At 55.7% G+C, this 225,927-nt stretch overlaps 2 protein-coding genes across 7 annotated transcripts; one reads left to right on the top strand and one right to left on the bottom strand.

Annotated features, from left to right (window-relative positions):
* Window positions 1-36,611: 36,611 nt before the first annotated feature.
* Window positions 36,612-202,309, top strand: SEPTIN9 (septin 9). 4 transcript variants are annotated; one of them, XM_032617447.1, is made up of 12 exons: window positions 36,612-36,645; window positions 52,436-52,492; window positions 122,312-122,953; window positions 188,557-188,748; window positions 191,247-191,375; window positions 191,765-191,846; window positions 192,120-192,257; window positions 194,064-194,181; window positions 195,206-195,301; window positions 195,599-195,695; window positions 199,359-199,410; window positions 200,525-202,309. In XM_032617447.1, the coding sequence occupies exons 1-12, from the start codon at window positions 36,627-36,629 to the stop codon at window positions 200,658-200,660; spliced, it is 1,758 nt and encodes a 585-aa protein (XP_032473338.1). In that variant the 5' UTR covers window positions 36,612-36,626; the 3' UTR covers window positions 200,661-202,309. The 4 variants fall into 4 exon arrangements, with proteins under 4 accessions (XP_032473338.1, XP_032473340.1, XP_032473339.1 ...); XM_032617449.1 differs by lacking the exons at window positions 36,612-36,645; window positions 52,436-52,492 and adding an exon at window positions 60,842-61,620; XM_032617448.1 differs by lacking the exons at window positions 36,612-36,645; window positions 52,436-52,492 and adding an exon at window positions 96,878-97,313.
* On the bottom strand, window positions 92,849-97,138 carry LOC116746146 (translation initiation factor IF-2-like). Of its 3 annotated transcripts, none has more exons than XM_032617452.1 (3): window positions 96,312-97,138; window positions 94,902-95,115; window positions 92,849-94,764 (listed from the first exon to the last, which is right to left on the bottom strand). In XM_032617452.1, the coding sequence occupies exons 1-2, from the start codon at window positions 97,102-97,104 to the stop codon at window positions 94,940-94,942; spliced, it is 969 nt and encodes a 322-aa protein (XP_032473343.1). In that variant the 5' UTR covers window positions 97,105-97,138; the 3' UTR covers window positions 92,849-94,764; window positions 94,902-94,939. The 3 variants fall into 3 exon arrangements, with proteins under 3 accessions (XP_032473343.1, XP_032473344.1, XP_032473345.1); XM_032617453.1 differs by having other exon boundaries at window positions 94,902-95,102; XM_032617454.1 differs by lacking the exon at window positions 94,902-95,115.
* Window positions 202,310-225,927: the final 23,618 nt, after the last annotated feature.

Raw genomic sequence — 225,927 nt, 5'->3', positions numbered from 1 at the left:
CCAAAGAGGGGCAGGTGCCAGGCTGCAGAAAGGAGGACCCTCTCAGCTCCACCTGTAGAGTCTTCCAGATTTCCACGGAATTGTCTGGCTGCCAAGTCCTTCTCCTTCCCTTTTGCATGGCTGGTCTACACTCTAGATCTGAGTCCCTGGGGCTACAGCCAGAGAGTGAAACCCAACCTCAGCCCCCAGGTGGAGCCCGTTTCCAGCCGGCTGCAGGTGGTCACGGCTCCATCCAGGGAATTGCCTCCGCGGGCGCCACCTTGTGGCCACATGGGAGATGCTCATCCCGGTCACCGAGCTGGGGCGATGAGCGTGTCTTTGCTCCTTTCACCTCTGCCCCTGGCGTCCGAGCCATGGGAGCAAAGTCTCCAGCCCACATGTCTACCGAAATCTTACCTTGGGAGGGGTGTGATAGTTAATTTTGTGTGGCAATTTGGTTGGGCCATGGGCCAGATATTTGGTCAAACTAAGGTTCTGAGTGTGTGTGTGAGGGTGTTTTGTTTTTTTGTGGTTTTTAAAAAATAAATTTATTTTTGGCTGCATTGGGTCTTCGTTGCTGCACGTGGGCTTTCTCTAGTTGCGGCGAGCAGGGGCTACTCTTTGTTGCGGTGCGCAGGCTTCTCATTGTGGTGGCTTCTCTTGTTGCAGAGCACGGGCTCTAGGTGTGCAGGCTTCAGTGGTTGTGGCTCATGGGCCCAGTAGTTGTGGCCCGTGGGCTCAGTAGTTGTGGCTCGCTGGCTCTAGAGCACAGGCTCAGTAGTGGTGGCGCACGGGCTTAGTTGCTCCACGACATGTGGGATCTTCCCGGACCAGGGCTTGAACCCGTGTCCCCTGCATTGGCGGGCGGATTCTCAACCACTGCGCCACCAGGGAAGTCCCTGTGTGGGTGTTTTTCCATGAGAGTAACATTTACTCAGTAGACTGAGTAAAGCAGATTGCCCTCCCTAATGTGGGTGGGCCTCATGCAGTCAGTTGAAGGCCTGAATAGAACAAAAAGGATGACCCTCCCCCAAGTAAGAGAGGCTTCCTCCTGCCCAATGGCCATGATATGGGATACTGGTTTTTCTCTCCTTTGGACTGGAGCACTGGCTCTTCCTGGGTCTCAGGCTGCCGGCCTCCAGACGGGAGTTATGCCATCAGCTCTCCTGGGTCTCCAGCTTGCCCACTGCAGGTCTTGGGACTTGTCATCCTCCGTTGTCATGTGAGCCAATTCCTTATAATAAGCCTCTTTCTGTATATATGCATCCTATTGGGTCTGTTTCTCTGTGGAACCTTGACCGATTACAGGAAGTTTGCTCCAAAGTCCTGGCATTGCAAAGCCTTTGACATTTACCAAAAACTGGTTAATCTGGAATCATATCTCGTTGGGGTGTGTGTGTGTTTTGGTTTGGGTTTTTTCCATCAGTAGGCTTATCCTTCTTTATGTAGAATAAAATTCCAGGCTGGGGACTTCCCTAGTGGTCCAGTGGTTAATAATCCCCCTTCCAATGCAGGGGATGTGGGTTTGATCACTGGTTGGGGAACTAAGATCCCACATGCTGCAGGGCAGCTAAGCTGGTCCGCCACAACTAGAGAGAAGCCCGCGCACCACAACCAAGAGCCCGCACGCCGCCGTGAAGATTCCGCATGCTGCAACTAAGACCCGATGTAGCCAAAATAAATTAAATAAATTTAAAAAAAAGGAAGCAGCCATTAAATTTTCTAAAAAAAAATGAAAAAAAGAAAAAAAAATCTGGTCTGTCAGAGCTGGGCAAAGAGCTTAGCCTGATCTGGTTCCAGCTCTTGCAGCTTGAGAAGGTGCAGCCCAGAGGGGGGGGGGGGGGGGTGTTCCCCGAGCAGGTGGCCGTGAGTCCACCTCCTCAGCCCCGATTTCATCCACCCACCGTGAAGGCTGAGCCGGGAGAGCTCCTGCATCCCTTCCATCTCGCTGTCGTTGCCGCTGATCATAAAGTGGGAAGAAGCAGGTTATCTCCTCGGGTCGTTGTCAAGACACAATAGCAAGCGATACTAGCGCATGTCACACACACTTGGAAGCGCTCTGCGAACGCGGGGAGTGCGGTACAGCCGGGGCGCACCAAGGACTTGGGAGCACAGCCAGGCCCAGGTCCGAGGAGACACCAGGGCCTGCCCGTCCCCACCGTGCCTGCGCGGGAGGGTCCTCTGGGAGAAGAACGAGCTCGGCATCAACGGAAGGCAAGCCACCACAGGGGAGATCAGAAAGGGCAAACAGTAAGAAAGCATTGTGGGGCCCTTTCTTCCCTCTTCTGGGGAGGAAATGAGACAACCACAGGGGATGATTAAATGTCCCTCTGCTCAGGCGCCCATGAGAACCGGAGGACAGACGGGTTGCTGCTGGAGCCAGGGGCTGGGTGGGGGCGGGGGGGGGTAGGTGGCTGCCCGGGAGAGCTGCTCCCAGGCCTTCCGGCACCTTCTCTCTGCCCTCACGCTGGCCTCCGGCTGGCCTCACTCATCGCGCTCCGTGTGGGGCGCTCAGCACAAGGCGTCGGGGCGGGGTGGGCGGAGACGAGGCGCCCGCGCTCAATGGGCGGGGGCTCGCCCGGCCCGTGGCTCTGGCCCTGCCGGGGCTTAGGACAGTGCCTGCCACAGGGCACACATCCCGAAATATCTGTGCAGTGAGAGTGGAGTTCTCATCGTTCCGGCCTCGCAGTCAGGGCGTTATTCTGACCCCACGGGCCGGGCACGTTGGCCTTCCTCTATTCGACAAGGCGGCTGAGGACGTTTCTGTCTGGAGGCATAAAGATGCACGTAATCCGGTCTGGAGTCATTGTACACTCAGCCCTGGGACACAGTCGGCCCTCCGTGGCCGCGGGTTTCGCATCCTCAGATTCAACTGACCGTGGCTGCTTGGAGCGAATCTGCGGATGCGAAATCCGCAGCCGCGGGAGGAATTCTGGGTGAGGGACTCACGCAACCGCGGGGTCTGGGCGCTACGGGGGCGCCTGGAGCCACTCCCCCAGAAACCAAGGGACGGCTGTGCTCATGTTTCCTTCTGATTTTAAGAGAAGTTAAGACACGTTCGGGGGCCCCCGGAAGAATCCTGGGCCCTGGGTGCCGGCCTCCCGGGCCTGGTGAGGAAGGCGGCGCTGGCCCAGTGTCAGGGCAGCCCAGAGGGCGAGGGGAGGCACCTGCCAGGTTTCCAGAAGTCCTGTCCAGAGCCACCCGCTGACAGGTAAACCCTGAGCCCTGCCGGGCGGCCCTGTCCCTACAGCGCTTCCCCGAGGGGATGTTGCCCCCTCACGGCCCCAGGCATTGGCATGTGTGTGCGTGTGTGTATCTGTGCACGCTGGGTCTGTGTTGACCCTGCGGAGGTCTCTGAAGGACCCGTGCCCCATAGACCATGTAGGAGAAGCCTGGAGGAGGGGAAGGGTCCCTGGTGGTTGGTGGGTGGGTGTATGTGGAGGGTGGCGCTCAGCTTCCTGGGACCTGATTACCTATTTCAGAACCGCTCTCTGCCGACCCACAGACAAGCAAGTAGGAGACCCTTTGTGTTTGGAAGCGAAATAGGGCAAGTCGGAGTTCTGCACGGGAAAGAGAGCGAGGACAGGTGTGAGTCTGGGGACAAGCACCTGCTGCTATTTTCTCCTTCACCTGCACTTTGATTTTGGCACCGCAGGACTTGGCTGTTAGGGACGGGGACCTGGTACCGAGGAGATGAGCTGCCTCTGGACAAGCTCAAACAGTGATGGCCCCGTGCCCAGGATGGACTGGATCCCTGAGTCACCGCGTGGAGTGGCTGCTGCCTGTCTCTCACTGGACTTGGCGTGAGTGGGGGTAAATTCATACTGTATTACGCCTCTGTGACGTCAGGGTTTATCTGTCACCACTGCAGAAAGGAGCTTGTCCTGACAAATACAGGATGAGGTCAGAGCTGGGGGGGGAGGGGAGGCTAGGTCCCCAAAGGCTGTATGGGTCCTGTGAGGCCACCAGCTTTTTGGCTTAAGCTCTGAATGAGTTGGGAGCAGTTGTCTTTTCTGTCCTTTGGCCTTGACTTTTTTCTTTTGTTTTGTTTATTTTTGAACAGAAAATTTTAATCTTTATGAGATCAACTCTATTATCTCTTCCTTAGTAGCTCCTGGGTTTTACATCTTGCTTAGAAAGGAGTTCCCCATGCTAAATTCTCCTACATTCTTGAGGAGTTCCCTGGTGGCCTAGTGATTAGGATTCCGGGCTTTCCCTGCAGTGGCCTGGGTTCAATCCCTGGTCGAGTAACTGAGATCCCACAAGCTGTGTGGCACAGCAAAAAAAAAAAAAACTCCTGCATTCTTAAGGTGCTTTCCTGGTTTTCTTTTTCCACATTTAAATCTCTGATGCATCAGATGTTGGTTTCTATGTAGTGACTTTTGATTCATCTTCAGTGACTCTGTAGATTCAGCCGCTGCAGGGCCAAACTCATTTCCAGCTCCTTGAGACACTCGTGAGAAATCCTTTAGGGACTGGTGCCGAGTGGCGGGTAGGAAGGGCGGGGAGAAAGAGGCGGACAGTAGCAGGTCCCCAGGGAGGGCCAGGGCCAGCTGGGAAGCTGCTTGTGGACAGACAGTTTTAAGGGTTGAAAAATCGCAGTGCTAACGCCAGTCGGCTCAGGTGTTGACCGCGGACACTTTCCATACCCAGCGGCCACAGTCGTGATCACCCTCACGTGGACACAAAGCTGACAGCATCCCTACGTCAGCGCTGAGTCCCAGAAACATGCGGCCAGATAACTAACCAGCTGTTGTCCGAGGACAAGTGATTTCTTTTACCGCCTCATTTTATTTATTTATTTAAATCAAGCGGTCTTTTTAGAAAAATATTTATTTATTTATTTTGGCTGCACTGGGTCTTAGTTGTGGCGTGTGGGATCTAGGTCCCCAACCAGGGATTGAACCCCAGGCCCCCCTGCATTGGGAGCACGGAGTCTTACCCACTGGACCACCGGGGAGGTCCCTTGCCTCATTTTAAAACATTTCAGTATGCTTCCCAGGACGCTGTTTGGTTTGGAAAAATTACAAGAGAAAGCTGAAGAGAAAATGCAAACTAGAGACAAGTGGGGAAGGCTTTGCCCTGAAACCTTGGCTCTACTCGGCTGTGGGTCACTTGTTAGGGGTCAGTTTTGGGCTTCTGGAGCAGGTGACTGTTTCCTGGGCAGGGTCTGATTCCCAACACAGATCTGAAAGAGGCTCATAGGTTTCTATTAACCAACATAAAGAATATTGCTTCCACTGCCTCTGGAAATAGGCAGGGAACATCTGTCAGGTTAAAGGGGTGCCTGCCTGTCTCTGAAGCTATTAGGAAATGAACAAACGGAGGCAGGATGGAGGAGAGAGGGCAGGCCCAGGCCTCGGTCACCCTGTACTCTGAGCCCCAAATGTGACATTTGGACCCCGAGTTCCCAGGGTTCACTGTCACGAGGTCCAGGCTCGGCTGCCAGCTCCTCGCATCTTCTCTGCTGCTCCCAGAGCTGGAGGGGATCCCATTGGAATGTCACCAGATTCCCTGGAAACCCTCAAGCACGGGGGGAGAACTGGGCAGTGAGCCTTCTCCGCCTCCCCGGTCGAGTCCTGCCCGGCCAGGGCTGGCTACGACCTTGGTCCTGCCCCGTCATCCTGACAAATGGCATCAACTTCGGCCCCACTGACATTCTAGGCGGGATCATTCTTTGCAGTGGGGGCTGTCTGTGCACTGCAGGGTGTTTGGCAGCATCCCTGGCCTCTACCCTCCAGGTGCCAGTAGCATCCCCCAGTTGTGACAGCCAATGATGTCTCCATACATTGTGCACTGTCCCCCTGTGGGGGTGAAACCATCCCCAATTGCTGTTCTAATCCAACACTCTCATGAGTGGGAGGAAGAAACTGAGGTCCAGAGAGGTTAAGACATTTGCCCAAAGTAACACAGCGAGTCCATGGAGGTGGAGCTGGAGCTTGGCTTCTGGTCCTGGGCCCCCAGATTGGTGCTCTGCCCATTGCAAGTGCAGCAGCCGGCGCGAGGAGTGTGGGGGTTTTTTTGTTTGTTCTTTTGGTTTTTTGCGGTACGCGGGCCTCTCACTGTTGTGGCCTCTCCCGTCGCGGAGCACAGGTTCCGGACGCGCAGGCTCAGCGGCCATGGCTCACGGGCCCAGCCGCTCTGCGGCATGTGGGATCTTCCCGGACCGGGGCACGAACCCGCGTCCCCTGCATCGGCAGGCGGACTCTCAACCGCTGCGCCACCAGGGAAGCCCAGGAGTGTGGTTTTAATGAAGGGTGCAACTCGGACTCCTCCAAGGCCCAGTTCTCCCACGGCAGTCACTGAGACTGCAGGTGCTTGGGACGGGCAGAAATTAGTCTCCTCGGCTGGACCAAGAGCCAAGGGAGTTTGAACTCCAGGCCCCAACATGGACCCTCCCTGCCTGATCCTGCACGGAGAACACAGCCTTGCAGATCCCGGGCCGGGACATCTGGACCAGACAGTAACGCGCTCACCTCCGGACAATGCCCGGGTTGTTCCAGCTGTTGTGCTCAGCCTCACGGACCATCTTCATCCTCCTAATCATCGGTAACTACTCACCGCAGACTCCAAGGTCCAGACGTGACTGCAGGCTCCTCAGTAAACACCTTCCCAGTCGATCAGATCAGATTTGAAGATGTGCTCTGGGAAAAGGGTGTAGAAAGGAGCCCCCAGCAAGAATCCTTTAGGGCTTCCCTGGTGGCGCAGTGGTTGAGAGTCCGCCTGCCGATGCAGGGGACACGGGTTCGAGCCCCAGTCTGGGAAGTTCCCACATGCCGCGGAGCGGCTGGGCCCGTGAGCCATGGCCGCTGAGGCTGCGCGTCCGGAGCCTGTGCTCCGCAACGGGAGAGGCCACAACAGTGAGAGGCCCGCGTACCGCAAAAAAAAAAAAAAAAAAAAAAAAAAAAAGAATCCTTTAGTAATGCCAGATTCCCCTTGTGGTTACTTCCTGATTTTCTGTTTAATAAATGAAACTAGACACGGTGGGGAATTTCCTTAAATCACGAATACAGTTATTTGGGGGCAGCGATAGAAGTGTGTGCGTGTGCTGTGGGGGTCAGACATACCCTAAGGCCTGAGTCTGTCTGTCCTAGAACAGGGTGCGTGGATCCAGGCACGCATTTGACGTTGTCATCCAGACGGGGTCAGCGGCTCCCGCACACGACGCGCACATCCGAGGGAAGTCGCCCCAGATGAGCAGAGCCTCGCTCCTGTTTTCAGCCTGTTCTCCCGACTCCCTTGGGACGGCCTCGGTCAGAGCCAGGTGGCGGTTTCTAATCTTCATCCAGGCACGTCCCACAGCCCTGGGGTCTGCGTGTGTCCCGTCTCACGCCTTCAGGCTGGACGTCTGCAGACCGAGACACGGGAGCCCAGGTGTCAGGGAGCCGGCGAGGGCTCGGGGACTGCGGGCCTCAGCTCTGCCATGGGCTACCTGTTCGGCATTGGGGAAGCTATGGGACCTCTTTAAATCTCAAGAGGGTTATCCTCCGGGTGGAATGAGCTCACGTGCATGGTGTGCTTAGCCTCGAGCCTGGCACATACACAGCAAATCTTTTATAAATATTCACCGCTGGAGGAGGCCCGTGATGACGCGATTCAAGGTGACCTGAGGACCTTGCAGTCACACTCAGGGTTCGGTTCCTTCCTCAGATGTGATCAGAGCTAGTCTGAAACTTGCAGGGTCTCGGCTGCAGCAAGGCCCCCAGAGCCATTCCGGGCTCCAGCTCAGCCCAGCCGGGTGTTGTCACAGGCTGTCTGCTCTGCTGTCCCTTCCCTCCAGCTTTCACAGCCAGAGGACGCCTGCTTGGTCTGAGAGGGAAGACAGAAGTAGGGGAGCAGAACACAGAGTGAGGCCCTCCACCAGGCTGTGCACGCCAGCGAGGGCCGCCGGCTGCTTCTGCGCCTGTGGTCCTGGGAACACAGCCACACAGCCCCTCGGGGTCCAGCAGCCGAGGCTCCTCCAGGCAAAGGACTCAGACCCGCTTGAGGGTCCCCTGAAACTTGAGAGACAAGCTGATGAACATAATAACATGGTAGAAGTCTGCATACTCCAGTACCTGTAGCTGGATTGCGTTAGTTCTTAGATGTCAGCAAACCTGACCCCATACAGCAGCGCTCCTTCCTGGAGGCCTTCCCCTTGATTTGGGGTGTCACGTTATGCCTTGGGCCTTTCCAAAGGGCCAACTCCAGACTCGCCCACTCCCCAGACAGCTGAGCCTTCGGGAGAATCCCGGGTAGATGCATGGCCCCCGAGCTGAGCCAGGGCTGCTAGCGCATGTGCCCACGACACTCCCGTCCTCAGATCTGGCTCCCGGGATGGCTGCCTTGGGGACAGCTCGCTGTGCCTCCATCTGTGGCCGAGGACGGCTGTGCACACTCCAGGGCAGTGACCTGGGGGCACCCACGGACCAGCCCGGCCGCTGCATTTGCCGCAGGGACCGGTGACCTTTCTCAGAGACCGCAGTTTCTCAATACTTTTCCCGGCGAGACTCCCACACCCCCAGCCCCCTGGAAACGAATTGAGAGGGTAAATAGCACCTCTTCCATGAAAGTGGCTCAGGGGGGGCCTGCAGCGCACGTCACCAGACAATCCTGCCAGCCTCACACAGGCAGCTCCCGTCCAGAAACAAAGCCAATCCTCCCAATGGGACGATGAAACTGGAGGTGAGTCAGGGGTGACCAGAATCCCCCAGGCAGGGTGCAGACTGGCCTGCGGGGGCCTGTGGCTCAAGGAGCACTTTGAACTGGCCAGGAGCCTCAGCAGGTGCTGTGATTGGTCAGGAGCGGAGGTCTCAGGTGGAGGCTGTAGTCTGAGCGCCGGGGCTTCCCCACTGGCATGCCCCTGTGTCGCTCCTTCGCTAAGTGTCCCCAGGCTGCCATGCTCTCCAGCTTCTAAAATTGTTCAACACTCAGCTCCCTCACCTACTAACGATGTGGTTTGTGACAAGTCATACAATTCCTCCGTCTCCACTCTGGCCGTGGGGTGTGTGAGCCATGGACCGGGTGCTGAGCCCCGGAGAAGGTGCCCCCGGGGCCCCCAGGGCTTTCGTCCTCTGGCACCCGTCCCCACCTCCCAAGCACCCACGTGGAATTTCCAACACGGCCACTCCCTGTACGTCAGGGCCATCGACTGCACTTTGTTGTCGCCACTATAATTGTGTGCTATACAACGCCCACGTCCCCCGTGTGATCTGTACTTGATCTTTATTGAAAGTTTAAAAAAGACTTATGAGAAATTTCAAACGTATGGAAAAGTACAGAGAGTAGAATTACAAATGCCTATGCATTCATCCTCTAGATTTAGCAGTTGCTAACATTTTGCCATATTTGCTTCATCTGGTTTTTCCAAAATTATTTTAAAGTAAGTTGCCATCTTTGTGACATTTCCGCCCTTGTGACATTTCCGTGTATTTGAGTACACGTATCTTCAAAAAAGGACATTTTCGGGCTTCCCTGGTGGTGCAGTGGTTGGGAGTCCGCCTGCCGATGCAGGGGACACGGGTTCGTGCCCCGGTCCGGGAAGATCCCACATGCCGCGGAGCGGCTGGACCCGTGAGCCATGGCCGCTGGGCCTGTGCGTCCAGAGCCTGTGCCTGGTCGGGCAACTAAGATCCCACAAGTCGTGCAACATGGCCCCAAAAAGAAAAAGGACATTTCCTACTTCAACAATGCCATTATTGGACTTCCCTGGCGGTCCAGTGGTTAAGACTCCACGCTTGCACTGCAAGGGTCGCGGGTTCGATCCCTGGTCGGGGAACTAAGATCCCGCATGCCACATGGCGCAGCCAAAAAACAAAACCAAGCAAAACAAAAATGCCATTATCACAGCTAACAAAATTAACAATAATTCCTTAATGTCATTGAGCGTCTGGTCCATGTTCAGATCTGTCCAGTTATCTCCCAGATGTCTCTCAGAGCTGACTTGTGCAATCAAGATGTGATCAAGGATGGTGCCTTGCACTGGGTTGTTAAGTCTCTTATGTCACTTGTAACCTAGAACCAGACCCGCCTCCCGTTTTGTTTTTATGACATTGACTGTGGAAGAGACTGGGCCGGGTGATTTTCAGGGTTTGTCTGTTCCCTCTTGCCGTTACTCGCTTTGTGGCCCCACGTTGGCTATGACACGGGTGTCAGATCTGAGCGAGCTGTGAGCAGAAGGTTAGACGTCTGGCGGGAATGTCTTGTAGGTGATGTGTCACATCAGGATGCACATGGTGGCCAGTGGTTCTAAGGCTGGTCCCTGGGCCCGGGAGTGAGAGCTGGCCCTCTCCGTTCTTAAAGCCACAGCTCCCCTCTTGGGGACCATCGGGTAACCCATGGGAGACACTGTGGCACAGGGAGAGCATGTAGTTCCCTGCCAGTCCGTCACCAGCACCTGCTGATGACCCTGCTTGAATCTGTCGTTTCATTCAGAGTTACAAAATGGGCATCTTCTAGCTGATCACTCCTTCTACGTTTACTGCGTGATGTTCTTCTTCTTCTTTTTTTTTTTTTAACATCTTTATTGGGGTATAATTGCTTTACAATGGTGTGTTAGTTTCTGCTTTACCACAAAGTGAATCAGTTATACATATACATAGGTTCCCATATCTCTTCCCTCTTGCGTCTCCCTCCCTCCCACCCTCCCTATCCCACCCCTCCAGGCGGTCACAAAGCACCGAGCCGATATGCCTGTGCCATGCGGCTGCTTCCCACTAGCTATCTACCTTACGTTTGTTAGTGTGTATATGTCCATGCCTCTCCCTCGCCCGCGTGACGTTCTTCTGAAAGAAGAATTTGCCTCATCACCTGGACCATTCTGTTGTCCTTAAATACAGTTCCTACTTGAGTGGCAGTGTTGACACTTGATTTGTTCTCTTTATATCCTGTTTTCAAATTAAGGAGTAAGTGTAATAATTTCCAAGAAAGGCAAGGAAGGTTTTATTTGTTTGTTTTGTCTTTGCTTTTTCTTTGTTGATTATAATGGACTCGTGGATTTTTATATATCCAGTGTGTTTCAATCATTATTCTTTCTGATGCTCAAATGGTCACCGCTTTGGCCAGGGGTACCCTCTTTGAGCTGGTTCCTGTGTCCTTTTGACATGACCCTATTAGTCTTGGAAAGCTTCCTTGCTTTCTGGCACAAGATGTCCCATGATCACTTTGTACGTTCTCTGCCCCTAGACCTGGAATCAGCCATTTCTCCAAGGAGCCCTGGTTCCTTTGAGTAGAGACTGGTTTTAGAGACCAAAATCTGAGCACGGGGGTGCTTGTGGTCTGCAAAGCATGGACACTCCCATCTCTCATCGATTCCTGGTAATTGCACGTCCTTCTTGAGCCTGGGGTCTGGCTGCATCACACATAATGTCACTTTTCCAGACCCGAGACATTGGGCCTGGGGAGCTGGCTGAACTCCAAGCCTCTCGGCCCACGCCTGGGGGTAGAATGCTGGCCCAGAGCAGGTGCACTGCCCTAGGCAAGGAGACCCAGTCATAGGAAGAGTAGCAGCGGTGTGGTTAAAGTGGCAGTGCTGGTCACCGTGTGGCTAAGCGACACAGGACGGGTTTTGTCTGGCTCTGCGATCTTTCCTTCCCACCTGTAAGCTGAGCTTCCCAAGGCCTCACTAGGCCAGAGTATCGGCAAAACCCCCCAAACGTCAGAACCTCTGCCTCTGCCATAAGCCCATGTCTCCCAGATGATTCATTCACACCTGTTTACGGCAGGTGTGCAGGTGCGTTCTGTCCAGCTCCACTTCTTAACGTCTGCAGGTGAAGGAAGGGGCGCACACCTTCATGGCTGTGACTCACCAGACCGGAGTGCGCTGCCCCGCTTACCCCTAGCTGTGTCAGGGCCGCTCTGTGTGCTGTATGGAAATGGAAGACCTCCTACCCCCCCCCCCCCCGACACCAGGGGACACTTCTCACCTGTGGCGGGAGTAGAACCATTTGTGCCCAAGTCTCACTGATTCCTGATGAAATCGGCTCATTCACCTTTGCCTCCAGCACCAGGCTCTGTGGCCGTCAGACCCGGAGCCTAAAGTGTCCTCTCTGCGTCCTCACCCTGTCTCCTTGATTGTTGGTCCCTCCTGAGAGATACTGTCTCTGACCCCAAATCTATCCGAGGTAACACGGCTTCAACAGCCCCTCCCCTACACTCATCAAGCTGGGGTCTGAACCTGCAGACCTCCCACTGCATGGTGACTGTTCCCCCTGAGTTTTCTCGGTGGAAGGATCTCCCCCAGGGTATTTGCGGCCCTGGTTCCAAACCTCAGGCTAACCTGTTCATGATCTCCTATAAGCCTGGTTCCTAAGGATCCACTTCAAACTTTTGTGACCCACTTTGGGGGTGAGCACTGGGCAATCTGAGCCGATCAGAACAGTGAGAGTGGATGGTGGGCTGGGCAGGGAACTCAGCCAGGAGGGGGCAGTGACAGGGCCCAGGGCAGGGTGCGGAGCACCAGCTGTTGATTACAGGGCATCAATCAACCTGTTGATTACAGGGCAGCTGTAATCAACAGTGTGTGTGTGTGTGGAGGGGGGCGGTGGTGGGGGGAGGAGTCTGAGGGGAAGGAGAGCGGAAAGTTCAGAGCTTTAGGAAGGAACTGTGGGGGGGGACTCGAGGCCTGAGGAGAGTCTGTGCAAGGGATGGGCAGTTAAACTCTGCAAAGTTCAGGGGAACGAGGGGAGCAGAGACTCTGAGACAGCACATCACAGGGAGAGAAAGGCCGCCCATCCCAGGCCATGATTTTCTAGCTGCGAGGCCTTGGGAGAATGAATTTCTCAGAAGCTCATGCCTCTTTTTATTTATGTTAAAAGTTTTTTAATATTTATTTATTTCGGCTGTGCTGGGTCTTAGTTGTGTCGTGCGTGATCTTTGTTGCGGTGTGTGTGGTCTTCGTTGCAGCATGCATGCGGGATCTAGTTCCCCAACCGGGGATCGAACCCAGGCCCCCTGCATTGGGAGCATGGAGTCTTACCCACCGGACCACCGGGAAGTCCCAGAAGCTCATGCCTCTTATCTACAAAAATGAAGAGAACAGTGTCCACTGGCCAGCACTGAGGTGGAAGATTACACTTGCCGTTGCCTGGTCTCTTGTATGAACTTGGTTTGTGTGCAGCTCACCACACCAGCCCTGCTCATCAGCTCAGCCTCTTTGCAGACCCTCTCCCCTGCCTCCCTTCCCTCAAGTCAGGCTGGTCTCTGCCCCAGGGCCTTTGCACCTGCCATCTCTCCCCCAGGTCTTGGCCTGATGGCCCCATCTCTGACCACCTGATTTAAACGGCACCACCTGCTCAGGTACTCCTGCAGTCTCCTCTGAAGTGACCTGCAGACTTGGGCCCCATGAGAGCAGGGGCCCTGTGTGCCGTGTTCAGTGCTGTAGCCCCGGAGTCTCACGGGTGGGGGTGGTTGAATGGAGGATGAAGATGGATCATCAAGGTCCTTACTACAGGAGAGGGCTGCAGGGCAGGGAGCTGGGGTCTCCAGGCCCTCCCAGGGTCTCGGGGCTGCAGACTGCGTGGTCGAGAGCATCGGGCTTGGGCTGGTGGGGTCAGACTTCCAGCCCTGCCTCCTAGTCACTGGCTGTGGGCCCTGGTGTGAGTTTCTCAGCCTCTCTGAGACCCGACCTTCTCACCTGCCTGACGAAGACCTAAGAGTAGAGGGAGGATCCCTCTGAAGGTGAAACCAAAGCCAGCTGACGGCACCTCAGCCCCGGATGGGGGGCACGTGCAAAGGTCAAGGAATGCCAGACCGTTTGTTCCATCTGTGAGACCTCGAAGGCTCTTCTCAACTCCAAATTCCATGGTCCCAGGATAATTAGAAACGAAGCACTTGAAAATGGGCTTGAATTTTCAGCTCCCCCTTATCTGTAGGGAGGGGCGACAAAGAATGCTGTCCCCACTTTGCAGATGAAGACAGGCCCGACCCCGCCTCTGTTCCGCTCTTGGTCTGGTCCGCGGGGAGGGAGCCCCGGGCCTCGGTCCGACGGGCAACAGCGCCACCTGCTGGAGTGAGGCCGGCGGACACTGGGCCATCTCCCAGCCTCTGGCGAGGGTGCCAGGGGCTCACCTAGCCCTTCCCACCCGCAAACGCTCCCGGAAAGACCAAGGCCAGGAGACTGCGCGACACGGGGAAGCGTCTGACACCCAGAGCTGGGCCTTGGGACCTTCAGTGGACATTCCAAAGGTCAGCGGGGACTGGGCCTCCCACCTCCCTCGCAGGGCTGGTCCTCATTGCACCAGGTGGATGACACTGCACTCCTCCCCCCTAACCCCCCCTCCCCCGTTGCTTCTCCATCTTAAAGACAGGGAAACTGAGGCCCAAAGAAGTCACAGCCTGTGGGTGGGCAGAGGGCCTGGGATTCCGACCCAGGCTGGTTGGCTCCACAGTCACCTGTGGCTCTCTGCCGGGAATGTTCTCTCCCTCAGCCTAACCTAAGGAACTTTACCTCCAGGAGGCCACCTCCTCCAGGAAGTCTTCCCTGATTGTTCCACATTAGGGTGGGTACTCCTGCTCTGTGCTCGCCTAGCAGCCTGTTTCCCATCCTAGCTTTCGCCAGGTTGGACCATCATTGTTCACCTGTCCCACGTTCACCTTAATCCCAGTCTGTGAGCTCCTGAAGGTGTCACCACGTCTGTTTTGTTCACCTGCCCGCTGTGATGAACCAAACCTTTAATTGCATAATTTTAACTTAATTACAAGAGGGTGGAGAACAGTGAAGGAGGAGCAAGGTCAGAGGACGCACCAGAAGCCCATCTCCTGCTGGGTTTGGCTGGGGGTACCTCTGGGGTTTGCCTCCAAGGAAGATGCTGAGCTGGGCTCTGAGCAGTGCAGAGGCAGGACCTGTGTCTGCCGAGCTCACAGATGGGCACCGGGACCCTTATCCCCCAGTGAGGTCCAGGGGCGGCCCCGTAGCTGGTCACATCTCAGATTCGGCAAGAGCATCTTATGGGTGCTCCTTGCAGGGTGCTGACTTGCCACCCCAATTCCCATCCTCCTCTGCCCTCCCCACCCCCTTTCTTTTTTTTTTAAAATAAATTTATTTATTTTTGGCTGCGTTGGGTCCTTGTTACCGCGCGCGGGCTTTCTCTCGTTGCGGCGAGCGGGGGCTACTCTTTATTGGGGTGCGCGGGCTTCTCATTGCAGTGGCTTCTCTTGTCGCGGAGCACAGGCTCTAGGCGCGCGGGCTTCAGTAGTTGTGGCTCGTGGGCTCAGTAGTTGTGGCACACGGGCTTAGTTGCTCTGCGGCATGTGGGATCTTCCCGGACCAGGGCTCGAACCCGTGTCCCCAGCATTGGCAGGCGGATCCTTAACCACTGCGCCGCCAGGGAAGCCCCCCACCCCCTTTCTAACAGACAGCACCTCTGGCTCCCACGCTGCTTCCAGGCCTGGTCTTCCCCCTCCCCCTGCCCCACTGAGGCCAGGGCTCCCACCTGACTCAGCCCCCACTGCCACACTCTAGGGCTTTGGGCCCTGGTTCACTGTGTTCTTTTCACCCAGATCCTGCCATCTTGATAAACAGCTTCAGTATCTGTGACATCTTAGCCGACACCCTCGGCTGAGTGACAACAGCCTCCTCCACTCAGTGACAGCTGAGGGCAGACTTCCAAGATGCCCCAGGATTCCCAGCCCCCCACCCCCGTGTGCTCACACCTTCTCCCGGTGATTCTCTCAAATGCCAGTCTAGACGCTGCAGTGAGGGGATTTTGCAGGTGTCATTAAGGTCCCAAGACAGTTCACCTTAAGGTAGGGAGATTATCAGGTTGGGCTAATCACATGCATCCTTTAAATCCGGGTCTCCACAGCAAAGGAAATAACCAACAGCGCGACAGAGCAACCTGTGGAAGGGAAGAAAATATCTGCAAACCACAGTTGCCTTGGGGTCAAGCCCAAACTCCTCACCGGTCTTGGAAGGCCCTTTTGCTCTGGGCCTGGCCCTGCCTGCCACTGTCTGCCTGCCCTGGCCAAGCTGACTGGGCCTCAGTGGGCCGTGTTCGCCTTTGCCGGGCACTCCTGAGTGTCCAGCTCCCTGATCCCAGAGCTCCCTCTCCCCATTTTAGGGGTCTACCTCATCTACCAGACTCAGCTCAGGATCACCTCCTCTGAGAAGCCTTCCTTGGTTCCCCCAGCCTGGATTTGGCACTGTCTGTGCTCTCTTGGACCTCTGCACCACCCTCGATGGAAGCCCCTGACCACACTGCATGTGAAATCTTTATTTCCTTGCCTCACTTTCATTTGAGTTGTAAGCCCCTTGGGTATTTTTTCTTTCTTTTTTTTTGGCCGTGCTGCATGGCTTGTGGGATCTTAGTTCCCTGACCAGGGATTGAACCCATGCCCTGGGCAGTGAAAGTGTGGAGTCCTAACCACTGGACCGCCAGGGAATTGCCCCTTGGGTACCGGTAAGCCCCACTGTTACCCCAGCACCAAGCACAGGACTCATCTCCGTAAACACTTGATTTGAGACTTCCTTCTTTTTCATGTAAGCATCCAGGGTTATAAATTTCCCATTCAGCACTGCTTTAGGTACATCCCACATGTTTTAGTATGTGGCATCTTTATTTTTGCTCAGTTTTATGTATTTTAAATTTCCTTCTAGATTTCCTTTTTGACCCATAGATTATGTAGAAGTGTGTTGTTTAATTTCCAAGTGTTCAGAGTCTTTCCCATTGTCCTTCTGTTATTGATTTCTAGTTTGCTACTATTAGGGTCAGAGAACATACCATGTATGATTTTAATTTTTAAAAATTTGTTGAGGTTTATTTTATGGTCCAGGATACGGTCCATCTTGATGAGTGTTTTCTGGGCACTTGGGGAAAAAAATGCCGGCATAGGGAGAGAGGGAGACACTGATGAGGGAAACCCCACCACGAGAAGCAGCGGTCCGGGATCCTTCCACCTGAGCAGAACCAGCCGAAACCAGCGGGAGCACCAGAAGCACCGGATAAACCGGCCCAACCCAAACAGCACTGCCAAGGCTCTGAAAGTGAGACTGTCATTGGAATCGTGGCCACAAAAGTACGGAAATAAAAGAACTGTCAACTGTGAATTTTAAATCCGGTGAAACTGTCCTTCAGGAATGAATGGCCTCCTCTGATAAAGGAAAACTAAAAGAATTTTTGCTAGCTGACAGATCTAAAGAATGGCTAAAGGAATTTCTTAAAACAAAGGAAATAATAAAAGAAGGAATCTTTTTTAAAAATAAATTTATTTATTTATTTTTGGCTGCGCTGGGTCTTCGTTTCTGCACGTGGGCTCTCTCTAGTTGCGGCGAGCGGGGGCTACTCTTCATGGCGGTGCACGGGCTTCTCATCGCGGTGGCTGCTCTCGTTGCGGAGCACGGGCTCTAGGTGCGCGGGCTTCAGAAGTTGTGGCACGCGGGCTCCAGTAGTTGTGGCACACGGGCTCAGTAGTTGTGCCTCACAGACTCTAGAGCGCAGGCTCAGTAGTTGTGGCGCACGGGCTTAGTCGCTCCGTGGCATGTGGGATCTTCCCGGACCAGGGCTTGAACCCGTGTCCCCTGCACAGGCAGGCGGATTCTTCACCACTGTGTCACCAGGGAAGCCCCAAGAGGGAATCTTAAAGCATCAGGAAGGTATAAAGAACAATGGAAAGAGCCGAAATGTAGGTACATACATACCCTCCTCCCCACCAGGGTTGTAAATCAAATGTGATGATTGAAACAAAAATTATAGCACCGTCTGACACCTGGCCACTTAATGTCAGGGACTCGCAGTCGGTCCTCTTGCTGGTTCTGCTGGGGGAGCTTGTGTTTTGTGGGACTCTGGGTCAGTCCAGGAGAGCAGTGAGCCTGCTGGGACTGCCTCCTGTTTCGCGGTCAGAGCTTGGGAAATGCACACCTGGGTCACCTGCTTCTATTGGGTTGCGGAGGGGGAGGATCATAGGTGCCCTGCTGTTCACTGTCCTGACCCAGCCTTGGGGTCCCTGACCAGCTCGCCTTCTCCTTCCACTCGTCAGAACCCCCTCTGGTTGCCTCCTGCATCATCCCAGGGTTTATAGCTGTGCTTAGCAGAGAGGTGCAGGAAGAGGCTAGTCTGCACCGTCCTACCCAGCCTGGATGTCCCTAATTATTTGTCTGAGTGACGGAGCATCTGTTTGAAGGACAGTGATGCACACAGGACCTTGTCCCAGGCAAGACCTTCCTCTGTGAAAGGTGGACGAACTGCCTCCTGCTGGACCCATGAGACACAGGCTGGACTCGCAGGCTAGCCAGCTTCTCCCACCGTCCCACCCCCGGAGGGGCACCTCTCTGGAGCGATGGGCCAGGATCCCAGGCTACGGGATGTGTCCTGAAGGACCCGCTGCTCATCTGCCCTCCACTGAAAGGCACTGGCCGGGGGGAAGCAGCCAACTGCTCCCCAGCTGAGGGATGGAGAGAAGCAGGGAGAGGTACACCTGCGAAACCACCTCTGCCCCAGATGAGGGTCACCCTTTCGAGTGGAGGGTCTGTGAGGATGGGCATGCAGCCTTTTGGAGAGGGAAAGAGAAAAGCTGGGCGGCGAGCCCCACGGATCCCTCTGAGCCCAGGGACCTCTTGAGACCAAATCTCCTTTCTCTGCTCCTTTCCTACTGCCCCAGTGCCCGAGCCTGGGCTCAGGTGGGAGCTGCACAAACCTCTAGAAAGTTCTGTGGGCCTAACGAAACTCAGAGCTCCGTCACGGGCCTTTGTTCCAGAGGGAATGGCTGCTGCCTTTCAGAGCCCGCCAGCTTCCCAGCTCCTTATCGCCTGGAATCTTGGCCACTGAGTCAGTGTGTAAACAGCCCCGCCGGGGTGGGGGCCGGCGGGGAGGCCATGGAGGCAGGTGACTTTGGGGGGATTAGGACAGGAGGAAAGGGAGACCCCAGAGGCCAATCCTTTTTCATTCTTTTCCATTTCCTTCCAGAAACATAGACAGTCCCTTTCTGTGCGCAACTCCGTGCTGGGAGAGAGGCAGGGTGTGGGGAGTGGGCACACAGATGAATCAGACCCAGCCCCGCTCTCCGTGCCAGTTCGCAAACCCTTAATCCACAGCCTAGCCCTGGAGGAGCAACGCAGGCTCAGGAATGCAACAAAGGGAGAATGCTTCCCAGTCCTGCCCTAGGTGGTCGCAGTTCAGAGCGCTGGAAGGTTCCAGGTGCCAGCGTTCGGACAGAGCCAATCTCTCGGTTGGCACCTGGCCGGGCGAGGGGTCCCCTCCATCACTGAGGGGGAGCTGAGGCCCAGCCCAGCCCCCAGTCACTGCCCCCAGGCCTGTCCTGTGCTCCCTCCCCTTCTCCTGCTGAGGCCTGTCTTGCGGGGGGCGGGGGGCGGGGGGGCCCGCCCCCGGTCCTTACTGTGTTCCCCTCACCTCCCTTTGCTGGGGCCCATCTGTGGCTCCCAGAAGGTGTGACCCGGGTTGCCCTCAGCAGAGGCCCTGCCCCACCCCGGCTCTGCCCCGCTCTCCTTCCCCCAGCCTGTATTTAGGCCCCGCTTGGGCCACCTCCTCGGACAGACGCCCACCGATCCTTGGAAGCCTGTAATTTCTGAGGGCTGAGTCACCGCCACCTGCCCAGAGCCGGGTAAGCGTGCCGCCTAGCATGGGCGCTGCAGTGAGCTGCCGGGTCCTGGGCCTGCGGTGGGGAGCCCAGAGGCCTGTTCCCAGGAGGCCTTGCCTGTGAATAAGCCTTTACATGCTATGAGTCCGGGCTGAGAATAGCCACTCCTTTATTCCCTCACCCCGCCCGCTCAGGCAGCGCTGGGCCCCCCACATCCACTGGGCTTTCCCCGATGCCCCCGGGGTCTGGATGAAGCCCAGAAGCAGAGAAGGATGGACAAAGCCTGCACATTTCAGATGGGGTGCTGGCCACGCCGTGCAGGACTCGCCAAGAGATTGCAGAGCGGTCAGCAGAGGGCCAGACAGGACAGCATAGTGGTTACGAGCACAGCGCCAGGAGGTGTGCTGCCTGGGATTGCGTGAAGGCTGTGCTGCTGAGCAAATGTGTGACCTTCAGCGGGTGACTTAACCTCTCTGTGCTTCTGTTTCCTCATCTGAAACGGGACTGTGGTGAGGCTTCAATGAATTCGTGCTTGTAAAGCACAAAGACAGGGCGTGCCCGAGCCAAGGCCATAAGAGCACAGAGGATGCTAGAATCTGACAGTGGGCTTAGCTGGAGGCAAGGTTTTAGGAACAGAGGTGGGGAGGGGGAGGCGTGCTCCCCCCACCCAAGCCGAGAGAGGGAGTCCTGAGGGAACCACTCGCAGAGGTCAGATCCTCAGCTGGGCGTTTGCTGAGCTTCAGAATTGCGCCCCGGGACGTGAGAAGTGGGGCGTTCCTGGGAGGCTTGGCCGGTGTGAGTGGGGCTCCTGTGTGCAGACAGGCAGAGCTGGCTCTGCGTGCGTCTGGAGCGATCTGAAGGCTGCCTGGGTGGCCACGCTCTACATTTCTACTATTCTCCTCGTGGCACCGCGGGGTGGGCCAGGTGGGGAGTCTTTGGAGTGCTGGCTGCCTGAGTGCGTTGAGCCACCAGCCAGGGGCTGCGGTGGGGCCTGGAGTGGTCCCTGCGGGCATCTCCACGTCAGAGCCTCTGCTGGGACACCCCCCGACCCAGGACTTGACGGGCAAGAGAACTGCGCCGCCGCCAGCTGAGTGAGCCTCGGCTTCGCCCCCCTTTCCTTCTCCCTCCTGCCTCACCAGAGTGAGGGGAGAGGAGGTGTGGGGGGTGGGGCTGGAGGGGAGCCCGTAGGTGAAGGGCAGTCAGCCTCGGGCCCTGCGGCTTTGAATGGAGTGTGATGTTGACATTATGGGTTGGATCAGTCTGGTTATTTGAATATGCGACAGCGAGTCTAGATTAGCAAAGATGAGATGGCTCTTGGTGCTGAAGATGAAGGAAAAGCTTCTCAAACTGCCTAGTGAACAATAGTGATGGAGGAAAAAATAAAGCGGTTTGCTTTATTTTCAGTAAGCTGGTCACCGTTCAGTAAGCTGGTCACCCTTTCCATGACGTGGACTCCAGCCTACAGCTGTGGCCTCCTTCAACTGCCTTCCCTCCATCCCCACCTCCTTCATCCTGTCACCTCGTTCATCCCATCACCTCCACCAGCCCATCTCCTCCATCCCATCACCTCCTCCATCATCTCCATTCTCATCACCTCCTCAACCTCCCCCATCTCTATGACCTCCTCCATCCATATCACCTCCTCCATTTCCACCTCCACTTCCACCTTCACATCCTATTTCTGGCCTGTTTCATCTTTTCCTGAAACCATTCCCAGCTCTGTTTCCTGACCTTGCCATGCTCCTCTCTGGAAGGTACCAACCCAAACCATCTCCTAATTGGCAAAGTCAGATCAGCCCCAGTGCCTGTCCCTGCCACGCCTGACATCCTGGGAGAGGATCAGTGCTCTTGGCCCAGGCGTGGGCTCCTGCCCCATAGGTGAGGGGTGTGCAGTGGAGGGGCAAGCAGCAGTGTTGCCAGGCAGGAAGGCACCCCCAGGTCCCAAGTCTCGCACCATCACTGAGCACCTCTTACTCGGAGCCAGGCTCAGCGCCGGACCCTTTCTTGGTCCTTGAAGCCACGTTGCAAGGCAGGAATTGTCTTCCCAGTTGACAGCCGAGGCTCTGAGAGGTCCAGCAGGTCCTCTGAGCTTATTGGTCAGTGAGGAGCTGCCTTCCCAGGAGCCCCCCTGGCAGCCTGGAGACCCAGGCAGGGGCCTAAATAGGGGCTTTCTCCTTTGCCCACCACACTCAGCCTTTGCCCCCGGAAACAACCACAGCTGCTGAGTGGAGAACCATGTAACAAACATGTGTGTCCACTGCCTGGAGCTAACAAAGGTGAACATCTTGCCATGTTTGATTCAGACCGCCCCTCTCTCCCTCCTTCCCCTCCAGTAAATGTTAACGATAAGATGTTACACATAAAATTGAAGATCACTCTGTACCCTGTCTGGGACCCCATTTTTCCTGCTTTTGCAAGGCTAACTACTTTCCTAATGTCTTTACATTTATAATTTTATATATTTTTTTAACATGCATAAATATCCATAAGGAATACCTAGATTGTGTGTCAATCCTGCTGTTCATATCATTCTGCATCATTGATGTATTTGGACTTTGTTGTTTAAGTTTATGTTTCCTATTTACCATGACGCTTTGTCTCCCCTTCCTATCTTCTGTTGGATTGATAAGGGTTTCAACATTCTCTTTTTCTTTTCTGTTTGGAAGCTGCAGAAAGCACCCTTTTGGTATGAATTAATGAATTATTTAATTGATTATTTTTGGCCATGCTGCACAGCTTGTGGGATCTTAGTTCCCCGACGAGGGACTGAACCCACACCCTTGGCAGTAAGAGCGTGGAGTCCTAACCACTACACTGCCAGGCAATTCCTGCTAGGTATTTAAATATAGATATTTAACTGTAAATTTTTATAACAAAGTGGAAGGTTATTCAGTATTTCTATCCTTCTTTGCAAGCTTGAACTTGCCATTGAACATAATCCTTCATAGTCTTTCTTACTGTTTTTAGAATTTCAGTCCCACTGTTTATAACACATGAAATTAGTTATTATTTTCACAATCAACATGTACTAAATCAACCAGTATGTTTCTGTGTTCACCCTTGTTTCTTGCAATCTTCTCTTTCCTCCTGGGTTGACTTTTCTTCTTGCTAAAGTTCACCCTCTGGTAAATCTTTCAGGGGTGGTTTGCGGTAGGGGAACTCTTTCTTAGACTTTGCATGTCTGAAAATATCTGTTTTCTACTCTCACTCTTGAATGATAGTTTAGCTGGCTATAGAATTCTAGGATGACGATTGTGTTCCTTTAGCCCTTGGAAATATTTCTCCAGACTACAAGAAATCTACTGAATTCTATTCATTCCTTTGTGGATAATCTGTCTTTTTGTCTCTGATACCTTTTTGGATTTTCTCTTTATCCTTGGATGTGGTACAGTTTCACTATTCAGTATCTGAGTGTGAATTGATGTTTATTTATCATGTGCTGCATTTTGTGTTCAAAAAATTTTGGCTGTTATCTTTTAGAATGTTATTTTTGCATCATTCCTTCTATTCTGAAGTCCCTGTTAGGCATGTTTGGAAGCTTCTTGATCCACCCTTGTGTTTCTTACCTGTAACTTCTTATTTTGTCTGTTTCATTTACTTATTTCTGGGCCACATTCTCAGTAATATCTGCCAACTAATTCTCTCTTCAGTGTGTCCAACCAAGTGTATTCTGCTGAGTTTTTAATTTCAATAATCACACCTTTTACCTCTGGGATTTCTAGTTGATTCTTTTTCAAGACCACCTATTTTTGTTTCATTTAAGCCAGTTTTGGTTTCATAATTTAAAAATTTTATTTGATAATCCTACATATTTTTATTTGAAAATCATTTTCAGGTTCCTCTGTTATTTCCATTTCTTACGGAATGATTTCATGTCTCCATGGTTGATTTTTCTTGATTATCTTTATTACGATTAACTGTGCCCAAGTTTGGGGGATCAGGTTTGTAGGCTCATCTTGAGCAGATGTTTCTTTCTCTTCAATCCTCCCCATTCCACCACCTTCCCCCATTTTCCAGTGGCCTCCACTTGGCCTCCTGGTGGTCACAGTCCAGAACAGTGAAGTCATTTCCTGTCGGCTCAGAGAACCCATCTCTTGGGGAGATGTTGGGCATATTGGAGACCCAGTTGCTAAGTCCCTGGGTGTCATGGCTTGGAAGCTATGGTTGCTTCCTCCTTCTGCTCCAGGTACACAGCTGAGAGCCCTGCTCCAGCCCCTGTGCCGAGCGTGGCTCCAGTCCCTGCTTCCTTTAGTGTCTGTTACGTGGAGATGGGTGTCTTATTTTTTATTATGGTTATGTCTTTTAAGTTTCTCTTTTTATAGTTTATGTGTCTTTCTCTGTCTCTTATGTCTATACGGGATGACTTGAAAAATGAACTTAAAGTGCCATCTATTTTTTTTTTTTTGAGCTTTAAATGTTTCCTTTTATTGTAAGCCCATTAAAAATGGAAAACCAGTGTAAATTTTTAGTGTCCTGGAATGTAATAGGTTTGAAGGTTAATTTAAAAAAATAAAACCTCATTAAACTGACCCAGATGTGAGCTCAGCTGAACATTTTTATTCCATAGTGGTGGGCTCTGCCAGCTACATGCAGGCAACAAATAATAAATTACTATCCCCACTTAAAAGTTGGAGGTGAGAACATTTCCTAGCAAGATAAATCGTGTCAGTTTCTCTCTATTCGAAGCCTCTTTGCTAATTGAACTTAGTTGTTAATTTTTAATACGCGATTTTATTGAATTATAGCATCAACACTAGAAAAGTGCAGATTATAAGTGCACAACACAAAGAACACAGCACGTGGATACATCTGTGCAGCCTCTACCCGATCCTGAGCAACCCTGTGGCCTGGGTCATGGTCTCCATCCCAAGGGCAAGAAAGCAAAAGGTCAGAGGGGTCAAGGGCTTTTTCCAAGGTTCCCAGCTAGGAGGGCACAGCCAGGCCTCATGGCTGGGGGGTGGGGGGTAGGGGGGAGCAGGGGGGAAGGGCTGGGAAGTGGCAGCTGCGAGCAGAGAAATGTAACTTCTGACAGGACCTGGGGAGGGGCGAACCCACCAGACTCTGGTGTGGAGACAATCATTTTACTGCCCCTGGCTTTGGGATTTCACAGTCCAGTTTTGTTTGTTTTTTTAATTGGAGATTTTAAGATGGAGTGGCTATGTCTTCATTTTGCCAAAAAGATAAATTTTATTTTGTTTTATTTATTTATTCTGTGGTACACGGGCCTCTCACTGTTGTGGCCTCTCCCGTGGCGGAGCACAGGCTCCAGACGCGCAGGCTCAGCGGCCATGGCTCACGGGCCCAGCCACTCCGCGGCATGTGGGATCTTCCCGGACCGGGGCACGAACCCACATCCCCTGCATCGGCAGGCGGACTCTCAACCACTGCGCCACCAGGGAAGTCCCAAAAGATAAATTTTAAAAGACACACACTGGGCTTCCCTGGTGGCGCAGTGGTTGACAGTCTGCCTGCCAATGCAGGGGACACGGGTTCAAGCCCTGGTCTGGGAAGATCCCACGTGCCACGGAGCACCTGGGCCCGTGAGCTACAAATACTGAGCTCTGCGCGTCTGGAGCCTGTGCTCCGCAGCAAAGAGAGGCCGCGACAGTGAGAGGCCCGCGCACCGCGATGAAGAGTGGCCCCCGCTTGCCACAACTAGAGAAAAGCCCTCGCACAGAAACGAAGACCCAACACAGCCAAAAATAAATAAATGAATAAATAAATTTAAAAAAAAAAAAAAAAAAAAAAGACACACACTACTTCCTATTACCATTATTTTATTTTTTTAAATTTATTTATTTATTGTCCGCACCATGCGGGCATGTGGGGTGTTAGCTCCTGGACCAGGGATCGAACCTGGGCCCCCTGCAATGTAAGCAGAGTCTTAACCACTGGACCGCCAGGGAAGTCCCACCATTGTTTTATTTTTTTAAGGACTTTTTCTCATGTAGGACATTTATACATGTAAGAAGGGAAAATTTCAGAATAAAGGCCAGTCCTTTGAACATCTTCAGCTTTACTTGAAAAAAAAAAAAGGCAAATAGCAAAAAAGCCAAAAACAAAACCCCAGAACCTCACCTCTTTGCATTGTGCTCGCTTGTCTCATTTTGCCTCTGACAGGTGAGGACTTGTCACAGGCTGGCTCCAGTCCCCAGCCTGGTGTTTGGGAACCCTGACTGTGGGGATGGTCAAAGCTCCCTTGCAAGGCTACTAGTCTAGGTCTGGGAGCTGAGGCCACAGGGTTTCCAGCTTCAGCAAGGAAAATTACAGGATGACCGGTTAAATTCTAATCTCAGATAAACAATCATTTTTTAGCATCAGTATATCCGAAATACTACATGGGACATACTTATACTACAAAAATTATTTGTTACTTATCTGAAGCTCAGAGCTAACTGGACATCCTGTATTTTATCTGGCAACTTCATGAGGGACACTTAGAGCACAAGAGGACTGTGGGTTTGCCAAGGAGAGCCAGAAGGCACTGTGGGGATGATCATGTCCCCTCCCCCGCCAACTCCCCTCCATGACCCTCGGCCATGCTCAGCTACAGCCCCTGAGGGCTGCCAGCTCTTTCCCAACACTCCCACTGGCCCTGTCTGGCAGGCCCTGTATTTATTTATGTTTTTAATGAAAGTAAATGAAGATTCACTTACTCTGGGGAACTGTACCGCGATTGCTCTCAGGAGACACCTGGCCTTCCTCTCGGGTCCTGCGTGGGGCCCATTCCCACCGGCTGCCCTTCACCGCACCATCAAATGTGTACCAAGCGCCTCTGCACACCTGGCTCACCGTCCACTTGGGGACGCAGGGGCATCACCCAACCCCAGGACGGTCCAGGACAGGCATCTTTATCCCCACGGAGCAGACAAGGAAACTGAGGTACAGAGGTTTGGGGTTGTGCAGGAAGGCGTAGTGCTGAGAGCCAGGGGTGCCGGGATCTCAGCCCAGACCTCTGGCTTCCTGCCACCAGGCCCGTGGGCTCGGCCCGGGGAGCGTTGTAAAAGCTCCTCCCAGAGATTCCAATCCAGAGATTCTGATCGAATGGGCCTGGGGCAGGGCCTGAGTGGGTGGCTGTCAAAGCTCCCTGGGAGATTCCAATGGAGCGAGATAACTCTAGCTTCTCCCTGCTACAGAGATAAGCCCAGAGGAAACCTCCCCGTGGGAGAGGAAGCCCCACAGAGGAGGCGGACAAAGAAGAGGAGGAACTCCATCCCGTTCCAAAGACCAGATTGAGTCCCTGGAAAGGGTGTTGCCGGGGGAAGGGACAGCAGGAGCAAAGGCACGGGGGGTCGGGGGGGGGGTGGGAATGTGCTTGCCACTGAGTGAACAGGATGGGCCGTGATGAAGACAAGACCCAAGATGGGGGGTTGCCTGCGCTTTCCTCTAGGTGCTTCTCGGAGATTCCCAGCTTCCCCTTGAGCCAAAGGCGCTGGTGAAATGTCAGTCCCTCCCCTTCCTCATTCGTGGGATGCAGTTTTCCCATCAGAAAGGTCATCCTGACTCCTTCTCCTGTGGGATAGTAGAGGGATAGAGGAGGAGTAGGCAAGGCCAGCAAGAGGGGACAAGGGCCAAGGTTCAGAAGAGTCTTCTAAGGTGTGTGTCTAGCCCTGGCTGAGATATGCCCTCCCTGCCCCCATCTGACCAAGTGTGGTGTACAAGCAGCCTTTCCCAAAGGACATCCCATAGAATGGTAAGGGGCCCTGTGATGAGAGCCCTGGAGTCCAATGAGCTTGGGAAATGCTGCATGCTGCAACCCTGAGATGGAGACTCGCAGCATCTATGAGCATATTAAAGGCTCTGAGAAGTCCTGCAATGAAGAGCAGCCCAGCAAGATTGTTTAATGTCAAGTGTTGCCACTTTGTAAACTCAGAGCTCTCTCTTCTGTGAACATCATGGATTATGCCCCCCCGCACTGCTGCCCCTGACACCCCCCAGCCCCTGGAGGCAGGCAGTAGCTACATGAGGATAGTTAGTGGTTGTTCCCGGGAGTGCCACTGAAGGCTTCCCTGAAGAAATGTGGGCAATGGGGGCGTCATCAGGGTCTGCGCTGCCCAGGCTGATCTTCCAGAAGAGCTGCCCCTTCCTCAGGCTGCTGGTGAGGGGGGGCAGCGTCTCCTCTGAGGAAGCACTTTGTGTGAATCCAGGACGGATCTCTCCCTGGAAGAGGCTCAGTCACTGTCTGAGGCCTGATCTGGGAGGCCAAGGGAGTCTGAGTTCCAGGATTTGGGGGTCAGCCCTGGCTTTCATAGTCTGTGGGACTCAGCCAATGACAGGCCCAGACCCCTGCTTCACGGGGATGGAAACTCTACTGTGTGTGCACTGGGTAACCTCAGACTCCATGTCACAGATTCTCTATAATGAGGACTTACCTGGGAACTGCCCATCTGAAATGAGTGGTTAAAGGTGCTTTGAAAATTGGCAGGCCAAATGGCCCAAATCTAGAAAAAAAAAGAACTTGCTTTAGGTCCTAATAACAATATGTTTAGTTGTAAAAGATTTCAAGATAAAACAAAGAGGCTTTTACAATATACCAACATTGACCTCAAAAAAAGGTGTCCATGGATAAAAATAATATTATCCATTGATATGTTCCTGTCCATATGTGTATACATAGCATGTATATCTATTTTTTTTTAGATTATGAAAGTAATATATGTTCATTACGGAAAACACAGAAAAATGCAATAAAGGGAACAAGCCACCCACAATCCCACGACTGACGGGCAGTGCTGTTGGCACTCAATGTATTGCTTTCCTTTATTTTTGTTTTTCTTTTATTATTATAAAATTATGTTTTATGTTTCTGTTTTTTACACAAGTAAAATCTTTATGTGCATATAGCCCTTGTAGCCTTCATTTAAAAAAATAATTTCTTGGACTTCCCTGGTGGTCAAGTGGTTAAGACTCCACGCTCCCAACGCGGGGGGCCCGGGTTCGATCCCTGGTCGGGGAACTAGATCCTGCATGCCGCAACTAAGATCCTGAGTGCCACAGCTAAGACCCGGCGCAGCCTAAACAAATATTTTTAAAAAATTTCTTGAGGTGAAATTCACATAACACAAAATAACCATTTTAAAGTGAGCAATTCAGTGGCATCTAGAGCGTTTACCGTGATGTGCGACCACCATCCCCCCCGAGTTCCAAAACATTTCCTGAAGTCCTCGTTTTGCACCCCTCAGAGTTGTGTCTGTTCTTCTACCAACTAAGAGGACTGTTATTATTTAAATCTCAACCTGTTCTTGAGCACTAGCTTGTTTTAAACTTCCCGGTATTGTCAGTAAGACTGCTGCCAGCACCTTTGGGTCTGCCTTTTGTTGGCGAGTCTGTTTCCGTTAGGCAGGGCTTGGGCATTCGTGTCCCCTCCTGCACTTCAGTTCCCAGCTCTCCCCAGCTGAGACCCCACCTCTGACGCCAAACCACACATCCTGAAGCCTCGGGTGCTTTGGAATCTCCTCAGCACCACGTACCCAGAACCCAGCCAGTCTTCTGTCATTCTTTGCTCTCTCTGCCGAGGGCACCACCTGCCATCCTGCTGTTCCCGTCAGAATCCGGAGCCACCCTGTCACCTCCCTCCCTCTTGGCCTCCCATGCAGCCCATCCCCAGGTCCTGGTGATTTTCTCTTCAGAATTCCTCTTGGATACTCTGGAATCTCTCTCTTCACATCTGTCCATCTCCCTATCATGGTCCAAGCCACCATCTCTTCGTGCTGGGAACACTGCTTTAAGGCACCCAGCTGGACTCTCATCCCCTCCTGTCGCTCCTCCGTTTGTCTATTTTTATTTTTTTATTTGTTTGTTTACTTATTTATTTTTTCAATTTTTTGGCCACACCGCGCGGCACGTGGGATTTTTAGTTCCTTGACCAGGGATCGAACTCCCGTCCCTTGCAGTGGAAGCGCAGAGTCGTAACCACTGGACAGCCAGGGAAGTCCTCCCCACTGTTCATCTAGAGCCACATTTTCAAAATGCCAATCTGGTCATGTCAGCCCCACTGTTCCCCTCTCAGAACCTTTCCATGATTTCCCTTTTCTTTTAGGATCTTTATCCTGAAGATAAATCCAAGACCTTGACGTGCCTACCGGGCCTGGTTCCTTCACCATCTCTCCAGCCTCTCTGGGCCCCAGCCTCCTGGGTCCTCTTCCGGTTCCTTGTATGGACTATATTTCCTCCCACCACAGGGCCTTTGCTGTTCTCTGCCTGCAGTCTCTTTCCCCTTGTTTTTCCTGGTTAATCCCTGTTCATCTTCCTGGCCTCAGCCCAATCTACCCTTCTCCAGGGAAGCCCTCCCTGACCCCAGACCAGCTGCGAACCTTTTAGTGTATACCCTCATTGTACCTTCTTATGTGGTTATTTGGTTCATGTTTGTTTCCCCTACTAAAGTATAAACTTTAGAGGGCAGGAGCCATAATGAGTAATCAAGAAATATATATTGCATCAACCAACGAGAAAACAGTGTAATTACTGGAACAAAGCACGTGGGCACTTTTTAAAAGCCATTTAAATTTTATTGCCGAGTGCTTTCTGGAAAGGTGGGAGCAGCGTACATTCCCACGTTACATAGGAGGACGTCAGTGCAGCCACACCTTTACCGTAAATCGTACACATGCAGCGAGGCCTCAGTCATCTGACAAGTTCAAGCTTGGGGACTACCGCAAGTCAGAGAACAGTCAGCAGAGATGCTCAGCCAAGCAGGGGAGAGAGCGGCTGAGCTGAGCTTAAGAAGCAAAGGTGGCCACACCCCCGGCATGAGCCGGCCCCCCTTGGGTCAGGAGACAAAAGCAATGCCCCCAGTTGGCCCGTGAAAGCCAAGTCTGACCATTCAGGTCTGGAAACCTGAGGGATCAGCTGGGGAAAGGACTAGAAAGAAGTGGACAGAAGAGAAAGAAGAAAAAGTGAGCCAAAGTAGCAGAGCTCAGAAACGGAGGCAGATGGCAGAGGCCGTGGCTGGGGCAGGAAGCCTCAGACCCGCTGACGATGGGAGAAGGTGCAGAAAGCGCACCCGTGAAGGCTCTCTGCTCTCATTTCTGGCGTCTGGGCCGGGACGACTCAAAGTCCAGGACTGCCCACCAGGGCGGCCACTGTGGCCTCCCCGTGGCAGGTTGCTTCTGAGATGGTCCCAGTGAACTCTGCCTCCTGGTACTCTGGGCTACCACTTCCATGGTCAGATCATGAGACTGTAATGTCCATTTTGCCAGCAGACCATCTTTCTTACTGGCTTTGATGGACAAGTTGCTACGCTGGGAGTCCTGCCTGGCAAGGAACTGAGTTCTAGTCGGCTAAAAAGTGAGGCTTTCCAACTAAGAGCGTTTGGGGAGCTGAGTCTGCCAACAACCATGTGAGCTTGGACGTGGCTCCTTCCCCAGCTGAGCCTTCAGATGAGACCCAGCCTCTGCCAATACCTCGGCTGTAGCCTGTGAGATACTCTGAAGCTGATAACCCAGCTAAGTTGTCCCCGGATTCCTGACCACAGAAACTGTGCGACGATAAATGTGTGTCATTTTAAGCCACTAGCTTTGTGCTAACTTGTTATGTGGCAATAGATAACTAATACACCGCAGTGCCCTGGCTTCCTTGCAATATGGAGGTCTCTGGGTGATCAGACCCTTACTGAGTGGCTCAGGGCTCCAAGTTCAAGGCTTACAAGCAAACAAAAAGCCCTCCCGGATTCAAAGGGAGGGAACACAGAGAAGCATGCCAAGCTCACGTGTGGGGGAGGAGGACGGGTGGGAGATAATGTTGGGACTGTTTAGGGAAAACAGTCTGACACAGCCCGCCCTCGGCCACAACAGCTCACATCTCTCCCACGTGCAGAGTGCGCTCACTCGACTCCAAGACCCCGAAAGTCTCACCCACCATGGTGTGCATATGCTCAGACGTGAGATGCAGGATCTAGTCCTGTAAATCAGTGCGGATGGGTGCTGGCTGAGGGGGGCGTTCTTCAAGGCCTTCACCCGGGGGTTGTTCCCCCTGCCTCGGCTCTGCCTCTGAGTCATACTTCCTTTTTCATAAGAAAACGGAGTTTGCAACCAAACGGCTTTCCCAGCCTGCTTCCTTCCTCGAATAGTTCGAGTCCAAAAGCCTCTTTTTCATTTTGTCCTGTCTTCATCCCGCTGAGTCCAAGAGCCTAATTAATTCCTCTCAAAACCTGGGGGATGCCTATGTGTTCATTTAAAATCTATTCTATGAGATAAAAACCTTACCCACAAACCTTTTTCTTTTTTTTAAATAGACTTTTTTAAGAGCAGTTTTAGGACTTCCCTGGCGGTCCAGTGTTTAGGACTTGGTGCCTTCACTGTGGGGCCCCAGGTTCGATCCCTGGTTGGGGAACTAAAATCCCACATGCCTCGCGGTACAGCCAAAAAAAAAAAAAAAAAGCAGTTTTAGGTTTATGGAGAGTCGGAGGGTTCCCATATGCACCAGCCCCTTGTCATTTCCCCTCTTATGAACATGTTGCATTAGTGTGGTATATTTGTTACAATTGATGAGCCAATATTGATACTTGATTACTAACTAAAGTCCGTAGTTTACATCAGGGTTCACTCTTGGTGTTGTACATCCTGTGGGTTTGGGCAAATGTTTCATGTCATGTATCCACCATTACAGTGTCATACAGAGTAGTTTCACTGCCCTAAATATCCCTGTTCTCCACCTCTTCATTCCCCCACCTCCCCCCACCCGCTGGCAACCACTGATTACTGTCTATAGTTTTGCCTCTTCCAGAATGTCATATAGCTGGAATCATACAGTCTACAGCCTTTTCAGATGGGCTTCTTCCGCTCAGCACCACAAAACTTTTTGCATTAAGCCCTCTCTACACTCACATGAGCATGCAGTAGGTGGATCCCCTTGAGAGTTTAGAATCTACTGCAAGGTGTGCTCTGGAGATCCTCAGAAAGCCTTTGCGAAAGCGTTTATGAGGCATCTCGACATTTTTCTCTGAAGTCTCAACAAAGGATCTTCTAGTCCCACTTGGACTTCTTTGTTCTGAAGCCCTTGACTTTGAGACTCCTCTGCTGGCTGAAAAGACTGTCCTGGTCCTTTGCATTCCCTCCTAATTCCACTTGGAATTTTGCTTTTAGCTCATCCCTCTCCTTTTAAATTTTATTACGGTGCCTTCAACGTTCTGCCTGGAAACCGTCTTAGCTAGATCATCAGGTTTCCTGCATACACTTGGTGTCTATTTTCTGTGCTACTGCAGGCAACAGTTGTGCTAAACTTTCTGCCACCAAATTATGAAGGTTTCCTTTCTTCCCACGTCCAATAGCTTTCTCTTTGCTTCTCTTCAAGCTCTCGCCAACTTCCTCCAAGACAATCAGGCTTCTGCCCACCTCGCACTCTCACAGCCGATGCCACGTGTTTTAGGTCTGAGCGACAGCAGCACAGCGAGGCACTTAATATGCATCACTTTCCTAATCATTACATCCGCCTTGCAAACTGCGTAAGGGATTGTAATCCCCGTTTATAGGAGCGGAAATGGAGACGGAGAAACTATATGACTTGTCACAAATCACACAGTAGGTGAGGGAGCTGAATGTTGAAAAACAATTTTAAAAATTGGATAGCATGGTAGCCTTGGGACACTTAGTGAAGGAGCAACATAGTAGTATGCGAGTCTGTAATGGTTAAATGTGCCATTTAAGATGATCTTGAAAAAAAAAAAAAAAAAAAGATGATCTTGGGACTTCCCTGGTGGTCCAGTGGCTAAGACACCGCACTCCCAATGCCAGGGGCCCATGTTCGATCCCTGGTTGGGGAATTAGATCCTACATGCATGCCACAACTAAAGATCCCATATGCCGCAACTAAGACCCAGTGCAGCCTAAATAAAATAAAATTTTTTTAAAAAATTTACTTTATTTATTTTTGGCTGCATTGGGTCTTCGTTGCTGCACACAGGCTTTCTCTAGTTGTGGTGAGCCGGGGCTACTCTTTGTTGCTGTGCGCGGGCTTCTCATTGCGGTGGCTTGTCTTTGTTGCAGAGCATGGGCTCTAGGCGCATGGGCTTCAGTAGTTGTAGCACGCGGGCTCAGTAGTTGTGGCGCATGGGCTTAGTTGCTCCGTAGCACGTGGGATCTTCCCGTACCAGGGCTCGAACCTGTGTCCCCTGCATTGGCAGGTGGATTCTTAACCACTGTGCCACTAGGGAAGTCCAATAAAATAAATATATTTTTTTAAATGTGTAAAAAAAAAAAATGATCTTGAGCCACGAGAAGAAGGGTCACTAACGTTTGGTATACTCTACTCATTGAGGCAAGTGATTACATCATACAGTTTACAGAGTTGTCCATAAAATTAAAATTTCGTGCTTAAACAATTTACCTTCATGCATCCTGAAAAAGCACTCATTCCCCCTCCTTCCCTCCCTCTCTCTTGTCTTTCCTTCAGATTTTTGGCAGTTTTTTATGTGCAATATTACTACAACACAGGTGTCTTGATTCCTGGGTGCCCAGGTACTTGTGAATTATGACTCACAGGCAGAAATGCTATCATTGAGAGGCCAACCAAACACAGAGGACACCCAAGGGTCCTCCATGACTCCAGGATCCATCTACTCAGTGGATGGAAGTGTACCAGAGCACCTTTGACTTGAGCTAAATGAAACAACCAACCCCTAACGTGCCCATTAGACAGATTCCTTTTTAAAAATTAATTAGTTTTTTAGGGCTTCCCTGGTGGCACAGTGGTTGGGAGTCCGCTTGCCGGTGCAGGGGACACGGGTTCGTGCCCCGGTCCGGAGGATCCCACGTGCCGCGGAGTGGCTGGGCCCGTGAGCCATGGCCGCTGGGCCTGCGCGTCCGGAGCCTGTGCTCCGCAGCGGGAGAGGCCACAACAGTGAGAGGCCTGCGTACCGCAAAAAAAAAAAAGTTTTTTGAATTTTATTTTATTTATTTTTTTATACAGCAAGTTCTTATTAGTTATCTATTTCATACATATTAGTGTATATATGTCAATCCCAATCTCCCAGTTCATCCTCCCACCCCCCCATCCCCCCACCACCCCCACTGACCACTTTCCCCCCTTGGTGTCCATGCGTTTGTTCTCTACATCTGAGTCTCTAATTCTGCCCTGCAAACCGGTTCATCCCGTTAGACAGATTCTTGAGAGGTAGTTGGGCCTTGGGAAGCTCAGGCACCAGTATGGAGCTGCTATCACCATGCCTACTGGCCAGAATGAGGACAGAGCTCAGCCTTCTGGCTTGGCCAGAGCGAAATTTGCAGGAGCTTGTACAAGCAGCACTTGGGGGTGTGTGTGTGAGTGTGGATATCCCAGAATCCAAGGACAGCTGTTCACAGTTCATCTCTGCTCCCCAGGCCTGTGGCTGCTCTCCTCCCTTCATCTCCTCCCCAGGTCCCCAGATAAGGAGTTGGAGGTTGGCCCAGGTGGAGTCCAGTGTCCACTCTGGTCCGGTCAGCTCTAGCCAGGGGTTAGAGGAGGTCACGTGGCTGGCCTGCTCCCCCTGCAGGTCTGTGGCTGGACAGATTTCTTTTTTTTAAAGGAGATAATTTTATTTATTTATTTATATTTATTTTCGCTACTCCGGGTCAGTTGCCGCTCGTGGGATCTTTGCTGCAGCACGCGGGCTCTTAGTTGCATCATTCGGACCCTTAGTTGAGGCATGCGGACCTCTTAGTTGTGGCATGCATGTGGGATCTAGTTCCCCGACCAGGGATCCAACCTGGGCCCCTTGCATTGGGAGTGTGGAGTCTTACCCATTGGACCACCAGGGAAGTCCTGGACAGATTTCTTAGGAAGGGTAACAGGAGAGACAGACAATCTGACGGAACTACATGTGCCTCGGTTCTTATTTATACAGGTTTTCTACTCTCTGGCAGGAAAGGAAAATGCTGCTTAGACCCCCAAGGAAAGTAAAGGAGAAAGAAAAGGGAAGAGGGTGCTTTGGTGACGTTAAGTCTACTTTCGGTCTCCCGTACACTCTTTGGATTGTCGGGCAGAAGGCAGCGTTGCGCCCTTGCTGACAGTTTGCGGCGCTCCCCGACCCCTTTGTTCATCTAGGGGCCTCGCTGCCCCTGCGTATCTCTCTCAGCAGGTTCTGAGATACTACGCGCCTCTGGCTCGGCCACACCCTTCCCTCTGCCAGGAACGGCCCGCCTCCCCATCACCTTGGCTTCCTGGCAAATTCCTGCTCATTCTTTAAAACCTTGTTTTGAATCACCTCAGTAAGACTCTGACAACACCCTCTAGACAAAATTCATCACTTTTTCCTCTGTACATTAAAAAAAGTCGTTTTATTATGGAAAATTTATTTAGGGTACAAAGGCAGACAGCATTCTTCTGTACAATTTTTGCTCAGGAACGCACACTCTCCTCACTGCTTATATTACCCGGGCTGTAAAGACGCGTGTCCTTGTATCTGCCCTCCTAGGTCGAGGCCCTGAGCGCGCACAGTACCCTGTGCAGGGGAGGTGCTCAATATTTCTCAGATGCAACAGAAATTATCATCTGGTCCAACGCACCCATTTTACAGATGAGTTACCCGAGGCCCCAATTCAAGGAGTCAACGCAGTCGGCCCTCTTGATTACCAGAAAAGTAGTGGGACAGATATGGTACCTCGCCTGCCCTGCTCTGCCCTTCCCTGGTCCACTAAGCCGGCGTCCGGGCTCCGACCCCCGGGCGTGTGCCGGCGCGCCACCGCCCCGCCCGGCGGCCGCTCCCTCCGCCCTCCTCCCGCTGCCACCTGGCGCGGCCCCGCCCAGCCCGGACTCCGGACCAGAAAGTGGCGGCGACGCCCCGGAAGGAACCATTCGCGCCAGGGGGGTGTGGCGGCTGAGGACGGCTGTCGCCTTGGCGACCCCCACCCTCGGACCGCTTGCGTCGCGGCTGCAGTGCAGGGGCCGCGGGGACTGGCCCGGGCCGAACGGGGTCGAGCGCGGGGCCGGGCTTAGGGCTGCTGCCTCTCCAGGCCGGGCGTCGGGAGGCGCGGCCCGCGGGGCTCCGCCAGGTATGGGGCTGCGCGGGGCGGGGCTCAGCGCTCACCTCCGCGCGGCGGGGCGGGGCCGGGGCCGGGCAGGGCCGCCCGTCCTCCCCGCCCCCAGCCCGGGATTTGCGACTTGGGAGCCCGCGCCCCGCGGCCCCGCCGCCTCACTTCCCTGGGAGCGGCAGCCACGGCGGCACCATGAGGAAGTCGTACTCAGGTGGGCGCCGCGCCCGGATTGGGGAGGGGTGTGTCCCGGGGCGAGCCCCTCTCACCTGAGCGGAGGCGGTCGCGGGTGGCCAAGTGGGTCCTCGAGGCGGGGACACCGCGGGGCTGCGGGCTCCCGGGGCAGATTTTGATGTGTGAGGCGTTCGCGCCGGCCAGTTGACGCAGCCCCACCCCGCATCGGGATCGCGGGGTCCTGGAGGCATTGAACCCCTCGACGGACTTGGCTTTCTCCTTTGCTCCAAGCCGCCGCTGCAAGGCAGCGGGGCCCGCGCGCTGGTCCGAGACCACAGGTGCCTGGGGGAGACCGGGTGCTCGAGACCTCCGACCCCTGCACGGTTGGGTCCCGATTCTGACCTTGGCCGAGGGTCCCCTGTATGTCGGCCACTACTCGCTCAGGTGTCTGGAGGGGCCACTGTGGGAGCCGCTGCCCTGGGCTGGCCGGCCTTCCTGTTTGCCCTCCTCCCCCCTTGCACCTTCTCTGGAATTGCTGACTTTACAGGCGCCGAGGGTGCAGGCGTTTTGTGGTCCACCCCCGCCCCTCCCCGCAACCTCCGCGGGGCGTAAGTGTGCGTGGGTGGGGGCTGGGTGGAGGATTTCCTTGGGGTCAGCCTCCAGGACTGGTGGTCCAGGTCACAGCATCCTTTCTTCCCGTGAACTCCTGTTATTCCTCTACCCAGTGGAGAACGGGAACTTAGCCAAATGGGACCATCCAGCTGCACCCCAGCTTGGCAACTCGGATTCACCTTTTAGGTATCAAGATGCTGTCAGGTGTGCTGGCACCCTAGGTCCACTAGCAGGCCTGACCTCACATAGGTGGAGGGGGCCTGACCAGTTCTTATCACGTGCACAGGATCCTTTGTAAACATTTCCCCCTTGGGTACTCTGAAGTTCCATTCTATAGATGGGTAAACTGAGGCCACGAGCCTTGAAGGGCAGGTTAAGGGTGATCCAGATCTCTGTTCTTTTTTAATTTTATTTATTTATTTTTGGCTGCCTTGGGTCTTCGTTGCTGTGCTGGGGCTTTCTCTAGTTGTGGCCAGCGGGGGCTACTCTTTGCTGCACTGTTCAGGCTTCTCACTGCCATGGCCTCTCCCATTGCGGAGCACGGGCTCTAGGCGTGCGGGCTTCAGTTAGCTGTGGCTCGCGGGCTCCAGAGCGGAGGTTCAGTAGTTGTGGCGCACGGGCTTAGCTGCTCCGCGGCATGTGGGATCTTCCCGGACCAGGGCTTGAACCCGTGTCCCCTGCACTGGCAGGCAGATTCTTAACCACTGTGCCACCAGGGAAGCCCTCTGTTCTTTTTTATTTCCCTTTTTTTCTTTGTGATTTTTTTCCCCAAAGGATCCAGGCAGGATCTTTTGTCTTCCTCAGTTGTCGAATTATAAACAGCATCTCTTCTTCTGCTAACCCTGCAAAATTTCTCCTCATGTTCCTCCCCTTCATCTATTTGGACATGAAGTTTTCTGCCAAGGACTCATGAATTAATTTTTCTTCATAAGAGGACAGAGTCATGGTACTTAGTTGGAGCTGAAGAGGTCATTTGGGCCATTTTGGGGGTCATTTTTTGACCCTTCCTTTGGGTCATTTTTTTCCAGTCTCCTCCTGCTTTCCACATTCAGAAAGGAAAACAAGTAAAGAATAACTCGTCTCAAAGAGGGTTACTCAGAACTTCCCCCTAAAATGGCCTTCCGGGCCAGTGGCATAGAATTTCAACTTTCACGCCCTGTTGCAAACAGCATGGCCCTCAGACACCCTGCTCACAGCTCCGTCTCAGGAGCGTGGGAGCGTTGATGTAATGGTGGGGGAGGAGGGGGCTTCCAGGTGGCATACGCTGGGGTTTGGTGCTCAGCCTCCCTCCCCAACATGCTCCAAATACTTGAGATGGTTGTGGGCATCACTGCCCCACGCGGCCCTTTCCCTGGGTTCTGCAGCCCAGTGTGGCCCAGGGACCCCAGCTGGCTTTTGCCTTTGGCTCTCAAACTTTGCCTCCTGCTGGTCAGTCTAGACAGTGGGGGCCACCAGGGCCCGCCCCCCCGCCCCCCCGCTCACTTGGCCTTTTCCTGGGGGGACTTTGAGACCCTACTACACAGATGCCAGAGGGCCCCTGGGGCAGGCTCAATGTCTGTTCTCCTCCACGCCTGCCCCCTCCTGCCCTGGCAAATTAAAAAAAAAAAAAAAAAAGAAGACGAAGGCTTTTGCAGTAGTTAGAAGTATAGTTCATGGGTGGGTAGGAATCAGCTCTTGTAAAGGCAGCCTCCGTGGCTCCAGTGTTTACCTGAAGGGGCAGGGCCCTGGAGGATGGGCCTGGAAGGGCTTGGACCTCTTCCAGCTTGTTCTCCTCCTGGCGATGGTCCAAGGCGAGCTGGGTCACTCTGTTGCAGTTGTATGGGGTCGGGCTGGAGGGGGCCGGCCCAGGGGCGAGGTGGCCGCTTGGCCCCATTCTGAGGGGCTCCGGTTCTCTTAGTGCCCCCCGCCCCCCACCGCCCGGTTCTGAGGAGAGGCATTTTGCAGAAGTCAGACTGACCCCTATGTAGCATCAATGCCATGAAATTAAGGAAAGCAGCAAACTGAAAAATTCCCAGTGTCAAAAATTCAAGGACAGCCAACCAGGAGGGCTTTTATTTTTCACCTGGGTTGAGTGGGATGATTGCTTCTGGACCTATTTATGGGCTCCAAAATAAATCAAATAGGTTCTCGGTAGAGCTGGCTTGAACACTCATGAGTCTCTGAAAAGCGGGGAATTTTCAAAATGTTTGAGGGGATCCCGAGTGCCTTAGGTATACATTCACTGGACACACATTATGTGTTAGGCCTGTGCAGCCAGGGCCTCAACGGTACAAAGATGATGGAAAGACGTGGTCCTTGCTTGCAGGGAAGCTGCATTCTCATTGGGGAGGCAGGATGCAGGGGGGCCCCTGGCTGGTTAACACCCCCCAACCCCCTCCCGAGCAGTACAGTTTCCAAATGCCCAGGTGGGAGGTTTCAGGGGGAGGCAAGATTGAACTGGGCCTTGAGGAGTGAGCAGCTCTGAGAAGGTGGAGAATAAAAAGGGCCCTTCTAGGTGGGGAACAGAGCGAATGCCCAGTGGGGCTGCGGGATGCCAGGTGGGTGTGTGGGAGCTCTGTCTGGTAGCTCCAGTTCTGCTCCACGCTCTTCCTGGATCTACCTCACCTGATGCTGCAACGGGGCAGAGCTGCAAGCGGTGTGGCCCAGTGGTTCATAGCACGGGCTCCTGGAATTCAATCGTAGGCTGGCACCTCCTCGATGTGGGGCAAGGTGCTTGATCTCGGGTGTCTCCTTTGCCTCATTTGTTAAACAGGGACGGATGCCAACTGGTTGTAAAGATGAAATGAACTGCTGCATAAAAGGCTTGAAAATGCCTCTCCATCCATAGCTTCCTGCTGTTGTCTTCACTGTCCTTATCAACAGCTGGAAGGACGTGTTACCGCCTTTGCCAGGATGCCTGGGGGCTGCCGGCACCCTCCCTGGGCCTTTGCTGGTTTGGAGGCCAGGAGGGTGGCCTCTCCCCCAGCCCCTTGGTGTCAGAGCGGGCTGCTCTCTGCACCCCTCCGGTGTCCTGAGCTTGGGGCTTCTGGTTGCATACCAGCTCACGTGGAGCCTGCCTTTCAGTGGCCCTGGCTCTTCTGGGAATTCTCAGTGGCACAGATGCTTATAGCCGAGGCCCCCGAGCCACAGAAATGGGGAGTAAAATCAGACCAGTGTGCACCTGGGAATTATTCGGAGATGCTTGGTGGCTTTCGGGAGATCCCCGAAGAGGTACCTGGCCTACCAAAGGTTAAAAAGCTCTTGCACTAGCGACTCAGAGGCCTGGGCAAGGCGGGAGGCTGCACCCAGAGGAGGCGGGTTAGAGAGATTAGCCAGCGAGAGGCCTTCCCCACGCCCGGCGCTCCGGGAGCTGAGTTCTGGGAAGGAGAGGAGAGCAGGTCCCCAGAGCGCTAGCCCCGGGTGAGGGCGAGGAGGGCAGTGTGCCAAGGCCGGTTCCTTCCCCTGCTTGCCCCGCGCCCCTCCTGCTGGCCCGCCTCCCTCTCCTCATGCCCCAGCCTGCTTGCTCCGGTTCCTGCAGGGACCTGGGCGGAGACGAAGAGCCACCTGTGGCAGTCAGTCCATGGCCCCCTTGGACTCGTGCCCAGGATCATGGACCTCGAGATCCCCCAGTTCTGGGGGAGCTGGCAGAGCCTGAATCCTTCTCGGCCTGTTGCAGAGGAGGGAGGCCACCTCCTGTCTGCCCGCCCCTCCGGCTCACCCCAGACCACAGTCGCCTGCCCGTCAGCCTATCCCCAGCCTGCCCAGAGGGGTTCCGAGAACTGAGTGCTGCGCACCTGGCAACGTGCCTGAGCTTGAGACAGCCCACCTTCCTCCTGGAACCCCCTGGGTGACCAGTTCAAGCCAGGACAGGTGCAGAAGGGACACCGGCTCGCTGCTCAGGAGCAGCGGTCTGGAGTTTACGTCCAGGTGGAAGGGCGGGATGGCCACGTGCCTGGAGCTCCCGTGTGGGTGTCAGCAGCAGAGGACATCTCCCCAGGGACCCCAAGAGCAGGAAAAAGGCACTTCCTATCCTCCACCCAGCTTTTTGGGCTGCCCTCCTCTGAGACTCATCCCACATGGATGGGACCTGGGAGTGGGACCTCGTTTCCGCGTGCCCTGCTGTTTGTCCATGAGCGGCGTTGCGTGGGCTCTGAAGTTTGCTTAAGATGTACTTGATAAAAAGCGTTCAGCAAACAGCAGTGCAGGGCCCGGCCCTGGGACGACAAGTGAGTGCCAGTTCCTGGGCGGATCCAGCTGGTGGCCTTGGGGGGAGGGGGGCTAGAGAGAGAGACCCCAGGCCTGGGGGGTGTGAGCGGTTGGGTGGGGAGGGAGGTGACATGCTGAGCTCCTACACCCTTGTTGAAGCTATTGCTTTGGGACACCCCGGCCCTAGGCATTGCTGGGGGATTTATGGGGGACCGGTGGGTGCTAGTGGCCGGCTGAAGCCCCCTGCGGACCTGTGTGGGCGTGCAGCGCACAAGATCACAGCCCCCACTGTGCTCCAGGAGAGACCTCGGCCAGAGAGTCCCAGTGGCAGCTGCCAGAGGTTGCCTGGTCCAGAAGCACTAACCAAAGGAAGCCTGTCCTGGTGAGCACAGGGCCCTGGGGTCGGGGCTACTGCGGTCAGGCCTGGGACCATGGCGCGCTGAGCTTCGATGGGAGAACTGAAGTGTCCCCGAGGCCGCTGGGCTGGTTGTCCCTGCCCCTGCCTACAGTTGGGCCCAGAAGCTGCAGCAGCCAGGTTGAGCTGGGGGGTGCCCATCTCCCCAAGGTCCCTGGCCTGTTTTGAGTCTCCCTGTAGGTTCAGTCATTCATTCCAGAAGTGTCTGCCGGGTGCCCCTGAGTCCTTCCTGCATGCTGGTGGCTCTCAGCACTGCTCTGGAAGGGTGGCCTGGCCTCGGGTCTCCTGGGCTGAGTGTGGCACTCTGCTCCCAGCCCAGTTTCTCTCTGTCTTATCTCCCTGTGCCCGCCCTGGGCCTGGGTCCCTTTGCAGCCCACGTGAAGGGGGGCATTGAGCCGCTGCCCACAGCGGGCGAAGCGGCTCCAGGCGTCCTGCTGTCAGCGGCCTCTTGGAAGCCTTGCAACAACTGAGCTTTGTTCCAGGCCTAATCTGACCTGGTTCTGTGAAGCGTGACTGCTGGCAGCCTGCAGGCCTCCGGGACGGGAAAAGGGACATCGGCGGGGAGAGTAAGATGATCCCGGGTCGCAGGGCGGCCCTTGGCCCAGGCTGCCTCTGGCAGGAATGAGAGTCACGGTCATCCTCTGAGCGATGCTGGCTTTGTGATGGGCAGAGGAACCCTGCATGGCCGCTCCGGCCTGCGTGTATGGACCCCAGCTTCCCAGGGGCCCCTTGAAGTGCTGGGTGGAGCAAGAAGGGCCAGATCACTCTCCCTGGGGAGTAGCGCCCTCCCTGGCCCAGGGTTTCAGAGGCAAGGCTGAGGGAGGAGTCTTCCTTTCCCGGTGAGGGATGGGGGGTCCTTACCCTCTTTCTGGCTCCTGGGGAGGGCTTGCTTCTCCCCGGACTCTTAAAGGGCATGCAGTGAAGCCTTGGCTGTGGCTGGGCCCCCCTGGGCGCCCCAAGGCTGTACCTGGGAACTGGGGGCTGGCCACATCCACCCTAGATCTCCCTGAGAGCTGTGCCTGGACCCCTTGTCCCAGCCGGGCCAGGCGTGTCGGGGCAGCAGTGGAGACTGTCTGCCCGGGCTGGGGATCACTCCCAGCGAGCGTGGTTACCAGGAAGACCTGGGAAGGGGCAAGCTGGCAGGCCGCCTTGGGCTTGTCCTGCAGATCAATCTGATCTGACCTGCATCCTGGGGCTTTCACAGCCCTCCCCTGGACTGTGCCTTCTGTTTCCACCAGGATCAGAACCCAGCGGGAGAATAATGCTTCTGTAACCCAAGCCACTTGGAAGTGGGTTAAATCCAGCCCCTGCCATCTTCCAGCCTAAGGACTAGGCTAATCCACCTGGAGGGCTGTGGAGGGTGGTTTGCAAAACTCACTAATGAGCACGTGACTTTGACTCTAGCTACAGGGTCCAACGTGTGTGTTGAAGGACAGGTGGTGGGTTTTTGTGCAGAGGTGACCCGGTATAGACACTGTGGGGACACCAGGTGGTGGAGTAACAGCCGAGTACACGCAGTGGCGGCGGCATGGGACTGGAGGGGAGGAGGTGGTGGATCTCTCGTCAATGTTAGGCGCCCGAGGTGTGGTCAACGGACCCTCAGCAAGGGGGAGTGGGTCGTCCTGGTGGCAGCGCCTTCCTGGTAGCTGGGGATTGACACTCTAGCCGCCAAGCGTGCGCTTTAGATTTTAAAGGAAGGCTTTCTCAAATACCCCGTGTATCTCTTTCTCTTTTGCCTTTATTTATTTATTTGGTTGTTCACTTTGTTCATTACTCGTTACCAAACAGTGTGAACAGGAAATTAAAAGGACAAATTCTCCAATTGCATCGGTTACAACATTGCTTTTTCCTGTTCCCTTTAGTACTTGTTTCCACATGCACAGGACGCATCGTTTGATTTAACTATCAAAGGCGTATAAGTTTTTTTTTCACAGAGTTGCGTATTCTCTGTACAAATCGTTTTGTTATTTTGCGGTACGCGGGCCTCTCACTGTTGTGGCCTCTCCCGTTGCGGAGCACAGGCTCTGGACCGGGGCACGAACCCGCGTCCCCCGCACCGGCAGGCGGACTCTCAACCACTGCGCCACCAGGGAAGCCCTGTACAAATCGTTTTTAACTCTGCTCTTTTCACTTGAAATCTGATCTCAAGCATGGATTCCCCGATCACAGTTTGAGCGGCTCTTCAGAGAGGAAGCTCCCGAATTCACTTAGCCGTCCTCTCGCCAGAGCTCTTAAACGTTCTGCTGACGTTGGCGCTCTTCCTTGGTGATGTGCACCCGTGACCCTGACGGAGGGTGCCTGCTGTGCTGAGCCGCAGATGTTGCAGTGGCCGTGCTTGTAGCTGTGAGACATGAGCTGGCTGGATACGTGTTCTTTTTTTTTTCCAACCAATGTTGTTTATTTATTTTTTTTAGATGTTGGGGGTAGGAGTTTATTAATTAATTAATTAATTTTTGATGTGTTGCGTCTTCGTTTCTGTGCGAGGGCTTTCTCTAGTTGCGGCGAGCGGGGGGCCACTCTTCATGGTGGTGCGCGGGCCTCTCACTATCGTGGTCTCTCTTATTGCGGAACACAGGCTCCAGACGCGCGGGCTCAGTAGTTGTGGCTCACGGGCTCCAGACGCGCAGGCTCAGTAGTTGTGGCTCACGGGCTTAGTTGCTCCGCAGCATGTGGGATCCTCCCAGACCAGGGCTCGAAACCGTGTCCCCTGCATTAGCAGGCAGATTCTCAACCACTGCGCCACCAGGGAAGCCCCCCAAATAAGTGTTCTTAACACAGCATTTTATTAAGAGGTTTAAGGAACAGAAAACGCCATTTGCCCTGATTATCAGCCTGCTTAGAGCCACTGAGAAGTCCCAGGGTTTACTTGTCCTTTAAAAGATCTGCCCATTGCCCACGGTCTGTGATTTCTCTCTCTGACAGCTGTGTAATGCCAGGGGCTCCCCCCACCCCACCCTGTCTCTCCTTCTCTCCCTCTCTTCTTTGGCCCCTACTGGATGCTCATGTACCCTAGGAGGTGTCTCTTTGCTTCCTTGGGCCAGCCTGAATGTTCTAGTCTTGGCGATGGGTCACCTGCCCCCAGGTGACCAGCCACCTCTCCTGGAGATCATTTGTTCTGCTTCTGGGTTACCTGGGCAGTGGTTTCTTCTGGAATCTCCAGGCTCCCCAGGCCAGTCAACAGTGCTGCCTGTCGGGCCGACCCTCCAAGGCCGCTATTTTGTTTCTCTCACCTCCCCTCCCATCTTCCCTCCCAGGGCCTCTGCCCCTCAGTCCCTTATTGCACCTCTCTCTCTGTATTAATATATCCTCGCATTATAATCTCACGACCGTCGACAGGTTGAGTGAAACGCGTGTACCTCTTTGGTGACTTGGTGCCCATTAAACAGAAGGGCTTGAAGACTGATGCAGCCTTTCCCGTATTCTGGGGCGTCCCCTTGCTGTTGTCAGCTGTTTCTGATCGCTAACCATCCTGCACCTTATCCACGATTTCCCCCTTGGTCCATTGGCCTTACTTTGTCAGCCTGCTCGTCTTTCTCACCTGTGCAGTCTGTTCGTGGCGTGTGAACCGGGCTCTAACCAGGAAACAGAAACCACTCCAGGATTTAGAACAAGGACTCAAATGTACAGATGATAGAAAAGCCCAATCAAGCATAAGGAGGCAGCCAGGGTTGGGTGGCGTTTATACAGCTCTTTGAAGGTACGAATGGGATTATTTGTTACGAGTGAGAAAAGAAGTAACAGCAAATTATAAATTTTAAACAGCGGGCGAATTTCATAAGCATCCCCCAATCCAGAAAAATAGCAATGTTGTTTATCAATCAACTACTTGTCCGATCTCCAAAGTAATTTTTTTTCCCGACATTTTTTTTGGCTGCATACTCTTTGATCACTTCTTTATATGATGACTGTGTAATATCATTTTCTGTTGAATGAATAGAAAGTTAATTCATCTTCCTGGTTAATCAGAATTTAATTTTTGGTAGTTGGGATGCATGAAAAAGTGTGACTTAACTCAAGGGTTTGTGGTACTGCTGCTGGTTTTCACCCTACAAACACAAGAATTCTGGTAAATTCCATTTTACGTGATTCCCATCCAGAAAGAGATAGACAAGCATGGGCCATTTGTAACTGTACGTGATGCATTATTGCATTTCTTTCTGACCAGAGATACTTTCTGTTTTGAGTCGACATTGAAGAGAATTGAATTCTCTGCTTACAACTTTATATCTGGTGATGGGAATCATTTCCCATAGACTAGCTTCTAGCTCCATACGTTTCAAATGTTGCTGTCCCCCACTGCCCACGTTTTTCCGGCACCAGGTACTGCAGGACACGTTCGTATCTTATCCCTTCAGATTCTGCACAGTAGACAGATTTGGGAAAGTACATGGAAGGAGTACTCCTGGCCTTGCACATTGGGGCGACGAGCCGTCACTTAACTCTGCATGGAAATAACTGTGAACGATGTAAATAAAACCCAACTACATTCAAGCTAAATATCTTTCCAATACAACTTTTCCTTAGCAGGAGCCCCCAGATGCCAACAATCCCTCCACTGGTACCTTACACAGGAGAAAGGGTGATGGCCAGGAACTCAGAGAAGAAAGAGACAGCAATCTTAACTGGTGGGGCTTAAAATATCTTCTGTTTTGCCAGTTTTACAAAAACGCTATGGCCCTTCTCAGTGCCTTGAAACGGATGCACGTGGGCCAAGGGCTCTGGTGCTTGAGGTTCCGTAGCTTCCCGGGGACAACCAGAGATGAGCCTGGGGGAGCCACTACCACACCCCACCACCTGCGATCAGAGGATCAGAGAGAGGAAGGCGTGTTATCAGAATCCAGGGACCAGGGTCACCTGACGGGAGGCTGGACAAAGGTGGGCCTGCCTGGCGGGAGCTGCAGCTGCAGAATAGACAGAAACTACTGCTGGAGGAACCTTCCGAGGCAGAAAGCGGGGGAGAGATCTACCCTGGTTCTCCCTGGCTCCCACCTTCCAGTCTCATCCTATAGGTTGAATCCAGCCGAAAGGCTACAGACCTGGGGACCTGGAGACCTCAGCCTGCAGAGGTCAGCTTTTCTGCCACTAAACAGAGCCTGGGAAGGGCGAGGAATGCGGGGTACACTTATGCTTAAAATTATTCATTGTTTATCTGAAATTCAGATTTACCTGAGTGTTGTGTGCTTTATAGATGGCAATGTCTTTTATGGGAGTGGGACCCAGAGTCCAGACGTCCAACTGGTGAACCTTCAAGGGAAGGGCTCTGTGGGTCCTTGGTCAGCATTGATGTCATGTGATGGACTTGGCCGTCTGGTGATGCCGCTGCCTGCTGGGCAGAGCCCTCCACATGCAGGAGCTGCTGGCACTTCCCCGGCCTGAGAGTGGGATACCAGTGCTGGCTCCCCCCTGGCCTCAGGAGAAAGGGGAAGACTGTGGTCCTGGGGGCAGCCAGAGAGGCAGGAGGCTCCTGGCCGCGGTCCTGGTGACCCCATCCTTTCTGGAGGGACTCTCATGATTTTTAAGAAAAAATTGAGAATTGATTCCTTTCTGTAGATAAGCTCCTGTCATTACTGAAAATGGGTATTTGTGGACGAGTTTGCACAGCACCCCTTCCTGCAAAGCTCCCTTTTGAGAAAATGGTGACTTTCTGGCTGGGAAGGGCTGTCCAGCACCACTCACTGCTGGCACAGGAGCAGAAGGGTGTGTGCGTGTGTGCACGTGTGTGCGTGTGTGCACGTGTGTGCGTGTGTGCGTGCGTGCATGTGTGTGCGTGTGGGGCCGAGTCACCCTCCACTGGAGACCACCTGCTTCCTGTTCTGCCCCTGTCCTTGGGTTAAGATGTCTGGGCTGTGTGAGACCCCAGGAGGGTTGGGGACGGCCACCCTGATCATGGGTGGGGACAGTGACTGCGACCCCAGTAGGAGAGGATGATGGTGCGTGGGTTCCCCATCATTAACGTAATAATAATAATCCGCTAACTCCAGAGTCTAGTTAGATTCTCAGTGCCCGTTTAACCTTGTATTTTACAATACCAGGATCTATCATAAAAATTTGGCTGGAAGGAAAAAACAAAAGGTCTTCTCAGTAACTGTATCCTTCTCTCTCTTATCCAGGCTCCCCAAATTATATGCACAGGGGAACACCCATGAGCTGGGCATCCAGGCTCCTAGACGCGGGGCCAGCCCAGGTCTGCCAGGCTCCTGTGTCTGGTGGGGCCCATCTGTGGTGAAGGGGCAGGGAGGACATGGGGCTGTTTACCTGGAGGTGGGCCCTGCCGTCAGGCGGCAGTGGTGGCTCCCCACCCCGAATGCTGGTTCTACCAGGAAATGCTCCCCAGGGCGTCCTAGGTCTCCGCCCCCTGCCCAGCATCATCCCCTTTCTCTCCAGGACCAAGGAGCCCCATCTCTTTGTCTGGCCATCTTCTTTCCTATTTGAAATGCTGCCTTTTCATTCTCAGTGGGACACCAGCCAGCAGTGACTCCCCACTCCCTTCTCCTGTCTTTTTTGCTTCATCTCATCTGAAGTGTGTTTTAATCTCGTGGCCTCCACGTGGGAAACCTGACTGGTGTTTGTCACTGGCCTGTAGTTCATGAATATTTGTGAAATGGCCTTTGCCCTGGCCTAAGTGAGCCCAGACACCAGTTGGGGAGTTTCTGGTGTGGCCAGGTGTGGGAGGGCACCGGGATTCTGAGTCCCCCCAAATCCTGACTGTTTTCTCTGGATCGCAGAAACTGCCCCCCCCACCCCCCATCTTCCTCTAATGTGCAGTCCATCCTGGAGGCTGGGAGGGTTTTCAGCTTCCCGTAGTTGGGAGGGAGTCAAATAGGGCTCCTGGTAGCCTTTCTTGGGGTAGCAGTATCCTGGCTATAACATGTAAGGTGCCTTGGTTATAACTTACATTTTGTCTAATGTATTAGCACAGGGCAGCCAAGCTTTGTTAATTTCCGACGGTAGATCCCTGGGTCCAGGCTGGTGTATGTGGCTGGCGTATAATAATAATTTATATTAGTATGTAATATATAATATGCTAATAGTGATAATATCTACTGAGTGTTCATTCTGTGCCAGGCACTGTGCCACGTGCCTACCATGTGTGACCTCGTTTAGTCTTAGTCACCTGTGAGTAATCCCCATCTCTGTCCCCATTCTGCAGATGGGGAAGCTGAGGCTTGGAAAGGGGAGGTTGTTTCCTGGGGCCTGCAGGGAGCGCCTGGCAAGGTCTGGATTCGAACCCTGTTCGTCTGACTGCAGGCTTTCCTGCCTCCTTGGCCTCTGAGAACTCAAATAATTTGGTCTGGGATGTCGCCAGAGAGCTGAACTTCAAATCATCTCCTCTCTTTCCGAGTATGTTTTATTTAAAAATCACATAAAAATAACTCAGTTCTCCACTGGAAGGGCCGAGCCTTTAGACGTCTTGGAGGCTTTTCTGGCTACCTCTTCACTGGTCTCCGACACAGGCCTCAGTAGTTAGGTCCAAGGAACTGAACTGCAGCTGCTCTCGTTCTGGGGTTTCTCCCAGGGCTGCGGTGGAGGCGGCCCTGGGCGGGACGCTGGTTGGAGCGCGGGAAGCCCGGGCGGCTGCTTCCCGTTCTTTATTAAGGGAGCAGACTTGGCGTCTTCTCTGTGCCAGGGGCTGCCTGGCACGAGCTGCACGTTTTGGGAAATCTGAAAAATAAACAGTGTAAATAAAACATGACTCGACCGGAGAAATCTGAGACACATGCTGTTTTCCTCATCACCGTGTCTTCACCCCGACCGTGGCTTTGGTTCTTAGGGATCAGATGCCTGGGGTTGGGGTTTAACCTGAACAGACCCTCTTCATTTTTATCTTTGTCCAGAAGCCAGAGGCGGGGGCGAGGGTGGGCACCCAGCTGGCCTTGGGGGGATGCGCGGCCGGAAGTGACTGGATCCCCAGGAATGTGTGGCCGATCCTTCTCCATTCCTTGCCAGGCTGTTTCCATACTGGGGACTCACTGGATTTATGGGCTCAGCTGTCGCTCACTGGTGCCACTTGCAGCCCAGACAGCTGACCCCTAAGTAGCTCATGGTGCGCATGTGTGGCGTCGGGGGACAGATGTTGAGGGTTCTCACGTATCGTTGTATGCAGTGCAGATCCCAGTTAGGTGTGTGGAGGGAGGTCACAGCCATGGTGGAAGTGAGGCTGGAGCTGGGGCCAGGGATACCCACACTCACTCCTCTACCCTCGCAACAGCCCTGGGACCTGTGCCTGTCCCCACCTCCCTCTCCTCCCCAGCCCCGGGCAGCCCCACCAGAGCCACTCTGGACCTGCCCTCTCCTGGTCTTAAGGGGCGGCCAGTTCTGGGAGCTGGACGCTGGGCCCTCCTGCCCCCCTGCAGATCTGAGGCTGTGGTCCATCCAGCCTGTCTCTCTGGCAGGACCAGCCTGGAATCACCATTCTGGTTGGACTTGTGAGGAAGGATGGAGCTTTCATCACTCAGCAGGGGGCAGACTTCTCATCAGTGTCAAGTGGGCGCTGGGGAAGGATGCTCCCATCTCTGCCGTGTGAGGCCGCTGATAGTCAGGGTTCGTCAGAGCAACAGATTCAGTAGGGGAGAGAGAGGGAGCGAGTTATCAGGAGGAATTGGCTCATGAAATTATGGAGGCTGAGGAATCCATCTACCGTCTGCAAGCTGAACACCCAGGGAAGCCGCTGGTGGATTCAGTCCAAGTTTGAGGACTGAGAGCCGGGGGAGTTGGTGCTCAGTCCTGGGGCAGAAGGTGGGTGCCCCAGCTCACGTGGTCAGGCGGAGAATTCTCCCTTCCTCTGCCTTTTGTACTGTTCAGGCCCTCCAGGGACTAGAAGATGCCCATCCACATTGGGGAGGTGACCTGCTTTACCCAGCCCACCAATCAAACGTTCATCTGATCCAGAAACACCCTCACAGACAGGGCCAGATGTAGTGTTTAGCCAAATATCTGGGCACCCCATGATCCAGTTAAACTGATAGGTGCAGTCCACCATCATGATCCCCGTCGTGGCTGGGGTGGGGCTGGGGGCTTTGTAGGAGACTCGACGGCTTCAGGGCTTCTGAACTCGACGGCTTCAGGGCTTCCCTCATCTGTGAAATGGGGGTGGTGGCACCTGCCTCATGGGATGGTCATGTTGAGTGAGTGGGAGAATGGATGTAAAACCCGTGGTTGTCGTGGAGCCTTGGCATTGGAAGTGGCTGTGAGAGCCCCGTGTCCACCTGGCCCTCCTTCAAGGGTCAGCTTGCTACCCCCCTTCCTGGCCCCCCCGTCTCCTCGAAGCCTCGCCAGTCACCCCGGGCCCCGGTGTTCACCCCCACATCAGAACCGCATGTCACATGCATCTCTTGCAGTGTTGTTTACATGGTGGGTGAGTTCAGCTAAAACTGGGGCTGTCTTGGCGTCCTCCCCAGCCCGGAAAGAGGCCAGGGCCTAGTGGCAGGTATCTGTCAGTACCGGGCCCTGAAGGATAGACCTCTCCCGTCTTGTCAGCTGTTGATGCAGATGTGGACAGTGCGTGTGTCCCGGGGGAGCTGGACAGGAAGACCAGGTCTGCAGGCTGCCCTGCTCAGGGCTCTGGAACCTTTTGAAACATAGCTGACTGCATTCACTCCTGGTTGGTCATAGTTTAAGAGTGGGTTTGTGGAATGAATGAATGAATGAATAATCTGTCTGGAGGACTGCAGGGGAAGAGCTAGCACAACCGACCCCAGCGTTCCGGGTGCATGTTGGATGACGGAAGCTGCAGGCGGGTCCAACCTGGGCCCCTCTGGCTCTGCAGGCTCTTCTCCACTGTGTCTCGCTGTCCATGGGGAAGGCCTCCGCTGGGCCAATGTGGGTGTCCCTGCCGTCCTCTGTAGGACGGCCTGGTCATCCAGGCAGCAGACCCTAGAGCACCGTGACCTGGCAGTGATAGGATGGCCGCCTGCCACTCCCTCTTAGAAACCTTTTGAGTCTGGCTGGCTTAGCACCTCAGCAAATCTGCTCGAGTTGGGACTTGCCTGCCCTGAGCCTCCCCAGGCATTGAATGCTGGGCCGAGGGGTGTGTGTGGAGAGGCACGAGGCCGCGTTAATCTGGGGCTCCCTCCTGGTGGGGGGTGGAGAGAACGGCTTGTCCTCCACGTTCCCCAGTCCAGCCCGGCTTCCTCCATGTTACAGACCCCGGGACAGGGAAACCCCAATTCCCAACAAGGTGGATGCGGGTTATACGGGGGCTGGCCCGTGCCTGACCTGTGCCAGCACCTCTCCATCCCGCAGACAGTCCCGGCAGCCCGGCACGCAGGAGCCGAGCCCAGGTTTTGGAGTTTGAGGGACTTGTCTTTATCCTGGGCTCAGCTCCTCATAGCTGTGTGGCTTCAGACAAGTGACTCAAGCCCACTGAGACTTGGCCGTCTTATCTGCAAAATGGAGTACTGAGGGTTATGTTAGGTGGGGGAACGTGTGTAAAGGCTTTGACCCAGTACCTGACACGCATCCGGACGGCGGTGGCTGCCGGGGCCAGGTGTTACCTGGGAGGACTGGGGCCTCTGGCCCCACAGGGGATGGGTTTCTGGTTCTGGAGCCCCTGGCAGGAGCAGAGGTGAGAATACGCCCAGTGGCCTCAGGTGACCTTTGCCCTCTGCCCTGTCTTTAGGAGTCACGCGGACCTCCGGCGGCCGTCTCCGGAAGCTTGGCGACCCGACTGGCCCGGGTAAGTGGCTAGGTCAGCCTTGGCCCCCTTGGTTTGTCTGGGGCAGGAGTTAACTGCTCACATGCCCCGAAGAGACTCTCCCAACCACGGCCTGGCCTGGGTGGGCAGAGTGGGGAGGGGCTGTGGAGCTCCGCCTCTCAACCTTGGTGCTTCGGGGGCGGGGTCTGTGCAGCTTCTCCCCACCGGGGCTGGCGGCTCCGGCCTCCCAGACCCCGGCGTGGCCAGCATGGGAGCCTGCTTTGTGTTTTTGTTGTCACGTCCAGCGGCCAGGCCCAGGGGTTGTGCCTGATCCGTGGTCTCTTGTCGGAGGACATTGGGGCCCAGAGGTGAAGGGACTCGCCTCCCCTAGGAGGTGGGAGAAGTGTGTTGAGGACCTGCTGGGTGTCAGACCCCAGGCTGGACGGGCAGAGGGGCATAATGGCGACGTAGCAGCTGTTCTACAGGAGGGTATGTGCCCACCCGGAGCCCACGCCCCACCTTCTAGACCAACCCTGTCCAGTAGAACTTTCTGTGTCAGTGAAGTGTTCCCTGTCTGCATCGTCCAGTACGTTAGCCACTGTCCACACGTGACCATTGAGCACCTGAAGTATACATTGTCTGTTATTTATTCATTCATTTGCATAGAATTAACTAACTTATGATTCCCACTTAATATCTACTGTGGCTAGTGGTTATGAAATTAGACAATCCGAGCCCATGCTGGCTCTCTGGGACCCCAGAGTTCTGAACCCGAATGCCCCTGGGGCAGCCCGACCTCTCTCCAAGTGTGTCCTCCAGAGGCAACCCCCGCCAGTGGGCTGGGCACCCTCAGGCCCGTGTGGTGGCTGATGGCGGCTCTTTGCTGGGAGTGGTGGGGTGGGGGGCACGTGATGTGCAGGCCGGACGTCCACATGAGTGTGTAGGAGGCCCTTGCGGTACAGGACGGGCCGGGTGTGGGAAGGGAAGGGTGACGCCGGCTGGAGGCCTTGGGGTGGTGAGTGATTCACGTCCATGGTTAAGCGGGAGCTCCGCCCCCTGCAGACACGTTGGGCTGCTAACCACTGGGCTGCCCGGCCGCTGCTCTGTTCCTGGAAGCCTTTCTCGGAGCCCCTAGCCTCTGCCGCTGTTTGCCTCTCCATGTCCCTCCCTTTCAGCCGCTGGGCTGCGTCTCCGGGCCCCTCGGCTTGATGGGCTGGGGAAGATGCCTGCGCTCCAGGAATGAGGTCTCAGGAGGCCGGCGCCCGGGGCTGCAAGCACACAGCCTCCCTCTGGGCATTACTTCCCTGTGCTCAGAGAGGCCAGTTCTGTGCCATCAGCACTTGGCAGCCATGACCATGGCTCTGCTTGGAAGCCTAAGGCATAATTTGCCCAAGCTCAAAGCTGTGATCTGGGTTTCGCATGGGACCGCCTGCTGACACACGAAACCCACTCTCCGGGGGCCTCTGCGGGCTCCGGCCCAGACACCCCTCCTCCTCTTCCTGCCTCCCTTTTCCAACCCCTGCCTCCCTGCGGCCAAGACCTTGGTCCAGGCAGGCTTCTTTCCTGGACCCCCAGTCCCTCTGACCTCACAGAATGCCCCCATTCGGAGCTGTCGTCCCCTCCCCTCCTCCCAGTGACACCTCTGTCCTGTGTCTGGACCCTGCACCCCGTCTCCTCCCCAGAAGGCCAAGGGCCCTCATCGTGGTGTTTCCTCCTTTATTTCAGATTTTCACGAGGCTGGGTTTGGGACTGGGCCAGAGATGGCCGTTTCCGCCGTGAGCCACAGTCCGTCAGCTCAGACTACGCCCACGGTCACCCTTTGACCAGCTCACTCTGGCCTTTCCCCCGCCCCGCCCCAGAAATAGAATTGTTAGACATATAAAAATAGGTGAAGAATATAGTAAGATACCTGTACACCCACCATCCCGCTTAAGAAATAAGGTGTTACAGGTGCAGCCCAAGAGCCTGGGTGACCCTGTTCCAGCCGAGGCGAGCAGCCGTCTGGATTTAGAACTGCTCGCTGCTGGGTGTGTCTGTACCGCGTGCCGTGTGTCTGCAGACGACACGCCGTCTGCTCCTGACCCCAGCAGCATCGCATCGTGTGTCCGAGGGGAGTCAGCTGCTGCCCTTTGCTTTTTCACGAGACGGGACGACTGAGATGTATCCACGCAGCTCCGTGTATCTTAGTTCATTTGCTCTGACCTCGGGCAGGCGGGGATTCCTCTGTGCACGGGGGCAGAGTTTTCGCCCCCTCGGCCTGTTGCTGGAGGCCCATGGAAGCTTTCCTCTCTTACAGACACTGCTGGACCCACTGTCATGGGTCCAGGGCCTGTGTGTGTTCCCCTGGGCAGACTGCCTGGGCTCTGGGACGCTTGCCCCGGGCCCTCCCGAGTGGCCTTCCTCTTTGCTCACCCACCCTCACCCCCTTTCCGTGCTATGAGCAGCCACCCCGGGCGCTGCTGGCCGACCTTTGCCCTGGTTCCCACGGCACCCATGGCATTTTCCCTGCATCTGCTTCCTCACCTCCTTGCTGCCCTGCCCAGCCCAGCCCGTCTGTCCCCTGGCTGGGATCCCTGGGGCCTTCTCCTTCTGCCCTGACATCTGGTGTGTGGCCGGGTCCTGCTTTACATCCTTCAAGTACCTCTGGGGGGTGGTGGCCAGGGCCCCAGTCCCACCCTCATCCCTTGAGTGGTGGGTTCAACAGTGCCGAACCGCACCCCTGCCACCAATTCATATTTGCTCGGAACCTCAGAAAGTGACCTTAGCTGGGCATAGGGCTTTTACAGGTTAGTTGAAGGCCTGGAGATGAGGTCATACTGGGTTAGGGTGGCCCTAAGTTCAGTGGCTGGGGTCCTTATGAGAAGAGAGACACAGAGGAGGCCACGTGAGGGCAGAGGCAGAGATGGGAGTTTTTCAGCCACATGCCACGGGCTGCCTGGGGCCGCCAGAAGCCAGAGAGGCAAGGAGGGGTTTTCCCCAGAGCCTCTGGAGGGACCACGGTCCTGCTGACGCCTTGATTTTGGACTTCTGCCTCTAGAGCTGTGAGAAAATCGATTTGTTGTTATTTTAAGCCCCCCTGTTTGTGGTGATTTGTTACAGTAGCCGCAGGAAGCTAGGGCCCCTTCCCTCTGTGATCGACACCCCACCCACACAAGGAGCTCCCTAGTACGGTGTCTGGGCTGTGTCCCTGCCCTTACGGGGGGTGCCCAACATGAGGCCCTGGCGGGTGTCCCCGTGTCCCCCTTCCCCACCCCCGCCTTGGGTCCCGGCTCACACACCCCTTCCTTAGGGAGGGGCCCTGCTTCAGGCCCGGCTAGGACCCCACCCCAGTGTCCTGTCACTCAGCTGTACTCATTGTCGTCCCCCGTGGACAGTAGGTGCCGGAGGAGGGGCAGGGCCCCTCCAGCTCGTTGCCCACCCTTTCTCCAGGGCAGCACAGAAGAGCCGCTCGCTCTGTCACTGAGGGAGGGAAGGGAGTGTCCTTTGTGGAGGAGCTGGTCCAGGAAGAGGCCGCCAGAGTTTTGGCCGCTGTGCACCTGACACCCGGGCCCCCGCAGGCATCCCCAGCTGTTACTCCCCCCTCCCACTGGCACCCCCCCCATCCTCCACTTCTCTCACGTTTCAGCCTCGCCATCCACCCAGGCACTCAAGTGACAAGTCTCAGTGTTGTGCTTGACCTCTGCCCCACCCCAGCCCCCCCAGGTCAACAGGTGGCCAAGGTCTTGTCGACTCACCATCCCCCCAGGTGGCCCTTGGACGGGCCACCCGTGATCTTAGGCCTCTGTGTCTCCCCTCACCCCCCACCCCCTTTCTCCCCACCAGAGGCTCCTCCTCCCTGTCCAGTTGGTATTCGGGGGGCTTTACTCAGTCCCGCCTGTGTGCCTGGGCCTGGGTGATAGCCTCCACCCACGGGATTCTTTAAAACAGACCTGGTTGTCCTCTGACCAAAAGAACCCTTGCTTCCCTTCTCCTCATAGGATAAACGGTAAACCCAGCGTGAGGCTTCCCTCCCCTGTCTAGCCTCTCACCCCTGCTCTCCCCTCCCTGCTCGGAGGGGTCACAGCTCTGGAAGCCATTCTCTTTCCAGGGTGATTTGACCCAGCCTGTCAATCCCGTTAGCAGGTGGGTGGCGGGGATTCCTCTATCCTCCCCACCTCGTGCTCTTATGGCACACGGCAGGCAGCCAGTAAACATTGTTGGATTGAACTTGATAGGAGAAGCTGGGGGGGATTGGCCAAAAAAACAATTTTAAAATAAAAATACTAGCCTTCTTTTGCCTTGGTTGACAAGGAGACTTTCTCTTTGCCTTCTGGGGAAGAAATTTATGGAGAACTCCATGTCTCCAGGGAGGACGAGGAGAAGAGGCAGCCAGTAGGCACAGTGGCTATTTACATTTAAATTATTTATTTAATACAAATTAAAAACTGCAGTTCCTCCATAGCAGTGGCCCCACGGTAGGCTCTCAGCAGCCACACATGGCTGCCATATTGAACGCGGCAGGTCCACGGCATTTACATCAACGCAGAAAGTTCTGCTGGGCACGACTGGTCTGGATTAGCCTACACACTGGATCTTCAGATTCATTGTTCATCCAGAGAGCCTTTACTGGATGCCGCTGAGCAGACAGAATGTTGGGATCCCAGTAGGAAGTGAAAGACACCAGCTCTTCGGGGAGTTTTCGTGTATTCTGGAGAGTTTAAACACAGGGGCCTTGGGGCAGACTCTGTCAAGGACCCTGGTCTCCACGACCCTGGACCCTTCTTGCTCTGTACGGGCAGCTGGGGGCCTTTAGGAATAAAGCGGCAGCCCCCAGCTCCGGCAGGGCTGCAGCCAAGGATTGATGGCTGAGCATGAGGGCCGTTAGTGGTGGAATTTGGCCCTGTCTGGGCCGCCTCTCTCCATTGTCTAGATTTCCTTCCACACTGACCTGGAAGAACTCCCAGAGCAACAGGCCGGCCCAGGCTGTTTGCACCAGTAAACCCTGCAGCAGTCCCCAGGGTACAGAGTAGCTGGATCGTATTTATTTAGGAACAGCCGAAACTTGAGGCGCAATAAAAAGTGGAGAGAAGATTCCGGAGAGGAATGCAGCAGGCCCCGGGCCCGGAATTCGTCTTGCTCTGGAAGGCTGCTGGCGGCCAGACTGGGGCCGGCCCTGGAGGGTCTCGGCCGGCTGCCCGCCTTGCTGGCAGGTACAGTAGCAGTGACTGCAGGAGGGTCAGTGGGAGGGGGTCTGGAGCTTCTTTATTTTTAACTCAGGGAAGCAAACTGTGTGGTTGAGTCTGGGGATGAGCAGGAAATGAACGGAAAAGTCTTTTTTTTTTAAGTGAGAGGTGGGCATCCCCTATAGCTTGGAGCTAATTATGGAGGATTCGCAAGTATCTGAATGAGGGGAGGGGGAGGGGAGAGGTGGCAGAGATTCTGAGCTCCGAGCCTCAGAAAGTGTCCTTTCAGCCGAATGCCTCTTCCCCCGCCTCCTCACAGGCCCCTCCCCAGAATGTACCCCAGGAACAAGGCTGTGCCCCTCTTGTCAACCCCTTCCTGAGGCCCCTGCTGCCTGTGTCAGATTCACCTGGCGCGCTTGCCCCCTTTCCGCATGGCTGGGCCAGCTCAGGCCTCCTGGCTTGTGATGGGAGTTCAGGGGTCACTGGGATTGCCTCTTCTGGGTCCCGTCCCAGCCAGGCGCTGGGACGCGCACAGGCACTTCGTGGAAAGGGGCAGAGCAGTGTCTTTAAAGATAGAACAGGCCTCACTCTTCCTCCTTACCCCGCACTGGGCTCCTCGCTGGTGATGGTGACATCAAAAAGAAGGTGGCTGGGAGTATGCAGATCACAGGTACAGGTCTGTGGGGGTCAAGGGTAGAGATACTGCCTTTAGAACTGTCTGGAAGGGGCTGCTGGGCAACAGTACCCATCCCAGGACGTGGGCAGGTTCCGGTGGCTGGGAGCTGCGGCTTGCTGGCTGGCACGAGCAGAGTTCCCAGAACTGTGGCCCGGGGAGCGGGTCCTGCCTCCCCAGGGCATAAGGCGTTGGTCAATGTGGGGACGTGCTGAGTTCAAAAGCCAGCGCCCTCACTGGGGCTGCTCACTGGTTTACTATGCTAATATGCTTGTTGAAATCAAAGACCAGGACAAAGTTTTTCATAACCACAGAGCCCTGTCTTGTTCTGCTAGAAGGAGAAGCCACGTGGGGAGCCCTGACCTGCTGACCAGTTGCCCCCTGAGTGGCCGGTGCTGAGGCCAGGACTCAGTGAGCAGTGGGGGTCGGCCACCCCCTTCTCCCACTGCCTGGCCTCACCGCACCTCTGGGCCTGGCCTCTTCGCGGCTCATGACTAACACAGCCCCATCGGAGCCAATCGGTGCTGCCAGGTTTTCGGTTTCAAATTATCCCCCGCTTGGGCCAGAATGTTTGGAGTTTTAGGCATGGTTGGGGAAAGGACGCTGAGCCAGACTATGCCGGAGAAAAACCGAGGGTCAAGCTGCGTTCAGCAGCTGCGCCAGCCGCGGCAACAAAATGCACAGCGTGTGCAGCTGGCACCTGAAGCAGGTGGTCAGGGTGGCTGAGGCCACGGCTGGGCTCCTCGTCCTGGTCCAGCCGCCCCCCAGCTGGCCCGGTCTGCCGCTCTGTGGGGCCTCCCTGGGCCTGCTCACCGCAGCGGGAATTGGTGTCGAAGGGTGCCCTGTGGCATTAAAGGGGTTTCTTTTTTCATACGTTTTCTGTAGTTGCTAAATCTAATACAATGAACATATAGTACGTTTATAATCAGAGAAAAACAATAAGGAATATTTTTTTCAAAATCAGAAAGGAGATTAAACAAACAAATCAAAGAACCTCCAAGGTTCCCATTGTTTCCCATTGTTCTAACTTAATTGTTGGTGGTTGGCTTAATGTAATGTGTTAGAATGAAATATAATCACCCGAAAACATCGTTCAGGGAGCCCTGGCTCTTAAGTCTGTCTGTGGTGTCTGTTTGAGTGTCCTGTGGCTGATGTAACAAATGACCACAAACTTGGGGACTTAAGTCAACAGAAATTTATTCTCTCACAGTTCTGGAGGCCAGAAGTCTGAAATCCAAGTCTCGGCAGGGCCGGGCTCCTGGGGAGCTCTAGGGGAGAAGCTGTTCCCTGCCTGCTCCAGCTTCTGCGGGCTGCCAGGCTTCCTGGGCTTGTGGCCGCATCACTCCACTCTTCAAGGCCAGCCTCTTCACATCTCTCTCTGATCCGTCTGTACATCCCCTTCTCTCTCTCTGTGTCAGATCTCCCTCTGCCCCCCTCTATGTGAGTACACGTGACGGCATTTAGGACCCTCCCAACCCCCTGACTCAGGGTAATCTCCCATCTCAAGATCCTTCACTTAATCCCACCTGCAATGACTTTTTCTCCAAATAAGGTCCCGTTTACAGGATCCAGGGATTAGGGTGTGAGATCTTTGTTCAGCCTACCACAGTGCCCACCTTCCGTCACTGCGCAGGCAGCCACCTTTGGAGCTGTCCTGCAGACTCTGCTGGGGGTGGGGTGTTGTTATTTGGTGTCTCCCAGAAGGTGTCACCCTGCAACCCCCAAGAAGATGCCCTTGCTACCTAGGAGACTGCATTTGGGGTCCTGCCCTGGGCAGGAGGGGACGGGGACTTTGTGACATCCCGCAGAGAAGCGTGCATGGCCCTCTTGTGTTGACATGTGGCTCACGTGGCCCTGTGGGGCAGGATTGTAAACTCAGAGGTCACCTGGAGGAGGGGCTGGCAGATAACGAAAATGAGTGACGGGGCCGTGGGGACCACAGCAATCCAGAAAACGCGGTTTCATCTAAAGAGGGTAGCAGTCTTCAAGGCGGCGCCTTGGGCCAGGCAGGAAGGCTCATTCCGTGTGGCTATATGCCCTCCCTTTTCCGAGAGATGAGGAAAATCTGGAGTTCTCGGTGAACTTGCCCGTTTGCAACATTGGCACGAATACACATTTTCTTTAGACAGGGTCAGTTAGGCATACAAAACCTGCTTCTGTGTCTCGGGTAGAGGGCTGCCAGTCTGAACCCTTGCGGTGAATGAAGCTTAAAGGGCAGAGGGGGTGCCCCCCAGCCCTCGCTCTGACCACGTGCTGTCCCCCTCCACCCCCGAGTTGCCAGCTGAGCAGTCCCGGGACCTCAGATGAATAGCAGGGAGCGGTGCTGAGCCCCTAGCCCGGCCAGGCCCCGTGTCCTCTCCCAGAGAGGTGCTGAGTCTGGGGAAATCAGTGGCGAGGAGCTGCGCTCCCTCCCAGGGGACAGCTGGAGACTCACTGACTCATGAGTGAGTGGTAGGACTCTTCCAGGAAGTCTCCATCCCGCGCTCCCCTCTCTGCTGGGGTGGGACGGCCAGCTGCCTCTGTCTCCGCAGGCGGACGGGACACCCGGGCGTCTGCAGGGGTGACTTCTCCGGGCTCAACCCCGTCAGGTGTTCCTGAACCTTCCCTCGGCCCCTGCCTGGGGCGCGACTGCCCCTCCTTCCGGCCGGGTCAGGGTGGGAGTGAAGGGCCGGCAGAGGTGGAGGGAAGGGAAGGCGGGCAGGCAGGAGCCAGGATTTTCAAACGCTCCAACCAAAGGAAATCGCAGCATCGCGGGCCGGGGGAAATGAAAGACTCTGGAAGTCTCCAGGAATTTGATTCTGTGAGCTGGTTTCCAAGAGGCTAAGTTAAGCTTCTCCAAGTGGATATTAAAAAGGAGCAGCGAGACGAGCCCGGGCGGAGGGGCTGGAGGGGGTGGGGAGAAGGCACCGGAAGCCGCCGCAGGCTGCACCTCTGGAGCCACCGCACAAAGCCCCGCCGGCCGGCCCTCGGCCCGGAGGACCCTGGGGACCGCAGGAGCCTTTCAAGGCCCACGTCCGGCCCTTGCTCCCGCCTCTTCTTTTATTTCTCTCCTTCGCTGCCTTTCGCCTCCCGATTCCAAGAGACAATGCTACTTCAGTTTGGAGCACAAGCATATGATCAGCACATGGAAATGTGGTAATTTGGATGCATTCGTGATTGCAACAGATTGAAGAAATTAGACCAGACAAAGAGTGTTTTTGGAGGAGGAGGAGAGGAGGCAGAAAGAGGGAGGGCGACGGGGTGAGAAAGGGGAGGACGCCTCTGGAAAGGGGGACGCCGGGACTCCCGCCTGCTGCTAAATATATCCGTAGTGATGGAGAGAGACCGGATCACAGGTAGGCAAGCGGCCCTCCTCCCCCGGCTGCCCCTTCCCCTTAACTCACAACTTTCTTTATGCTTCGGGAAATAAGCACCCAAGGGTCACTTTGACTCATTTTTGTGGACATATTTCTTTTCCTCTTGACTGTTCTGAGGTCCTGGGACGTAATGTTCCAAAAGTGAAGCTTCGCTAAGTCGGGCTATTTTATTTAAACTCGGCTCTCCGTCCCCTCACTATTTCTCTTTCATTTCCCAATGTGCCACTTTTGCATCTTAAGACGGCCGTGAATGCTGAGACTGTGGGCGCCGAAGTCTGGGAAAGGGTGGGGGGACCTGCTTCTGGCGCTGGGGTCCGGGGTGGCGGCACCGGGATGCCGATTGTGGTTTGTCCGCTGTGTGGTTGGTTTGTTCGCTGCCAGCCGAAGTCCGTCTTCAAGGCTGCCTTGGTCTCCTCCCTGAAATAGCATTTCGGTGCCTTCCCGGGAGTTGATTACAGGGCCGGGAGCTCCCGGTGCCCAAACAAGATGTGCAAATGCGTGTGTGCGTGCGCGTGCGTGTATGCACACGTGCAGCGGAGAGAGCTTATTGCATTCTGCCGGAAGCTTGGCGGAGTTGACCAAGGTGACTCCCACTTGGAGGTGCTGGTGTCATTCGGGTCCTGTACTCACCTGGGCACCGTGGACAGAGAGGGGGCAGCCATGATCATGCATGCGGTTGGATGGGATTGATTTAGGACAGAAAGATCGGAGCTGTGGGCTCTGCTCAGTTTCTGGGGCAGAATCACTGATCAGAACATCAGAATGTCACGTTGGGGCAAGGAGTGAGGGCAGATGGCTGGTCCTCGGGCTGGAGGGACCTTGCAGGTCCCTGGATCTGCCCCCGCACCCTGTGTGGGATCGAGGCCAAGTGGGTCACTTTGGAGCGGGCTCAGACCCATCTGGGCAAGAACCAAGCAGTGGAGAGAAAAGAGGCCGCCCCTCCTAAGTCACCCCGGTTAGAAGCCCCTCTTTCTCGGTGTCCTGTGTCCTGTGTCAGCATCTGATATCATCACGAATAATTCCCATTCATTATGGGGCCTGCTGCTTACGGCACACCCCTCAAGCCAGGTGCTGGGGTACACTGTGCGGGCCTGAGACGTCCTGGGGCATCAGCCTCTGGGCTTCAGGTGCTCCAAGATGACCCCTGGGTCAAAGTGAGGATTAGAATGTCGCTCCCCAAGTGCCACTGGCTTGGTCTGTTGTTTGCCACTGTGTGTGTTGCAGGGGGGGCTCCCCAAGAGGCCAGAGGGAAGGAAGGCGCACGTCAGGGTCTCCTCTGAAGATAGCCCCTTGCCTGCTGCTCCAGGGGCTGATCAGATCCCAGTGTGATGTCAGGGCTGATGGGGCAGCCACAGGCAGGGAAGCTGCCAGCGGGGTGCGTGTGTGCGCACGCACGTCTGTGCTGCAGGGCACACAAACGGGCGCCGCGACTGACCACAGGAGGTGGGGCAGCCATGGAGACTGGCGGAAGGCACGGCTGGTGGAACCGCATCTCACGTGTGTTTGAGCTCAGTGACGCGGGCCAGCCGGGGTGGACGGGGCGCTAGCCAGGGTGCCTTGCTCTCCGGCTGGCAAGGACCGCAGGCTGGGGGACCGGGGAGGATGGTTACTCCATTGGCCTGGCTGCCAGGGGCCTCCGGCCCAGCCTTCATTTAACAGATGACCAAGCCAAGGCCCAGCTGGGTGACCACCAGGGGACCAGAGAGCCAGGGCACGGAGGCTGGAAGGGGGTCCTTGGGGGAGTCAGAAGCGGTGGCAACGTCTTGGAAGCTCCTGGGCTAAGTGAATTTGAGGAGCTTTTCATGAACTGAACAAACAGTCCGCTCTGTGCCTTTATAAGTGTTGAGCACCACGCCCTCGGCCGAGGATAGCACGACGATGGGTGAAGTAGGGACCTTCTCCCAGGATGTGCCTGAGGGGAAATTGGTACTTTCTATGAAATCCTCATTTGGATGCATTTTCATGAAAAAATACTTACTTCTTTCAAAGCTCGGTTAGAAACTGGTTCCAGAAGAGAGAAGTCCCCAAACTGTCTCCCCATGTTTCTCAAACCCGGTTAGACCTTGACCTTGGTCTTTGTAACTCAGAGCTTAAGCAGTCCCTGGGCAAGTCTCGCTCTGCAGCCCTGGGCTCAGTTTCCCAACCTGTAAAGGGAGGGAGTTGGATCAGCATGGCCTTGAGGCCGTATCCCCACAGCCAGCGGGCTTCCGAGCCTGTGCTGGGGACCCCGCCGGCTGCGGGCCTGCTTCTCAAGGGCACTGTGCCTCTGTGACAGCGTAAGACAGTTGTGGCTGCCTCAGTCCGCACCGGGCGGATGTGGGGCTGGGGGCCACGATGCCGAGCGTGTGTGTGGACGGGGGCCTGTCTGGCCAGACGCCCCACCCGCCAGTTTGCAGAAGTAGCTGTCACTGCTCATGGCCCACTGGGCTGGCATTTAAGGCGTGTCTGGCTGACTCTTGGCCGCTGCCCAGCAGCTGTCCAGGAGGGGCTGGTGAGGAGGGGGCTTGGGGCAGGTGCGGGCGGCCTCAGGAGACCTCAGATCTCCCTCCTCCGTCTCTCGCGAGCACCTAGCTCCCACTTGGTTTGGGACGTGGGCCCTGGGTCCTCTTCTGCAGTCAGGCAGCCTCCAGCCCTCTCGAGGCTGCGGCCTTGCCCTGGGAAGATGCCGGAGGGCTCGTCAGCCGGGCGGGGATGAGTCACGGAGCAGTGACTGGCCACTGAGACACAGGCCGCTTCTTCCAGCCAAGGGTCGGCCTCTTTTCCTTGTTCTGGACTGGCTTTGTGGCTTTTACAAATCAAGCAGTTTTATCTTGTTCCAAGTGCTTGTGTTTCAGCAGGGAGACTCTCCAGGAAGGGAACTTTCCACTGAGGGGCTGTGACTTAGCCCAGCTAGGCCTCGGGGAGGGTGGGACGGGCCACGCGGTGAGCTGTCTGCAGAGAATGTGGACGTTTCTCCGCTCGGTCAGGAAGGTTGGCGCGGGGGCCTGGAAGGGCCGGGCTGCACTGCACCCGGGAGGAGATCTGATCTGCTCGGGGGCGGGGGGTCCTGTGTCACGGTCATGGGGAGGGCAGGGAGCTGGACAGCCCCCACCGTGGGAGGCGTGCCTCGGTCCTCACTCTGCTGCACCCTCTTGCCTCTGGGTCCCGGGCATTTCATACTCTTGGCCTGGACAGCTGCTGCGGTCATCAGCTTCCTGGACCCTCTCTGCCAGGGCTTCACTCTCCTCATCTCCAAGATGAGAAGCTTGGCCCGAGGCCCTCCTGGCCCTCTGCCTCTTCCACCTCTGACTGACGAGGGCCTTGGTTTCCTGGGGCTGCTGTAACCAAGTACCACCGCTTGGGGAGCTTACAACGACAGCAGTTGATCTTCTCCCAGCTCTGGAGGCCAGAAGGCCAAATTCAAGGTGTCCAAGGCTTGGTTCCTTCAGGAGGCCCTGAGGGAGCATCCTTTCCAGGCCTCTCTCCTGGCTTCTGGCGGCAGCCGGCGCTGCTTGGCATCCTTGGCTGGTGGATGCCTCTCTCCAGTCTCTGCCTCTGTTGTCACACAGCCTTCTTCTGTGTCTCAAATCTCCCTCTGCTTCTCTCTTATAAGGACACTTGTTCCTGGACTTAGGGCCCACTCGGATAATCCAGGATGACCAAAATTCTAGAACCTTATCCTAATGACATCTGCAAGACCCTTTTCCCAAATAGGTCCACACGCACAGATTCCAGGTGAACATGAATTTGGGGGGCGGGGCACCATTCAACCCACTCCAGTCCCCATGCGTCCTGGATGCACAGGATGGGTCCATGTCCCAAGGTCACTTGCCATCCCCCACTCTGGCCATTGGGTCCCCTACCCCTGGTGAGGTGTGGGAAGCTCAGCCCCATGAGAACTGCAGAAGCCTGCCCACCCCCCTTCCAGGCACCTGCTTGCTGGAGTTGCCTTGTGTTCCCTGCTGGTGGGGGTGAGGCCTGGGGCAGGCCCTGGGGACAGAGTGGACCTAAGATGGAGGGCTTTGGTACCTGGGTCAGCCTGCCCAATAAGGGCACCTTCGCCTGGTGCCTTGTAATTTTTTTTTCCTTTGAGCTCCAAATTGGTCTGTCCAAAACTTTTCCTGACTAGAGGATTTATTTCTATGGAAAGTCTTACTGAGGAATGGCGTGACAATCACATCACATCGTTATGCATTAAAGAACCGCCTTCAATGACACCATAGTGTGAGACTGGGGCTGTCCCGAGCCACGCGTGAGTGGTCGCTGCAGCCATTCTGTACTATAAGGACCTGGGGTGCCTGGGGCTCTGGACTCTTTTTTTAAAAATCATGGTAAAATGTACACAACATAAAATGTACCTTTTTAGAAAAAATTTTTATTGGAGTCTAGTTGATTTACAAGGTTGTATTAGTTTCAGGTGAACAGCAAAGTGAATCAGTTATATATATATATATATATATATATACACATATCCACTCATTTTTAGATTCTTTTCCCGTATAGGCCATTACAGGGTACTGAGTAGAGTCCCCTGTGCTCTACAGTAGGTCCTTATTAGTTATCTATTTTATGTATAGTAGCGTGTATATGTCAATCCCAATCTCCTAATTATCCTTTCCCCCATTTCCCCCCAGTAACCTTAAGTTTGTTTTCTACATCTGTGACTCTATTTCTGTTTTGTAAATAAGTTCATTTGTCCTATTTTTTCAGATTCCACATATAAGCGATATCATATGATGTAAAATGTACCTTTTCTATAATTTTTAGGTGTACGGTTCAGTGGCATTAAGTGCGTCCACGTGGTTGTGCAACCATCCATCCGTCTCCAGAACTTTTTCATCTTCCCAAAGTGAAACTCCATTAAACACTACCTCCTCTTTGCCCCCTCTGACCTGACCCTGGCAAACACCCTTCTGCTTTCTGTCTCTATGAATCTGACGATTCCAGTTTCCTCATATACGTGGAATCATGCCAATTTGTCTTTTTTGTGACTGACTTATTTCACTTCATGACTTCATGGTTCCTCCATGCTGTAGCAGGTTTCAGAGTCCCTCCTGTTTAAGACAGAATAATATTCCATTATATGATAGACCACATTTTGTTTATCTGTTGATCTATGGGTAGACATTTGGGTTGTTTCCACCTTTTGGCTATTATGAAAATTGCTTCCGTAAACATGTATGTATAGGTATTTGCTTGAGTCCTTGCTTTCAAATATTTTGGGTATATACCCAGGAGCAGAATTGCTGGACCGTATGGTAGTTCTATGTTTAATTTTGGGGGGAACCACTGTACTGCTTGTCACTGCAACTATACCATTTTACATTCCCACCAGCAGTGCCCACGGGTTCTAATTTCTCCACAACCTCCTGAACACATGTTATTTTTTAAAATAGATATATAACAGCCATTCTAATAAGTGTGAGGTGGTATCTCATTGCAGTTCTGATTTGCATTTCTCTAATGATTAGTGATGCTGAGCATCTTCCCATGTGCCTGTTGGCATCTGTTTGTCTTCTTTGGAGAAATGTCTATTCAAGTCCTTTGTCAGATTTTAAATTGGCTTTTTGTGGGTGTGTGTGATTGAGTTGTAGAAGTTTTTAAAAACATATTCTGGATATTAATTCCTCATCAGACATATGATTTGTAAATATTTTCTCCCATTCCGTGTGTTTCCTTTTCATTCTGTTGAGAGTCTCCTTTGATGCACAAAAGTTTTGCACTTTGATGAAGCTCAATTTATCTACTTTTTCTTTTAGTGCCTGTGCTTTTAGTGTCGCACCCAACGCCACAAGCCTTTCACCCTGTGTTTCTTTCTAAGAGTTTTACAGTTTTAGCTCTTGCATTTAGACCTTTGATCCATTTTGAGTTAACTTTGTACATGGTGTGAGATTAGGCTCCAAGTTTTCGTCCTGGGCTCTTGATTTTTTTTCACACCCAGGCTGGCTTCACTGGGTGAGGTGACAGGAAGTGGGGAAATCCTGGGTTGGCCTGGCCTTGACCATCCCCTCAGGCTGGCCAGGGAGCCTCAGCTCCGGCCCTGGGCATGGCTGGACATGTGCTCTGCCCAGGGCAGCCCAGGCCTGTGTCCTTCTGGACTGACGAGGAGGCCAGCCTGGGGTCTCCTGGGGTCCACTCTCAGGTGGGCCTCCTCTTCTCAGTGGTTTCAGTGCCCGGCCTGCGTGTGAGACTGACTGTCTGTGTGTCAGTGTCTGTTGGTCTGTCCCCATGCTGCATCTCAGGAAGCCTCCTCCAGCCCCATTCTCCCTCTTTGCTTCTGCTATCCTAGACTCCGTCTGCCTCCTGCTCGGAGCTGGTCATCCCCATTGTCTCCCTTCCCATCCGGGCGCAAACCTCTGTCCGGAAGCTACCACCTAAACCGCCTTGCCCGAAGTCCCCTGGACCACCGTCCCGCCTTCACCGCCCTCATGTCAGTTCTGCTCCCGTTGGGCTGGGCGCGGGGTGGGGGTGAGACCCAACGGAGAAACTGGAGAGATTTCCTCTTAACCAGAGGCTCATGTTTGGAGACTGTTTTGGGCCCCAGGCCTTGTATGAACTCAGGACAGATAGCAACGCAGATTTCAGCTCCTGCTCCTGGAGACCCCTCTCTGCCTGCGGGCTTGGGACCTGCCTTAGATCTTCTCATCTTCCCTCCCTCTTCTTTCTTTTTAAGGTATGTACGTATGTATGTATGTATTTATTTTTGGCTGCGTTGGGTCTTTGTTGCTGCACGCGTCTTTCTCTAGTTGCTGCGAGCGGGGGCTGCTCTTCGTTGTGGTGCACGGGCTTCTCATTGCGGTGGCTTCTCTTGTTGCGCAGCACGGGCTCTAGGCGCGCGAGCTTCAGTAGTTGTGGCTCACGGGCTCTAGAGCACAGGCTCAGTAGTTGTGGCACGCAGGCTTAGTTGCTCCGTGGCACATGGGATCTTCCCGGACCAGGGATCGAACCCATGTGCCCTGCACTGGCAGGCGGATTCTTAACTACTGCGCCACCAGGGAAGTGGTGCAGTAGTTAAGTTTTTGGTTTTTTTTTTTTTTAGCAAATGAGGAAACTGACTTGAGCAAAGCTGAATAAACAAAGCAACACACCCCTTGGAAATTAGCAAAGAGGCACCAGCTCTGAAACTTTTCTATGAAAAGTTGAAAATGCTTTGGGGCTGGGCCTGTCTGCTGGAGCAGGCAGGTGGGTGTGAAGAGCCGCCCAGCTCTGCGTGGCAGGAGCCCACACGCCCAGAGCCCGTTCCTCTGCGTGGTCCCGATTCTCCCTCCCGCCAGCGAGTGTGAACAGTCAGTGGCCTCTGTCTCTGTCCTCCGCTTTACGTTCACCTCAGGTCCTGATGTCGCCGGTGGCTGTTCGCAGGACCACCAGACACCTGTCGTCCCAATTATCTGGCAAGTATTTATTGAGGTCGTACTACGTGCAGCCGACACGTCTCCTGGGTTCTGGACCTACAGTGAGGAGCCAGCACCCTGCTCCTTTGGGGCTGGCAGTCTGAGCGGGATGTCAGACAGCTAACCAATAAACACATCAGTTGATGACTTTAGATGAAGAAGCAAAGAACAGGTGATGTGATGTGATTGTTGGTAGGTGTGTGTGTGTGCGTGTGTGTGTATGTGGGTGTGTATTAATGGACACCTTCCTTGAGGGGGTGGCATTGAGCTGAAACTCACGTGTCCAGAAGGACCTGACAGGTCAAGATCCAGAGGAAGGACATTCAGGCAAAGGGAACAGCAAGTGCAAAGGCCCTGAGGTTAGAACATCACGGAGGTGCGAGTGGCTGGACTGCATTGTTGGAGGAGAGGGGCAAGTCTGAGACCAGCAAGATAGGCGGGGCCAGGTCATGCCAGGCCTCGGAGGCCCTGGCGAGGGTTCGTTTCTCTCCTCAGTGTGCCGGGTGGAGAAAGTGGCAGGACCTGAGTGCCCCGTGGCTGCTGAGACTCGCCTGTGGCAGGCAGGGAGGAGAAGCACGGGGGCCTGGAGGGGTGGCCATCACCGTCGCTCTATGCAGCTGGAGAGAGAGGACCTCTGATTGCTGGGTGGACCCTGGTGGTCGAAGAGGCCGCTGGACGCCCTGACGTGTTGGCCAGCCTTGCCCAGCCCTGCCCAGCCCTGCCCCGCGGGCTGCTATCTTTAGGAGGGAGTGCTTGCGGCCTCTGAGCGCAGAGGCTGTGGTTTGGTGCATGCTTGGCCGAGGGTGGGGTGGCCTGAGTCCTGGGAAGGTGACCCGAGGAGCGGACAGCCTCGGGGGAAGCATGACTCCGGGCCTCCTCGCTTTGTATCTCCTGGGTCCTGACTCTCTGGCAGGGGTATCACACATGGGGGTAGTGGCCAGTGTGTCTGAGGACACCGTCCCATCCCACTGGTCCCTCTGAGCCTCAGGCCTCTCCCCAGCTCTGGGCCCCTGACTCTGGGGGAGGCATGGAAGTACAGAATGTTTTCCAGGGCATCCCACTGGCCCTCAGAGCTGGGGTGAGTCAGAGCCTCTTCCCATAATGGAGCAGTAGCCAAGGCCCGGGGATTCTGGCCTGGTGCCCGGTTCCTGGGGCAGGAGAAGCGAGGTGGCCAGGCAGGCAGGGCTGGGGGCTGAGCCTGTTGTGACCTTGGGCTGCGGCCCCTCCCCTCCCGCTCTGTCCCAGCCCTGGGTCCCACTGGGGCTCCCTTTGTGCCTCCTCCACTCGCTGGCCTCTGCATCCCTTCTCTCCCCTCTGGGGCCAACCCTCTCCTCTGGCCCAGACTGGCCCTCCCAGCTGCTCTCCCTACCTCCTGCCTCTTCTCCTTCAGACCCTCCACTGCTCCCTCGGGGTCCACTGTGTCCCCTCCGTGTCCCTTGCCACTCAGGGAGGCAGGTGCAGGGACGTTCAGGACGCACGCACCGTTAGAGTGCCCGTGTGTGCTGAGCGCCTTCCTCTCTGCTCTGGCGCTCCCTCGAGCCTGTGGCCCCTCCGCACAGAGCCTGGCCCTGTCCCGCATCCAGAGCTGGTGCAGCAGGAAGGAGCTGCCCAGGGAGCCTGGGCACCTGGCCTGCTCTGCTGGCTGCAGCCCCCAGGGCTCGGGTGTCAGAGAAGAGGTGCTTCTGGGGACGTGTGACGATGATGTGGCTCATGGGTCAGGGCACCGACCCTCCCCTCCTGCTGGAGTGGCCTGAGATGCTGCTTCTCCGCTCCTGTTTCTGGGGCATCTTGAAGTTGGCCCTTGGGCAGCCTGTCCTGGATTCTCCCTCTGGCCTTTCCTGGCACTGTTTCTGCTCACCTGGAGAAGGCTGGGTGGGGCTTGGGGACAAAGGAGATTCAAGGGCTTCCCTGACAGGACACCCCACCCCACAGAAGGGACGTTTTGGTCAAAGCCCCAAGAGCCCTGCTTGCTACTCAGAGAGCAAGACCTCAACCACCTGCGGGGCATCTGGTGGGGGCAGTACAGGTGTGACTGTCAGCACAGGGGCTCAGTGCACAGCCCGAGGCCTCCCTTTCCATGGCTCTGCTCAGGCCCGCGTCCTTCTCTGGCCCTGTTTTCCCTGACGTCCACAATGGGCAGTCCTCAGTCTGGACTTTGCCCCCCACCATCCGCCCAGCTCAGCTCTGGCCGGCTTGTCCCTCCCCCGGGGCCCAGGTTCCTCCTCCAGGTGGCGTATTCCATCCAAGGATGCAGGGCCCTCAGCCATGCCTGCCCTGAGAGATGTCGGTATATTGTTATCTGATAATAACTAAAGAACTATAGCTTTAGAGTGACTGTTTTCAATGTTTTTCCAAGTTCAAGGGTCTTTAGAGTGTCCTAATCCTAATGTCGCCGTGTCCGAGAGAGAGGGAAGGGGCTGGGGGTGATTGCGGGCTGGGGGCTTGTTCACCACCTGAGAGGGTGGTCTTGGGCTGTGCCTCTGTGACGTGTGTTTGGGGCGGGGTGCGTACCTCCAGGAATGCCCCGTAGCCCTCGCCACCCCCCCAGCTTGTAGAGAGCAGCTGGGAGCGGAAGGGGAGCCTGCAGCCCTCTGAGGAGGTGTGGACAGAGGGGCCCGGGTTCTGGAGATGTGCATCCTCCATGCATCTCACCCGCGAATTTACTGCAGTTGGGGCCTGGCTGAGCCTTGGAAGGGAGCGAGGGAACCGCAGTGAAGCCGAACCCCAAAAAGGGGCAGGAATTCAGGTGCAGGAAGCCTTTCTTCCAGGAGGTGGCGGTGCAGGCCCTCAAGAGCCCAGCGCCTGCTGGGTTTTCATTTTCGCTGAATTTGTGGGAAGAGGCTGCCCAGGTGTTATTTCCACTCACTGCGTCTGCTGCAGCGATGGAAGTGACAGGTGGGGAGCACGGGAAATAGGTGAGGACGGCACCTCCCCTGGCACCGGGGCTGGAGTGCTGCAGACCTCGCCCGGGGTGGTCCTAAACCAGGCCAAGCAAGCGAGGTTTGAGAGCTCTGGGCTTCGGGGAGGGGTCTCCTGCCACTCTTCTTTCTTCCCTATTTCTGGTTGATATATCTTAGTCTCTTGAACTTTCCCAAATTTTTACTATGGAAACTTTCAAACACACAGGAAAGATTACGGTGTGAACACTCCCACGCCCACCGCCTTGACTCTGCGGTGCACATTCTGCTCTCTGCGTCCTCACACTCCCCTCCCTCTAGCCACCAGCGCTCCGTGTGGTATTTTTGCATGCGTTTCAAAATCCGTTGCTGGCATCAGTCCACATTACCCTGTAAACACTTCAGCTTGCCTCTCACTAACCAGAGGCCAGTATTTGTTTATGGTTCTTTTTCTTTCTTTGAGGTAAGATGTAACCCTGAACGCACAGATCTTAAGGGTACCGCTCTCTGTATCCCGGCTCCTGTCAGAGTGTAGGACGTCACGATCACCCCTGCACGCCCTTTCCCGGTCGGTGTCTGCCTCCACTGCCCTGGGAGCAACCAAATTTCTGATTTTCTTCTACTATAAATGAATTTTGCCAGTTTGACTACGTATATATTTTTCAGATGTACCCATGTTGCCCCAGGTAACAGTAGTTGTTCCGTGATTGCTGTAGTGTTCATCGCATGAACTTTCTCTGGGTTTTTTTTGTTTTAGCCCTTCTGTTCATGGGCCCCTGGCTGTTTCCATTTTGGGGGTCTCCCGAATAAAGATTCTTATACAAGGTTTTGTGGACATATGCTTCCATTTCTCTTGTGTAGATACCAAGGAGTAGAATTGTCGAGCCAGAGGATAGGTGTCTGTTTAGATTTGTAGGAAAATGCTAGCTCTTTTCTCCAAGTGACTGTATCAGATACTCCCACCAGCAACGTCTGAGCGTTCTGGGTGCCCCGCATCCCCACCAGCGTTCGGTGCCGTCTCTTTCACAACGTAGTCACTCTGGCGGGTGTGTGGCGATCTCATTCTGGCTTCGACTTACATTTGTCCGATGACCCGTGCTGTTGAGCACATTTTCATGTTCTTATTGGCTTTCCGTATATTTTCCTTCGTGAAACGTCTTTTCAAATCTGTTGCCCATTTTATTTTATTTTATTTAAAAAAAAATCCCTTGCAGCTCTGACAATCTTATTCCTTTAAAAAAATAATTAATTAGTTTATGGCTGACTTGGGTCTTCGTTGCTGCACGTGGGCTTTCTCTAGTTGCGGCGAGCGGGGGCTACTCTTCGTTGCCGTGCGCGGGCTTCTCACTGCGGTGGCTTCTCTTGTTGCGGAGCACGGGCTCTAGGCGTGCGGGCTTCAGTTAGCTGTGGCTCGCGGGCTCTAAAGCACAGGCTCAGTAGTTGTGGTGCACGGTCTTAGCTGCTCTAAAGGCATGTGGGAGCCTCCTGGACCAGGGCTTGAACCTGTGTCCCCTGCATTGGCAGGTGGATTCTTAACCACTGCACCACCAGGGAAGCCCCCTGTTGCCCATTTTAAAATTGGGTTGTTTGACTTATTCTTTCTGGATACTGGTCTTTTGTTAGATATATGAATTGCAAATATTTTTTTCCCAGCCTGTGGCTTGCCTACTCTTTTCTTAATGATATAGCTTTTGGTGAGCAAAAGTTTGTAATTTAATTTTGACTAAGTTTAATTTAACAAAGCTCTTTCTTTGTGGTTACCACTTTTTCTGTTCTTTGTAAGAAAGCTTCGCTTACCCCCAAGTGGCGAAGATATTTTCAATGATTTCTTCTAGAAGTTTTACAGTTAGAGATTTTATGTTGGGTTTAGAAACCACCTTGAATTAATTTTTCTGTATGGTATGATGTAGGGGGTAAGGTCCATTTTGTTGTTGTTTTATCTGTATGGACATCCAGTTGTTCCAGAACCATTTATTGAAAAGACATTCTTACCCCATTAAATTGCCTTGGCACCGTTGTTGAAAATCAGTTAATTTTGTATATGTGCTTCTATTTCAGGACTCTTGTGTTTTATTAGTATTTTGTCTGTTCTTTTGCCAGTACCACACTAACTTGATTAATGTGGCTTTATAATACGCTTTGAAATAAGATCTCCTAATATATCCAAAACATCGCTTTGGGTATTCTTGGTTCTTTGAATTTTCTTATAAATTTTAGAAGTAGAGTATCAACTTCTACAAAAATGCTATGTGAATTTTGATTGAGACTGCGTTGAATCTATAGGTCAATTTAGGGATAATTGGCATTTTAATAACACTGAGTCTTCTAGTCTTATAAACATGGTATGTCTCCATTTTTTAAGTTTTGTTTTTTGTATTTCTCTAATCTCTACAGAATTATGTTGTTCTGTAGTTTTCAATGAAAAGATCTTCATGTCAATAGTTAAATTTATTTCTAACTGTTTTTGGTGCTATTGTAAATTGAATATATATTTTAAATTTCATTTTCAATTGTTTGCTGCTAGTATATAAAAATTATATAAAAATACAGTGGGTTTTTGTGTATAAATCTTATATCCCATGACCTTGTCAAATTCATTTATTAGTCTAGCACTTGTTTTGTAGATGTTTCATGATTTATTAAGTAAACAACCATGTTGTCTGAAAATAGGCAGTTTGACTTCTTTCTTTCTGATCTTGATGCCTTTATTTTTCATGCCTTATTTCACAAGCTAGAACTGCCAGTACAATGTTGAATAGAAGTGGTACATGACATCCTTGCCTTGTGCCAGAAAGTATCATGTTAAATATAGGTTTTCTGTATATGCCTTTTGTCAAACTGAGGAGATTCCCTTCTATCCCTGATTTTCCAGAGTTTTTCATAAGAATGGGTGTTGACTTTTGTAAATACTTTTCCTGTATCTATTGAAATGGTCACTTTTCTTCTTTATTCTATTAATAAGGTGAATTACAATGATTGACCTTTTTTTTTTTTTTTTTGGCCGCGCCGCACAGCATGAGGGATCCTGGTTCCCCAACCAGTGATTGAACCTGCGCCCCCTGCAGTGGAAGCACAGGGTCTGAACCCCTGGACCGCTAGGGAAGTCACACAATGATTGACTGTTGAATATTACACCAAGAAATAAGTCCAGGAAACTCAATTTATCTGTTGAGCTTCCTTTTTATATATTGCTGGATGTGATTTGCCTAGTTTTTTGTTAAGGATTGTGTGTGTGTGTGTAGACTCGTGAGGGATGCTGTGTGGTATTTTCTGTTAGTTTGTTTTGCTGTTGTCTTGGTCAGGGTTATTTTGGCCTCAAGGTGATCAGAGTGTTCCTTCCTCTCTGTTTTCTGCAGAAGTTTGCATAAGACTGGTGTTATTTCCTTCCTGAAATGTTTGATAGAAGTCACCAAGGAAGCCATCTTGCCCTAGAGTTTTCTTCTTGGAAAGTGTTTTTTTAAGTTACAAAATTAATTTAAAAAAACGTGTGTTAGGGAATTCCCTGGCGGTCCAGTGTTTAGGACTCAGTGTTTTCACTGCCGAGGGCCCAGGTTCAATCCCTGGTAGGTGAGCTAAGATCCCTCAAGCTGCACAGCGCGGCCAAAAAAAAAAAAAATGTATTAAATAAATATTTAATTAAATACAGTAAATATAATTTAAATATACATTTATTTAATATATAGAGAGAGGGCTTCCCTGGTGGCGCAGTGGTTGGGAGTCCGCCTGCCGATGCAGGGGACACGGGTTCGTGTCCCGGTCCAGGAAGATCCCACATGCCACGGAGCGGCTGGGCCCGTGAGCCATGGCCGCTGAGCCTGCGCGTCCGGAGCCTGTGCTCTGCAGCGGGAGAGGCCACGACAGTGAGAGGCCCGTGTACCGCAAAAAAAAAAAAAAAATATATATATATATGGGGGGGGGCATTCAAGTTTTTTACTTCCTCTTGTATCAATTTTGGTAAGTTGTACTTTGAAAGAATTTGTTTCATGTAAGTTGTTGAATTTATTCATATAAAGTTCATAATATTTAGTATCATTTTAATATCCATGGGATCTTAGGGATAACCCTTCATTCCTAATATTGGTAATTTATATTCTTCATTTCTTTTCCTCTGTCTCTTATCAGTCTTGCTATGAGTTTGTTGATCTGTAGATCTTTTTAAAGGACCAACTTTGGGCTTTATTTTACTTCTATTTTCCATTTCCTTGATTTCTGCTCTTATCTTCATTACTTCCTTCCTTCTACTTACTTGGTGTATCAGTCGGGGCCCAGGCAGGAAACAGAAACCACACCAGTAATTTGAACAGCAAAGTGAAGTATAACGGATTATTAACTGGTAAAAGGTGTTTACTGCAAGGGTGAAAGAGGACTCTGAGGAACATAGAAACAGCAACGACGAGAAATAACTACTTTAGAAAAAATCGTAGGGGAAAGCTTTGGAACGTTGCATTTGGCAGTGACTTCTTTTTTTCTTTTTCTTTCTTTCTTTATTATTTATTTTTGGCTGCGTTGAGTCTTTGTTGCTGCGCACGGGCTTTCTCTAGTTGCAGCGAGCGGGGGCTATTCTTCGTTGCGGTGCAGGGGCTTCCCATTGCGGTGGCTTCTCTTGTTGTGGAGCGCGGGCTCTAGGCATGTGGGCTTCAGTAGTTGTGGCACGCAGGCTCAGTAGTTGTGGCTCGTGGGCTCAGTAGTTGTGGCTCGCGGGCTCTAGAGCGCAGGCTCAGTAGTTGTGGTGCACGGGCTTAGCTGCTCCGCGGCATGTGGGATATTCCCAGACCAGGGCTCGAACCCGTGTCCCCTGCATCGGCAGGTGGATTCTTAACCACTGCACCACGAGGGAAGTCCCTGGCAGTGATTTCTTGTATAAGACACTGAAAAGCACAGGTAACAAAATAAAAAATAGGTAAATTGAGCTTCATCAAAATTAAAAACTTCTGTGACTCAAAGATGGCTATCAACAGAATGCAAAGGCAACCCACAGAATGGGAGAAAATATTTGCAAATCATATATCTGATAAGGAATTCATGTCCAGACTATATTAAAAACTTCTACAACTCAATTGCAAAAAACCAAACAACCCAATTAAAAAAGTGACAAAGAGCCTCGACAGACGTTTCTCCAAAGAAGGCATACAGATGCAACAGGCACATGGGAAGATGCTCGACATCACTAATCATTAGGGAAACGCAAATCGAAACTGCAGTGAGGTACCACCTCACACTCATTAGAGTGGCTGTTACATAAAAACAAACACAAACCCAGAAAGTAACACGTGTTGGGGAGAATGTGGGAATATTGGAAACCTTGGGTGCTGCCGGTGGGAATGTTGAACGTTGCAGCCTCTATGGAAAACAGTTTGGTGGTTCCTCAGAAAATTAAACGTAGAATTACCACATGATCCAGTGATTCCCCTTCTAGTTATATACCCAAAAGAACGGAGAGCAGGATCCAGAGCAGATGCATGTGACAGCGGTCACCAGGGGCTGGGGGAACGGGGAGGCGGGGGGGGGGGGTTAGTGTTTAATGGGGACAGAGCTTCAGTTGGTAAGGTGACAAAGTCCTGGAGACGGATGGTGGTGATGGTTGCACAGCAACGTGAATGTATTAATGCCACTGGAATGTACACCTGAAAATTGTTAAAATGGTACCTTTTATGTTACGGACATTTTACCGCACACACAAAAGCAGCAGCTACTCCCTCCGGGGCTGAGGGAAGGTACATGAGGAGAAATGAGGAGCTCGGGGTGTCATCCCCGCCTTGCTTCACCTTGGGCTCAGGACTTGTTGGAGAGTCTGTGGCTGCCACAGACACCTGCGGCCTGCTGGTGGCAAAAAAGTTCTTGCGGGAGGGTGTGGATGGAGTTGGTCTCTAGCAACAGTTTACTGGGTGGCTGAGAAACTTCTGGAGGGGATGTGCAGGTTGGAGCTGGCGCACAGGAAGTGCGCTGGGACCAGGTGTCCCAGTGTTGGCTAGGTGCGGGGGCACTGCGGGGGGGGATAGAGCTGGTCCACGGGAAGGGGCCTGCTGGCTGCTAACTCCGTGGCAGTTGTGCCAGAGGCCGAACAGGGCCCAGGACCAGGAAGAGAAGGCCCGTCCTCCGCTCGGCAGAGAAAGCCTCCCTCTCTGCTCCCCCCAGCGCTGTGCGCATGCGCGTGGTGCAGAGGAAATGGTTCACAGCCAAGTGCAAGGGTGACGGTCAGAGCAGGCGGCCCAGGGATGGAAGGAGCCCGGAGGAGGAAACAGGGTGGGGTGGGAACAGGAGACGCAGCAGAAACTGGAGAAACGCCTTCCACACCTAGAAGGACCGATGGAGGTTGCCAGGATGCTCAAGACAGATCTTCAAATTCCTGACGTCCGGTCTTGTTTCCCAAGCCCAGAGATCCTTCGAGGTGAAAGGAAAGGAAGGCCTTCCGTGTGTGTGTGTGTGTGTGTGTGTGTGTGTGTGTGTGTGCGCGCGCGCGTGCGTGTGTGTGTGCACACACGTATGTGCCCATTTTCCGTTTTTCCATCTTTCTGACACCGAAAGAATTTCCGTGAGCTTCTCCACCCTTCCCCAGGCTGCATGGGGAGGGGGACACACACATACACACACACACACACACACACACACACACACATAGGGAGCGCTCCTGCGGGTTGTACCTAGGCCTGACAGGAAACTGGACTCTGGGAAACTTCAGCCCCACCTTTGGCACAAAATTATGTTTTTTGTTGCTGTTCATTCAAAGGAACAGAAAGTGGGGTGGGTGGGGACAGTTTATGTTCAGAAGCAGAGATTTTGCCAGAAGTGTCCAGTGCAGTTGAGGGCTTGTCCTGGTGTTGCGTGCCCCAGCTCTGGGGGGCTCAGGAGACCCACCTGTGCCCCAGGGAGTCTCTCAAGGTCGGGAGGGTCCACACTCCAGGTCGGCCCTTGTCCTGGGGTCCTGGGCCAAGATCACCTGGTCCAGAGCCCCCTAAGCTGGCTGATGAAGTCACCCGGGAAACCTGCTAAAATGCAGGTTCCGGGCCTACCCCGGGGCCCCAGGCTGAGATGGGGTGCGGGAAGGGCACTGGGCTGCCCACAGTGAGCCGAATGAGGGGCACCAGGATGGCGGGAGACCCCTGACAGCAAGGTACTCGGTGAGCGGCTGGGCTGCCTTTACTGGGGGTGTGGGAAAATCCACGGATACTTGCTGACCGGAAGTCGGGGTGAATGGCCGCTTGACCTTGCCAGTGAGACAAGATGACGGATGAAGACTTTGGCTGCAGGGGTTGAGGGGCGCGGGACACGGTGCCAACTGGGCCACCCTTGCTCAGGCCCTGGATCGGTACTGTGGCTGCCGTAACAAATGACCACAATCCAGGGACTCAAAAAGCCGAAATCAGGGCTTCCCTGGTGGCACAGTGGTTGAGAGTCCGCCTGCCGATGCAGGGGACGTGGGTTCGTGCCCCGGTCCAGGAAGATCCCACATGCCGCGGAGCGGCTAGGCCCGTGAGCCATGGCTGCTGAGCCTGTGCGTCCGGAGCCTGTGCTCCGCGACGGGAGAGGCCACAACAGTGAGAGGCCCGCGTACCGCAAAACAAAACAAAACAAAACCGAAATCAGGGTTGATTCCTTCTGGAGGCTCAGAGGAAGGATCCTTCCCGTGCCTCTTCCTGGCTCCTGGGGGCTGCTGGCGCTCCGTGACCCGGGGCCACATCACTATAGTCTCTGCCTCTGTCACCACATGGCCTTCTCCCCTATGTGTCTCTGGGTCCAAATCACCTGCTCCTTTCTCTTATAAAGAGACCAGGTACTGGATTTAGGGCCCCGCCCTAACTCGGGGTGCCCTTATCTTGATCACATCTGCAAAGACCTGATTTCCAAATAAGGTCATGTTCACAGGTTCCAGGCAGTAGGGTTCCAACATATCTTTGGGGGAGCACAGTTCAACCTGCAGCAGGGCCTGCCTACAGAGGGGTGTCTCCAGGGCTCAGTCCTGAAGGAGGATGTGGATGGACAAGAGAGGGCCCCAGGAGAGGGGCCTGCACGGCGAGAGGGCTTGAGATGGGTCAGAGAAGGGGACTGGAAGGGGGCTGGTGGTTGCCTGCACAGGAGACGCAGAAAAGAGGAGAGCTACAGTCACTGTCTCCAAATAATTGGAGAGTTGTCATGTAGAAGAAAGAGAGGACTTATTTTGAGTTCCTCCAAAATACAAAACCATAACCAGATACTTGGAAGGTAACAGAAAGTGGAGTTTGACTCATTACCTAAAGAGGAGTTTTTCTTGCAAGTTTCACTTTCTGACAGACGAGCAAGCTCTTCCGCAAAGTAGTGAGTTCCCCATGCCTCGAAGTATTCAAACAGGGACTGTATGGAGATTGTTCAGGATTGCAGTAGAAGGGACCTCAGGTTCTTGCCAATGCCAGGCGTCTGTTATTTTATGAGAACTTGAGTTGCAAAGTGTAATATTTCTGAGACTATGTCTGTGACAAGGGCCCTCCACCATCAGGCTCCATGCACTCTGCTTTGTCTTTAGGGCAGGGGACCAGGCTGGGCTTGAGCCTACCACCCTTTCTCCCCTGCTCTTTCTCTTTGGCTTCCTGTGCCGACCAAAAGCTCGCTTCACCTGGTTCCTATGGAAATGGAGCCTCAGCCCTGTGGCCCACTTGCCTGGCCCCCACATCAGGATTCAGAGCTATGTCGGACGGGTTCTGGGTAAGCACGTGAAGAGAGTCACGCGTATGTATGAACAGACACGCACCCATGCGCTTGGAGGCTTGAGGCAACTCTAATCATAGAGGCAAATCCCTCTAGGTAGAGACCCCCCTGTTCAAGGGTCCCTAGAACAGGGCTCAGCACCCACGGCTTCTCCTGGTTCAAGTGGGAGAATTCAAGAACGCCAGCTATGCATGTTTACGGTATGCCAAGCTCTGTTCTAAGCACATAATAACACGTGTCTTTTGTTATTTTCTTTTGGCTGCGCCTCGCAGCATGCGGGATTTTAGTTCCCCGACCAGGGATCGAACCCGCGGCCCCTACAGTGGAAGCGCGAGTCCTAACCACTGGACTGCCAGGGAAATCCCACATGTGTCTTATTTTTACTTATTCAGCAAACCTAGAGCAGTGGTTTTGTGCCAGGCCCTGTTCTAAGCATATTATAAATATGAATACGTTTTCATTTCATGACAACTCTTGGAAGTAGGTAGTGTTAGCCCCATCCTATAGATGAGGAAACAGAGGCATAGAGGGGTACAGGGCCTTACCCAGGTTCTGTAGCTCCCTTACCCACACCCATCCCCCATTCATATACACTCATACACACTCACACGCTCACTCAGTGGTGGTTGTTTCTCCTCTGATGTGAAGCAGGGCTCCTGCCAGCCAGGGCCCTGGTCAGTGTGTGGGTCTCTCTTTGGCCCTGTCGTGCTTCGGGCACTGAGGGATATTCTGGCAGCCTGGTCCCTCTGGTCTGGCCCAGCTCCCAGGAACTGGATTTCTCCAAATGCCCCTGCCCAGCCCGGAGCCTCCCTTCCAGCCGGAGGAAGGGCTGAACGACTCCCTTCTCCCTGGAGGTCACTGGTCAGGTTCAAACCCACTCCCGCAAGCCCCTCCTGCACCATGGAGCCGGCTGCCCGGACAGTGGGCTTGCTTATGGATCCAGGCAGCTGTCAGGGAAGGAAATGGCACTTGAGGTGATAATTTCCCCTCTGGGGCAGGCTTTGGGAGAAGCAGCTGAGGGGCCTGGGCTGCCTCCTGCTGCGATTTCCCTGTGCCTTAGGACGGCCGTGGGTAGATCGTCCCTGGAGTATCTCCCACGGGGAGCAGAGCACAGCACAAGCCTGGCGCCTGCTTGTCACACTCTTGTCCACAAGGAATGGATCTAGTCCTGTGACCCAGGCCAGTGCTGGGTGCCTGCAGACATCACATTTCTGACACCAGCTGCGGCTGGCACAGGGACTGTGTTACGAGGAAACAGAGGCTCAGAGACGTTGAGTGACTTGCCCGGACTCCATCAGCTAATAGTTTAGCCGGGAGTCCTCTTTAGGTCTGTGTGACACCAAAAGCCCAGTTCTTCCTGTTACAATTAGGCCCAGGAAAGGATCGAGATGTGTCTCACGAGCTGGGTTCCCCGGATGCTCTGGGCTGCTGGGCTCTTCGTAGTTGCTCAATAAAAGTGCTAAATGAATGGGTTTGTGTTCCCCCGTTGACCTGCGTGACTGATAGCTAATGGCTTTGGCCCAAATGCCTGTCTCCATCCTCCGGTTCGGCATCTCCCTTTGGGGTGTGTGACCTTGAAAACAGTGACCCTCTCCTTTCCACCTTGGACAGCGTCTCCGAGTGGCGTCAGGAGAGCAGCTGGGGATTACCAGCGCCCTGATGCTGGTGGGCTCTGGGCCAGACTCTGGGCCACGGACGTGGGGGTGATTGTCAGCTGCATGTGTATGAAGAGCTTGTGCAAACGCTCCCCATCCCCAGACCTCCCCCAGCCCCGTCGGCGGTGGGGTGGGGCGGGAGGCGGGGATGGCTGCCAGGATTCTGTTCTGGAACACTAGCCAGTGGGGGGGGTCTTGCCTTGTATCCTGGCTGCTGTGCCTGTTCATTTGTGTCACACAGTGTGTGCAAAGAGCCTGAAGGTGGCTCGTGGGTCACGTGCCCACCCCATGTTCCTTCTACCTGGTAGGTGGAGACCCGCGTCCCACGCACAATGGCTGCCGCGTCTGAAAGGCCTTCACAATGAGGGACGTGATGGGATCCGTGCAAAATCCCTGGAGCCTTTAGAAGCACTCCAGGCTGCTTCCTCCCATGTCGAGGTTCTGAGTTTTCATCCTCAGAAGAAAACCAGCATCTGAATCTTCCAACGATGCAGGGTGGGGTCCTCGCTGCAGGATGGAGGTCGTTCCCAGACCTAGAGGTACTGCCGTGAACAAGGGCCCCCATCCTGGGGGACTGGAGTGCCGGCTGCCCGCCGTGGATCGTTTGGGGAAAGCCGTGCTGCCTCTCGGCCCGGTTATCCCTCTGCTGCACAGACACTCTGAGCACCCACCACACCCCCTCACGCTTCCAGCTTCTCCTGAGCATTGCAGGGACCTTGCACCTGGCCTGGCCTCCAGTCCGCTCTCCCTGGCCTTTAGGACCTCCTGCAGGGGCTCAAAGCCATGGCCCCTGCTGCCCTGGAGCCTTTTTAGGTCCACACGGATGAATGTGGTAGTCGGACAGGTGGAGCCCAGGTCCCACAGGCTCTACTGGTACCTGGCAGCCTCAGCAGGCCCCCATCCTCCCCGCACCTCCACTCCTGTGCAGAAACGGGGTACTGGGGAGCCTACCTCCTGGGGGTTCGTGAGGATTAGAGGAGATAATGAATGTAGGAGAGGGCCGGCTTCCAGAAAAGGTCCTCCTCCTGTTTTTCCTCTTGCTCTTATTCCCCCTCCATCTTTTTCTCCCCCTCCAGTCTCACTTTCAGAATTTCTCACCGATTACCTAGTCTTTATACTCATCCAGGACAACTTCTTACACAGCAAGGGCACTGCAGGAGGAGTAGGGACTCTGGGTTCTAATCCTGCCTCTGTCAGTGACAGCTGTGTGACCCTCAGCAAACCACTCTGCCTCTCTAGGTCCAGTTTTCACACCCATAAAAAACAAAGGGGGTTAAACCGTATGTTATAGATAATAAGAGCTACACTGACCAAGCTCTTGTTTTATGTCAGACACTTTCCACTTATGATCACTAATCCTTTCAATCTAGGTATTGTTGTTCTTAACATAGTCACTGGGAGCTCGGAGAGGTGAAGTAACTTGCCCGGTATCTCACGGCCTGGGGAATGGCCGCCCTGAGTCTGCACCCACCGTCTGGCCGGAGCCCAGGCTCAGCACCTCCTGATGTTCTGGGCACGTGCTTTGTTCCTGACGTGGCTGGTTCCTTTATTCCTTTGCTGCTCTGTTCTGTCCAGCACGCGTCTGACTGTGTAGGTGACTTTCAAGATCTATCCCAACATCTAACTCCCTGGAGCAGTCCCAGCCTACTCTGGGTACATATTTATTGGGTGTCCTCTCTGCTTTATGTTAGCTAGTGTACGTCCTCAGATCTTTATGTTCCCGTTTCAAGTACCAAAACAAGCCAACAAAACAAACCTTGGGTTAACTAGACTGTTCATTTTGCTTTAACTATGCTTATCGTATCAGACTCTGCTAGGGGCTCAGTGCCTGATGCTAAGAGCCTTGCCCGGCCCTCTCCTGCCCGGATTGTTGGGGTGATGGGCACATACCTTTTCAGTCAGGATGCCATCTGGCTGCATAACAAAGACTAACACAACAGAGGCTTAAGCAGGAGAGAAGTTCATTTCTCTTCCACTTCCTAATCGTAAGCAGTCATGGTGGCCCAGAGCAGCAGGGACACAGTTTGTTCCTCCTTTGCTGCTCTGCCATCCTCAACATGCATCCTCCACCTCATGAAATAAGATGGTTGCTTCAGCTCCTGCAATCACATCTCCAGCCAGGGGGAGAGGAAGGGGCAGGAGTACCTTAAACGTTAAACATTTCAGCTCCCCTCCCAATGGCCAGAACCTCGTTACATGACCACTCCTGGCAGCAGGGGTGGCTGGGAAATGTATTCTTTAGCTGGGAAGCCATGTGCCAACTGAAACTTTTGTTACCGTAGGAGAAAGGGAGGTCAGATGCTGGGGGAGCAATTAGGGTCTGTGCCACACACACCAACAACTCCCTTTGTATGTACAGAGTGGTAGTAAATTCTGCAGTAGGGATTACTCAGGAAAAAGGTGAGACTGGGAAAGAGTTCGCCAAGGAGGTGACCTTTGCACTGAACTTTAGAGGCAAGAGAAATGTCTTAAGTCAGGAATGGCAAATGGCAAATATGTGCACCAATCTCCCATCCTGAGGCTGGGGCAGACATCATCAGTCAATTATCATCGCGTTCTTTCTCCCCGAGCACTGAGGCAGCCTCAGAAACCTCCCTTACATCATGACGGTGGGCCATTGATTGGGTTGGCCTGCTGGTTGAACCCTATTTGCTGTTGCTATTCTGTCTAGCAAAGGGCTTCCTAGACTTCTCACCCTCCCAAGAAGAAAGAATAAGCTGTAGTGATCTGAGAGTTTCAGCTAGTGGTGTGCACATCTCTTGCCGACTCTGTGCTCAGGGAGGTCATGTTGGTAGCCTGAACTCAGCCATGGTGGGGGTATTGACATCATGGCAATTGGCAAATGTTATAAATCACTCTTTCCCTCGTCCACCGGAGCAGGTTGTTAAACATTTATGAGCACGCCACTGTTTCAGCCTGGTCTTTCAACCTTTCTTAACAAAAATCTTGCTGAAAGTTGAGTACTGATTTCTGTTTTTATGAGGGTTCCTACTGAACCCTCCTTGGAAGATCTTGCTTTGTCTTGGGGTCACCATTATGAACATCAGTTCCTGCTGAGAACTAAAGGTGTAGTGACAAACGGGGGAGATTTGGGAGACCTGTAGGATTAACAACGGTCGTTGCTGTGTTGTGTTCTGGACGACTGACGCTTCGGTGGCAGATGGGATGAGAGGGTGGTGCTAGGAAAGTGACGTGGTTCTGCAGAAAGGGGACATATGTTCTGAGATTTTAGGTCACCAATTGGACAATGCTGGACTTTTTCCTGGATAAATGTTCTAGATTATTCACAATCAAGTGGTCAAACCTCTCAGCTGCTGGGTTGCACACCCTGCTGACCCAGAAGACCACATGCACCATATGTAAGCTGCGTCAGTTTCCTTTTCTCCAGTGGTAGGGGGATGGGCCCACGGCCTGTCCAGATGTGCAGACATTTGGTGATTCACTGGCCTAGAATGTCCTTGTTCACCTCCTTGGAAGTGATGCCCCGGGTACCAGAGTCTCCACTTGGATCTGTGAGCAGGTCTATTCTCCATTTGTGTGGCAGCTTCAGCTAACCGGGCAGATTCCCTGCCCTGCCCTTTGGGCCGTGCAGCTCCAGATGTGTGCTCACTTGGGCAGAGCCAGGTCCGTGGCCACGTGGATGGAAGGAACCACGGAGACCCAGACTCCATGGTCCCTGTTGACCAGACGAGGCCCCATCTGGAATGTCCCCACCCTGTTCCCGCAGGGGAGAAGTTTCTCTCTGCTGAAGAACAGCTGTGCTGAGAAGGTGGCCCATCTGACTGGCAGGACCGCTGGGGTGTGGGAGGGGCGATGCTCGTGGCTTCCTTCCTCCTTGGGCTGGGGGCTCCCCGTCTCGCTTCCTGCCCTGCAGTGTCACTCCCTGGTGCTGATTCTCTGCTCCGGGAAGCCCACCTCCTGATCCCCGCTGCCTGGCTTCCCCCTCCAGCGAATGGTCTGGGTCAGAGGCTGACCCAGCCACTGGGAAAATCCAGTAGGGCCTAGAAGGGAGTCGCCCCCACCCAGGGGTTCCAGGGAAGCTCCCTAGAAGTGCCAGGGAGGCACCTGCAGAAGGATTGAGAATGAGCCAGGTCGAGGAGGGCGGGAAGGGCCTGCTAGGCAGAGGGAACAGAGTCGGACAGTTGCAGAGCTATGACGCCTGGCGTGTCCAGGAACCGGGAGCAACTGGGCATGGGCAGAGGCGGGGTGGCCGGCCGGAGGTGGAGGCCTGGTTGTCAGCCCTGCCAGGCTCCCACTGTATCTGGAGGGTCGCCGGTCACATTTGCATTTTAGAAAGGCTTCAGCTTGGGGGGAACCAAGACCCCGGGTAGGGAGGCCAGCTTGGAGGCTCCCTCCCCAGAGCCTAGGGCTGAGTGGGTGAGAGAACCTGTGTGTTCAGATTAAGAAAAGCCAGCAAACAAGCCCCCAAACCTGCTTCTCAGAGGTGGGAGGGGTGATAACTGGCGCTCAGCAGCCTGGGCATTCTTGTTCCTGATCTCTGTGGCCGGTTCCCACGTGAGTTAACCTCTCAGCTCCCTGCCTGCAGGAGTCTGCCGGAAGACGGTCTGTCCGCAGATGGGAAGGGGCATGGCTGCCAGGGTCCCCAGGCACCAGGGAGGCACAGAGGGACCTACCCCTGGCTTCGGGGGCCCGGGGTATAGACAGTCCCCGGGAAGCTGTGTGAACTCCGGGCCACTGGCCTCCGGCTGGACAGCCTTTGTCCTCTGTGTCTCCCCTCACACGTCCCGGCCAGAACTGGCAAACCCCTGGCAAGGGCCCTGCCGGGCCGAGTCATCTAGGCGAGTGACTCATGCTGGCGGGGGAGAGGGGAAGAGCGGAGGCGGGTGAGTTAATAGGAAACCCATTACGTCCCGGAGGTCACTTCACATGAGGGACAAACGGTCCATTGAGGTTGGCTTGGCTGCTGGCTGGCTCTAGCAGCACTTGGGGTAGGAGAGTTCATTATCCAGAAAAGCAATACCAGATTGTCGGGAGGGGCCCCGCCGGCACGCCTCGCTCTTCCTCCCTCCCTCCCACGCGGAGCTGTCTGTTCCCAAGGCTGCCGGCCAGGACCCGGAGCCTGCATCTCAGGTACCCTCTCCCGTGGGGGTCACGGCGGGCCAACGGGCGCGTCCAGGGGCACAATACATCCTCTCGAATTCACGGTGGACTGGGAACGGGCTGGAAAAAAATCCGGCCCCCAGGGAACCCGCACACACATTTTGGCCATGAAGAGGGCGGACACCCCTAATTCCAGGCCCCCAGAAAGATCTCACAGTAGAACTATAGTCCATGCCCCTACATCTCCTTTTCACTTTTGTATTCTGGAGAAAAGTAGAGTGGATATCTCTTCCATGGGCAAAAGCTGTGGTCAGGCAGACTTTAATTCATTCCTTCCCTCCCCCAACCCCATCTCTTTTAAATAGCCCAAACTGGCTAAAGATAGAGTGAGCAGCATTGATAGGTACTGAGCTCCCCGTCACTGGAGGTTTGCAAGGGTAGGTCGATGCGCCTTTAAGGGGCAGGCATTGGAGGGGATTCCAGCAGGGTCTCTGGTTGCAAGATAAGCCTTGAAGGCACTTCTGAAGTGTGCAGAAGAGGCGGGGAGGGAACCTGTTTCCCTGCCCTTTCCATGCTGACCGGCCACCGCTCCTGGCAATGGGCTGGGGCATTGTCAGAACATGTGGCCGCGGTCCAAGGGGCCAGGCCGGCTGGCAGCTCCCTGGGGACAACATCGCCTTGGTCACTGCGGTGCTTTAAGCGTGGCCACAGAGGCACTGTTGTCCCCTCTTCTCTGCTTAGATCCCGCTCAGATCCCGTTGTTCCCGCTGATGTGGAACTAGGGCAGGCTGGTGACTCAGCCTCGTCCCCACACTGCAGCAGTGGCAAGCGGCCTTCAGCTTTCGAGCCCTCGGAGCAGGGTGCCTGCTTGAGAAAAGTGGCGAGGAGACCAGGACAGTGATGGCCCCTGGGGACCTGGGAATGTCCTGTCCCCCCCGGAAGGTGGCCTGGCCAAGTCTCCTGGCAGCCTTGGGGGTGACGAGTCCGCAGGCTGGCACAGTCACTCGCTGCTTTGAGGCTGGGTCGGTACCAGGCCGGCCTCTCCCCTGAGGCCCCTTGTGTGACTTTGCAGAGCCATCGGAAGGGCCCGAGGGAATTTCCCACCAGCTGGTGGGCGTGGGAGGCTGAGTGTCCGCCACCCCATCTCTGTACCTCCAGTCTCTACTGGTTGCTAGGAAGTTGGGGACTTCAATCCATTCCAAAGCCCTGTCTAGGGGGCTTGGAGTGGGAACGGAGGGTTGTGGGACTGTGTAAAGAGGGAATAATCAGGAATAAAACATGAGTCATCAGAAGAAGAGACTTCCTCCTCCCCCATCGTATCTGGGTGATCACTCACCAAACCAGAGTCCCAGACAGCCGAATTTGCCAATCAAAAGCCCATTGGCCGAATAAACAATTGAGGCTCCAAAGCCACAGCCGGAGTTCAGCTGGTGAGCGGTCATCTTGCAGGGTCCTAATTTCCGCCCTGTCCTTCTGCCTTCTGTGTTAGGGGCCGCTTCCCCCTGCCTGGCTCCCAGGGTCCCGTAGGGTTTAATATCATCGCAGTAAAGTTTGCAGCGAATCTGAAAGATGGGAGGGGTGGGCAGTGCTGCCCCCCTGGTCATGCTGTCATAGGACGCAGGGGAACTGCAGCTGATTCGGGCCTGAGCATCTGTCAACTGGAGTCGAGGGCTCCGGCTCGCTGGGGTTGGGGAAGCCTGTTTGCTTGGGGCCCGAAGGCCAGGAGCTTCCTTTGGTGGCTCGAAAGCATGATTTAGAAGAGAAAGATTTTGTTTAAAAAGTCCCCTGCCTCCGAGATAAGGGCCAGGCCGCTGTGGTCAGAGTTTGCTGTAAACGTTCCGAGCAAAGCAGGCTGGAGCGAGAACTGGGAAGTTTGGGGAACAGATTGATCACGTGCTAAGAGCACGGCATTCCCCTTTGAAGTGAAACCTTCTGGCTGCATTTAAGCAGCCAGGCAGATGGCGTAAGGGTGTTTTGTAGCCTACGCACCGGTTAAATGTCAGCCGTACCCAGACGGGCTTCAAGGGAAGATTCAAAATCAGGCTGCCTGAGAGACTCAGTGGTCTGAAGCATGGTTGCTGCTGATTTCACAGGGTGATAAAGGGACACGGGTCCTGGAGGCCTGGTCCAGTACAGGCAACGCCCTGCCTGTCACGCTGAATGCTGGGGCTGGGGCTGGGCTGGTCTGTGTGAGGCTGGCAGGAGTGCAGGGAGTCCAGGGGAGTCCCAAAGGGCCCTCTGCCCCTTTGGGCCGGTTCCCTGTCAGGAGTCCCCGTGACCCTGCCATCCCGCAAAGGGAACTGAATGAACTCTGTCATTCCACAGGATCTAACAGGGTCTCAGGGGAGTCTCAGGGAGTCTCCATTGCAGGCCTGGAGGCCAGGAAGTAACTGGCTCAAGGGGTCTCCTGGGGGGCCCTGGGGTGGTCGCTCTGATATTTAAACGGAAATGACAGGCAGGGAGCCATCAAGGGCAAGACCTGGGGGAGGCCGTCCAGGCAGAGAGGACAGCTATGCAGGAGGAGGCCGGGAGCGCCGAGTGAATAGGTGAGGCTGCAGCGGTGGGTAGAGGTCAGGCACCTGGGACCTCGGCGACCTCACTCGACTCTTAAGGTGTGGGAGGTGACGTAGTCTGATCCCATTTTTAAAGCCTCGCCGTGATTTCTAGGGCGAAGGGAAGTGAGAGCAGAACAGGCAGGTCAGTTGGGAGGTTTTGCAGGAATGCGGGGAGAGGGGACCACGGCAGGGCACGAGCCAGTTGTTAAGCACAGTCATTATTAAAATTTTAATTATATATTAAGTGTATACAATATAAAATACGTGATTTCCATTTCATACAATGTATGTTTTATGAAAAACATACGATCAAAAATAAATTATTATTTAAAATTAAATTCTATGGAATTATCATACAATCCAGCAACTCCATCTCTGAGTATACCCCCAAAAGAATTAAGTGCAGAGACTCAAAGACATGTTTGTACGCCCATGCTCGTAGCAGCATTATTCACAATAGCCAAAAGGTGGAAGCATCCCAAGTGTCCATCGATGGATGAACGGATAAACAAAATATGGTATATGCGTACAATGGAATACTATTCAGCCTATAAAAAGAAGGAGTTTCTGACACACGCCAAAACATGTGTACCTAGAATAACAAACGTTGAAGACATTGCACTAAATGGAATACGCCAGACACAAGGACAAATATTACGATTCCACCTTACATGAGGTACCTTGTGTAGTCAAATCTGTAGAGACAGCAAGTAGCATGGTGGTTGCCAGGGCCTGGGGTGAGGAGGGGGAAATGGGGAGTTACTGTTTAATGAGAGTAGAGTTTCCGTTTGGGATGATGAAGACAGTTTTGGAAACGGATGGGGGTGATGGTTTTACAACAGCGTGAATGCACTTAGTGCCACTGAACTGTACACTTAAAGGTGTTTGAAATGGTCGATTTTTTTTTTTTTTTTTTTTTGCGGTACGCGGGCCTCTCACCGCTGTGGCCTCTCCCGTTGCGGAGCACAGGCTCCGGATGCGCAGGCCCAGCGGCCATGGCTCACGTGCCCAGCCCCTCCGCGGCACGTGGGATCCTCCCGGACCGGGGCACGAACCCGTGTCCCCTGCATCGGCAGGCAGACTCTCAACCACTGCGCCACCAGGGAAGCCCCAGATTTTATATTATATATATTTTACCACAATAAAAATGCATCGCTCTATTAGAAAAAATTATAAAATTAAATCGTAGATGTATATGGTATGAATTAAATTACGTACAAGTAATTATATTAAGAACAAAGATAATACACAAAGCTCACCCCTTCCGAAGTATCTTACTACATTTAACCATCATCTTTGTTCTTTTTTTCTTTTTGAGTTAATTTATTATTTATTTATTTATTGGAGTAAAATTGCTTTACAATGTTCTGTTAGGTTCTGCTGTACAACGAAGTGAATCAGCTATATGTATACCTATATCCCCTCCCTCTTGGACCTCCTTCCCCCCCCCCCACACACACATCCCACCCATCTAGGTCGTCACAGAACACCGAGCTGAGCTCCCAGCGCTATACAGCAGGTTCCCACTAACTATCTGTTTTATACGTGGTAGTGTATATATGTCAAACCTAATCTCCCAATTCGTCCCACCCTCCCCTTCGCCCTCTGTGTCCACATGCCTGTTCTCTACATCTGTGTCTCTATTTCTGCCCTACAAATAGGTTCATCTGTACCATTTTCCTAGATTCCACATATATGCGTTAATATATGATATTTATTTTTCTCTTGCTGGCTTACTTCACTCTGTAGGACAGACTCTAGGTCCATCCACATCTCTACAAATGACCCAATTTTGTTCCTTTTTATGGCTGAGTAATATTCCATTGTATATACGTATCACATCTTAACTCCAGATGGATTAAAGACCTGAATTTAAGACCGGACACTATAAAACCCTTACAGGAAAACATAGGAAAAACACTCTTTGTCATAAACCACAGCAAGATCTTTTTTCACCCATCTCCTAGAGTAATGAAAATAAAAACAAAAATAAACAAATGGGACCTAATTAAACTTAAAAGCTTTTGCACAGCAAAGGAAACCATAAACAAGACGAAAAGACAACCCTCATAATAGGAGAAAATATTTGCAAACGCAGCAACGGACAAAGGATTAATCTCCAAAATATATGAACAGCTCATGCAGCTCAATAACAAAAAAACAAACAACCCAATTAAAAAATGGGCAGAAGACCTAAATAGACATTTTACCAAAGAAGACATACAGAGGGCCAAGAGGCACTTGAAAAGATGTTCAACATTACTATTAGAGAAATGCAAATCAAAACTACAATGAGGTATCACCTCACACTGGTCAGAATGGCCATCGTCAAAAAATCTACAAACAATAAATGCTGGAGAGGGTGTGAAGACAAGGGAACCCTTTTGCACCATCTGTGGGAATGCTGATACAGCCACCATGGAGAACAGTATGGAGGTTCCTTAAAAAACTAAAAATAGAACTACCATATAACCCAGCAATCCCACCACTGGGCATATACCCTGAGAAAACCATAATTCAAAAGGACACATGTACCCCAGTGTTCACTGCAGCACTATTTACAATAGCCAGGACAGGGAAACAACCTAAATGTCCAACGATAGATGAACGGGTCATCTTCATTCTCGAGTCCTTCACCTCTGCTGTATCTCTATGGTAGAAACACTGTATAACGGCAGGTACTGCAACCTCTTCCCAGCCCCAGTTTCTTTTTTTTTTTTTAATTAATTTTTATTGGAATATAGTTGATTTACATTGTGTTAGTCTCAGGTGTACAGCAAAGTGGTTTGGTTATACATATACACATGTCCACTCTTTTTTAGATTCTTTTCCCATACAGGTCATTACAGAGTATTGAGTAGAGTTCCCTGTGCTCTACAGTAGGTCCTTAATAGTTATCTATTTTATATATAGTAGTATGTATATGTCAATCCCAATCTCCCAATTTATCCCTCCCCACCCTTCCCCCCAGTAACCATAAGTTTGTTTTCTACATCTGTAATTCTATTTCTGTTTTGTAAATAAGTTCATTTGTACCATTTTTTAGATTCCACATATAAACGATATCCAGTCCCAGTTTCAACGGTGTCTCATTGGTAGCCCCAAATTGGCCAAGATGGGAACACTTACACCACAGAACTAGGCAAATGCTACATATCAGGTACAGTTGTTTTGCTGGTTGTTAAACCTTAGGCAGCATACCTCTGGCAGAGGGGGTGGGCTGGAGAGGGGGAACTTGAGGAGGGAAGTAGACTGATCCACGGATATTTCTGAGGCAGACACTTCCTGATGGCTTGGATGTGGTGGGGAGGGAAAGGGAGAACTCGAGGGTGATGCCTTGAGTGGCTAGGTAGATGCTGGTGCCATTTACCGAGATGGTGGGCTGAAGGGGCTTGGGGGCTGTGGAAGGCGCGGCAGCTGATAGACCCGAGGCTCTGGGGCTCAGGGAGGCCCTGCGGGGCGCTAGGTGCACGTAGAGCTGAGACCATATGGCCCCTGCCCCAGAGAAGCCAGATGGCCCACTGCATGGGGTGTCCGGTCCAAAGGCCTGGTTTTGCTGGGCAAAGAGCCACCATCCTCCCTCTGCTCCCCATGCCACCCCCCTGGAGCGTGGGGTCAGGGGTACTGATGGGTGAGCCAAATGGCTGTTTCCGCCCATCTACTTCCTCCTCCCATTCTCCCCATGCTTTGCAAGGGTCACTCCACCTGGGCTGGACCTGTGGGGTTTCCCTTCAGGCCTGCTCCTTCCATCTCCAGAAAGGCTTCATATTTATACCTTTCTCACCCAGCCCTGGCCTCCAGCTTTTCTGATGAAAACTTGCTGTCTGAGTGCCCCCGAGCCCCCTCGGGACTGCCACCTGCTGGCCAGCGTTCACTGCCGACTGCAGGATTTGGGGCTTACGAGACATCTTTGGGAGAGGCAGCTTTGGCCTAAAGGGATGATTCAGATGGGAATTTAAGGTCTGTAGGAGTGTCCTGGGGATGCTGTAACAAAGAACCACAAACTGGGAGGGGCTTAACAGGACAAAAAATTATCCTCTCTCAGTTGGAGACCAGGAGCCTGAGATCAAGGTGTCAGCAGGGCAAGCTGTCTTCGAAGGCTCTGGGAAAGAGTCCTGCTGCTTCCACCTTCTGGGGTCCCACGTGTTACTTGATTTGTGGCTGCATCACTCCCATCCCTGCCTCTGATTTCACGAGGCCCTTTTCTCTGCGCCTCTGTGTCTTCTCCTTTTTGGTCTCTATAAGGACACTGGTCATTGGATTCAGGGCTCACTCTAATCCAGGGTGATCTTGTCTCAGGATCCTTAGCTTCATTCGTCTGCAAAGATCCTTATACCAAGTCAGGTCTCATTCTGAGGTTCGGAATGGACATATCTTTTGGGGGGCCCACCATGCACCCCACTACATGTCTCATGGTGGACCTGTGAGGTAGGTGGCCCCTCTGATGTCCCCCTGATCACACCTTCCCTTGGGCCAGGCCTACAAACGGTCTTGCCTTCCCCCCTGGCCTTGGGAGAGCGCACCATCACAGAATTTGGACGCATTGCAGTTCTTTTGCTCTCGCCAAATTTAAGCTCGTTTTCTTCCCTCTTCTGCTGCTGCTGCTGATTTCATCTGCCCAGCGCCCCTACCAGGATTGTCTGTCCAGACCCCGGCCCTGACTGCTCATGCCTTGGGACAGGGAGGGCACCCTCCCCATCCTACAGGGATCAGGCCTTATTAAAGTCCTGGAGCCCCAATTTGGACACAGTCATCAGAAGTGATCAAAGGATGGGGGATGATTAAAGGGCCGGGGACAGATGATTTAAGCTGAGGAAGAGAAGGCCAAGGAGCAACTGGATTGTCTTCGAGTTTGGAGGAGGTAATTATTACTCGAAGGGTGGTGCCCAGCTGTTTCCCATCTCCTCTGAGGACAGAAAAAAAGAGGAAATAAATGATGTACAATTAGAGCGGTTGGTTAGATACAAGGGTGAACTTCCTGGCTGGGAGTGTGGCCAAGTGCCGGGGTCGGTTTCCTCAGGGAACAGGGGGGAATCTCCTTACCTGGAGGTGTCTAGGCCTGGCAACGGCAGCCTCAGTGGTTAAGTGAAGGGGGGCCAGAGGCAGGCAGGGGGATGGACTGGACGGGGTCTGGAGCACAGTCCTGCCAACATTCTGGCCTCGGAGGTCTGCTCCCTCCTGCCATTGTCCTTTGGGTTCCCATAGGGGAGCATTTTGGTGAGGCATGCACCCTGGCTGGGCTCCCTGAGGAGATAAGCTTAAGTATGTTTAGCTCCACTGTGAATGGAACTGAATAATGCACAATAAGGCAACCTATTCGAATCTGGTAGAACTCCAGGCCAGCGCCCTGGAAGAACAATCGCATGGGTGTGTCTACGCTCACCAGGTGCTTTTTATAAAAACACTGGAGAGTAATGCTGTGGCCCAGGCTGGATGCTGTCCTGTCTCTGAGACCCAGCATCTTCCCAGGGGGTTATGGCATTAGGCTGTTTCTTAGAGGCAGTGGACCACCAAACCCCCAAATACTGGGTGGGCAGGTGGCCAGAAGATTGGACTATCGGGTGGGCCCAGGTGCTCATTTTCAGACAAGAAATGCCCCGGGCTGGTGTGGAAGCCACCCGGGGTGCTATTAATGACAGTGGCGACTCCATTTCTGAAACCCCAGCTCCCAGGCAGAGGGTGTGTGCACATCTGAAATGTCTGTGGTTTTGCAGTTCCTTGTCCACAAACTCACTTGGTTGAAAATAGTTCAAAATATCCAAAGCATGGGGGAGGGAGAGACTGCTTTTCTTAAAAAGGAAGGACTCGATTTCATCAACTTCAAAAATCTCCTCATGCCCAGCGCATTGCACTCTCCGCGAGAGGCCCGGATTAACGGGGATGGCGGTCAGGCCTCAGCATCCCCTGTGCATTTGGGATCTTTCAGAACTGGGGGCGTCGGGGCTGGGAGGGGAGTGGCAGTGACCAGTCTGAGACCCAGGACGAGCTCTCGGGCACTCGCATGCCACCCGGAGGGCACCGTATTGCCGAATTGCCCACCAGCTCAGAGAGCGTCTTTTCCTGCTGTTCTCACACAGGCCCCCGACTTGGGGCAGAGGCCCTGGGTCTAAGAAAATGGGAGGATAGGCAGGAGTGCCTAACTGGCTGGGGGGATTGGAAGAGACCCCCTCCCCCCATGGTTGGTGCCAGACCTGGAGGGCCCTTCCTGGCTGCTCTTCAAGTTCCAGCCCATCCTTTTGTCCCCAGCCCTTGGGACCTGACTGCCTTGTAGGTAATAGGACTTAATCAATGTTTGTCGAATGTACGGAGAAGGGTAGAAATTAACTGGCCGGGAGGGCAAGGCCAGGCCTGAGGTGTGGGCCAGATGGGGCCGAGCCTCACCGGCAGGCCCCTTGCTCCCCGTCCCCTCCCCCAACGCCTCCCTTCAGATACTTTGAAATATCTGCGCCTTACCAGGGAGAACATGGGGTCTACGCTCTGCCTTCAGGAAGCCCCTTGTTGTGCAGCGTTGGAGTGGCACGTGTCCCTGGCGGTTCTGACAAGGGTGTTCCGTCCCTGCCCCGCGTCCCCGGTGGGCCAGCGCCTTTTCCGACACCGCCCCCGAGGGTGCAGCAGCGACCTCGGGGGCGGTGGACTGGGGGTAGGGAGCAGCTGGAGAGGTGCCCCAAGAGGGTGGGATTTGGCGCCCCCCTCCCCGCCCCGGGTCACGTGACTGGTGCTCGCCCCTCGGCTCTTGGCCAACAGGCTGGGCTCCTGCCGGCCGCCAGTCCGAGCGCTTAACCTTTGGAGGCGCTGCGCGCGGGAAGGCGGCGGCGAACTTTGTTTGGCTGCGTAAATAAAACCTCCCGCAGAAGGAACCCTGCGCCCCAGGGAAGGGGAGGAATCTCTTCCCCCCTCGGCGCCGCCCCCGCGCCGCCGCCCGACCTCCACATCCGCCCACATCTGGCCTCAGCGGGGCGTCGTGGGGGGAGGGCGCCGGGGCCGCGTCCGTCGCCGTCCCCTGGGCGCGGGCCAGGCGGGTAGAAGGGGGGCTCTCGGGTCGGGCGCCCGGGACTCGGCCTGTCCCCGCGGCGGCCGCTCGGGTCCCAGCCCCCCAGGCCCAACCTTGACAGGCGGGCGGAGCAGCCAGTGCGAGAAGTGGAGGCCGGGCCGCGGGTGCGGGAACCTGATCCGCCCGGGAGGCGGGGGCGGGGCGGGGCGGCGGCGCGGGGAGCAGGGAGCGCCGGCGCCCGCCCGCCTCCCCCATTCATTCAGCCGAGCCCGGGGGCCGAGGGGCTCCGGCGGCCAGCTCTACACGGCGGGAGCGCGGGCGCGGCCCCCCAGCCAGCGCGCAGGGCCCGTGCCGGCCGGGGCGCTTCATTGCCGCCGCCCTCCGCGCGTCGCGCCGCCCGCGAGCCACCATGTCCGACCCCGCGGTCAACGCGCAGCTGGACGGGATCATTTCGGACTTCGAAGGTGGGTGCCGGCCGGCCACCGCGCCGCAGGCGTGCTCGGGGGCCCCTCGGGGCGGACCTCAGGCGAGACGGGGGCGCCGACGGGGAGGGAGGACCCCGATGGGGTGCCCTCCCGCCGCGCCCCCGCCCCGCGCCCGCGTCGCCTCCGTGGAGCACCCCGTTAGGGGGACACGGGGACCGCGCGCCCTCGCTGGCCCCTGCGCTCGCCCTGCGCGCTGCCGCCGGGTTTCCTTCCTTTTATTGTTGTTTGTGTTTGCCGAGCGACGACAGTCTCCTCGAGGGCTCGCGGGGCTTCCTCAAACGGCCCTGGCGCGCGGTTTCCCTCTCAGCTGTCGCTCAGTCCTATCCCTCCCGCGATCCCCGTCGGCCTCGGGGCCCTGGCCCTGCGGCGGGTTGGGGGAGTTCGCTACCCGCCCCCGCGTCCCGCCCGCAGGACAGCCCCCTCCCCCACACCAGTTTCGGAGCCGGGGCTGAGCCGAATCCGGGCTGGGCAGGGACCCGAGTGGACACGGCCCAGGCCGCGGCGAGTGTAGAGGGGGGCGTCCCATCGGCCCCCATCCGGGCCTGGGGACATCCTCCTCGTCCTCCCGGAGTCCGGCTGTGGGGGGAGGAGGGGCCTGCTTGCTGGTTGGGAGCGCGTTTTGGTCCCCTCCCCCCTCCTGGGTTTACAAAGTGTTGAGAGACTTGGGGGGCTTCTCCCGCCGGGTGCGGTAGGGCATCCCGGTCCTGGGCTCGTGTGTGTGGCTTTCGTGCGTCCTCGTGACTGCCTGTGGCTCTGCGTCCTGCGTCTTGGGGAGTAAATAAAGCGGTCGGAAGGGAAGCTCACACAATAGTCTCCAGCACTTAGGGGCCGGATTTCTGAGGGGCGGGTCTGCCTCTGCTGGGATCTGGAGCCCCCGCCCCTCGGAGGGGCTCCCAGGCAGCCTTGGGCAGAGCCCTCTGGTGGACCTGGCCTTGGGAAGGCTGGGTTGAAAGGAGTTAACAGACGTCCAGGTGCCAGGCCTTGCGGGGAGGTCCCCCTCCCCCAAGGGCAGAATCAGGACTGGGATCTTCTTGGGGGTCCAGAGCCCAGCCATGCACGTGGCCCACCGGAGGTCAGCCCCATCTGCGGGGGGCACTTCTCCGGTACCAGAGCTTGGCTGCGCCCCCAGCAGAGCCCCAGAGGCGGTGATTCTGGGCTGGGCCTGGACTGGCTTAGCAGGGGGTGGAGAGACAGGAGGGGGTGGGGTCCAGTGGCCGGCTTGCCCTGTGCGAGGGATGGGTCTGCTGGGGGCTGGCTCTGTGCTTGGAGCACTTTTCCGACTCTGACACTGGGCACTGAACAAGGGGAGTGTGGGTCTGCAGAGCTGTGATGGCTTGTACCCCAACATTGGGACCTCTTGGGGTGCATGCCCACACCCAGCATGTTCCTCGAGTCTCCTTCCTTCTGTTTCGCCTTCTGCTTGCCCCCAGCAGCCCTCCCGCAGCTCCTCGGGGGGCCTTTCATCTCCTGAGTGTCCGAGCGGGAGAACTGGCCCATCTGGAGACTGCTGCCGCCTTCAGGTTCCGCGCTGTGTGTGCTTTTCTCCTGTGGCCTGTGGGAGTTGCGTTGGCTTGCGGTCCCTGACCTGGAAGCAGAGCTTTCTGGGGTTTCAGGGGATGAGATGGGAGCCCTGAGGCAGGATCAGCAGGAGGAGCTTTGGGGGTTGTGTGGTCTGTCACAGTTCGTGCCACGTAGGTAGTTAGTGCCCCTCCCTCCCGGCCCCGCGTGCGACTCCATCCTCACCCCGAAGTGCCCCATCTGGAGACGCTGGTGGCCTCTGAGGCTGCTTCCCAGGCGGCTTCTCGAGGCTGTCATTTAGTTGGAGACAATGGCCTCATTGAGACTGTCCTGGTGCAGCAGTTGGCAACCCTGTGCCATCGGGGGGAGATTTCTCACTCTTAGGGAGCGCGGCCTCGGACCCCCCCCCCCCCGGTTCCCTGTGTGTCAGCCTCTCCGTTGTGTGCCCTGGAGAGCCGTTGTGCTCTGAAGACAGGAGAGTTAGAGCCCCCCAGTGCACCTGGGCACGTGTGCGCGCGCGCGCGTGTGTGTGGGCTCCGCACTGCCAGCTTGGGGACCAGAAAGGTGGCCTCCCTAAGAGCCCCAGGAACTTGGAGTGGAGTTGGGTTTTGGGGCTGATAGCCTCAAACAGAGAGACGTGGGAAGGAGCGATCAGGAAAGGAGGAGAGTGTCTGACCCAGAGCGGCAGTGGGTGATACAGGCTGGCAGAGCCAGGGCAGAGGAAGGCCATGTGGAGGAGACACAGTCTGACTGCAGCGGAAGGAGGAGCGCGTTCAGGCAGCGACAGAAGCGGGGGAGGCCGGAATGAGCTGGTCCATTAGGACTGGGACATAAAGAGGGGCCAGCTTGCCAGAGTCGGACGGCGAGGCCACGGAGGCCCAGGTGTGCCCATCCGCAGGGAGCCCGGACCGTCCTGGGGAGGCAGCCGGAGTGGTCGAGCTCGGAGCCGAAGTGCTGGTCTGTTTCTCTGGGGCCAGTGGGGGGCCTCGGCCTGGGCTGCCCACTCCGCGTCTCAGTTTCCGCAAGGTAGGGTCAAAGTCTCGATAGTTCCTGAGGCTGGCGGACCTGGCCCCGTCTCGAAGCACATGTCGATGGCCGAAGGATGGAGGCCCCAGGGGCCACCACCAAAGCCGGGCGAGTTCTGAGCCGCGGCGTTGCTGGGGATGACTGTACGTCTGAGCAGACTGGAATCCTGCAGCAGGGGTCGACGGGCTCTGATGGGGTGTTTCCTGGAGGTTTGGGGCGATGGCAGTATCCAGGCCAGAGCAGCATGCCCTGCAGGGCAGACAGATAGCTGCCCCAGGTGGATATGCATGTTGTGGGGGGGGTATGGAGCGGGCACCTACCGTTAAATTCTGCTGATGCCCCACATCCCGGGCACATCCACCCCCTTCCCTGAGGAACGCTCTTCTCTTTTCATCCTATTATTCCCGCCCGTCCTCTTCCCCACCCTGGAGAATTGAGGGCGAGATCTTTAAGCTTCATCACATCACCGAGGTGGCACGGGGATTCAGCCTGTCTTCTATTTTGGACACGTCTTTGGATTCAGGTCTCCCGGGGGACTGAGAGGGTGGCAGTGTCCTCCGTGGATGCAAACCTCCCACACTGGTCTTTGCTCTCGCCCTAAGGAGGATCTCAGGGCTCCGTGGAGACCCTCGTGTAGGGGCAAGAAAAGTATTTTGTGTTTTGCTGATGTGATTTTTTTTTAGAGAGTCTCCTTTTCCGCTTCCCCCTGTTTGAAGATGGGCCTCAGGTGGCTTCCGCGCCCATCACTCCCTGGGTGATGGGGTGGCCCGAGCGGTGACGTAGTCCCCTATCTGGCTGCCAGGCACAGAGCAGGGGAACGGCGTGTTCTCTAGTGAACGCAGGCCAAATCTGCTATCGCAAACGCTATTACAACCCTGCTCTTTGTGTAACAAAAGCCCTTCCAAGTGCTAGCTGTTGGCCTACTTTCCCTAGCAGTGTTTGCTGTAACCAGATTTGCACACGGAGAAAGAATCCTAAAAGTCCTTGATGTTGGTTGAAACACAGTCTGGCCCAGGACCCAGGAGCTCCGGACCCAGAGCCTTGTTCTCCCGCCTAGAGGACATGTCTGCCCTTCTGAACCCTCTGCCATCTCCTCGAGGACCCTGCCAGCCAGGTCCTGGAGCCCAAGCAGGCCCTAGGCCCCAGAGCGTGAGCACGGACAGAGGGCAGGGAGAGGGTCTCCTGGGGAGACGAGACCATGCGGATGCACCTGCTTGTCTGGGAGCCCAGACACCTCCTGGACAAGGGCTCCCTCGATGGCTGGATTCGGGTGCCCGTTTCCTCCCAGGAGGACAAGGCCTAGCTTTGTGACAGGTGCAGATCTGCCCCTAATTAATGCCAGTTGGCCTCTTGAGGGATGAGTCCTGCTTTTCAGCAAGACTCGAGGCCTCTTGTGAATTCAGCCTCCCGCCGTTCTCATCTGGTGGCGGGAGACAGGATCTATGGCGGCGTGAGGTTACTTGGTGGACCGGAGGAGCCGGCCTTGCCGGCATTCTGCTGGACTCTTGGGGGATGAGTCCTGCTTTTCAGCTACGGGGGGACGGCTCTCTGACGGGTCTGACCACCACCGGCTTCCTTGGCCTGCTGCTCTCGTGTCCCGGGCCTGGGACTAGGCTCACCCACCGTCCTGATTGTGAGGCAGATGGCGGACACACACGTGCCAGGTGGCAGAAGCATCCCCGTCATCGGCTGGGCTGAGGGTCAGACGTGGGCCAGGGAGGTGGGTCCAGCAGGGAGGACACCCCGTGCTGTGGGGCGTCAGTCTGGAAAGGCTTCCTGGAGGACATGGATCTCTAGGAAGGTATTTTGTTGTTTTGGTTTTTTTGGTTGTGCCACGTGGCTTGTGGAATCTTAGTTCCCAACCAGGGTTCGAACCTGGGCCCTCGGCAGTGGAAGCGCGGAGTCTCAACTGCTGGACCGCCAGGGAAGTCCACGTAGGAAGGTTTGAAAGAGACAAGTGGGCAGAGTTTGCATCCAAAGGGAGAGGGCCTTTGGGGGAAGTGATGGGTAGGGCAGCTGGGAGCCCCGCGCGGTGTAATGCTTGGGAGGGCAGGCTCACTCTGCCATTGGACAGCTGGGTGGTAGAGGGTGTCTTGGCCCCTGAGCCTCAATTTCCCCTTCTGTTGAATGGGGTCATAAACACCGCTGCCCGCGGGTCGTCTTGGGGAGATAGCCGACAGCCTGAGCCTGGTGCCTGCTCGCGGGAGCAGAGCTTGAGGTGGGGGTCAGGTATTTGCAAGAAACAGGTGGGCGTGGACGCCTAAATGCAGGAATCTGGGTGACGGAAGGGAGGGGTTCAGAGGCCACCGGCAAGGGCCTCCCTGAGTGGTGATGGGGCGGTGAGCGAGACTGTGTAGCATGGTCAGCACAGCAGATTCGGAGCCTGCCGGGGGGTCCCCCTGAGTCCAGCAGATACTTGGGCTGCCGGCCAGCGTGGGAGCCCTGGCCCCAGCCCAGTGGACATCCCATCACGCTCTTTCACTGTCAGAGCTTGGAGGCTTGGGTCAGGTGGGCTGCAGGGTTCCTTCACTGGGGAGGTCATTCCAGTCTCCTCTGCATCCCCCCACCCCGGAGCGTCCCAGATGGGTGGACCAAGGGCCCGTCCTACAGACAGCGACCCAGACGTACGCTGGACGACCTGACTTTGAAGATAGTGGGGTGTGGCCGCCTGCCCGTGACTCTGCTGGCTGCCAAGCCTTCCTGAAAGGGAGTCGTAACTGGGAGCTGGTTGTGTTGCAGACCAGGAGCTAGGAGGACGATCCCATCTGGGGCCAGTGGGGAGAGCCAGCGCTCAGAGGCCAGAGCTTTTTGCCTCGAGCTCGCCCCGGGGGCTGGTTAGGTCTGCACCCCTGTGCCCGCTGAGGCTGCGGGCTGGGGGCAGGGTGCCTGGGCACGGGCTGGGGCCTCTGTGCCTGGAGGAACGAGCCCACCAGAGTGTGAGCCCCCAGGCTCAGTGGCAGCCACGGCCAGCACTGTGCCCAGCACATGGTGGGTACTTGCTCAGGCCACGTGTCTGGGCGAGGCTGTCCTGCTGGTGGAAGCAGTGGCCTGGCAGCTCATTCGTGATGGGACGTTGCCAAGGAAGTACTAACGTGTGGGTGGCATGCTTGCCCTGCAGGGGCCGGGGACATCGCAGCTCGGTGACTGTGGCCTTGGCATGCCCCTCAGGGGTGCTGTGGCCCTCATCCTGGCGCTGGCTGAGCAGAATGGGGCCTCCCCTTCTCTTCTTCCTTGAATGTTCAGAGTTCAGGGGTGTTGTCACATTCCGAGATCAAGCCCCCTACCACGGTTCAGCTCAGCCATCACTATTATTGCACACCCCCCCGCCCCCCATTTCCCAGCTGAATGTCCCTCACTCGTTGTGCTGGGGGTGGGCTGGCTGCTATCAGAAGAGTCTCCTCGGGGTACAGATAGGACCACGGGGCCAGCAGCAAGGATCTGGGGGCCAGGCTCAAGGGATCCACGGTGGCCCCCAAACCCAGGAGTCCCACCTTCCTGCCAGGCCAGGCCAGGCGCTCCCGATGGGCGGGAACAGTGGATGCATGTTGCTGTAGACCCTCAAAGACCTGGTGGTGTGTGTAAGAAGGGTGGGCTGGGGTAGGGGGTAAGGGGTGCCGGGCTACAGGTTTATCAGAGATGAAGGCCTCAGGGGATGTCAGTTTTTTGGTTCATCCCAGAAACCCAGCCAGGAAACCAGTTCCTTTGCTTTTTCTTGACAAAGCCACTGAGGAAAAACGGTCAAACAGTGGCTATCTTTCCAAAGTTCTCTCGGTTTTTCCCAAATTTGGAGGCTGAGTTGTTATGAGACCAAACAGGCTGGAACTCTCTGGCACATGGTCCCAGAGGGCTGAGGACTTGTCATCTCTCTGGCCAAACAGACCCAGCGCTTGGCCCCTAGACACCCCCGGCGCCTGGGGCATTTCTGGGCTCCGGCTGTTTAATTTGGTCTGGACAGAGCCTGGAGGCTCCGTTCAGCCTGGACCAGGAGATGGTCTAGAAGCTTCAAGTTTGTTGTCATTTTTTTTTTTTTTTTTTTTTGCGGCATGCGGGCCTCTCACTGTTGTGACCTCTCCCGTTGAGGAGCACAGGCTCCGGACGCGCAGGCTCAGCGGCCATGGCTCACGGGCCCAACCTCTCCGCGGCATGTGGGATCCTCCTGGTCCTGGGCACGAACCCGTGTCCTCTGCATCGGCAGGCGGACTCTCAACCACTGTGCCACCAGGGAAGCCCTGTTGTCATTTTTTAAAGTGCTGCCAATGCCCAGAAATTTAGGTGAAGGGTCAAGAGGATGGTGGCCTTAGAATATACACAGCGAGCCCCCCACCCCATAGGACAGAGCAGGGGCTGCATGGGAGGCGGGGGAGCCCCTGGGAATAAGGCTCCAACCTGCCTCTGTCATTTTTGTGTTTGGTGTTCTTCTCTGTTGACGCTCTGTCTCATATCCCTGAGTCTCTGACAGCCCCTCCCGGGATGCCGAGCGCCCGTAGTCTCCAGCCTTCTCTGCCCACCAGGGTCTCTGGGCCAGCTGGGGAAGCCCATGTCTGCCCCAAGTTGCAAAATCCAGAGATTTTGCAAGGGACCTGCCCTTGAACACATTGGTGTGCCCTCCCCACACACAGCTTAGAGCTTCCTGTGTCCCTGTCCCTGAGAGCGGGAGCCTCTGCCTTCAAACACTGGGAGGGCCAGGTGGCATGGGGGAGGGGAGGCAGGAGAGGTGACACCACTCCCCCCACCTCCTGTCCATTCCACTTGTCCTCTGGCTACAGCCTCCAAGGGACCATCTGGTTGGGGGTTCGATGGGTGTTCCCTGGGTACAGATGGGGGGCAAGTGTACCTCCAGGGCCTCAGGAGGGTCTTGCGGGGGATGGGCCGGGGTAGGGAGTCGGGTTTGCCTTGCTTCCTGAGCCTTTATAAGACTGAGTTGGGAGTTCCTGGGTCAGGGTTTTCCGTCTCTCAAACAAGGAGAGATTGGAACTCTGAGCTTTTTGCAGCCAGTGACCAGTCATTTTTGATAGTTGTGTCTGGCTTTCTACCCCTCAAACCCACAGGCTTCCCCTGCCTTACGAGGAGCGCTGGCTTATGGCTCTGCTGGCTGCTGGGTTTTTGACTGTCCCCTGGGGCGGCCTGGGGGTCCCGGGCACCTCCTTGTGGGAGGTGCTGTGGCTGAAGGTCCCCCTGGGAACGGGGAAGGAAGCCACTGGAACACAGACGGCCCCCCTCTCTGCGGGACGTTAACTGATGGAACTTTTGGGCAGGAAGGGGGCATGGTGTCCTAGGCAGAGTGGGGCAGAGTGGGCCTAGATTCGGACTGCCTCACCGTGCCCCCTCCCCCGTCTCCTGTGAGATGGAGATGTTTCTGGTTCTGCCCATCAGTGGCCAGCAGTCTCTGGCTCTGCAGACTCTCCTAGGCAGGATCTCAGCCTGGACCCTGCTGGCCCCTCCCTGGGTGCAGAAAGCTGACCCTGGGCAGGGCTATCTCTCTGGCCCTCCTTTCCACGTGGGTGGGCAGTTTCCCTGTGAGGGGTAGGCCAGGCCTCTGCCCTGAGCCCCTGGAGACTGATATTATCTACAGTAAAAGCATACCAGTTTTCCTGGCTCCATCCCAGGCCCGGAGGGGTGGCCTTCTCTGCTGTCCCCTGCCTCCTGTCCCCCATCACAAGTCAGGGGAGGAGTGCTCTGTAGAGTAGCTGGGTTTGGGTTTTTTCTTTCAGTTCAAAATGAAGTAAGTGCTGGAATCCCTCTGTCTCTGGTGGGCCAGGAGGAGGATGGCCAGAGTGGGAGAGACAGCTCATTCGTTTGTTTATGTAACAGCTATTTGTGGGCGCCAGCTAAGTGCTAGCTCTGTTGTACGTTCTGGGGGTCCAGGCCTGAGCCCAGGAGAGGGGTAGGTTCAGGAAGGCTTCCTGGAGGAAGGGACACCCAAGCAGAGTGCTGGGTAGGAGTTTACTAGGTAAGGTCTCCAGGCAGATGGTGCTGGCTGGCTCCCGTTGCAATTTCTGTCAACTTGTAGTTTGTTTGGAAGACATTGTTATGCCCACACCTGGCACAGGTGCCCTTGGCACCGAGGTGGAAGGTGGTGGGAGGGGCCTGTGCTTTCAAGCATAGGTTGGGGCATGAAGAGGCTCCAGACTCCATCTTTCCTCCTGGTCAGAGAGCTGGGAGGGACTTGGGTGGTGCATAATCCGGGTGGGAGAGGGGCCCCGTGATGTATTCCTGTAGCGAGGGTGGAATGGGTCTGGAGTGGCAAACTTTACTCCCCAGGCCTCCATCAGAAGACCTCAGAAAGGGCTGCTTTGCTTTTCTGCTAAACTACAAAAGAAACCCTGGGGCCCCTTGGGGGTGAGAATGGGAAGGCCCCATTCATACCTTTGCAGGTGCAGTGCGGAGGAGAGGGCAGAGGTGGGGTTGTGTCCCCACCCCGCCTCCTGGCCCTGGAGGAGGAGTTTGAGGGCAGCTGGGGGAGGGGTGGGGACACTGGTGAGTGCAGAAGTCTTGCCCCTGCCCTGGCTGCAGCTCCAGTGAGGCTGGGCTTGGCGGGGTGGGGGGCACGGAGGAGAGTGGCGCTCAAATATTTACATCTGTCCTAATATTTACAGGATGAGCCAGGCTCCTGCGAACAGCTGCCCTGGAGCCAGCTGGTGGGCTCCGGCCTCCCTTCTGAATTTTTTTATCTCTGACCCAAGTCCCAGCCCTTCCAGCTGTTCCCCCTTCTCTCACAGGTACTTCCTTTGACTGTGCTGGTTCTTGCTCTTCGTAACCGTCTCCTTATTGAGCACCTACTACATGCCAGGCCCCGGGCTAGGCACTTTGTATCAAGGGCTCTTGGTCCTCCTGGAGCTCAGCAAGGTGGACAGGTCATGCAGGTCATGGCTGGCCCGAGGCCACGCTGGAAGGCAGACCCCAATGCACCTGCCCCCTGGCCCTTGCCTGTGTCACCTCACAGGGCTGACCCTGCCTGGCTGGGATGGAAATCTCAGTCTACCTGGCAGTGGTGGGTGGCGACACCTGTTTGTCCAGAGCCTGGGGTCTGGCAGGGGTTCCCTCTGCTCCCATCCCTGCCTTGTTGCTTTCCAGCTCCGTGACCGCGTTTGTGACGTGGGAATCCCAGGGCCCATCCTGCAGGTGTGTGTCTGGGGCTCAGCCCAGTACAGGTGCAGTGCTGGTGTGCAGCAGGCGCTGTACGAGTTTGGAGCCTGGCTTTTAGGGGGCGGGGTGGGGTTTGGAGGCAGTGCGGTGGGATGGTTCAGCATGCTGGCTCAGTTCGACTTTGCCCTTGCCCACGCTGTGATGTTGGGTTGGTTATTAGGCTCTCTGTGCCTCGGTTTCCCATCTCTAAAATGGGGATGAGAGTGAAATCTCTCCGCCTCCTGGAAATGATGGGAAGTGAATGAGCTAATGTAACGAAAGCCCTTACGGTGGTGTCGGGTATGTGGTGAGCACTCAGTAAACATTAACTATTAAAGATTCAAGGCAACAAACACCGTTTAGAGACTCATAGGACATTCCAGACAGGGCCCAAGGCCCTAGTGGAAAGTGGAACTGTCTTCGTCTGTAACAGAAAGGCCACAGACTGGGTGGCTGACACAGCACACATGTACTTCTCTCAGTTCTGGAGGCTGGACATCCGAGATCAAGACTCCGGCAGATTCATTTCATAGATGGCATCTTCTCACCGTGTCTGCACAGGTCGGAAGGGGAGAGAGAACTCTCAGGGGTCTCTTTTATAAGAGTGCTAATCCCATGACGAGGGCTCCACCCTCGTGACCTAATCACCCCAAAGGCCCCCACCTCCTAATATCATCACCTTGATGGGTAGCATTCAACTTGTGAATCAGCGGAGAGCACATTCAGCGTGTAGCAGGGGCCGACATGGACGAGCCTGGCTCCTGCCCTCAGGAGGGTGAGAGCCTATTGGGAGGGATGTGATGGCCATTCTAGGGAGGAGGGGGAGGCTGGCTGGAGGCTGGCTGGGGCACTGGACGCTAGCGCGGGCCTCTCTCCTGCCTGTTTCCTGGGGCAGGTGAGTTAGCCTGGAGGCCCTGGGTGGCTTTGACCTTCTCTAAGGTGCACGTACTGCGGGCCTTGGGCAGATCTGGGGGCCTTGTGACTGACATGCCCCCTCGTCACACGGGCCTTTGCCCCAGCAGAGCCCAGTATACATCCTTTGGTCTCTGACCGACCCAGGGGCTGAATGTGGCAGCTGAGGCTGGACCTTGGGTGCCTTAGGGGAAGGTGGGGCGAGCAGAGCTGCTGGCCTGGGATGCTTAGGGTTTCCTTCTTGTAGGATTCTCAGGAGGGGGATGGAGAGAAGGCTTATGAGCCCACGGGAGGGCAGAGGTCCTCACCCACCTGCACCCCAGACATACCCTGGGGTGCCAGGCCCACCCATCCTTCCTGACAGAACCTCCAGGAGGCGGGGACAGTCTATTTTTTATTATTATTTTTTTTGCGGTACGCGGGCCTCTCACCGCTGTGGCCTCTCCCGTCGCGGAGCGCAGGCTCCGGACGCGCAGGCTCAGCGGCCACGGCTCCCGGGCCCAGCCGCTCCGCGGCACGCGGGATCCTCCCGGACCGGGGCACGAACCCGCGTCCCCTGCATCGGCAGGCGGACGCTCAACCGCTGTGCCAGCAGGGAAGCCCCCGTCTATTTTTTAACAAGCTCCAGGAATGATTCTCATCACCAGTTGGAGCTGAGAATGATCTGGAACCAGAACTTTAGAACCACGAAGGAATTTGGATCACGAGTGCAAGAATGTATAGAGATGTGGGCTGCGGGATGCTGCAGGAGAAAAGCCTGGAGCCGTGTCTCCACGAGCCTGCTTTCCAAATATTTATATATACCCTCAGTGAAAAGATTGGAAGGACGTTTGCCAAACTACTGATAGTGGTTATCTGGGTCATGGGCTTATATACGTTTTTCCCTTCGTTTCTCCGTGTTTTGCAGATTTCCTGCATTGCACGTACATTTTCCATATTGCTTTTAGAGTCAGGAAACGAGCAATAAATATTAGTTTTTAAAGTTCATTGTCAAAAAGGAAAACAACTCACCCAACCCGATCTCCCACCCCAGTTTGAGAGACTCCAAGTGACTGGTCCCCTGGCTGATGGTGGCCGAGCCAGGACCCCCGGGTCCCCCTGGCTCTTTCCAGCTCTGGGTCGGGGTGCTGGGTGGAGTGAAGCTTTTGCCCAGGCGCGCAGGCTGTGGGAGCACCTCTGCAGGCACCGCCGGCAGCTGTATGTTCGGCTGCAGAGGAATTGGCCACAGCCTTGGTCCTCGACCTCGGCCCAGATGGGAGGTGGGCTGGCCGGCCCCTCCAGCTCTGCTGAGTGTTTGGAATTGCCGGGCCTGCGTCGCAGGAGCGATGAGAGAAACTTGGAGCTGGTGGCAGACCCCAAAATGGCCCTCATGGGGTCATTCGGCGTCCCAGCTGGAAGAGACCAGGACGCTGAGGCCAGAGGGGTCAGCTGCCTGGCTCGGGTGGGGCGTAGACGGTACTCGTGACCACTCTGTGCATCGTCTGGCAACCCCCAGCTCTGGGCTGTCTGCAGAGCCCCCCGCGCACCACCCCCCCAGACCCTCCTACACCTAGCAGTTCTGCTGAGGACAGCTTGGCTGAAATTCTCCATTTTTTGTTAAGAAAAGAATTACTCCCACCTGCAGCCCTGTTTCCTGAAGGCGCTTTCTCTCTGCTGCTCCGGACCTCCCCTACCCAGGAGCTTTCAGGCTGGGGGGTTGGTTGTGTCCCTGGTGGCGTAGGGGACCCGGGCAGTTTCCTGGTGTGTGTATGAGGGGCGGCTTAGCCCTCTCTGCCCCACGGCCCCTGCAGCTGGTGGCCGGAAGGGCCTGGCTGTCCGGGGGCTTTGCAGGGTGGGAACCGGGGAGGTGGTGATTGGCAGCTTGGGCCCCGCGTGGCTGGCAGCCAGGTCAGAGGTTACGGGGCTGAGTTGGTGGTACTGGGTGGTAGGGGCGGGGGTGGGCCTCTCGGAGCACTCTGTAGCACAGCGGGTTTGGAGTTTACAGTATACAGCTCTCATCTTTTCACTCTCCCTCAGGCCAGAAGCAGAACTGAGAGGTTGTCAGTTTTGGGGCTGTGGCTCTGCGGGGTGTGGGTAGTTTACCTGTCCACCTGCAGCTGTGCAGGCCGGTGGCGGAAGGCTCCCACACTGCCTGCCCCAGAGGCCCTTCCTCTCTTGGGAAGAAAGTGTGGGGGGACCAGAGGCCGCCTTACAGGGTCATATTTAAGGCTGGTCACCCTCCGAGAATGGTCGGGGCACAGTGCCCGCCCTGCCCAGAAGACAGGTCTGTTCTGACTTTCGGGAGGTTTTTGCCTAAACCTGTGGGGGGCAGGTGAACACTCAGAGGCTCAAAGAACAAACGTAAAGAGAAAAGAATAAGTGGGTCGCTGCCTGGAAGCCGCGGCTGGGTGGCCCCTGGAAGGTGCAACAGAAAAACAGAACAGCTGCGTGGCCAGTTCAGAGGCGGGGGGCAGAGATGGGTGAGGGGCTGGGAGTCCGAAGGAGCATGTGAGTGTCCCGTGGCCGCAGCAAAGACCACAGGCTGGGGGCTTAAAGCACAGTTCTGAGTCCAGAAAGTCCAAATTCAAGGTGTGAGTGGGGCTGGTTCCTCCTGCCCAGCCTCTCCCCCCAGCTCCTGGGGGGGCTGGCCAACCGTGGTGCCCTTGACTAGTAGACACAGCCCCCCAGTCTCTGCTCCCTGTGCCTCCGTGTCTCTGTCTCTGCCTTTTTTTAAAAAATAAATTTATTTATTTACTTATTTTTGGCTGCATTGGGTCTTCGTTGCTGCGCGTGGGCTTTCTCTAGTTGCGGTGAGCGCGGGCTACTCTTGTGTGCGGGCTTCCCATTGCGGTGGCTTCTCTTGTTGCGGAGCACGGGCTCTAGGCATGCAGGCTTCAGTAGTTGTGGTGTGTGGGCTCAGTAGTTGTGGCGCATGGGCTTAGTTGCTCCGCGTCATGTGGGATCTTCCCGGACCAGGGCTGAAACCCGTGTCCCTTGCATTGGCAGGCGGATTCTTAACCACTGGGCCACCAGGGAAGCCCTGTCTCTGCTCTTATGAGGACATTCACTCTCAGATTTTGGATCCATCCTAAATCCAGGGTAATCTAATCTCAAGGCTCTTAATTACATCTTTAAAGACCCTATTTCCAAATAAGGTCACGTGCACAGCTTCTGGGGGTTAGGACACGGAACAGTCTTTGGGGGCCCCATTTGCCCTCCGCATCAGCCCTCCTTGGGGGCAGCAGAGCGTCTGGGTGTGAGTCGGGAGACCAGGCTTGGACGGGCTTAATGGCATGACTTTGACCGATGGTCTCCGCGGGCCTCGGCCTCCCCGTCTGTATCCCCCAAGCGTGAGGGTGCCCCGTCTCCGATCCTCTGCCTGGTGGTGCAGCCGGGCCTAGAGGCCTTGCCTGGCTTGCTTTCGGTTTCCAGGGTTCTCCCCGAGTTCCAGGTGGCTGTGTGGAGTCGGTCAGGATCTGGCCGTTCCTGGTGAGAGCCTGGTAAGACCTCGAGAGGAGCCCTGGAGGTGGCCTCACTCAGACCCCACCAGGGCTCTTTGGAACAGCTGGGCAGCCCCTGGGAGCCCCTTCCAGAATCTCCTCAAGGTCCAGCCGTGGCCTGTGTCACACAACAAACCCACTTCCTCCTGTCAGTTTTCTGGACTCTTCCTTCTCTGCAAGCCCCCTCTACCCCTGTGTCCTTGAGGGTAGAGACCAAGTCCTCCTGAACCCTCGAGTCGGCCTTGGTGCCTGCAGGGCTTTGTGGTCACGGAGACTCCGTCCTCTCGCCCAGCGGAGCTTGGCTAGTTTGGGGTCATGCGCTGTGACCCACTCCATTCCTCGGGAGGCCTGGGGAGCAGCTGGACTCCTGGCTGCTGCTCTGACCGGGACCTGAACTCTGCTCTCTAGGGTCACCGTCCCCTGTAATTAGGCCAGAGCTCACATGGGCCTAGGCAGCACCCGCCTGCGCCCGCCCTCAGGCCACAGCACAGAGAGCTGCAACTGTCCCTCTGGCGTGATTAATGGAGGGCTCCAGCTGGGCCCAGCAGCCCCTGGTATTAGGGTTTTGTTTCGGGGTTTTTTTTTTTTTTTTTGCATTTTCAAGTGTTTCTACCATTTCCTGCAGCAGTCAGCAGGATGGTTCCTCTTCCCGGTGGATAGGGAACAGCCACCACCCGCTACGCTGAGAACAGAGAAGGGAACAGCAGCTCCACCAGGATGGACTGTCACGCTGACCAGCAGCCTGGCAGCCCAGCCCGGTGCCGTGGAGCTGAGACCACCGGGTGCACCCGGGGCCTCTGGGGTCCTGCTCTGCACCCAGCCCAGTCGCGTGGGAAAGAGCCAGCAGGGGCGCGGACGGCTGAGAGCAGGCCACCTTGTTCGCAGAGTCTTTTCTTGGATGGGATGATCCTTGCTCTGTGGTGGGGCTGGGGGAGCGGAACCCTCCTGTTGGGGGAGGGGCTGTGCTCCAACCTGGAGCCAGGGCTTCCGGGGCAGCCCAGAGGGGCGTTGTGGATTAAAGGGCCCTGTAACCTTTGAGCCCTCGGAGCTGCAGCCTGTGGCTTTGGTTTCGAAGTCAGTCCCCTCCCAGGGGCTCCCTCCTGCCCTCCTTCGCTGCCATTTATCAGGGGACCTTTGACCCTTGGAGGCCAGAAAAGTCCTCTGTCCCCTCCTCTCCCCGCAGGCTGGGCCGCACCTAGGCCCTCCCCCTCGGCCTTTCAGGAAGCCTGGTCACCACCACCCCCAGCGTCCCCACCCTGGGTCAGGAAATTCTTCCCCTCTCTGGCCCGCATCTCCTCAAACGCGGCTTCAGCCCCGTTCTGAAGCCCCGTTTCGTAGCCCCGTTCCGTCTGTCCTTTTAGTGGAGAGAGCCACAGCTGGCCTAAGAGGGGGAGGACAGATGGATCTAAATGTGCTCATGTTCCCATAACTTGAATTTCATCAAGGAAAGAAGGAAGTCCAGTGTCTTAGGGTGACTGTTAAAGTCTGCCCGGAATGACCCCGGTGTCGCCAGAACCAGGGGGACCGGTAGATGGCCGGAGCGAGAAGAGACCCCAGGTTGAGAAGTGGCTTCCTCGGAGCGTTTGCTGTGGTTTTGCTCTGTGTTGAGAGATTTCTTGAAGCAGAAGTTGCTATGTGGCTGTCCCATGGTGCCTGCCAGGGTCTCCACTGTCACGTTGCTCCCCAACCCTGAGAGCCGTCACCCCAAGACCCTTCTCTGACGGCAGGGAGGGGAACACGGGTAATGAACCCGCCTTAGGTAGGCCGACCAGATAATTCATTGCCCCGATGGGGACCCTGTTGGGAATGAACAGGGCGCCCTGATGGATGACAGTGGAACAACGGGTGTGAGCTGGGACGTCCCAGGTGCGCTGGACACAAGGGCCCTGCCCCAGGAAGATGGGGGCGAGGCTCCGAGGCCAGTGGCAGGAAGGGGCTGCTGGCCCAGGCGTTGGCAGCTGTGAAGGTCTGGGGTGACCTGATGGCTGACGCAGGCTGAGAGGGGAGAGGTCCTTCCTGCCAGCCAGCCCGATTCCAGGGCACCCATGTGCCCTCCCCGAGCTGGTGAGTCACTGCGGAAAGTAGCTTCGGCATCAACAGAGGCTGAGGAGGCTGAAGAGAAAGGCCACGGCAGCCGAAAAATCTGTTCTCTTGATGCGTGAATTTCCTGTGGCTGCAAAGTGCCACAGACTGGGGAGCTTCAAACATAGCAATGTGGTTGGTCTCTCCCAGGTCTAGAGGCCAGAAGTCGGATGTCAGGTGTGCGCAGCGTTGGTTCCTTCTGGAGACTCCGAGTGAGAGCCTCTTCCAGGCCCCTCTCCCAGTTTCCAGTGACGGCCAAGAATCCTTGGCGTCCCTTGGCTTGTGTATGCGTCCCTGCGTCTTCACACGGCCTTCTCCTCTGTGTGTCTTCCTTTCTGTCTCTTACGAGGACATCTGTCATGGAGTTAGGGCCCACCCTAATGGAGGATGATCTCACTTCGAGATCCTTGCCTTAATTACATCTGCAAAGACCCTTTTCCCACATCACTTTCACAGGTTCCGGGAGTTAGGACTCAGACCATTTTGGGGGCCACTGTTGGACCGGTGTCCTCTGCAGACGGCATGAGGTTTGGAAGCCCCGTGGAGGAATCGGACAGGACCCATTCTGGGTGGATTACACTATGTAGCTGGGCTGGGGAGGGCTGGTTCTGCCTGTGTCCTTGCTAGCCAGGGCGCTAGGGAGCTTTTCCCAGGGAGAAGTTAACGTAATGAATTTGGGGATTAAGAGAAGGTCTGGAATCCGAGGGCTGGCTGTTGACCACAGCTGCCACTGGGCTCCCTGCCCATTGTGAGGGGTCTTGTTCGTGTCCCGAGTTGAGGGGGCCAGGGATCACCTTTGTGCTCTTTTTGTGCCTGGAAATGTCATGGGGGGGAAGGGCTGCGTGGAGGGTCCCCCTGCGGTGAGTGGCAGCCTGGGAAGGGAGGAGGGGGCCTGTTGCTTTCTCTTGGCCCAACTTGGGAACCCAACCGGCAGGCACGGCAGACCTCCTTCCCACGTCGCTGTTCCAGGGTGGGCCGTGGGCCAGGGCTCCTGAGGGGGAGGCTGTGAGAAGCAGGAAGGCCCCCTGGGGTGCCCGTGTCCTAACAGCCAAAGTAAAAGACAATCCTCAAAATAAATTGCAGGGTGGAGGGGTTGACCTCACATCTTTCACCTGGGCGTTAAGACCCCCCGGGGAACCTCCAGTTCTCGGGGACACTGGGCTCACCCCGCACGGCTCCTCAGGGCCGAGTGAAAGTGGCTCAGCTTGGTGCTGTCGTCCAGAGCGCACAGGCCATCCCTGTGGGACTGTGCAGGGTGCTGAGATGCAGGCCTGCATCTGGTCAGGGCCCGGAGCAGGGGCTGTGTGCCGCCTTCAGCCACGTGTGCAGCTGAGCCCAGGGCGGCCGGTGCCCTCGGCCAGCACGCCGGGACCCAGAGCCGGAGCGGGAAGCAGGACGGGGCTGGCACTGGACAGGGTTCTTAGGCTGCCGCTGGCCCTGCAGCCCAGCCAGGCCTGCCCAGGGAGGGCAGGGGAGAGGCCCGAGGGGAGGATTCTGAGCTGTGAGTGCCAGGCTGGACCTTGTCTCTTCCTTTGTTTGGGCTTTGGCTGGTTTCTTGTGTTTCTCAGTGGGAAACCCAGGGCCACCCGCTGACAGCGCTGTTTACTGATGTCCCTGTCCAGGCTCTGCTCAGCCACTGTGTCTATTTTAAGCCCTTCCTTTTGGACTGTTTTTCTTCCTGAGGACACCCCCTCCCACTTTCCCCATCTGCATCCTCTTCCCTGCCCTGAGCCTGCCGCCCCCCACCTGCTCTCACCTGCCCTCCCAGCCCTGCCCCTCCTCCACTGCCCGCCCCCAGGCAGTTCCTGAGACAAGGATTCAGGTGGGAGGTGATCCCAGGTGACGGTCCCCAGGCATGGGGGTGCTGGGGGACCCTGCACCAAGCCCCCCAGAGTGTTTACCCTCCAGTTACTGCCTAAAGGCTGTGTGCCAGGGAAGCACTGTTAACCCCTTCCTGCCTTCCGGGCCTGGGCACCAGGGGGGGTGCCGGGGGAGGCCCTCGGGCACAAGGGAAGATACTGGCCGTGGGTGTGATGGACACGGGTAAGGCACGTGCAGCCTCGGCCACCAGTGGGGTGACCACACATGCACGTGTGCACACCCACCCCCCGGGGTGCACACACAGATGGCAGTTATACCAACAACAGTCGTGATTGCTGCCCGGGCACCACCGTGTCAGCGCCTCAGCACCACACGGGGAAGCAGACGCCCGGAGGTGACTGTGGTTGTGCCGCCCCCTGTTTGAGCCCCTGCATTAGGCCCTGAAGGTAGGAGTCCGATGTGCATCCAGGCTGCAAGACCCCCACGTCCGGCCAGCTCTCGGCTTATCCGAGGCACGCAGGGCCTTTGTCCTGCCCTGCCCTCTGCCTGGGATCGTCCCCCTTGCCCTGCCCTGCCCGGTTTTCCCCAGTGAATTTGTTCTTTCGCCTGGACCAGATCTTGCTTTTGTGGCCTTGGGTTCCTTTCCTCCGGAGGATTGTTATTTCAGGGACTGGCCCGTTGGCCCACCGATTCCTGTTCCATCTTCCCTGCTGCCCTGGAGGGAGCTTGTCCGCCCAGCTGCAGCCCCAGCTCCCTGTCCTCGCGGGAGAGCAGGAACTGGGGGGTTGCCTCCAGCCCACCCCAGGGGTCGCACACGCTCTGGACTCACTCTGTGAGTCTGATGGCCCACGCACTTAGCTTCAGGGTTGACTTTTCCTGTGACCTTTCCCTGCAGCCTCAGGCCAGGGAGCAAAGAGGTGTCCTTCGCCTGGCACCCTGTGTTCCCTGGGTGTCTCACCCTGGCTCCCAGGTGGCCATTGTTTCTCAGGACAGAACCTGCTTTGCTGCCGCCTGGAAGAGACTCACTTTCACCAGGGCCATGCTCCTGGAGCCTGAGCCCAGAATCAGACCCCTGAGCTGGGCAGTGGCCACGTTGCTCCTCCCACTGGAGCTGACCCTGGCTTTGTTTTGACCTTGTTCTCTAACATTTCTTTGCATGACATTTATCCCAGGCTGGAGCAGGGCTTTGTGGCTCAGCCCGTGTCCCCTCCCCAGACTGAGGCCCGCGGTGTGATCCAGGAAGTGTTCCTGGAGCGGGGAGAGGTTTGCGGGCAGGCAGCGTGCCTGTGGTCAGAGCGGGGGCCCTCACAATGGCCTCTTGTGTGCGGCACATTCCTCCTTAAACAGGCCCAGATCCAGGCTGCTCCTGCCTCGACCCCCATGCGCACGACGACGGGAGGTTTGCATCTGGCCAGGCGGCCTGGCCTCTGCAGCAGCCGAGGCTGTAGGTGTTTGCTGGACCGGGAGAGGCTGGGCCGGAGGCGCAGTTATCCACACCCTCCCCCTCTTCTTAGCAAGGTTTGTTTTTTAAGAGCAGTGCTGATGGTTTTATCCCCTGAAAATATGAAGTGACCCACATTAGCGTAGGCACCTTGGGAAAAGGCAGGAAAGTGTAATGAATTAAACGGCCACCTTAATTCCATCCAGAGGCGGCTGTTTTCCTCGAATGTGCGTGCACCCTGCACATGTGTGTGTGCGATGAATCCAGGCCCGTGCATGCAGCTTGGATTCTGCTATTTTTACTTAGTATTCTCAGCATTTCTCAGCTTCAGAACCGTGATTTTGATGACTTTGCAGGACTCTGGCATATGGGTTCAGAAAACTCTACGTAAACTCGAATAGTTTCCAGCATTTGCTGTTTTAATGCTGATGCAAACATCCCGTACATAAATCTTTCTGTACGTCTGATGATTTCCTGGGGGTAAATTCCCAGCAGTGGGCCAAAGGGCATGGCAGTCTTCAGGCTTATGTGCTCGCCGGGAAGGGCTGATTGGGGCCGAGGAGGGCTTTGGGGAGCAAGCAGTGTTCAAGCCCAGCTTTGGGGGTTCTTGACTTCACGAGAGGGAGAACGGGGGCATTCTTATTTGGGAAATGGTGTGAGGATGGGTGGGCCCCCCGTGCCCTGTGGGAGATGTCAGTCCTTTTCCCTCCCAGTGGCAGTTCGGGGACCCTCCCAGTACAGCCTGGTCCCATGTTTGTTTGGTGCCCCTCAGCCATGCCGTTTGTCCTGTCCAGCTTCGGGGCGGGGATGTGGGGGTCTCTTGCTTGCCCTCTGAGGGCATTTAGCATCCTGCAGACAAAAGAGGAAGCGGCACAGCGCCACTCCCCACTGCCCTGGTCCAGTGAAAGGCCACTTTTCTGCCCGTCGGTCCCCCATCAGATGCGGTTACGTAGGGGCCTCCAGTCTGCACTCTTGCTGGCTTCCTCGGCCGCACTTGGACCCCCTGGGCTGCCTCTCCGCAGCGAGGGGGGAGAAGAGTAAAGTGGAAAAAAGCACCCACTGCCGTGGTGGATTATAGCCATTCTCCACGGAGGAAGTGGAAGGAGTTTCCAGGGTGAGTCTGACCCTGGAAAGGGAGGGGTGGCTGTGCGTGTTGGGGCAGGACCTGGAGCGTGTGTTTAGGACTTCCGTTGGGGGACGGGATGCCGGAGGACCCTGTCCTGCCAGCTTCGTGACAAGCCGTCTCCTAACTCTTCCCAGCTGGGTGCTAATTGTGTCATGACATCCTCTGTATAGAGGCGGCTGCTCCTAGGGCATCCCTCGCACAGCCTGCCTTAAAAAATGATCTTTGGTTTCATCACCAAATATGCCGGTGTAAATCTAGAGCAATGTTATCCTCGTGACGACTTCTCCCACCGTCCGGGGTTTTGTGTGATTCCTGAAAAAGGAGTCAGCTTTTCCTCCTCTGGGTGCCTGATACAGCAGTTCTGGAACTCGGCCACGCTTCCATTGGTCCATCCGTTGGACGTTTCTACTTCTTCTTCTTCTTTTTTTTTTTTTTTCTTTTTTACGTTTTGGCCACACCTCGCGGCTTGCGGAATCTTAGTTCCCTGACCAGGGATTGAACCCGGGCCCACGGCAGTGAAATCGCCGAGTCCTAACCACTGGGCCGCCACGGGAAGTCCTTGGACATTTCTTGAGTGGGGCTGGGTGCAGAGTGGGCGTGACAGCACCAGCGGGAAGGGCCCCAGACAATCTTGTAGCCCAGAGGTTTCATCCCTCCAACGGTCCCTGTGTTAACTCCCTGTGGCTGATGTAACAAATGACCACAAACAATGTGGCTTAGACAACAGAAATTTACTCCCATGGTTCTGGAGGCCAGATGTCCAAAAGCAAGGTGTTGGCAGCGCCAGCTTTCTCCAAAGCTTCTAGGAAAGAATCCTTCCTGGCCTCTTCCAGCTTCTGATGGCTCCAGGCATCTTTGGCTTGCGGCTGCATCACTCCAGTCTCTGCCTCTGTTGTCACATGACCTTCTTCTCCGTGTCTCTCAGATCTCCCTCTTCTTTCTCTTATAAGGACACTTACCGGACTTAGAGCCCACCCTAAATCCAGGATAATCTCATCTTGAATCCTTACCTTGATTACATCTGCAAAGACTTTTTCTAAGTAAGGTCACATTCACAGGTTCTGGGGCTTAGGACTTGGACGTAGCTTTTGGGTTGGGGTGGGGTGGGGGTGGGGACACTGCTCAACTCCCTACAGAACCTTAGAGGAGAGTGAAACTTCTCAGGCTGAGATGGGGTTGAGGGCCTGGTGCCTCCCTGCTCTGGGCCCACAGTTACAAACCTGTGATCCGGTCTGGCCTTTACGTTGTGTAGAAGAAGCACCCGAGGCCCAGGAAGGGCTGGAGGGCTGGCTCGTGGTGTAACAGAGGAGAGGACTCTGGCTCTCTTCCCAGGGAGCCCCCCTCCCCCGAAGTCAGTCCCGGCAGCCTGGGGTGATCGAGATGACACGGGAGGGAATGGCGTGAACTGCACGGGGCCACCACGGCAGGCTTTGGGAGGAGGCAAGAGTGAGCCTGGCTTTAGGGGGGGGACTTGAAATCCTTGGGTGGGGGTAGTGCTTGTTTGTGGGGTGTTTGCTGAGCAGTGACCGTCCTGATGGTGGGAACAGCCCTTGTCCTCTCAGAGAGAACTAGACTAATGGGGGTGTTGGTGCTGGCCAGTGAATGCCTGGATAGATAATACAGCCGAGTGCCTAGCATGCGGATAGTATGGGCCCAGGGAGTGGCATATGCCAGGAAGAAGCACAGAGCAGCCCAAGAGAGGAGAGGGTGGCGGATGGGGCCGGGTTTGTGCGTTCTGTGTGGACTTTGTGTTCCGGGGAGCAGTGATCTGTGTGCCGGCCAGTCTGGTTCCGAGTCATTGCCGAATTGGGCCTCCCGACTGAGGGAGGCCTTTGCTTTGGTGCGGGGTCTTAATTCATGAGTTGCAGTTGGAGGTTCATTCAGATGGGCTCCCCAAGAAGGGGGCTCTCCAAACAGGGGCACAGACCTTGTCGGGACTCCCAGGAAAAGGTCGTCTTATTCCCGTGGGGCAAACCTGGGAAAGAGCCCTCACCCACCTAGTTCCTGTTCTCCCAACTTGGCCCCAAGGAGCTAACACCAAGTACTCCTGGACATGCACACACCTAGGCGGGTGGGGTGTGGACCCCTCCTCGAGGGAGCTCACAGACAGACAGGAGCCACCATCGGGGACAGTTTGGACAGTGCTCTCGGGGTGGGGGTAGACCAGATGCCCAGGGAGGCCCTGGGAACCGTGAGAGGACAGAGTTCCGGGCACTCAGCCCTGGACTTTCTGGCCAGTTTAGCAGGCACTTGACCTCTCCCTGGGCACTTGAGGCTTCTTTGGATGGGTAGTTTGTACCCTGCGTATCTTGCTGGACAGCCCCCGGTGAGAGGCAGAGCTGTGCCAACTGGGGTCCTCGCACAGGCACACCCCTGCCGCACTTGGCCGTGTGCCTTATCAACCCGAGGCCACGGCAGGGCCCACTGGCCGAGTGCAGCCCTTGGATGTGATTTCCTTTGACCGCACAGTGTTTTTAAAGGGGTTGTTCTGCTTTGCTTGTGCCAGCATTTAAAAATCAGGAGATAACATATTAAAAAAACCACAGATTTTCAGATTCTTTTGAATCAGGAGCTCTGGCCACATTGCACACGCATACCTGCTTGGCCACAGTGAAGCTGGACAGCAGGTGTGTCCCTGAGTCAGTGCGTGGTGAGGCTCCCGCTCCCGAAATCTGCACAGCTCCCTCCCTCGGAGGACATTTCCCATCCCTGCAGGGCCTCTGGGTCGGTCGAGCTTTGTGACCCGGGATTTTGTGAAGGAGGTGTGCCCAGGGCTTAGACAGGGTCCCCCAGGGGTGTCACGTTTGGGAAACTGGTAGTTCCGGCAGCTAGGTATCAGGGTCTGGGGTCTCCTTTGCTTCCCTACATCCAGTGCTTCAGAGCACACGCGCCCCTGGCCACCCACCCACTCCACCCTGGTCTTCTGAAGGAGGTAATGTCCACGGGGAAGAGACGAGGGCTGTGTTGGAATTTGGAGGAAGGAAGACTGGAGGGAGGGGCTGCTCAGAATGGCCCTGAGAGCTGGTGTTGGGGGCTGGGGACCAGCTGCGGGCTGGGGGAGGAAATTGTGTGGGGGGGAATCCCTGTAATCCTGGGCTCCTGGGGCTGTGAGGTGAGGTGGGGAGGAGGGTGGGAGAGACACTGTGGGTCGCTGAGGGCGCGCCGTGGGCCCGGCTGGGGAGGAGCTGGTGCGTGTTCCTGCCCTGCGGGCCCCTTCCCGCTCTGGTCTTTATAACCGGGAGCAGCTGGTTCTCGTTTGCAGCACGGCTGCAGGAACTGTGGGGATAGTGGCTTCTCAGGCAGTGTCCCCACCACCTTGGAGGGAGCAGATCCTGGCGGAGATGGCGGGTGGACGGGTGGAAATGCTGGGCTGTGGGGTGGGAGTTGGATGGTCAGTGTGCCGCGTGGGCCCAGGTCCGGCTGGGGCAAGTGGTATAGGATGGAGGCAGAAGCAGCCGGTGTGAGGACTAAGAAAGGCAGCGGTGTGAACTTCGCCCAGGATCTCCATTATTCCACCAGAAAGGAGTAAGAACCCTGGGCCTCGGAGTTAGACGCATCTTCCGGCTCTGCTACTCGCCCCACGCCACTGGGCACTTTGCTTAAGCACCTGGGCCTAAGTTTTCCCATCTGTATCAGGGGATCATAGCATCGTTTACACCACGGGGTTAGGGTGGGGGGGTAAATGTGGTTATACACAGTAAGCCCAATGCCTTGCCTGTGTTAAAAGTTCCAGCGTTGGCTGTCCTTGCTGTTATTGATATGGTGGTGACATTCCCATCGAGATTCTTTTCTTTTTTTCTAGTGAATGTTTGTATTTCTTTCTTTATTTGGCTGCGCCGGGTCTCAGTTGCGGCACGCGGGATCTTTTTAGTTGCGGCATGCATGCGAAATCTGGTTCCCTGACCAGGGATCGAACCCGGGCCCCCTGCATTGGGAGCGCAGAGTCTTAACCACTGGACCACCAGGGAAGTCCCCCCCATCGAGAGTCTGATTGGTTATGGTTGTGGCTGTTATTACTGGGGACATCTCTCCACCGCTGCTGCTGGTGGTGGTGTTTGCTGCTGGTGTCTGTGTTGGGCGGAGGTGAGGAGGGAAAGAAATCGAAGGCCCCTCCCTTGAGCCAGAACATCCTTATAGAAAATGTAGCTGGCGGGACCATGGCCACGGCAGGACAGAGAGGACAGAGGGCGTCCTCTAAGCTTCCGCCTCTTCTCTGTCTCCCAGAACACGTGGCTGCTGACGCCTCAGTCCCCTAGGAGAGTGGGGCTGTCCTCTCTTCTTCCTGAGAGGTGAAGGGCGCAAGAGTCTTCCCGGGGGCCCCTTGCTGTAGCATCCCTGCCGGCCGCCCTCTGGTGTTCACTGTTAGCGGGACGTTCCCCGTTAGTGGGATGTTCCCAGGGGTTCCCGAGCTGTCTACTTACCGCATTCTCCTCGCTTTCTCTTTCAGCCTTGAAAAGATCTTTTGAGGTCGAGGAGGTCGAGACGCCCAACTCCACCCCAACCCGGAGGGTCCAGACTCCCCTGCTCCGGGCCTCTGTGGCCAGCTCCACGCAGAAGTTCCAGGACCTGGGTGTGAAGAACTCAGAGCCCACGGCCCGCCATGTAGACTCCCTCAGCCAGCGATCCCCCAAGGCTGCCCTGCGGAGGGTCGAGCTCTCGGGCCCCAAGGCCGAGCCTGTGTCTCGGCGCACCGAGATCTCCATCGACATCTCGTCCAAGCAGGTAGAGAACACCGGCACCGCCGGGCCGTCCCGGTTCGGGCTCAAGCGGGCTGAGGCACTGGGCCACAAGACGCCAGAGCCCACCCCTCGGAGGACGGAGATCACCATAGTCAAGCCCCAGGAGTCAGCCCACCGGAGGATGGAGACCCCCGCCTCCAAGATCCCTGAGGTGCCCTCCATCCCCACCGCCGACGCAGCCCCCAAGAGGGTCGAGATCCAGGTGCCCAAGCCAGCCGAGGGGCCCGCCTCCCCCATCCCACCCCAGACCCTGGAGAATTCGGAACCCACCCCGATGTCTCAGCTGCAGAGCAGGCTGGAGCCCAAGCCCCAGCTGCCCGTGGCCGAGGCCCCACCCAAGAGCCAGGAGGGTGAGTAGCAGGTGCAGTGATTTGGGGGGTGGGGAGCTGGCTTTGCCCTGGAGTCTTGGAGGAAGAAGCTGAATATTGAGGAGGGGGCGCGTATACTTCCGAAGGCTCGGTGTGGGGGGGGGGACTGGCAGCTCTTTCTGTCCACGGGGGATGGACCGAGATGCAGCAAGTTGGATTTGAGTTAGACTTGGCAAAGAATCTCTGGGTTGTGGAGGGCCCCTGTTAACTGGTCCACAGGGCCGTGGTGTAACCTCTGCTGTGAGCCCAGGACTTGGGGGCAGGACCCGGGGCAGGCTCGTGTCGGGGCTGGATGGGTTTGAGACCCTAGGACAGGCTGTCACATTCTTGGTGGCTGGTGGTCACTGGGCCGTGGGGAGGCAGGCTTCTGCTCAGGAGGGGATTATGACTGCCCTGCTGGTACCCCCGGGGCAGGGGGTGAGGAGGGGTTTTCTGCACAGGAGGGTCTCCCTCTTCTTCCTTCCCAGGTAGGGAGGGTTGTGGCCAGATGCAAAGGGACCATGAGAACGCCTTATCTCTGCATGCTAATATTTTCAGGGCTGCCTGGAGGGGGTCCCAGGCCAGGGAGCCCCGTGATTCCCATTCACAGCTCCCTTCGGGGGTGTCCTGCTTGGCTACCATCCTCGGAGGGTCCAGACCCGGACTTGTGCTCGCGGGGAGCTCACAGGGGAGGTGGTGCCGGTCCCGTGGGACACTGTTACTGCCCCCGCAGGGAGGGTCTTGGCCCTATGGGCTGTGTTAAGGTGCCGGCTGGGTTGTAAGCCCAGTGAAGGCTGGGTCCAGTTCTGATCCCGGGACTCGGAGCTCGGTAAATGTTCAGTAAGTGTCCTTTGGGTTGAACAGGCAGAACATTCTGGGATTTTGATATACCTTTTAAAAATTATTTTTAATGGTGGTAAAATACACATAACAACACTGACCGGTGTAGCCGTTTTTAAGTGTACAAGGCATGGGCATTAAAAACATTATGTTGACGTGCAACTGTCACCGTGCTCCATCTCCACAACTTTTTCATCTTCACCACCTGGAACTCTGTCCCCATAACGTACTAACTCCCCCTCCCCCCCGCATCCCCTGGCACCCACCATCCTACTTTTTGTCTCTACACATTTAACTACCCTGGGTACCTCATGTAGGTGGAATCCTAAATATCTGTCCTTGTGTGTCTGGCTTGTTTCTCTTTGCACATCTTCAGGGTTCATCCATGTTGTGGCAGGTGTCAGAATTTCCTTCCTTTCTAAGGCTCAGTCATATTCCATTATGTGTAGACCACACTTCGCTTACCCATCCATTGTCGATGGGTACCTGGGGTCCTCCTGCTGCTTGGCTCTTGTCAGTGAAGCTGCTGTGAACGTGGGTGTGCAAGTATCTCGACTCCTTTGAATTCTTTCAGGTTTTCCTTTTTGAATGAGAGCTTTCCTGTGGTCCGTGGACTTGGGGGCTTGTGATGGGGTGGGGTAGGGGTGTTGGTGGAGCTGCATTCTGCCCAAGTGCACATCTGACCGAGCAGGCCTGGTGGGCCGAGGGGCTGACTGAATTTCCTCTGACGCTGGGCCACTCTGTGGGCAGCAGGGGCCAAGAGGTCCCTTCCAGCCCTGGTGAGCGAATCTGCATCTCCCCAGACGTGACCCTGCAGAGCCACGCCACCCCCCCAGGTGCGCTGGTGCCAATGTCAGGACGCATGGCTGGTGTTTGGGGAGCGGCCAGGAGGCTGTTTCTTCGCGATCTTCTGCTGGTCCAGGGCCTTTGCTGCCGGATACGCGGCCCCGTCACAGGGGTGAGGTGTTTGCGCTCAGCTGAGTCAGACAGCACGTGGCTGGGGAGACGGTCGTCGCCGTCCAGATCTTGATGACAGTTGGCACTGCACGCCCGAGGAGGTGGTCCTGCTCTGGGGCACAGGCAGGGGGTGTCTGCTCAGGGTGGCACCGGCCTGGGTTGTCAGGGCGGGCAGGGCGGGGCGCAGCCTCGGGCACGTCTAAGAACATCTTCCTCCAGCGGCAGCCGCTGGTCAGGTCGGACTCTGGGGACTGGTCAGGTCAGCTCTGCCTCGGGAGCGGGATGTGAACAGCGGCCGTGGAACCAAGTGGGCGGGGCAGTGGGAGAGCCCCCGGGAGCCCGGGCCTCAGCAGCTGAGTTTTGGAGAGGGTGGGATTTAACCAGGGAAAGACGGGGGAGGGAAGAGCATTCCCAGCTGAGGCCGCAGTCCAGAGGTGTTGGGGAGCCTAGTTTTGGGCCTGTGCGGTTTTTCCAGGGAAAAGCATTTCAGTGTCTGAGCTGGGCGCCAGCACCGTGGACCCGCAGCCCCTCTGTGCAGATGGAAGTCCAGCTCTTCGTGGAGAGGTCCACGGGCCGGGGGGGAGGGGTGTGCTGCCTTCCCGCCCCTGGAGCACGAACTGGGGGTCGGCGTATGTGGCAGTCACGGGTGTGCACATGTGTGAACTCGCAAGTGTGCTGAGCCCGCCTCCTGTATGTCCTATTGGCTGGATGGGGAGGGGGCTCTCTGAGACCAGGGCTCACAGGTTGAGAACATTTGGGTGCATTTGAACCAGGCGGGGGCGTTGGACAGATACTGCAAAGAGGAAGGATTCTCAGGTTTGGAGGAGGTGGGGGCTTGGATGACTCTGGGAGGATTCTCTTCATTTAAAACAGAAGTCACTGTGGGGTGAGCCTGGAAGTAATGCGGGGTGAGAAGTAGGCTGGGGGGGAGGAAGTAAGGCCCTCTGTGGGCTGGGAAATTTGGCCTTCACCTGCTCGCTTGCACGTCCAGTCCTGAGGTCCTGGGCAAGTCCAGGTGGAGGCCAGGGTCTTCCCGATGGAGGGATGTTCCCTGCATCTGTTGCAGTGGCTTCTGCAGAGCCCTGGGTCTTAGCTCCCCCCCACCAGCCCCTGTTCTGAGGCTCCATCCGCTTCTCCCTCCCTCCCCCTCCTCTGGTCTCGGCCTATCCAGCCCCTCCAGGCACAGATCCGGTTGTCCCTCGGCCTCATTTCCTGTCCATCTTTCCTGCAGACCTGGCACTCCCATCCCCTTCCGCCCTTCCATGGCGGGGCTGTTGGGAGCTCCCAGGAGCCCCCCAGCCTGCAGGGCCTGCTCTGACTGCCCTCCATGGGCTCACTATCCCTTACCCCTGAGGGCCAGCTGGCGCTGTGGGGTCAAAGGATCAGGGAGGTAGGGAGCTCTGTGCCCTCTGATCAGACTCAGCCCTTTGCCTCTACCTCCAGGAAGCCCTCCAGACTGTGACCGTGGGCACAGGACAGGGTGTCCTGGGACCTCAGCTAAGTTGTTCCTAGATTGACCTCCCTAAAGCACAGCACTGATGAAATCCATGCCCACTATGAGCTTTCACTGCTCACCCGCCCGGGCCCCCGCCCTCCACAGTGGATTCACCCTCTTGTCCGGCTTATACCTCCCTGCTCCCCAGCCCCTCCTGCTCTGGTCCTTTCGTGGTCTCCCACTGGCCACCTTTCCTCACAGCGGTTCTGCACTGATGTCCTGATCCCCAGCCCCGCTCCTCTTCACATCACTGCTTTTCAAACTCCTATGCATCCTTCAAAGTCCTGCTCAAATGGCACCTCTCCCACTAACTGGAAGTAGCCTCACTTCCTCTGATTCCTGTGCCTTTTTGCATCTTTCTCATGTATAATATCATGTGTTTGTCTTGGAATGTAAATTATTTGTGTATGAACCTTCTTTCTTCTGCTAGATTTTTTTTTAATGCAAAAACAGTTTTTTCACAGTACTGTTTCTTTAAAATTTGGAAAATACAGACATTAGAAAGAAACTATAATTCACCTGTAAGCCAGCGATACCCACTCTTAACGTTTGCTATGTCTTCTTCAGAATTCCTTCCATGCCCTGAACTGGATTCTAGGTTACTTGAGGCTGGGGCTGTTGTCTTTTTTTTTTCTTTTTGAAAGACTCTCATGAGATACCGAGTGACTGGGACATAACAGGTGCTCAATAAAACAATGTTGGAGGAGTGACATGGGGATGGCTTTGTGGCGGCTCTTGTAGGCAGAGGCAGGGGCTGCAGGGACCCCGTGGGACTCTCCAAGGATCAAGCAGATACTTTTCTGGTCAACCAAGACCCCACAGGTTTGATCCGCTCACTCTGGCGTGCTGGGTTCTTGGTTTCCGAGGCCCCTGGACCTGGCAGCCTCCAGCCCTGCCCCTCTCTCAGGCTCTTGCCTCCCCTTCCAGGTCCCCCTGCCCCCACCTGGGTGGCTCTGGGTGGGGCTGGGCTGCAGGACCCAGAACCGTGTCTGTGTGGCAGGCTCATCGCTCTCCCTCCCCCCGGGAGCCGCATCCCCTGGTTCCACCGGCCAAGTTTCCCTGAGGCTGCCTTATAAGGCGGGCGCTGGCCGCTCACTCGTGGGTCTGGTTCTTTGCCGTCTCTGGATGCTCACTGGAGGCTGTGGGGGAGGCTGGGGTGACCGGGCCATGTGGTGAGTGGGGTGTCCCCGGACTGGCGCCCAGCTGAGTCCTTGGGTGTGTCCTGGCTCCACCCCACTGGCCGACTGGTTCTGAGCCATCACTTCGCGGCCCCCCCAACCTGCCCCCCACTCCCCAGCCTCAGTTTCTTGATCTGTCAAATGAGGGAGGCGTTGGGCTTGCTGGCCCGAGGCAACAATGGTGGTAGGGGGTCTGAGCTGTCCAGGTACAGCTGCACCTACCCAGCCCCCAATAACCAAGACAGGTATCCAGTTCACGGTGGTGCCAGGAGTCCCTGGTGGTGTGGGCGTGACGTTGGGGTGGGGCAGACACAGCGAATGTCTTCCTCCGGTTTCCCTACGGCTAAAAACATCTATAGAAATATCTTTGGTCGTGGGTAGAGCCTTGAGGAAGGTGGACGTCAGGCCCCCTACGCCTCTGGTGGTGAGCGTGGCTTTTTGGCAGACGAGGTGAGCCTGCCGTCTTCCGGGTGTACCTGGGTGCCGGCTGCACCAGGCCTGTGTTAGGGGCTGGGGCAGAACAGGGAAGATGTCACTTCCACGGGGAATCATGGGAGGCTACAAGCACAGGGACATGGGGACAGAGGAGGCTGGGCAGAGAAGGCTTTGGGGAACGTGAGATCTGAGCTGAGTCTGAAGGGTGGGAAGGGGTCAGCCAGTGAAGTGGGGGGACCGTGACGTGCCCCAGAAGTGTGTGTGGGGATCAGAGAGCGTGAAGAGCGGGGAGAAGGGGACCGCCATCTGCTTAGGGAGGAAGGGCCAGCTCTGCAAAGGCTCCCTAGACACCCCCCGTGTTCGCAGGACAACTCACTAACCAGGGTCCGCGCTGGGCCTGTCCCTGGACTGTGAACTCCCCAGTGCCGGGGTCTGCACCTTGTCCACCCTTTCATCCCAGCACCTGGCATATGGTAGGAGCTTCATACGTGTTGAGGGTCTCGTTTGTGTCTGGCAAAGCAGAGCCGTGAACTTGAATCTCTCTGTGCCTTTGGGCCCTTAGCCCGGAGCGTTTTCTTCTGTGTGGGGCTGCGTGTTTCTATTCTGGTGGGGAAAAGGCTGTACCTCCTGCAGGGATGCTCCCACCTGGCTGCCTTGCCCGACAGACCCCTCTGCTCTGGGCTCCTCCCCGTTCCGTCGTGGCCCCACAGGGCATCCAGGCACCCCCTCACCTTTGGGGATTGGGTCCCTTTCTCCTTCCGCCTTTTAAGAACAGACGCTCTCCTCTGAGTTGACCCTGAGGCCCGTGCACACCTCGGTCTGAAGCAGGAAGTCCCCCTGCATGGGGGAACAGGAGGATGTGGTGGAGGGGTGGCCAGGCCCAGGTGTGTCTCCTTCAAGGTGGGGCAGAGTAGGGGGCAGGGAGGACAGAGCGTGGCTCCAGGGCCCGGGAGAAAGCACTCACCTCCCCCGCTGGCCCTCCAGCTGTCTGCCAAGCCCAGCCCAGTGGTGAGGAGGGAGGAATGCGGGCCCATCCAGGGAATGCAGCCGAGCAGCTGCGGAATGCCTTACATAGAGCTGGGCACAGCTGCGGGAGCGGGCCGGGCCGGGAGGCCAGCGCTGCAGGCAGGTCCCCGCGCTGCCTCCCTGCAGCTTGGGGGCTGCAGCCCTGACCAGGGACAGAGCCCGGGCCCCAGACACGTGGTGCGGGGTGAGGCCTCCTGGGTGCCTGACCTGGGAAGCCGAGCAGCTGCCAGGAGAGGGGCCGTGTCTGCAGCCGCAGCCTCTCCGCCCAGGACAGCTGCTGGCAGCCAGGGTCGGCACAATGGGACTGCTGTCCGGGGGACACGCCTGTGCGGACAGCCACGCTCTGTGGACAGAGGGCACATTCAGCACCGGAGGAGCGGCTCGGACCCCCGCCTGGCGCCCCGAAGTGTGGGCGGCCCTGCCCAGACCCTGGGTTCCAGCAGGCAGCCTGAAGGATGATGCCACGTGGTTCCCACTGGCCTGGCGTGGCTAAATGTGGACCTGGGGCCTCATGTCTGAGAGCCGTGGGCGGTGAGGAGGGGACCCTTCTCGGGTCCGGGCATGACTTCCTTTCCACGTTTTATCCACTTGGGCTTTCCCTGACCTGGACCTTTCTGTGGGTGTCACGGACGCCCCCCTGGAACCCCAGGGGCTCCCACAGTTACCAGTTGTAGCGAATGAGCAAAGGCAGCTCGTGGCCAGGACTGAGCGTCCAGTTCTCTGAGCGGGAGGCCTCCTGTCCCCTTCCCCATGCTGTCACCGGGCACACCGCTGTGGAGCCCCAGGGCTCTAGGGAACCTGGTTTGGAAATCCCTGGTCTGTCCAATGCAGTTCGGAGACCCCAGCGCTGGTCCCAGCAAGGAACTGGGAAGTGGAAGTGGCCTTGGAGGTCACCTCTTCCATCGCCCTCCTTCTAAAATATAACACACACAGAGCACAGCTTAGAATGTTCCAGCAGGAAGCCACTCGGGAGGCCTTGCCCACTTGTTCGTGGGGGAAATGGCCCTCAGACTGCCCGGGCCTGATGACCTATGCTCTCTGAGTCCTTCTTCTCATCATCGCAATGGACCTCATTCCTCCCGCACAGCGTTGTTCGAACGAAAGTGCTAACGTGTGAGGACCGCCAGTGCAGGCCCAGCACCCGGGAGGTTTTGTTAAACAGGCTTATAAATGAAAACCAAATGCAGCCTTATTTAACGAACGGGCTCAGCTTGGCCACGGCACGGTGCCTCTCCCTCCCCGAGCATGGAGTCCATGCTCTGGTCTGTATCCCTGGCTCCCTCGGCCCCATCTGCCCCATTGCCTTTTTCTCTTCTAATTCTCAAAAGCAGTGCGTGACCATTGGTAGAAGAGAAAAAATCAAGGTCACATGAAATGTGAAAAGGAAATCTGTCTCTCCTGATCTCCCAGCCTTTCCCCAGGATAGCCCGTGTGGATGGTAGGGCGCACTGCGTGTCCTTCTGGAGTTTGCGCGTGTGTGTTTTCCCCATTTAATGACCCTGTGGATGTAGATTGGGCACATTCCTCGTAACAGCTGCGTCCTCGGCCCTGACGTGGTCCTGCCTTTCTTGTCCGGCTTCCTCTGTGATAAACGAGGCTTCCATGAACATCCTCTGGCTTATATATGTGCACATGTTGGATAAACCTTTAGGAGTGGAATTTCTGCACCAAAGGATGTGTGCGTTTAAGATTGTGATCCATGTTGCCAAATTGGCTTCTAAAGCAGCCACATCAATTTCTGGTCGTGACAGAGAGAGGTACTGTGTCCCTTGCCCTGGGCGGAGAGGTAGAAAGCTATCTGACGGGTGTTTTATTTTGTGCATCTCTTATTAAGTTGCGGGGGTGGGGGTGGGTGGGTGGGTATCTTTTCCTCTGTTTACAGGCCAAGGGCCCTAGGTTCCCTGTGAACTTCTCATTCCTGTCCTAGGTTCCTTTTTTTCCCCAGTTGCGTCGTGAATCATTTTCTTGATTCTTTTTGTTTGTTTGTTTAAGAGTTCTTGGTACACCTTTGTCGTAGCTGTTACAAGTGCTTCTTCCCAGTTTGTTAACTTTTAATTTTCTGTCTAGTGTGTTCTTCTAAACAGAGATGTTTAACCCTTAGGTTGTCAAGTTTATTCTTTTTCTTTTCTCTTGTGGAGGTTTATGTCCTGCTTAGAGGCCTCCTGCATTCCAAAATCATAGCCAAAGAATTCACTCAGGTTTTCTTCTGGTACGTTTATGGTTTCATTTTTATGTACTGAAACCATTAATCCATTGGAATTTACCGGGGTTTAAACAGCGAGGTAGAGAGGCACAACTCCTGCGTGGATGCGCACGCGTGAGCTTGGTCTACAGCGTGTTGGACATGTGTGCGCCTGCTATTTTTATCAATTTTGGTGTCAGTGTCGTGCTGGCTTAGCAAAAATAATTTGGATGCGTTTCTTTACCCCCCTCTGTGTTCTGGAACATTTTTAAGCGGCTACACGATCATCTCTGTGTTAAAACGTTTGAAGAATTCACTAGTGAAACCATCTGAGCTGGATACTTTTGTGGGAGCCTCATCCTTTAAAAAGTTTTTTCCATAGGTTTGTTTGAGTTTAGCGTTTGTCTCTTCCTATTTTATACCTTTTTTTCCTAGAAAATCATCCTGTAAGCTATTTAAAATCCCTCAGATCGTTCAGAGGTAGTGGTGTGTAGAGGGGGTGGTGAGGGGCCAACCTGAGTTTCTGCCCTGGGCCTGGCTCTGTCCTCAGAGGAGAATACGCGTCGGTGGCCAGGACACAGCCCATGTCCTGGGGACGTCCCTCCGAAACATGTGTGCAGTGCAGTGTGACAAGTGGTCTGAGAGGGACGAGTCCAGAGGGCCTTGGCACCCCGAGGAGGGAGCCCCCCAACCCTGCCAGCAGAGACCTCTTGGAGGTGGGGGGTCGGGGGTAGGGCCCTTGGTCTTGAAGGGGGCAGAGTGGTCCAGGCAGGCGAAGGGCCGTTGGCTTTCTGGAATCCTGAGTTTGATGTTGACCAGAGAGTGGCTTTCAAACTTATTTTGGACTGCAGCCCCCAGTAAGAAGTATGTTTCACACCACAAACCAGGACACACGTATGTGTAGGGGTGTGTGTGTGTGGTGTGTATACAAATGAAACAGTATTTCCACAGAGTACTTCTCACCTCTATTGCGTGCCTGCTACACCTTCATACTCGCTCTGTGTGCTTCTTTGGATGGGGGAGCTTTTCTTATTTTCTGAAAACAGCTCTATCGAGATACAGTTCACATAATACCATTTAGTTCTTCCATTTAAAGTGTACGATCCAGTGGTTTTTAGTTATTTACAGGGCTGTGAAACTGTCACCACATCCAATTTTAGACCGTTTTCATCACCTCAGAAAGAATCTCTGTCCCCATCAACTGTCACCTCCTGTCCCCCACCCCCTTTTCTCCCAGCCCTAAACAATGACCGTAGATTTGCCTGTTGTGAACCTTCCTTAGAAATGGGATCATACAGTGTGTGGTCTTTTGTGACTGGCTTCCTTCCCTTTGCATCGTGTTGCAGGGTTCCTGTGTGTTGTAGCCTGGATCGGGGCTGCATCCCTTTTCCTAGCTGAGTAATATTCCATTTATGGACTGAGCACATCATGTTGACCCATTCATCAGCTGAAGGACATTTGGGTTGTTTCTACCTTCTTCTTCTAGTTCTTCTAGTATGAATGTATTCTTTTTAAATGTTAAAAAAATAATGCTGGTGAGGACCTGCTAACTAGTCTTCAGGACCCATTAAAGCATCAGGACCCACAGTTTGGGACACACTGGCCTAGGCGGTGGGCTGAAGGCGGGCCGGGCCAGAGGTGGGCTGGATGCTGTGTTACGGGCCCGATCCACCAGAGCTGTTTCACCAGGGCCTGATCAGATTTCCTAGAGATTATCATGCCTGGAGTGTTTGTTTATTCAGGAAGGGTTGAGCGTTGACATGTACCAGGCACTGTTCGCGGCGCTGAGGAGTTCATCGGTGCTGAACATACAGAGAAAAATCCTGTCCTCCTGGGGCTTATGTGCTGATGGGAAGAGGCAGAGGGTAAACAAAGCAAACAGTAAAACATAAAGCCCATTAGCCGTGGTGAGGGCCAAAGAGGAAAGTGAAGCAGGCGAGGCGGCTCGGGAATTATCGCTGGCACCAGGAGGTTGTGACCCTAACCAGGGTGGTCCTGGGTTCAAGGTCGAGCTTGGGTGTGGACCCCTGGAGGTTGGTGGGTGAAAGCAAGAAGAACACGCCCGAGATTAGGGCAAGCGAGGCACTCCTCAGGGGCACAAAATTTAGCAGAGGGGTGGGGGAGCGCCAGAATACTCAGGAATCAAGAGAAGTAGTATTTTTATGCAATGCTTTTAAAAATCAGAATTGTGCCCCCCAAAATCCTTCGTGAACAAATATGCACATTTTCAAGAAAGATGGGCCAGGCACGTGCAGAGCCCTGCCGCACTCTCGCCCGAATCCCGCCCCGTTGGATTGGAAAAAATCATTACGGATGTTTTGCAGAAGTTTGATTTTCAAAAAATGTCGCATTGACATATCATGTATCTTGATTCCTGAGTTATTTGGCGGTCCCTTTGAAATTTGCACTCCCTGGTCACCGCCCCAAGAGCGTTGAGGTTTGAGGGGCTGAGGACTTTGAACTTGCAGCACCTGCCAGGGATGGCAGTGGGGAGGGTGGGGCAGGGTGGGGAGTGCCTGGGCGCAGCGTCCTCCTCTAGAAAGCTCGGTGGGGTGGGGATGGGGGGAGCTGTACAACCACCCTTCCGGCCTGTCATTTTGCTGTTGGACGTCTGGCGTCTGTGCCGAGGCATCGTCCCCCTAAATGGAGTGTGACGGGGAGAGGAGGGTCCCTTGCACACCCAGAGATCCAGTGGGAGGAAGAGGCGTAATAAAGGGGGTCCAGAGCTCGGGCCTGGGCTGGGCCTTCTGCTGACGGTGGGGAGGCGGCCCTGCCCACTCGGACCTGCTGCCCGGCTGGCCTCCAAGGCCCCGAGGATGCAGCAGGGCCTCCTTTCCTGTCTATCCCAGTGAGGTCTCCAGGTGCTCTACCCAAAGCGCTGTCCTCCTGGGGGCTCCCTGAGCTGGCCAAACAGCATATTCAGTTCCAGGCAGCCTCAGCTCGGCCAGGCCCTGGCGGGAGCACAGCCCTGGCCATCATCTGAGACCTGTACGTCCTGTTTCCCGTGCAGGGCCGTGGGACCGGCTGCGGGGGGCGTGTCTGGTCTGAGATGAGGCCCTTGTGGCCCGGGAGGAGCTGGAGCTTTATAACCGTGGCGGCCGCAGCTTGGAGGTGGGGAGGGCTGGCTGTCACATCCCAGGGAGCGGCCTGCCCCTCCCTTCCTCTGAGCCCCCCCAGTCGCCTGGTCCCTGGACCGAGAAGGCCAGCCTGACGGCCCGTTCTCCTAAGTCACTGTCTCCAGGCCCACTTCCTCTCATCTATTGTCACCCAGACTTCACGCCTTGCCTTGCCTCTGACAGGGCAGAAACGGGAGATCTTGGGGGACCCCCGAGGGGTGTGAGGAGACTGCTGTGTGAACAGAGGGGCTCTGTCCCTCCCCGGGGCGGGTCGACCTTGCAGACGCAGCCTCCTGCCCTGGCAGAACTTGCTGTGTCCACTCCCTCCTCTGCACGGGGATGGGGAGCCCAGCTGGGGGGTAGGTAACACCCACGGTCACCGTTGTCACTGGTGACCCCAGGGCATGCCTGAGTCATGATGTGACCCCTGCCCGTTCCCCTGGCAGTCGGGTCCGCTTCTTTGTACAGTGCAATAGCCCAGCCCAGGATGGGGGGGCTCTATTTTCACCCCTGGGGTCATGCCTCCTCTCCTTAGTGCTGGTCTAAGGCAGGCCTTCCTGAGGTCTGTGGCTCCCTGCCTGTTTACCTGCTGACTAATGCCTATCTGGTGCCTGATGGGAAGAGCTGGCTTGGTGAGGCGTCCAGGGCTCAGGTTACAGAGGGTTGGGGCACCTCCTGAAACACGGCCCTGCAGTGTCGGCCTCCACCGCCCGCCTGGGTTTCAGGCACCTCTGTCCCCAGCCCCCACCAGGTGAGTTCGTCCTGGGGCTTCCAGGCCGTGGCGGGGGGGCTGTGGTTTTCCAGTGGGGGGCAGGGCTGGGGAGGCTGCGATGGAAGAGGCCGAGCGGGGAGGCGCAGCCCCACTTCTTCCTGTGGCAGCCGGGGGGCCTGGCCGCTCCTGTGTCTCTCAGGAGGGTGACAGGCGGCTGGGCAGAGGCTGTGGGGCAGCTGTATGGACCAGCTTGGTGCAGGAACGGTAGGCAGACCTTGAATCCCAATCCCAGCTTTTCGGGAGTGGGGTGGTTTATTTAGTGGCTCTGTCAATGGACTTTCTGTTCAGGCGAGAGAGCCTAGGTCAGTGAGTTGGCAGCTGAATTTCTTGATATTTGATTTAGTAGCAAGTTTGCCTCCCCGCCCCTACCAAGCCCTTGCTTATTACACGTGCTTGTTCGGGGCAGGTATTTGCGCTCTGCTCTCCGTGGGTGGCGTGGGTCTTCCGGCCTTGGTGCCTGCCCCCGTGATGCCTGGGCAGCCCCACCTGGGCCTTCAAGCCCGTGAGTCTTCTGGCTCCAGTGGTGGGTGGCTCTGTTTGGACTGAGAAGGTCCGGGACTGTTCAGCCTTAGTATCCAGATGAGGCTTGTGGGGGCTAGGGGAGTGTTCTGAGCCGCCTTCCCGTCGCGTGGTTGGTGCGGCCTTGGTGGGGGCCTCCCTGTTGGCTGTTCCCTTCTCCTGCACGCTTCACTCCTCCCTTGGATTTCCCCTTCCCTGGCCCCTGCGCGGGCCAGCTGGCACAAGCACCTTCCGGATGGAACTTTCAAACTGGAAGACTTTCCAGGTCCATCCAGGTCCAGATCCCTGTGGCAACCATGAGGGAAATCCTTACCTCAGCCGGAGAAGGAGGCCGAGTGGTTGATGACCACCAGCCTAACAACTCCAGCAGGATAAGGTTAGCTTCCAGGCGCTCTCATTACCCCATTTTCCAGATTAGGAAATCAAGGCACAGGGAGCTCCAGCCACTTGCCTAAGGCCCCCCAGTTGTTAATGGTCTGAATTTGAACCCTGGGGGATGGAGCTCTCTGCCGGCGCTGGCCACTTAGGGCTGGGGACCAGGGCTGAGGCATGAAGCTGGATCCCTGCCCCGAAGCTTGGACAGGGGTGCGGAGCCGCCTAGGCTGGCGCCCTCCTCTGGCCTCTTTCTTTCAGAAGGTGCCATGAGATGATGAGATGAAAGAAAAGAAAACTCCAGTTAGAAGGGAGGGACTCTGGTACTCCCCCTCCTCCTCCAGCCCCTCAGCTGCCCTGGACTTTGGAACAAGATGCTGTTTGTCCGGGGTGAGTGGGAACAGATTGGAAGTCCCGTTTCTCCCCCATCACAGCTGCAGGGAGCCTGCAGTGGCTGCCGCCCCCAGCCCAACCCAGCCCAGCCCAGCCCAGCCCGTCTCACCCTCTCTCCTCTTTTTCCTCCCCACCCCATTCCTCCTCACAAGACCAGCGTGAGTGTTGCTGAAGACCCAGCCAGAGATGTGCTGGCTGGGCTGGGGGCGGAGCAGAGGGGCCGTGTGCCTTCTCGGCTGGGAGGGGCTGAATTAAGACCCCTGGTTGTAGTCTCCTGGTCGGCACTGGAAGAGGGGGAGACCGTCGTCCCTACCTGCCAGGTTTGCTCCCTCGCCCTGGAGCAGGTCCCTGCGGGTCCCAGAGAGGCCGTCCTTATGTACAGCACGGCTTCTGCAGGCTCGCCTGGGCTATTGATCCTTCTGGGGCTTGGAGTGGTTCCCCTGATTGGGCTGAGCAAGGCGCTGAGATGGGCGGAGGAGGGGTCCCGTGAGTGCGGGCGTCTCTGCCTGGGGGCTTCCTCTAACTAACCTCACGAGGGCACAGGTCTTACTCCCAGGGATTGGCTCGGCTCTGATTGCCATTGCTTTGGACAGCCCAGGCCCTGTCCATGCTTGCTGGACACCATGGCGGGGGGGCGGTGGTGTGCCCGCAGGGCATCAGAGAGACGGAGAGGCAGGTGGAGAAGCAGTTGGAAACACAGCATCTTCACTCTTGTCAACGCTGCGTCGGGGCCCGGCAGGGCGGCCAGGACAGTAGCGGCCACCGCCCGGCTTTCTGGGAGGTCAGCCCATCAGCACGGCCCAGGGGATATGAGGAGGGGAGCTTCTGTCCCCAGTTCCCCTCATTTCTGGCCTGGGCTTCGGGAGCAGGCCCCCAGAGTTCTGCCTGGGGGCCTGAGGTAGGAGCAGCTGAGTGAGAGTGAGGGCCTGGAGGAGCCAGGGCACCCTGGCAAACTATCTCCCCCCACCCTCGCCTACCCCTGCAGCCCTTCCTTCCCCAGGATTGCTTGGGGTTGTTCCCAGGGAGCGAGGCTGCTGGCCACGTGGACGTGGGGAAGCTGATACCCACGGGGTGAGACCCCACAGCAGAGGGCACTCTTACTACCTGTTGGGTCCGAGCTCTACCCTCCAGGCCTGTATTTCCAAAGCACGGTGGGCACCTCTGAATCTGAAGGCAGCTTCCTGGGCCCAAACCCAGCCTTTTGGGGACCAGGGTCTGTGCGGGAGGCGTGGGGACAGCTCTGCAGAGAAAGTTACTAACGTGGCTCTGACCCCTCCCCCGCGCCTTCTAAGGCTTTTCCGTCCTCCCTCTGGGACCCTGGTCAGGGCTGGGCTCCAGGGTGGGCACCGGCAAGACCTGTGGGCTCTGAGGTCACATCTGCCTCCTGGCTACGCCGTGGGTAGAAGATGAGGAGCTTCAGTCGCCCTGAAAGTTCCGTGTACTGATTGCTCAGGAACCTAACCCTAACCCTAACCCTAAGCACTGCCCCACCCCCGCAAACGGCCGACTTGATGTAGCGTTTGTGACCAAGTGTGTGCAGTCTGCCCAGGAGGCTTTAGAGATGTGGCCCCAGGCCAGGTCCTAATGGGAGGGGGGGCTGGGGCCTCGTAACCCCCACTGTTCCCCACCCCCACCCCCCGCCGGCCCCCAGTCCTTGGCTCTGCAGTGAGGACGGAGCCCTCCCAGCTCCACACCCCCTGCAGTGTAACTGCCATCCGGTCACGCTGCGGAGAAGCTTTTCCAGGGAGCCAGCTGTCACATTTGGCCTCGATTCTTTGTTTTTGAACAGGAATGAAAGGAGAGAGTGAGTAAGAAAGCGTGTTGGGGGTAAGTGAGTAGGGGAAGGTCAGAGAGAGGGGAGGAAAGATCTGGAAAGTCCAACCATGTGCTTGCGAAGCCGGTGCCAGCTCTGAGATTATCTGAAGGTGGCGTCCTGCCCTGGGCCCTGCCTGCAACCAGGAGGGAATGTTCTGCAGGGGAATTGCCTGACGAGCTGGAAGCGAGACCTGGGAGCCTGCCCTTGGCTTGAGTTCTGCTGCTTTGAGAGCTGCACAGATTTGTTTCCATTTGAGGGACACCGCGGGGAGGCTGTCATTCCCTTCCTAGCCTGTATTAATTTTTCATTAATCACAGTGACCGCCTACTGCGTACTTACACGCTCCGGTGCTGGGCTGGAAGCAGCTATATGTGCTTCCTGGGATGTTTCTGCACAACGACCTTAGAAACAGTTACTGTTAACGGTTTGTAAAGAAGGTACCAAGGCACAGAGAGGCTGAGTAACTTGCCCTTGGCCACACAGCTGGAAGTGGCTGATCCAGCTTTGAATCTGAACACAGGGCCGTTTGACTCCAGAGCCGCGGCTGGTTTGTAACTAGGTGCGTGGTTTCTGTGCCCCTGGGGCAGCCAGCTCGGCTGAGGCTCCTTCTGTGTACAGGCAGCAGCCGGGGCAGCCCCCCCATGGCTAACACGGGGCCAGGAGAGGCGGGGGCTGCAGCCAGAGTCGCACCCCGGGTGGGCAGCCACCCCGGGGACGCAGCCACATCGCCCCTCCTGGATCTCTGGAGCCTGCAGGTGTGGGTCAAGGGCTGCCGGCTGCAGGCAGAAGAGGGCCCCACAGCAGCAGACCCTGGGAGTCCAGCCTGCGAAACCCTGAGGCTTCTGGAGGCCTCTGGCCCGGCTTCCCGTGCAGCTGGGTCCTCCTGCATGTTCATTCCCCAGGCAACACGACCTCCCACAGCCGGGTCCATCTTCCCAGGGTCACGTGGTGCAGGTCAGCCTGCTCTGGGGGAGGGCAGGGCGCCAGGAACAGCCGGGGGCAGGATTGGGGGGTGGCGGGGTCACGCTTCCCGGGAATGGAGGGAGAGCTCACTCGGGGCAGAACGTCCACTTTGCACACTGCACTTCCACATGCGGTCAAGCAACCTCCCCAGCCCTGCGCATCCTCCAGTTACTCACAGGTCCACCCCTACCCCGTCCTTCCCCCCCACCCCACCGCCAACCCATCCGGCAGACATTTGCACCATGCTCAGGGTGTATGCATGGAGCACAGCCCTCTGTGTAGCTCTGCTGGCCCCTGGTCCTGTGATCTGGACACCTGCCCAGGTCTCCTGCCTGTGTGTCCTAATCTAGGAGGAGGTGTGACGTGAGGGGAGGTGTTCCCTCTGAGAAGTTAAGGTCTGTGTTCGCCCAGGTGGGCGTGGCACAAAACAGTGAATGGGGCTGAGCAAGGGTTCTGGGGATGGGGGGGGGCTCCAGAGTCGCCTCCTCAGGCCCACCCCTCCCTGAGCTGCACTGGGCGCCTCCCAGCCTTCTCAGCCCAGCACAGCCCAGCTCAGCCATTTCCTCCTGAGTCCACACCCCAGGCCACCTGCTTCGGAAACAGCACCCTCTCCGCCCACCAAGTTGCCTGGGCCTCAGAAATTTGGGAATCATCCACCAGCCACAGCCGTCTCCAAAACAGACCCAAATCTGCGTGCGCCTCGTCCTCCTGCCCCAGCCCCAGGCCTTGCCTTGGCAGACGGTCCGCCCCGAACTGCCCCCTGCGGTCTGCTCCCCGCAGTGGCCTACAGGCCCCTACACCTTCCCCAGGAGCGTCCACACCTGTCATGTGTGTGAAGGACGCCCCCTGGAGGTGTGCGTTGGCTGGACATGGTGAGCCTGACAGTCCCAGTGATTTCCTGGATGGAGGATCGGTTCAGATCACTTCCTAGCTTAAAGCTCCCCGTGGGTGCCTCCTGTACTTGGGACACCTACTCCCTGCTCGTGGGTTTGCAGCCCCCTGGCCTGGCTGCTCCTGGGGACACAGACGTTTGTCCCCAGCAAGCCTGTTCCTTCCTGGGATATCATTCCCCACATCTTTTCCTGACTGCCTCATTTGGGTCCCTGCTTATACACTTGTCTGCCTGCTTATATGGGATCCCAAACTCTTACCGCTGATTTGTTCACACGGAGTGTGAGCTCCAGGAAGTCGGGGGAAGCTGGCTGTGTCCCCAGGGCCTGGCATGTCGGCGGTGCCCAGTTCATGCCTGTTGGGCACCTACTGAGTGCTAGAGGAGCACCGAAGGGCAGGCTCTGTCCAGCTGGAGCAATCAGGGAAGACTTCCTGGAAGAAGTGGTGTCTGGGGGGCCTTGGAAAGTGGGAGGTTTGGTGCCAAATTAGGACAGAGGGCAAAGGGGCATTGTCATAACTCAGCAGACAGCCTTGAGCATCGACGGCTGGCACAAGTAGGAGGCAGAGAGAGAAGTACCTGTGAGTCAGAGTCCCCAGGGACGCTGAGCTCCCGGCTGAGCAAAGGCTGGAGGTGGGAACGACACCCGTGGGTGCAGCTCAGTGTGGAGTGGGCCTGTCTGCTCAGGCCACTGGAGCCCTGTCAGATGAGGGGCGGCCCTGAAACCACCAACCAACTAAGGCGCCTCAGGAAGGATGAGGGGGGTGTTTCTGAGGGACTAATCTAGCGCAGGTGGACAGTGGAACAGAAGGGAAGGGACGGGAGCGGGCCCTGAAGCCTGCCCAGCCTGAGGCTCTGGGAGGCTGAGTGAGGGTAGAACCATGGGAACCGAGAGGGCAGGCTGAGTTCTGGAAGCCCCCAGAGGAAGAAATGGCTGGGGTGGGCGTCCTACTCCTTACGGGGGATATACCGCCTCACCTCCCCCGGCCAGCCCGGCTCTAGCTCTTGGGGAAGCTGGGTGAATGCGTTTGAAGTGCAGGGCTGGCTGCAGTCCCTGGGTCGTGGCTGCCCGAAGCACTGTGTTAAGAAGGATTCTGAGGCCAGGAGGAAAACCTTCTCTCTGGTTTGGCAACGTCTGCCTTGGGTGAGGGAGAGACCACGGGCGGCCCTGAGTGATCCCATTTGCAGAATTTGAGGAGACCAGGCGGGCGAGGGGTGGGGAGAGGGGGCCCTGGACAGCACCCAGGGCCTTGTCCTCCCAGGCCCTACCTCGGTTACTGTTTGGAGCTCTGCTTGACATTTCAGAGTCCCGATCAGCTCGGCTTGGTTTAATCAGCGTCCCACCCCAGGCTCGTCTGCCTTTTTGGTTTGATCCATTTATCCTAGTCGCTGTCATCCCTACCCCACACCTGCCATGTGTCCAGCCTTTCCAGGGTGCCAGCCACTGGACTCATTGCTCTCCATGCATCTCCTGTAGCCCTCATAGCATCTCAGGAGGCACAGAGAGGCTGAGCTGCTGGCCCATAGTTGCACCGCAGGCACCAGGATTCAAGCAGGACCTCTGACCTCAGGGCCTTTGCAGGGCCCCAGGGGGATATTGGTGAGGAAGTGTGAGGTATGAGAACTGGCCCCACCTCTGAGCACCAGGAGGCCCAGCTGATGCAGTGACTGCAGTGGGCTGGTCCACTGACAAACAGGAGTGTGGGCTCTGGGCTCCGTGCACCCACGTGCAGCCCGGGTGACCTTGGGTGCCTTCCAGAACCTTTTAGCTTCCTTATCTAGGAAAAGGGGAACTAACCGTCTCTACCCCGCACGGTGGGTAGGGGCAGCATACGTGGGGTTCAGGAAAGCTGCGTGCCCTCAATGAAGCAGTCTGGTGTTGCTGTGTCCTCATTTTCAAGATGCAGCCCTGAGAGGTTAGTGCACTGACCCTGGTCACACAGCAAGAGCCTGGGCTGCGGACAGCAGTGCTGGAAGGGAGAATGCTGGAAGCATGGGGGCGGGGGTGGGATGTCAGTGGAGGGAGGGAGTGCTTCCCAGTAGTTCGCGAATATTTAATAAGCGCCTACTTTGGCCGGCGCCTGGTGGGCTCAGACGGAGGGAGGCTGGAGCCGGGCCTGAGTTCAGATTCTGGTTCTACTGACTCTTCCAGGCTGGTTGTTTACTCCGAGTTCATCTCATCGTTTGTAGATGGGGGGGGACACATGTGGGGATTTAATGGGATAATGTAAGAGGTGGCCGTGGCGCAGCCCTGGGCATACAGTCAGCGTATGATAAATGCTAAGCGTTGCTACCATTGACGGCATCGGCCACGGGCGCGTCCCGGCAGGCCTCCCGCTCCGTGAGCCTGCTTCCCAGGGCTCAGCGTGTGGGTTGGTGGCTGTTAGCTGTGTGCACCCGCGGCCTGACCGGGCCAGTGGGCACATGGGGGAGGCTCGCTGTCTCTGCCGCTGCCGCCAGCACTCACGGACCGTGCCTGGGCTGCCCACTGGCTCCTGCAGCTGCCTGGCGGAGCGTTGGGCTGGCACCGGCATGGGCTGTGTGTGGAAGTTGCCGGACGCCTGGGCTGCCGTGGCTCCGTTGCTGGAGGAGCTGCGGGATGATAGCATCTTTGGGGCAGTGGCAGAGAATCCGAGGGGACCTCAGAAAAGGCCATGGCACCTTGATGTGGATGGGCTGCTCTGGGCTTCGGGCACCCAGGTGATGTCTGTCCTCTTGGGGGGGCCAGGAAGGCCGGAAGCTGCGTTTCAGTTTTCTGTGATCAGAAAAGGGTGGCTTCTTAGGAGATATGTTTGGGGACAGTCTCCTTCCTGGAGGAGGAAGGGTTTGGGGAATAAAAGGCTGGAGACAGGGGCTGTTGAGGGGTGGAGCTGACGAGGGAGGCTCGGCAGGGTTTGGTTGGCGTTCTAAGCAGTGAGGGCGGAAGCCATGCAGAGATCCTGAGAGCTGATGGGACTCAGGTCCAGAGGGGAGGGGTGTGCAGCGGCCACACGGCGGGCGGGGGCAGATCGGGGGCAGGCTTCTGGGAGCCGCTCTGGGCTGCCGTTTCGGGCTTCGCCTCCAGGGTCGTGGGCGGTCTTGGTGCGCCGGCTGCTCGTGGAGCCAGGACCCCTCACCTGTGAGCTGGGCTTCGTCCCGTGACGTGAGCACCGTTCGGTCCCCCGTTGTTCAGGAGGAGTGAGGCTGCGACATCACGGGGCCCACCCAGGGCTGTCGCTGTGCCTTACTGTCCCCGCGCAGGGCGAATCAACGGAGGGTCTGAATGTGCCGGCTGCGGCTGCCTTCCCACTGAGGCTCGTAGCTCGTGCGTGCCTGGCAGGAGCCTGGCCCATCAGGGTGGTCCGGGCCGGCCTGGAGCCGTGAGGGTCTCTAGGACAGTGGACGAGAGCTCTCCTTGCCTGCTTTCTCTCCTGCTGCAGAACTGTGACCACCCCTGTCCCATCCCCCCACCACTCACCGCTGTCAAATCCTTTCCCGGCACAGCCCGGGGACCGGCTTGAGCGTGGGCGCTTCTGGGCTCTGTCGATGCCCCACATCCTCTTCCGCGGCAACAGCAGACCCTGGGATCCTGCTCTGGAGGGCTTGGCCGTGGGGTGCACTGCCCGGGCGGAGCCGGGCTTTCTCACCCGGGAAGTCGGTGTACCATCCCAGGCAGCCTCATTTCGTGGCGAGAGAGAGGGGTACAGTGACTTTTTTGGAGACAGGAGCTGGTCCAGGTACGAAGCTGCCCTCCCAGTGCCCCCAGCTCCACTCCCTCCCCCGGTGGTGCCACTGTCCCCCCAGCTGTGGTCTCACAGGGCACTCCACCTCCAGCTTCCTCTCTGAGCCTCGGCTGGTCAGTAGGGGGCAGTGGAGGCCTCAAGTCCTCCTAGAGGACTGGGCATAGTGGAGTTTTTACAGATCTGTCCATGCAAAGTCTCTCGCATCACACCCACAGTGTCTTCCCTCCCTGCTAACATTTCTCCCGGGGTTGTCATGCCGGGTGGAGTGGGGGGGGGGGGGGCGCCCACCAGGCTGTGGGCAAAGCAGAGCTGTGTTGACACAAACTCCGGTTGAACCCATATCCTCCCTGCAACCCAGCGGAAGTAACCTCATGGCAGGGCCGGCAGAGCCAGGACCCAGCTCTGCACATGGAGGAGGGTCCAGGCCCCTCGGAGCCCCCCGGGGAAGACCCAGCCCAGTGCCTGGCTGACAGATCCTTGGAATGTTCCATCCACTTGTCTAGGTGATGCAGTGGGCAGGTGTTAGCACTTCCGAGAAGCTAAGAAGCGTCTATCTTCCCGGTTGAAAAACAATTTTGTTGCGATTTTAAAAATTATGCCTTCTTACGACAAAAATAATTTACTTAGAAAGCCATAAATAAGACAATCAGTTATAACTGCATTCTACGGAAATAAGCACTGCTCACGTTTGGGGGTTTTCTTCCAGTCTTTTCCCTACACATATACTTAATACAAATGATTTTTTTTTTTTTTTTTTAAAGAACAAAAGTGGGATCTGACACTTCTCCCTGCCACTGACAAGACTGCCCCTCACTGGGAGATTTTCCTCACTCTTGGCCCAAGCCTTGCCTCATAAAGGGATGGGGATAAATTGCCCTAGGAGGGTACGGGCAGTTGAAGAACCATCTCGTGGCTGGTGGGACTTGGAAACAGGCTGAGGAGTTCTGGCGGAGGGTGGACCCCAGCCCAGGGCGGTGGGCAGGGAGGGGATGCTTGGATGCTTTCACTTTTTATTCCAGGGGGTTATCTGGAATAAAATAGGGGTGTGAGTGAGAGTGTGACCAGTGTCTGGGCCACGACCTTTCCTGGCAGCATGACCTTGGCCAGCATACTTTGTTTCCCTCTGTAAAATGGGCGAATAGAGACGCCCGCCCAAGAGACGGTGTGAGAAACAGCCTTGCTCATACACGCAAAGGACTTAGGGCGGGCCTGGCATCACCACCGCCATTGTGGTAAATGGTACTTCCACTGTGTTCTGTCTGTATCCCTGTTTCTCTCCTCCGTGGTCAGGCTCTCATTCGTTGGTTCATTCATTCATTCACCTGCTGAGCCCTCCTCTGTGTCAGGCCTGGAGCTGAGGATGACACCCTACTCCCTGACCCCGGGGTTTCTGAATGAGAATGTGATGATCTTGAAGACTGGCCCACCAGGCTGCCCCACTGCCCCCTCCTCAAGGGGGACACTGGAAAGCTAGCAGGGAAGGGGGCCAGCTCTGGAGGGAGCCAGCTCTATCCCTTCTTGCTGTGTGACCTGGGGCAAGTCGCTTAGCTCCTTTGTGCCCGTTTGGAAATCTGTTAAAGGAGGAGAGCCATAGCGAGGCTCGAATGGGGCTGCCCTGAGGACCTAAGGGGGCTGCGTGTGAGGCTCTGGGAACAGGGCCTGCACTTAGTGAGCACTCACTCGGTGTTAGCCTTGGTCGTAGTTGCTGTTCTGAGAATATTCTTGGATCTCCGGACACTGACAACTGTGGATGGAATGCTGTTTCTGGAAGCCATCAAGGGGGGCACTCGGCGGCTGCAGGAACAGTTACTGACTTGGGAGCCACGGCCCAGAGCACAGTCACTGTTCTCGAGAGGGAGGCTGGCTCCCCTGGAGTCCCTCCTCCCAGAAACTTCTGTCCTCCTCTGCTTGAGCAGGGGGCAGTGGGGGCTGGTGGCGGTGTGCCTGGACGGCCCTTTGCAGGAGGCTGGTCATCTCCTGCTCTGATGGCCAGGGCCTTTCCTCCCTCGCTGCTCTGGCCTGCTGTGCGCTCAGCTGCTATGACAGGAGGCTTTGGCTTCGAGTAATAGAAACCCCAACTCAGAATGGCCTGAGCTCCAAGGAGAATTTGCTGCTGCACAAAATGAGAAGTCCGGAGCCTGGGCAGCCCAAGAATGCTATGGAGGACCCTGCGTTCGGCCATCCTTGGCTGCGGCTTTGTTCCCGGCTGGTCCCCACGGTCACAGACGCTGCATCATTTGCCAACACGCCGCATTCAGAGGAACTCGAGCCCCCTTCCTGTGGGCCTCGTCCGCAAGCCGGGAAACCTTTCCGCCAAGCCCCCGGGCACCCTCCCTTAGCCCCCGGGCACAGGCTGAGCCCCAACCTGATGGCTTCTGCCCCGAAGCACGCAGTGTTTCCGGGCAGCTCAACGAGGAGAGTGAACCCCTGAACCAAATTAGGGTCGGCCGGGCAGAGCGGGGCCGGAGGAGGGAGGGACCGCGTGTCCTCTGTGGCCACTGTCCCTCGGCAGAGGGAGCAAGGAGGGACAAGGCCCTTTGACTAGCTGGGGTCCGAGTAGAGACGGTGCCATCACGACCGGTCCTTCCTGACCAGGCGTGTACAGCCACCACAAGCGGATGAGCCAGGCCCCATCTGCCACCCCAGGCTGAAACGGGGGCCGGCCGGCCACGCCGGAAGCAGCAGCTGCGGCTCACGGCACCAACCGGCTGGCGTTCTGGGGCGAGAGGGTTGGCTCGGGCTGGAGCCTGACCTCTGAGCGGAATCCAGCTGTCCCAGCGACAGGCTGTAGCTAATGAAATGCTGGGACAGATTGGCAGACGAAGGGGGCGGGCTGCCCCTCTGCACCCCCTTCCCTGCGGGGTGGGCACCCCGCTCTTTCCGGCCCCCCGCCTGCCCTCCCTGGGCCCTTCGTGTGCCTGTCGGCTTCCTTCCCTGCCCCGCTCCTGCTCCCTGCACAAGCGTATGGTACCGATTAGGGCCTTCCGCACCCCTGCTCCGTGGACGGCCAGAGCGAAGCTCGTGTGGTGCCTCCCCGACCAGCGGGGTGGGGCTTCCCCAGCGCACAGCCCTCATCTTCTGGGCTTAAAAACCAGACTGTGCGTGTGTGCCCGCGCGCGCGTGTGCGTGCGTGTGGGGCAGGAGAAACACTAAGCTGCAGCCCATCTGCGTGTGTTTCTCACTTTTCCCGCTTGTTTAAGGGCCTTTGGCTTGGTGTCTGCAGGCCGAGCCGCCCGTGCTCGCTGGGAGAGGCAGGCCCCTTCCCCCTTGATCCGGGCTGTTCCTCTTTGGCCTGCTTTCTATAGGAGCTTCCCTAGAACAGGGCCACGCAGCGTGGTGGCAGGACCAGCGCGGGCTCCGGGCTCCAGCCCGTTAGCCGTGTGCCCGGGGCTCCCCCACACTTCCCCTGCCTGGGCCCATATTCACTGTGTCCTCCCGGCAGGGCTGCTGGGAGCACCGCTGGAGGGAGGGGCAGAGGGGACAGGGAACATGCAGCATAGAGGGAGCGGTGTGGCGGGCAGGGGTGGCAGGGCCCCATCGGCCCGCGGGGAGACCCTCCACGGCCGCGGGCATCTCCGTGCCGCCCTGGCTTACTGTGGCAGCCTCAAGTCCGAGGCATCCATGTGTCTCCCGCGCCAACCTCCCATCACACACACACATGAAGTAAAGACTCGTTGGGAGGAGGGAGTGTAAGGCGTGGGTTTGATGAGGGCGAGGAGGGATGGTTTGATCTATTTGATCTAGACCTGGCGGGCTTGGGGCCTCTGTGACGGCTAATGCAGGAGGGTGGCGGGTCACTGGGAACCACGGCTGGGCTCCAGCTGTGGCCGCCGTCAGCAGAGGGCCTAGAGGACAGGAGGGCAGCAGAGGACCAGGGATGCTCCGCCTCCATTCTCCAGGCCATTCTCCACCAAGGCCGGACAGGATCCCTGATGCCCGGGACAGCAGTGGTCAGTAACCAGGGCGGCCTGTGGAACCTGCACGGTCGCAGGGCTCTTTACCTGGAGTAAGTACAGTACCTCATTTAATCCTCTTATCGGCCCTGTGAAGTCCATTCTGTCATTATTCCCATTTCACAGATGGGGAACCCAGGGCACAGACAGGTTAAACAACATGCCCAAGGCCACACAGCTGGTGGGTGTGACAGAGGAGGGTTGGAATTCAGCAAGCCTGACTCCAGAGGCCCTAAACCTCCTCAGACCTCTGGTTTCACTCCCTCTTGTCTCTGAGGCTCAGAGAGGGGGCTGGTGACATGGCCAGGGTCACACGGCGGGTTAGTGGCAGAGGTGGAGTCACGTCTCCCAGGCCCTGATGCTGCAGCCTTTCTTGAGCCGGTGCCTCTTTGGATGGCCCACCCATCCTTGGGGTGGGGCCAGAGGTGCCAGCAGTGGCTGGTCTGCACAGCCCAGTCTCCCACACGTCGTTCCAGAAGGACATTAATACCGGATCGATGGGGCAGCTGGGGGGAGACGGACGCCTTCGCGCTAATGAACTGTTACAGTTCTGCGGTGCCTTTGCGTCTCACGGCTCTTCACCTCTTGCATTTGCTGTTTGTGGGCCTGAGAGCAGCACACGTTTGCAGGCAGCTCCGTGGGTGTCTGAGCTCTGCCTTTGTGTAATCGGTGAGGCGCCAACCTCTTGGGGCTTCCTTTCTTCCACCTGCAGAATCCGCGCCCTGCCTACCTTGTGCAGGGCAAGAGCAGAAAAGCCCTTTCCCGACAGAGCGTGTGTCCTCTTAGCCCTGACCGCGTGCGCTTTCGTGCCTGGGGCGTCGGGGAAGGGTGGCGGCCTCTGCCGTCCACGCTTCCACCGGCCCTGGCTGCCTTCCTGCCCCGCTGGCCTCTATGGGGAGGATGCCCGCAGGAAGTGAAAGAGTTAACAATGGATCCCTCTCCAGCTTTCCCAGGAAAAGGGCAGGAACCGCGAGGCCGCCTCTTCAGAGGAAGGGGTGGGCGGGGGATGCGAGGAGAGCTAGCTCCTCGGCTCAGGCACCTCCAGCCACCCTGCATATTCAGTTCCACCGACTTCTGCAGACCAGCTGTTCAGAGCGAACCCAGAAGGCGGAGGGAGGGTTTCCAATAAGCAAAGAGGAATGAATGTGGGATTCATTACTGGAATTTGGCAACGCAGAGAGCCTCGCTTTCTCCCCTGAGATAGGATGGGGGCAGGGTCCTGCAGGAGTCGGAGGCCCTGGGTGCGAGCCAGGGGGTGGGGGTGGGGGGTGAGGCCAGAGTCCCTTCCCTTCCCCCACAACTGAGCTCCGGGGCCCCTGCTTCCCTTTGCTGCGGCTCGCCCTTCCCCTGAGAACCGCAGGCTGGAATCACGTGCCTGCTTTCCTCCACTTCCCTCCTGCCCCTGCGGAAGAGAATGGCCTGGCCCCTTTGGCCCCTGCCACCTACCGCCTCCTGTTTGGCAGAACTGGCCTTTCTCCGTGGAGGCTGGGGCGGGCGTGGGCAAAAGCCACTTCCCGGCAGCCAGGCCAGGTCCTGGGAGGAACTGCAGGCAGCCGATGCCCCTGCAGGGAGGGCTGACTGTCCTGGTGTTGGGAGGACACCAGGGGAAAGGCCAGGGGGCCACTACGTGGGGGGAGGGGGGTGCCACTGGGCTCTGGAAGCTTTGTCTTCCAGACCAAAGCTGGAAGGGACTGGTGAGCTGTTCCCTGTCCTCTGGATGCAGGAGGCAATTCATGGGATTCACCTGGCCCCGATCCCGCAGTTTATGGAGGAGGAAATGAGAGGCCCAGAGAGGCAGAGTGACTTCCCCAAGGCCACACAGCCCAGCACCCCTCTCTCTCTCTCTCTCTCTCTCTATGCCTCCCCGTGTGGCAGCTACTGTGATGCTGTGGTTTGGGGCCTCTCGGCCTGTCCAGCGTGGACGCCTGATGCAGAAGTGGTTGGAAAGTAAGACGCGTGGGAGAGAAGTGAGGCGTGTGGTTTGGGCTGTCAGGAACCAGTGGCCTGGTTCCCGGGAGCAGAGCACTGACGCCTCGCCCACATCCTGCACCCCACACCCCCGGGACCTCTCTGCCACAAAGCCGGAGTGACCTGGGCTCGGGGATTCCAAATTCATCTCGCTGGACATGAGGCTGTCTTACTGTGACCAGTTATCTCCGGTGCTGGAAGGGGGCTCTCTGTGCTCGAGAGGGTGAGGTGGGAGGAGCTTGGCATCCAGGGAGCCAGCGAGGGAGGCGGACTGCACTAGCTTCCAGTGGTTCTGGTGAGGGAGGAGACTGCGGACAAGCCAGCTGCCACCATCGCTGTGGCCGTGGCCTGTCACCCTCTGGGGCGGCCAAGCACCATGCTGGGAGAGCCCAGGTGAACCCCAGCATTGTCCTGGAAGAATCATTGGTCACAAGCTGAGGATGGAATTTCTGGGGAGGACCTTCTGCAGCCCCCGGCCCCTCTTAGGTACATTATCCCATTTTACAGATGTGCATAACTGGGTCGCTCAGCTACTAAGTGGTGGGGCCAGGATTTGAACACAAGCAGGCAGCCTTCTGGGCATCCTCCCCTTCGTCTCCTTTCAGGACCTGGGTTAGTGGGGTCGGCAGAATGATGATTCCTAAAGATGCCCGTGTCCTAATCCCCAGAACGTGTGACAATGTCTGGTCACGAGGCAAAGGGGAATCAAGGCTGCTGCTCAGCTGGCCTTAAAATAGGGAGATTATCCAGGATAATCTAGAGAGATTATCCTAGCTAATCCACACAGACCCAGTGTAATCCCAAGGGTCCTTAGAAGTGGAGGGAGGAGGGAAGCGAGTCCGCATCAGTGATGGGGTGTGGGAGAGATTCCACTGGCCACGCCGGCCGTGAAGATGCTGGGAGGACCGGGAGCTAAGGAATGCAGCGGCCTCTAGGAGCTGGAACAGGCAGGGAAACGGATTCTTCCCTGGAGCCTCCAGAGGGAACCAGCGTTTGGTTTCAACTCAGTGAACCTGTGTTGGACTTCTGACGCCCAGATCTGTAAGACGAGGAACCTGTGTTGTCCTGAGTTACCACGCTGTGGTGACTTGTTACAGCAGCAGCAGGAAGCGAATACAGTTAGGAAGCAGTGATCCTCTTCTGGAAGGATTCAGGAGGAATTCCCTCTGTATCCTGAGCCCTGGCAGATTCTGGGCTCCCCTAGACGCTCCCAGCCCTGGAGTGCACGGGATGCTCCCCCAGGCAGGGCAGGAAAGAAGCCAGTTGTGAAACTGTTTCCCTTTTATACAGATGAAGGGCAAGGGTGTGGGCTTGTGCACCTGCCTCCTTTTTGTGGCCTTTTTCCCGCCCCCCAGACTTAGAATTCTTCAGCTGCAGGAGACCCCAGGGTTCATCTGCTTGATTTGCAAGTGAGGAAACTGAGGCCCAGAGAAGTGAGCCTGCGTGGCCAGGGCGTGCCTGGTGGTGGTGGAAGGTTAGCGGGTCCAGGGAGAAAAGCGGATTGGCCCGGGGGGGGGGGGGGGGGCAGTGCGGGCAGCTGGAGGAGCAGCTACTGCAGCATCTTCCAGGTGCCCCTGCCTTGGCAGCCTGGGAGCCCCAGGGACCAGAGGATGCCCAGGCTTGGAGGCCGTGGCCTGAGATAACACGTGGGAAAGTGTCAGGTGTCCTGCCTGGGGTGGCAGGCTTCCTCTGCAGGTGCCGCCCGATTGCAAGCCCCGCCTTTCCTCATCAGCACCCGTGGCCAGCAGCTTACAAGAGTTAGTCTCCTGTCTCTGGCCATGAAGTAGTCATTTTCTGAGCTGCTTAGGGCCCAGGTGAGCAAATCTCTGCCCCCTGAGGGTCAGGGCTGCTGTGATCATCCTTTCCTGGGGTCTGGAAAAACAGCCCAGATGACACTTAGCGATAGTTTTACAGCCTCATCACTTGCCCCTCTGCAGCTCACACCTCCCCTGGCTTCCTGAACGGCTTCCCTGAGGTTCCCCGAGGCTTTGCTGCCTGGCCTTTGCCTGCAGGTCCCTCAGCCTGGAAGGTCTGCTTTCCCACAGCGGTGGGGCCTCTTTTCGGATTCTCTAAGAACAGCCTTAGTGCAGCGTTCTCAGGCGCCAGTGGCCCTTGCTCATTGTTGCCAGATTCCTTGCTTTGTGTCTTCCCCCTGAGGCCAGGATCTGAGTGGGCAGGGCCTCTGTGAGGCTCAGCCCCATCCCCATACCTGACCTCGTGTGCGCGTGGGATGAAGGAATGAACAGTTAGGTCGTGAAATCATCCGATTCCCATTTCTAACTGGTACATCATGATAAAATATGTGTGGCATTTCACATTTGGAATATACTTTTGTGGGTGTGTGAAAGATTGAAGTGGTTTTATTGCGTGATTCATGAATCAGGCAGCATCCCCTTTAGCAACTAGTCGGGAGCTCCCTTGAGTGTACGTAAAAAAATATTTTTTTATTTTGAAATAATCTTAGACTCACCAGAAACTGCAAAAGTAATAGGAGAGAGTTCCTGTGTACCCTTTTCAGCTTCTCCCCTAATGACATATCACAGTACATATCAAAACCAGGAAGCTGACGGTGGTACAAGAATGTTAACTCAGCTACACACTGCTCACTTTTCACTGGTTTTACAGGCGCCCCCCCCCCCCTTTTCGGGTGTATGGTTCTTGGAAATTCTATCACATACATAGGTTCATGCAATCACCGCCACAATCAGGAGACAGAAATGTTCCATCACCAGTGAAAGTTTTGCCTGGTTCTGAACTTTATCTAAATGTTACCGTACAGTATATACTTTTTTTTTTTTTTTGCGGTACGCGGGCCTCTCACTGCTGTGGCCTCTCCCGTTGCGGAGCACAGGCTCCGGACGCGCAGGCTCCGCGGCCATGGCTCACGGGCCCAGCTGCTCCACGGCATGTGGGATCTTCCCGGACCGGGGCACGAACCCGCGTCCCCTGCATCGGCAGGCGGACTCTTAACCACTGCGCCACCAGGGAAACCCCAGTATACTTTTATTTTTGGCTTCTTTCACTGAATCTTATGTTTGCAGGATTTGTTCCTTTTTTTTAAATGTACTTTTAAAAGAGAAATTTCCCAGAAGATCTTTTGGATCCACCATTAAGGTTTTGAAAGTACAGTTACATGAAACTCATCGGTAATCCAAACTCTTCATGTCCATCAGTAGTCTCTGCTGATTCTTCTCTGCGCTTCTGCTGGGGAGCTGGCAGACACTGCGTTCCTGCAGGCTGTCTTCCCTGCTCCCACGCCTGTGGAGGTACCAAGAAGAGGCAGGGAAGCATCTTTGTGGAGCGTCTGCTTGGGTGCCAGGCTCAGCGCCAGTCTGTACCATCTGTACTGGGCTTAGATGGCTCAGTGCCGTCTCTTTCCTTTTCATCTTCCTTGAATTCTGGTGAGGGAAGAACCCCTTCCCCCTTTCGACAGATGTGAAAAATCACTCGCAAGAGATAAGGAAATTTACCTAAAGTCACTCAGCTGATAGGTGGTGGAGTCAGATTTGAACACCCATCCTTCTGACCTCTAAGCCTGGGTTTCCTGGATAAAATGGCAACTTGGGTGGCTTGGACTGCAGGCCCTGGAGTGCTCGTAAATGGGACTGCTGGCCCCTGGGCAGGGAGGGTCTGGCATAAGGGGATGCCCAGGTTTGTGGAGCCAGCTGGGAAGGGTCAGTGTCCCCTGTCTGAGTAAACAGCCAGAGGTCATGTGCCTGCTGTTTCACAGCCTTGAATTTCCTGAGCTGCCAGTTCTGGGAGGAGAGAAAGGAGAGGAAAGAGCTGGGCTGGGCTGGTTTGGGCCCAATTCCCAATTAAACAAGCTGCTTAGTTTCCCATGAGGGGCGGTTTTACCTGCCCCAGGGTCTTTGCTGAAGGGAAGAGGGGTTTCAGGCACCCCAGTTAAAAGTGGGTCTGGGGCTCACAAAACCTCATATCAACGCCCTAAGCAGCCGCAAAAGCCCTCAGCCCTCACGTCTGACACCCAGGCCTCCGCCCCGAGGGAAAAACAAGGCCTCTTCGGCTGGGGCATTTTCTGCCAGGTCATGAAAACGGGCCTGGAGTCGCCAGCTCCCCTTGGTTAGAAGCTTCATGTGGTTTTCAAAGCACTTTGACATGGTTAGTTCAAACCACCCTCCCCAGAACCCCACAAGGGAGGGCAGGAAGTTTGAGCCACCCTCCTCATGAGCAGCCAAGTAGCAGGTGGGTTCATTGCCCTGGGTCTCAGTTGGGTAAATAGAGGCTCAGGGAGGTGGCGCCTCGTCTCCGGGGCCACCTGGCCAGTTAGCCATGGGTAAGCTCAGGGCTTTGATTCCCCAGTGCCTGCGAAAATGGCTTGCATTTAAAAAACACAGGCACTGTCTCAGTGAACACCTGTCTAGCCTGAGAAGCAAACATTTGACAGTCCTGTTTCCTTCCTCTCACCAAACACGACCTGCATCCGTATTTATCTATTTATCGTTCCCATGTTTACTTTAGAACTTTTACTACGCACCTCTGTTTCTCTCAGTAATGTATGCCATTGTTTTACACGTTGCAAAATGACATAACCAGGAGCATGTTCCGTAAGTAGCCTTCTGAAGCTTACTCTATTTGTGAGTTGAGGTCATCTGCACCAGTGCCTGTAGTTCTGGCCTGTGCATTTTCTCTGCCAAATGGTAGTCAGCGGGCAGATACACTATAGCTTTCTGTGCTCCCCTTGATGGACATCTGGGTGGTTTTCATATTTTTTTGCCTTTATAAACCATGCTGCTCCGACCATTCTTGTGTCCCCTGGTAATTTAGGAATTTGGACTTAAAAATCTTATTCCAAGACCTGTGGCTGCCCCAGGTAAGCTACCACCCTCCCCCTCTTTGGGACTTATGTTCTCCACGCCCACCCCTCCCTAACCTGTGTGCAGAGAGGCTGGATTGGTCCGATGTCTGGCCTAGAGCAAGAGCAGAGAGCCGATGGGCTTTGAAGTCTAAACCAGGGTTTCCCAAACCGTGTTCTCTTCGGGCTCATTAATACGCATTAGAGAGGCAAGGGGGGTTTCCACAGTCCAATGAGTTTGGGAAATAGTTAGAGACTTTGAACTTTTAAAAAACTCACATTGTAGAATTTAGTTCAAAAATATATTGAAATGTATTTGTAAATATCCAAAAGAATGACTGTAGAGGGTAGCGATTGCCAAGTCTGTTTGACTGCGGAAACCTTTGGGGATGGGAGCATCCGGCAGAGCAGGCTGTCCTGCTTTAACAGACTTTGAGAAACGGGTCTAAAGTGCTGGCTGTGGGTGGGGAAGGTGCCAGTCTGCAGTGAAGAGGGTTTTTTTGGGTAAATGTTGGGGAAGGAAAACTTTTCCTCTACCCTCTTAGATCCAGTCTCTGGGGGTGTGCTGATTAAACTGACAAGAGCCACGTTACCAAGAGGAACGACAGACTTAAGCATGTACATAAGGGAGTCCACAGGAAACTGTGACTCGAAGGGGCGTTAGAATTTGGGGCTTATATACATACCTTCTTAGTAGGGGAAGGGGAGGGGGAGAAGAGCACTTACTGGAAAACAAAGGACTCTGGAAAGATAAATGGGCCCTTAGGAGGAGAGATGGGATATAGGGTAGTTTTGTGAGAGTATCTGGTAGGTGTGGTATGCAGACTTCTCTGCTGTGATAGAGTCAGTCTTCCCTGGGTTGCTCAGGGGAGGGGATTGATGACAATTGCATTCTTCTGGAAGGCTCTGCTTTTAGGCAGATAAGATTTAAGGAACTCGAATGCCTTCTCTCCCACATCGTATGCCGCGGTACTGTATCCTGGACCCCTTTCTGGGTGTCCTTCTCTTGTTCTCTTCCAGGTGCCGGCCAGGCAGTGGGCAGTGTGGAGACCCTTAATAAAAAGGCCAAGCCTTGTGCACTGAATTGGCCGGGGCGCCTCTGGCCCGGCCCCCGCCCCCGCCACTGCGGGAACTGTTGACCCTCCCACTCCCATCCCACTCACCGCCCCCCCTGCCCGTGTGTCTCTTGGGCACACCCAGCTCTAAAATGTTGTCAAGATCTCACCAAATCTCAGGGCTGTGTGTGTCTGTCAGTCCTAACGGTAGTTCTCAACCTAGGCTACTCATTGGAGTCCCTAAGAAATCTTTTCAAAATTACCAACCCCTAGATGAGTTAAATCAGAATCACTGGGGTGGGGTCTGGGCATCTGTATTTCCTAAAAGCTCCCCTTGGAATGGTAGTGTGCCACCAGGCTTGAGAACCTCTTTTCAGAGGCCAAGCAAATACCCTGCCCTTTCTGTTTGCTTATCCCCTACCCCCCGGTAGAACCTCAGTCCCCCGCTTCTAAATACTAAACCATGTATTGTTTGACTCAAAAATTTACCATCTTAGCTGCTAAAGCTTTTAGCCTTCACAGAAATAAGGACCTTTATTTTTAAAGGTCCTTATTTCTGTGAAGGGTAAGGAGGTCCAGAGTGTCACACGTAATGGCGGCCTGGAGCGCCCCCGCCTGGCGGTCCTCCCTCCTGACACCCTGGAGAAAGCCTTCAGGGTCAGACACCCGTGATGCGATAGATGTCCTTGGTTTCTGTTTGAAATCAGTGCAGGGTCTGATTGTTTTGTTGCTGGGTGTTCAGAATTCTGGAAGGAGGATGGGGTGGTGGGGTTGGAAATGTGCCGGGGGCTACAGCTCAGCTACAAAGTATCCTTCACACCAGCATAACAGAGTTGGCTGCCAACCAGAGTTAAGATATCATCAAATAATTTCTGACACATTGTTGATTTAATGATAGCTTTTCAAGAGGAAAAAGAAATGTGTATTAAAGGTGCCTGCGAGGGGAAGGTGCAGCCTGACAGTGGGGGTGGGAGAAGCACTTCTTACAAAGGAGGAAACGGGGCCTTCCTGCCGCTGAGTTCCACAAACATTTATGGGGCCACTACCTAGGAACCCAGGAGGAGGTAAGTCAGCCAGGCAAGTGCTCCGGGTCAAGATGTGGGGTGGGAAACACGAAAGGGGGCGGGGGTGGTCACATCTGATGGAGAAACATCCGGAGGGCTTCCTGGAAGTGGTGACTTCTAACAGGGGATTTTAGATGGGGTTTGGGAGACTACAGGGCCTGGATGAAGGGCATAGGGTCCTTAGAACACAGTATGTTTGGAGATGTGGCTGGCGGGAAGGTGGTCAGGGCCAGAGGCGGCGGCAGTCTGGGTGTCGTGGCTGAAGCTGGTGATGGAAGTAAGGCCGGCCTCTCCTCTCCTCCCATCTCAGAGGAGACCCCCATGTGCTGTCTAAACCCCTGCCTTGGGAGATGAGAGAGGAAGGTCGCCCGGAGAAGTGCCCTTCTAGGAGGGGTGCTTAGTGCACACCACGGGCTGCCTCTGAGGTCAGATGGGACGGAGGAACTGGAGGCTGGCCATGAGGATTGTTTCAAGAGGTCGGTTTTAATGGTGAAATGGGCAGAAGCCAGATAGCAAACGTTAAGAAGTGAGTGGGTGGTGGGAGGGTGGAAGCCGCGGTGTAGACCAACTGTTAAGAGGCTGGATTGTTCAGAGAGGAAGAAAGCAAGCCTACAGTGGAGGAGGGAGCTGGGCCAAAGGAAGGGGGCTGGCCTTATTTTTGAGATGAGGGGCAGCCTGAACGTTCTCCTAGGTCAAGTTGAGAAGGAACTGGAAAAAAGAAAGATGTCAACGCAATGTGACAGCCCCTGCAAGCATTGCTCTGCTGCAGAGAGAAGCTGTGCGGTAGGGCCCCTCGCTCCCCCATGCACGCCTGGGCCTTCGCTCTGGGGTTTTGGGGGTTACCCCCAGGGACGGTCGGGGCCAGCACCTCTCTGAGGTCTGCCTGCCTCTAGGCAGGGGGCTCCCCACCCCCCCACCCCTGGGGGCGTGTGGCTGAGTATGCTCCCTGCCCACTTCAGCCCCCAGGCCCACACTTCCAACCCGCCCAGCCCCTCCCCTGTCGCCCTGTCGGGGGGGAGCCCAGCGAGCTGCCCACAGAGGAGAGGGAGGGATCTTTTTCTTGGCGGTTGACAGGAAGCATCTGCTGCCTCCCATGGGGGCCTGCCCGGGGTGGGTGGGAAGAGAGTCGGCAGGTGGGCTGAGCTTCGTGCTCGGGCTTTGGGCTTGGCAGGAGGAACGTTCGGGACCTGGGAGCTGGGGTGGGGGGGGCGGTATGTGTGTGCATGTGTGTGTGCGTGAGTGTAAGTGTGCATGAGACAGGGAGGGAGGATGCTGTGTAACCACTTCCTCCCCCTCCGCTGCTGCTGCAGGCTAGAGCAACCGTCTCGGGCATCACATGAGCGCCCCTGTCCTGCAGGGCGGGTGACTCCCGCAGAGGCTGCTGTGCTCTTCACCCAGTTGGCCCAGCTGCAGGTGGGAGCCCCGACTACCCCTGTGTGGCTTCCAGAGTAGGATCCTGCTGCAGGACAGCTGATCAGTGCTGCCGCCCCCGGCGACCTTTCTGTTGGGGGTTCCCCAGGGGGGATGGTGGGCTCTGCTCATGGGCAGGTGGAAACGGCCCACAGCATCCTTGTCCGGGACACCATGGGACCCCCCCCCCCTCCACTGCACGTCAGCTGGTGCCCAGCGAGGGGAGCTTCCTTAGTTTTGTGGGGGTGAGTCCAACTCCCTCCCCCAAAACCTGACTTACACCCCATCGGGTCTGGGAAGGGTCCCGCTCATGGATGCATGGCCTGGAGCAAGTTCCCTCCAGCTCTGAGTGTTTGCTTCTTCATCCTAACGTATATATACGGGTCGAGTTCCAGACTGCAGGGCCGTATGAGTTTCCTGTGGCTGCTATAACAAATTACCACACGCTCAGTGGCTTAAAACAATAGGATTTATTCTCTGGCAGTCCTGGAGGTCAGAAGTCTGAAATCAGGGTCACTGGGCTAAGTCAAGGTGTCAGCAGGGCTGGTCCCATCTGGAGACGCCAGGGGAGAGTCTGTCCTCACTTCCTCCAGCTGCTGGTGGCTGCCGGCACTGCTTGGCTTGTGGCCACATCACTCCACTCTGCCTCCAGCATCAGCCGGTTATCTTCTCTATATTCTTGTTTTCCCTCTGTATCCCTCTCATAAGGACCCTCGTGATTATGTTTGGGGCCCACCCAGATAATCGGGGTAATTTCTGCATCTCACAATCCTTCGTCACCTCTGCAGCGTCCGTCCTGCCATGTAAGGTAACATTCACGGGTTCCAGGAAGAGGGGGCATGATTCAGCACCCCCCAGGGCTCCTGAATTGTCTCAGGGCCCTTCTGGTTTTAAGGTCTAAAACGGGAGAAGAAACTGGCTCAAGTGAAAAAAGGACACGTTAAATTCTCTTCTCTTTAATCTGCCGTGAACATATTCACATTGTTGTGCAACCATCACCACTACCGAGTTCCAGAACATTTTCATCACCTCAAAAGGAAACCCCATATCCACGAAGCAGTCACTCCCCAGCCGACGCCTGCCCCCACCTTGGCAACCACTGCTTTCTGTCTCTATAGATTGTTTTTGCGGTACGCGGGCCTCTCACTGCTGTGGCCTCTCCCGTTGCGGGCCACAGGCTCCGGACGCACAGGCTCAGCGGCCATGGCTCACGGGCCCAGCCACTCCGCGGCATGTGGGATCTTCCCGGACCGGGGCACGAACCCGTGTCCCCTGCATCGGCAGGCGGACTCTCAACCACTGCAGCACCAGGGAAGCCCTACAGATTGTTTTTTAATCACTGTAATTCTGTGTGACTTTGAAGTCAATAAAAAGAAGCATATTGAGGTACTTCGGGGAGGCCGGTGCCTAAATACCTGTGCATAGAGGAGCACAAGTTGCAGTAGCTCGGGTGTCTGGAAGGGTTCCTGGCTCCATGCTCCCGGGGAAGTTCCAACAGCCCAGCTCACTCGTGAGCCGCTGCTTTTGAGTCAGGGGTGCATCCTGGCCTGAGCACCTGTGAGCCAGGTAAGTGAGGGAACCCTGGAAAGGGCGGGGCGGGGGTTGGCAGTCGCAGGAACGGACATCTTTGGAACCGTCTGACGGATGCTTAGCACACATCTGGCAAAGTGATTGCTTAGGAGAAGCTCTGTTCTTTCTGATGGTCGAATCTGAGAGTAATGTCCCCATATGTTCCCAGAAAGGGGATGCTGTGATGTAGGGATCAGTGGCCTCAACAGTGTCTCACAGTAGATGCCTCTCTGTGTCCTGTACCACCTCCCGCGTGGCTGCATACACGGTGCTAAAAATGATGCAGATAAACGGCTCTCCAAGGATCTGGTGTCGTCTCAGGATGAAATTGAGGGTATTGAGAGCTGTACTGTCCAGGACATGTGGCTACTGACCACTTGAGATGTGACGAGTCCAAATCGAGAGGTGCTGTAAGTATAAAATGCACGCTAGATTTTGGTACGGAAAGAAAAAGGAATGTAAATATCTCAAAAGTTTTTATGTTGATTACATGTCGGGTTGATAATATTTTAGCTCTTTAGGTTAAGTAAAATGCTTTGAAATTAACGTCACCTGTTTCTTCTTACTTTTTTACTGTGGCTACTAGAACCTTTAAAATTATGTATGTGGCTGGCCCGTCTGTGGACGGCCTTCCATTTCCGCCAGAGGATTGGATGGGCAGCTGCGCAGGCGTCGGGTTGCTCTCTCTAGATGCCGTGTGTGTGCTGAGCGGCAGTGGGCTCTGAGCGGTTCCGGGGGGGCAGATGTGCTGTGTTGGAAAAGCCCCTGGACTGGGGGGCTTGCCAGGCGCAGGGATTCCCTCTCCTGTACTCTGGGGGCCGCTGTCAGTGACAAGTGAGGGGAAGGTACAAGAGGAGCTTGTCACATATACAAAGCACCCAGGCCGCCTCCTGGGCCAGAGATCTGGGGGTTGGGGGAGACGGTGGGCAGGGCGAGGGCTGGGCTTGGAGAGCAGCTGGTTGGTGCCCAGGAAGGGGTGGTGGGCCCTGGGAGTGGATTCTGGGGCCAGAGTGAGGCCAGAGATGAGGAGGCTCCAAGGGGAGCGCTAGGGGGCAAGGAGTCTGCCGGGGCTCTGTGTTAGTTAACCCTGACACCTGGCCTGGCCTCCTTTGTGCTGGTTCCTGGAGCTGCTTTTTAGGGCCCAGTGATGAGGGCCCAGCCAAGTGGGCAGGGGTGTCAGGAGGGGCTGGGCCTTCCCCACTCTCTGCCTAGGAAATCACCTCCTTGGAGGAAAGGGAATTGTATTTTTTGAGTGGCTGCCCTTCCTGTTTCTGGACACACATCTCACTTTAATTCTTGCATCTGGAGTTGATTACACCCATTTTACAGATGGGGAAGGTCCAGGCCAGCAGCTGTTGAGTAGTGGGCCAAAACTAGTTCGAGTGAAGGGGCCTCCATCTCGTTTTGACTCTGAGGCCTATGCCTCGGATCCACCACGGCCTCCCGCCCACCGAGGTGCCCACTGAGATGCGAAAGAGGGCTCCGGACATGCAGTCCCTCCCGCGGACACTCCCCCGGCTCTGGCCAAGTGCCTGGAGACCCATGGCAGCAGCTCTCCATGGCCACTCCGCATGGGGGTGTGGAAGGGTGTGGGACACAGCCCCCTGAAGCCTTTGTGACAAACCCCAAGACCTCGGAGGCCACCGGGGAGCAAGTTGGCTGTCAGGGGTGGGAGTGGCCGCTGCTGGGGAGAGCTGGCTGCTGAGGGACATGGTGGTGGACGTGGTCAGCCCGCCCATGTGACTGGGGGGGCGGGTGCCCTGGGGCCTTACCCACCCACCACGCAGGGGCATCTGGGAAGGAAAACCCTGGGTGTGGCCTGGCCCACGAGGGCCGGGCTGGAGGTCTTTATCCCGGAGGCAGGAGGATGGACTGGCTGGTGTCACTGGCCCTAAGACAGCCTTTCCAGGTGTCACTCAGGCTCTTGTGCACTTGAAATAACCACTCCCTGGCCCGGGAAGACCCCCACACCGGCCCCCAGCAGCTCTCTCCTCCTGTGGGAGTCGGCCTGAGCGTAGTCGGCCCCGCCTGTGCCTGGGAGTGACTCACTCCCTCGGGGTCAGAGGTCGTGACACAGGATGGATCTGGCAGATCCCAGTGTCCAGGCCCAACAGGGTCGATCCCAAGCTCCCTCCTCTGGGGACCACCCAGCCCATCCCCTGAGGGGCTCTCAGCACTTCCCAGGGGCTTGCAGGGAGGGGAGAGGGGAGGAGACTCCTTCACTCATTCCCAGGCCCTTAGGGGCTGGAGAGGCAGGAGCCGGATCGGAATCGGAGTTCCGAGGCTCCAGGAAGAAGAAAGAGCTCTGGGTGAGCTGGCCACCACCTCTGCCTCCCCAGCCCCTGCCCGCTCCTCTCTTCTCCCTCCCGGGGTCATTGCCACCTCCACACACACAGCAGGGCTGGCTGTGCTCCCACCCGCAGCTGCCAGGAAGCCTGGACCTCCTGGGGAGGGCGGCCTGTCATCCGAGCTGCTCGGGGTCAGGACCAGGTGGGGGGGTGCACCTGGCAAAGAGGGAGCGAGGGCGGGACGGCGGGGAGAGAGGGTGCTTGTGGGCAGCGTCAGATTCTTGGCATCGCCCTGAACGGACGGGCTGGGAAAGCAGGGCAGCCTGGCTGGCTGGCCAGGTGAGCCTCTTTCCTTTTCTCTCTTTCCCGGACTCCTTCCCCGGGGGCCATGTCACTCCCTTTGGGGGTGACTCAGGCTGGCTTGGGAACTGGGCTCCTTGGCATTTCCTAGGCACCCGGGGCGGGGGTGATTGCCGGGGGCGCCCCTTCTCTCCGCCTGCCCCCCCCCCCCCCCTCGGCAGCCCCTCGCCCTGCCCCCTCCGCAGGGAGGCCGTCGCGGTCCCTCCCTACCTCGGGCCCGCGCTCTGGGAGGCTCCTTGTTCCTCGGCCACAAAGCCTCTTTGATCCTCTGCTCGGCTCCGAGCCATGTGACCCGGTGGGCGGGCCGCGCTCTCAGGCGGCCAGCGCAGCCCGACTCAGCTGCTGGGTGAGTCCTCGCTCCCTTTGTTCCCTCCAGCCTCGCACCGCTTGCAGGGGCCCCTCAGGTGGTCCGGCTGCCCGGCAGCCCCCTCGAGGGCCGGGCGGGAGCAGCGCCCCCCCCGGGGGCCCCCGGGTCCAGCCCCCCGACCGGCGGGACAGCCCCCGGGCCCCAGGAGCGGGACGGTGGGATCTCGGTCTTCACTCGGGGCCCAGATTTTCGGGCGCGCAGCAGAAGAGAAGGGCTTTGTGTGCCACAGCCGTGTCTCTGTAAATATTTGGCCAGCTACCCGAGTGGTTAAGTCCTTCTCGGCCAGGAGTTTCTTGGAGCCCATTTCCCTTTCGCAAGGAGCTTCCCTGACTTCCAGGAGGGCTGGGAAGATCTGCGGATTGGCCACCGCTGCCTCTTAAAATCGTCCCGTCCAGATGGTCAGCCGTTAGGGGTAGGCGGCTCCGAGGACCTGCTGGAGATTAGTTTCAACAGATGCTAGAAATGCCGGAATCAGAGATCTTGCGGCCGGCATTGCGATCTGGGGAGTTTCTGCCATAGCGTGTCTGGATTCCTGGGAGGTGTTTGGGATGTGGGCGATGTTCCTGGGAGCGGGCCGGGGGGCGGTGGAGGGGTGGCGGTGCGGGGGGCTGGAATGCGAGTGCTTTGCTGGAGGATGGAGCGAGGGCGTCCACCACGTCGTCACGCCGTGCTGAGGAGCAGGGGTGAGGAAGCGGCTTCTCGGGGACATGCCTTCCGAGGGGCTTTCCGGCCCGGCCAAGAAGTTGGGAGAACCCCCAGACTCAAATCCCACAGCCAGCCCGGCACGTCACCCTAGGCACCAAAGCTGGAGGGCCGAGGTGCTTCACAGGCAGTGCCATCTGCTCTGAAACTTCATCCCAAATGTCCCCTGGGTGTTGACTCAGCTTCCAGGCTGCTGCCCTTCGTCCTTGTCTCCCTCCTCTTCTTCTGCTGTGAAATCTGCTGGCATTTTTGTCCGAGGTTTGGGGAAGCATCTCTGCCCACCAAAGAGACGTTTGAAATTCCTTTCCTGGAGAAAAGTGTGCTGCCCGGCAGAGGTCCATACAGCGGGTTTCTGGTCCATACAGCGGGTTTCTGGCCCGTGGGGACAGCACCCTCGTTGGGATTCAGTTTGGATCCCGCATGGAAAAACCTGTTGGGAAGGAGGGAGAAAAAGGCCCCGTGTCCTCATAATTGTGTGTGCTTTCCCCGCCCTTCATTCATTGTTGTTTTGCCTTGAAACTAGGGCCTCCATGGGTGTTTACACAAATGTCATTTCTCTTTGGCAACCTGGGGGCTCCTTTTCAGGAAATAGAAAGAACAAGTTTGTTTAACCATCTGGGGGTGGGGAGCCAGCATCCACATGACGCCCCTTTGGAAAGGGGGGATTCCCACCTCTCTCCCCTTGGGTCCCTTCTGGGTGAAGACATGGCTGGGGAAGGGGGCCACTTCTGTGGCTGACCTCTCTTTACGCCCGTCTCGGGGGACCTGCGTTGGTCGCTGACCCTCGTCCACCCCTCCTGGGCGTCCCTGCTGCCCCCATCATTTCCGGGTTGTGGCACCTGCGGTACTGTTGGGTCTACTGGTTTGTGTCTGCATTTCCGCCAGACTCCGCACCTCGTGGCCGGCACTGTGATCGGGATGCTGTCCGGTTCAGCTGGCGCGTGGGGAGGATCAGGGCCCCGGGCATTCTGAGATGGAGGAGACACAGCCCTGTTCTGATGGGAAGGGGGAAGTCAAAAGGCAGAACACAGCCAGTGCTGTCATTGGGTCCCACCAACCCCAAGCCTTGTGGGGCCCGTGGGGTCACCCCCTGAGTGCCGGGCCCACTGCCCCAGGCCTCCAGGACGGGGTTCACAAGGGCTTTCACCCCAGAAGCCCTGAACCCGTTAGGGTAACCAGGGTCCCTAGGGCGCCTTGCCTCCCCACCCCCTCCCTGATCCCCCGGGCCACCGTGCCCGCCCCACTTCCTGTTGTGTCACCACCAGCCTGAGCTGCTCTGGTCAGATAGGGCAGCTTCGCAGGAAAGAGGTTTCCTAGGGGCTGAGATGCATTCGGCAGAAGGAGAGACCCCCACCAGCCTGGAGCAGTGCCAGCTTCCTACGGTGTCAAAGGTCTCTAGGCTGTTTTAGGAAGCCTGTCACCCCCTGCACGGTTCACTCTTGGGCTGGCTTTCCCATACCGCCAGCGGCTCTGGGCTCCCTCACTTTCCCGTTGACCAGGTGTGTAGGAAGGAGGACTTTATTTTAGCATGTGAGGGTGAGGACAGACGCTTGCTGGCCACCCCAAGTCCCTGGCCAGGGTCCTCTGCAGTGGCCTTCTACACCTGCTGTTCCCACCCATCCCTCTCTTCAGCCCTCCTCTCCCCAGCCTTGGTTTAGACCACTGATACCCCTGGGCTTTCAGAAAGTTGCGGGGTTGGATGTGGCCTGGTGCTGAGATCCCGGTGGCCCAGCTCCCCACAGGAGGGGAGTCTCGGGGAAGATGACTCCAGCAGAACTCATAGCCCTTGGCCGGGACTCTTCCCAGACTTCTGCCTTCCAGCACCGGGCTTTGATTTGTTCACTGCGTGCCAGCCTGGCTCCTGGGACAGGTAGGGACCTGTTCTCAGAAGCTCAGTGGAGCCTTCTGACGCCTTCCCAGGAGCGCTCCTGAGGTGGCAGCCGGGCACAGCCAGCTCCGAGGGCGAGCTTGCTGGGTGAGCAGCCTGGGGGCCCAGCGACGGTGCAGGTCTAATCACAGCCGGGAGGGCGCCTTGCCCCACCTGGCGAGCCCTCCAGCTGCCCACCTCCCAGCAGGCTCACCAGGAACCCTGTTTGGGGCTGGCAGAGGTGGCGGGTGGAACATCTCACCCTGGGCGTGGGTGGATGGGTGGGGTTCAAGCCTCTCACTCTCTTCTCTTTTTATCTGTGTCCTGTGGAGAAGGGCTGAATCCCGAGAGGCCCACGGAGCTTTGATTCCAACTCTGCAGGGGCCTGTGTGGCCACTTGTCCTCATCTGGACTCACCGGTCCACCTTCAGAGCAGAGTTAATAATCAGCTCGTGGGAGCAGCTTCACCCCACCCACCCTTCTGGGGTGCGGGGCTGGGCCTTGGTTTGGAGGGAGGCCGTTCCAGCTTAAATACGATTTTTAAACCCTTTAATCTGGGTTTCGTAGGCGGATCATAGCAGAAACACCAAATCTCTTGTCGCTCTCCTGAAGCTGGGAGTGGGGTGAAAGGTCAGCTCCTGAGCACCCAGGCCGCCCTCGGAAGCTCCAGGTTGGGGTTCAGTCACCGACGCTGACCCCCACAGGGAAGGAGGTCCACCAGCCGCCGGGGTGCCCCGCCCTCTGTTCCTTTGCGCCTGGTGTGCAGCACCCCCTTCTGGGGCCATGTCCCCCAGAGGGGATGCCAGCCCCTGTCCTGCTCTGTGAGTGCCAGGCACTGAGTGCCCAGTGAGGCAGTCACTCCCATGGCATTGGAAGAGCGCCCTTGCTGGTGTCCCTGGTGGAATGTGCCCGTACCTCCTCCAGCCTCCCAGATCCTTATCGCTTATCTTATCTCCCAGGCCTGTCACCAGGCCTGTCACCGGGCTCTGACAGCAGATAAGGTTTTCCTTTCCTGGGAGCAGGAAAGTGAGTTTCCCTCCTGCGTGGAGGACATCCCACACCAGGTGGGGACGTCCGCGTCCTGTCCGTGTGTCTTTCCCTGGACTGTGCACTTGGGTTGTGTTTTCTTGGTCTTTGTGGCGGCCTGGACGCCCCAGGTGCTTGCTCGGTTGCTGTCGGAATAGATGCACGCACCGCGTGGTTGCAGCGTTTCATCTTTTGTCCAGATACTCTTGTGGTTTCTGTGAGACAAGCTCGAGAGGGCCTTATAAGAACAGACATTTGTTTTGCTCTCTTCATACAAGCTCTCCTTGGAGGCTTTTTTTTTTTTTAAAGATAAAGGACCAAAGAGCAGCATTTCCTCCATGATTTGAATACATTCTCCTGGGGCAGGGGACTGGACCAGATGACCCCAGGCTTGCCCCCATGCTCTGGTGCTGGGGGAGCCATAGGGGAGTGAGGACAGGATCCCAGTCTTCTGTTCCTTGTCTGCCAGGGACAGAGGAAGAGCCGCCCGTTGCTGGGGGTCAGTTGTGGGCCCCGGAGACAAACGGCCACTGGATAGTGGCCCCGTTGAGTCAGAGGGAGAATCGTTGTTGACTGTAGCTTGGGGGTCGGTGGGGGCCAAGGGTGGGCAGGGGGTGCAGAGGGCGGAGCGGGTGTCACAGACCCCATGGGGGAGCAGGTGGGCAATGCACCACCTATTGGCTTCACTCATCTGCCCCCGGCCCTGCGGTGACGGAGGGCACGGAGCAGAGGCACTGCGGCCACTTTGCAAACCGCACGCTCTGCTGATGTCACTCTGGTCACCCCAGTGGCTTTGCAGTCAGCCTGCCAGGCCCCAAACCCCACAACCAGCGCTGTCTGGCCAGGTGCCCGGGGCCCCCAGTCTTAATGTCGAGGAGTTTCATTGAAGCGACCTTTGTCACCAACTGCTGGAGCTGCCTCCCTCCCTCCCTCCCCACGTGACGGAGGTAGGGACCAAGGCCGAGGCGAACGGTAGGTCGGGACGTGTCCACGACAAAATGTCATCCTCCCAGACTTTTCCTCGTGGGAAAAAGAACACGTTTTACGAGGCTTTTGTTTGCCCTTGGTTTAAGTGTAGCTGTTTTAAAAAGTGGGAAAACAGAAGGATCTCCACTGTGTCACCTGCTGCCTGGGAGGTGCTGAGGGCAGGTGGGAAGGGGCCTTTCCGTCGTCTCTGGCCGCTTGCCGTCCACCCCGCCTCCACGGCCACCCTCTGGGGCTGGAGTGCTAGTGAGGAGCGCGGTTGGGGCAGAGGAGGGGACCCGGGGAGTGTGGGGCTGCATGTCCAGGTGGCAGCGGGGGGAGGGCCGATGTGGTGGCTTCTGCTCACCTCCGGCAGGGCCACCCCGGCACGGCACCCGCTCAGCAGATGCCCGCCTCCTGCTTGCCTGACACAAAGTGCCTTTTCCATCTTTCCAAAGTCTTGCCTGTCTCCCCAGCCTCCTCCAGGGCTCGCTGTGAAACTGGATGGCCTGGTCCCGTCTCCCCGAGGCTCCTGGGACCCCCCTCCACCATGCGCCAGCAGCCACCTCTGTCCCCATTCACTCCTTCACTCCCTCGTGCGTTCATCCACCAGTGCTTTTGGGGGCACCTGCTCAACAGTCCTGAGCGGAAGAGGTGCCACTGTGCTTGGGCGCCAGGTCCCCCGTGGGCCACGGAGGGAAGGACAGGAGACCTCTGTGTGCACCTCAGTTTCTGCATTCAGCCTGCTGCCAGTTCGTCGGGTTGTGGGGAGACGTGAGCTGGGGATGGGGGGGGGTTGGTCCTCCGGTTTTGTGGGGTGGGTGGAGGGGAGGTAAACCCCCCTCCGTGGGTGCCCCCTGAGCTGGCTCCTCGTGGGGCCCTCCGACGACGGCTGGGGAGTAAAGAGCTGATTCACACCACGGGGCACCCAGAGACCCGAGTGCGAAAGTTATAATTAAAGTTGCTTTTGAGCAACGCAGAGGCCTGTCTCCCTCTGCGGCCTGTGCTAACAACCCTGTAAAAGTGGGACTGAACTGAATTCTCTCTAGTTGTGGCTTGTTTGGCATCCTTAGGGTTTGGGAAGGGGAGGGAGAGGACTTGGGCTTCCAGCAGATTTGGGGTGGGTTCTACCAAGAGGGCCCAGGAAATCCGGCAGCGGCCCCCCCAGCAGCTCTGGCTCCCCCCATCATTTCCTCCGGGCCTGCGCTGAAGGTGCTGACCAGACTCAGCCCCTGACCGGTCGGGCCGGGCCGCAGGTGGGTGCTGGGCCTGAGTCCTGCTGCCGGGGGGGGGGGGGGGCACTGCCCCCCGCTGGTTCAGGTATGTGGAAGGGGTCTGAGTGGGTGTCTTGGGAAGCAGAGGTTTTCCCCTCTTGTCCCTCCTGCCCAGGGATTCAGGATGAGCCAAGTTCAACCTTTCTGATTGCTTATGGGCTGTGTTTTTATCTCCACTTCCCCCTCCTTTCAGGGTGAGATTTACGGCTTCCGTCTGTAAAAGGGGCCTGCTCCCGGGTCATTCTGTGACTTGACAGGTTCCAGCCCATTGACATCGAGGGCCCTTTTTAAAAATTCACGTCCTTATGAGCACTGGTGGTTTGAGGAGCAGGCTGGGCAGGTATAGAAGTCACCGAAGTCACCTGGGCTGTGGAATTGTAAGGGGGCGGGGTGCCTCACAGGCCAGATGCTGGGTCAGTGCTGGGGGCTGGCCGTGGACCAGAGGACACAGTCCCTGCTCTGATTCCCTGGGGAGCTCAGCCATCAGCCTTGTTGTTGATAATAGCTTTATTGAGAAAGAATTCACTTTCCAGAAAATTCACTCTTTTAAAGTGTACAATTCAGTGGTTTTTGTATATTCACAAAGTTAGGCAACCGTCACCACTAATTCCAGAATATTTTTATCACCCCTCGAAGAGATCCATTAGCAGTAGCTTTCCATTCCCAACTCCCTGCTCCCAGCCCCTGGCAACCACGAATCTGCTTTCTGTCTCCATGAATTTGCCTATTCTAGGTATTTTATATAAGTGGAATCGTATAGTAGGTGGCCTTTTCTGTCTGGCGTCTTTCACTTAGTGTCATGTTTTCAAGGTTCATCCATATGTAAACATGTCCATGTCCCACTTCTATTTCTGACTGAATAGTATTCCATTTTATATCAATTGATGGGCATGTGGGCTGTGTCCACTTTGTAGCTCTTTTGAATCACGCTGCAGTGAGCATGGGTGTCCAGGTTTGGGTGCGGACGTGTGTTTTCATTTCTCTTGGGGTCACTTGGGAAAGCTTGGCTCACCAGCACTGAGTCGGGGGTGCCCTGTTGGTCCCTCGGGCCCCACCCCCAGTGGCTGTGAGCATCTCATGTCTCGAATCTGTGTGTCTGTGCAAATTTGCTGGGGGTTCTTTTGTTTTCACTGTTGAGTCCGGAGCCAAGATCTGTGGAACAGGATGAATCGACGTGGAATCAATGCATGGATGAATTGGGGGGGGGGGGGGCGGGGTTAGAGAAGCCCGTTGGGTCCGCAGCTGGGGCCTGTCGCTGACTTCTAGTTTCCTTTGCCTGCATGGGGCCCAGAACAAGGCAGAAAGGGGAAATGGAAGGCTTGTGTGTCCTCTTCCAGGGAGACAGGGAAGCATGCAGCAGTGAGCTAGTCGTAGTGTGAGAGGAAGTGGGTCGATGGAAGGAGTGGGTGGGTTTGGCGTACCCTCCCCCGGGGGACCTGCCCCTCTCTCCACCAGCCTTGGCCCCGAGGTGGCGTGGGGGGGGGGGTAGGAGGCGTTTCCTTCCTGGGAGGGTGGAAATGTAGGGTGGGGGGCTGCCTCTGGGATCCAAGGAGGGGGTGAGGGTGGCCGCGGTTCTCCCAGATCTGCAGGAGCTAGCTACATGCTACAGCGTTTCTGATGTTCTGTGCATCACACGCAGAAAAGGTAAGCCGTAGAGAGAATGCATGTCGGTTGTCTTTTTAAACCACCGCACAAGTGCAGCCGGGAAAGGCCCACCCCTGCACACGTCTGGGCGCCCGCTGTGTCCACTCGCAGCTTCGCAGCCCGGGAGCGCGCCGGGGAGGGCCCACTGGCGCGGTCTCGGGTCTCGGGAAGGTGGTCTCGGGTCTCAGGAAGGCGGCGGAGCGGCCGGGCTCCCTCCCTCCTCCTCTGGGCCCTCCCCGCCCGGCAGCTGGAGGGACCTCTGCTTCTCACCAGTTCTCAGGCAGAAATTACCATATGAATGTGGCTCCTTCCCAGAGCCGCCGGCTGGGGAGACCTGGGAGGGGACAGGCTCCCACCCTCGGGGGCCTCCCGGTTCTGTGCTGACCGTGGCACAGATCGATCTGGTGGAAGACGCCGGGCGTTTTCGATCCACAGTAGGTCCCCTCTGGATGCGGAGGGTGCGGGGGGTGGGTTGGGATCTGCCTGCGGGCAGGGCAGAGCCTGCTGGGTCCCAGCAAGTGTGGGAGGCCCGGGAGACAGGCGTGCTCCCTCCTTTAGCTTTCGTCTCAACTTGTAGGAGAACGTGTTGTTACTGTAGCTCTTGTTATTTTGGTCTGATGTCAAAAGTCTCAGCTAATTACAGCAGGAAATGTAGACTCTAAGGAAGGATGTGAGGACGAGGATAGGGAAGGATAAAGCAATCTGAGCGCTCTGTAAACTGTAAAGTGCTGTGTGCAGGCCAGCCCAGGGGTCAGCCCTCCTCTGATGGTCCATCCCGGCCCCTACTTGTGTCTCGATTAATACCCTTCGGCAGTTGGCCAAAGCACTCTTAAGTTTGGGCTGGTGATACGTCACATCTAACTGCTGGACAGCAAATTAATGGATACCTAGTGACTGGTAGCCTGTCCACTCCACGTAGGGGACCCACTGCTCGCCAAAGCCCCGGCCAGGCAGGCCAGGCCAGCTGCAGCATGGGTGCAGCGTGGCTGAGGTTTCAGAGTCAGCACGGAGCCCAGGGTGGGTCCAGGTGTTCGGACCTGAGCCCCCTGCACATCAGCCCTGCCTGCCTCAAGCTTCTGGGAGAGACCCCACGCGCCTCGAAGCCCCAGTTAGGAGTGGGTGAGGAAGGTGGTAGGGATTAGGGACCACCCAGTCTCCCCGCCCCAGTGGGCGCCCCCATCCCCCCACTGACTGTTTCCTGAGCAAAATGTCCTGAATGGGCAGGAGCTGTCCCAGGATGTCCGTCCATCCTTCCGCTGAGGTGCTTTGTGGCTGCAGAAGGAGGACGGAAACCGGAAGTTGTTCACATCTCATTCACACGCTGCTACACACTGAAAGCCGAATGAGGGGGAAGCCCATGGGAGAGGATGCAGGCCAGCACTGCGGGAACCTCGCGGAGGGGCCAGGGCTGGAGAGGCGCCACCTGGATTGACCCGGGAGCAGTGGCCGGCCCCGCGATGCTCTGGGAAGAGAGGAGGGCAGGAGGAAAGGGCAGTGAGCTCACCTGTCATTCATTCATTCATTCATTCAACATCTTACTTACTGGGCGCTCGAATGTGTAAGGTTTTTTGAGCAGCAAAGGAGACAGACCCAGGCGTTTCAGCAGAGGAGGATAAAACCTGCAATTTCAAGTTGAGCGCAGGGCCACTCCGGAAGAGAACCACGGGACCCAGCGGGAGTCCCCCTGAGCGGTGCTGGGGGAGAACCTCTCTGAGGAACCTTGTTTGAGCCGCAGAAAGGAGCCAGGGAGACGGTGCACATATCAAAACTGGAGAGGTGGACATGTGCTTGTATTTGATTAGCAAATGCTTAGAGCACTTGCAGTGCCAGGCACCATTCTCTGTGCTTTGTAAATATCTCGTTTGGTCCTCATAGTACTCTTACGAGGCAAGTATTGTTATCCCATCTCACACATAAGAAAATTGAGGCACAGAGAGGTTAAGTTACTTGCTCAGGGTCACACAGGGAGTCTGGGATGGAACAGGATCCCAGCCCCAGGATTCTGGGGCCTCGGGATCTTGTGTTCTCCCAGGTGCAGGGAGAACTAGTTAGGATTTCAAGCCAGGGGAATGATGCAATTAATTTCTTTTAAACAGGCCTTCCTGGTGCTTTGAAAAGGATGGACTGCGGGGGGAGGGCACTTGTTGGCGATGACGGTTTGGATTGTGGGAGCCGTGGAGGGAGGGAGGCGGGGCGACTGCCTGCAAGATGTGTGTTGGATTCGGATTGATAGGACTTCGGGGTGGATGATTGGATCTGGGGAGATGGAAGCGGCGGGGGGACCAAGGCTGGCCCCTGGATTTCTAGCTGTCATAAATGGATGCATGGAGATGCCGTTACTCACAGGGGAGGGGGTGGGGTGGGGAGGGTAGGCTCGAGGTCCAGAGTTCAGTCTGGGGCATGTTCGGTGGGAGACATCTAGACTTCCCTAGGGCAGGGGCCACAGGTACCCAGTTCTGGGCAGGGGGCCTGCCATAGTGGAACATCTCTGCTGAGTCATGATGGACTCAGGGCACCGGTCAGGTTGGCACTGGTGTATGAATCTGGACAGAGTTTGGCATTCGATGCCCAGAGGATGGGCGATAGGTAGAGGAGGAGCCAGCGAGGCCGCTGGGAACCAATAACCAGAGACAGGAGAATCAGCAGAGGAGAAGCTGGGCCGTCAGGGCTGCATCCCTGCGAGTTGGGGTGAGGGGTGACCCCTGTGCATTTGCTCTTCAGAGCGTGGGCGGCTCCATCTGGCCAGAGCCCCAAGCCCAGAGGTGCACCCAAGCTTCACGCACAGCGGGGGCACGCAGGGGCCGCAGGCAGCTGGGCCCTTCCTGCTTCGCTCTGGTGTCCGACCCGCAGGGGGCTCAGGGGTGTCTGTGCACCCTGCCCGCAGCCAGCTTCTCCCCCGGGCAGTGGTTCAGGGGTGATGAGCGTGTCTCCCAAGGGGTGTCCAGGCAGCTGTCCACACACACTGCTTTTTTCTGGAGTGAGCCTGGGGTAGGAGGAGGTGTGTGTCTCTGAGGCTGCTTGGATAGGCGGGCCATCCATCCTCACCCTCACCTCAGAGAGCGTTTGAAGTCGTGGCTTAGGGTGTGCCCTAAGATTTCACAGGCCTGCTCTGGCGCATCCGCTCCCCTGAGTGGCTCCCTTGGGAGAACAGGGGCTCGGTTGTGTGGGGCGGGGAGCAGTGGGGTCTTCCCGCTAGGCAGGGCTCTGAGCAGCCCTGCAGGCAGGTGGGCACAGTCCAGGTGGGCTGTCTGCAGAGCGCACGCGGAGGGAGCCATGTCGGGGGCCTTGCAGGTTCCCAGGCCATGAGCACACTTCCTGACCTGCTGCCCGGAGTTGGCCGGGGTGGTGGTGGTGGTGGGGGGACATGACTTCCGCTCCCCCCAAGTCACATCAGCCCGGAGCTGAGGCTGCCATTGGATGGCTGACATCATTCTAAATGGTCCAAAGCTGCTGACCCTTTGTTTCTTCCCACCCCCCCCAACCTTCCCAGACCCTCCAGCCAGTGGTACGAAGTGTCCTGCCTCCTTAAAGGGTCATGGGTCAGGCTTCCACTCCTGCCCCAGGAATTCCCCCCTCCCCGCTTGTCCCCCTCCCTGGCCCTGCCTTTAGCCCCTGCCTCTCTGAAGGGACCAGGGCCCGGGGAGACCTTAGGCAGCATCCCGGAGCCTGAGTGGACGGATCTGCACAGGAGAAGGGCATTGCTTGATACCTTTGAGGGGAAAAGCTCTTTTCCTACTTAGCCCCTGGCAGGCAGCGGGACGCCCTGTTGCACCCCAGAGACCCCTGTCTAGTTCGTGTTATTTTAAATGATCTCATCAGTTGCGGGAGGTGGGGCCCCCACCGCCCCCAGCCTCCGCAGCCATGGAGCTCTGGTGTGCATCGGCTGACAGTCCTGCTGATAGCAGAGGGGGCTGGGGGAGGGATGCTCTGCCCCTCCCCCCCTTAGGGGGACATCCCTGATAAGAGGAAATTCCACCCTGTGACAAATGGCTACTTTCCACCCATCAGACGGGGGGGGGGGGGGAGATCTTTTCTTTCTCTCTTTAACTTGGCAAGCATTTGCCAAGAATCAACGGAGGAATCTCTGTGGCCGGCTGCTTTGGACGCGGTGGGCGGGCTGGCCAGGGCCAGATTCTGCGTTTGCCTTGGGGCAGGGGCCCATCACGCTGGAAGGTTCCCTGGGGTGGGAGGCGGCTCAGGGGCACATTCCCTGATCCTGCGAGGTGAGTGGGCGGTGGAACAGGAAACGAAAGATAAATCCCTTGACACAGGAAGTCGGAGGCCTCTTCCCTGGCCTTCACTGCAGGCCGCTTTTTAGGAAGTGAATGGGATGGAGTGCAGGTTGGAGCCTGCTCTGACCAAAGATTGATGTCTCAATAGGCCGCTGAGCCCGGGTGAGGAGCTCTGCTGGAAGAGGAGGCGGGAGGTGGGCTGGAAATGAGAGAACAGAAGGGGCCTCTTCCAGAAGGGGGGCGGGCTCAGAGTTGGACGCTGTCCAAATCTGGCTCTAAAGACCGACGCCAATTGAAACCGTGTTGGCAGAAATGAAGAGCTTCTTGAGATTCTTTCCTGGACAAAAGAGAAAAAGTTTGCTTCAAAGGGTTTGGCGAGAGAAAGGGGCAGGCAGTAAGAGTGGAGAACGCCCCCCCTCCGGGACTTTGGGGCGCCCTGGGCCCCTGAATGAATAGAATCGGGTGAGGACGGCGCTGTTCCTGCCGTGACCTCTCCCAGGTCCTGCAAAGGGCGCAGGGTCGTGGGAACTCTTTCCACCCAATCTCTCCTCACACAGAAACCGTAAAACTACAGTTTCATTTTGGGTCTCCTCTTGGGAAAGAGCTGGGGCTCCAACGGGGAGAGATGCAGCCCTTGCATTTGCAAAACCCTGTCTTTCTCTGGAGAGGCCTTCACCTTTGTGCTGGATTTCTAAGCTGGGTTTCAGGCCAGAGGGCAAAGTCTCAGATTTCTGGCCTCACGCTTACCGATCAGACTTCGGGGAGACGCTTCCTGCCCTGTACAAAGTGTGAAGTGTAATTCGATTTGGAATTAGTTACCAAGTTAGGTGAGCCATGTGCACTTTAAAAATTCACGCCTTGATCCCTGACTGCACAAATTTGCAAAATTCGGTCGTTTATAGTCAGTGTTTCCATCTTCAGAAGGGAACAGGAAGTTCCCCTGTGACATTTATGGGGAGTTTGTAGTGGCTTGGCTGGCTTAACGGGGACACAAGGAAAAGCGGAATCCGGTAAATGGGGAAAGATTCTGTTTCAAAGCCCTGCAGAGAATGGCACCCCTTACATCCCTGCCCCAACTCCCCACCCCTCCCCCCCCCCCCCCCCCCCCCCCCCCCCCGGGCTCGCAGCTTTCTCCTCCGGCTCAGGGATGGAGACCAGCTGTTCATAGCCTCTTTTCCCACCTTTGATCATTTTTAAAATTTTTTATTATTTAAAAATATTTTTTTTGGCTGTGCCACGTGGCTTGTGGGATTTTAGTTCCTTGACCAGGGATCAAACTCATGCCCCCTGCAGTGGAAACTCAGAGTCCTAACCACTGGACCGCCACGGGATTCCCTGATTTTTTTTTTTAATAAATTTATTTATTTATTTACTGATTTATTTTTGGCTGCATTGGTCTTCCTTGCTGCGTGCAGGCTTTCTCTAGTTGCGGCGAGCGGGGGCTACTTTTCGTTGCGGTGTGCGGGCTTCTCATTGTGGTGGCTTCTCTTGTCGCGGAGCCGGGGCTCTAGGCACGTGGGCTTCACTGATTGTGGCTCGCGGGCTCTGGAGCACAGGCTCAGTAGTTGTGGCGCATGGGCTTAGTTGCACCGTGGCATGTGGGATCTTCCCGGACCAGGGCTCGAACCTGTGTCTCCTGCACTGGCAGGTGGGTTCTTAACCACTGCGCCACCAAGGAAGTCCCTCTCTGATCATTTTTTTAAACTCTTTCTCACCCTTCTCTCACCATGGAACCCAGAACATCTTTGTATGTTGAGAAGTTCAATTCAGAGATAATGTGATTAAATTCTAAGTTCTCATTAGACCAAATTAATTTCATCAAGAAAGCTAGGGTGGGCTTCCCTGGTGGTGCAGCGGTTAAGAATCCGCCTGCCAGTGCAGGGGACACAGGTTCGTGCCCTGGTCCGGGAAGGTCCCACATGCCACGGAGCAACTAAGTTCGTGTGCCACAACTACTGAGCCTGTGCTCTGGAGCCCGTGCTCCACAACAAGAGAAGCCACCGCAATGAAGAGTAGCCCCCGCTCGCCTCGCCGTAACTAGAGAAAGCCCGCCTGCAGCAACAAAGACCCAACGCAGCCAAAAACAAATAAGAATAAAATAGAAAAATAATAAAATAAAAGGAAGTTAGGGGTTCTTTGATGAACCCCCCCCCCAGATTGTCCAAATTTATTTGCATGTGTCTGTCTTCATGTGTATTTTTTTTTTAGGGAGAGTGTCCTTACCTTTCAACAGCTTCTAAAACAGGTTTGTGATACATACACAAAAGTCCTGAATTGCTGTGCCAGACTGGGTTCCTTGCATGTAAGGGACTACTGTGAATCTGCCTGGAAGTTTTAGGCTAATAAACATTTGAATAAATGAACTTCGTGTTCCTATGTGCCACCACTGTTTTCATTCAGACTGATTTTAAGCCTATAGTGTTTTCTTTTTGTTTGTTACTAAGTAATAGGTACTCAATATTTGTTGAATGAATCATTGTTGTGGTCCTGGTCCACCAGGACCCCAGGATCTTTTTCAATCATTATTGTTTATAGCCATTTTTAAAAATTGAAGTATTGTTGATGTACAATATTATATAAATTACAGGTGTACAATATAGTGATTCAGTTTTTAAAGGTTATACTCCATTTATAGTTATAAAATATTGGCTATATTCCCTGTGTTGTACAATATATCCTTGTAGCTTATTTTATATGTAAGAGTTTGTACCTCTTAATCCCCTACCCCTATCTTGTCCCTCCCCCTTCCTTCTCCCCACTGGTAACCACTGGTTTCTTCTCTGTATCTGTTTCTGCTTCTTTTTTGTTATATTCACTAGTTTGTTGTATATTTAGATTCCACGTTTAAGTGATATCATACATTATTTGTCTTTCTCTGTCTGATTTCACTTAACATAATACTCTCCAAGTCCATCCATGTTGTTGCAAATGGCAAAATTTCGTTCTTTTTTGTGACTGAGTAGTATTCCATTTTGTGTGTGTGTGTGTGTGTGTGTGTGTGTGTGTGTGTGTGTGTGTACGCACACATACATATGCACCACATCTTCTTTATCCATTCATTGGTTAATGGACACTTAGGTTGCTTCCATATCTTGGCAGTTGTAAATAATGCTGCTATGAACACTGGGGTGCATGTATCTTTTTGAATCAGTGTTTTTGATTTTTTCAGATATATACCCAGGAGTGGAATTGCTGGGTCATATGATAGTTCTATTTTTAGTTTTTCAAGAAACCTCCACACTGTTTTCCACAGTGGCTGCACCAGTTTACATTCCCATGAACAGTGTATAAGCGTTCCTTTTTGTCCACATCCTCGCCAACATTCGTTAGTTGTGTTCCTTTTGATGATAGCCATTCTGACAGATGTGAGGTGGTATCTCACTGTGGTTTTGACTTGCATTTCCCTGATGATTAGTGATGTTGAGCATCTTTTCCTCTGCCTGTTGGCCATCTGCATTTCCTCTTTGGAAAAATGTCTATTCAGTTCTTCTGCCCATTTTTTAATCAGGTTTTTTTGTTTTTTTCTAATATTTTTATTTATGTATTTATTTGGCTGTGCCGTGTCTTAGTTGTGGCATGCGAACTCTTAGTTGCAGCATGTGGGATCTCAGTTCCCTGACCAGGGATCGAACCCAGAGCCCCCTGCATTGGGAGTGTGGAGTCCCAGCCACTGGACCACCAGGGAAGTCCCAAATCAGGTTTTTTTTTAAATGTTGAATTGTATGAGCTGTTTGTATATGTTGGATATTAATCCCTTATATGTCATTATCATTTGCAAATATTTTCTCCCATTCAGTAGATTATCTTTTCTTTTTTTTTTTTTTTTGATGGTTTCCTTTGCTGTGCAAAAGCTTTTAAGTTTAATTAGGTCTCATTTGTTTACTTTTGCTTTATTTCCTTTACTTTAGGAGAGGAATCCAGAAAAACATTGCTACCATTTATGTCAAAGAATGTTTGGTCTATGTTTTCCTCTAGGACTTTTATGGTTTCCGGTCTTTTAGGCCCTTAATCCATTTTGAGTCATTTTTGTATATGGTGTGAGAGAATATTCTAATTTCATTCTTTTACATGTAGCTGTCCAGTTTTCCCAGCACCACTTATTGAAGAGACTCTATACCCCATTGTATATTCTTGCCTCCTTTGTTGTAGATTAATTGACCATAAGTGTGTGGGTTTATTTCTGGGCTCTCTATTCTGTTCCATTGATCTATGTGTCTGTTTTTATGCCAGTATGGTACTGCTTTGATGACTGTAGCTTTGTAGTATAGTCTGAAGTCAGGGAGTGTGTTCTTCTTTCTCAAGATTGTTATTATAGCCTATCTTTGACATCTTCTCCAGGGCAGTTTCTTCTCCAAGGTCTACCCGCGTCTGTACATGTGTCTGGTTTCCAGACCCATCACTGTCCTGTTCTCTTTCGTTCACCCGCATTTCCTGAGCTGGTTAATAACAGTGTCTCCGTCAACTTAGTCACTTGTACGAGAAGTGGGGAGTCATCTTTGAGGCCCCTGGGGGTTTTGTCAGTTCTAGCTGGGGCCTCGTGGAGGTGGAGGTTTAGGATGAGGATGGACATTTTGATATGTGCTTGGCATCAGTCCACCTGGAACCTCTGGCTGGGGCACCAGGTGTGTGGGCCTCTGATGTGCCAGGGTTTGCCTTCATCAGCACCAGTGTCTTGAGGGAGCTGTAGGTAATCCTGAGAGGGCCCTGGAATCCTGGACCCCATGCTGAGCCTGGTGGCTGGAGTTGAAGAGCTTGGCCTGCCAGGCTTGGCCTGCAGGCTCCTTTTCTCAGGAGTTTATGGAGACTAAGATGCTAATGCACTCAACAGGCCTTTCCAGATGGCTGAGTGGGATCCCCTCCCAGCAGCTCCTGGGGAGAGCACCCGAAGGAAGGAAGCGCTGGAGCCCTGAGGCCTCAGAGCGCTACCCCAGCACCTGGCACTTTCTGGGTCTTTGCTGTAGGAAACCTATACTTCTTTTAGCCTTTTCTTGGCCTGTGGAGTCACCCTGCCTGCCATTCACTAGCTCTGTGACCATAATAAGTGACAAAAGCACTGTAGGCCTCAGTTTCCTCATCTGTGAAATGGGGAAACTAACAATACCTGACGTATAGGGTTGTCGTGATGTTCCCTAAGTTGGTGCGCGGAAGGCGTTTAGAGTAGCGCCTGGTGCAGAGCAAGCCCAGCAAACGCTGGCTGTTGTGATTTGTGTCATTCCTTTGTTTGTTCATTCGTTTGCTCAGCAAACATTTAGTCTTGGACTTGCCACGTGCCAGGCCCTGCTCCGAATGTGTCAGCACAGGAGTGAGCATAATGGCTGAGGTTTGTGGCTTCGTGAATCTTACGTGGGGGGGACACGTGGTTAAAGTAAACCACACACATCACTGTTATCTTTTTTTTTTTAATTTTTATTTCTTTTTGGCTGCGTTAGGTCTTTGTTGCTGCATGTGGGCTTTCTCTAGTTGGCGGTGAGCGGGGCATACTCTTCGTTGTGGTGCACGGGCTTCTCATTGCAGTGGCTTCTCTTGTTGCGGAGCACGGCCTCTAGGCGCACAGGCTTCAGTAGTTGTGGCACGCAGGCACAGTAGTTGTGGCTCGCGGGCTCTAGAGCGCAGGCTCAGTAGTTGTGGCGCATGGGCTTAGTTGCTCCGTGGCATGTGGGATCTTCTCAGACCAGGGCTTGTACCCGTGTCCCCTGCATTGGCAGGCGGATTCTTAACCACTGTGCCACCAGGGAAGCCCTGTTCGGTTATCACTGTGGAGACTGTATAAAGTGGAGCGCAGGCCCAGCAAGAGAGCAGTGAGGCCGGCTAATCTGGGTGCCAGGCCGGGCCCTGCAGGCCTGTGCAGCACCCAGGGAGGTGGGAGGGAAGGAAGGGGCAGCTCTTGTCACTCTGTCCCCCTGGCACTTCCTCCATCAGGGACATGCCCATCTTTAAGAAGCCTCTTTGCAGGGGGCAAGGCGCATCTGCTGTCTGGTCCTGGCCATGGGCTCAGGTGCTCTGGTGGGGGCTGTGGCTGTCCCCTCAGCCTGCAGTGCTGCCTTCCCCGTGATCCCAGAGGGTGGACTCCAGGGCCGCTGGGGATGGGGGCCCCTCTGCTGTGTGCATAGCTGCCAGCTGAAGCCGGGAGACTGCCTGGCTGCGAGGAGCACCTGGGCGAGGGTGGGACGGGGAAGGAAGGCTTCACTGAGGGTGGGGTACTGGCTGGAGACACAGTTTCCTGCAGGAAGAGTACATGGTGGTCGGCTCCCTAGGACCCCCAACTTCAGACCTCTGAGTGGGTCCATCTGGATCTGCCTGGTGACACTGGCTTCTGTTGGGTGGCCTCGTGGGTGTCTGTTGACAGGTTGGCTCGGCCACTGTGGGCGGTGATTGAGCAAGGCCTGTGCGGGTGTTGGTGCCGGTGTGCCTGGGGAGGGGCGGGGTGAGATCAGGAGCCCTGAGCTGGCTTTACCCTGAGAGCTTTGTCCTGCGCTGTGTCCCTGCCTGTGACACGGGTACCACGTGGCTGCCCCCTCTGGCTGGGCGGCCCAGGGGCCGTTTTGCTCCCATAGAGCCACCTCTGCACTTGGCAGATGGGGCTGATGCTCGGGGAGGATGGAACCTGTGGGGACGTTTCTGGGCTGCAGGACAAACAGGGAGGGGGCGGGCGGAGAAGGGTGACCCCTGGGTGTTGCAAGCCTGCCATGCCGAACCACCTCCCACGGCCGCCTTGGGGCTGCGATGAAGTGTGAACCCCCCTGTGAGGCGTCCCACCTGGGAGCAGGCTCCTCTCTGGGCGGTACCTCCCAGCCAGACGTGTGTCCCACCGCCCCGGTCCCGGCGAGCCGCAGACAGCGATCCCAGCCCTGGGGGCAGGGGCAGAATTTCTCCCTTGGAGCAGAAGTCCGAAGCTGGCGCTGGTGACTTACAGACCCCCACCGTCAACTCCTAGAACAGGCGGCCCAGCAGGCCCCTGTGGGGAAGGAGAGGGCAGCCCCATCAGCGGCGGGACCAGCTGCCACCAGCCTGTGGGGACAAGGGCTCCCCACCAGGGACGCGGGCCTGGGCTCAAAATGGCGGCCTGCGGAGAGAAAGCGCCACGGTTTCCTCTGGCTGGTCTGGACATCCTTGCTGGGAGATGAAGGGATGCTTCCACGGCCGGACAGCACGGGGGGTGCGCAACAACCTCAGGCCTGAGTGGGGGCGTCTGGGCCTCAGCTGTCCTCCAGTCGTACAGCTGGCTGGTGGGCACTCATGGGCACAGTGGGTTCTTTTCAATCCATCTCTACCAGCAGCGTCTTCGTTTTTGTCGTAACATAACAGCTCATTGAGATATAATCCGCACCCCGTACAATTCACCCATTGAGCGTGTGCGTCAGTGGCGCTTCTTCACAATGTTGAAAAGCCGTCATCGTTACCTACTTCCAGAGCGTGTTCATCACCCAAAAGGAAATCCCACAGGCATGATGGCGCAGCCCCTGGCAGCCACGCATCCGCTCTCTGTCTCTATGGATTTGCCTCTTCTGGACATTTTCATTTAAATGGACTCATACCGTATGTGGCCTTTCACGTCTGGCTTCTTCCATTGTGCGTAACGTTTTCAAGGTTCACCTGTTGTAGCCTGTCAGGACATCAGTGCTTTTTTTTTTTTTTTTTTTTTTTTGGAGTATGGTTAATTTACAATGTTGTGTTCGTTTCTGGTGTACAGCAGAGGGATTCAGTTTTTACATAAATATACTCTTTAGCATATATATATGTTCTTTTTCAGATTCTTTTCCATTTTACTTTATTTACAGGGTATCGAATATAATTCCCTGCGCTCTAAGGTACGACCTTGTTGTTTATCTATTTTATTTATTAGCAGTTTGTATCTGCTAATCCCAAACTCCTAATTTATCCCTGCTTGCCTCCCCCACCCTTTCCCCTTTGGTAACCATAAATTTGTTTTCTATGTCTATGGGTCTGTTTCTTTTTTGTAAATAAGTTAGTTCATTGTATCATTTTTTTAGATTCCACGTAAAAGTGATATCATGATATTTGTCTTAGTCTGACTTACTTCACTTAGTGTGATCATCTCTAGGTCCGTCCACGTTCCTGCAGATGGCATTATTTCATTCTTTTTTATGGCTGAGTAGTATTCCATTGTATACATATGCCACGTATCCTTCATTCATTCATCTAAGACATCAGTGCTTTTTTTTTAACATCTTTATTGGAGTATAATTGCTTTACAATGGTGTGTTAGTTTCTGCTGTATAACAAAGTGAATCAGCTGTATATACATATACGTATGTCCCCATATCCCCTCCCTCTTGCGTCTCCCTCCCACCCTCCTTATCCCACCCCTCTAGGTGGTCACAAAGCACGGAGCTGATCTCCCTGTGCTATGCGGCTGCTTCCCACTAGCCATCTATTTTACATTTGGTAGTGTATATATGTCAATGCCACTCTCTCACTTTGTCACAGTTTACCCTTCCCCCTCCCCGTGTCCTTAAGTCCATTTGCGTCTTTATTCCTGTCCTGCCCCTGGGTTCTTCAGAACCTTTTTTTTTTTTCTTAGATTCCATATATATGTGTTAGCATACGGTATTTGTCTTTCTCTTTCTGACTTACTTCACTCTGTATGACAGATTCTAGGTCCATCCACCTCACTACAAATAACTCAATTTCATTTTTTATGGCTGAGTAATATTCCGTTGTATATATGTGCCACATCTTCTTTATCCATTCCTCTGTCGATGGACACTTAGGTTGCTTCCATGTCCTGGCTATTGTAAATAGAGCTGCATTGAACATTGTGGTACATGACTCTTTTTGAATTACGGTTTTCTCAGGGTATATGCCCAGTAGTGGGATTGCTGGGTCATATGGTAGTTCCGTTTTTAGTTTTTTAAGGAACCTCCATACTGTTCTCCATAGTGGCTCTATCAATTTACATTGATAAACCCTCCAACAGTGAAGGAGGGTTCCCTTTTCTCCACACCCTCTCCAGCATTTATTTGTAGATTTTTTGGTGATGGCCGTTCTGACCGGTGTGAGGTGATACCTCATTGCAGTTTGGGTGTGCATTTCTCTAAGACTCATATTCCACTGTGTGGATTTACCACATTGTGTTTATCCTTTCATCTGTGGGTGGACCTTTTAGGTATTTCTCGAAAAGCTACTTTTTGCCACTCCCTGGGCTAGGATTGGGGGTACTGCTGAGCGAGCCATGGCCTCAGGTTTGAGGAGATGGTGGGGTAGGAGCTGGGGGGGAGTGCAGGGCGGAGGGACCTGCAAAGGACCACGTGAAGCCAGGACGAGAACCTGAGGCCCCTGGTTCCTGGCCTCGAAGCCTTGAGGGGGGCGCTGCACCTCACTTTGACTGCGGGATGACCGTGTTGCCTATTGTCCAAACTGCAGCCTTTTTGAGCGCCACCTGGGTTCTGTTAATAATTAAGCTGGATACCAGAAAAACTGAAAGCAGGGACTCAGACACATGTCCACCCATGTTCATAGCCGTATCATGCATCATAGTCAAAAGGTGAAAACCACTTAAGCGTCCATGGACAGATGAATGGATAAACAGTGAAGTACTATTCCGACGTAAAAAGGAACGAAATTGTGACACAGGCTGCAACAGGGAGGAACCTCGAGGACATTATGCTCAGTGAAAGAAGCCCGGCACGAAAGGACAAATACAGCATGACTCCACTTTTATGAGGTTCCTAGTGGAGCCTGATTCACAGAGACAGAACGTAGAACAGAGGCTATAGGGGGAGGGGGGAGTTAGTGTTTGATGGGCTCAGAGCTTCTGTCCAGGATGATGAAGGCGTTTGGAGGTGGGTAGTGGTGGTGGTTACATGCCATCCCGAATGTATTTAATGACGCGGACTCAAATACTTAACATGGTCAGAACGGTCAAGGTTGTACGTTGTGTCTGTTACTACAGTAAAGAAAGTGATTAGGAAGTGGAGGGAAGGCGTAAACTGGCGTGTTAAGGTCACCACACACACCCCGACCCCAGGTGGTCACGTGGGCTTTTCTTCCCCAGAGGAGGGTGGTGCTGTGGTGGGCAGGGAAGTTGCCCTGGGCGTGGGAGCCTGGGGAGAGAGCAACTGACCCAGAGTGGCCGACCCGGTGGAGCAGGGGTGAGGCTGCCCCAGGGGTCACCTCCCCCACCACAAACCTACATTTCCTCCTCAGAGTGTGGCTCTGGGAAGGAGGGGATATGGTGGTCCACACACCGCCCCCCCACCCCACCATCCCCTTTCCCAAGGGGTTCCCAAGTAGGAGCAGTGAAAAGTAGCAGCAGCTCGTACTGTATGACCTTGGATAAGTTACTTAACTTCTCTGAGCGTGAGTTTTCCACATTTAAAGACCAGGGCTCCCTCTTGCTCTACTTGCCTGAAGTGAGAGTCACCTTGGACATAAATGTGAAACCTCTTATTTTTCTGGTAAGAACTTCCCTTTCCTATTAATAGCATTTGATGAAGTTTGGGTGTGAAACAAAGACAGATAACAAGGCCATGGGGAAGAGGGTGAGGCCTCAGCTGCAGGCAGCTCACTGGAGGAGGTGGCTTGGACACAGGTCTGGGGGGCGGGTCAGGAGGTGGCGTCTGGCCTTCGTGGAGGGTCTGCAGGCAGCCTGGGGCAGCACAGCCCTCCTCCCTGTGCTCCCCACCCCACGCTGAGGGGAGACTCCTAAGACCCCATTCATTCAGGAGTATTGGTTGAGTGTCCCCTCCTTGTAGGTCTCTGGAGGCTCAGTGGGGATCCATACATATCACTGCCATAGTCCACTGGAGCTCACGGTCTGTGGGGGGACATGGATGTTAATCAAATATCGCAGGAGTGAATGTGAAGTTACAGGGCTGCTTAAATTCAGTGAAGGTCTCAGGTTGGCCAGACCGCTTCCAATGCATTTCAGAAAAAAATCACTCTGGGGACCTCAGTCTCCTCATTTGTAAAATGAGTAGGTTGGACAAGAATTCTGTGCTGTCCAGAATAGTTGCCATGTGTCATTCTTTATTTGAAATTAATTAAAATTAAATTAAATAAAAAATTGTGATCCTCCGTTGGACCAGGTGCATTTCAAGCACGCCAGTCACATGTGAAAACGGTGATTCTGTAAAAAATTAAACACACGATTACCATTTGACCCAGCAATCCCACTTCTGGGTTTACACCCGCAAGGTTTGAAAGCAGGGTCTCGAGGAGATATTTGTACACCCATGTTCCCAGCACCACTAGTCACAGGAGCTGAAACATAGAAGCAACCCAAGTATCCATCAAGGAATGAATGGGAAGGCAAACTGTGGTCCATCCACACGGTGGAATATTACTCAGCCTTCAAAAGGAAGGAAATCCTGACACGTGCTACCACATGGATAAACCTTGAGGGCATTAAGCTCAGTGAAACAAGCCAGCCACAAAAAGACAGATACTGTATGACTCCACTTAACATAGGCTACCCAGAGTAGTTAAATTCATAGAGACAGAAAGTAGAGTGGGGACTGGGGGGGTTCGTGCTTAATGAGGACAGTTTCAGTTTTGCAACACTTCTGATCTGCACACTTAAAATTGGTTAAGATGGTACATTTTGTGTTATGTACATTTTATCACAATTTTTGAGAAGTCACACGTGGCTGCCACACTGGATGGTACTGGAGTCGCCGGTCTCCGCCGTCCCATCCAGCCGGCTGGAGCCCCAGGGGCCTGCAAGGGGTCGCACGCAGACAGCGTCTCTGGGCGAGCTGGCCTGCCAGGGCCTCTACTCTCGCCCACGCGGTTCTGAAGGCAGACCCCAAATCCTCCTGGCTGGGTGGGCATAGAGGGAGGGTCCCGTGTCTGCGGGCCATCTGGGTGGGCACAATTGGGGTTGCCCACCAGGGGGCCTCCCAGAGGAGGAGGGACCTTGCAGGAATGTACCCTCACCTGTGCAAAAGGCCAGGCCTTTCCCTCAGCGGGAGGGATGGTGCTTGTCATGTTTTTATGATTATTTCTCAAGCAGGGCCCTGGTGGGCAGGATGTTTGCTTTGGTTTGAGTTTCTGCAGTGGTTGTTGGTGCCTGTGGAGGGGCCGGCTGGAGTCTCTCTCGCTCTGCTGCTCCCAGGGCCTGTGGAGGGAGGTGAGGGGGTTCAGGGGACGCCCCCCACCCCACCCCCCCGTGCTACTCGGGAGGGGGTGAGGGATGGAGGGAGATGTAGGGGTGGGGTGGGGGGCTGGCCCAGTCCCGGGCAGAATGGCTCCCAGACCCGCAGACAGATGGAAGCAATTTTCGGTCACGTGGGGCAGGGCTGAACTGCGGTCCTGAAAGACAAGGCCCCACGTCTGTCTCCAGGAAACAGCCCCAAAGCCACACGTTCAGACCAGATGCAGCTCTGGTCTTTGTTTATTTAAAGATGCCGGAGCCCGGGGCAGAGTGTTTCTGAAGAGGGAACAGAGGCACAGACCTTCCAGGCCATGCAGGGAGGAGGCCCGCGAATGGCAGTCGAGGCCCGCGAATGGCAGTCGAACCCCCCGGCCCTTCGCCTTTCCCTGGCCTAGGGCGGTGGTGGGGGTGGACCTGGAAGCAAAGCCTCAAGCGCCAGCCTGTTGTTAGGAGAGATGCATGCGCCCCCTGGCAACCCCTGGCGCTTTTATCTGCGTTCTGTTCCTCGCTCAGCACCCCCATTGTGGGAAGCAGGAACGGCTGTGCTCGGTCAAGGGCAGAGGAGATGGGGAAGTTACTGGCTGACCTGAGGGTGAACCAGCAACACCCCAATGTCTCGGATTTGTATGCACGTGGCACCCATCATCCTTCCTGTCTTACTGGCCTGGGCCTGGGCGTGGGAGGAGAGGGTGCTGGCCCCCATCTCGGCTCCTGAAGACAGATGTGGCTGCAGAGGTGCGAGCCTGGGGACGGGGTAGAGTCCGGCTTTTTTCCCCGGGAAGTGGAAAGGCAGTTTATCTGAAAGCCCAGCAGTGACCTTCCTGACCTGGCGACCTGTGTCCTGCTGCTTCCTGGGGCAGGGTCGGAGGGGGTGGGCAGGAGGGCACGTTTGGGAAGGCTGCTTGCCCACCCTGGCGGTGGGGCACGCCCCCTGGAGCATGGGGCACCCGGAGCCAACGCCCAGGGAACTGACAGCCTCTCCCCAAGGGCTGGCGGGAGGGGCTCGCGGGGCAGGGGAGGCATCTGGACTCGCTGTGTGGTCGCTTCCCATGAGCTCAGGGTGCCCCAGGAGGAGAGACGGTGATCCTTCCTGGGAGGTAGGATGAAGCCGAAAATGCTTCTTAGTGGGAAGAGCTTGGACCCAAGGGGGCAGGGAAGGGGAGCTGGGGGGCCAGCCGGGGAGGGTGTGGCCTGGACATGTGCCACATCGGGGGCTCAGTGGGACGCGGCCAAAGTGCTCCAGCCGGACCCTGGTGGGGACCCTGCACTGTCCTGAGCGCCCTGACCAGCCCTGCTGGCCGGGTGCACCTCAGGTCCCCACTGGGGGGCTTCTGGGGGGCATCCCCCCACCCCCAGACCTCCAGCCTGGGCATGTGGATTCTTGAGGGCAGCACGGGAGGAAAGGAGGAAGGCTCTAACTTATAGACCGCAGAAGCTTGAGGTATTTCGAGCAGCTCAGCCCGCCTGCAGACATGAAAGCAAAACCTCCTCCTGGCCTGTGGGTGTGAGGCCCACAGGTGCTGGGCGGCCAGAGAGAAGACGGCCACCTGGATCCAGTCCAAGGAGGGGGGAGGCGGGGGGCAGTGCCCGCAGGTGCTGCCCGGGGCCCTCTCCTTCCTGCCATCTCCCAGGAACGCTGGGCCTGGAGGAGCTAGCACTGCATCCAAGCCCTGCCTCGAAAGAACGCCCCTCGTCCCAGCACTCCTGCCGCCCCAGGGCTATTGGCTGGTACCTGGGACTGAGCCAGTGCCGGGCCTCCTCCATCCTTCCTTCAGAGGGCTGTCCTCTCCTTTGTCCTGGCTCATGGGTTCACCCAAACACTGGCTGTTTGACCCGCAGGGCCCCTTCGGCCGTCAGGCTGCAGCAGGTGTTGGGGCCAAAGGTGAAGGAGATGGGGGGGCCCACCTAGGTGCCCCGGGCAGGGCAGGAGGGTGGGGGGCAAAGAGCGCTCCCCGCCGTGCTCGGGCTAGTTCTCCTGGGTGCAGCTCAGGTGAGATAGAGGAGGGTTCAGGGGTCAGCCCTGCCCTGGAGGGGAGGGCCCCAGCCTAGGCAGGGCTGGCGGCTTCAGATCTGGAGCGAGGCTCTGTGGGCCAAGCTGAGCGGCTGCAGGACGACCTGGGCCTCCGGCTCCAGCTCCGGGCATTTCTCAGGGGTCTCCCGGGCAGCTGAGCCTCAGTTTCCCCACCGGAGGATGTGGGGCTTAGCAGACGCCTGCACGTGCCCCCCATGACCCCCTAACGCGCCCGCTCGTCGTCCCGCAGCCACCGAGGCAGCTCCCGGCAGCGTTGGCGACATGGCCGACACCCCCAGAGACGCCGGGCTCAAGCAGCCGCCCGCGCAGAGGAATGAGAAGGCCCCCGTGGACTTCGGCTACGTGGGGATCGACTCCATCCTGGAGCAGATGCGCAGGAAGGCCATGAAGCAGGGCTTCGAGTTCAACATCATGGTGGTCGGTGAGTCCCCGGTCCCCACCACTGCTCAGCCTGCCCCCGGGCCAGCCACACAGGCTCCGGGGCATCTTCTCTTGTAAAACGGGGGCGACAGACCTGGCCTGCAGGACAGATTGCGAGTGGCGTTGTGTGTGTGTACGCGTGCCCGCCAGGAGGGTCTCAGCCTCCATCAGCTCCTCAGCAGGGCCTCTGCCCATTACATTGAGAACCCCGGAGACAGCTCGGCCCCGGGCCGGGCAGAGGCTCAGGCGACGACAGCTCTCTGACCAGTGGCCTCCACCTTCTGCTTTTACCTTCTGCTCAGGCATCCCCATCGCTGTGGCTCAAGCCCTGGGTGGGCTGACCCCCGCACCTGGCAGGCCTGGCTGGAGGCTCCCCTGCGGCCTCTGCAGAGCTGGATGGATGGTCACGGGGAGGGGGTGGTCATCGATCAGCCCGGCCCAGACAGGGTTGGGGGGCTAGGCTGGGGGAACAGTGGGCAGCCCTTGTTCCCGAAGACTCTCAGGTCCTGTTCAGTCCTCACAGTAACCCTGTGAAGGGAGCGCCCATTTTACAGGAGGGCACGATGAGGTCATTCAGCTCACAATCCAGGCTCCACGCCTCCGCCCTCCTTCCCACAGCAGTGCCCCCGCAGAAGATGCAGCCAGGGTGGAAGGGCACCTGTGGGGGGTCTGCAGACAGGGGGAGAATCCCAGCCTTGCCCCTGCTGCTGCCTGATGCTTGCCCAGACTTCCCTGGGGTTTGTCTCAGCCTCAGTTTCCTCATCCATAAAATGGGATAGTCCTGGCCCCCAAGGGCCAGGAGGGGTACATGGGAGAACGTGTTCGGTCCCTGGCATGGTCACGGGCACTCAAGAAGATTTCAGAAGCAATTATGAGGATGGTGGTAATAAAAATAATAATTACAGGATAAACTTTATAATATCCTGGTTGGCATCTCCCAGGTGTCAGGGGCCGTGGCTGGAATATTTGATGGAGCCCCTGGCCTGAGCTTGGTGGGGACACAAAACCATTGGGCAGAAGGGGAGATGGTTGAGGAGGAGGGCCAGTCCTCGGGCTGGTAAACAGCTCAGGCCAGGGATTCCCGACGCCACCCTCTGGGGGATTCACACTTTTCCTTGAAAGGTTATCAGAGTTGGAAAATCAGTGTGATTTAATTTTTAAAAATAACTTTGGTTACCGTGGCCTAAGGCCAGCTCAGCGCAGAGGCAAAGTGATGGGGCTGCACGTCTGGAGTGTGTGAGCCTGTGTGCATGCGGGTGCATGCACGTGTGTGCACGTGTGTGCATGTGTGTGCACGTGTGTGTGCATAGTGCTGAGGTGTGCCCGGTGCCCGGTGCGTAGTAGGCATCTTATAAGCGTCAGTGCTCATCGCCGCTATTAACCCCCGATGTGGAAGGTCCTGGCTGGGGCCCTGGAGCTGGACTGCTGCTTCTAATCCTCAGTCTGGACTTGGCCTCAGTTTTTCTCATCTGTCTGATGGGCTAATGACAGCACCTGCTTGTGAGGGTTAAACTGCCGCTCTTAGGACAGTGCCCGGCGCACAGTGAGGGCTGCTGCGTGGGCGGGACGTGGGGCAGCAGCAGCGAGGCGGACCCTAGGTTCAGGGTGATTTAGAGCGGGGGGGGCGCCTTCCAGTCACGACTGAGTCCAGGTCCCCTCCCTGTTGTGCCCTCCGCCCTCGTCCCTCTTGCTGTAGGAGGGGACTGTGGGTGACGTGAGGTTTGGACTCACAGCCAGGCCAGAATCGCTTCTGGGGCTACACCGGGGGGCGGCTGATGCCCCAGGGGCTCACTGGCCCCTCGGCCCCTCAGCTGCCAGGTCTGTTGATGTGGGCACTGGTCAGCGCTGTCCCTGCCCTTGGCAGTGAGGCAGAGCTGCCCAGCATCCAGGGGCCCGGTCAGGCCTCTTGTGCCAGGAAGAACTGCAGCAGTGGCCTTTTATGGAGCCTGGCGGTCACTTGGCTGCAGGCTGTGTGTGCTGTGTGCCAACTCTTCAACCGAGATGATCCTGGGAGGCGGGGAGCCCGGCCCCCAGGGCTTTGGACTGGAGCCCCACAGTGTGGGCAGCCCGGCCCTGGGGGATGCAGACCCTCCATCCTGAGGTCCCAGGGTGGGGGGCTCTGTAGGGCTTTTCCTTCAAACCCCATGTCGATCCCAGTATTCCCAACAGCTAAGAGTGGATCTGCACTGGAGGGGCCAGCCCCGCACTTTGCCTCCCCAACACCGTTCTGCATCTCAGCTCCTCCCCGGCACCCCAGGACCTCGCATGGGGCAGTTTGACCATCCCTGTGGTCAGAAGGCGAGGGGTCCGTGTCCTGCTCTGCCACAACGTACTGTGAGAGCTCGGTCACCACCCAGGCACCCTCCTGCCTCCTGACCTCCCCCTGACCCACCCCCAACCAAGGTGTGCTGGGGGGCGATGCCCAGGCATCACTGCATCGCAGGCCCGTGACCTGCTCTCTCTGGAGCGCCACGCCAAACAGCCCCGTTCTCTCCCCAGGGCAGAGTGGCTTGGGAAAGTCCACCTTGATCAACACCCTCTTCAAATCCAAAATCAGCCGGAAGTCAGTGCAGCCCACCTCAGAGGAACGCATCCCTAAGACCATTGAGATCAAGTCCATCACACACGGTGAGGAGTGCCGGGCGGGGGCTGGGCGGAGGGATGCCAAGTCGGGTACCTCAGGTCCCCTGAGCTGGTGACTCTCGGCAACACCTCTGGGCACGTTGAGACTCAGGGTGAAGGGTGAAGGTCCTGCTCTGAAGGACCCCTGCAGGCCCTGGTCAGAGCCCCCTGGAGATAGCTGAGTTTTCCACCAAAAATCATGGGCAGGGCGTGCCCAGGATAAGTGTCATCAGCTCTGCTGGACTTTACTGCTGCAGGCTGTCATCTCCCTGGCATCACCCTGCGGGTGCCCCAAGTGGGCTTCTTTGGGGCAGGGTGGTCAGGGAGCCTGGCTGGGGTGTCTGTACGGTCCCTGGGTCTCCCCCTGAGCTCGGTGGGGCTGGGATTCTGTGCAGATATCGAGGAGAAGGGCGTCCGCATGAAGCTGACGGTCATCGACACGCCGGGGTTCGGGGACCACATCAACAATGAGAACTGGTGAGGGGCTCCGGGGGCCGCTTCCCCGGGTGGAAGAGCCCTAACGGGGCTGCTGGGAATCTTACCCCTCCCCCCGACCCATGAGGTCGAAGTTCAGCATGGGAGGCTAGTGCGGGTCTCTGCTCTGCTCAGAATGTCAGACACCTCCACACGTGTACGGGCGTTGGGCTGGGATTTGGGGAATTACGGACCTGCGGGTGGGGATGGGGGCCTGCCCCCCAGCTTGGGTGGTGGGGGTCCCGCGTGCAGGCTGACTGGGGCCTCTCCATGCAGCTGGCAGCCCATCATGAAGTTCATCAATGACCAGTACGAGAAGTACCTGCAGGAGGAGGTCAACATTAACCGGAAGAAGCGCATCCCAGACACGCGCGTCCACTGCTGCCTGTACTTCATCCCCGCCACCGGCCACTCGTAGGTGCACACAACCGAGGCCTGGGGCTGGGCTGCCCTGCGTGCAGAAGGGCTGGGTGGGCCGTGGTCAGCAGCCTGTGTGCCCCAGTCTCCCTCTGCCCCTGTACCACGTCCCACCCACTTGTCCACCATCCAGCTTGCCTGGCAGGGTGGAGGACCAGGCGGGCCCAGGATGGTTCGGGGCCTGGGACCTGCCTTCTCAGGCCGGCCATTCGGGTAGGCCTGGCAGGCGGGTTGAGACTCCGGCTGTGTGTCCTTAGCACTTACCCGCTCTTCCAGGGTGGCTGCCGGTCCCTAAGGGGGGTGATGATGGTGTGATAACAGTCCCCGGCAGGGACCACCAGGAGGGTTTAAAGCACAGAGAACAGGCTTGGCCCCCGGCAGGGCTGGATGAGGGCTGTCGGTCGAGGCCACCTTGGTGAGAGCTGTTTTCTCCTGCGGGTTCTGTCTGCAGCTAGAGGTGCACACACGGGTCAGCGAGGCTGGCCTGCGCTGGGTGCCCCGGAGCCGGGGTGGGGGGTCTCCTTGCCTCCTGTGAGCAGGGTGGTCTTCCCTGTAGGGCAGCTGGGCTCCTGATGGCCTCATAGACCCTTTGTCCTTGGCTCCCTGCGGCTCTGTCTGCACCAGATACCTTGGTGCCTCTCTGCCCGCTGGTGGACACCCTCGGGCTTGTCCTGAGTCAGGACGTGGGGAGGAGGTGGACCCAGCACCCAGCGGGCAGCAGGTGCAGTGGGGTGGGGAGGCAGCGTGGGTGGACGGAGAGGGAGAGCTGGGGCCCGGCGTCCTGCTGGTCGCCACGGCCTGAGGCTCCGGCTCTTTCTGGCTGTTCTACCCTCGGTTCTACTCGGAGCAGGGAGCCCAGGCGTTGGGGGCCTCAGCCCCGCAGACACGTCCAGGAAGGAGCCCGGCAGGAGGCGGCCGGCCTCTGCCGGGGCCTTTGTGGGAAAGCAGGCCGAGTCCCCGAGCTGCCCGCAGCGAGGGTCAGCTCAGGGGTGAGCAGGCCCGGCACCAGAGCAGGGACCGTGGCCGAGCCTCTCCCTCTGGGGGACAGCGGGCTCAGCCGCGGGCCCCACGGCAGCTGGTCCAGCTGGTCCAGGCTTTGCTCCACTGAGGGCGACGCTGGGAAGCAGAGCCGGCCGGCGAGCTGAGGGTGGGCACTGCTGCTTCTGCAGGGGCCCAGCTGAGCGCTGCGCCGTCCCCTCCTTCGGGTCCCGGGCCCGTGGGGCTGGGGTGGCCCCTCGCCCTCCTCGTTCAGACCTCCTCCCGGAACCCGCCTCAGCCCCACCCCGTGTCTGCGACTGCCTGACCCTTGACGGGGGGAGGAGAGCAGACGCAGCTCTGCTCATGGTGGGGATGTGCTACCCGCCGTTCGGGGGTCCTGCGGCCCTGCCCACACACCTGCTGAGAAGAGGTTTCGAGTCGGTGGGGGTGAGGGAGGGGCTGGAGGGTAAGCCTCTCTCCACGTCAGATCTCAGGCGCACTGGAGCCTGTGGGCGGGGGGCTGGGACCGCCCCAGAGAGCAGCCTCCCAGCCCGTCCCGGGAGTTGGGGCCGAGTGAGCTCCCATCCCTCCTTCCTCTCCCCCGTATCGAGGACCCACGGCACGATGGCCACCTGAGCCGGTGGCAGGGGCAGCACTTCTCCGAGTGCACACACTGGGGGCTTTGGGAGCTCGCGCACGAGGGTGCTCGGAGCAGGCCTGCCCCTCCGCCCCCTGCTGCCCGGACTCAGTGTGTCCCAGGAGCCCTTTTCCTTTTTCTGTCCACGTCCCTCCAGCCACACCCTCAGCCATGTCTCTCTGCTCCAGCCTCAGGCCCCTGGACATCGAGTTCATGAAACGCCTGAGCAAAGTGGTCAACATCGTCCCGGTCATCGCCAAGGCCGACACGCTGACCCTGGAGGAGAGGGTCTACTTCAAACAGCGGGTAGGGCGCCATCTCTGCCCAGCTCCTTGGCCCCCTGCCCCTCTGTGGGAGCGAGGCGGGTGAGGGCCAGTCAGACAGAACAGGCCAGGTTTTTATTAGATGGAAGAGATGGTCCGGAAGGGATGGGCTCCGCCAGGGGACAGCTGGCCACTTTCTTCTCTGCCACTGTCCCGCTCTGGGCAGCTGTCCGAGCAGGAGGGTGAGCCCTGGGCCGCTTCTTCCTAACAGGGCCGCATGTCAGAACCACCTGGGGAACTTGAAAAACCCAGGTGCCTGGGCCCCCGCAGAGCCTCCGCCTCAGTGGGCGTGAGCAAGGAGGCCCCTCAGTCTAATCCCCAAAGCTCCGCCCTCCTCACCGGCCCCCCCCCCCCCCCCCCCCACACACACACACACACCAAACCACCCCGCGGGCCTCCGCTCACAGCCCAGGTGCCAGGGATTTTCCCAGCATGCTCGGGGAGGACGGTGTCCTGGTAATGGATGTGTCTGGAGGAAAAAGGAACGAGAGAGCTCCCAAAGCTGCACATAGGCATTTGCACTCAGGGCAGAAGTGACAGTTGTTCACCGGGATGTTATCACTGAACGTCATCCATATGGGTAGCTGTCGCTGCAAAGGGTGGTGACGGTTTAACACAAGCAGGTGCACCTGTGCAGGATGGTGAGCTGCAGTGAGAGGCTTTCCACGTAGAGCTCAGGGAGGGGAGGATTCGGCAAGCCTGAGTGATTTTCTTCGGGGTGTGATGAGCTGGGGGACAAGGACAGGGAGATACCCGGGACAGAGACCCGGGTCCCTTGGGCGGCTGCGGTCTCTCCTGGCAGGCAGGTCTGCAGCTGCCCCTCCTCCACTTGGGAGGCACAAGAACTGAAGAGTAGCAGTGTCACCAGCCCCCCAGAGCCCACCCCTGATCCCGAGCCTGGGGCCACTCACTTCGTGGAGGTTGTGGCATGAGCAGATCCCCCAAAGCTGGGTTTGTCCAGCTTGCTGCGTGGACGGTGCCCGCATCTCTCCCCTCTGGACCCCCAGATCACCGCAGACCTGCTGTCCAACGGCATCGACGTGTACCCCCAGAAGGAGTTTGACGAGGACTCAGAGGACCGGCTGGTGAACGAGAAATTCCGAGTGAGTGGACCGACCAGGATGCTGTTCCCAGAGGCCTCTCACGTCCTGCTAGAGGACATGGGTGGGGGTCTTCCCACCCCATCCAGGGTGTGCTGGGAAATGGGTGGGAAGGCCTTGAGCCATGAGAACGTTATTTTCTGGGCTAGGAGGAGTCGGTGCCGGTGTTCACATGCAACCTTCTCAGGCCAAGGGTCTTAGTGCTGGGGGCCTGGACTCCGGGCAGCTCCACCCAGGGGCCCAGGGAGTGGACTGGCCTTTGCACGCTCGCGTGACCAACGCTGCCTGCCCTTTCCCCAGGAAATGATCCCGTTTGCCGTGGTGGGTAGTGACCATGAGTACCAAGTGAACGGGAAGAGGATCCTTGGAAGGAAAACCAAATGGGGCACCATTGAAGGTAATCGCTGAGCTGATGTCTGGGGCCTCCAGACAGGTCAGAATAAAAGCTGCTTCTGCTGACTGGGAGCTGCGTTCATCTATTGCATTGCCCACCTAGCCATGGCGAGGGGTCCCATGGTTACCGCTCGGCTGGGGGGAAATGAGGGGGCAAGTGGCTCGTCTGGGGCCCACAGCCGTTAGCTGACGGAGCTGCACCTCCACTCCCATCTCCCATGGGCGGGGAAATATCCAGGGAGGAAGGAGGTATAACGGGCACTGTCAAGTTCTAGGTCCTGGTGCTGGGGTTTCACAGGCGTGCTGTGTGACCCTGGACAAATCACCCCGCCTCTCTGGGCTTAGGAAAGGGCTGGGCTATAGCTCTGTCCAGCTGAGAGCCAGATGCCCTCCCCACTTGCCACCCCCAGAAGTTCCTGGGATCCCAGTCTTAGTGTTCTGGGGCTGCTCTGACAAGCCAGCACAGTCTGGGTGGCTTAAAACAGAAGTTTATCCTCCGAGTTTTGGAGGCCCTGAGGGAGAATCTGTTCCCTGCCGCCCTCCTGGTGGCTGCCCGCTGTCCTTGGCATCCCTTGGCTTGTAGACGCATCACTGCAATCTCTGCTCTGTCTTCGCACAGCCTTCCTCTGTGTGCCTGTGTCTTTCTTTCCCTCTTCTTATAAGAACACTTGTCACTGGCCTTAGGGCCCACCCTAAATCCAGGATGACCCCCTCTTGAGATCCTTACTTTAATTATACCTTCAAAGACTTTTTCCAAATAGGGTCCCATTCACAAGTTCCCAGGGTTGGGAGTTGGACGTTGTTTGGGGGACACAGTCCAACCCACTACGGTGGCCATGACCCTGGGTGGGGTGGACCTGGGCATTTCTTTACCCCCACCCCCACCCCGTTCCGTTCTCCCTCTTTAGAACAGAGTAAGATAGGCCACTTCGCTCCTTGTTCACTTGGCTGAAAGGCCCAGCGTAGAGAAGGAAGCAGAAAATCCAGCAGTTGCTTTCAGCTCCAGCTGCTGCCACCCCAACCCATGCCCAGCTCACGACCTTGGGCATGTCCCTTCATCCCCCAGGGCCCCTGTTTTCACCATCTGTAAAGTGGGTACCATATGCCAAGAGTTTAATCAAATGAGAGAATGTCTCAGGGGCCATTGGAGCTTTGGGCCAGCAGATACTTTTAAGTAACTGATATAAGGAAAATGATACAATGGAGCGCTCCCAGCCTGGCTCATTTTACCTGGGTTAATTGTTAAGTTCCTTTACCTCCCTGACCCACCTGGGCCGTCTCAATGAGGCTTCACCCTGGGCTCATCCCGCCTTGGCCCCACCTCTTCCGTTTCCTCTCTTCCTGAAATCTTGCTGTTTAGGAACCTTTTTGTGAAGGTATGTTTTGGAGGGTGGAGAAGTTCGGGATAAGAAAGGGCCAATGGGGGGCGGGGGGGACTTACCTGGTGGTCCAGTAGTTCTCTGCGCTTCCACTGTAGGGTGCTCGGGTTCGATCCCTGGTCGGGGAAGCAAGATCCGGCACGCAGCCCCCAAAAAAATAAAAAAAAGAAAGGGCCAATGGGGACCTGGGAGGGGCAGGGAAGGGCAGCCCGGCAGCTGACAGGCCTCTGCTGCCCCCTGGCGGCCAGCTAGGGCCCTGCAGGCAGGCGGTAAAGGAAATTGTCAGGAAAGGAGCGAGGCTGGTTATCCGTGTCCCCCTCTCCTGCTCTGGCCCGGATACCACGCATTGAATGACCTGTGCGTTGTCGTGGTGCCACCAGCTCACATTGAGGGTGGTGATGAGAAACAGCCCCATGGAGCCTGTAAAGACAGTGGTGGGGTGGTGGTTCTCACATCCCAGCAGCCTTCATGAGGCCCTAGAGGGAATTTCTGCCCTATCTTAGAATAGTTGAACTTCCCCAGGGCCTGGTGGACTTTTTTTTTTTTTTTTTTTGATCTCTGGGACCTTGTGAATTGGGAGCTGGCCAGAGAGCTGGCCACTCTGTGCTGGCCGTCAGCCAGAATTATTAAGTGCTTCTCCTCATCCCCACCCCCACCAGTCCTAGTTCTTTGTTCTTCCTCTGACTTGGTGTCCAGCAGCGTCCTGAGGTACTTTGCTCATCCTTGGAAGCCTCCTGAAATGTTTTAAGAGGTAGGCAGGTGTCATAAAGCACACAGTTAACTCATTTAATCCTCTCGTGTCCCTGACAGGTGGGTGGCATTATTATCCCCATTTTACAGATGAGGAAACTGAGGGTCAGAGAAGCCAGAATAACTTACCTAAGCCAGGAAGCGGCAGAAACACACTCGCTCCAGGTTCAGAGCTCTGTTCTTCCCACCAGCTCTCACTGCTTCTCCAAGTTAGATTAAAAGGCTGCGTCAGGGGCTTCCCTGGTGGCGCAGTGGTTGACAGTCCGCCTGCCGATACAGGGGACACGGGTTCGTGCCCCAGTCCGGGAAGATCCCACATGCCACGGAGCGGCTGGGCCCGTGAGCCATGGCCGCTGAGCCTGCGCGTCCGGAGCCTGTGCTCCGCAGTGGGAGAGGCCACAGCAGTGAGAGGCCCACGTACTGCAAAAAAAAAAAAAAAAAAAAAAAAAAAAGCTGCATGAGAGTCAGCCAGCAGAAGATTCTAGTGTGGGCACAGCCCTGCAGGGGCGGGGGGTGGGGGAGAAAGGAGGGCAGGGGTGTGGAGGGCAGAGCCCAGGCAAGAGGCAAGTGAAATCCAATAGGAGCAGTGGAGGCCCTGCCTGCCAGCTCACCAACCCTTTAAGCTTCAGAAAGGCCCTGCTGCTCTGGGATGGGGAAGCCTGGACCAGGGAGCCAGGCCTCACGGGCTGTGGAACCCGGGCAGATCTCTTTTGCTCTCTGAGCCCCATCTTCCTACAAGCACAGAAGAGGAACCTTAGTCGCTATCCCGTAGGGTGTGTGAAGGCCGGATTAAGTCCCCCGGGCTGGACGCCTCCACAGAATAGCAGAGAATAGCCTCTCCTTCTGCCTTCTCTGCCCACCTCCCTCAGTCCAAGTAATGCCACTCACCACCCTTTAAAAGGTGTGCTAGCGCCTGCTGACCGCACAGCAGGCGGAGTGTTCCCACGTAGTTCTGGACCGTGGCGGTAACTACTGCCAGCTTCAGCCACAAGGCACTACCTGCACGCTCCAGGGTTCCCGTGGGGGCCCGGGGACCCCTCCCTGCCCTCTTCCCGCGTCCCCAGAGCTATCCGCTGCTCTGCAGCTTGTCGGTGTGGGAGGCTCTCGTGTGTCCTCGTGCACACCTTCCCCAGGCAGCGTACGGCTCAGTTCTGCTGGTTCTTGAGCTCCGTGGAAACAGTCACCCCCGGTGCCTGGCCTGTACGCGGCTGTCCTTGTGTGTGTCCTGAGCACGTGGGGGAGAAGTCCCAGCCCTGATTCCTGCCTCATTCCGTTCCCAGCCCCCCTCTCGTCTTCCGGTCTCCCCTGGGACATCCCCCCCCCGTCCCCCCGGCATAGCAGCCGCCCCACCGCCACCGCCTGCTTGGCCTAGCGCTCCCCCCCGCGGCCGTCTTGGCCGGGTTACGGCGCCATCTCCCTGCTAGAGCCAAGGTGCCCACGGCTCCCCTGTGCGCGGTGGACCCCTCCTCCGCTTGCCTGCCCAGCATTGGGGGAACGGGGCTTTGCCTGACGTTAAAGCCCCTTCTGTCTCTCCGCAGTCGAGAACACCACGCATTGTGAGTTTGCTTACCTGCGGGACCTCCTCATCAGGTGAGAGCCGGGCTGGTGCTGACAGCGCCGGAGGGGCCTCCATTGGGGCCGAGGGAGGGGTGGGACCGGGCGGAGGTCTTGAGCAGCAGCCGGCATGGCCCCCCGCATCTGCCTGCCTTCCCGGGAAGGACCTCGGAGGCCCATTTTCTAAAACACCTTCTTGGAAATGAAGCAAGAAGTGAAATTCCTTTCTGCTTCTACTTGGAAAGGGTTGAGTCTGCATCGCCGCAGCCTGAGTCCATTAGATTCAGGGCCCCCGGAGGTCTCGTACGCTGGGCGTGTGTTGGGGGGTTCCCAGCTCCCATCCCCGTGTCCTCTGAACTGGTGGAGGCCCCTGTTCAGTTTCCTTGAGCCCAGGCAAGGAGTAGCCCGTCCTCCGCCCATTCGCGAGGGTGCCAGGTGGGTGGGTCTGGGCCTGGGCAGGTGAACAGAGAAGGTAGGGGCTCCCACCAGGGTACCAGGGGCTCCCAGCTTCTCAGCCAGCAGGATGGATGCTAGGGACAATGTCAATAGGAGGAACGGGACCGTCTCTCGCGGCCTCCAGGTTGGGGGGCTCTGGCTTCCAGGAGCAGCCCTGCCATGCTGGAAAGCCTGGCTGAGGAAGGACGCCCACCTTGGGCCCTTTTGACACGCCCTTTCCAAATCTCTCCTGCTGAGCTGCAGAGAAGGGAAGGTTGAACACAGGACTAGCGGGGTGCCAGCGTCCCCAACCCCGGCCGCCTGCCGCAAGCCGCTGCCCCTTACCTGCCAGCACACCTGGCTGCCGGCCTGGCTCTTCTAAACTGGAGCAGGGACGCTCCAGCCCTGCGCACTGCCCGGGGGCCTCTGCACTCGCCCCTGTCCCTGGACTGGCCACTGGGTTGACACAGAGAAAGGGGGACATGTTAGAACACATGGTCCAGAGAGCAGCTGGGGTTGCCCTGGAGACCTCCCCCCCCCCCCCCCGCCACACACCCCTGCCCAGGCTTGGTCTATCTTGGTCTATCACTGGGGGACCCCCGGGAGCCAAGCAGTGGGGATTGGGGGTGGGGAGGGCAGGCCGAGTGAGCAGGGCCAGCCTCCTGCCCTCGCCCGTGGCCCTCCTTGAGACCCACCCCCCCCCGGCCCCTCCCAGGACACACATGCAGAACATCAAGGATATCACCAGCACCATCCACTTCGAAGCCTATCGCGTGAAGCGTCTGCATGAGGGCAGCAGCGCTGTGGCCAATGGTGTCGAGGAGAAGGCTCCAGAAGCCCAGGAGATGTAGACACCGCCTGTCCCGGGACCCCGCCCCGAGTCTTTTCCGTCTCCCCCCACCCTCCCCCCACCCACCTGCCCCGTTTTATTTTATATAATTTTCTCCATGTGTCCTCCATCTCCGCCCCTTTACACCTGCCAAGTAACAAGATGACAAGTGCCCTCTGAGTATGTTTGTCATTAGCCCGCTGACTATGGGGACCCGGGCTGGGGGGGGGTCCTCGGAGTGGAGGCCGGCTCTCTGGCCGTCCCTGAGGTCCAGGAGGGGCGGGAGGACCACTGACTCAGTCCTGCCCCTGCCCCGGGGCCGGAGGAGTGGCCTCCAGCTCTTGGTGCCCCTCGGACACAGCCTCTGCGGCGTGGCAGGGTGGTGCCCGTGGGAGGATGGAGCCATCCTCGTGGACCTGGAGCCCCTGCCTGCCTCTGCCTCCCCACATGGCCCTGGCCGTAACTCAGAGCACCCCACCCCGCCCCTAGGGGAGAGCAGTTCATTCCACGAGACCCAAGTTGCCAATTGCTTTAGATGCAGCGAGGCCATTGGCTGCTGCCCGCCCACCTGCCTGCGCACCTGTCCTAGAGCAGGAAGTGCCTTTATCTCAGCCGTCCTCGCGAGCCAGCAGCTCTCCCCCGCTGTCCCCTTGGACGAGAAATTGGGACAAGTTGGAGAGAGGGAGGTGTGTCTTCATCTCCCCTCGTGTCCCACCCACCCCCCACTGGGATTTGATTGAGGATTCAAAGGAAGAGGAAAGGTGCACCCCACCCGCCTGAGTTTTGGGGAAGGTCCGGTGAGAATCTGAAGGGAGGAGGTACTGGCAGGTGCCCAAAGGAAGTGGGCCACGGGGACCATGGCTGGGGACGCTCAGAGTGGCCCTTGTGGCCTTGGTGGCTGCCCTGCCCCACCCCGTGTGACTGGGGAAGCCTGTGTCTCTCTGTTTAGACATCCATTGGGCCCAAGATGCTCTGGTTAGTGAATGCCCAGTTGGGCACCCCAGATGCACACGGCCCTCCCGCCCAGGCCGTGCTGATGCCGCCGCCAGGGAGGTGGGAGGCCAGGGAAGCCTGACTTTGTGTTGCCCTAAGTTTGCCTGGGCCTCTGTTCACCTCCCCCCGCACCCTGGAGCCCATCGTAATGACCCCAAGGAGGGATTGGCCGGGGGTCAGGTGTGCATGGCCCACTGCTGGGGTGCAGAGCGGGCTTCACGTCTGCACGGCTCAGGCCTGTGAGCTTAGACACGGGGAGACGCACGGCCATCTGCAGACCCCTGGCTTGGGGAGAAATGTGGGAGGAGTGGGTGCAGACTGACCTGACGTGCGCGCGTGCGTGCGTGCGAGTGTCGTCGCTTTGCGTGTTTGCTCCCTCCCCACCCAAGAGAGGAAGGACCCCTTAGCGAAACAGTTTACTTGCCGACTTGCCATTTTTGCCAAAACCAAGAGGTTGAAGGACGCGTCTGTCTCCAGCGTCGGGGTCGCAGCCTCCGTCCCGGGATGCCTTCGCTTTCCTTGTCTGTAGCCAGATTTTGAAACATTGTTAGTTTCCCTGGGATCTGTTCCACAGTGGCCTTTCGCTATGTGCCTCTTGAGAAATTCGTCTCTTTTTGTATAAATAACAAAGTGTTGAAAATGTATTTCCTGAAATAAATGTTCCAAATGCAAACCCAGGAGGCTCTGGAGTGGGGATTTTTTTTCTCTTTTCTGACCCCGGAAGAGCAGATGACTGTGGACATAGCATGAAAGTGATCGCTGGGGAGCTGTTTAATCTCCTTTCCCGGGGTGGGGGGGGGAAGAAAGGTTTCAGGGACTTAGAAGCACGGATTTAAGGGGATGATTGAAAAGAGAACGGAGAATCTTAATTTATTCATCATAAAGAGGCTTTGCAGGGTTTCCACAGGGCAGTGCTGTGAGCTGTTTCTATTACTGTATCCCTGGAAATGTTTTTCTTGTTAAAATTGAAATCTATCGCAGGGAGCTCTATGAGCTGGTCGATATTTGACAATAATTTCATACCAATTTATTCCAAGAGGACTTGGCCCCCAAAAGACTAGACTATAAGAGGCTGCCATGCGAGGTTTTCTCTGCATCCTGAGAGCCGGGGAGTGAGGCTGGGGGTCCGGGTCCAGATTCTTAGCTGCACACAGGCCTCACCAGCCCCTTTCTCCCTCGTGGCAGGGTGGCCTGGGGCTGCTGTCACAAATCACCACAAACTGGGGGGGGGGGGGGGGGGGGCGTAAAGCAACAGAAATGGATTCTCTCATAGTCTGGAGGCCAGACGTCCAAGGTCATGGTGTGGGCAGAGCCGGGCTCCCTCTGAAGGTCCAGGGAGGAGCCTTCCTGCCTCTTCCCAGCTTCAATGGCTGCATCACTCCAGTCTCTGACTCCTTCACGGGACCTCTGTGTCTCTCTGTCTCTCATTGGATCTCGGGCCCACCCTAATCCAGGGTGACCTCATCTCGGTCCTTAACATCTGCAAAGACCCTGTCTCCAAATAAGGCCGCATTCTGAGTTCCAAGTGGACATGAATTGGGGGAGTCAGGGGTCACGGTTCAACCCACGATACCCCCCATGCCTGCCCATACCCCGTCTCAGGCTTCAGGACAAGTCAGGCAGCCGAGGTGGGGAGCAAGAAAGCCCTGAATTGGGACTCTGGTGACTTGGGCTCGAGGCTCTGCCACCAGTGAGTCGGTGGCCTCAGGGTTGTCTCAGCCCCTCGGGGCTCCCCGGGCCTTTCTGTCAGGCAGGTTGGCTCACTCTGGAGAAGACAAGTGGATTTCATCTCCAAATGAGCCGATGGGCAGTGGCCACACGGAGCCTCTACTTCCAGGATCCGAGGCATGTCATCGACGCCCACGTCTGCTGTGGGCTCAGGAGGGGAGGGGAGGGGAGGGTAGGGGAGGGTTGGCCCACGCGCGGGGCTGCGACCCTGCTGGCCAGCATCTGAAGGCGCTCCTGGCTCTGCCGGCTTTGCCCAGTCCCTCGGTTCCTCATCTGTAGCTCTTGGCAGTTCCTGCACTTGAAGCCCCAATTCCTCCTCCAGACTAAAACCATCCCCGTTGCCGCCTCTGCTGGCCATGCCTGTCCAGCAGCTTCTCTCTCTGTGGCCCTGACCCTCCGGGGCTGACACCGGCTCCAAGCCGTGCACCTCCTCCGAGGGGCCTGCTTACCATGTCCAGCCGGCTCCCTGACCCTTACACTGCTGTCACCTCGATAGCCTGCCTGACTCCGGGACCAAGAAGGGCCCCGGCCATCACCTCCGCCCAGCTCATCTGCACCTCCCATCCAAGGGCAGCCCAGGAAGGCCCAGTGATGAGTTCTCCTGCCTTCTACCCAAACAATCAAATCCCCTGCTGTAGATCCAGGTGACTGAATGTCCCAGTTTGCCTGGGAATGAGGGGTTTCCAAAGACACAGTACTTCCCGTGCTAAAACCAGGGAGATCCTGGGAAGACTAAACGAGTTTGTCCCTGCGTAGACCCCGCACCACCTTCTCCTGACCCTTGGAGCCCCGGCCTCAGGCTCTCTGGCCCAAGGGGCTCCTAAAGGACCTCAAGATCCAGGCTGGGCTGTCGCCAAGAAGTCCCAGGGGGATGAGCCACAGCCTCCTGCTGGCCTGAGCACCTGCTTGGGGGGAGGGGGGTGGTGGGATGTCCCAATGGGGCTGCAAGGCCCAGGTGTCCTGTGTCACCTCCTCCCCTGCTCTGGGCTGCAGTGTTTGGACAAGTCAGAAAATCAATAGGTAGCCCTTGGGTTTGCCCAGACCTACTTTGCCTCGTATGCATCCGGCGTGGACCCAAGGCAGGTAGGCTCCACCTGGGGAGGAAGCCAGAGAGAAATCAGCCAATTCGGGGCTCTCCTTTCGGATCTGTATTTATGGGTGCACCCCTCCCATTTGTAAACACTACTTTCCGACTACAGAGTTAGCACGTACAACATAGGCCATCCGGAAAATGCCAGACAAGAAGGCCCCAAGGGCCCGATGGTTATGTATTGTCCGTGGTGCTAAGTGCTGGATGGAGAACTTCGGGGCTGCAGGGTCATATAACGGGGGGACCCAACCCATTCTGAGGCGGCATCAGGAAGGTCCTCCTCTGTGCAAAGGTCTGAGACACGAGGGAGCTCAGAGTTGGAGGCACCAGGAGGCCAGAGAGGCTGGAAGGTGGGGAGAGGTCGGGGTCCAGGCCACGATGGGGGCCGATTCTCTCCCAGGCCAAGCAATGCAGGGTGAGCGCCCGCCTGCACCAGGCTCTCCTCCCCGTACCCCTGGAGGGGGGACTCATCCTCTCACAGGTCCGGCCAGCCAGAGCCTCTGCCCCGCGCTCCCAGGACTGGCTCCGGGGCCACGCCTGCTACAGGCCATCCTCCACGCTCGGGGGCCTGGCCAGCCCCTTGAGGGTCCTGTGGGCAGCGCTGTCCAGCTGCGCAGCCGCTGCTTCCCCGGCAAGCAGGGGGTTCCGCTTGGCCTTGGAGAAATCACAGCTGCAGGAATGCCAAGACGCGGCGGAGAAAACATCTTCCTTCCAGTTCAGAGAGGACGACTGTAAATCATGAGACTAAAAAGGGAGTGTAAATAATTAAAGCTGCAGAGTGAGTGGGTCTTGAACCGTCTGCATGATTTAAAAACTAATTACTTGGAGAGTCTGCCCTGCCAGCGAGCTGCTGCCCGTCGCCCACAACGCCACCGCCTCCTCTCCATCCACCCCTCCCCTTTACTCCCCCTCTTCCCCCTCCCCCTCCCCGCTCTTGGGTAGCAGGGGCGCAGTCATCAAGCAGTCCCGGCACATGGAGATGAGCCACGGCCTCTCCACCTCCCTGATTAGTAACGTCATCAGAGCCCGTTCCAAGGAAAAATATTAAGTCCCCTGAAGGACACAGCCGTGTGGAGTGACCACGTGGGAGGGATGCCATCCAGCAGGGGCTGAGTCTAGGGCCAGGACACTCAGGAAACCCCAGGGGTGACTTCGCCAGCCCAGCCAGTGTGGGTACCACTTAGAATCAGCCTCTGCCTCCTCCCATCAGGGGCCGCATGGGGGGTGGGGTTTGGGGATGCGCACCAGATGGCATCCTTCTCAGCCTCGTCCTGGCTGGGCATCTTCAGAATTTCTTACCCTCAGAACATCCTTGGCTAGAATGGTGGGTGCCAGGGGCTGGGGCAGCGGGCAAGGGGGAGTGTTTAATGGGGACAGAACTTCAGTTTGGGAAGAGAAAACGTTCAGGGGGAGGATGGCGGTGATGGTTGCACAACAGCACAAATGTGCTTAATGCCACTGAGCTGTACAGTTTTACATGGCTGAAGTGGTAGATTTTATGTTATGTGTAGTTTACCACAATTTGCAAAATGAGTGTTAAAACAAAATGTCTGTGTCTCAGCCCCACTGGGCCTGGAGCAGGCCCGTCTCTCAGCGGCGGATGTGGCTCCAGGTGTACTCCTTGGGTGATGGGGGTGCAGGGAGGGGGCCCCTGCACCTCGGCAGGATGTGGTGTGAGAGCGGAGGGGGGCCTGTCCCGGAGTAAGAAGCAGCCCAAGTCCGTGAGGGCCTTGGGAGAGGCTGCTGAGAGCAGGGCTGGCCAAACCACGGGGTCCCTGGAAGGCACAGAGAGATTGAGGGAGTGGGAGGGGTGACTGGGTGGGGTGTGAGGGGTGGGGGGTGAATAGGCACCTCCCAGCCGAGTTCCTAGGGCTGCCAGATTCAGTGAACAGAAATGCAGGACGCCCAGTTAAATCTGAATCTCAGATAAGTCACAAATGATTATTATTATTATTATTTTTTTAGTATATGTATGTTCCAAATATTGCAGGGGATTTACACTACACTATTTTTCATTATGTGTACAAAGTTCAACTTTAACCGGGTGTCCTGTGTCTTGTGTTGCGAACCAAGTTTTGGGTGTGACTTCTGTGAAAGAGCTCTGATAAGAGGGGTGAGGAGGTCTGGGTTCTGACATGACAGAGGGCTCCTGGGGGACGCTGAGCTGGCTGGTTTGGCCTCTTGTGACTATAAGGTCATGTATGTGCAGGAAAGACAGTGTGTATTGGGTGCGGGTTAAGGTGTGTGTGGGCAGTCTCTCTTGTCCTGAGCTGTATCTAATGCTGGGTTTTAAAATAAAATGTGGGGCTTCCCTGGTGGCTCAGTGGTTAAGAATCCGCCTGCCAATGCAGGGGACACGGGTTCGATCCCTGGTCCGGGAAGATCCCACATGGGGCGGAGCAACTAAGCCCGTGTGCCACAACTACTGAGCCTGCGCTCTAGAGCCTGCATGCCACAACTACTGATGCCCACGGGCCACAACTACTGAAGCCGCGTGCCTAGAGCCCGTGCTCTGCAACAAGAGAAGCCACCGCAACGAGAAGCCTGCGCACCGCAATGAGGAGTAGCCCCCGCTCGCCGCAACTAGAGAAAAGCCCACGCGTGACAACAAAGACCCAATGCAGCCAAAAATAAAATAAACAAAGATAAAATAAAGGGCTTCCCTGGTGGCGCAGTGGTTGAGAGTCCGCCTGCCGATGCAGGGAACATGGGTTCGCGCCCCGGTCCGGGAACATCCCACATGCCGCGGAGAGGCTGGCTCCGTGAGCCATGGCCGCTGAGCCTGCGCGTCCGGAGCCTGTGCTCTGCAACGGGAGAGGCCACAACAGTGAGAGGCCCGCGTACTGCAAAAAATTAAAATTAAAAAAAAAAGATAAAATAAATATTTTAAAAAGTTAAAAATAAAATAAGATAAAATGTAACCCACAAATCTGGTTATAACACACAAGAGAACTGGAAAACAGTACAGAGGTTCCTTAAAAAACTAAAAATAGAGCTACCATATGATCCAGCAATCCCACTCCTGGGCATATATAACACGTACCTGGAAGAGACGAACGCTCTAATTCGAAAAGATACATGCACACCAATGTTCATAGCAGCACTATTTACAAAAGCCAAGACCTGGAAGCAACCTAAGTGTCTATCAACAGATGAATTGATAAAGAGGATGTGGTATATATATACAATGGAATATTACTCGACCATAAAAATGAATGAAATAATGCCATTTGCAGCGACATGGATAGGCTTAGAGCTGATCATACTAAGTGAAGTAAGTCAGATAAAGAAAGACAAATATCTTAGGATATCACTTATATGTGGAATCTAAAAAATAGTACAAAAGAACTTATTTACAAAACAGAAACAGACTCACAGACAAAGAAAAACTGGTTACCAAAGGGGAAGGGAGGGGAGGGATAAATTGGGAGTATGGGATTAACAGATACACACTACTATATATAAAATAGATAAACAACAAGGTCCTACTGTAGAGCACAGGGAACTATATTCACTATCTTGTCATAACCTATAATGGAAAAGAACTGAAAAAAAGAATATAGATATATCTATATACTATATCTATATATGTGTGTATAACCAAATCACTTTGCTATACACCTGAAACTAATACAATATTATAAATCAACTATACTTCAATTTAAAAAAAAAAAAAGCAAGAGAACTGAGCTGCCTGGTGGAAGGAGGGCACAAGGGCCCAGCCCCCCACCTGCCTGTCCCTACCCAGCCCACCCGCCCCGAAGGCTCTAGGGGAGGATCCTTCCTTGCTTCTTCCAGTTTCTGGTGGCTCCTGGCGTCATGTGGCTTGTGGCAGCGCCGCTTCAGTCTCTGCATCTGTCTACGCTGTGTGTCTCACCTCTTCTCATAAGAACACCTGTCGTTGGATTTAGGGCCCCCGAATCCAGTACTACCGCCTCTTGACTTAACTAAGTACATCTGCAATGACCCTATTTCCAAATAAGGTCACATTCTGAGATTCCGGTAGACGTGAATTTTGGGGGACACCGGCCGACTACACTCATCATAGGCTCCAAGACTCCTGCACTAGAGCAGACGCCTCATGAGGGCAGAAGCCTGTTGGACCCGTGGAAACGTCATAGGATTTCATTTAAAGGTGCCTAGAAGGCCACTTCCTTAGGGGCTAGGATGGCTTAGAGGGGGCCGACGTGTAGGCGCTGGTCTTGAGAAGCAGGCAAGGACCCAGTGTGGGGCTGGGCTCCGCTTGGCAGCCCTTCAGGAGCAGCTGTGACCCGAACCTCTCCCCGACCCTCCCACATGTGACCTGCTTCCTTGCATGTCATTTATTTTTTTTGGCCACACCAGGTGGCATGCGGGATCTTAGTTCCCTGGCCGGGGATCGAACCCATGCCCCCTGCAGTGGAAAAGCGGAATCCTAACCACAGGACTGCCAGGGACTTCCCTGCATGTCATTTTTTATTTACTCCATGTATCGTGTGTAAAAAAACAGTAGTATGTAAAATAGATATATTTTCCCTGGAAAAAGAACCTGCCCCTTCCTCCATCAGGCCATGACTGTGAGGGGCTGTCAATCTAATATGCAGGTGAGCTGCGTCTGGGCTTTGACGAAGTTTTAGGTTCACCTCCCCACTCACTTTAAATGTTTTGAAGGTGGGATCAGGTCTAAGGGCTTGGAAACAGCATGAAAAGCATAATGTGTGTCAATATGAACAATGTAGGCGGGACACACCTGTATGTAGCTGGTGTGTCTGGGGCCACCGAGGATATGAACATGGTATGTGGAGGGGGGACGTGATATTCAACAGGAGACCGCTGGCGTGCAGAGATGGGTGCTAATTCTCAGGGAAGGAGAGAACTTATCCTTGAAACTTTAGATGGTACAGGTGGGAATGCTGAAAATAATGATGGAGACCGGCCTGAATCCAGTGCCTTCAGAGACCCTGGAAAAATTCTCAGTATTTCCAAAACAGTTGGCTACAGGCCACTGCTGCTTCTACGTACAGGAAGTCCGCTACATACGAACCTTCAAGTTGCGAACTTTCAAAGGTGCGAACGTGCCTTCGCACGTCCAATCACGTAAGTTAGTTTACACGTCCGGCGCGCATTGTCACGTGCGTGCGTCCTCTACAAGTGGCTGTGCTTTGTGTACTTTACTGTACAGTACTGTATAGAGCACAGTCGCGCAGTATCTTTATTTCAAGCCCAGGATGTCCGGAAGCAAGCGTAAAAGCAGTGGTGATGTAGCTGGGACTACTGTACTTTTCAAGGTTCTGTACTGTGAGATTAAAAATGTTCTCTTTATTTTTTTGTGTTTGTTTTTTATGTGTGATTTGTGTGAAGAGCATTGTAAACCTATTACAGTACGGTACTATATAGCCGATTGTGTTAGTTGGGTACCTAGTCTAACTCTGTTGGACTTATGAACAAATTGAACTTATAAACGCGCTCTCGGAACGGAACTTGTTCGTATGCAGGGGACTTACTGTAGTCAAAAAGGGCCAACATCCCAGTTCTGCCTGCAAAGCCTAGCGCAGGCTGCAGTGTTCCCCACAGGATTTGCTATTACAGAACAGAAACTTCACTGGTCCTGGCCCATCTCTGCATTCCAGCGTTGCCCGTAATGGGGGCTCCCGAAGCCCCACTCAGCTCCCTGCCAGACTTCCCACCGAGCATTTTGGCTTTTGTCAGCTCGAGACAGCCCTTGAAAACTGTGGAAGCTGAGGGGGTGTGTGTCTAATAAAGTTGGAACTCTGTAATTTAGCAATTACTGCAACCCACACTTGTAATTTAGGGGGTTCTTGTAATTCTTCTTCGTACTCGCTCTTCTAAAAAATATGCTGCTTTAATAGTTTTCTCTTTAACGCCCCGAACCAAGGCTGGCATTTGCCATCCCCACCCCCAGTCGGCTGCAGAGCACACAAAAGTGCAGATCGAGGTCTGTGCTGCTTTTCCGAGATTAGAAAGGTTAATGGAATGTTCAGCAGCTCCCAAAGGAAACCGAACTTGCTCTTTGCAACCGTGCCTTCCTCCGAAGCTCTGAATTCACCTAGTTTGATCATCGGTGTGGATGGAAGCCCGCTGAAAGGTGTAATCTGCCCATCTCCCCAGGTTCTATTATTCAGCCAGTCCCTTTACTGCTCCCTGACGCACTGAGTGCCCCACTTTTGTTCCTCTCTCTCTCTCTTTTTTTTTGGCTGCGCCACGGGTTCTTAGTTCCCCAACAAGGGATTGAACCTGCACCCTCGGCAGTGAAAGCGCGGAATCCTAACCACTGACCTGTAGAGAATTCCTGCTCCTCTCTTTGCATTCATGTGATTAGCTGTTTATTTGTTTATTAAAAAAAATTTTTTTTTAGATTTATTATTTTTGGCTGCATTGGGTCTTTGTTGCTGTACGCGGGCTTTCTTCAGTTGCGGCGAGCGGGGGCCGCTCCTCGTTGCGGCGCTTCTCATTGTGGTGGCCTCTCCTGCCGCTGAGCACGGGCTCTAGGCGCACGGGCTCCAGTACTTACTGCGCTCGGGCTCAGTAGTTGTGGCACGTGGGCCTCAGTAGTTGTGGCACACGGGCTTAGTTGCTCCGTGGCATGTGGGATCTTCCCGGACCAGGGATGGAACCCATGTCCACTGCATTGGCAGGCAGATTCTTAACCACTGTGCCACCAGGGAAGCCCCGCTGTTTATCTTAGAAATATTTTTGGGGGGGAAACTCCATGTGCCAGACACTATGATCCCTATGGGGAGCCTAAGTCATAAAAGATGGGACTTTGTTGTCTGGTGGGAAAGACAGGTGACGGTATCATGACTACAGTTCCAGATGGAGTTGGCATAGAGGGCTGAGGAGCTGAGGGCATGGCACCCAAATCAGGTGGAGCTGTGCTGTGCAAAGCAGTGACGTGGGGATGCAGGAGCTGGGTTGTGAAGGATGGATAGGGGGTGAAGAGATGAAGCAGGGGAGGTGGGAGCACTCAGTTGAGGGGAAGGTGAGCCTCAGGACCTGAAGGCGTGAAGCAGCACAAGAGGATCAAAGGTGAGTAAGGAATTCCATGGAGCTGGAGGGGCGGCTGGAAGCTGGCAGGTGTGGCGGGGGCAGAACATAGGCAGGGATCATACTGTGTGAAAGCCTTGAGGGCTCGTAACAGATACGGAAGGAACCTTTCTTGTGCGCTGTGTACTTCTTGTGATTTTACTGCGATCAGCCCAGAGAACATTTAACAAAATAGTCAAACCAGTCTCCATGACCGGGGCTGCCCTTTCCCTGGAAGTGGGCGTAAGGGAATATCAGGGAGCTCACCAGGGGAGGTGCACAGACGGGTGGGAGACATCTTGCTTGGAACCAGATTGCAAAACTTCTGCCACTTGCATTGCCACGCCTAATGTCACCTTCAAAAGCATTCTTTTTTTTTTAAATAAATTTATTTTTATTTTATTTTTGGCTGCGTTGAGTCTTCGTTGCTGCACACGGGCTTTTCTCTAGTTGCAGAGAGCGGGGGCTCTTTGTTGCGGTGCACAGGCTTCTCATTACGGTGGCTTCTCTTGTTGCGGAGCACGGGCTCTAGAGCGCAGGCCCAGTAGTTGTGGCGCGCGGGCTTAGTTGCTCCGCAGCGTGTGGGATCTTCCCAGACCAGGGCTCGAACCCGTGTCCCCTGCATTGGCAGGCGGATTCTCAACCACTGCACCACCAGGGAAGCCCTCAAAAGCATTCTTGACCACATATATTTGCACAGGTGTTCAAATGTTTTAGCAGCATAGGTTCCAGATGGCGGAATAACTGGGCCAAAGGGCATGCATTTATAATTTTGATATATATTGCCAAGTTATCCTCCAAAAGGGTGGACCTATATATATGCCAAAGATGGATAGGACAGATCATCTTCCTATATTCTTACTGTACTGGATGGTCTTGTTTAAAGAGTAATTTGCCAAAAAAAAAAAAGAAGAAGAAGAATTTGCCAAACTGGGCTTAAACTCGTATTTTGACATTGAGATTTATTCTGTGGGAGTGCGATATAAATAGCCCTTGGGTCTTGGATGACTGGGCACCTCTGTATAGACTGAGAATTCATGAAGCCTATCAGAGCAGCTGCCATGGGATGTTCACACTGGTTATAGCCGCTATTGAAATTCTTTATGGAGTTATTTTATTTTTGGTACGTTTGACCTGCCCGTTCCTGAGATGTGTGTTGAAGTTTCCCACTGTGATTACGATTTTGTCAATTTTGAAAATTTCTAATTATATTTGCTTTACGCAGTCCATGCTATGTCATTCAGAAAGTGAAAAGGCATGTCACCCACTGGGAGAAAATATCTGCAAAACATACATCTGACAAAAGGCTTGAACCCAGGATATATAAAGACTTGCTAAAATTCGATTAAAGAACAATCCATTCAAAAGTGGGCAAAGCAACGAAAGTAAATAGTACACAAAAGAAGATCACAGGCTATAGGTACAGGTCAGTTGGCACGGCGACACCTGGGCAACTTCATTTGCCATCACATTGTAAGTGAAAACCACAAGGAGATACTGATTCACATCCAATAAAATGAAGGCTCGGATAATGGTAAGTATTGGTAAGTATCCCGGACCAGGGATGGAACCCATGTCCACTGCATTGGCAGGCAGATTCTTAACCACTGTGCCACCAGGGAAGCCCCGCTGTTTATCTTAGAAATATTTTTGGGGGGGAAACTCCATGTGCCAGACACTATGATCCCTATGGGGAGCCTAAGTCATAAAAGATGGGACTTTGTTGTCTGGTGGGAAAGACAGGTGACGGTATCATGACTACAGTTCCAGATGGAGTTGGCATAGAGGGCTGAGGAGCTGAGGGCATGGCACCCAAATCAGGTGGAGCTGTGCTGTGCAAAGCAGTGACGTGGGGATGCAGGAGCTGGGTTGTGAAGGATGGATAGGGGGTGAAGAGATGAAGCAGGGGAGGTGGGAGCACTCAGTTGAGGGGAAGGTGAGCCTCAGGACCTGAAGGCGTGAAGCAGCACAAGAGGATCAAAGGTGAGTAAGGAATTCCATGGAGCTGGAGGGGCGGCTGGAAGCTGGCAGGTGTGGCGGGGGCAGAACATAGGCAGGGATCATACTGTGTGAAAGCCTTGAGGGCTCGTAACAGATACGGAAGGAACCTTTCTTGTGCGCTGTGTACTTCTTGTGATTTTACTGCGATCAGCCCAGAGAACATTTAACAAAATAGTCAAACCAGTCTCCATGACCGGGGCTGCCCTTTCCCTGGAAGTGGGCGTAAGGGAATATCAGGGAGCTCACCAGGGGAGGTGATGTGGAACAAAGCTCAACTCTCCTAATTTCCTGAAAGTTCCTTAATGGAGTGAAACACACGCCTGCTCTGTAAATCAGCAGTTCCATCTCTAGGTAGTTATTGGTTGTTTCTATGATCTCAGATCTGCCGTTGAGCCCATCTTGGGAATTTTTCATTTCGGTTATTTTACCTGTAATCTCTAGAATGATCTCTACTAAAACTATCTGTTGAGTGGTCATCACGTTTTCGTTAATTCTTTGAACATTGTTTCCTTTAGTTCCTTTTCTTCCCCCTCCCCCATTCAGGTTAAAAATAGTGGTAAAAGATACATAACATACAATTTGTCATTTTAACAGTTTCTCTATCCTTTAGCTCTTTGAACAGATTTCTAAGAGCTGCCTGGAAACTAACCGCAGCGTCAGGGCACAGAGCCACTGCTGTGTTTCCCCGGAAGTGGCTCGTGCTTCCCTGTTTGTTTGCAGGTCTCATAATTTTTTATCAAAAGTCGACATTTAAAATAATACAATGCAGGAACTCTGGATTCTCTTTCTTGTTTTGTTTTTGGCCACACCAGGAGGCTTGTAGGATCTTAGTTCCCCAACCAGGGATGGAACCTGGGCCCATGGCAGCGAAATCAGAGTCCTAACCACTGGATCTCTTTATTTTTCTGAGTTTTGTTTTTGACTCACCTATAGGATCTGTTCCCCCAGGTGTGTGGCTGCTCATGTCTGTTCTCACATTTTTGGCTTCTCAGCCTGCCGTTCTCTAGGCATTGCTTAGTGGGCAGCCAGTGATTTTTTTTTTTTTTTTGCGGTACGCGGGCCTCTCACTGTTGCGGCCTCTCCCGTTGCGGAGCACAGGCTCCGGATGCGCAGGCTCAGCGGCCATGGCTCACGGGCCCAGCCGCTCCGCGGCACGTGGGATCTTCCCGGACCGGGGCACGAACCCGTGTCCCCTGCATCGGCAGGCGGACTCTCAACCACTGCGCCACCAGGGAAGCCCCAGCCAATGATTTTGACAGTTCGTGCTCGGACACCCGGAGCCCCAAGCCTCTTCCCTCTGGAGTGGACTCAAAGCCCAGCCTCCCTTGGCTCGTCCTTTATGGCGGCCTCCCTCTGGCCTCCCTCAGGTATCCTGCGTGCACGTTGTTCCCCATTCAGCCGGGTATTTTGGAAAAGTGATTTCAGGGCTCCCAGAGCTCTCTCCTTTCCAGGTTCTCCCTTGTCTCAGCTCAGAATGCATTACAAAACTGTGGTTTTCCCCATTGTCCCGAATCAATCCCCACCCCTGATACAGCTGTACTGCTCACCTCACGCAGGGAGGGTGGGGTCAGCCCCAGGTAAGAAGACCACAGCCCTTGCTATTCTCACCTGAAGCTCTAGCAGTTTTCCGAGAACAAGAGCTTCTCAGCTTATTGTTTGTCTTTACTTGATTCCCAGTGCCCCCAAAAGGTTGATTGTTTGACATTTTGTCCGGTTTACTACTTAAAGCCCAGAACCCCACCCTAGCCCAGAAGTACCTCCAACAGATTAAGGTTTAAACACCGTAGGACTAGACAATCTCAACAGATACAGAAAAGGTACATGGTACAATTCGATGGCCACTTTTGAATCATAATAATGAAGCCTTAATCTAATAATAATGGTGGTCTACCCCAAACTGACGGCAAGTGTTGTACTTACCGATAAACTGTTAAAAGTTGTGACTTTAAAGTCAGAAACCACTCTGGGTGTTTCAAGCCAAAAGGGATTGAATATGGGAAAGTAGGTGCTTATAAGATTAATGGAAGGTGGAAACAGTGGGAATGAGGGGGCATCACTAATTTCAAGCTCGTGCCCTGCAGCTGTGATCCAGAGGTCCTGGCGTCACCAGTGCTTCAGACCAGGCAGTGAAAGGTGGGCTCGGGAGCGAGAAACTCACTCATGAATCTCCACCACCACAGAAAAGAGTGAGGATTTCTCTGTTCAAATATTACACAAGTGCATCTGTTGGCAGCCCCTAAATCACCCTAATCTGGTGTTCTACAAAAGCCAGGCTGTCTGGGAGATGTGGCTTTTAGCATTCTCTCTCCCCTGACACAAAGTGGTAGGAATGGGTGCTGAATGAGAGTACCCAGCGCAAACGGGCAGAAAAATTCTCCTTTGGTCTTTGGGGAGAATAATAGGATCTGCTTTACCTCCAGATGTGTCTTGAGTTTCCCTGGGTCCCCAGCCCAGGTGAAGTAAGGGAAATGGCTTGTGAACACACACGCGACGTCTGACATTTTATGGACAGTGTTGCAGAACATTTAAGCCTTGGTTCCGTCTGGCAGAAAGCATCCCTCTTAGGGATTTGGGCTGCTTTAGTAAAAATACCATAGACTAGGTGGCTTGTGGACAGCAGACACTTACTCCACTCACTGCTCTGGAGGCTGGGCGTCCAAGAACAAGATGCCGGCAGATTTGGTGCCTGGTGAGAGGCCGCTTACTGTTCGTAGAAGGCACCTTCTCTTTGTGTCCTCACAGGGCAGAAGGGGCAAGGGTGCTCTCTGGGGTCCTTTTTGTCAGAACACTAATTCCATCTGTGAAGGCTCTACCCTCACGACCTGGTGCTCTCTCGAGGCCCCACCTTCTAATACCATCACCTCGGGTGCTGGAATTTAACAAATGAATTTGGGGAGAACACAGACATTCCGTCTATAGGGAATCCCTAATATGAAATAAAGCAGAGACCTCGTACCTGAGCATGATGTTAGGCTCCAGCATCTGACCAATGTTCATATCAAGGAGAGGGAAAGCCGAGGGGGCTTCCTGGAAGAGGAGGAGGGAGGATTACAGGGGACCGGTGTGCTCTGCTCCTCCCTCTTACTTCCCTGCCCCCACCTGGTGACTCAGTAGTTTCCACCTGCAGCCGCAGGCCTGTCCCTGCAGTGACGGATGGGACAGCGTTAATGCAAGAGTCCCTTCAAGCGGGGAACCTCTCCAGCCATGTCAAAGCAGTACTTGCTGCAGGCGCTCCCCTCCCCTGAACTCAGGTCTTGCTGCCCCCTGCCTCCCTCACCTTCCAGGTGGACCTAATTCAGACGGACCTAACCCCGCTGCCTACACCCACAGCTCATGCCTTTGGCGGGGGTCTCTGGACCTGACCTTCTGGCTCCCTTCTCTGCACCTGCCGTGTCTCTCCCCATCTGGCCCGCATCCTGCTGGGGGCCCCCCGCCCCGCGGGTCTGCTCAGCTCCCTGGAGAAATCTCCTGAAGGTGTAGGTGCTCAAGTTGGAGGTACGGGGAGGAGTGCCAGTATCCAAGAGCCACCTGGGAAGTGGCTGCTGACAGCCGAACAGTTTAAAACCCAGGCTGCAGTGTCCTCCCCCTGATTTTCAAGTTCAGTCTTACATTTCCCCTCAGAAGTGTCTTTTTTGTGGGGGGGGGAGGTTTCTGTGGCAGCGGCCCCGACCCCAGGGACTCAGAGTTGGAGAGGGAAGTTTAAGAGGCCCCATCTTCCTCTAGCCAGATTTTTCTAAATGGCTCTTAAAAAGCAGTGAAGACCCTACTTGCTTGAGCCTTGCAGGGCTCAGGGCTGGGAGCAGCCAATTTAGGACATATGAAGTGGATGTCGACCCCATGCTGGCAGTGAGAGGAGATGACAGCCTGTGCCAGGGTCCTCCCTCCCCTCCCCCCTCCTCCACGTGGATGTCACCCCCAGTGCCCCCGCTTTTCTCCTCTGTAACGGAGCCAGAAGCTTTCAACCCTGTGGAGCCGCATCTGCTGCCTGCGATGGGCCTCCACGTTCTTGAGGGAGAAACAATAAGTACGTTTATGCAGCATTCCTTCCTCCCCGGGATCTGCGGGGCATCCCTGTCCCACGTGGATTTTCATGTAATTAATTAATATCACATTCATCAGAGCTTAATTCGTGTTCTTGTAATATACAAGGATTAAAAAGAAATCCTACCAAGAGAGCAGTCACAGGCTCTGGCTTTCTATCTGGGCTCGAGGCTAATGAGCCCCTGTGATAATATTCTCACATCCCCAAGCCTCCCCATCTCAGGGCGCGGAAATGTTTACCACCGTGAGTGCCTCCCATGCTCAGAAGCACCACAGCCTCCCCCTGGAGCCGTGGCCACCCTGGGGTCCTTCCTGGGGATGCAGTCAGCAGCCGGCAGCCAGCCGGGGGCCCCGGGATGCTGCAATGCCGGGCGTGGCAGGGGCGCGGCCGTTTCCGGTGGAGCTGCTCTGAGGCTGGGGCGGCCCTGCACCTTGCTCCTGCCCTCCCCGTGCCACAGGTATTTTTAAACCACTGTTTACATTCCACTGCAGCCTGAGGGCTCCTCTGTGCCTGTCACTCCGCTGGATCACGGGAAAAGGAGAGGTGGCATCTTCAGGGTTTAGATTTTGCTTTATAATTAATTGCGGGCAAATGAACTTAGAAGACCAGCATGGTGCGGGCTGGGCTGTTGAGGGCGACTGGACGGCGAGTCCCGTCTGTGTGCCCAGGGCAGCATCTGGGCACCAGAGCATCAATGCTCTCGCTCCCTGCTTTGCTCGGAGCCTGAGTCGTGCCCGTGAGTGTGTGCACAGTCTGGGGGGAACCCGAGGGGCCAGTCAAGGGCTCTTGCTTCAACCAAGCCTCTTCCCGATGTCCTCCAAGCAGAAGACCCTCTGTCCTGTGCGTGGTCCCTGCAGCCCTTGTTCCCACTTTAGAACAAAGCACGGCTACTTTGGGAAGAGAAGAACAAAAGCTGGGAGGGTGGCACTCTGAGTGGCAGTGGCCAGGCAGCGTGCCCCGTCGTCGCCCAAGAGGCAGGTGCGCCAGGCTGTGGGCAAGCTCCCTGGGGGTGGGGAGGGCAATGCCAGGGCCCTGCCTTGGTTTGCCCCTCTGCTCCTCTCTGGGGCTCAGTGTGGCCAGAGAGAATCTCCTCTTCTTTCCCCACTTCCCACCCTGCAAGCCCTTCCCTCTTCCCTCCCCTCTGCTTTTTAACTTCTTGCAAAGCTTTTTGTGTCAGCGCCCTGGCCTCCAAGTTGCCTGTCCTGGGTACTCGGGGCGCCCCTCTTTCCTCCACCCGCTGTACACGCAGCCACGCTTGGTGCCCGTGAGCTGTTATTTCTTCCCTCCCTCTGCCCCTTCATTTCACCATCCTCTTTCCCACAGCTTCCCAGGGGGCGGGGCCCCCAAAGGAGAGAAGGGATGGGGGGCAGAGGGACCATTGTTGGGAAGGAAGGCCCGCCCACCTGCCCTGCCGTAGCAGCTGCCAGGACGCAGAGCACCTGGATGCCCCTCCAGCTGCCTGTGCGAGGGCCAGGGCCCGGCTGAGGAAACTTCCGAAAAGCCAGTTCATACAATAGCAGAGAGCATTCGGGAGTGGGCAGGGGGCATGCACGCAGGGGCTGGAGCATGCATCTCTGTCCTGGTGCAGAGTTTGAAATGCCAAGGTGGCAGCGGTGATAATAAATAGAATAAGTTCAGTGACAATGATACAGGGAACAGGGCCACGGGCTGCACACACAGGTAGGGGCCACTGTGGACCGGGGCTTCAGAGATGCTGCGACGATGCAGTCCCCTGGGAAGCGGGTCCCTCCTTTTCTCTCTGCAGCTTGGAAGTGATGGGCCGGCTAGAAAGCGAGGGTCCTCAGCCCTCCAGCCACGCCGCTCTGGGTGCCCCGCTTTCAGCCACGCTTTGTTCTAAAGTGGAGGTGTGGGCCCCAGGGACCGTGCCCTTCGTGGTAACTATTCTGCTGGTCTTTGGAGGGCCAGGAGGACAGTGCTGTGGGGGCCGCCTGCCTGGCATCATTAGGGGGGCTGTCGTCTGTCTGTCTGTCCACTGCTGGCATGGGGTGGCTGGAGGCGAGGGTGATAGATGAGGAAGATGTTTTCAGGAGAGCTGGTGATTTGACCTGACACATGTCAGATGGGCACTGGTCTCCTGCCTGCATCCCCGCGGGGAAGAGCCGCCAATTCTCCCAGAGCAGGAGAACGGCCCCCAGCAGCAGGGACGGCTGCTCACGAGGCTGCAGAGGGGCTGCCCACGGGGGCGAGGGCTGGCCTGGGGGTGCCGCTTCCTGCTCTCTGCGGCCAGGCTGCCCTTTCCCCCTGCCCTCCTGGCCACCTCGTGGGGCGTCTAAGGTTGACTCTGGAAGCCAGCTGCTTGCCTCTCTTATCAGGACAGGCCTCCAAGACGGGGATTTTCTGGAATGTTCCTTCTTCCTTTGAGGCAGTAATTTTATTTATTATTATTTTAAAATCACCCTCTGGCATATTTCTACTTAAAGATAAATAAAGCCAGTGGTCAAAACCAGGAGAGCTCTCGGAACTGTGCCCCACACCATTCCCAGGAAACCCTTCCTTCCCTGAGTAACGCATGTTTGCAGAAGGTCTCTGTTACGGGCTGGGCCATGTTCCCCCCAAGTTCATATATTCATGTTGTAACCCCCAGGACCTCAGGTGTGAGGTTGTTTGGAGAGAGGGTCTTTAAAGAGGTAATTGGGTTAAATGAGGTCCTTAGGGTGGGCCCTAAGGCAATAGGACTGCTGTCCTGATAACAAGGGGAGATTAGGACACACACACACACTCACGGGGAGGATCATGGAAAAGGAGGAGGCGGCAGTCAACAAGCCAAGGGGGGAGGCCTCAGAGGAACTGACCCTGAGGGCACCGTGACCTTGGTCTAGCCTCCAGACAGTGAGACAATACATTTCTGTTGTTTGAGCTGCCCTGTCTTGGTGCTTTGTCATGGTAGCTGAGCCAACATGTGCAGAATCTGTTGAAAAAAAATGAATCCAAAATGTATTTCTAAAGACACACTCCAGGTCCCTAAAAACCTCTGCTCTGATCGGAGGGGAAGCGCTTCACAAATGTGTGGCCGGGAGACACCAAGATGCTCTTAGGAACAGTTTCCACACCCCAAGCCCCTGACCAACAAGCTCCCCCTTAACGATGGCTCCTTAAAGATGTGGCCTTTTAAAAAGTTATCAACCCAGGGACTTCCCTGGCAGCGGTCCAGTGGTTAAGACTCCACGCTTCCACTGCAGGGGGCACGGGTTCGATCCCTGGTTGGGGAACTAAGATCCCGCATGCCACGAGGTGCAGCCAAAAATAAATAAATTAATTAATCTAAGAATAAAAAAATGGTATCAACCCAACAGATCAACATTTCAATACACGTTTAAAAAGCAATTCTGAATCTGCCTACTGTCAGAGGGGGTTGCCAGTTGGTTGCATAAATCATCAGCTTTTAAACTTGCCGCCTGCTGTAGCTATGTATTTACCTTTATGATAATGTCACATCACTCTCAGTTTTAGCTACTAATGGAAATGAAGTTATTCCAGTAAAAGACAGAGGAATGAATTTGATAGAGGACAGACCTGCTTCCTGCCCACCCCTACCCCGTCACGCAATGTTTTGTTTTCCCAAACCCTGGGGAGCAGTTGAGAATGTTAATGTCCTTCCTCAAGCAGCTTTTTGTGTCTGTGACCCACTTCCTGATGGGGCCTCCAGTGTGGGAACCAGAGGATGTGGCCCTGCCATCCACGTGGTCACTGGAGAGGGAAGGGGGCCTGTGAGACACAGCCAAGCGTGGCTGCTCTGGGGGCCTGGGGCAGCCGGCCCTGAGTCCTATCTCCAAGCCTTTCAGAATCACATGATCTCAACTGGTCCTCACAACCTCCCTCCTTTTCTCACGGAGGATTCCATGATGATGTCACATCCAGAGATACCCTTGCCTTCCTTCAGATTTCCAAACCACTCGGGATCTTGTGCCCTTACCTCCTACCCTAGACTCCAGAGCACCTGAGAGTTGGGGAAGTGGATCCCACTATCTCCACAGCCCTGGCCGTTCAGCACATCTGCCCTCCGCCCATGCTTACTGTAGGAAACGAAAGAGGTCATATCATGCCCATTTTACAGATGGGGAGAGAGAGGCAGAGAAGTTCAGGAACGTGACCCTGGTCAGGCGTTTGTGATTTTTATATCTCACATATTATCTGGTGCTTTTCCAAAAAATTCCACGTTGGAAATTTTGAGACATGAAGCCATTTGACAATGGGGTCATCTATCTAGGGAGGCACTAGTGCTATAGGTGTCAAGAAACTTTGCTTTAAGAAAATGTTCAGCCCGCATCTACTTACCAAGTAAGTCAGAGATGGCTGCTTTCATTAAGAAAGCGTATCTCTAAGATATCTTGGAAGGATGAATTCTTTAATGTACTTTAGATGGCTGAGGTCACACACAGCCCACTGGAGGGAATGCCCTCCTGCTTGGCAGCCTGCTAGCTGAGCTTGTGTGTGTGTGTGTGTGTGTGTGTGTGTGTGTCGGGGGGAGCACAGGTGAGGTGCTGTTACCTGGGCTTTCACAGGCAGAGTGATTTTGATATGAACCAGGAATGCTAACGTCAAAGGAAATGGGGGAAATTTTTTTCTCTAACAGCAGAAGCAGGCAGGAAAAAAACCTCCAAAGTTTTACTTCTTAACTAGACCTTTTTAGGTAAAGGAGGAAAACACTCAAGTTGGAATCTAAATTCCAGCCAGTTTGGGGCCTGGGGGAATCTAACTGAAGGCTTCCTGAGTGGGTTTGGAAAGTCTCATAAGATGAGCGTGTCTAAGTGTCTGACCCTAGTCCCAAGGAGGGCAGGAGAGGTGGCCAGGCAGCAGGCTAGGCTGGGAGTGGCCTGCCCAGCACCCACAGGTGGGCTCAGCTGACAGCATCTCGAAGGCCAGGGGGCAAGTCCTTCCCTGACCATCACACCAGCCAGGTGTCTCTGAGGACCTCTGGGGCTTTCACAAATACTCCCAAAGTCAAACTCATCACAATGAAACCCAGGTCACTCAACAGCATTAGTCATTAGGGAAGTCCAAATCGAAATGAAAATTTGATCTCACTTCACACTGACCAGGATGACTTACTATTTACAAAACAGACAATGACAAGTGTGGGAAGGGATGTGGAGAAATTGGAACCCTCATGCATTGCTGGTAGGAAGGTAAAATGGTGCAGCTCCCGTGGAAAACGGTTTGGTGGTTCCTCAAAAAGTTAAATATAGAATTACCATACGATCCAGCAATTCTGCTCCTAGGTATATACCCTGAAGAATTGAAAACAGGAACTTGAGTAGACATTTGTACACCCATGTTCAAAGCAGTGTTATTTACAGTAGCCAAAAGGTAGAAACAGCCCAAGTGTCTATTGACAGATGAATGGATAAACAAAATGTGGTCGATAGATACAATGGAATACTCTTCAAATATAAAAAGGAATGAAATTTTAGCATATTTACAATATGGATGGACCTTGAAAACATTATGCTAAGTGAAATAAGGCAGACACAGAAGGACAAATACTGGGTGATTTCACTTATACGAAGGAACTGAGTCGCTAAAATCGTAGAGACAGAAAGTAAAGTAGAGGTTCCCAGGGCTCGGGTGGAGGAAGGGGAGGTAGTGTTTAACAGGGACAGACTTTCAGTTGGGATAACGAGAAAATTTTAGGTAGTGGTGATGGTGACACAACATCGCGAATGTATTGAATGCCAATGAATTGCACTTTTTTGGGGGGCCGTACCTCACAGCTTGTGGGATCTTAGTTCCCCCACCAGGGATCGAACCCGTACCCCCTGCAGTAGAAGCTCGGAGTCCTTACCACTGGGCTGCCAGGGAATTCCCTGAACAGCACTCTTATGAGTGGTTAACATGCTAAATATTATGTCATGTATATTTTACCACAACTTTTTAAAAAAGGGGAAAAAAACCCCTAGGTCAGTTATCTAGTGAGATCTCTGGGAGGGGTGGCTAGATGGGTGGATGGGAGAGAGTGAAGTCAGGGGTCCGGAGACCCTTTGTGCTTGGGTACGGGGTTTGCTCTACCTCCCTGCTGCCGGTCAGGGTCTGGACAAGAGCCAGCCCCTGGCAGCTCTGCCCCTAAGGACCTGTAGTCTTCGGAAGGAAATGACCTTGATGTTTCAGAAGCCCAGGAGTCCCTGACACCCTGCTGCCCACTCAGCACCCGCGATCTGTTCCCAGGTGCCTGGTACATCAGAGTTCATTGTTCCTCAGGGCCAAAAGCCGGTTTACTCAGGGTTCAAAGTGGATCATTTACACTTACCCTGGGGAGTGCATGGTAGAAGCAGCTCTGAGATCCTTTCAGAGAGACAGGCTTCCTGTAGAGGCTTATCGTCAGAACCAGCAGAAGGGCTTCCACATGCAGATTCCCGGGCCCAATGCCAGCCTGCTAAACAGGAATGGCAAGGTAGGGCCCCGGATGCTGCCCCTAAACGCATCTCTGCGGACTGGTGCACAGCTGTGGTTAATAGGGAGGCCTGAGGGCGAGCTGGACCGGGTGAGGGGGCCGATACCAAACCTTGCCCAGGATCCTCCCAGGAAACTCGTGGCTTGGGTCTCTCCAGGGGGGGCTAGGGAAATCTGACCTGACTGAGGATGCCGGGGTCTCCGTAGCTGCCCCACCTGACAATGGCTAGTCTGAAAAGGCAGGGAGTCTGTGGGCAGAGATTATTCTTATCTCTGAACGCAAAACATTCTCTGAACACAAAACTCCTTGGGCTGAAAGTCGGAGCCTGGAGAACCATGGGCGCTGGCACCACTCACCACCCCCGGCCGCTCCCCTTCCAGGCTCTGAATGAGGCAGCCAAGAACACAGCACCAGAGGGCCACGGCCTCCACGGGTGCCCTGGTCTCCGGGAAGCAAGGAGGTTGCTGCTCCCATCCCCCGGGAGCAGTGGGTGCTGAGCTGGGCGAGTGGCATGTACCATTTGGGGAGCGTGGTCTGGGGGAAGGGGCCTCAGCCCCTTGAACACCCACCCTTGGGTTCCAGCCTAGCTTGAGGGGGGGTCTGATTGAGGAGTCCTTTCTGCTGTGTCTTTACATTAACCACTTGAGGAGAAAATGTAATTTGTAATAAATCTGTGTTACAGTGGAAGTTCCACTGATCCAGTGGCTATAAAAATTAATTCCCGATTCTAAGCATTATTATATGGCTTTAAAAATGAATTGACCTGTGGTTGGGTTCCTGGTTTGGGCCATTATTAGTAATTAGTGTAATCCAACAGCGTCTCTGTCATGTCCCCCCCCCCACATCCAGCCCTTTGCTGGCCTCACCCCCGTGTCTTGTCACGAACTGGATTCTGTGAAGTAATCAGACCTGGAAATGGGATGTGACGGATCGAAGCTGCCTGCTGACTTGGATGGCTAAGAAAGATGTTTTCTTTCTACTCCCGAATGGTCAGTTTTGCTCACTGCTTTTTTTTTTCTTTCGAAGTACCGTGTATGCTTGGGGATATCGTGACAATTTTCCTGTTGGAGGAAGCTGCTGAGTGGAGAAGGACCCTGACGTCTGTTTAAGGAGGAGGGCTCCTTATTCTGGGGTCTGAGCGGGGAGTCTGAGGGTCTGGGGACCACCTGCAATTGTCCGGCAAATGTTGTGTCCACGCACACGGACAAGCATTTATGTTCCCCTAAGGAAGTAAGTCAGTCGTCTTCAGCAGAAGTTCAAAGGGAATCCACGTCCCAGAGAATAGTAGCTGACCTTCATTGAGAAGCAATAGAGACCTGTGGTCCCTGACCTGGAGTTCATGACCTATTAGGGTCTGCAGAGAGAATTCAGGAAGCCCAGGAGCTTGGGTGAGGCAAATTGACATCTTTAGTTTCAGGAAACTTCTGAAATCGAGCATTTCCGTCAGTTGTAAATGGAAATCAACACAGCACCATGGCGTTCACAGCTATTTCTCCACTATATTAAAATTGTTGCAGATATCTCAAAATATTCTTACACTCGTCATTACTAAGAAATTATGGTGGTTTTAAACCAGCAGCTATGCTTTATTTAATGCATTACTAAAGAAGAACATATAATACCTTGCTTTTTAAAAAATATTTTAAGAACTGGTATTCAGTATCGTTGGTTACCATTATAATTCTATGTATTTAATTTTACACATTTAAATGGGTCCATAGGCTTCACCAGATGTCAAAGGGGTCCACGGCAGAGCCATGTTAAGAACCACTGGTGGGCACTAAAGCAAGTATGCCCATCTGAGGGTGTATCATGTCTGGGTTTGAACTCTACTCTCCCACTGCATAGCTGCCTGATATGGGCTCTGATCTCTCATTGCTCACCTTGAAATTGGAATGACAGCCACCACACAAGGTGGTTGGGGTGATTCAAAGAACTAGTACCTAGTATCAGGCACTACAACACACCCTTTACATGGGTTATCTTATTTCATCCTCCTGCAA

This window comes from Phocoena sinus, chromosome 20 (assembly GCF_008692025.1).
Source record: "Phocoena sinus isolate mPhoSin1 chromosome 20, mPhoSin1.pri, whole genome shotgun sequence".
NCBI classification, from domain to species: Eukaryota; Metazoa; Chordata; class Mammalia; order Artiodactyla; family Phocoenidae; genus Phocoena; species Phocoena sinus.
This window is presented reverse-complemented; position numbering and strand designations above follow the sequence as displayed.

Coding starts and splice junctions, on each gene's coding strand:
- SEPTIN9 (XM_032617447.1), top strand. Junction 191,376..191,764: donor GATCAAGTCCATCACACACG/GTGAGGAGTGCC, acceptor GATTCTGTGCAG/ATATCGAGGAGAAGGGCGTC. Junction 194,182..195,205: donor GGGTCTACTTCAAACAGCGG/GTAGGGCGCCAT, acceptor CTGGACCCCCAG/ATCACCGCAGACCTGCTGTC.
- LOC116746146 (XM_032617452.1), bottom strand. CDS start 97,104: ATGGGGGAGGCGGGCGGGCGCCGGCGCTCCCTGCTCCCCGCGCCGCCG. Junction 95,116..96,311: donor TAGACCCCATGTTCTCCCTG/GTAAGGCGCAGA, acceptor AACATACTTAAG/CTTATCTCCTCAGGGAGCCC.